This window comes from Anolis carolinensis, chromosome 4 (genome assembly GCF_035594765.1).
Source record: "Anolis carolinensis isolate JA03-04 chromosome 4, rAnoCar3.1.pri, whole genome shotgun sequence".
NCBI lineage: Eukaryota > Metazoa > Chordata > Lepidosauria > Squamata > Dactyloidae > Anolis > Anolis carolinensis.
In genome coordinates this window covers 212,983,568-213,267,263 of record NC_085844.1, presented here as the reverse complement: position 1 = coordinate 213,267,263, position 283,696 = coordinate 212,983,568, and the positions used below count along the sequence as shown (strand labels likewise).

The 283,696-nt window shown below is 40.6% G+C and overlaps 4 protein-coding genes across 21 annotated transcripts; 1 reads left to right on the top strand and 3 right to left on the bottom strand.

Moving 5' to 3' along the window:
* Positions 1-3,195: 3,195 nt before the first annotated feature.
* LOC100556708 (alpha-1,3-mannosyl-glycoprotein 4-beta-N-acetylglucosaminyltransferase C) lies at positions 3,196-56,160 on the bottom strand. Of its 6 annotated transcripts, none has more exons than XM_016993383.2 (4): positions 52,563-56,160; positions 11,250-11,437; positions 7,304-7,451; positions 3,196-5,085 (listed from the first exon to the last, which is right to left on the bottom strand). In XM_016993383.2, the coding sequence occupies exons 2-4, from the start codon at positions 11,349-11,351 to the stop codon at positions 3,947-3,949; spliced, it is 1,389 nt and encodes a 462-aa protein (XP_016848872.2). In that variant the 5' UTR covers positions 11,352-11,437; positions 52,563-56,160; the 3' UTR covers positions 3,196-3,946. The 6 variants fall into 6 exon arrangements, with proteins under 6 accessions (XP_016848872.2, XP_008108240.2, XP_016848875.2 ...); XM_008110033.3 differs by lacking the exon at positions 52,563-56,160 and adding an exon at positions 36,377-36,617; XM_016993386.2 differs by lacking the exon at positions 52,563-56,160 and adding an exon at positions 36,046-36,148.
* A 1,989-nt stretch (positions 56,161-58,149) lies between these two features.
* On the bottom strand, positions 58,150-72,388 carry tmem183a (transmembrane protein 183A). 5 transcript variants are annotated; one of them, XM_003220461.4, is made up of 8 exons: positions 72,157-72,381; positions 71,970-72,059; positions 66,676-66,828; positions 65,561-65,720; positions 62,690-62,870; positions 59,577-59,651; positions 59,154-59,309; positions 58,150-58,525 (listed from the first exon to the last, which is right to left on the bottom strand). In XM_003220461.4, exons 1-8 carry the CDS (start codon positions 72,263-72,265, stop codon positions 58,343-58,345), a joined length of 1,107 nt encoding a protein of 368 aa, XP_003220509.3. In that variant the 5' UTR covers positions 72,266-72,381; the 3' UTR covers positions 58,150-58,342. The 5 variants fall into 5 exon arrangements, 2 of the variants coding, with proteins under 2 accessions (XP_003220509.3, XP_062835784.1); XR_010005786.1 differs by having other exon boundaries at positions 58,386-58,525; positions 59,581-59,651; positions 72,157-72,387; XR_010005785.1 differs by lacking the exon at positions 58,150-58,525 and adding an exon at positions 61,186-61,333 and having other exon boundaries at positions 59,247-59,309; positions 72,157-72,388.
* Positions 72,389-80,958: 8,570 nt separating this feature from the next.
* On the top strand, positions 80,959-254,208 carry ppfia4 (PTPRF interacting protein alpha 4). 9 transcript variants are annotated; one of them, XM_062979705.1, is made up of 31 exons: positions 80,960-81,113; positions 139,656-140,522; positions 174,435-174,536; positions 176,619-176,788; positions 177,336-177,405; positions 177,801-177,902; positions 178,534-178,755; positions 180,484-180,630; positions 181,557-181,691; positions 182,271-182,354; positions 183,251-183,382; positions 186,432-186,494; positions 189,177-189,268; positions 195,810-195,951; positions 203,703-203,908; positions 205,256-205,496; positions 205,684-205,719; positions 208,811-208,944; positions 213,709-213,860; positions 216,395-216,488; positions 217,869-217,950; positions 222,061-222,261; positions 223,851-223,913; positions 224,648-224,674; positions 226,120-226,295; positions 227,068-227,165; positions 228,239-228,414; positions 230,417-230,485; positions 240,395-240,572; positions 241,561-241,655; positions 252,951-254,208. In XM_062979705.1, exons 2-30 carry the CDS (start codon positions 140,286-140,288, stop codon positions 241,617-241,619), a joined length of 3,690 nt encoding a protein of 1,229 aa, XP_062835775.1. In that variant the 5' UTR covers positions 80,960-81,113; positions 139,656-140,285; the 3' UTR covers positions 241,620-241,655; positions 252,951-254,208. The 9 variants fall into 9 exon arrangements, with proteins under 9 accessions (XP_062835779.1, XP_062835780.1, XP_062835775.1 ...); XM_062979703.1 differs by having other exon boundaries at positions 213,709-213,875; XM_062979707.1 differs by lacking the exon at positions 186,432-186,494 and having other exon boundaries at positions 213,709-213,875.
* Positions 254,209-254,773: 565 nt separating this feature from the next.
* On the bottom strand, positions 254,774-260,443 carry myog (myogenin). Its single transcript, XM_003220460.4, has 3 exons — positions 259,741-260,443; positions 257,804-257,885; positions 254,774-255,643 (listed from the first exon to the last, which is right to left on the bottom strand). Exons 1-3 carry the CDS (start codon positions 260,296-260,298, stop codon positions 255,522-255,524), a joined length of 762 nt encoding a protein of 253 aa, XP_003220508.2. The 5' UTR covers positions 260,299-260,443; the 3' UTR covers positions 254,774-255,521.
* Between the last annotated feature and the right edge of the window lie 23,253 nt (positions 260,444-283,696).

Here is a 283,696-nt window from a genome sequence, read left to right as displayed (position 1 = left end):
GTCCCATACCCATTAGCAGTTATCCCAACCCAGCATCCGGATGCTTTGGATGCCAGCTTCATTCAATCAGCACTGCTTCCCATACACTTGGAGGGTTGCCCATTTTCAGCTTTTTTTTGTGGTTCTAAAACTAAAAGAACAACATTTGTTCGCTTTGACTGCATCCACCAGTATAAGTTATATCTGAAGTTATTATTTATTTTTATTAATTTAATGTACCCTGCCTTTCTGCCAACAAGGCACTCATGGTTGATAACAAGATTAAAAAATAAATTTTCTTAATCAAAGTACAAACCATCAAAAACAAATAAATTAAAAAAACACACAGTAAAAGATGTGGCCATTGGCAAAGTACTTGGATGTCTTCAAGACCAGACCAGTTTGCCCTTGAAAGGCCTGCATGAATAAGAATGCCCTTGACTCCAATGGAGAAACAACAAAGGGAACCAGACTAGTGTTGCTTGGCAGTGCGCACTAGCCTCTGAGAACAGCCACCAAGAAGTCTCCCTCTTGGTTTTCTATTCAACAATAATAGCAGCTGGACTGAGAAACTTGATTTCCTGAAGAGATTAAGACGTGGATTGACGCACACAGGAAAATGTGATCTTTCAAACAGTCCCAAATCATACAAGGCTTCATAGGCCACCACCAGAAACCTATGTTGTACTTAGAAAAGAACCATTGTTCTACCTTGTTCTAGTCTGGCTGCAATATTCTGGACCGGTTGCTTCATTCAAATAGAATGCAACTAATGGTATGCATCACCATGCCTAAATCAAACCAAGGTATTTGTCACTGTGGCCAAATTTACTAGCATGGCTGCATTTGATACACTAGGTTGAGTATTAATAACACAATCCTGGATGCCACTGAAATGTAAGAATAATATATAGAAGCATATTCAAACTAGGAACCTGAGTCTTCAGGGGAGGTGTAACACTCATTTGGCACATTCGATTTTATTCCCTAATTTGCCATTGATTCATGGTCACTATCGACAGGGCCGGCCCCACTCATGCGGCAGCTGACGCCGCCGCCTCGGGCGCAGGCCCGGGGGGGCGCCGTCAGGCTGGGCGGGAGGCGGGGCACCGCCCTGACGGTGCCCCGCCTCCCGCCCAGTGCGCCCTGGCCCGTCTGGCCTGCTTGAAAAGGCCAGACGGGCGAGCGGGAGTAGCGTGGGAGGCGGGGCCAGCTCTGACGCCGCTCCCCCCCCGCCCAGCGTGCCTTGGCCCCGCCTCCCACGCTGCGTGGGAGGCAGGGCCAAGGCACGCTGGGCGGGGGGGGAGCGGCGTCAGAGCTGGCTCCGCCTCCCACGCTACTCCCGCTCGCCCGTCTGGCCTTCCTAGAAGGCCAGAAAGCAGCGGAGGTCCCTCCAGGCCGCGATTGCGGCCTGGAGGGACCTCCGCTGCTTTCTGGCCTGGTAGGAAAGGCCAGACGGGCGAGCGGGAGTAGCGGAGGCGGAGCCAGCTCTGACGCCGCTCCCCCCCGCCCAGCGTGCCTTGGCCCTGCCTCGGGAGGCGGGGCCAAGGCACGCTGGGCGGGGGAGGAGCGGCGTCAGAGCTGGCTCCGCCTCCGCTACTCCCGCTCGCCCGTCTGGCCTTTCCTACCAGGCCAGAAAGCAGCGGAGGTCCCTCCAGGCCGCAATCGCGGCCTGGAGGGACCTCCGCTGCTTTCTGGCCTTCTAGGAAGGCCAGACGGGCGAGCGGGAGTAGCGTGGGAGGCGGAGCCAGCTCTGACGCCGCTCCCCCCCCGCCCAGCGTGCCTTGGCCCTGCCTCCCACGCAGCGTGGGAGGCGGGGCCAAGGCACGCTGGGCGGGGGGGGAGCGGCGTCAGAGCTGGCTCCGCCTCCGCTACTCCCGCTCGCCCGTCTGGCCTTTCCTACCAGGCCAGAAAGCAGCGGAGGTCCCTCCAGGCCGCAATCGCGGCCTGGAGGGACCTCCGCTGCTTTCTGGCCTGCTAGGAAGGCCAGACGGGCGAGTGGGAGTAGCGTGGGAGGCGGGGCCAACTCTGGCCCCGCCCCCCGCCCAGCGTGCCCTGGCCCCGCCTCCCACGCAGCGTGGGAGGCGGGGCCAGGGCACGCTGGGCGGGGGCGGGGCCAACTGTGGCCCCGCCCCCTCACTAATCGCCATGGCCCCGCCTCCCACGCAGCGTGGGAGGCGGGGCCAGGGCGTGGGAGGCGGGGCCGGTGGCGGGGGCGCTTTTCAGCACCCCCGCTTCCCATTAAAAATTATCTCCGGCCGGCCCTGACTATCGATACGACTTTCAATTGGAAAACCCCAGCATGGATGTTGATGTTTCTGAGAACAAGAAGTTCAGGAGGTTCCAGTAGTATCTAGTTAGCTCAAGATGGAAAACTATCAGGTAACAGGATGGGAGATATTCCAGGAGGATTCAATTTGGTATTAAAGATATAGCACTCAAACCTGAGGACTGGGCAGGGAAATGGAGTGACTGTGGACTACTGGAACTATGCTTCCCACCTACCCCAATCTGATCTCCTGGAGACTTACTATCCTAATTCATCCAGCCAAACCTCCAGGAATCAGGTCAATATGCTTATTCTAGATCAGGACCTAGATGCCACTTTCCCCTATTCAATTACCTGGAATTGGCTTTCAGTCCTTGGAAATTCTCACCAAGACCACTCAGGACCTCTAACTAGAGAGACAGTCTGGGAAGCAACACCACTCTGTTGTGCACTACACTGCTATTTCTCTCACTCTCTCTGCCCTTCACCATTACAATGACCACTCTAATTCACTTCCCCTCCCTGTTCCCTTCTGATGGGCAAAACAAACCTGGCAACCACACCATGCTCCTCTCTTCCTTGTTTACTTCAGAAGTGGTTTCCCCCAAAGCAAGTGCACTTTAGAATAATCTCTTTCAAGACAAAACACATGCAATCTTTTCTTTTTTGCCTTAAACCAAGAAAGCTGATGCAACTAGGTAAAATCACAGTGCCTAGCAGGAAGGCAAGAAGTCTGAACTTTCTACTCCCAGAAGTCCATCTGGAGTAGTCACAGGAAAAAACAGTTTACCAGATGCCATATCCCATCACAGTCTATTTGGGCAAAGTAAGTGGTTTCTTCTTATTCCGGCAGATTTTTAAACAAATCATTCTAATTATAAAGAATAATTAGTGCATGTGTCGGTTGTTAAAAATAAATATCAAAATCATCCAGCAGCATCCCGAAGTGCAAGAAATTCATCACACAACTTTAGTGAAAACCTCTGTAGACTTGAACTTTTCTAAATCTGCTCCATGCAGTTTTGGTTAAAAGGTGTGTACTCAGTTTGTCTCCTATAATATTGTCTCCTGTAGAGTCTCCTGCATTTTAGATACAAACACCTGAGAGGTATAGGTTATCATTGATATGGCTGATCACGCTAGAGTGAGGGAAATAAGGAAGCATATCCTTTCCTCCACCCGTGCCTCTATGGATCTTCTATGGTGGAGACTGTAAGGTTATGTATCTTCCAGGGTAGTAAATCAGGAGGGCACAAAGCCAAGAGGAATCCCAACAGATGTTCCTGAGGCTACAAATTAGACTTATCACTCCGTTCTGATGTCCAGTTTGATTGCTATTTCTCTAGCCCCACATAACAAACTATACTGTCAATGATAGTAGGAAAAGGAAGGTGCGTATAAAGTAGTTCAGCCTGGAGCTAGAGAAACTTGTGCAACAGGGCCTCTCTAACAGGTGCAGTTGAAGATACTGCAGGTTGCCACAACTGTGCAGAATGCCGATGGGATGATCTGATTTCTGAGGAAATATATAGGTCCAAAGCATCTAATTTGTAAATGATATCAGACTCATTATGACTGGGGATACAGAACCTACTTTTTCTTCTGCCTATTAGATTCTTACATCAATGAGGAGAAACTGTCCACCATCAGTGTTCCTGCCACTGCAAAAAAACTTTGATAATTCAGCATGGAGTTCATTCAGGACCTGGGCTTTGTCCAGATGCTGATGCTGCTTATGATCAGCCATTCACTCTGACCCTCAGTCACCATAATACGCATACACTCAGGCACAGAGGCTGTGCTGTTCTCTAGGTTCCCTCTGTCAAAATGTCCATTTTCAAAGCGCCCAATGGGGGTATACTTGATACAGTGTTGCTTGCTCTTCTCAGTGCCCAACTCCACAAGCCCTGCTCGGAGATAGTCGTCTTGATGGTGCTCAGATCCTGTATGGATCTGGATGCGGACAATGGGAGCTGCCTGCTTAAACACCAGTGTGAAATAACTGCCAGCAGTGGGGGCCTTGCCCCAGAAATAGTCTGCCATGTTGCTGTAAGCCTTATAGGGCAGGTAATTCTCAAATGTCACAATATCTGTAACCATATCTGCTGGGGGATTGTCTGGGAATCTAGAAAGGTCCTCTTCAAAGTCTTCGTCTTTCAACCTGTTTGCTGTGCCCTGGAAGGAAGAGTAATGGCCAATGTGCTGAAAGAGGGATGGCTTGAAACGAATGACTTCCTTTTGGGTAAGGAGGAGGCGAAAGTGCACAAGAAGCCAGTCGCAAGGCATCTCCTGGTAAAAGAGCATGAGGAATCGAGCCAGTTGGGGAAGGTCACGGGAGTGGTAGAGTTTGCCAATGTAGCCAAGCTTGGAAAACTCCAGGGTTACCCAGGAGGTGTCCTTGAGGGATGCCAGCCTCATCTGGATGGCTGTGAAAAAGGACTTGGAGCAACGGACATCATCTTCAATCATGAGGAAGTAGGTAGAAAGGTTGGCTGCGAAGTTCATGAGGTAGGCATAATCCACATTCTGCTTTGATCTGAATTGCACACGGTCTTCAGCATCATTGAAGTTCCTCTTTAGGTCTTCCAGGGAAGGGTAATATTCAGAAGGTGCATGAATAAGCAGCAAGTGGCCCAGCAGAAGATGTGGGGCAAATCTCTTGGCAACCTGCTCGACCATTTGTGCATTCCACTCCTGATCTGGATCAGCTAAGTGCACCACCACCACCATCTTCCTCAGCTCTTCCTGAGTTGATTGTTCAAAAACAGACTTTAGGGTTTCCATGAGATAGTTCTCTCGTTTCCGCTTGACAGAACACAGCCCCACTGTCAGAAACTCTGAAATAGACAGCAAGAAGGTATACAACTTCATAAATACAAGGATATGAGAGGAATGTTTACAGTATTTCAATGCCAAAAACAATTACTTGAAGTTGCATCCTTTCTGAAGAATTCAGGGTCAGCAGACAAAGCTGAAGGGCAGTAGACCGAGGAGAGGCAAGTTTAAATGTCTCCTCTTATGACACATAGCCAGTTAAGAATTTTTTTCTGACAAGATGTGGCGATTATTCCAGATTTAAGTGATTTAAAAAATGAGGTTAGCAAATTCAAAAAGAGATCTTTCTTAATCTAGTTTCCCCAGCATAATTAGTGGCCACGCTAGCTGGGCATGTTAATAATAATGTTAATGAGACCCCACACATCAGATCAAATTCATGATCTACTCTGGGTAATTTGAAGTAGATCTGGAATGGGTTTTTTTTGACAAACAATTGTTAAACAATGGCAGTAGAAAGTAGAATCCAAGCTCCCAGAACCCAGAGGATTGCATCTTAAGCTTCTCCTTGAGCTCTAAAGGGCCAAGGAACTACTGTAGCTGATGTTTTGTCCAACCAGAATAACGTTATTATTGCTTTCCCCCCTCTTTTTTTTAGTGAAAGGGGTTCTTGATGTTTTTTAGATAGAGGTCCTCAAACAGCCTTTTAGAGCAGCTGAGAGGCAACAGAATATTTTTAAAGGGGATGCAGGGCCATGGGGAACCAAAGAGTTGCATCCTCCAGACCACTTCATGCATCTTACAGATGATACTTTACCACTTCAGCCCTAAATTGTATTGCTGTGTATGAATGAGTTTAGGGGAAGGTCTGTGTAACTATGTGTGAGAGGGGGGAAGAGGGAGAGGAGTGGATTTACTGTGGAAGAACTGTGAGTTTGGCCCACCAAATAAGACTGGATTTTGGGTCTTAATGAAATAGAAAGTAGATCTTTTAAGGCAGCTGAAGTCTGCCCAATGCTGATATAGAGGCCAGGGCTCTTAATGCCTACTTTTTCCATGTCTGGTGTGGGAGAATTGGCCTTCTGCAAGGACGTTGCCCAGGGGATGCCTGGATGTTTGATGTTTTACCATCCTTGTGAGAGGTTTCTCTCATGTCCCCACATTGAGCTGGAGCTGATCCATGCCCCCCTCCCCAGGTTGGATTCAAACCAGCAACCCAACTTTCAAGTCAGCAGTCTGCCGACACAAGGGTTTAACCCATTGCACCACCGGGGCTCCTGTTCTAATGCCTATAAGCCATAATAGCTATTTGAATTGTGTGCTGGATGGGTGTGTTTACTCACAGAGTAAGAAAGAGCTATTGCCTGTCAGCTTCTCAGAATCATCTTGCTGGTTATTGAACGAGATAATGGACCTTTTATCTCTCCCTTTTCCTCAATCCCAAGGGAGCTCTTCTTACGTTCTTACAGTTATTTCATGCATCTAATGAACGTATTTTCTTCCACTATGAAACCTGCCCACAAGACTTTAATTGTTTTTGCCACAATTCAATAACTATTTTTGTCAGTCCTGTTTTGCCTTTGTTTTCTCTGATCAGTTGTAGGAAATCCCACAGTGAATTCAGCTGTTTGGAAGATGTCTTCAATCTGATGTAAAAGGAGAAGGATGAGCTAGAAATACTTCATACTCCACACTGTAGCTACTGACATGGTTTCAATGTAGCAAATCCACTATAGGTTTTAGTCTGAATTTTAAAGGGGCTGCTTAAGGACTTATCCTCAAACAGGTTTAGTGCCATGAATAGTTTAAATTTCAGACTACGTAAATCCCTGAGCACGTTTACCAGCCCACTCCCATGGAAGATCCAGCCACCACTGATGAGAGCCTCTAAGAATTGGACTGAATTCAATGGCAACTCCCAAACAGAGTAGATTGACTGAATCATCTTCTGAATATTAAGTCAAAATTGTTATAAATCCTATTGGAAGAGGGGCATAATTTTATGCTTTATTTCAGGTGGCAGTGAATTGCCTAAGGTTAGCTGTGGCAAGAACAACCAACTCTCCTCTCTTCTAAGAGTAAAGAAGAGGAACCACAGTACTGCATCATATATTATATGAAACTGTCTGATTCTTCCACTGGGTGGCAGTGTGGGTCAGAAATAGCCAAGAAAGCCCTGCTATTCCTCCACTAAAGGATTCTGGGAGTTGTAGTCAAAAAAAGTAACTTTTCCAAGTTTTGTCTGCTATCCTATTCGTTGATAGTAATTGCAGAACTCACTTTTCTGGAGTGGAGGCGTGCCAGCAAGATAGTGATAAGAAACATTCAGGAAATTGGTGGCATTGCTTAGCCTTTGAAGGCTATGGCGGTTCTGATCGGCGTGAAGCTGGTGAAGGCCTATATCCTGAGCCCATCGCTGCACTTCCTTCTGTGAAAAAATAAGGGGTTTAAAAAGAAATAATTAGAAACTTACACCCCATGCCAGAGAACATCGATTAGCAAACACTTCTGATTAAATTTCTCTATGGTCCTAATACTGGGAAGGAGTGGTTAGGATTGTGTGGATTCTATTCCAGAAAGATTTTCTGCATCTCTAAATTATGAAATACTCAGCTATATTTAAAACAAAACAAAAAACATACCCCTGATGGATATAACAAGCATGAGTTTTTGTGATGCTGCTCATTGCTGTTGCCATATGTTATAATTTATTGGATCTGTTCTAGAACTTTTCTAAAGGTTAAACTGGGGTATGATTTGTTGAAGGGCTAATGTTTTTCTCTCTGAATTTAAAAAAATAATTATAGACTTATGATGCAACAGCTGTTTTACCTATAGCACTATAACTTGAAAAAAATAAGGACAAAAAGAAAAAGGAATTAAAAAGCAATACCCATTTGAATGTGAGAATTAAATCTTACAGCTATTTCTGAGAATTACAAGACAGTGAGTTGGAAAAACTGAAATACTGAATATTTCTCACACACCTACAGCAATAAAACTCACCATCTTTTGATATATTTGCTTAGCCTTCAGGAGCCCTGAGTTTCAATGGAATAATAATAAGAAAATGCTAATTCCACTGATAACATGGAAAGGGAATTCTTCAGTTCCCACTAAACATCAAGCAGAAAAACTGCCAGGCTTAGCACAACAGGCTAAACCGCTGCGCTGCAGAAAAATCCTGCCAACTGTAAAGTTGGCAGTTCTATCCTGGGTCGAGGTGAGCACCCACTGTTAGCCCCTGCTAACCTGTCCACCTAGCAGGTTGAAAGCAGAAATGTGAGTAGATAAACAGGTACTGCTTTTAGCAGGGAAGTAATAAAGGTGTCTTTAAGGACATTGATTGGAGGAAAGCCCCTCAGCATGCAAGATGGAGCGACAGCACCACTACCCTCGCCAGTAGCCAGTCGAGCATATCCTCCAAGATGCTAGAAATAAGATGGAGAAAACTGCCTTTATCTTTGTGTTATCTGTCCTTGTTAATTGTATAATCGGCATTGCATGTTTGCCGTATGCGTGTTCTGGAAGCCTTCAGGGTGAGAAGGTCGGGGTATAAATACTGTAAATAAATAAATAAATCTTTTATGCTACCTACGGTATGTGGGGGTGGGAGGAAGAAAAACGAGAAAAACAGCATCTGCTCCTGGCATCAAGCACTTCCTTGACAACTTCCTATTCAAGTAGAGTCCCATTGTGTTTGGACTTGGATTGCGTTCAGCTCTTCATCTTCCACCACTCTTGCCACTCCCTCTGCTTGGAGCCTGCTCTCTTAAAATTCTGTCTATAATGTGCCTCTAAAACCTTTCAGCCTCAAACAGGGAAGTTATTATTTTTTTAATGGGAGGCTCTTATTTCAACAAAGAGATTGTATTTCTGGAAGGACTGAAAATATCTAAAGCAGAAGAAGCAGAAACTGGAGATGATCCAATGAATTCCACAGAAGAAATTGGACACTCCTTTAAAGATGCTCAAAAGGTGGCAAATAAATTTTTCTTAGTAAAGAAGCCTGACATATTTCAGCCTGTATTTCCTCTTATGGCCTTCTTTGGAGACTATTCGGGGGGAAAAAACTGAAGAACCCTCAAACCAAGGAACATATATGCCTGTACTAACTCAAAATATATCTCCAGTTTATCCTGTGAATAAAGACGTTCCATGGCTCAATGCCATGAACTCATGGGAGTTGTAGTTTTACATGGTTTTTAGCCTTCTCTGTCAGAGTGTTCTGGTGCCTCACCAAACTACAACTCCCGGGATTCTGCAGCATTGAGCCCTTCCATTAAAGTGGTATAAAACTGCAGTGTAGAGACTGTTATAGGTTGCACTCAGGTCTGTAACCTAACTATATAAACCATAATACCTGTTGTTTTGGGAATCCTTTCGAAAAGGATTTTGGAAAAACTGCCTTGTGGGAGTTCTTTGTTTCTAATGATAGAAGAATATAATTATGGCCAATGTAATTACCTTTAATGAATTACTTTAGCATGCACATGTAAAACTAAAACATTGTGTTTGGAAAGTAAACAATAGGAACCAAGACACTTCATTGGTACTTTGAGTAATGGTTTCTAATTTCTTCTAAATGTTATTTTAAAGAATACTTGTAGAAGCAACTTGATATGTGTTTTTACAAGTGTTATGCTATTCCCTTATCAGTCCTAACCCTCAACGTTAAAATGAACAGCAAGTAAATCAACGGGTTATCCTGTATATGTATATGTCAAAGACAGGGTTTGGATGTTGATATGACCTATGGACATGACAAGGTTCATTCTGCAGAGAGGGGAAAGTGCCACTTCAGGGGGCCAACACGCTGACATTTTCCTGTCCAAGCATTTAAAAAGACAAAAGGTGGTGCCACAGTGAAGAGAGAAAAAGAGGCCAGTGTTTCTTTTAGGTTGTCCCAGAATGGCTTTTGCTACTCTGCTCAGAGATGACTCCTTTTTAAATAAGAATTAAAATATAGTACATAAACTGATAAGAATTAAAGTACAGTACATAAAGCTGACTGGCACAACCTGGGGATCACAACCAGACACAGTGCTGCTGAGTACACATACCTAGTGTGGAACACATCTCAACACAATAAAACAGTGGATGTTGCTCTTAATGATGAGACATGCCGCATTATCACAGGATGTCTATGCCCAACACTGCTGGAGAAATTATATTGTTTAGCCGGTATGGCATCACCTGATTTCCACCAGGAGAACCCTAACTGGAGCCCCCAGATGGCGTAGTGGACTAAGTGACTTGAAGGTTGGGTTGCTGACCTGAAAGCTGCCAGGTTCGAATCCCACCTGGGGAGAGTGTGGATGAGCTCCCTCTATCAGCTCCAGCTCCATGCGGGGACATGAGAGAAGCCTCCCACAAGGATGGTAAAAACATCAAAACATCCGGGCGTCCCCTGGGCAACGTCCTTGCAGACGGCCAATTCTCTCACTCCAGAAGCAACTCCGGTTGCTCCTGACACGAAAAAACAAAAAACAAAACAAAACAAAAAAAACCAGGAGATAGCAGCCTGTAATGAAAGGACCAAGGTATTGACATCTCTGGGCCACTTTCTGTTCGGATATCAGCCAGCAAGCCAACACCTTAAATAAAGAAATATCTTCCTAAGATCTACAGAGATACTCGCAGGAACATCTCAGCAAGTGAGAGTCCAAAAGTGGCAGATTAGAATCCGGAATCTCAGTCAGTGGCTGATACTCCTTCCTGGGCACACAGAAGACTGGGCAATGTGGAAGGCGCTGAACAGGCTGCACTCTGGCACCACGAGATGCAAAGCTAACCTTGGAAATGGCATTACAACATGAAGTCCACAACATGCGAGTGCAGAGAAGAGCAAACCACAGACCACTTACTACAATGCAGTCTAAGCCCTGCCACATGCACAACAGAGGACCTTCTCACAGCGACACCAGAGGCACTCCGAGTGGCCAGCTTCTGGTCAAAGGACGTTTAGTATAAAGCCAAGTTTTACTTAGTGTTTTTAAATGCATTATAACTGTATCCTCAATTCACTTCTGACACGATAAATAAATAAATACTGAGCCATGTATAAATTGACTCAGGGTTTTTTGTCTTGATTTTTTTTACTTCTATTTCTAGACTTATACAGGAGCATACATAGTACTTTTAAGGCACAGGAACAACAAAGAAGTAATGCACAGGCCTTCCACATATGTTTACGCTCAGTAAGAAACACACATGCTTGGCTTACCATTGCAGAATCCTCTTGGGGCCAGGAATACAGATTTATGATGAGCAGGAACACCAGCAGGGAAATGCCTACTGTAAGGGACCGCCTTAGAAAGCACCGCATGGCAATTCTTAGGCTGGGAAAGACTGTTCCTTGCTGGAGGCGAGGGACTCCACAGGCATCCGGACTCAATCTGTCAGCTGGGAAAGCTAACGAAAAAGAGCATGACATGAAACACCTTCTCTCCAAGCCCTTATACATATGAATAAAGCAGACCCAGGAACTGTGGCACCCAGCATTCCTCACATTGTTTATGATGACAAAGGCTGCTGGGAGCTGCAGTTCAGCAGCATACAAAGGATCACAAAATTCTCATTCCAGCCAGTATGCTGACTTTGCCTATATGTCAAGCTACTTTGAGCCTCCTTTGTGGAGAGAAAAAGTGTGGGGTATAAATCATCATCATCATCATCATCTAATACTGGTGTCAAGAAGCCATGTGATTCTCAGCTGCTTGCATATAAAAATTAGATTCCAAGCCCAAGGGCAAAGAATTAGTTATTTTGGTATAGTCAGCTACTTGTAAAGTGCCATGTGATGGTTCTATATAAATAAATGATTAGGATGATGAAACTTTGTCTTATCTAAATACACATGTGAAATTACTTTTATGGGTATTATAAAGAGAACTAAGTAAAAGAGCTAATTAGGAAGGTGAAAAAAAAGGAATTTCACAAAAGATAAAAAGGGGCACGTAACTATTTATTGGATCAGTAAAACACACCCAGGGCTTATCATTGAATTTCTAGCTTATCATTGAAGCTTATCATTGAATTTCTAGATTTTCTATCGCATGCTTTTTGAATTTTCATCTTTGTGTCATCAAAATGTCATGAACTAAAATGAAGAAAAAATATATACATTAGAGTCTCACTTATCCAACATAAACGGGCCGGTAGAACGTTGGATAAGCAAAAATGTTGGATATTAAGGAGGGATTAAGGAAAAGTCTATTAAATGTCAAATTACATTATAATTTTACAAATTTAGCACCAACACATCATGTTTTACAACAAATCGACAGAAAAAGCAGTTCAATACACCATATATATTATGTAGCAATTACTATATTTACGAATTTAGCACCAAAACATCACAATGTATTGAAAACATTGGCTATAAAAACATTGGCTACTAACAAATTGACTATAAATAAAGATAGAATTGCATAAAATGAACTTGCAGTAACAAAACTGTTGGAAGTTAAATCTGTAAAAAGTTCAGTCCTTGCTGCCTAGAGAAACAGTTGTGGATCCAGGCGGGAGGCAGACTGCGTTGGATAATCCAGAACATTGGATAAGCGAGACTCTACTATATTATAAGAGATTTGCCTACAATACAGTGCTCAGTGTTAAATCTGTTCAGTCTCGCCTCTTTGTTAAATATTATAGCAAGTATATTCAGAGGCAAAGGAAACCAAAAGGAAACAGGAAACGAAGACTGAGCGGAGCTAGTTACAAAATAAAATCTTGGGTCACAAAAAGTTCAGTATATTGCACATCAATTTTGCATAACGTATTTCATTATGACTAATGAAACCTTAATCCCAGGATAGTCGGCAGGTGCATCTCATGGCTCTCATGAGACCCTCCCTGCCCATTCTGTAGTTCTTTCACACACACACACACACACACACACACAGGTTTTTCAAAAAAGGATGATTATTAATATCCAGAATGGTTTAGCTTGCTTTATTGAAAAACAGTATTTCACTGTTCTGCCTTGGTCAGACCACACATAGAATTCTGTGTCTAATTCTGAGCACCCCAATTGAAGGGAGATGTTGACAAGCTGGAATGTGTCCAGAGGAGGGCCACTCAAATGATCAAGGGTTTGGAGAACAAGCCCTATGAGGAGCGGCTTAAAGAGTCGGGCATGTTTAGTCTGTAGAAGAGAAGACTGAGAGGAGACATGATGAGGGCCATGTATAAAGACGTGAGAGGAAGTCATAGGGAGGAGAGAGCAAGCTTGTTTTCTGCTGCCCTGGAGACTAGGACGTGGAACATTGGCTTCAAATTACAGGAAAGGAGATTCCACCTGAACATTAGGAAGAACTTCTTAACTGTGAGAGCTGCTCAGCAGTGGAACTCTCTGCTGCGGAGTGTGGTGGAGGCTCCTTCTTTGGAGGTTTTTGAGCAGAGGCTGGATGGCCACCTGCGATTTTCCTGCTTCTTGGCAGGGGGTTGGACTGGATGGCCCACAAGGGGCTTTCCAACTCTATGATTCTATGAAAGTATTGTTTTAAAAACTTGAATTAACTCCCTAGTCATTTTCAGTAATGAAAAAAGCCTCAGTAAAAAGCCTCAGAAGCATGGAAGTAATGGCACTCAGACCCACCAAAGTTGTTACTTTCTACTATAATCTCTGTTTCTTAGAAGTTACAGAATTTTAGAGCTGTGAGGGACATGGAAGATTATAAATAAAATACCCATTCAGCATCCCTAACAGATGGCTGCACAGACTGCATTTCAGGAACGAGGAACTACCGCAGCCACCAAAGTAAATTTTCATCCCAATAGCTCTGCTCTGATCCCAAAATGGATAAAAATGGGTATAAATCTATCTAGGAACTACATTGTCATATAATCCAACTTCTGGATCCAAATTATCTGCTTTGAACTGGATTATATGAGTCTACACAGCCATATAATCCAGCTCAAAGAAGATAATCTGGATTCAGAAATGGAAGCAAGTCGCTTCTGGTGTGAGAGAATTGGCCTTCTGCAAGGACATTGCCCAGGGGACGTCCAGATGTTTTTGATGTTTTACCATCCTGTGGGAGGCTTCTCTCATGTCCCCGCATGGAGAGCCAGAGCTGACAGATGGGAGTTTATCCTGCTCTCCCCAGATTCAAACCTCCAACCTTTTGGTTAGCAGTCCTGCTGGCACAAGGGTTGGTTTTGGTACTAAGACTTTTCAATTCTTTGGCAACATGGGAAAGAGCTGAAAGAGTGTTGCAAGGAAAGACTATTACTTCTGCACAGCTCTTAAGTGTATTTCTAAAGGTGGGTTTTTTTTGGGCCAAAGTGAATGGAGGGTCTGGTCAATCCTAGAGAAGCAAAAAGACCCCTACAGACCACACATAGTATCTTGGCTACATTCCTCATCCTTCTGAGGCAGGAGGTTAAAGAACCCCAGGAAATACCATATATGGGCAGAAATGGCGACGGCTAGCGACCCGGGTGCATAAACTCACAGAAACATGTGAGTTCTGGGAAATCATGTGTTTCTGAAGAAATGAAAGCTAAAGATAAACAAACAGCGCATGCGTACGCAGGCGCTCTGAATGATTGTGAACACGGCACAGAAAGAGTGCGGCCGGACCGCTGGTCAGCGCTGATTGGGTCCAAGTCAAGCAGCATCACAACTCTAAGCCAATGAATTTGCTTGTGGGCGGGCATAACCCGAACCCTGTAGTGTGTATAAATATTTACTCAGCCCGCCACTGGGGGTTCTCCCTGGGAAAAGCACTTATTTTGTGCGAGGGGGAACCCTAGTGGCCACTAGCCAAATAAAACTGCTTTCTTGGAATTATTCCAGTTGTCCGTCTCCAATCCATCCACTGTGCTCAACAAGGACCGTAGCACAAAGGTTCCGCTACATTTTCTGGTGACCCCGACGTGATTTCCTATAAGGCGGGCCAGGAGGTTGGAGACGGATCCCGTTGGCGGGACGGCCCCAACTCAGCGGTGGGGGCCTGAGGCAACTACCGTGAGACGAGAAGGGGCCCCTGAATATTGCAAGACCGGCTGCGGTGCTTGCCTCTGATGCCAACGCCGACTGACGTTGCAACACCAGCGAGGTTCCATAGAAACCAGCCAGGAGGGAAAAGGATCCAGGGAAAAGTCCAGGGGCGAAGGTTGGTCCGACGTCTACAGAAATCTGGCAAGTATAGTGGTTGCATGAGACATTAAGGGAACACCGGCGCCGGGAGGGACACAAAAAGTTCCCAGGGAGGTAGAAAGGGGCTCTGTCTTGTGTTTCCTGACGCATGCCGTTGAGTGGCCGGGTGCCCAGGCCAAGACAGTCCCCTCTATTAGGCAGGATGGGAGGGAAAAATTCAAAGAGCTCCACTCCCTTACAATGCATCTTAGATAATTTTGGCTCTTTTGCTATCAGAGCCGTAGCAGGCAATCCAAGGGACCTGAGAGATTATAGACTGAGGAATTTGTGTCAGGGAGAATGGCCAGAGTTTGGGTTAGGTTGGCAAGTAGAAGGAACGTGGGATCTGAAACTGATCCGAACAGTGGAAGAATATTGTGCTGTGAATCATCCGAACCAGTGGGTCTATATTGCTACTTGGGAACGGGTAGTTAGAGAAGATCCAGGTTGGGTTCGACAGTGCAGGAATGGCAAATGTATGGTGGTGAAGAAGGAAGGGAAAAAGAAGGAAGTTTTCCAATCCAATGAGGAGGACTACCCAGATTTACAGTTGAGTGTACAGGCTAGACAACAGGAATTATTGCCGCCACCCTTGCCACCGCCCCCACCCCAGGGAACAGCCCCCGGTGCACCTACACTAGGAACGAGACCCCCACCCTACTCTCCAGAGTCAACCGAAGCAGCCAAGAAACACTATCCTAGCCTAGAAAAATATCAGGAGGAAACAAAGGAAAAGAAGAGGTCACAACGGATGCCCAGTGATGCTTCTCCGGCACAAACTCGGAGACATGGAGCTCCGGTGTGGCCTGGTGATTCACCGACCGGCCCGGCCCTCCAGATGCCCTTGAGAACGGTGCCTGTGATAAACAACAGGAATGAGATAGTTCAAGCATACCAGGTAGTGCCTTTCAGTAGTAGTGACATTCTGAATTGGAAGAATAATACTCCACCTTATAGTGAAGAACCCCAAGCTATGGCTAGGCTATTGGAAGGGATTATGGCAACCCATAATCCCACCTGGCAAGATTGCAGACAATTGTTGAATATGTTGTTCACATCAGAAGAGAGAAGAGCAGTGTTGAATAATGGGGTAGCCATAGCCCAGGTTGGGGCCCCACAAGATGGTGATGCAGCCGAGTGGGGAGCACAGAGGTTTCCTGTGGAAATAGATCCCCAATGGGACACCGCAGAAGAAGGACATTTGCAGAGACTGAGAGGATTCCAGCGTATATTGGTAGAAGCGGTAAAGAGGGGCCCGCCGCGACCCGTCAACATTATAAATATTCAGGGAGTGGTACAGGAAAAATCTGAGTCACCAACAGCCTTTTTGGAAAGGCTGGAGGCAGCATATAGAAAGTATAGCCCGTATAATTTGGAGGATGAAAACGGTAGGAGGGCGATTCAACAGTCTTTTATCAGTCAAGCGGCTCCTGACATCCGGAGAAAGATTCAAAAGCAACCAGGATTTCTAGGAAAGACTATGAATGAATTGTTGGCACTCGCAGATCAAGTTTATATGGCAAGGGACCAGGTAGAAGAAGAGAAGAAGGACAGGAAGAAGAAGCAGGAATACCAAGCATTAGTTACCATGATGGAACAGAGTGCAAGTGGACAGAGAGGAAGAGGAGGATATGCCAGAGGGGGACAAGGAGGAAGAAGAGGGCCCCCTCGGAGGTTAGGTCGAGACCAATGTGCTAAATGTAAGAAGTTTGGACACTGGAAAGGTGAATGCCCAGAAGGAAGAGAAGGAAGTCAGGAAGGACCGAGAGAAAGAGGAAGGCCTGAGAGAGGAAGAAACCCAGGAAGGGGAAGAGGACGTGGAAACTACGTACCTTTTCCTGCGAGAGAGGTGATAGCTGCAGCAGCTGTGATGGAAGAAGAATGGGAAGATATGGATGGAGGAGAGGAATGAGGAAGCCAGGCTCTTGTTTTGTTGGACCCCGGGGAGCCGATGGTCACACTTGAAATCGGGGACCAACAATTGGACTTTTTAGTGGACACAGGTGCCGAAAAATCAGTAGTAAATACAAAAATTAGTCCACCAACTCGGGAAACTACGAAAGTAATAGGGGTGTCTGGGAAGACCCAGAAGTGCCCCTTCCTCAAGGAACGCACCTGCAATCTGGCCGGACATCAGGTCAAGCATAAGATGTTATATCTTCCAGACTGCCCAGTCCCTTTGTTGGGAAGGGACATTTTATCAAAATTACAAGCACAACTCCAGTTCATGAAGAATGGACAAATGGAAATATCATTTCCCATGGAAGAGGAATGGAGACTGTTTCAAGTTAGGATTTTTACTGAAGAAATACAATGGCCATGGCATGAGACTCCTTTAGTGTGGGCAGAAGATAATCCTCCAGGATTAGCTAAATATGTTCCACCGGTGGTGGTGGAAGTGAAAAGAGGAATGGGACCCATATGTAAGCCACAGTATCCCGTCAGTCGAGAGGCGGTGCAGGGGATCAGAAAGCATCTAGAGCGACTTCTGCAGCATGGGATATTGGTACCATGCAGTTCCCCGTGGAACACGCCCCTGCTCCCAGTCAAGAAACCTGGAGGACAAGGAGAATATCGCCCAGTTCAAGATTTGCGGGCTGTAAATCAAGCCACCGTTCCCCTAACCCCGGTAGTGCCAAATCCATACATCATGATGAGTCTAGTACCAGCATTTGCCAAATGGTTTACTGTATTGGATTTAAAGGATGCATTCTTTTGCATTCGATTGGCCCCTGTATCCCAACCGATCTTTGCTTTCCAATGGGAATCTCAGCAGTCAGGGCAAAGGACCCAGTATGTTTGGACACGCCTTCCTCAGGGGTTCCGGGACAGCCCGACCATTTTTGGTCAAGCCCTGGCCAAAGACTTACAGGATTTTGTAATACCTAAGGAAGAGGGAATTTGGCTTCAGTATGTAGATGACCTGCTTGTTGCTTGCCAGACACTAGGGGGCACTAGAGAGCATACTTTGAGATTACTCAAGAAATTGGAAGAGAAGGGTTACAAAGTGTCAAAGAAAAAGGCCCAGTTGTGCTGTCCCACAGTGAAATATTTGGGGTTCCATCTGACCGAAGGAAAGAAGATGTTAGGAGCTGAAAGAAAGGAAGTTGTTTGTGCCATCCCCACTCCCAGTACCCGGCGACAGGTGCGGGAATTTTTGGGATCAGCAGGATATTGCAGACAGTGGATCCCTAACTACGCCGTGTTGGCTAAGCCGCTGTACCAGGCTACGAGAGGTGGAAGAGAAGATCCATTTGAGTGGACAGAAGAATGTCAACAGGCATTTAAGGCATTAAAAGAAGCATTGATGTCATCTTCAGCATTAGGACTGCCCGATTTGGAAAAACCATTCACTCTGTTCGCTGCAGAGCGGGAAGGGACAGCGGTTGGAGTATTGACCCAACCACTAGGTTCATGGCAAAGGCCGATTGCCTACTTGTCAAAGCAATTGGACACAGTGGCTCGTGGATTGCCACCTTGCCTGAGGGCTGTGGCAGCATCAGTAGATTTAATCAAAGAAGCGAATAAATTGACCCTAGGACAGCCACTGACAGTTAAGGTGCCCCATAGCGTTAAGGCACTGTTAGACACTAAGGGACCGCGCTGGCTCACAAGTGAGAGGTTAATGAAATATGAGGGATTGTTGTGTGACAACCCACTGGTGACCCTGGAGACTTGCTCCACTCTGAATCCGGCCACCTTGCTCCCGACTCCAGGAGACACCACGATCCATCAGTGTGCCCAGGTGATGGATGAGGTATTCTCCAGTCGACCGGATTTGAAGGATGTGCCACTAACTAAGGTGGACGACACTCTGTTCACAGATGGAAGCTCCTTTATGGAAAATAATCAAAGACACTCAGGTTATGCGGTTGTCCGGTGGGGGGGAGAGACGCTGGAAGCAGGGTCACTGCCCCCGGGGACTTCTGCCCAGAAGGCCGAATTGATTGCCCTGACCCGAGCGTTGGAATTGTCAAGCGGAAAGCGGGTTAACGTCTACACAGACTCAAAATATGCCTTCACTACCCTCCACGCACACGGAGCACTGTTGGACCAGGAGATGCTTGGGTCGTGAAGTGTCAGCCATGGAATTCCCAAAATCACAGGGAAATGGGGAACCTCGGTAACAAAGAAGGAAATCTCTTCCATATGTTCCCTTATCCACATTCTGGTGGGTTCCGACCACTGGCTTACGGGACCCGTCTTGAGGGGGCGGCCATCGATGGCTTGCACCACACGGGCGTTCTTGAAGTCATGATATTGTAATCCCAGAGAGTCGGCATACTCTCTATCAATGAAATTGTTTGTGGCTCCTGAGTCTATCATGGCATGGACCATGACGGGCCCTTTTTTTGCTGACCACAAGGTGACCACTAGAAGAAATAGGACCCCGGTTGGCGGCTCTTGAGTGGGTTTTTTGACCGGGTTGGCGAGCCTCTCTACGCCCGGTCGCTGGCTTCCCCCGCCGGCTGTGCGCCAGCCGCCTCAGACGCCTTCGTCTCCGTGGAGGACGCCGCCGCCAGACGGGCGGCGGGCTTCCCCTTGGCTGGGCACTCTCTGGCGAAGTGGCCCCCGTTTCCGCAGTACCAACAGGGATTTAGGCGTTGGCGGCGGGCCTTCTCGGCGGCATCTAATCTGGGACGCACATTGCCCAACTGCATCGGCACCTCCTCGCTCCCTCTGGGGTATGGGGCTGGTGGCGGGGGTCTCCATACTGGACGCGGCTGGACGCCGGTGGGAGCGGGAGGTTTCACCCCAGCTCTACCGCTCTGGCCTCGGACCCATTGTTTTCTGTTGGCAAGCATGACTTCAGCTCGTAAACATTGATCAATGAGTGCTTCAAGAGAGTGGGGAGGATCCACCTTGGAGATTTCTTCCAGCATCTCAATGTTGAGACCCTCCCGAAATTGTCCTCTGAGGGCTACATCGTTCCAGCCGGTGTTGTGGGCCAGCACCCGGAACTCGGCTATGTACTGGGACAAGGGTCTGTCCCCTTGGGAGAGGCGCCGGAGTTTGTGGCCGGCTGCCTCCAAATTGTCCTCGATTCCCCAGGTCGCCTTAAGGTGGTCCAAGAAATGTTGCGCTGACCTTAGATGTGGGGAGACTTGGTCGAACAGTGCCGTCGCCCAGTTGGCCGCTGGCCCGTCCAAGAGACTGTAGATCCACGCCACCTTGATGTCTTCTTGGGGAAACTCGGCAGCACGGGCCTCTAGATAAGCCTGGCATTGGCGACGGAAAACATGAACCTTAGAAGCTTCTCCAGAAAACTTGGTTGGCAACGCCATGGCCGGGAGACGGATTCCGCGCTCCTTCAAACCCCTTATTTCCCCATCCTGCGCATTGAGCTTGTCACGGATGCGGTCCACTTCGTCCTTGTCGATGGTGTAGCTAAGTGGCTGGCCACCCGGCACGGTTCCGGTAGACATACTGGCCTAGGTTAATTGGTGCTTAGGGTGGCGGAGTCAAACTGTCACGACCCAGGCTGCAGAGCACCAATAACCATACACAGAGGCCAGAATCTAACTAATATCTTTATTGAAGGAATATATAAAGTTAATAAAAGCAAGTGTATGAAATAGTCCAGAAATAGACCTTTCAGGAAAGGTCAAAATTAGTCCAAAGAAACAATGTCCAATATGAAATATTAAGGTCCAAAGTTGTAATCCAATAACCGAAACACTCACTTTGCCAGGCAAAGTGAGGGGAGATGACAAGGTCTTTTAGTCCGTGAAACTTGAGCGAGGCTAGGAAGTAACTTGATTCTTGGGAAAACGAGGCTTGATTCAAGGCAACAAGGAAACAAGGAACAAGAACAAGATCCGTGGTAATTTCTTGGCAAAATCCGGGAAACAAGACGAGGCTGAGTCTTAGAAAGCAAGGCAGGATTCGTGGAGTAAACAAAGCTGGGAACGAAGGCTTGGCGACAGGAACGGAGGCTTGGAAGCGGAGTAGCTGTCCACACACGCTACTCCGGTTGCTGACGAATTGACTCCGCAAGATCCCTTTGTGGGTAAAACACCTAATTAGGGTCCCGTTTTCCCGCCCAAGAGCAGTTCTCTGGAGAACCAGAAACGAAAGCTATTTTCTGAGTCCAGATGCATGACTCCCTAAAGTTTCCCATGGGAAGCAGGCTTAATCAGCTGAATGCTTAGCAGCTATCCTAGCACTCCTGCGAGACGCCTGATCGACTCCTCTCTGTTGTTTACAAAAATCATGGCGAGAAAACGTAGGAGATTTAGGCTCAGGGCTTGTTTGACAGACTTCTGGAAGACAAATCTCTTGCAGGTGCAAGGTTTCCAAATCTGGCTGGGAAAGTTCCAATTCTGATTGAAACGGCGAAAAACCCAAGTTTTCCTCTTCATCTGGCACCACAGTGCCAGGAATGGGACTACATTGCCCATGGGTCATCACAACACCACACAAACGGACAGGACTCTCCCCTTTTGAAAGACTCTATGGACGACCCCCTTTGAGCTTGAAGGGAGCCTTAGAGACAGGAGCTGAGCAACACCTCATAGGAGAGAAACAGACATTGGCCCAGGTTCAGGCTTTGGGCAGACAACTGCAGCAGTTAGAAAAATACATTTCTGAATTGAACCCACCATTCCCTACCACACCTCTACATTGTTTTTCACCAGGTGACGAGGTTCTGGTCAAGGATTGGAAGATTGAGCCATTGGGACCCAAGTGGCGAGGACCCTATGTTGTGCTCCTGTCTACCCCCACTGCAGTGAAGGTGAAGGAGATTAAGCCGTGGATACATTACACCCGTGTAAAACTAGCGCCTGAGGAGTGGCGGACGGAGCGAGTTCCTGGTGAGGACCTGAGACTCAGGATCATCCGGCAACTCCCTAAGGGGTCAACAAGGCCATGAAGCTGATCCCTTCGGGTGCAACGGAGCGTCGGTGGTCAAGTATGTCGCAGCATGGCCCAACAAAGGCGCTCTCCGGGAGATGGTGGCTAGACATTTTGAGAGGAAAAAGTGGGAGACAAGTTATGAGGAGGGGAGGAAAGCGCACTGTGTTTGGTATATTATTTGCGCTGAGTTTTATTCTCTCTTTTGGAAAAAGAGCACATGGGAATTGGATAAAAGAACATGCCAATTATATGTTTGAGCAGCACGGGAAAGAGGTAGCATTAATATATGAACACCCCCTCACCATAGGAGATTTTTCATTTCTTCCCGATTTAATTGATGAACCACAGATTGTGTTGGAGGGATTGTCCAAGGCTCAGGAGGGTCCACCTACCGTGTTTTCTAGCATACCACAAAAAATAAATCAAACTAGGTTTCGACGGTTTAGATACCATACCTCCACCAGGGGTTTGTGCTTTTGTTGTGGAGGATCGGGAATATGGAATTCTGAGTGGAGACACTGGGGAACTAGGCAGGCGTTCTTTTCCCGATTAGGCAATTACTCCCATTGTCGAGACCGGTTCTATCTACATGGACGATTTAATACATCTTATGTCTCACGATTAAATCTAACCGCAACCGAGTGGGCTAGCATGTATCCAGATTATCCTACATTTAGTGTGAATGATTCTATTGAGGGCCTAAAATCTTATATGAACATACTGCAACAATTAACCCAACTGAGCCTAGGTAAAAGCCTCTGTCCGTTATGGCAAATTAGGGATCCAAATCTATGGTTTTTCTTTGATAAATGGGCCACAAATTATCACCCCGGCAACTACCAGTGTGTCGGTGTGGGTTATTTGACATTCCCAGTTCAGGTCTTACACAAAAGGCATCAGCGCCTGAAACGGGACATTGTGCAAACAGGCCCTCTAGGACCAGAATGCTCGGATGAGGTCATTATTAACAAGGCCCTGTCAGGTTCAGAAGCCTCCCGTGTAGGAGGAGGCCTGATCACAGGCTTGTTGACCCTGGGTGCTTACCCAGGGATTGTAGCTCAAGCAAATCGTAGAAGTGTTCTAGGCCTGACTTGCCGCCTTGAAAAGTCCATAAATGCCACTGGTAAAATTTTCCGGGAAATCCAGTCTGAAGTAGAAGAAATCAGCCAGATGGCCCTACAGCATAAGTTGGCCCTTGACTACCTACTGGCGGCCAGGGGGGGGTTATGCGCCATGGTTAGAGGGCGTTGTGTAGTGAAATTTCATAACTTGAATAGTACTATTGTAGATGACATCGAGTCATTGCAAAAGCTAATTTACAATAATGTCCAGGAGGTAGAAGGTTGGTCTCCCTTCTCCTGGGTGACTAGCTGGTTACCCTCAGTAGAATGGTTGAAGGACATATTGTTGGTAGGGATTTTAGGATTGTTCATTGTTCTCATAGTTATGTGCTGCACTCCAATAATGATGCAAATGTGTACTAGGTGTGTCACACAATCTTTACCTGGAGAAAAGATAGCCATACTCCAAGCCAAGCGGGATTGGATGGAACCATAATGCTTTGCTTCAGCTTTTGTACATGCGCTTCGCAAAAAGAAAATGGGGGAGTGAGGCGGGAGGTTAAAGAACCCCAGGAAATACCATATATGGGCAGAAATGGCGACGGCTAGCGACCCGGGTGCATAAACTCACAGAAACATGTGAGTTCTGGGAAATCATGTGTTTCTGAAGAAATGAAAGCTAAAGATAAACAAACAGCGCATGCGTACGCAGGCGCTCTGAATGATTGTGAACACGGCACAGAAAGAGTGCGGCCGGACCGCTGGTCAGCGCTGATTGGGTCCAAGTCAAGCAGCGTCACAACTCTAAGCCAATGAATTTGCTTGTGGGCGGGCATAACCCGAACCCTGTAGTGTGTATAAATATTTACTCAGCCCGCCACTGGGGGTTCTCCCTGGGAAAAGCACTTATTTTGTGCGAGGGGGAACCCTAGTGGCCACTAGCCAAATAAAACTGCTTTCTTGGAATTATTCCAGTTGTCCGTCTCCAATCCATCCACTGCGCTCAACAAGGACCGTAGCACAAAGGTTCCGCTACACTTCCATTTACCTAAATTGAAACCTGCTAAAACAGGCTTTGCTACTACTGTAACTACTGGGGCCCCATTTACACTGTCATATAATGCAGTTTGAAACTGTTTTATATGGTCACTGTAGACTCATATAATGCAGTTCAATGCAGTTAAACTGCATTATATGAGGCTGAATCTACACTGACATATAATCCAACTTCAGAACGCAGATTTACTGCATTGAACTTGATTATATGGCAATGCTGTTCAATCTGCAATATATAAGTCTACACTGACCATATAATACAGTTTGAAACTGGATTATATGGCACTGTAGATGGGTCTTAACAGTATTTATGCCTAGTATAAATACTGTCAATGTGGCACTGAATTGTGCCAAGTTGCAAGCTGCTCTGAGTCCCCCTTGGGGGATAGAAAAAAGGCAAATAATAAATACATGTCATTTATGGAAGAAAACTGAATTTTCCTATGGAAGTTTCTTTATAAAAGATGTTTCCCTATAAAATGAAATTGAAATCTGTTGTTTGTTTGGGGTTCTTTTGTAGCTAATTTCTGTTAGTTGTAGTCCTGTCTTGTGCAGTAACAACAAATAAGCCTCATTTTCTGTATAGGAACCCTTCAGGTATTTTGAAGATGGCTACCATGTCTCCATAGGCATTGCTTTGCATATAAAATATTTGATGGCCAGGCTCCTCTGCGTAAAACTGGCATATACTAATTTTATCTATCTATGCAAAGGGGGCAATCAATACTAGGATTCATTTAAACATCACATAAAATAAAACCAGTAAATTAGTTTACCATCCAAATCACCATCATTTTAAAATACATACACTATTTTTACCCTATCCTAGCCCTTCTAAATCAGTAGTAGCTCTTCTATAAGATTAAGGTGCAATAGTAAAATTTTACTTAGATCAACTTATACAACTTATACAAACACATCTAAAAAGGAGGTTAGACAATAGTTTTGTTTACAGTTGGATTGGATAGAATGTAGCAGGATGAAGGAAGGATTTTATTCCGTTTCTCTCCAGCTGCAAAAGGTGGGGATGAAAATTAAATTAAATGAAAGAAAATACTTCTGTTAGTAACAATGGATATCCAGAAACCTAGATAACAGATCCAGGTCTCTATTAAATAGATTGGCGAACAGGCTACTGATCACCTCCTCCAAGGTGAACTGAACCATGTAAACTGGGCTCCACAGGCCAATGGATACTCCACCACAGATATCAGAAGAGCTGTAAGGCCAAGAACAAGCCATGAGAGTAAAGACAAAGATCCGCCCAGAAAAAAGTTTTCTTATCATACATCAAGGAAACCATTGACCGCATAGGGAAGCTGATGAAGAAACACAACCTACAGACCCACTAAGAAAATCCAACAAATACTTTGTTCAGCAAAAGACAAGAGGGATCCTTTCACCTCTGCAGGAGCCTACCATATATACCATGCAGCTGTGGACAAGTCTACGTAGGGACCACGAAACGCAGCATTGCTCAGACACGAATCAAGGAACATGAAAGGCACTGCAGACTCACTCAACCAGAGCAGTCAGCCATAGCAGAGCACTTGATGAACCAATCTGGACACAGTATATTATTTGAGAACACAGAAATGCTGGACCACTCTGACAACCACCATGTCAGACTACATAGAGAAGCCATTGAAATCCACAGGCATGTGGACAATTTCAACAGAAAGGAAGAAACCATGAAAATGAACAAAATCTGGCTACCAGTATTTAAAAAACTCTAAAATCAGGACAGGAAATAAAAAACAACAATCAGAAAACAGGGGAATTCCAGGCATGAAACAATCGGGGCCAGTTAATCAGCTCCCAACAAAGGATTCCCCCAGGCAGGAATCAGCCAGTCTTTGAACCTGCAATGCCATTAAATGCTAATCAAAGTGATAAATTGCAACATTATCACTTGCCTCAAACAGACAAGAGTTCTTTCCCCCAACTAGGCCTTCCACAGATATATAAGCCCCATTTGCCTAGTTTCCAACAGGCCTCAAAACCTCTGAGGATGCCCAACATAGATGTGGGCGAAAAGTCAGGAGAGAATGCTTCTGGAACATGGCCATACAGCCCAGAAAACTCACAGCAACCCAATGCTAATGATCTTCCCATAATCTCTTTTTCACAATAGTAAACATTTCCAGTTCTTTCAACTGTGCCTCTGACTGTCTTTCCTTCTCCATGTCTCTGAGGTTTCATTAAGAATTAGTTGGATGGCATTAGTTGGACTGATCCTATCTTTATAGGCTGTATTTTCTGTCCAGCATTGAACATCTTACCCAGGCAGAACATAATGCACATTGACGTTATATTTTGAGTGTAAATTACAAGATTATCAGAGAAAGCCATTGAATAAAATATCTATGTCAGGGAAATGACAACCTGTACATATGGAAGATCAATTCACTTTTTATACTGCAACTGTATCTGGAGCTAACTCCATTTAAGTGCCTCATGTTTGGATCTAGGGTTTCTGTCTAATGGCATTATTGCCCATTAAAACTGCCAATTTTAATTCACCCAACAATTTAGCGCTGAAACCATTATCTGCATCCTCAATATGAATTATTTAACCACTCGAACCAGGATTGATATTGATTGCTTAATGCTGCAGAGGACTGAAAGCTCTTGGCTTTATCTAAAGGAAAAGAGAAGGCATTTGTTTAGAATTTTTGAATCAGGAGACTCATAACCTTAGAAGGAAGCAATATCATGAATCAGGAGGAAGCTGACAGCCTTTCCTTGAATAGTGTCAAAGCTCAAAAGTAAAGCAATAAGTAAAAATCTTCTTACAATCCAAGGATGAGCTAAACAGAATATTAGCTATGGATAAAATTCTGCATCTGTTAAGGCCTATTGTTAAATTGATATTTAATTATGATGCCACATAGTTTTAGGAGGAATTAGTTCAAGAACACACAGATTGTCTTTAATGGTACACTTTGATTACACCATGTAACACGATTTTTATTCCTGGGTTATAAATGTCATTTCCTAATTGGTTCTATCATAAAAACATAGGAAAAGATTATTAAACTGCAAGAACTTTGTTTCTGCAGAACATTTTGCTATAGTTTTTCAATGAATACTTCATCAAGTCTCAACCAATCTTCATATATAAAAATAGAGCCTGCATATGTTTGTGCACGCAGAACTCTAAAAGTAGTCAGTCGATTGATTTCAAATTTTGACACAACGTTGCAGTCCAATACGCACGTGTTTTTATAGTAAAATGAGTTTGGGGGATGATGGGATATGCAGTATATTCAATCACTTCAAGTCCCACAGACCACTGCAACTTGCACAAATAACAGATCAGGACCAAACCAAGTAAACAGACCCCCCCCCCATGACCCACTTTACGTCCTGGTGCAGTTAGAGGAGGACAGACCATGGATTATGGGATTTGCAGTACCTTCACCCAAAACCGCTCCCACAGACTACAGAGACCCCCATGAACGACTGACATGGACCATATTTGGCACACAGACACCCCATTACCCACTTCACGCCCTGGTGCTGAGAAGGATGGACCACAAATGATGGGATTTGCAGTACCTTCACCCAATTCAGCTCCAACTTCAACAGACCACAAAGACCCACACAAATGACGGACCTGGACAAAACTAGGCACACAAACTCCCCATGACCAACAGAAAATACTTGAAAAGTTTGGGGGATACTGACCTCAATATATGGGAGTTATAATTCACCAGCCTCCAAAGAAATTGTGATCCCCACTTACAATTGACCAGGACTAAACTTGGCACAGAGAACCCCCACGACCAACTGAACATACTGCTGTAGTATGTTGGAATTGACCTTGATTACAGGAGTTGTTGTTCCTCCTTATCCGGAGTGCACTAAACCCAGCCAACAACAAATCTGGACCAAACTTGGCACACAGACCCAATATGGCCAACTCTATATATAAGCAGGAGTTAGGGGTGATTGCCCACTTATTCCTACTGACATTTAAATGACTTCAATTACCAATACGCCTTGCGTTCGCAATGACTATTAAAAAAAACGCAGGGGCAATATTTGCAAGTGTGCAGTTTGAAATTAGAAAACAAATGCTTCTCTCATAGGCAATTATACATCGCATACTTCAGAGTCAGTAAACCATCTGATCTTAATGTTTATGCAGAAAAAAGACAAACTAAAAATGTAATCAATCCACTAGAATTACAATAAAAATGATTTTTTGGGGAAAAAACTTTTTCCTTCCTTTCCATACATGCCACATAGACACAGCAACGCAAGGCAGGGTATTGAATTGAATGATGTGTTTTCTTGGTGAATCTATGTTCGCTGCAATACTTTTATTTACTTTCAGATTCAATACATATCATACTGAGCCACAGCACAGCGCGGCCGGGTTTAGCTAGTTTAACATAGTTTGTGGCAGCAACAAAAACCAAGTTTCTGGAGTATAACAGAAATCACAGAATTAAACAGGAAATAGCACTTTCAAACCAGGAACAGAAATCTTTTCAAAATTTGTTACATAGTATTATATGGTATTCACACTTTTTGACTTCTTTCTTTGGTACATGTATTTAGGCAAAACTTTGTTACACTCTTTCACTATTTGAAATAAAAAAAATCACCACTGATTGAGAAATGCTAATTATAGCAGAAGAAGTTAGATATGACATATAAACATATAAGGTTACTTTATATGATCCAACTTAGTCAAGAGAAAAATGCCAGTCTCAGACATGTTCCTGCTCAAGGTGAATGACAAGACTGTACCTGTCTCCCCAGTCATCTAGGAACTAGGAATAAAGCCATGTTTTAAGTCTGACAGTAAGTCAACCTCCTCTGCTCCAGGGGTGAAGAACATGCGGTCTTGTAGATGCTGTTGAACTGTGGGCCCCATCCACACTGACCATTTAATCCAGTTCAGACAGTGGCAGCCAGAAAACAAAACTCTACAAAAGCATACAAAAGAAAACCTTTAACGTGCATCAGTGCACTGTGGTTTGTGTAATCATCATCATCTGGGCCTCAAACTGGTTCCAGAATTTGCTATGTAATCATCTGCCCAGTGGAAACACTTTCTTCAATATTGTTTTAAACTTGCATTAAATGGTCAGTGTAACTCCTTCCGGCCCTTGCCAGCCTAGCCAAGTCCAAGAATGGTAGCCCAATAATAGTGGAGGAGATGAACAGCTTACCCACTCCTTCTTTGCTGTATCAAAGAACATCTGGCTAGTCCAGAGAGGAACTAAGGCCTGTTTGTCAATGCATTGCCACCACCCTCTGCACCTTCTGCCTGGCAGCTGCTCACTCAAATGCTGAAATGCAGCAGTCCTCACAGGCTTGGCAGGACAAGGAATGCCACAGTTCCTAGAATGTGCAGCCCAGATGGTGGAATTTTCTGCCTCCTTGCTTGAAGTGCATCTACACTGCATAATGAATGTACGGATAGTTTTATACTATTTACTGCCCTAGCTCAATGCTATGGAATCCTGGGAATTGTAGTTTGAAGAGGTAACAGCTCTCTTTATCAGAGGAGTCTAAAGACCTTGTAAAACTACAACACCCATGATTCTATAGCAGGGATGGGCAAACTATAATAATAATAATAATAATAATAATAATAATAATAATAATAATAATAATAATAAACAATAGACATTGACAAAATTACAATCTGCCAACTGCAAAAGGCCACCCTACTGGAATCTGTATGCATTATCCAAAAATACATCACACAGTCCTAAACGCTTGGGAAGTGTTCGACTTGTGATTTTGTGATACGGAATCCAACATATCTATCTTGTTTGCTGTGTCATAAAATGTTGTGTCAACAACAATAATAATAAAAACTTTATTTTTGTATCCCACCTCCATCTCCCCAAGGGGACTCAGGACAGCCTACATGGGGGCAAGCCCAATCAAAATAGTTAACACATTAAATTCATAAAACATAATAAAACAGTGTAAAATAACCAAGACATAACAAAATATAAAACAACCATTGAACAAACCACCAATGGCCTGAGTAGTAAACTTCAGCCCTCCAGGTGTTTTGGACTTCAACTTCCACAATTCTTAATAGCAGATAAACTGGCTGGGATTTCTGGGAGTGAAAGTCCAAAACATCTGGAGGGCTGAAGTTTGCCCATGCCTATACTATAGCATCGAGTTATGGCATAAAAGTGGTGTTAAACTGCATTTAAACTAAGTACAGCAACTCCTGACAGCAGTATCTGTGATGTGATGAAAAAACACAATTAGGTAAGAAAGCAATTAATCCAAGTGAGCAACAAGCAAGGAAGAATTGCTGACACCATACTCCAAGGCTCTGTTAAACTAAATCGTGACCAAAGAAGGGCTTGTGCTACAACAGCTTCTATACTGATAGCATTTCAGGTAACATAAGAAGTAAAGTTTGAATATTTAAATAAAAGCAACCCTCCAGATCCATGGTTTCTGCATGCACAGATTCAACCATCCACAGCTTGACAATATTTTTTAAATAAAAGAGTAAACCCTGATTTTGCAATTTTATATCAGGGATACCATTTTACTTCACCATTTGGGGGTGGGGTGGGGAGGAGGATCCTGAAACTAAACTCTAGCCCACTGAACATTACAACATCCCTCAACATATTCCCAAACCCAGGCACAGTATATAAAAAATGGTGGTAATTTCATTGCCTTGTGAGTGTTGCTCTTTAAACTACTAGGTAAATCTTACACTTTCCTTAGATTTTCTGTTAAGGCAACAGGCGAAATACCTATAATTTGATTGTCTCATTTCATCACAATTTAGCCTCAAGAATCAACAACAGGACAAATTCTTTGGCAGGCTTGGATTTGGATGTTAAGCCTTATTGTTTCCTACTGTGTTTTTTTTTATGTACCAGTGATTTTCAACACTGACAACTTATTTCATTTTGCATTTTCTGTAGATACACAAAAACTTGCCCAAGCCTGTACCCGTTAAAACTTCAAATTCAAACAAAGATATTCCAGCCTTTCTGACTGTGACCTCACTGTGACAAACATTAAACAAATAATAAAACAAGAGTAGCTATCCTAGTTTGGTGCACACCCTCAGATAATTTTCCTATGCCACATGTAACATAAAACATAAATTATTATTGGATTAATCAAGTAAGTGACCTTAGGATTACATTTAAAAACAGTCATTCACATGACACTAAATGCTTGGGTGGATGACCTAGTGCTGAGTAGATGAAATATTAGGTTAAAGCACATACCACTGGGCAGAACTTTCCTTAGAATCCAAAGCCAGATTGGGAAGATTTGTGTTTTGGAGCAGTTCTAAAAAAATAAAAATCCCCTTTTATCTGTGTGAAATGACTATTTTGGAATAATGGCATAGAAATAAAATAAAATAAAATAATGAACAATAAATAAAAATATTAATTACAATAGTACTGTACATTTAATCATTCTTATAGCCTCAAAACTACAGAGGGACTCTTTGATACTTTAACGCATCCTTCAAAATATCCCTCTGCATGTTTACTCAGAAACAACAGAAGCAACACAATGTACAAGTCCAGTTTACATACAATTTAGAGAGAAGAACCACTTAAGGGTAAAGACTGGAAAGCATGTAAAACCCGTTCCTTCATGTGTCCACAGACAACCACAGCTCCCACAATATCTAACCATTTATTCACCCAGATACAGTGCCACACCCAGCTATGACACTTCAGCATTGGCTTGGAAATGTTACTTTTCTGTGCAACCTCATTCAGAACAATTTAGAAGAAATACACCTTAACGGCACCTTAAAGGAGTGAGCTTCAGCTGCCTGGCTCTTAATCTGATCTACTGTTATGACGAGGCACCAATTCAGAATAATCTACCATCCCACCTGATGAAGATAAAAGGAAGAGAGAGTTGTATGTCACTAGAATACTTACGGCAATGCATTCCAAAACTCTGTAGGTATGTCCTTAGCATTTGGTCGGGACCTCTACAGAACCCCAACATTCATGTGATTGGACAACTTCAAGCTTTTGGAGAATAATAATAATAATAATAATTTTATTTTTATACCCTGCCCCATCTCCCCGAAGGGACTTGGGGCGGCTTACATGGGGCCAAGTCCAGGCAAAACAGACAATGTAAAAACTCAATGATAAAACAAGTCAATCAACAGTAAAACAAATCATAAAACAAATGAGGTCACATACAATAAACATACTTTGATAAATTCCTGGGTTGGCTCCTAAAAAGAACTGGGCCAAAGAAAGTGCTCAGATGCAATTGGGGAGAGGTAGATAAAAGAACTATTGTTCCATTAAGGTGCTAGGGAAGGCGTACACAAGGAAACTATGATCACCTGACCAGGAATTGAGCCACTACAAAGCAGAACTCCACTCACAACTCAAATACAAAGTTCCATTGGAATGGGTTCCATGACTGATGATATTCAAGAAACCCCACAGATATCAAGGAGAACCAACAGCTGTACTTAAACTCCAATTCTGTCATCTGACAGAGGCCATCATGCAGGGTGATTGAAATGGTTTCTGTGCCAGAATCAAGCCTGAAACCCGCTTGAAATGGGCCCAAATAACAGCAAAAGCAGGTGAACATGCACCAACAAGTACGTTCCACAGAATTCCTAAAATGTATATGCTAAAAACCAACACAAGGTTCTTTTGTTCAATTTCATTGGTATATTTTTAATCTGAACCAGCATTCAGATTAAACAAAGGGCAAAATTAAGAAGACATTTCAGATTACCTTCACAGCTCTGCTCCTGAAAATGTTTTCCAATTGCTTCAGAAATTCGGTGAAGAAGATTAATGTTACCCGAAAGTGAAAAGAATTAAAGAGAAATAATAATTGTGTCAAATTACCTGAGCATAAATCTTCCTGAATTAAATGCAACTCAATGGTCCTGTGACTATAATAATAAAATTCATTCATTCATGTTCACAGTGCAACCCGTGTGTGCATGTGCCTTTAAATTGCCTGTTGGCTTATGCCAACTCCATGGATTTCATATGGTTTTCTTAGCTAAGGTGGCTTTCCCAGTTTCTTCCTCTGAAACATTACCCGCAGCACTTGGTATTCATTGGTAGACTTTCTTCCAAGTACTAACCAGATCAGACATGGGCAACAGCTCCTATTTACACTTGAGAATGTAAACCTGCCACAAAGAAAACACAGGACAAAGTCCTCAAATGTATTTGGCCAGGACGCCTCCCCATGGTATCTCAATTGTGCCAGGAGCTGTTTGCTTTTGGCTGAATAATAGAGAGTCCAGCCTCTCTACTTCCCAGTCCCCTGAGGGCACTTCTAGACAGGCCCTATACTGAGGATCTGATCCCAGGTTTTCTCTTTACCGCAGATTATCTACCAGTGTGGACTCATATAATCAAGTTTAAAGCAGAAAACCTGGAAACAGATCCTGGGATAGAAGGCCTGTCTGGAAGGGCCCTGAGCTTCCTCTTAAAGGTGGGAAATCTGCAGGTGGCACCAAGGAGCAGAGAAACAGAAAGGAAGCAGAGGGAGTATCTACCCAGGTATGGGCAAACTTCGTCCCTCCAGGTGTTTTGGAATTCAGCTCTCACCATTCCTAACGGCCAGTAGGCCTGGATGATCTATGGATGGAACAAATTAAGAACATTGGCCCAAAAAGCAAGGTGCTGGCTGCTGAAGCTGATGAACAACTGCATTGCATCCTGTCAAATCCCCAAAATCTGGAGGAAAGCAAGAATCATAGCTGTTTTGAAACCAGGCGAAGACTGTAATGATCCAAAAAGCTACAGACCAATCTCCTTGTTGTACCATCTTTACAAAGTTCTGGAGAGATTTATTCTGCATAGAATTATGGAAAAAAATAGACCCATGTTTGATTCCACAACAAGCTGGTTTCAGGAAAGGCAACAGCTGCACATCACAAGTATTGAATATGACTCAGCACATAGAAGATGAGTTTGAAAGGCAGCAGATTACAGGAGCTGTCTTCATAGACCTGTCAGCAGTTTATGACACTGTAAACCATTGCCTTCTCCTGGGAAAAACTTATAAAAGGACTACTACTTCACCCACTTCATAGGAAATCTGCTACAAAACAGGAGCTTTTTTTGTTGTTTTCCAGGGCCAGAGAAACAGATGGCGAAAACAGAAGAACGGCCTGCCTCAGGGGAAGCGTGCTTGCTCCATCAATGTTTAACATCTACACAAATGACCAGCCACTGCCAGAAGGGACAGAAAGTTTCATCTATGCTGATGATCGTGCCATCACCGCCCAAGCAGGGAGCTTTGAAATGGTTGAACAGAAGCTCTTCAAAGCTTTAGGTGCTCTTACTTTCTATTACAGGGGAAACCAGCTGATGCCTAATCCATCTAAAACACAGATGTGTGCTTTTCACCTTAAGACAAGCATCTCTAGCTCTGAGAATTACCTGGGAAGGAATCCCACTGGAGCATTGCAGCACACCAAAATACTTGGGAGTTACCCTGGACTGTGCTCTGACTTACAAGAAGCACTGCTTGACTAACAAGCAAAAAGTGGGTGCCAGAAATAATATCATATGAAAGCTGACTGGCACAACCTGGGGATCACAACCAGATACAGTGAAGACATCTGCTCTTGCGCTTTGCTACTCTGCTGCTGAATATGCATGCCCAGTGTGGAACACATCTCACCACATTAAAACAGTGGATGTGGTTCTTAATGGGACATGCCGCATTATCACAGGATGTATGTGCCCCACACCACTGGAGAAATTATACTGTTTAGCCGGTATTGCACCATCTGACATCTGCTGGGAAGTAGCAGCCAATAATGAAACAACCAAGACAGTGACATCTCCGGCCGATCCTTGTTCGGATATCAGCCAGCACACCAACGCCCTAAATCAAGAAATAGCTTTAAGATCTACAGAGATACTTGCAGGAACACCTCAGCAAGCAAGAGTCCAAAAGTGGCAGGTTACAACCTGGGACCTCAATCCATGGTTGATAGTGAACGAGAGACTTCCTCCCGGACACACACAAAACTGGGCAACTTGGAAGACGTTGAAGAGGCTGTGCTCTGGCACCATGAGAAGCAGAGCCAACCTTAAGAAATGGGGTCACAAAGTGGAGTCCACGACATGCCAGTGCGGAGATGAGGAAACCACAGAGCACCTCTTACAATGCAGTCTGAGCCCTGCCACATGCACAATGGAGGACCTTCTTACAGCAACAGAAGAGGCACTCCAAGTGGCCAGCTAAAGACATTTAGTAGTTTGTAACTTTGTGTTTTTAAATACATAGAATCATAGAATAGTAGAGTTGGAAGAGACCTCATGGGCCATCCAGTCCAACCCCCTGCCAAGAAGCAGGAAATCGCATTCAAAGCACCCCCGACAGATGGCCATCCAGCCTCTGCTTAAAAGCCTCCAAAGAAGGAGCCTCCACCACAGCCCGGGGGAGAGAGTTCCACTGCCGAACAGCTCTCACAGTCAGGAAGTTCTTCCTGATGTTCAGGTGGAATCTCCTGTACCCTCGGTTTGCTTCTGACAGGACAAAAAACAAAACCCAAACTACACTTCCCAGGATTCCATAACATCGACTCATGTCAACTAAAGTGGTGTCGAACTGCGTTAACTCTACAATGGAGATGCCCTGGAAAATTGTGCCCCAACCAGAAGCGTCCGGCAGCGCGAGGGAGAAAGACAATGGGGAGGGAGGGAGGGAAGGAAGCAGAGAGGGGTCAGAAAGGCGTGGGAGGAAAAATCTGTCCCCAAAGGAGCTGGGGGCCACGGTTATTTCTAAACAGCAGGCGCATTCCGGAGGGAGACCTCGTTCCCTTCTTCTTCGGGGGTTGACAAATTCGGGGAATTCGTGTGGGACGGCTCTGGTTTCAAGGGAGGAAGGAAAGAGAGAAAGCGAGGAGCCCAGACCTTGGAGCGATGCCTGCGCTGAACCAGGTCAGGCGTCCTGATGGCTCCTGATAATAATAATAATAATAATAATAATAATAATAATAATAATAATAATAATAATAATAATAATAATAATAATAATAATAATAGTGATAGCGAGCCTCCTTTCTGTGTTGACCGCCAGCCACCTGCTCGGCGGAAGAAAGTCTCGGAAGTTTCCTCTCCCGGAAAGAAAGCGGAGGACCTTCTCCCCCTTCGGAAAGGGGCGGCGGCAACAGAGAAGCCCCAGCCGGAGCCTCCAAGGCGTTCATTCGGCTGCAAAGAAGAAGAGGTCAAGGCTCCCGGGTACCTTCAGGGGACAGGCGAGCAGGGCGGCCGCATCCTCGCCACCGGGGGACCCAGCCCAGGGCCCCGAAGCACACGCGCGGCTTCCCGGGAGGCGCAAGGCGAGAGCCGCCCAGCAAAGCCCAGCCGCCGCCTCGCCTCCTTCCTCCTCCTCGGCTGCAGCCTTCCAGTGGGAGGGTCGGGGGAGTGGCCACATCGGCCTCCGAAGAAGACGGAGAAGATGAAGGCATCAGGCAGGGGCAAACTTGCCAGCCATTGCCAGAAGGACAGAGAGTTTCACCTATGCTGACGATCGTGCCATCACCGCCCAAGTGGGGAGCTTTGAAATGAGTGAACAGAAGCTCTCCGAAGCTTTAGGTGCTCTTACTCAGCAGACGCCTAAGCCATTTAAAACAGACTTGTGCTTTTCACCTTTAGGAGCCCTCGATGGCGTAGTGGGTTAAAGCCTTGCAACTTGAAGGTTGGGTTGCTGATCTGAAAGCTGCCAGGTTCGAATCCTGCTTATCTGTCTGAACGTGTCTCCCTCTATGACCCATCTCGAAGCTTAAAATCATCAGATGAGGCCCTGCTCACGGTCCTGTCAGCCTCACAGGTGCGGCTGGCGGGGACAAGAGACAGGGCTTTTTCAGTAGTGGCTCCCCGCCTATGGAATGCCCTCCCCAGTGAAGTTTGCCAGGCTCCCTCCCTCCTATCCTTCCGTAGGATGGTTAAAACTTGGTTGTGGGGCCAGGCTTTCAAATAAGAATCAGCAGCACCAATTATTATGTATGCCAGAACCCAATTGACAGACCCAGTCTTTTGAACCTGTACATGTCCATTTGTATTTTAGAATGTTTTTATGAATGTTGATGTAAATTAATAATTTTAATCTGATTTATGTGTACTGTATAATTTTTATATGTGTGTTTATTGTAAGCCACTCTGAGTCCCCTCTCGGGTGAGAAGGGAGGGATATAAATGTTGTAATAAATAAATAAATAAATAAATCCCACCCGGGGAGAGCGCGGATGAGCTCTCTCTATCAGCTCCAGCTCCACGCAGGGACATGAGAGAAGCCTCCCACAAGGATGGTAAAAACATCAAAAAACACCCGGGCGTCCCCTGGGCAACGTCCTTGCAGACAGCAAATTCTCTCACACCAGAAGCAACTTGCAGTTTCTCAAGTCGCTCCTGACATGAAAAAACAAAACAAAAAACCTTTAGAACAGACAAGCATCTGGAGCTCTGCAGATACCCTGGGGAGAAAGTCTACTGGAGTATTGCAGCACATCAAAACACTTGGGAGTTACCCTGGACGGTGCTCTGACCTGTAAGAAGCACCGCTTGACTATCAAGTAAAAAGTGGGTGCTAGAAATAATATACAATATCCAGGGGGAGGGTTGGGAGCGTGGCCACATCAGCCTCAGAAGAAGACAGAGAAGGTGAAGTCATCAGGCCGGTAGGCTGTTAGGAATTGTGGGAGTTGAAGTCCAAAACACATGCAGGGCCCAAGTTTGCCCATGCCTGATCTACACTGTAGATTTTATGCACCTGGGCACCACTTTTCACTACCCTAGCTCTATGCTGTGGAACCCTGAGTTTTGTCCTTTAGTGAGGCAACTAGCATTGGGTTGCTGTGGGTTTTCCGGGATGTATGGCCATGTTCCAGATGCATTCTCTCCTGTCGTTTTGCCCATATCTATGGAAGCCATCTTCAGAGGTTGTGAGGCTTTGTATTTATAGGCACAAAGATGACGCAGACTGCAGCCAGGAAATCAGAAGACATTTACTTCTTGGGAGGAGAGCAATGACCAATCTCGATAAAATAGTGAAGAGTAGAGACATCACACTGGCAACGAAGGTCCACATAGTTAAAGCAATAGTATTCCCTGTAGTAACCTATGAATGTGAGAGCTGGGCCATAAGGAAAGCTGAGCGAAGGAAGATAGACGCTTTTGAACTGTGATGCTGGAGGAAAATTCGGAGTGTGCCTTAGACGGCAAAAAGATCAAACCAGTCCATATTCCAGGAAATAATGTCTGACTGCTCACAGGAGGGAAGGATATTAGAGGCAAAGATGAAGTACTTTGGCCACATAATGAGAAAACAGGAAAGCTTGAAGATGCTGCTGCTGGGGAAAATGGAAGGAAAAAGGAAGAGAAGCCGACCAAGGGCAAGATGGATGGATGGCATCCTTGAAGTGACTGGCTTGACCTTGAAGGAGCTGGGGGTGAGGGCCCACAGGGAGCTCTGGCGCGGGCTGGTCCATGAGGTCAGAAAGAGTCTGAAGCGACTGAACGAATAAACAACAAAGCAAGTGAGGTTTATATATCTGTGGAATAATGTCCAGGGTGGGAGAAAGAACTCTTGTCTGCCTAAGGCAAGTGTTAATGTTGCAAATGGCCAGCTTGATTAGCTTTGAAAAGCCTTGCAGCTTCAAAGCCAAGCGGTTTCCTTCCTAGGGGAATTCTTTGTTGGGAGGTGATTAACTGGCCCTGATTGTTTCCTGCCTGGGATTCCCCTGTCTTTTGAGTGTTGTTCTTTATTTATTGTCCTGATTTTAGAGGGTTTTTAAATACTGGAAGCCAGATTTTGTTAATTGTCATGGTTTCTTCCTTTCTGTTGAAATTGTCCACATGCTTGTGGATTTCAATTTATTATTAGTGTTCAGTTCTGGTCTGTGCATATATTAGAAATGGGGCCCCATGTTCATGAGACCCCTGGGCTACTCCCCAGCATGCTCATGGATGAAGATGACACTGAGTGCACTGGAGGTATAGGGGTGAAAAAAAAGGAAAGGTGACAAGTAGAGGTGGAGACAATTATCCCTCCCAGGGTGCCAATTAGCCTCCTGCAGCCCAACTATGCCCTTAAGACTTTACTATTATTAATAATAACAATAATAATGGGAACAAAGACTTGCATAATTCTAAACCTACCATGAGATTATTCTAGGACAGAAGTCCTCAAACTTTTAAAGCAGAGGGCCAGTTCATGGTGTCTCAGACTGTTGGGGGACCAGACTATCGTTTGAAACAAACATGAATCAATTTCTATGCACACTACACATATCTTATTTGTAGGGCAAAAAACATGAATAAACAATACAATATTTGAAACGAATAAAAATTTTAACCAACATAAACTTACAAGTATTTCAATGGGAAGTGTGAGCCTGCTTTTGGTTGGTGAGGTAGTCAAATTAATTCAGATTGTTGTTGTTGTGTGCTTTCAAGACGTTTCAGACTTAGGGCGATCCTAAATCTAAAGTTTAAGGTAGGAGCCAGGTGAATGACCTTGGCGGGCTACCTCTAGCCTGCAGGCCTTAGTTTGAGGACCCCTGTTGTAGGAGTGGAAGACTAGATGCATGTCCACAGTTGTATCAATGATACTATTCCAACTACTGTGAGTCTTTAGGAAGGTAATTAAGATTATCGTTGTGCAGCAATAGGATACTTCACTTAACTGCTGCAGTAGAACTCTCTAGATAAGAATTCCTAGCACATAATCAAACTATTAATCCCAGGATTAGAATTTCTATGCACACTACACATATCTTATTTGTAGGGCAAATAAGACAAAAACCCAGAAGATCTGAATGGTCCAAAATGTGGCGGCCAGGCTGCTAGCGGGATCATCTATAAGAGCCAATATTACACCAATTCTGAAACAACTGCATTGGCTACCAATAGAACATCGGATCTCTTACAAGATACTGATCCTGACATTTAGAGCTCGAAATGGCCAAGGACCATTATATCTTAGGGACCGCCTCATTCCTTTTTCCCATCAGTGGTCACCTCGATCCTCCCAGGAAAATCTCCTATACGTACCAGGCCCAAGGGAGGTACGCCTGGGAGCCACAAGGCGTAGAGCCTTTTCGATCTATGCTCCAGTTCTGTGGAACTCATTGCCTCCATATGTTAGCGCAATGTCGGAGTTGCAACCTTTTGGAAAAGCGCTCAAGACTTGGCTGTTTGGTTGTGCATTTAAGTAAATCAGATCTAATTTGCCAAATAGTCACTGTTGAATGTTTTTAGGTTGAATGTTTTTATGTTGAATGTTTTTATGATGAATGTTTTCTATTGTGGAATTATATTTTAAATTGTAAGTCACTCGGAGCACTCTGGTGGAGAGCGACTAATTAAGAAATAAAGTGAAGTGAAGTGAAGGATTGTGTAGGATGCTAATATTGCAGCTAAAGTGCTATCAGACTGCTATGACCATGTCGTGTAGACATGTAAGACCTTTCTATTTATTTGGTTTCTAATGGGACCCCCATAATAAAATTATATAATTTGAAGATAGATTTCACTCATCCTTTGTTTAGCCCAATTATTAACAATGCATAAGATGCCTTTTGGGCCTAGTAGAGCAAATGCAAGACTGAAAGATGTGTCACTTGCCTTTTACTCTGTAAAAGATAAAAAGCATAGGAAATGTGAAAGGGGGGAGAAATCAATTACTACAAAATGACTTGGTGCATTTTTCTAATGAGAATGGGCTGATTATGCAAGATGTGTCCACAAACTGCACCATATGAAGAAGTTCAGCAAGTCCTTTGTATTGTCTGAACACAGTTTACGATGCTGGGGTAAATTTCCATTAAAAAACCATTCCAAACCATTAAAAAAACAAAATTGAAAGATTGTATATTTTTTATTTTAAAAAACCCAGATATGTGTGGGGCAAGAATGGCAATTATAAAGCAATAAAATTATGAAAGAGACAATGTCTCCTGCACCAGATGAATGCCTGGTAAACTGAACAAGGGCTGGAATCTAAAAGTGCAATACTACCATATAACTAGCACATCTCCCCAGATCTTCAGACAGCTACGGGGATCTTTAGTCTGGAAAGTACATTTTGTGCAAGCTTTACACTTAAGGATGGCATTGCTAGTTTTCACCAGTAAACTTTGAAACACAGCCTGGTCAGTACATGGAATAAATACCAAAACTTCATATGTACAAGTACTTGCATTCTAACATAGCTTTATGGTGAGCTTTTAATTATTAACTTATTTTTGCCATAATTGACATAAGATGCCATAAACGATAGTGCCTTGTGTATAAAGTTTTCATTTAGGTGGGACTCAGTGATGTTGTGCAAATTTAGTATGGTCCAAAGGTTTAGGTGGGTTTTCTTCCGCATAACTGTAGTGAGGTGACATCACACATGGATATACATCATGCCAAAATGACAGCTTTGATAAAGGTGAGTTTTTGTTTAACTTGAAGACAAACTCCTGATCACAGAGTGTATAATGAAAGTATAAATCATTTCCAACTTGAACACACCCTGCTCTCTATTCTGAAAGTTTCCTACTGATTGATCAACTTTCTCAGGACAACATAAATGTGGCTTACTTGTACCAATATTTATAACATGGCATGTTTTAGAAGTGCTTCCAAACATGTTAACTTGTAATAGTCATCCTTGATTTGTGGAATTTTACAGGAGGTTCAGATAGTATTGTCTTGCACTTCTGACCCTTCTGTGTTGTCTTTAATGGGGGGGAAAAGATGGAATAGGCACACACCGATCATGTTTGACCGGTCATACTAGATGTCCTCTGTTCAGAAAAATCCTAGACATCATATGATAGCACCTAGCAGAAAGTTTTCCAGAGGTTTCAATCTTTTTCTGTGATTCTTTGCATTAGTAGGTATTGCTTATTTCTGGAAATAATAATATAATAATCAACACATAGTTTAGAATTGACCGTGAAACCAACATAAAAGTTCCTGATTTCTGGGGACTCCTATTCCCTGAGCAAAGAAGGTAGCCTTTTCTTCTTATATTCTGCACAACTTTGGTATTGTCTGAAGAATATTTCAGGGAAGAGCTTTCACTCTCTCTTCAATACATTTTTGTAAATGAGGTAATAACAGTCCTGGTCTCAGAAGGCAGCAGATAAAAAGCATGGAATAAAACAGCTAATGGACACAACTTCACTGAAATGAATGTTAACTAAATGGAAAGAAACAGAAAGCAGGTGAAGAAACAGGACTTAGAAATGTAATTTACTGTTAGCATAATGGGCAAAGCCTATTTACTATTTCATGAGGCTGATTAATAAACCCATTCTAAAGTTTAGCTTTGATCCTGGAACAAAATTAGGCTTGTGATCTCTCTTCTAAGCAACAAGAAGCTCTTTGTAATTCAAAGCTTCCATAATCTTTCACTAACAAGAAGTAACCTTATGTTGTTATTTAACTCTCTACCACGTTGTCAAACTTGTCCATGCGTGCCAATTTAATAACGCATTTGTTGCTGGTAATTCTTCCCTTTTGTTATGCACACATTAAGTGTTGTTTTTCATGCACCATTTTTTCCTATCTCTGTTGATTGGAAATAATGAGAGAAGGCAGTCAGTATGCTGTTGTCAAGCGTATGACACACAGAAAGCTATCGTATAGCTTTCTGTTTGTAGCACTGGGACAGTGCTTCTGTTTGTAGCACTGGGAGAGTAGTAGTGTCAATCAAATGCAGGGTACTTCTTGATATCACATCATTCAAGAATGTGTGTGTATATGTTAGGGGAGATACCCTCATATTTCCTTTTACTATTCCTGAATCCTCTAATAATTTCTCCCATTTTATTGACTTCCTCAGGAAATTCATTAAGGAAGAAGAGACAGGAAATCAGCAAAACCCTTTGTTGTTATTGTGTGCTTTCAGGTCATTCTCAACTTTCAGTGAACTTAAGGCAGACCCATCAGAGGATTTTCTTGGCAAATTTGTTCATAGAGAATGTGCCTTTGTCTTCCTGTGAGGCTGAGAGAGGGTGACTTGTTCAAGGTCACCCAGTGGTTTTCTGAGGACATCTATATGTAAGCATTCCAGTTCAGTGTAAATGTGTGTGTTTTTGTGCCTTTGAGTTGCCTATTGATTCATGGTGATTCCATTAATTTCATAGGGTTCTTTTAGACAAGGAAATGGTTTTGCTGATTCCTTCCTCTGAAATATAGCCTAAGCACCTGTTATTCATTGGTGGTTTCCCATCCAAGTATTAACCAGGGTAGCCCTGCTTCTAAAATCAGAGAAGATTTAGTGCCTTTCAGATATTCCAACCCTCAATATGAATACTAGAGAGGTAAATGCTTGGAATGTATATAAGACCTCTGTCTCTCTACTCTGCTCTGTCATTTAATTAAAGATATATGAAGGCATTAAATGGTGTTTTAGACTGTCTCCACAACAGAACCCTTTAGCATTGCTGGAGCAGTTAAATAGAAATACTATACAAGTAGTTAACCTATTATTCAGCAGTGCCCTTTCTTGGAGCCATAATAGTTAATCACAGCTATGTTATATTCAGCAATTTTTCCTAGCAATCGTTATTTTTTTTAAATTAGTTTGTTAAGCAAAAACAAAAACATAAAAAACCCCCCAGTGCAACAAATAATTTTGAGTAAAGTCTAGAAAAGACTAGACAGTGAGCCATATATACATAAGTTAGGAACAGTCCATCAGAATGCATTCTGATTAAAACTGGATGTAGGCCAGATTGTGGTGAAAAGATTCTGCAATTTCCATGGATAATAGGTAGATAACAGATATCAATTAACATGTAACACAACTGGTAGTGTTAATATTTAATGAAGAGAAACTCTCAATTAATGCTCAAGTCACTTAGGTCTTTCCACACCTCGGCAGTGTCGATATCAGTAGATCCTAATTAGATGTTCTTGTGTTGCTTCCTTCAAACATTAGCAGAAGCTACACAAACACCACAATTTTCTGATAATTTGGTTGGTGATGACAGAAATGATATTAGGCCTGATGTTAACACCTGGCTCCTGAAGGGCAATATAGACTTATAAGTAGATGGACCTCAACTCCCTTTCAACACTCAGGTGACAAGCAGCACCATCTGTGGACAATGTTAAACAGCTGTTTCTTTAGTCTGAGCTGAAATAGTTTTGAGAGGTGAGTGTCCTCCACAGGCCAGTTTCCCATGTCATCCTAGAGATGAATGCGGTGGTCACTTCTGGTCCCTTTTGGTTGCAAAAAGGCCTCTCCTGGGATTATAGCTGTAGAGGTGTGTAGCAAAAGTTCCCCCCTTTCCCTTTATGGAGCAAAGAAAATGGCCTTTTAGGCAAGACATGGGCTTTAAGTAAAATGTTTAAAATTTGTGCATGGCAGGGCATTTTGAGGGAGGTGGTACTCTTCCCTAAATTTCCAAGCAGGGTCATTGCAGCATCCCAACACTTCACAGTCTGCCACAGATGTTCTACAGCAAAACCCACAAGGAGACCATAAAAGTGCAGCTGACTGTGTTGAACTGAAACCACTCCTATCAGTTTTCATCTCTGGAAGAAACAATTCTATTTTAAAACCATACCTCAATATTTCAGATTGCAACAGGAATCACTCATCACTATACACCATTGTTGGGTATGTCCAGTTTTTGCTTCACTTAAACTCACAGGGGATTGAAGTTAAAAAATTAAAAACAGTGACTTCTCTTTGGGATAGGAAGAGTGGGATAATAGTATTTCAAGAAAAGTACTGTGTTTGTTATAGTGCTGGATGGTTGAAGGGTCCATTTTTCATTGTCACCCATTTCCCCTTCTTACATGTTTCTGAAACACACCCTATCAGCAGGCACTGAACCCATCGCCCTGACAGATGAAAGGGCGTGGGAGTGATAAACAAGAGGCAGCAATGTGATAGGGCATGGGATTTCTCCAGTTTCATGTTAACAGTTCTTGCATCAGCCTGAGTGTTTAGATGACAACTTTATAGATCAAAATGCTAGATCATGGCTATAACATTAAACTGTTATGAGAAAAGACAACAATATTGATCTTATTTTGAAAAGGTGTGGTGTTGAGTAAGCCTCACAATCCAACTGATAATAAGGATAATAAAGATAAGAATAACAGAACCAGCAGTTAATAAACCTGCTAAGTAAAATGTGAAAGACTGTCACAGTCTGCTCTAGTTTGTAGTTTGATAAAGCACCAGCACTCTTTGGCAGAGAAGGCTAAAGACCTTCTAAAACTACAGCTTCCATAGCTCCATAGCATTAAGGCATGGTATTTAAAGTGGTGTCAAACTGCATTAATCCTACAATGTAGATGCCCCCTCGTTTTCCTAATTCCCTCCCATAATCAAGGTACATGAAACACATTGCAGACTAATTCAGCCAAAGAAGTCGGCCATACCAGAGCACCTGATGACCCAACTTGGACACAGCATGTTATTTGGGAACACAGAAATGCTGGACCACTCTAACAACCACCATGTCAAACTATACAGAGAAGCCATTAAAATTCACAAGCATGTGGACAATTTCAACAGAGAGGAGGAAACCATGAAAATCCCGCTACCAGTATTTTTAAAAATTCTAAAATCAGGACAGTAAATAAAGAACAACATTTAGCAAACAGGGAAATTCCAGACAGGAAACATCCAGGGCCAGCTAACACCTGCCAACAAAAGATTCCCCCAGGCAGGAAGTAGGCAGGCTTTGAAGCTGCAAGGCTATTCAATGCTAATCAAGGTGGCCAATTGCAACATTCACACTTGTCTCAAACAGACAGGAGCTCTTTCTCCCACCTTGACATTGTTCCACATAAACCTCACTTGCCTAGTTTCCAACAGACCTCCTAACCTCTAAGAATGCCTGCCATAGATGTGGGTGAAACGTCAGGAGAGAACGCTTCTGGAACATGGCCATACAGCCTGGAAAACTCACAGCAACCCAGTGATTCTGGCCATGAAAGCCTTTGAGAACACATTGAACTGCAAAATTAATTTGAAGCAGCTATGCATGTAGAGAAATTTTAAGAAGGGGCATGAATTTATTAAATATTGACTTTTTATTGTACAGCAAGAGTGCAATGTGGAAATGTTTTCATTCATCTGGGGAATGCCCTTCCAAACCTGCATCCATATATTCACTGTAGCTTTTCCTGCATCTCAGTGAATAAAAAAGCTAATAGTGAAGTTCCTGTCCCCAAGCCAAATAACCTTTAAATGGCAGCTATTAATGGGAGATTTCTGCCATGTCAAATAAGACTCTTCAGGAAAGCAATGCTTTCTTTACCTGGGGTATCTGGTTCAGTTTAGTTTATTGTGTCTAGTCCTCAGATCCATTGCCGGTGTCATGACTATGCAAAGTATTAAGCAATGCAAATGTCATAGGCGACGCAGAACCCACAATTTGCAAGTCTGGATCACTCTGAAAAGGTCCGGCAACAGGAGCATTACAACACCAGTTCTGTGAAGGTCGGAAGGAAATTTGCAAACAAAGGTTGATTAAAGATTTCCAGGTCTTGCTTCCTGAAGTAGTGTGTGTCTGCACTGTACTGTTCTTGCTCTTTAGGACAAGAGTTACAGCATTTTGATAGCATGGTATCTTTAATGGTTATTTAGTATCTTCAAACTGGTTATTCAACTCAACTTCATAAGAGTCTTGGCAGCCCAGCTTTGCTTGATCATTTCAAAAAGGGCTCTTTGGGGAAAGAGACTGAGCCCTCCCTGTTTTCCACATTCCAGGGTCCATGAATAGGCCTCCCCAGTAAATAATTTTAAGGATTTCAACAAGTAATGAAGCTTAGAATTTTGAAGGATGGCACCATGGCATTGCAATGTAAATGCAATCTTGGTTCTGGCGTCTTTAGGGAAAGGACTTGAAGGAATGAGAAAATAACAGAACTTGCAGAAGAAGTCTGGAATGAAAAAACTCAGCCGCTGAGGGGGAAAAGAAAAGGGCCTGAGGCTGTTAGGAATGGTGGGAGTTGAAGTCCAAAACACCTGGAGGGCCCAAGTTTGCCCATGCCTGTTCTATCTGATACATATAGAAGAAAAAGCCTATATGTGGGTTGGAGACATTAAACAGGAAGAAGATCGATACATTTCAATATCTCTAGAACATGTACACAAGTTATTTTGCACAAGACTAATCTCTCCTGCCACATAACCTGGTTCACTTCACATATGTTGGACTACAATTCCCATCATGGATAAAGTCACTTTATTTCCTCTTATTTTCCTTCAGTTAGAAGGAGATAAGCATTACTCTTAAATGTCTTACTGGGTAAGAAAATCCCTTGGGTTTGTTTACTCCAAATCTCAATTCTAAATTAACAAAAGACTTGATTAAGAATGAGGAAGAAATTTATGTTTATAAATGATTAGTTCCCTGGTTCCTTTGGTTTAAGAAATCAGTTAAAAGAATGAAAGAAAACTGTCCAATATTGGAAGATGAGAATCTTCTCAAAATGCCCCAAGAATACATTTTAGCTTCCCCGATGTAATGAAAAAAGGTAGCCTATATATGCTACTGTTAAACTTAGAAATAAGCAACAACATTTCCAGTTGTGATGTTATTTGTAAAATAATGTGTTACAGAAAAAAGGCATTACTGGCAACAAGTGGCTTTGAGCCTTGTTTATTTAAAAGATTTATAATCTGCCTCTTTCAGTTAATTGTGGATTATGACTGTGAAGTTATTTTTCTGTTGCTAACGGAGTTGAAATTATATTACAATAAAGCTCAGCTCATTCGAGCACCGCTCATCCGAGCGTCCAGGCTATCCGAGCCAAATTCCTCCCCCCCCCCCCCACTCATCCTGCCAGATCCTGGTGCTGCCGGAACCCAGCCGGGTGAGTGAGCGAGGGACGGAGGGCGGGCTTGCTGGCTGGCTCCTTCGCCAGGCCAGGCGCTGGTGCTGCCGGCCCTGGCGTGGTGAAGGAGCCAAGCCACGGAAGGCAGGCGAGTTAAGGAGGAGGGCCACAAAGACCGTCCCCTTTCACCCACTCGCTCACTGGCTTGCCACGCCGGGCACTGGTGCTGCCAACCCCGGTGTGACGAAGGAGCCGAGCCAGTGAGCGGGTGAACAGGGAGGGCCTTTGTGGCTCTCCCCGTTAACCCACTCGCTCACTGGCTCCTTTGGCAAGCTTTTCCTTAATCCCTCCTTATTATCCAAGATTTTCGCTTATCCAAGCTTCTACCGGCCCGTTTAGCTTGGATAAGCGAGACTCTACTGCAGGGGTCCCCAAACTAAGGCCCGGGGGCTGGATGCGGCCCTCCAAGGTCATTTACCTGGCTCCCGCCCTCAGTTTTATAATATAATATTTTTATATCATTTTAAATAATATATTGTATATACATATAATATTGATAATAATATAATGTTATACAATAGAATACTAATAATACCATATAATAATATTAATTATATGATATATATTACATATAATATTACAGTATAGTGGTATAGTTCAATATAGTAATATATAATGCTAATATTGTGCTATGCTAATAATATAATATATTGTACTAGCTGTGCCCAGCCACACGTTGCTGTGGCGAAGTATGTTGGTATGGGAAATCAGATAATCTGTATTTTATAGGCAGTGTGGAAGAGGCCTAAGTGAGGCCTAACTCTGCCTGTTCCCTGGGCTGAGTAGGTTGCTAGGAGACCAAGTGGGTGGAGCTTAGCCTTCTAACTGGCAGCAATTGGATAAAAACAATTATTCCTCTCCCTCTAATTAGGACTTTATTTTTCTTTTCTTTTTGTTGTATGAACGTAGAGGCATGGATGAGGGGTTGTGCTGCCAAGTTTAGTGTTTCTGGGATGTGTAGTTTTGTTGTTTTGTCCTAGGCCAAAATTTCATTACCTTTTTATATATATAGATGTACATACAGCTGCTCTGAGTTCCCTTCGAGGTGAAAAGGGCAGGATATAAATGTAATAAATAAATAGAGTAAATGAATAAATAAATAATTTTAGACTTAGGCTCACCCAAAGTCTGAAATGACTTGAAGACACACAACAACAACAATCCTAATTAACTTGACTATCTCATTGGCCAGAAGCAGGCCCTCACTTCCCATTGAAATCCTGATAGGTTTATGCTGGTTACAATTGTTTTCATTTTTAAATATTGTATTGTACTTTCATTGTTGTTGTTGTTTTGCACTACAAATAAGACATGTGCAGTGTGCATAGGAATTTGTTCGTTTTTTTCCCCAAATGATAATTCGGCCCCTCCACAGTCTGAAGGATTGTGGACCGGCCCTCTGCTTTAAAAGTTTGAGGACCCCTGCTCTACTGTACCTGACTTTTATTGTTTTGTGTCATTCCTCCTCATAAGGCCAATAAAGGGGGTGGCCTCTACATGCCTTGAAATGCTTTCATATAAGGGTTCAATCTTTGTGCCGGCAGGACTGCTGACTAAAAGGTTGGCAGTCTGAATCTGGGGAGTGGGGTGAGCTCCTGTCTGTCAGCTCCAGCTCCCTATGTGGGGACATGAGAGAAGCCTCCCACATGATGGTAAAACATCAAATATCTGGGCGTCCTCTGGGCAACATCCTTGCAGACGGCCAATTCTCTCACACCAGAAATGACTTGTAGTTTCTCAAGTCGCTCCTCACACGAAACAAAAGAGACTTAATTGACGACATCCTAAGACAAAACTTAGGCCTGTGACTGTAATTTCATGACTATTTTTCTTTTAACATTTCTTTCCTGATGAAGTATCATTGAAGCCTTGAAATTTAGCATAATGTATTAAGTGCCTTAGAGTTGGACCAATAAAGGTATCTCAGTTTGTGATTTTGTTGTATTTTGCTGCATGGCCAATATAGCACTCCCAAATATATGTAAAAGGTGAAAGCCACATTAGCAAGATAACTATCACAGAATCATGTTTCCAGACTGCCTAATGTTCCTATATTGAAAATTGACATAAAATTAGAAGAATAAAAATCTTTAGCTTTTTTTTCTGAATACATGCAAACATATCAATTACACAAATAAACATAAGCAGTATTACGATGGCTGGTGCATAAGCAGAAACCTGGAACCTGGCTTTTTCTTTACTATTGTCAACAGCAAGTTGAAACTACCATGACACTTCACGTGACCCAGTTGCCAGGGCAATTCAGAGAGCAAGCAGAAAAGCACCAACTTAGGTTTTATGAGAGCAGAAATGCTATGAAAACAGGGAAAATGGACTTGTGTCCCCAATATCCTTGGCCTACAATGCAAGGACCAAAAACTTCCACAGATAGAAAAAAGTTAGATTTGTCACCAAGAAAAATGCAACTCTTCTATTGTTGATTATTTCTTTGACTCTCCATGGCTTTCTGAGAACTTAACTGTAAACATATTTATCTGAAAATCTTCACTCATGATTGTTAGAACAATACGGTCGGTGCCAGGCCCATAGCCAGGATTTTGATTGGGGGGGGGGGGGGCTGAAGCCCCTCAAGCCCCCCCCCCCCCCCCGGCTACATGCCTGGTCAGAGCCATATACACAATTATAGGCTTTGGAAATGCTGATGTACAGACAGAAGATCACCTGAACTACTAGCTCATCTGAGAAAGTGGGTTGATGTACACAAAAACTCATGATAATACATACATCTGTTTTAAAGTTGTGCTGGATTTCCTTTTGTCCCTTTGAGCTGGAAAGAATACTATCTGATCTTACGTAGTGTGAGCCTGCCTAGAACAGGTAAGGTGAACAACTGCCAGAAATTTTGAGTACATAGGCAGCAAAACAGAGAAAATGGTGGGGATCAGATAAACCACCCATTTCCTGCAGCATGTGTAAAATAAACATAGATCTATAGGTTTGGCCACTGAAATCATATGAAAAAGGGAGGCTGGTGAAATAATGCATTTTTAAAGGAGCTTTCAGTGATCTCTAAGGTTTTAAGTGTTTGCTTACTTATGCAAGGCTTACCTGACTCGCATGTTTCATTACGCATGTGTGTGTTTCATTTAGCTTTGGATAAAATATTTGTGGAAACTTAGAATCATAGAGTTGGAAGAGACCTCATGGGCCATCCAGTCCAACCGCCTGCCAAGAAGGCGGGAAATCGCTTGTCAACATCTCCCTTAAATTGCAGTGCCCAGAATTGGGCACAGTATTCCAGGTGTTGTCTGATCAAGGAAGAATAGAGGGGGAGCATGACTTCCCTGGATCTAGACACTATACTCCTATTGATGCAGGCCAAAATCCTCTTGGCTTTTTAAGCCGCCGCATCACATTGTTGGCTCATGTTTAACTTGTTGTCCAAGAGGACTCCAAGATCCTTTTCACAAGTACTGCTGTCGAGCCAGACATCCCCTGTTCATTTTTTCTGCCTAAGTGGGGTATCTTGCATTTGTCCCTGTTGAACTTCATTTTGTTAGTTTCAGCCCATCTCTCTAATCTGTTAAGATCATTTTGAATTCTGTTCCTTGATTACCTGTTTGTCTTTTTAGTGGTACAGGAACCTATCTCTATTTTTTTCATGTTATCTCTATCTGTGGTATCAATTTTTCTGTTCAGTAAGTAATATTTGAGAACTTTACTAACCTTAAATTAAATTCCATCACTCTGATTAAATAATAAAAAGGTAGGAAAATCATAACAAATCTTGGAAGTGATCTACATAAAAAAATAATGAATTAATTTGCAATATAGTTTAAATATCTTTTATCCAAAATATTTGGAACAAAAAGCATTTTGGATTTCAGGTGTTTTTTTATTTTGGAATATTTATATTTGCACATATTTGCATGAAGGAAGTGGGACCCACATGTAAAAATTAAATTCATTTATGTTTCTTATACACCTTATACATATCCTGAAAATATTTTTATACCTACAATAGTATTTTAATAATTGTATGCACTCAATAAAGTTTGTGTATATTGAACAATCAGAAAGCCAATGGGGGATTATCTCAGTCACCTATGTGGACAATATTAGTATATTTTGGATTTCAGAATTTTTGCTGAAGGATACTCAACTTATAGTAAAAGCATTTTGCATGAGTAATATTCATAATTAATCATTATAATTAGCCTGGTGAGATAGACAGCAGCACAGAGTAAGCTCTGCTCACTGCCCACAGCCCTTAAGAGACTGAAAGGCACTTGGCTCCTTTTCCAATTCTTCTGAGTGTTACCTGAAATGAATATCTGAAACGACAAGAAGGAACTTTCTTGGCTGTCAGCGTTTCTGCTTCTTTAGTGACCTTGGGTACCCCTCTGCTTGTCATAACGGTCTAGGGCAACCATATCTTAGGTGACTCTCTGCTCGTCATAAAGGTCTAGGGCAGCCACGTCTCAGGTGGCATTGGAAAAGAATCTGGGAAAGCTACCTTTTTGCATGACAACTCTGGAGTCCCTTAGCAGAATTACCTCCCTCCCCCAACTCCAAACTAACATTTCCAAGCTGTACAGGTACCATACCTGGGCAATTCTCTTTCACTTTGCGGCATGTCTCCCAGATAATTCCATCCCCCAAAGCAGAAGCTCCAATCCCAGTCCTCTTCCAGCACAGATGTCCCAGGCCTGAACCAAGAGAAAGCAGCAATGGAAAATACAGGCTTCTATATCCAAGCAGAAAAAGACACCTTTGTGCACAGTGTTCAGTGGAGGAAGGGTGGGGAGTTGCTGGGGATGTCAACAAGTGCGGCTCAACAGCCTCCAGAAAGGAACAGTATGGCCTCCACTGGAGCTCTTACGCTGTGCATTACAGGAGCTTTTTGAGTGACCAATTAGAGGCCGCATCATGTTGCAGCCTCAGGCGCTCTCTGACATACAGCTAACAAAGAAAATAAACCAACCTGATCCCACTGAAGCAGGATAAGAGCAGGGGAGCAGATAAAATGAAAGCTGAAAAGAGCCAGAGAGGCATGCAGCGTAGTTGAATCAGGTTACAGCCGACCTCACCTCTCTCCATTATTCAAGGACCTTAGCTTAGTGGGAGCAGACAGGCAAGTTAATGGGAGAATATAAGGCGTTAGGGAGGAAGACGACTTACAAAACATGTTCTCTCCAATCCTGATAAAGGCAGTCCAAGATTCACACCATCATAAGACTTTTACCCAGACTAATTTGTGTCAATGATAAAGGTAACTTCTGTGTTTTTTAGTTCATTGTTTCGATAGGATTTTCTCTGGTAAAGTTATTTTTAAAATATGTTCCTTTCACAATCATAGCAGTTATATACTATTTTGTCAACAGAGAGACTGGGATGGGAAGCAACGAGAAAAACCCAGAACAAGCGTATATTTGATTGCCTGAAATGCAGTAACAAATGAAACCCTACATTCCTTTAACTAAAGATGCACATACCCAAATTTAGTCAAATTATCTTTGTAAAAGATACTGAAATCTCCATGAGCACTATTCCCCATTTATCTTCTGTGAAATCGTAAGAGATCTTGGAAGTCTCTCATTCAGAGTCCTCATAGGATGAGTTCAATTTATGGCGATTCTATGAATGAGATCTCTCCAGTATCTATGATCATCCACTACCTTCCTAAGATCTTGCAAGCTCAGGGTGATGTTTTCACCTGTAGTATCTTGATTTTCCTTGTTTCCAACTGCTTTCCACTTTTCCGAACATTGTCATATTTTCTAATGAGACACAGCATCTCATGATTATGACCGAAGTATGACAGCCTCAGTTTAGCCATCTTTGTTTCTACTGAAAGTTCAGGCTTGATTTGCTCTAAGTCTCAGCCATGTGTCTTTTTAAAAAAGCAGCCCACAATATCAGTAAACTTTTTTCCAACAACACAAAGAAGATTGGAAGACAAGATAATCCCTTTTTCTCATTCTTTTTTTCCTTTCTCCCTTCCCACTGACCTATCCCATATACCTACCCTGAAACACCCCAAAATACCTTGATCCCGTTTACTCCAATACCACTTTATTTCTGTTTCTTCTCCTTATTTTTTAAACTATATTTTCACTGTTAAAACTTTCAATAAAGATTATTTTTTTAAAGTAAACTTTTTTCCAACACTATGTTTCATATGAATTGTTTTTCTTCACTTTTCTTTCTTCTCTGTTCAGCTTTTACAGCCATACATAGAAATCATAAATGCAATAGCCTGGGTGTTGGTATTTAATTATATGTAATTACACTTGAGGATATTATCAAATTCTTTCATGGCTGTTTTCCCAGGTTTTATCTTCTGATTTCTTGACTACAGTCTCCATTTAAGAAAATAACTAAACTAAAGAATATGAAATATTTAAATTGTTTTAGTGTCTTTGTTATATACTTTATGGGTAAAGGTAAAGGTTTTCCCTTGACTTTTAAGTCCAGTCGTGACCGACTTTGGGGGTTGATGCTCATCTCCATTTCTAAGCCAAAGAGCCGACGTTGTCCGTAGACACCTCCAAGGTCATGTGGCCGGCATGACTGCATGGAGCGTTGTTACATGCTTTAAAACTATGCAGATAATCTGTGGTCATTATTTTTCTTTTACATTCAACTGTGACCCTGTTTGTTTAGCACTTTCTTTAACTTTCACCAGTAGTCCTTCCAAATTATTGCTATTTTCTGCAAGTAATATATCATCAGTGTATCTTAAAACTGTTGATGTTCCTTCTCAACATTGACACCTGTGTTCTGAGTTGAATTCATAGGATATGTTCTGTTTTCATAGGATATGTTCTGTGGATAAACAGATAGGGAATTAAAATATGTTGCCTGAGGTGGTCTTAGTGAAGGAGACAATCTTTTCAAGGTTACTGAATACTAAGTAGCATAAATGTTTCTTAGCCTTTATTTCAAATCCACTGCATGAAAATTACCCTGTTTCCCCTAAAATAAGACATTCCCAGAAAATAAGACCTAGTAGAGGTTTTGCTAAATTGCTAAATATAAGGCCTCCTCTGAAAGTAAGACCTAGCAAAGTTTTTGTTTGGAAGCATAGCCAACGAACAGAATACCAGAGCATGCAGGATTGGTAAATGTACGTACCATAGGGTGTTGTACATGGAAATAATGGTAGTAACAAGACATTATTGATAGGATTCACAGTTTGTCTGGTTATGCTGGTTTGTGATGACAACTACTGTACAATATTCAATAAATGTTCATTTTTTTGTTCATCAATAAATGTGAATTCTTCTTCATGGAAAAATAAGACATCCCCTAAAAATAAGATCTAGAGCATCTTTGGGAGCAAAAATTAATATAAAACACTCTTATTTTCGGGGAAACACGGTATGTAAAATGTGATGCCTCACCCATTTGCCCAGTTTGTCAAGTATATGGGTACATTAGGAAAGGATTATCACAAGAGTGAGGTTCACTGCCTAGCAGAATAGTCCAAATGAAAACACAGGATGGAGTCAGGAGGTCTGAAATTTCTTATGTGCCCTTCTTGCTTCCAGGGAATGGAGATCTAGTGAGGGTTCATTTATTGTTATGATTTTTATCACAATACTAGTAAAATAGTTCTGAATTAGGCTTGAGAAAGACAGCACTCTCAACATTTTTGGAACACAATTTTTCCATCCTTTCCCATTCTTCCCTTCCTTTAAATTGAGAAAGAGTAACAGGGTGCCTTTGAAACTTTCTGTATTAATGCCATCTAGTGACAGCCTCTATTATCACATGGCAATGAAGACTGGTATGTCTGTCCCAGAAAAACCTTTGAAAGCTGTTTTAGTGACTAGTCTGATGTAGTAGCAGGGTACATTTATACTACCAAAAAAGGTGATATTTGGGAATCAAAGTTGGACCAATACCTCTTCAAGTAAGGTCAGGTTGCTTACCTGTAACTGTAGCTTTTCAAGTGGTCATCTGTGAACTCACAAAAATCTGCTAGCTGCAAACAGGTCCAAGAACGGAAAGTGAGACATCCAGACTTTCAGACCACAAAGTTCATGGCTTACAAGGTTTATGTCTCCTCTCTCTGCCTTTGTTACACACATTCTGGATGTGGCACACAAATCATCTGCTCAGCATTCCTATGCTTATAAGTGGATTAAGTTCCTTGAATTCCTCAAGTCAAAAGAATATCTTCCAGAGGCACAGATTGCACATACATTAAGACTTTTTATTCTCCTTGATGGACAGGTTTGTCATCATCTTATCAGCTGCCTCTTGGCATTTCCAATGCCTTGGTAAGTCTTTGTGTGTCTAGGACCCTCCAGTTAAAACCTTATTGAACTGATATAAAAATGTACACCCACCTGTAGCTGGACCTACTGCTCAATGCAGCCTGTCTAAGAGACCATCCAAGCCTATGGCTTTATGTGATCTAAGATTAGTAACTTGGTAGATGGTATTCCTTGTTGTAGTCATTTTTCTAGAAGACTTACTGGTTTCTGTGTTTTACAGATTGGTCAACAGAATCCTATCACTGATCTTGCTCACTCTTCCAAATGATTTCTTTTCAACCTCTCTGTCAACAGGGGCAAAACAGACTTGCAGATGAATTGGACTTCATATAAAAATATTTATAACATTTCAAATTAATACATTAATTCTTCCTCAAGAATTGTGCACTATAGCACCATGCTGAGTGACTGTTTTACCCATCTGTGTCATTTTCAAACCACACAAACATAAAGACCCAAGAACATGCTAAAAAACAAAACTTTCAGTGACCTTCGGCAAGTCACTTTCTCAGCCTCAGAAGAAAGCAAAGTCAAAACCACTCTCAATAAATTTTGAGATAAGTTTGCTTTAGGGTGGCGATAAAACAGAAATGAATAGAAAGCACATAACAACAATTCTCCCTACTAGGTGGACAAAGTCAGTGGGGAGAAAGCAGGATTTCCTTTTCTGTCGAAAAGGTACCTGACTCAGAAATCCTCTAGAAAGCTAGTCAGGTAGCAAGCATTCATCCAACTATCTAAATAAGAAAATTGGCATCATTCCTTGGTGTTAGGAGAGTACTAAAGCCACCTGTGATATAGACTGGAAATAGTTATATCACATGTATACGTAAGCCCAACAAAAGTGGAAAGGATAAAGAGACAATTACTGCAGTAAGTAGGCTGGAGCTAGATTTAGTCATGCCTAGATGTTTTGAAATAAATATGACAATTAGTAATGACCAACTTACCTTACTGATTTTAATGGTTTTACTCTAAGCATGATTAATTCTGGATGCAACCCAGTATTAATCTATACACACAAGTTTAATTAACAGCTGATATATGGAAGGACTGGGACAGCTGCATATATATGTGTGTGCACACACAAGTGGCACTGGGGCGTAAGAGAAGCTTTAGTTTCACCCCCATTGCAGTGATACTGAGTAGGCTAGCTGGTATGGAGACAATGTTAATGTCACCATTCGCCCAGAGAAGATACTATAAATACTGTGTGGAAGGGAGGCCTAAGCTTCCCTTCCACTCCAGCAAAATGGTTAAGTAATGCTGAGATGGGGAGAGAGCTAACGCTTCCCCTCTATCCCAGTACAGTCCTTCAGCACAGCTGAGAGGAAGAAGAGGATGTAACTGTGCCCTTCTCATAGTGATTGTTCTGGGAAAGCAGGGCATTTCTCTTCTCGGCACACTCCATTCCCCAGCAGACAAATGGCAGTGCTGATTGGCTGAGGATTGATTCTGCTGGGAAACAGAACGTAAGAGGAAGTTTTATTGCGAGCTGTCTAACAGCAGCAATGGATAGTTTGCATTTTGGGGGGTCTCCAGAGGCGGGAGGTTAGAGGATGACAGGCGGAAAGTGGTTGTCCACATTTGATTACCAGAATAATAAAACTGGTATCACTGTAATTAGTAATTTCCTAACACTAAGCAATCTGAAATAAATTTCTATAAATTTAGTTCTAAGGACTACTTTGTATTTCCTCTGAGACAGTGAGCTGCATTACCTGTAGTTTTCTTACACAGAAATAGAACAGGGAATGCTTTAAAATAAAACACTACAATTTTTCAGCTATCAATTTTGTTCTCCCACACCAGTAGTATCAGAACTTTTAATCTTTCTAGCTTCATTCACTTGTCTTTTAAATGAGAATATAGGACAACTTTAACAGAAAAAAAATCAATTGAATTCCCCTTCAGATCATAAAATGTAGTAAGTGTTTATGCAACTTCATTACAACAGTTTTCTTCATACTTGTGATCAAATATGCACAGGCTGGACTATCAAGTTTAGTCATTTATGGCAATAGTATAGAATATAGTCCAAAAATAAAATTAAGTTCTTGAAGTTTTTTCCAGTTCATATTATGTAAATTACTTGGAATTTCTCAGAAGTGTGAAGCGGGGAACTGTGGATGCCACCAATCAAAAAGACGCACACTATGCACAGGGTCCATTACGATTTGCACTCCATGGTCAAATCTTTGTTTCTTGCCACTCCAAACCGGGGAATCGTGGAAAACTATCTTCACTCTGTGATGCCTCATATCAGTGCTTACATTTATTGTGAACTGCCAGGGAAAGAAAATCAGAGGACCCCTTAAGATCAATATATTATTTTAAAAGAGAATACATTAATTTCATTCAGTCCTATTATAAGTGAATGGTTTTTTTTAAATTGGTTTTCTACAAGAGCTGGACTTGAGACATATTTTGAGGTAAGATACTTTACAAGCTTGCCTTTTCACATAGTTTTAGCATAAGGTAAAAAACTACCTTAAGGTTCATTTAACATCCAAAGAACTATAAGCCTATAGTGAAGCCTGAAATCAGGATCAATAGATCATCAGCTCTGCTAATATGACTTTTATGTATTTTAAAATTTTAGCTGTACATATTGATAGACTCTTTTCTAACAATTAATTTTCAGCAAAAACCTTCCTTATTTCAACTTCAGAAACAGATGCAGTGACTATTCTCTATCCATGAAGTTTAGAATTCATGAGAAAGACCTGCTCTCTCTCTCTCTCTCTCTCTCTCTCTATATATATATATATATATACACACACACACACACACACACACACACACACATACACACAGAATGAACTGCATTTCTATTCTAGCAAGACTGGTAAAATATTATTTTGTGGATAGCTTTAAAGGCTCAGATATAGCTATAGAGCTCCTAGAACTTACCAAGGTAACTGTCATGCCCATCACTATAGGAATATATATAAAGTCAAGAGTAGTGATCTGCAGTAGGCAGCAGTCTTTGTCAGGGTTTATGTGGACATCTTCATATCGGAGAGGTGGTTGGAGACGTTTCAAACCATTATTCTTGAACTTTGGAGTCTGAAAGGAAACATTTAGTTTCATTCAATTTACTGGAAATTGATGATATGTTTACTAACTTTCACAGCTGAAGATTTTTCCTACAGACTGAAATTTGGGAACAAGGTGGGCACATGCTATGGCAAAAGAATTTATAAGACTGGCTTTGACAGATTATGACTGGCTAAAACTCATTTGTTCCCTGCCCATCTTGAACTTCTGAAGCTTTTTATGTAAAGAATCTGTAGCAGTAGCCACACTAATATCAATAATATTTAGTTTTCATACCTGCCTTTGTAATTTGAAGCTGAATTCCCACCGTGAAGTCTGTTGCTCAACCTTTCTTGACCAGAAAAGAAGACACTAAAACATCAAAGAAAATTACTTGTGGCATGAATTCTTAAATTACTGTATGTAGCCATGAGTCATATCAGTAAAATCGGATGAACTTACTTCAAATTCCCCATGTATTATGATCTGTAGTATTTATAACACTTGCTAATACCTTGTCACGCATCTGTGCTATTCATTCAATGTGAAATTCAAATCAAACATGGCCCTAAGACAGCCATAAAATAGAAAACTTTGTGAATGGCACTTACTCTGAAAGGGCAGCATTAGAAAAATTGATTGAAGAGTGACAAACTGATATACTGGTTTGCAGATTAAAGTCATTTTATGTTTATCTATATATATAAAAGAGTGATGGCATCACGGCAGCGGACAAAACAACAAAAGTAAACACCCCACAACCTTGAAAATTAACATCACAACCCCTCATCCATGCCTCTAGGTTGATACAACAAAAAGAAAAGAAAAATAAAGTCCTAATTAGAGGGAGAGGAATAATTGTTTTTATCCAATTGCTGCCAGTTAGAAGGCTAAGCTCCGCTCACTTGGTCTCCTAGCAACCCACTCAGCCCAGGGGACCCTTTACCTTAACTACCACCAATTCCTCAATACTTTATTTCCCATACCACCATACTTCGCCACAGCAACGCGTGGCCGGACACAGCTAGTTATGCTATAATGTTCTTTTCTTCAACAAGCACAGAATTTTAAAAAATGTTTTCATGATGGAAATTTTCATAAATATTCTGGGAGTTCTTCACATGAATGTGTAGCTACGCACAACAGCCTTTCATACCAATTTATTGAAAGTTCATCTTCTGACTTTTATCTGAACTTCGGGCTACACCTTGGCATGGGATGCGGAGAACAAGATATTTTTTGATATTTTTATTGTTTGGCAAGATTGGTTCCCATCTTATTTCTTTACAAGCATCTGCAACCCTTCACACAAATCTCAAGAAATAGGATACAAATATCAGTAAGTTTGCAGAGTTCCTGTTCTAAACACACAAACAGGCAAGGAGAAATAAAACATCAGCATTGTGGTATTTAAATGAATCATTCCACTATATTTGGATAGGCAAAGTTTAGATTAGCAGGGAATACACTATGCTAACTGTTGTAAGAGCTGTCATTCTAGTAATCTGCTTATTATCAGCAGAATTCATTAAATATCCACTCCACTAAGAATATGCTAGATTCCAATTTACTACTCAATTTACCTGCTGATAGCAGAGCTTTTCTTTCAGTCTTATGTACTGTACAGACAAGAGTCTTCAACAGCAATGTATTCATTCTAAGCAGGCTTTATAAAGAACACAAACCCAAATTAACTAATCAAGAAGAAACCAATGGCAAACCTTTTCAAGGTAAATCTTGACAAGAAAAAGCAGAGAGAAGATTCCCTTAGGGTTGTCATAGGTCGAAAACAACACGAAGCTAGATGCTTTCATGAAAATGAGCTGGACAGAAACATGCTCTCTGTACGTAGTACTACTCCCAAACATGAGTTATATGGAGGAAAGTAATTTAAGCACATGAGTACCTCCTAATTGAGAGAGATGTCATCCACATGTCAGCTGTCCTACCCTTCAGATGTATACCATGTGGCCTGCTGCTCCCAACAGTGGGGTGTCTTTAAGGACAAACATCTGCTGACACCACAACGGCTCCAGTGTCCCACAGAAGCTACACTGAGAAAGAGAAAGGGAAATTAAATAGAAAAAGCTAAATTCAGAAACCAAAAGGATCAATTCTCTGTGTCTTGTATGCTCAAGGTATATGGTTATCTCCTATTAATGAGAGGAGATGATAAATGAGGAAAACCAAAATCTGAGCAAAGAGGTTCTATGGCTCTACAGTGCACCAAGACACTGCTGTACGTACAAAGGCATGGCTAGCACTTTAGCAATGATATACGAATAATGGTAAATTTCTGTGCTTTTAGAATTTAAGCCAAACCATAACAGTTACTGCAGTACAGACTTTTGATTTTTAATTTCCTTTCTTAAATTATTACTTACACTTACAGTATGTACTCATTGTTAGTATCATAAGCAGCATTCACTATGGACACCAAAGCCGTTGTAGTGTGAACAAGAATCTAGAATGCCAATTCTTTCCTGTCTACCGGATAAGGAATAAGCTAATGCCAAAATGTCCTGCAATAGGAAAACATTGATGGGAATGTAACCTATTTGGAGAAATATTTATTTATTTATTTGTTACATCATTTCTACCCCGCCCTTCTCACCCCTCAGAGGACTCAGGGCGACTTACAATATAAACATATACATCAGAACAATTTATATCACATTTAAAAATCCATTTAGATTAAAAATTACATTAAAATCAAGAGCTTACATTAAAAAACCTACATAGTTATACAGTAGAGTCTCGCTTATCCAACGTAAACGGGCCGGCAGAATGTTGGATAAGCGAATATGTTGGATAATAAGGAGAGATTAAGAAAAAGCCTATTAAACATCAAATTAGGCTCTGATTTTACAAATTACGCACCAAAACATCAAGTTAGACAACAAATTTGACAGAAAAAGTAGTCAATAGGCAGTAATGCTAAGTAGCAATTACTGTATTTACGAATTTAGCACCAAAATATCACGATGTATTGAAAACATTGACTACAAAAGTGCATTGGATAATCCAGAACGTTGGATAAGCGAGTGTTGGATAAGTGAGACTCTACTGTACATACAAATATACATTCAGGCGCATTTCAAGTCCAAGTAGGGGCAATCAGTGAGTCGTATAATTATCATATTAGTGATGCAATACCCTTCTGAGGATTCTCCAGAAAAACACCATGTCACAGGTTTGTGTTTACACAAAAAAGGGGAACATCCTAAATATTCTGATTTCAATTTTGTCAGGTCAAATGACAATTATAGTTTTAAAGCTCCTAAGAAAACAGAGCTATGGCATTAACAACTAGCAATTAATAAAAGTATCCTCAGCAAATGCGAAATCTATTGAAAATGAAAGCTAAAGCAGGGCTCTTCACATGCATGGACATTTCTTGTCAAACTTACTTTTGAATTTTTTAGAGTGCTTGGAGTTGTCTCTGGAATAGCTGGGCTTCTGGCTATGTGAGAAACAAAAGGTCTGTACATATGGTATAAAGACCGGATTACACATGCACGAAGGCAGTACATCTTCTCCATTGACTTTGGCTGCAAACGGATTGGGAGGGCAGCATTCCTATTGTAGTGCCTTAGAGAAAATGAATAAAAACTAATTTAAGACAAATTCCAGGTTTTACATAAAGGACTAAGCCAATGCTTGAGTTCAGCCCTACCACTTGCAAATTTATTTTATCTTCTGTGCACAGGTTTGGCATGCCTAGATACATTTGCTTGTTCCACAGCATGACAGTCACAGATCATCATGTGTATGTAGTTAGCAGTAGTCTCAAATTTCTATAAATTGCAGTACTAAGACAGTACTGACAGGAAACAAAACGCAGTGTCTTAATAGCTCCTGCCCTGAATAAAAGCATATAGGGTAAAGGGGCAGGTAGAAGAGAAATTATCCTTGCAGATCCAATGTGATCAATGAAGGTCTTCTGTCAAAGAGCATACAACTCGCCCTTGTACTCAAAGTAGTAAGGGGCAGGCATGTTTCATCTGCAACAAGGAACCTAGTGCCTCTTTCCAAATATTTTGATATACTGCTAGATAAAAAGTGGCACTGCCTTTCACACAGGCATTGCCAAGGGTTCCTTTGAAGTAATACGCATCAACTGATGAACAACTAATGAACAACCTGAGAATGCTCACCACACCTACATGAAAAACCTGACTGTAAAACTGAACATAGAGTAAGAGAAAGCAGAAGAGATGTTAATGTAGTGCTGTGTTCATCTATTTTGCATAATGAACTATGGCTCTCTTATAAACAGCCATGTCTATAACATAAATATCATGTTACCTGAAAATTTGAGGGCGGTCAACTTTACTTTTTTCTAATTTAAAAGTGAAAGATTTTGGAAGAAGCTAGTACTATGCCTGCAATGCAACAAGTTGGTTAATATGCTGTCCTAACCTATTATTCTTTAGTGTTGTGTGTCCCCCCTCCCAATTTGCCCTTATATAGCCAACAGAACACATCATGATGTGATGTCCATGATTATCTTACCTGTATCTCCACAAACTAGGGTCATTTGTCTAGTGTGCCATATTGTCTGCACTATCCACTGAGGGTAGGTGGAAGGACTCCCTGTGGATATCAAAATCCCTAGATCAGGCATAGGCAAACTTCGGCCCTCCAGGTGTTTTGGACTTCAACTCCACAATTCCTAACAGGTTGTTAGGAATCGTGGAGTTGAAGTCCATAACACCCGGAGGGCCGAAGTTTGCCCATGCCTGATTTAGGCTTTCCTGTCCCATAGTGCTGGTACCTCACCAAACGAAAAATCCCAAGATTGCACAGCATGAAGCCATGGTTATTTAAGCAATGTCACCTCTTCACAAAAGTCAACGACTGTTAGGAATTGTGGGAGTTGAAATCCAAAACACCTGGAGGGCTGAAGTTTGCCCATACCTGCTCTAGATGACCAAATCCTATTATATACAATTGTGTAGTAAAATGGTGTTTCTTGTATAAAACGGCAAAATCATATTTCGAAATATTCTTGAACCTTAGATGGCTGAATTTGTGGATACAGAATACGGTATGTGGATGCAGAGAGCCGACTGTAGGTTACATACACAAGAGGGTTTCTTGTTTCTATTCTTCCCAATAAGCGGTAAATAAACGTAAAGCCATTGCAGCTAGATTCTCCATTGAACCTGCTTCAAGAGAAGCAATGTTGCTGCATAAAACACTCTGTATGCTAGATTGAAAACTTTGTGGCTAAAGGCAAAAGAAAGTACAACCAAAATGTTCCTCTCACTGCTCAGGTCTTTCTGTAACTTCAAGTTTCCTATTTGAAAACAATACAGTTGCATCTTTATACTTTATGGATACTTGAAACACCATGATATAGTTGTATCACACATTTTCTGATAATCATTTAGTAGTGTTATAATAAAACACCCCTATTTTAACATTTCAGTACATTTCAAAACATAGTCTCCATAAATTTAACAACTACTTCATATCGAAGAATCAAACTGAGGAGGACTTTTCAAACTCTACCAGAAGTATCTATGTAGGTCCTATTAAACAGCATCTTTACAGACACATGCTTTAGTTATATCCTATTTTGATTAGTATAATGTGTTCTATGTGGGGCTTCCTTTGAAAAATGTTTCAAAGGACTACAAAGAGCTGCAGCCAGAGAGTTAACTTGGACTGACTACACAGAGCACACAAATCTCTTGCTGCAACAGCTCCACTAGCTTCGCAGCAGATTTCAAAGTGCTGGCGACGATTCATAAAGTTCAGGACCTGGTTATTTGAAAGATCATAGGCTGGATTTACATTGCCGTATAATCCAGGTTATCAAAGGAGATAACCCAGATCATCTGTTTGAAATGGATTATATGAGTCTACATTACCATATAATCCAGTTCAAAGAAGAGAATTTGGATTTTATATGGCAGTGTAGATCAAGCCATACTCTCCCCTATGCATTTGTCTGTGTTTTGAGATCTTCTGTAAAGGCCCTGCTCTTTGTGTCTCGTATGCACTTTGGTGGGACTGTAGGAGAAGGCCTTCTCCGTGGCTCTGTTTCAGCAGGCAGTAAAGAAAACCTTTTCATTCCAACAGGCCTTGTAAAATGTACTGGCCTTTCATTTGTTTTAGCTGTTTTCAAATGTCAAATTTTGAATGTTGTTAATATTAACTATGATTTGTTGTTAACTGCTGGAAGCTTTCTGAGTTCCAAACTGGAAAAAACCCACAATATAAATGTAACAATAGCAAATGTAACAATAGCCACCACTACCATGATTAATTACCTTTTGTACAGTCTGGTCCAAAAGGCAGCAGTGCAAGTGACAGTCCAAGCTCTTTTACAAATCAGAGAGAAATTCACAGTGTCTTCTGGACGTATGTAGGATGCCAGCATCAACCAGATATCAATAGGATATTCTCTGCCTACCTCTCCATCAGAATTTTCTGTATAAAATTAAAGAAAAATGGCATCAGTGACAACCATTTTATCAACAAGGCTAGTAAAAACAGGATTGATAATCATAATGGCTTTCCAGATGTTGTTAGACGGCTCTTTCCAGCATCTTTAGCCAATACAGTCGATAGTAAGGAATTCTGTCCAACAACACTTGGGAGGGCTACATAATTCCCACACCCTGCTTCAATGGACTAAGGAACATGTTTCGTTTTATCACAAAAAGAAACATAGACTACATTATTTGTTTGATTCTGATACAATAAAATCTTCTGCCAACAGGCATTTTGGGAAGGGTAAGGAGCGGGCTTTGGGGAGGCTGGGTGGGAGTGGGGGGAATTTTGTTGTAAGCTGCCCTTTTGTTGTAAGCCGCCCCAAGTCATTTTTTTGGAGAGGGGGCAGGATACAAATGAAGTTTATTACTATTATGAGTTTTAAAGGCCATTTTAGTGTATTTACCTATTTTAATTCTGTTTTTATCACACTGTTATTTAATTGTTTTTTAACTTTTGTACTGCACCTTTTAAACCTATTTAGTGTGGAGTTTTAGCCACCTTGAGTCCCCACGGGGAGAAATGTGGGGTATAAATAAAGATAATAATAATAAATAATACCAGAGCACGATAAGAAATTTTGTTTCAGTTATGTTGTCACATTATGAAATGAGAGTATAATGCTTCAAGATTGTCATACAGTGGAATGAAGAGATTTTGGAATAAATACCTGCATATTTTGGCTGATACAAGAATTTTCTTAAATATATTGTAAGTCAAAAACTAGGTTGTTGATTTTTATTCACAAGCAAGGGTGCAGATTAATTATTAAATTGCAAGATGGGAAGAGAAGGCTGAACCATCAAACAAGCAACATTATTTTTCAAAATATTCCCACGTTTCTATCTTGCTTTTCTTTCCTTTAATTACTGCATGGTATCCCAATTCTTACCTTTACACCTCTTGCTTTTCTTTTTTCTAGACGATATTTTATCATTAATGGAATCCTTAGAATCCACTTCATCGCTACTGCCACAGGACTCTGCCACTGATAATACTTCATCAGTAGGTACATTAGATGCTTCCAAACCACAGAATGATTTCACTAGAAACACAAAGAATCACCATCTTGAGCTGGTAAATGGATATGACCAAGTTCAATATAATAATCCAATTCCAGAACAGTAAAAGAAAAGACGTGGTTAAATTCTATTCATAACTACAGCAGTCCCCGAGTTAAAAACATCTGACTTATAAACGACTTAATAGTTAAGAACAGAGTAGAGAGTAGGTAACAGACTAAAGACAAGACATTTTAAACATGAGATTTGAAGAAAAGGGCAAGGAGATAAGGAATTTGAGTCAAAGTGGCTAATCAAGATGGCCAATTAAGATTGAGGTGATAGAGATAAGTTCTGACTAGAGGAAATAGGAAAGAAGAGCTGCACTTAGAAAAGTAAGCTCTTGAATCACTGCATGATGAGGAGCCAAGACTAGAACAATGCTACATGTAAATCCTAAAGACAGGAGAGACTAATTTCTACTGTGCGATACCAGAAGGAAGAAAATGCAGAAGATATTGCATGACATTAAGGGGTGTAGCACTGTTTAATTTAGAGTTCAAACATCTCAGGTGAATTCTGTGATTGTGTTTTCTATTCTTACTTCAATACTGTGACCAAGAAAAGTACCAACCAAAAAAGCAGAAGGGAGGCACAGAATGGTGTGTATAAGCAAAATTTTTACAACATGGTTCCAATGGCTCATTGTTTCCCTTCAACAAGGGTACCTAAAGATGTCTTATTTTTGTATTATGATTGCATACACATTTTACAGTCTACTCAAACACACAGAGACTTTACCACTTTCTGATAGAAAGATACACTTTTTCTAATGGCAGGACAGCCCAATTAATGTTGCCTCTTAACTTCCTTCCTTGAAATCTCTGACTAGTCAAACACAAGTGAAATGGTATCTTCTAAACAATATACCCGAGATTCTCTGTTCTTTTCACATGTTGGTTGGAAACAAAAATCTTTCTGTGGCCTTACTTGATTTTTCAGAATGTGTTGGCAAAGGGTTGCAGTAACGATGTTGTGTACAGCTGTCTTCTCTGACATATTTAGCACAGTATTTTGATATTTTAGCTTTGGAGTCTGCAATCTGCCAATGCTCTATGAAAAGTTGTTAAAAGGGCTGGCACAACAATTCCAGTGTAACACAATGGCATGAAAGCAATGATAAGATGTGCCTTATTGTACAGAACATCATGGTTTCTTAAAAATTAAAACAAGCCAACTTAATGCCTGAATAAAAGAAGATATGTAAGTATTCTCAAAATATAATTATAATAATTATAAGGACTAAACATTGGATGTAGGAAATCTACACCTTTTTCTAAATAGTTCAGAACATCAAATGAAAGGAAGCTTCTCTGCTTACATTTGGGAAAAGTCATACCTAATCTCAGTTTTAGAGCACGAGTGAAATGAAATGTTCTTTCACTATAAATTCAAATCATTGTGGCTGTTTGCACATCAGTGAAATGGGAGAGAGAAGCCACCAAAACATTAGGGGAAAGAGTTATCTTTCATTGTGGTTTCAAAGTGAGGCACTGTATTTGATGCCAAGATAAAAGCAGCCAGAATGGTGGCAGAAAAAAAAAATCAGTTGTAGCCTTTCTACTTTGCTCTAATCTTGGACCAGAGACAATTTGTTTTATGTATATAGAGAAATAACCATGAATAAAATCACGTATCAAGTTACTCCTCATTCTTAATAAAGGCTGACCCAACTCATCACCAAGTAAATATTAGAACCTGAGAAGTCCATCTCTATTTACCGATACTTGTAGTGTTTCAGATCAATTCTGCTTGAACAAACAAAATACCCAAGTAAATACTGTCTGACATATACAGTATTATATAGTGCCCCTCTCACTTTTTAATCCTAGTGGTGCTTGAGATACCAAAGAAAAACAAAACTATGCAACAAATACTGAGCCACTGAAATATCCAAGACAATAAATAAAAGAAACATGATTGCTCTATGCAAGTATGACCTACATACAATGGGCAGAGCTGAGATGACAAGGGGAGGAAGATTACGCCCAATCATAAAACAACAAATGCAGAGTATAAAGTGACAGCAAATACCATGTTTCTTAAGGTATTTGATGTGGGGAACAGACTTTTTTTTTTCTTTTACAGGTGCACTAATGTATCTGCATTGTATTTATACCCATTGCATATGATAATTTCTTTGTCTCCAGGGACACATGACCTTGGAGGTGTCTACAGACAACACTGGCTCTTTGGCTTAGAAATGGAGACTCTGACCCCCAGAGTCAGACATGACTGGACTTAACGTCAGGGAAAACCTTTACCTTTTTACTGGCAGCTAATGGCTCACAGACTGGCACAAGTCCAGGAACCACCCAGGCTATTTTCTGGCACCTCCCACAGTTACTCTTTGACGTGGCATATTTCTTTCCTTATACACAAGTGGTTTGCCAGCTGAGAATCTCTGATTAAGTGTTACACAATTCTGCATATGCCACTTACGGTATATGTTATTTTTAAGACATGTTTAAAACCAACCTGTCCAAAACTAACAGTGCCACAATGTATTTGATATTATCTGCCACATTTTACACACTTACCTTGATTTTAGACATTTTATAATGAACTGTTATTCAATATACAAAACTAACAATGTAAATACTTTAAAAATGTGATAGATTTTGCGGCTATCCTTCGCATCGCTGCCCTGGCCTTGGAGAAGAAGAGGTGGTTCCTGCTAGACTTAATCCCCTCCCGCACTGCTATCCCCTTTTCTTGGGTGCATCTACACTGGATAACAGTGGTGTCCAACCTCTGGTCTTCCAGGTGTTTTAGGCTCCAGCTCCCAGAATTCCTGAATACAGGATTAGCTGGCCAGGGCTTCTGAGAGTTGGAGTTGCAAACACCTGGAGTACTAACAATTGGGCGTCACTGCTGTAGAATTAAGGTAGTTTGACACCATGTTCAATGCTATGGGATTCTGGGATTTGTAGTTTGGTGAGGCAACAGAACTCTTTGGCAAAGAAGGCTAAAGTATTCGCAAACTACAACTCCCAGGATTCTATAGCATTGAGCCATGGCACTGAAGTGCTGTCAAAGAGCATCAATTCTACAGTATAGATCAGGCATGGGCACTCCAGGTGTTTTGGACTTCAACTCCCACAAATCCTAACAGCCTATTGGGTGTTGAAGTCCAAAACGACTGGAGGGTCCAAGTTCGCCCATGTCTGGTGTAGAAGTAGATGCAGCTTGGGGACCCGGCGGCATTGTTTGTTTTGGGATGTTAGGTAATATCACTTAAGTTTGGTTCAGATCCGTCATTGGCTAGGTTCAGTGCTCTCTGGATAAGGGTGAATTACAACTCCTAGATTCTCAGGGTAATAACCCTCAAATCCTGACCATATTCACAGTTGGCCATGTAGGGTTTGTGCGCCAAGTTGATCCAGATCCATCATCGGCTGGGTTTAGTACTCTCTGGATAAGGGAGAACTACAACTCCCAGATTACCAGGGCAATAACCCCCAAACTGTATGCATAGTTGCCCATGTTGGGTCTGTGTGCCAAGTTTGGTCCAGATCTGATCTCGGCTGGGCTCAGTGCTTTCTGGATGCAGGTGAACTTCGACTCCCAAAACCAAGGTCAATTTCCAGAAACTCCTGCACTATGTTCAGTAGGTAATGTTCCAAGTGTGGTCCCTATTGAGAATGGATTGGGACCAAGCTTGGCACAGAGAAGCCCCAAGACCAACTGAACATACTGCAGGGGTTTCTGGGAATTGACTATGCTTTTGCAGCTATAATAAATAATAACTTTATTCTTATACCCTGACACCATCTCCCAAGTGGGACTTGGGGCAGCTTACATATGGGACAATGCCTATAGACACAATACAAACAACCCATCAAGGTACTTCACCTGCACCCAGAAAGCACTGAACCCAGACAACAACAGATGCGGACCAATCTTAACACACAGACCCAACATGGCCAACTGTGCATATAGGCAGGGTTTGGGAGTGATTGCCCTGGGAATCTGGGAGTTGTAGTTCTCCCTTCTCCCTAAAGAAATAAAATCAGCCCCCACCCTCCTCTCCTTTAAAAAGTTTTTAAAAACTCATTTATGCATTTTAGCATATGAAGAGGAGGAAGACTAGTACACCTTTATATACAGTAGAGTCTCATTTATCCAACACTCGCTTATCCAACGTTCTGGATTATCCAACGCATTTTTGTAGTTAATGTTTTCAATGCATCGTGATATTTTGGTGCTAAATTCGTAAATACAGTAATTACTACATTTAATTTGTAAAATCATAACCAAATTTGTTTAATAGGCTTTTCCTTAATCCCTCCTTATTATCCAACATATTTGCTTATCCAACGTTCTGCTGGCCCGTTTATGTTGGGTAAGTGAGACTCTACTGTATATCCTCGCCTAGATATTGGACACCTACTTCAGTCTGTGGAAATTGTGCGTGGTGGGTTATATTATGTTTATTTAAGTTCAATTATGTATTAGTAATTTATTTAGTTTTATAAGTTTATTTTGAGTTTTATCCAGCATTTTGATTTATCAGTTTGTTTTTGGCATTGCATGCCTGCCATTTTGTTACTTTGGTTGGAAACCGCCTTGAGTCTCCTCGGGGAGATAGGACAAATAAAGTATTATTATTAGGGAGCCCCAGATGTCGCTGCGGGTTAAACCGCTTAGCTGCTGAACTTGTTGACTGAAAGATTGGCGGTTCGAACCCAAGGAGTGGAGTGAGCTCCCACTATTAGCCCCAGCTTTTGCCAACCTAGCAGTTTGAAAACATGCAAATGTGAGTAGATCAATAGGTACTGCTCCGGCAGAAAGGTAATGGCACTCCATGACCTTGGAGGTGTCTACTGACAATGCAAGCTCTTTGGCCTAGAAATGGAGATAAGCACCAACCCCCAGAGTTGGACACGACTAGACTTAATATCAGGGGAAAACCTTTATCTATATTATTATTATTCAGAGCGCACTAAACCCGGCTGACGACGGATCTGGACCTGCGAATACGGTCAAGCTTATCTGGGAGTTGCAGGTTTTCCGCCCTTGTAAAGCACCACATTCAGTGATGGCAATATATAAAGAAAGGACAAGAGCAACATGAGCGGGCTGCCAGCCAGGCCTCCTGGACCTCGAGGGGGTCCGGGCTCACCTTCCTGCTGGACGGCGTTGGCCACGGCCTTCTTGATGCGCCCGGACTTCACCACAGCGGGGTCCGAGTTGGCATAGTCGGCTACGGTCACTGCGGAGACAGAGAGCGGGGGGGGGGGAGAGTAAGGAAGGGAGCGAGAGCGTCCAAGGCCTCCCCTCGGGAGCCTCTAGGCCCCGCCGCCACTTACCGCGTTCCAAGCAGACGTCGCCGGCCCGGAACTTGAGGCGCTTCCGGGCGCCCCGCTTGCGCATGGCCGGAGTGAGGGGCGCCGCTACCGGCCGGTCTCGGGGCGCCATTCCCGCGGCGGCCCGAGAGCCGCAAAACCCCACTCAGCGCCTCCGCGGAGCAGGCCAGGGCCCATCCCGGCTCCGGCCGGTGCCACGGACTCACGTTCTGGCAACTCTCGCGAGAAGAGGGAACGTCACGGGGGCCCAGCGGGACGCACTGAGCTGGCGTTGGCTGAGAGAGACGTCATCAGTGGTGGACGAGGGAGTATGGCCGCGGGGATCACTTAAGCTCTCTCGTTTTCGTCTTATTTAACTATTGATGCGAATCGTGACTGAGGGTGCAGTGCGGTTTGACACTACTTTTACTGCTCAACGCTATGGAATCACGGGGGTTGTAGTTTTACAAAGCATTTAGGCCAGACATGGGCAAACTTGGGCCCTCTTATGTCCGTTAGGAATTGTGGGAATTAAGGTCCTAAACATCTGGAGGGCCCAATTTTGCCCGTGCCTGATTTAGGCTTTCCTGGCTCACAGTGCTGGTACCTCACCAAATAATAATAATAGTGCGGTTTTCCAGCATTGTATATTTCTCCCGCTCCTGTGACTGTTCATTAGTATTTTGATTCTGTAGCCCTCTTATCAATGGGTGTCCAAAATCAGCAGCATCCACCGCGGTCCTTTTTATCCTGGGCGATGACCGAGCCAGTATAGACTTCGTTTTGGTTTGTTTCCCCATAGTCCTAATGGGTTAGGTGCTCTTAGTTCCACTCCTCAGCTGAGACCTCTCTGGCTTGGTTGGACCTGCTTGTAGTTACCGCCAGCACAGCTCTCAGCATCCTTGGAGCAGTTAAGCCCCCCACCACGACAAGGTGGCACCCATCAACTGCAAAAGGTCACCTTACTTGGATATGTGTGCATCATTCGAAAATACATCACACAGTCCTAAACGCTTGGGAAGTGTTTGATTTGTGATTTTGTGATACGAAATCCAGCATATACATCTCGTTTGCTGTGTTATACTGTGTTTTTGTGTCAGTAAAATATTAATAATAATAATATTTATATTCTGTATTTCTCCCTCACAGGACCCAAAGCATCTCATAACATATTAAAATCATGTAAACAACAATCCAAATACATAAATAATAAGTATTATTTATTTATTTACCCAATTTCTACCCTGCAGGGGACTCAAGGCGGCTTAAATATGGCAACTGTTAGATGCTTTAAAACACATACAACAATAAGCTTAAAATAAATAAGAATACATGTTAAACATTTAAAAACATTACATTCAATATTAAAATCACACCACCCAAAAATCATAGTCCAATAATAATAATAATAAAACTTTATACCCCGCCACCATCTCCCCATGGGGACTTGGGGCGGCTTACATGGGGCAAAACCCGAACAGCATAAATGAGCAAAACAGCAGCATAAATACAATTCACAATTTACAAAAGATAAAACAATAGTACAATAAAGCAAGAATTTTACAACAGTTAATAAAATCAATCAGCCACCAGGTACAGTTCTGTCGACTATACCGGTAGAGGAACTACAGCAGCTATGTAAGAATAGCATAATAAGTTAAATACACAAATGATGGGGACCTAATAAAATTCAGGATAGAATTATAATGCCACCTGAGGCTGGTCATCCAGTGACTGTCTCATCAAAGGCCAATCGAAACATCCAAGTCTTCAGTTGTTTCCTGAAGGAGGATAGTCCAAGGCCATTCCGTCGTCATTCTACATATTCCATTATTGCACTGTACTAATCAGCAAAAGCCTGATCCTAGAGCCAAGTTTTTACTTTCCTTCTGAAGGCTAGAAGGGAGGGGGCCGATCTAATGTAGCTAGGCAGGGAGTTCCACAGCTGAGAGGCCACCACTGAGAAGGCCCTTTCTCTCGTCCTTGCTAGCTGAGCTTGTGAAGCAGGTGGGACCAAGAGCAGGGCCTCCCCAGACAATCTTTATCTCCGAAGTGGCTCATAGGGGTAGATACATTTGGATAGGTAAACATAATAAAATAAACAGTTTAAAACAACAAAAATATACATTCACATTCTTGTGGCATGTCAGATTATATTCCACTTTGTTCCAATCCATAAACATTATGGTGTTTCCTATCACTCCATATTAGTTTTCTTAACTAAAGGCCTGTCTAAACAGGAAATTTTTTAACTGGTTCTTAAAAGGAGAAAGGGAGGGAACTTTTTTGGGGGAGGCTGTTCCACAGAGTTGGGGTGGCCACCGAAATACCCTCTCCCTTGTCGATGTTAGTCGCATTTGCGACTCTGGTGGAAGTGAAAAGTAGGGCCTCACCAGAAGATCTTAAAGAGGTAAACTAAAACTCCCAACTAAAACAAACCACCAAACTAAAACTCCTAATATTACACAGCATTTGATGGTTATTTAAGCAGTGTCAAATTGCATTAACTCTACAGGTTAGATGCACCCTGGTTCTTTGCTTGCTTCTCATCTTGAGCAAATCATTCTCAGTCTACTCCATTTAACAGGATTCTTAAGAGGATAAAGTGAGATGCCCTTTAGGTTGTCCTGAGCGCCTTAGGAAGAGGATGGGATGTTAATACCTTAATGCACTTTCGTTGTTGCGTGGCTTCACATCATTTCCCGTTACAGCAACCTAATCTTAGGGGTTTTTTGGCAAAATCTGTTCAGATGTGGCTGCCTTTGCTTTCCTCTGAGGCTTTTTTTCATGTCAGGAGCGATTTGAGAAACTGCAAGTCACTTCTGATGTGAGAGAATTGGCCATCTGCAAGGACATTGCCCAGGGGACACCTGGATGTTTTGATGTTTTACCATCTTGTGGGAGGCTTCTCTCATGTCCCCGCATGGGGAACTAGAGCTGACAGACAGGAGCTCACGTTGCTCCCCGGGTTCGAACTGCCAAACTTTTGGTCAGCAGTCCTGTTGGCACATATTCAGAGAGAATATGACTTGCCCATGATCCCTGAGTGGGTGATTGAGGCCTCTTCCACACACTTGAATACAATTCCACATTGCTTTGAACTGGGATATATGGCAGTGTGGACTCAGATAACCCAGCTCAAAGACACTGTGGGATTTTCTGCCTTGATATTCTGGGTTATATGGCTTTGTAGAAGGGCCCTCAGAATATCAAGGCAGAATAACCCACAATATCTGCTTTGAACTGGGTTATCTGAGTCCACACTGCCAAATATCCCAGTTCAAAGCAGATATTGTGGGATTTTATTCAGTTTTGTGGAAGTGGGCCTGAGTCCACACTGCCATATATTCCAGTTCAAAGCAGATAATGTGGGATTTTATTTAGCTGTGTGAAAGGGGCCTAACAAACAATTATATCACACTTGGGCCCCATCTACACTGACCATTTAATACAATTCAAATCTAACTTCAGACTGAGGCATCTAGACAAGAAACTCCCACCAAACCACCCAAAAGAAAGCCCTTCAGGCACATCAGTACTTTGTAGTTTCTGTAAACAATATCTGGGCCTCTAATTGGTTCCAGGATTTTCCACGTAGTCATTTGCACAGCGAAACCATAAGCTTCAATATCAGTTTGAAACTGTGTTAAATGATCAGTGTAGATGGGACCTGGCTCTAACTCCCTTTCATATACTTTCTCATCTCTATAGCAATTGCATACTGATCAATAAAGAGTTTTATTTGGAACTTAGGGCCCTTCCACACAGCCATATAACCCAGGTCCCTTTCACACAGCTGTATAAAATCCCACATTATCTGGTTTTAACTGGGTTATATGGCAGCATGAACTCAGATAACCCAGTTCAAAGCAGATATTGTGGATTATCTGTCTTGATATTCTGGGTTATATGGCTGTGTAGAAGCGCCCCCGGAATATCAAAGCAAATAATCCACAATATCTGCTTTGAACTGAATTATCTGAGTCCACACAGGCATATAATCCAGTTCAATGTGGATCTTATAGAGCTGTGTGGAAGGGGGTCTTAGTGAGAATTTTCTTGGCTCCACCATGTAATCACTGCTTAAGGTTTGTTGCACCATATACAGGTACATGATTTTCTGGGGTTATATTACATTAATTTCTGCTTCTCACTAGAAAAAGAATCTCTTCCAGTCTTCTAAGATTTTAAGTAGAGTTTTGGGTGTAGATTCCTGGGGCCACTCCTTTCAAAGACGTGACAACAGATAACTTATACTTCTGACATGTTTCAATGACAGAAAGGACAGCTCTAGAATGCATAGAAAGGCAGGAAATCTTATGACGCTGTGTGCTCCCCTGGATAGATGATGGAGAAAGGGAGTCTGAGTATCGTTGTAGTGAAATAGGAGAGAACTTGTTCATTTATTATGCCACATTTCTCAAATTTACTCCAGATGGAGGCTGGCCCAGGACTAAGCTGTTATCTTTCAGTGTTTGACAAAGACTATTTCTCCAAGCTTTTAAAGAGCTTCTGTGATATTTTTATGCTGCATCCAATTTGCTGTCTTAATGTACATGTTGTTTTATTCTTTTGTTGTAACTCTTTTGTACTAAAAAGTGGCACAGAAATGTTCCAAATATATGTTCCAAATTTATCTTTAAATTTATATGGAAAAAGGTGGAGCTTCAGTCAAAAATCATGCAAGGCATATGTGATGTTCAGATCTGAACTGACTATGGGCTCATCTACCACTGAGCACTCAGGTGGGTGTGTACTCAGATCAGCCTTGCAGTGGTTGATTCAGTTTAACCTAGTGCAAAGCTGTTTTAACAGGGCCTTGTCCAAGGTTAAGCTAGGTTGTGAGAAAGCCCAAATCCTGACCCAGAATAAGGGCTTTCCCCCAAGTTTAGGGCTGTCTTTGTATCATGTAGTTTCTAACTGGAACTGGCTATATCTGTCTTGACTGCCATCTCACATTCTCTGGGCTTAGATGGCTTGGGGATGCGGGGTGGCAGTTCCGTCATCTCTCCAACCCCGCGTGTCACAACCTTTGCCGGCATTAATACCCCACCTACTCTCTTCAGTGCTCTGATGGCGGCCTGAGTACTGACAGAGGGTGGCAATTTCCAGCTCCTTTAGCGAGATGGCACTATGTCTCATCCAGAGCTCCAAACAGCAAAGTAGGCGGGTGTCTGAGGCAGTTGGAGAGTCCCTATCTGACTGCCACGTGGACCCAATCTGGCATTTGGATGCAAGATCATGCCCACATTAGCAGTCAGTGTAGAAGGGCCCTATGATTGCTGAGGAAAGATAATTTAGGGCTTCAGTTGAATGCAAGTTCACCAACGGGATACAAGGCAGATTCTTAAATCTTGGGCATGGTGAAAATAAAAAAAAATGATCATGGAATATCAGATACTGGGCGAGACAAATGGTTATGGGCCTGAGGATCTTACGTATGGGGTTCCAAGAGGCACATGGCTAGTCTCTGTGTGTTGGGTTCTCAGTTTTATCCTGCAGGGCTCTTAGGGGCATTCTGTGCCTAAGTTTACTTTGAACACAAAAATGCAACCTCCTTTTGTTGCTGTAACATTCTTCACTCACTCAGGTCCCTTCTACACTGTCTTTGTTTCCCAGGATCTGACCACAGATTATCCGTTTGTCCCAGATTATCTGGCAGTGGAGACTCAGATAATCCAGTTCAAAGCAGGTAACCAGGGATTAGATCCTGGGATATAAGGACGTGTAGAAGAGGCCTCAGACTCTTGTTCCTGTTTACAGTATAAATATTAGAGATGTTGTGGTTCTTAGATACACTCAGCTCAGATTTTTAAAAACAAATTTGGGACATTCTTTTTCGATTCTTGGACACTATGAACTAAACATATTTTGTGTGACATGAACAGGCTTCCTCTCATATTTCACTGTCTTCTTCTCCAGCTCAGCCTCGGTATTAAATTATAGCCTAATATTTCATACATCATCATGTATTAAATGTGTATTTATGGAAATTGGCACTCGCTAGTAATTCAGACCTGTCCTCCTCTTTTCAAGTACAGCTAGAAGTCGTGTCACAGGCAGAATAGTAAAAACATGGGTAGAAGCCAATTCATTAGCATCACGTACTCTCCTTCTAGCTAGGCTATTCAGTAACATCTGAGAAAGTTGAGCTTTTAGATGTTTCTTTGGCTACTGTATTAATGTTATTTTCACAAATATTTGCCGTCTAGGATTGTTGTGTGTCTTGCCATCACTTTTCTTGTATTTAATTAAATGTAACATGAAATCCTATACATACTATCAAGAAGTCAGTTCTGTTTTCTCTAGGTTTGTGTATGTGCATGACTGCAGTTGAAGTGACTTGCCATATGAACTTACATTAGGACACTCAAGTAAATCTCTTTGATAGGACTAATGGGACTTCTAGATTCATAATAGCTATGCATTCACTCTAATATCAGACAGTGTATCTCTTAACAGCAGCAGATGGGGAGCACAAGTCCTCGCTAGCAAGTTTTTCCTAAGGATGGGTTTTGGCAGGATTAGATAGTCATGATTTATTTTGGGTATTCTTCCAGGTTCTATCCAATTTCTTTTGATTTTTTGTGTGGAATTTCATCGCTGTAAACTCCTGATGCTTTTGTGCCCCTCTTCCATCTTTGATCTTCCCCCCTCCCAAAAAACCAAAAAACAAAAAAACCCTTATTGACACCAGTTTAGATGCCATGGCTGAATGCTATGGAATCCTCAGAATTGCAGTTCGGTAAGACACTCAGTGCTGTTTGGCAAAGTGGGCTAAGGTAAAGGTAACCTACCTGTGTTGGACTCTGGGGGTTGGTGTTCATCTCTATTTCTAAGCCGAATAGCTGGTGTTGTCCATAGACACCTCCAAGGACATGTGGATGGCATGACTTCATGCAGCGCCGTTACCTTCCTGTTGAAGCGGTTCCTATTGATCTACTCACATTTGCATGTTTTCGAACTGCTAGGTTGGCAGAAACAGAAGCTGTTTCATGTCTGGAATTCCCTTGTTTTTGAGTGTTGTTATTTATCTACTGTCCTGATTTTAAAATTCCAGACAAAAAGCAATTAGGGCAGCTAACACCTCCCAACAAAGGATTCCCCCTGGCAGGAAGCAGCCAGACCTCGAAGCTGAAAAGCTATTCAATGCTAATCAAAGTGGCCAATTGAAACATTCACACCTGCCTCAAACAGACAAGAGTTCTTTCTCCCACCCTGGACATGCCATAGATACATAAACCCCACTTGACTAGTTTTCAACAGACCTCACAACCTCTGAGGATGCCTGCCATAGATGTGGGTGAAACGTCAGGAGAAAATGCTTCTGGAACATGGCCAGACAGTCTGGAAAACTCACAGCAACCAGGGATACAGCTGTTGCTGCAAGCCTAGCTCAGAGGAGGGCTTCTTACAAGGCGCTTTGAAAGCAGGAAAAAGAACACATGTTAGATCTGGGAAGATGGAGAATGCCGAATCCAAGGAATAGATGCAGGGAAAGTGGCCAGGTGTAAGCTATCCGGAAGTGAGAGGTCTTTCTGTCTCTTCCTGGAAAGCCTGCTCTGGCCAAGGGCTTCCCCTGCTTCCTTCCTTCCTTTGGCATGGCTGGGCGCTTGCTGGGGCTGCTTCTGCATCTGAATGTCCGCACTGGCTGCGGAGGCGCGAGACACACAAGCACACTTCCCAGCATCCCTGCTTGGGGCACCTCAATGGGGATTTGGCAGCATCCGCATTTGCTTACTTTGCTTATAGCTTCAGCAGCCCCTGCCCCCAGGATTCTATAGCACGGAGTTATGTCAGTTAGGTGGTATCAAGCAGCATTAATTCTGCAGTGAAGATATACCTGAGGAAAAGGAGGGAGGCATTCCATAGTTGTGATCCCTTGTCTACCATACACAAAATGAATGGTCACTCTGTGTTGTTGAAGGCTTTCATGACTGGAATCACTGGGTTGCTGTGAGTTTTCCGGACTGTATGGCCATGTTCAGACTTTATAGAGTTTTTCTTAAATACTGGCAGCCAGCTTGATCTTGGCCATGCAGCTCTTCTGATGTCTGTGGTGGTGTCTCCATTGGCCTGTAGAGCCCAGTTTAGGTGGTTCAGTTCACCTTTGAGGAGGTGGGGTTGGCAGATTCTTTTTGCATGGACTTCCTGGGTTTTAATTGTGCATCTTTTTTGACCTGGGTGACGGCTGGAGTTTTTAATGGTCATTCTATTCTGTAAGCAACAGGAGCCTTTCCTGATGCAGCCGCGTCTCGCGCTTGCTGTTGCTGGTCCAGACGCCCGGCCTGTTCTCGCCTTCCTTTTCCGCATGGGGAGAGGCGGGGCCAGAGGGCGGGCGTGACGGGGGGAGACTTTGAAGCGGAGCTGAGTCAATATCCCGAAAGAAGCATTACAACGGGGTGGAGGTGTCCTGTGCTGTCGTCTGGTCATCCACACTGGCGGCGATGCAGAAGCAGGGAAGGCCGGCTTAGGGTCGTCGAGGCCTGTGAGGCGAGAGAGGGGCGTGGCCTAGCGCGAGGCTGAGAGGTCTGCGGGCGTGGCCTCGCGCAAGACGGGAAAGGCGAAGGCGGGAGAGGGCCGTGACCTAGCGCGAGGCTGAGAGGTCTGGGGGCGTGGCCTCGCGCAAGACTGGAAAGGCGAGGCGGGAGAGGGGCGCGGCCTCGTGGCTGGGGGCTCGGCCTCCGGTGAAGCTGAAAAGACGAGGCGTATGAGGTGAGGGGGCGTGGCCTCGCGCGAGGTTGAGGGACTGGGGGCGTGGCCTCACGCGAGTCTCGAAAGGCGAGGCGTATGAGGCGGGAAAGGGGCGTGACCTCGAGCGAGGCTGGGGGCGGGGCGAGGCGAGGCGTGTGGAAGGAGGGCGTGGCCTCGCGAGAGCCACTACATAGCCGCTGCGCTATGAGGGAGCTTTTTTCTCCTCGTATCCTTCCACGAAGCCGGCGGTGTGTGGCGGTTTTCTTCTGAGGGGCGCCTTCAGGCAGGTCGGTGGGCCTTCCTTTTCTCCCTTGTCGTCCTTGTGTGTTGAGGGCGACGTGCCCGAGTGGAAGGGGGGGAAAAATGGTGTGAGGGAACTGTTTGGGGTTACAGCGGGGAAGGAATGTGAGTACCGTTATGTGGTGGGAGGGATGGATGGGTGGATGGGGAAGGCAGGCCAACGGGCGAGCGCGCCACAGGCCTCTCTCTCCGCACCTTCCTGTCCTTGCCGCAGCACGTCGGCTCTGAGGGGCAGCTAAGGCCGCGAGACGATAGGTAGGTAGGTGCCCGGTGTTTCTCGTGGGAGAGCCGGCGACACGACCTTTTGTTCTTCGAGGGATGGATGCTGTGCCCCGGAAGCCAGGCAAGGAGAGAGGGAAGGAGGGCGGCTTCCCCATCCAGTACATCCGAGATGTCTGTGGCAGAGGAGCTCGATGCGGCGTGGGCCTTTGGCGCCTCGCCTGCCTCCCAGATGCTCAAGGAGCCTCGAAGAATGGATGATGCCTCCGCGGGAAAAGCCCAGCCAGCCAGGCCTGGGCAGTAACTGCACTGTAGAATGGATTCAGGTTGACATCACTTGAACTGCCATGGCTTGATGCTGTGGAATCCTGGGAGGCGCTGTTTTACTAGGTCTGTAGTGAAAATAGAAAAATACTGCTAGAACTGGTGTAGACCTTGGGCCATGTTTGTGCCTCTCAGCATAGCTACTGGCTCTTAGGAATTGGTGGGAGTTGAAGTCCAAAACACCTGGAGGGGTGAAGTTTGCCCACGCCTGCTCTACACTGTAGAGATAATAATAATAATAAAATGTTATTTATACCCCGCCACCATCTCCCCGTGGGGACTCGGGGCGGCTCACAATGTTACAAAAGTAACAGCACAAATACATTAAACAATATACACAGTTTAAAACACAAGAAGATGATAAAACAGAAGTTAAAACAAAGGTTTATATAATATCAGTAATAATATCAAACAACCACCAATGCAAATCCGTCAACTTCAAAGGTGGGGGGGGACTATAGCAGCAATATAAGATAAAATCATTAGATTAAAATACCCCAATGAAAGGAGCCTAATAACATTCAGGATAGAATTATAATGAGGCTGGTCATCCAATGGCTGTCTCCAAAGGTTTGACACCACTTTAGCTGCTGTAGCTCAGTGTTAAGGAGCCTGGGAACTGTTGTTTGGTGAGACAAGGTTAAGGTATTTGTAATGCTAGGATTCTCACGCTTCCATAGCATTGAGCCATGGTTTTTCAAACAGTGGATTTTTGCAATTACTTATGCTACAGTCCGACCTTCTTTGTGGACTGATTTTGTATCCACGGCTTGAAAATATTTCATTCAGCATTTGAAAAAGGATTCTCACAATTACTTAAACTATACTTAGTTCACCTTCCTTATGGACAGATTCAGTATAACCTTAAAGGCCCTACATGGTTTGGGTCCAGGTTTCCTACAGGATCGTCTTTCCTTGTATAATTTGCCCTGTACACTGAGGTCCTCTGGGGGACGCTTACTCCAACCAGCCAGAACCCAACTGGCAACAGTCAGCAAGAGGACCTTTTCATTGGCTGCTCCGAGTCTGTGGAATGACCTGCCAGAAAAGCTCTGACAGTTGCATGAGCTTTCACATTCAAAGCAGAACTGAAGACCCATCTCTTCTGGCAGGCCTACCCAGTCAATTTTAAGCCATGAATTTAAAAGATACATTTGATCATTACTGTATTTAAATGTTTGTATCATGTATTTTATTATATGTATTTTATAAAAATGTATTTTAATGTATTTATTTTATTGTATGTATTTATGATATGTTTTAATGATAAAGAGGTGGGCAACAAATATTATTAACACCCACAGCTTAAAATATTTTTTTTAATTTGAAAAGCAAAGTTGTTTTATTCAAGAGACACCACTTTACTATATCATTGTATATAGTGGGACTGTGGGTCCTGCAACCAAACCCTAGTGGGTACGAAGGGCCCACTGTGTTATCTTCTCATAATGGCTTAAATTAGAAATGTGTGAATGTTATTTGCTTGTATTTAGACTTAATCATAATTATAATAAATTCATTGAAATTAAAGTGTTTTAAATTATTGGAAGTAATTAATGAGTCTTATTGATGTAAATGGCTTCATTCTTAGTATTACTAAATCGGAATACAACCTATGTTTTATGAACTGGCATTTTCCTTGTTTTCAGTGGATGCTGCAGGGTTGTATAGTTGGGGGTTAGATGTCTTTTATAGCCTTCTGTAAAACCTAACAATAGGGACCCGTTCTTTGATAAAATGAAGATGTCTAATTTCATATGTTTACTGTACTTCTAATATGTGAATGTCCTATAATGTAATAAGTCACTGCTTATGGTGGTAAAATGCAACCTTAATTATTTTGAGTATGCTAGTGTTGAGATGGAAGGTGACTGTTTTTGAAGGTGATAATGCAGGCTTGGAACTACCCCACCCCACCCAGCCCTTGTCCAGAAAATTTTGAAATCAAGCCTGAAATAAAAAGAACAGATGGGTGAGACAAACGGTTGAAAGAAATGTTAGGGGACAACACGACAGTACAGAATAAGAGAAACAGCTGTCATGCCACACCAGTTGCTTAACCACTCGTGTGTTCTCTGAGCATCATGATTGCTTTTATAGCTATATTTATGTATATCCACAGAATAAGGCAGAACAATTGATTGTGAATCATGAATGAGACCAGTCAATAAAATTGTCTTACGCTTATAAATATGCCAGATTTGCTGTAGCTCTTCAGACCAGGTGCTCTGAGTCTTGTTTAAAGTATCAGGTGTCTTTCTCTGGTTATTGGCAAGCCTTTGAGATGTTTTGAGGATCTCCCTACATAATGGAAAGTTTAGTTTAGCTGGACTACAGGATTAGGATTAATATAGATGAATATGGCAATTTTTCTGGAAAAAACAAATTGCAGTACATCAGTATTTTATATTGCTTGGTGTATTTCAAAATCCCAAACATTCTGAATTCCAAGCATTTTTAATATTTGCATATCTGCACCGGGCTTAAGTGGAGAACTACTTCAGCCTCTCTCCCCAATTTTGAATTATTAGTCTTACAGTAAAACAAATATAATTATATATTTATCATTTAACACCTCACGGTTGTCACAAAATATAAAGAGAAGTCGTGTTTTGGGAGTCAACTGCTTCGTTTGTAATTTATGTATTTTTAGAAATATTTTTTCTATAATTCAGAAATATTGGAACATTCTCATCACATGTGGAAATATATACCCAGTGCCCTACAGATACTTCAGGGTTTTTAAATGAGTGTGTATTTATTTCAGTTTTCCTGGAGCTAGATACAATATTATTTTTACAGCACGTGCTCTCGTATGGGAAGGTACAGATTTCATTGGAAGAGTATTCCATAAAGTTTTCCATTTAACAAATTCCACATTTGTATGTTAGATCAGTATCTCATGCTTACCTGAAGCCTTCAGGGTCTGGATATGTTGAATCTATATTATAGTTCTTTTGTCATAAAAAAGAAAATTCTGATGTCATTCTTAAGAGTTTAATCAATAAAAGTAAGGCTGAGTCGATATATCTCTTGGAGAAATTAGTGTAATTTTCTACCAGTGATGCTATCAGCTCATTGGATTCCTTTTTCTTTAGAATATTTTTAAACTAGTTAAGGAGGCTAAATGCTTTATGTTATGAATGAGTCTTTCAGAGCATAATTAACTGGAGTGCAACTACTTTGTCGTCTAACCAAGTAAAAGAGCAATTTCATTCTGACAGAATTACACACAGATCTTTCCAGTATATTAAGAGGATATAGTCTGATTTGTTAACTTGTTTCAAATGTTACCTCTTATTCAGTTCTTTTTCTTTTGTCCATTAAATGTTGGATTTTTATGGAAATACAATGTGTTTTTTAAATGCATGTTTTATAGCTATTTAAAACATAGCCAAAACGTAATTTGGTATGCTATGAAGTTTGTACTGTTACTATGTTGAAAGTGTGTATAAGATAATTTTTTCATGGGCTGTAAAAAGTGCAATAACATACTACAATAATTTTTGAGTAATTTTCTTATTTCATAGCTATCAAATTTCAGGTTCAGATTTCTTGTAATAGTATTGAAGACTGAATGCTAAAGTATTATAAAAAGTTATTTTCTGACATGTATTTACTGAAGATGGAAAAAGCTGTTCTTATATTTGGTTATGAATAACAATTAAGATATTTACGAATTTCATGTCCTAATATAGATTATTGAAATTCCATAGAATTATAGAATTTCAGAGTCAGAAGAGACCACATGGGCCATCAAGTCCAAACCCCTGCAGGAAAAGCAGAAAACACCCATGACAGATGGCTATCCAGCCTCTGTTTAAAAGCCTCCAAAGAAGGAGCTTCCACTTTACTTTGAGTCAGAGAGTTCCACTATTGAACAGCTCTTATTGTCAGAACGTTCTTTGTATTGTTCAGGTGGAATCTCCTTTCCTGCAATTTGAACCCATTCCTCCAAGTCCTTGTCTCCAGGGCCACAAAAAACAAGCCTTTTCTTCTCCCTTATGACATTCTTTCAGATATTTAAACAAGGCTATCATGTCTCCTCTCAACCTTCTCTTCTGCAGGCTAAACATACCCAGCTCTTTAAGCCATCCCTCATAGGGAATGGTTTTCAGAACTTTGATCATTTAGTCACCCTCCACTAGACACATTCCAGCTTGTCAGTTTCCCTCGGTGGTACCCAGAATTGGACACAGTATTCCAGGTGAGCTCTGATCTAAACAGAATAAAGGGATATCATTACTTCCCTTGATCTAGACATTTCTTTTGATTAAGTCCAAAATCCCATTGGCCTATTTAGCTGCTGCATCACATTGTTGGCTTATGTTTAACTTGTCTGCCAGGCATCATCCATCCCGTATATGTGCATTTCATTTTTTCTGCCTAAGCGTAGTCCTTGTTGAAATTCATTTTGTTAGTTTTGGCCCAGCTCTCTACTCTGTTATTTTGAATTCTAATCCAGTCTTTTGGAGTATTATCTATCCCTCCCAATTTGTTGTCATCTGCAAACTTGATAAGCATTTGCTTTTTTAGTTCTTCTTATGGGATGGTATATTTGTGCTGATGCTGAATATTTTGTCACTGCTTGATTTCCCTAGTGTATTGTGCTATGAAGGTTTTCTTTGGTATTATCTTTAGTGAGCTGCTCCTACCTCTCACTTCTAAATCTTCTAGAGAGTGTTAATGAAGTATTGAGTCACATATGAAATGCTCTGCAGATGTACATGTGCTAAATATTTTTCCCCATCTGAAAGTTTTAACTTCTGATATTTGAGTTTCTAGAGGACTGGTATTGTGTTTGCGGATATTATCACCATTCTTGCAAAATAGAAAAAATGCTCAACTGTGACTCTTTTTGGAGAAGGCCATCCACTAGAAATCAGTAAATTGGTATAAATGATATTAGAGTTCAAAGGTTTAATCCACTTGACCGAAACACACACTTTTGCCAAGCAATAGTGTGGGGAAATGACAGAGTCTTAGAGTCCAATGAAGCTTGACAACAAGGCTGGAAATAAACTTGGTTCTTGGCTAGGTCCGTGACTAGAAACAAGGCAAAACGTGAAGTGTGGAGCAGGGTCCGTGGTTAAACAGCAAGGCAAAGCAAAGGCTTGAAAACTTGATCCGGGAAGCAAGGAACTGGGGTTACGAAGTCCACACATGATCTCTCTCCTGAAGCTGATCAATTGACTCCGCAAAGAATCTCCCGCGCCAAACACCTATATTGGGTCTCGTTTTCCCGCCAACAATCTCTTTCCCTAGAGAACGAGAAGCGAAACCCAACTCTGTCCAGATGCATGACTCCTTAGAATTTCCCAAGGGAAGCAGTCCTAATCAGCCTGTTGTTTGGCAGCGATCCGTAAACTTCTCCGATTTGCTTCTCTAACTCCTCTGTCTCTAGAGTAAGATTCCTTCCTGGAAAACGGAGGGGAGTACTGTCCAAGGCCTGTTTTACTGAATTCTTGAGGGCAAACATCAACATCCGGCAGGTGAAGGGACTCCGGCTCTTGTTGAACCGGCGAAAACCCCATGTTTTCATCTTCATCTGCCACGATAGTACTTGGAACAGGACTACAAGGCCCATGAGGCATCACATAAACAAACAAATAAATAATTGCAGGTTATGTAGAGGAATGAATTGGCAAAACACCTCTGAGGAGTCCTTGCCTAAGAAAGCCTATGGGCCGGTTGTGGCTCTCCAAGGTCACTTATCCTGCCCTAGCTCTAAACTTTAGACTTAGACTGGATTTACACAGCCCTATATCCTAGGATCTGATCTCAGATTTTCTTCTTATCCCAGATTATCCGCAGACTCATAATTCAGTTCAAAGCACATCCTGTGCTATAGGGCTGTGTAGATCCAGCCTTAGGATCGCTTTAAGTCTGAAATGACTTGAAGGCACACAACAACAACAATCCTAATTAACTTGACTCACATTAGTCAAAAGCAGGCCCATTGAAATATTGGTAAGTTTATGTTGGTTAAAATTGTTCTTCATTTTAAATAGTGTATCATCCTCTCAAGGTTTTTTGTACTACAGATAAGATGTATGTAGTGTGCATAGGAATTGGTTCATTTCCCCCCCCAAAGTATAGTCTGGCCCCCAACAGTTTGAGAGACTGTGAATTAGACCTCTGCTTAATAAGTTTGAGGACCCCTGCCTTATGGTATTGATGGACTCTTCATAGATTAACAAGCAATTTGAAGGCACACACACACACACAAGTCCCACCTTTTTGAGTGACACTTATTTCCTAATGAAAATGCAGATGTGTATAGCCCAAAGCTGATATGTAGTTGTTGTCATTGCTTATGGAAGGCATTTGTCAATATAGTGGCAGATGGGACATTTTCAAATAATACTGTCAAGGAGGGTAGCCTAGAAGACCCAATTAATAATGAATAGATGTCCCAAATAATAAAAGATAACTGCCACCGATTAGTGGAAATGCAGCCACCACATTAGATTATAAAAGTGCTCAACTACCCAATAGCTCAGTGGAAGCCTTTTACTTTATTCGGTGTTAAAATGGTAGCGCAATTGTGCTGAGGGAGTCTATAGACGACAGAGGCTTTGATGTAAAAAGAACAATATCAAGTTTATTCAGGCACAAGCTTGGTGGTTACAAAAGATGTTTCACTTAGAGGTATTAACAGTTACAATACTAGAATGAGATGAATCAAACTCTCTAAAGTATCACTTCTTTTACTTAAAGTAGTTAAAACTTCTTCCTCTGCTCCTTTTAAACTGTTACTTCAATGGATCTCTGTGAGTCCAGCTGGGATTGGTTCCCAAAGTCTGAAACTTGGACTATCCAGTGACTTCAAACCACAGTCACCCCTGTGATATACTATCACAGATTCTCTGTACCTTTCCAGGACACAGACTACATTAAATAAGTCACCAAACTTATTTAAAACCGACTAAAAATGAACAATTGAGTCTCCTTGATCCCATCAACCTAGAATCAATCTATCCTGTGCCTCATCAGAGCACAGTCTGAGGCTTCGCTTTTAAAAACACCTTCACTTCTCCTCCCCTCGGCAGATGGCTCCGCCCACATCTCCATGGCAACTGCCTCAGAGGAGAGCCGCTAAATGGCTGCCGCCGTCTCACACCTACCCAACCAAATCACAAGCACATAGTTAAACCCAACAAACATGAATACAAAACTCATACTTCATTACAAATACCCTCTTCTTCTACAGTATCTTACACTCTTCTGAAATGCAAGCCTACCCCCATGCAGCAGATTTCTTGTGGAAAGGGGAATCATAAAAATTAATTGGATCCTGTACAGGAAGAAAGGTGGAATATAACTTGAATAAATTAATAACCTTTCCCCACTAATAGATGTCTTTACATTTATTAGTGCGGCTGCAATCTGAATATTGCTTCAACCTTGAAGTACAGTAGAGTCTCACTTATCCAACATAAACGGGCCGGCAGAACGTTGGATAAGCAAATATGTTGGATAATAAGGAGGCATTAAGGAAAAGCCTATTAAACATCAAATTAGTTTATGATTTTACAAATTAAGCACCAAAACATCATGTTATACAACATATTTGACAGAAAAAGTAGTTCAGTACACAGTAATTCTATGTAGTAATTACTGTATTTACAAATTTAGCACCAAAATATCACGATATATTGAAAACATTGACTACAAAAATGTGTTGGATAATCTAGAACGTTGGATAAGCGAGTGTTGGATAAGTGAGACTACTGTAAAGTATCTTGATTCTTGCATGGTTACAGAGAAAACATACAACTTACTGTCGCCTTACACAGATATTTTTCTACAGTGTAAAAACATGTGGAATACATTACCAAAGATTTTTTTAAAAATTATCTTCCTAGGTAATAGTAAAGCCTGTATTTTATAGCACACAACAAGTTTGAGTACTTCTTCAGGAAATGTGTTATATTCATAATTAGTCATAGAGTTTTGATCAATTTACCTATCAAGCTTTGCATTATTTCTAGTGGAAATCATATCCTGTTTGCATAACTTTTGACTTGTAGAATAACATTTAAATAATTGGACAATCTTTTCATTATTAGAAACTGAACAATTGCAATCTAATCCAGTGTAACTACTTGAGATTGCACAGAGTGCTTTTTGTAATCAGTAGGGCAATAGTATTAATGGTAACCATGAAGACTAAGGTCCCTTCTACACTGCCATATATAATCCAGATTACCTGCTTTGAACTGGATTATATGGCAGCGTAGACTCAGCTAATGCAGTTCAAATCAGATGTAGATTATCTGCTTTGATATTCTGGATTATATGGCAGTGTAGAAGTGGCCTAAGGTGAGGATAGAGCACAATGAAATTATAGTTTTAATGGAGGCCAAAGTTATACAACTCCAAGTCCCCGAAAAATGTGCGGCACTCAAGCTAAGTAAATATCACTATGCCTGAAGCATTGCTAATTCAATCGTGAAATATTGCATCATGGACAAATTGCTTTGAAATCCTAGATATTTTGTTTAAACCACAAGCGCGGCATTCTCTGTTGCTCAGTTTTGAATCACTCAGTGCTGAGATGCAAATAGTCATGAATTTATTATGTTTATCAACAGACATATAGTCCTGGTGTACAGTGTGCTTGCTTCCTGTAAAATCTAGAGTAAAAAAAACCTGATTTAAGAGAAGTTTAATAAACAAAAAAAGCTTAGAAATTTTAGAACTCGTATTTTTATTATGAAAATAGCAATATATAACACGAAAGATTATTGTTATAAGCAAAATAAAACACTGAATTTGAAAAAAGAGATATTGTCTTGTATTGGTGGTACATAACTACCAGGAATCAAGAAACGTCTAATTTATATTCCTTTTTCACTTTTAGGACTTAATAGACTTATTAGATATGGAGGTTTTTGTTTTGAGGTAGGTAGGAAAATAAAGATAAGATAGGAGAAGAAAAGGTGCAAAAGGTGGAAGAATGGAGTGAGTGAATAAGCTTATGCATATTAACCAGGCAATGAATCCAAATCACAACAGTTGTTGGAATTGGACAGTATTGTTGTAGTAAATTACTCCAGAAGGGTGTCCCATATGTCATTAAATTTGTGAAATGTATTTATTTGAATATGTGTCACTTAAGATGCCAGTTTTAGGGGTTTGGTTACTCAATCATCAGTGTCAGTAGAGAGAGGAATTTCCAAGCCAAAGTAGTTGCTTAGCAACTGAGGCAGAAGACTGAATCTAAGCCACATGAATTTTACTTAGGGCCCATTGGACTCGAATGTAACCAAACACTCAGTGAACAAACAAATTCCAAGTGCTGGCTGTCAGATTGATTCTTTATTTGACATCTTTATGAAAAATGCAGTTTTTTCTTAGTTTCAATATTACAATAGCCTTTACTTCTCCACATCGACATAAACCAGTGCAGAAGGCAGCATTTTTTTTTAAAGTGTAAATCTAAATTTGAGGTTGTGAAAAAAGAAACTACTGAATTTAAGGCCTCTTTCTGTTTTGTTAGGAATGCGATGTGCTCCAATTTCTGTAACCCATGATAGACATAAAGCAGGGTTGTGGACACTCTGTCCCATGAGCTAATGTGATACATGGAGGTCCCTCATTTGGCTTCATAGCTGTTTTTATGCCTTTCCCTACTATTCAGTGGTAAAAGATGAGAGGCTTTAAAACTATTTGGAGCTGAACTCTGGATTGCCAGCCAGGAAGCAGGTGTACGTGGGTCTACTGTCAGAGCTGACAGACATAAAATTGAATGCATATTTGATGGAGAAGTATCAAAACTGGTAAGAATTGCACCTGTCTATGGCCACTTTTCTTTGACCCCTTTGAGCTCCATGCTTTGCAGAAATGGAGTCCCTGCGACCCATCCCAAACTGACATTATACCTCCGAGCTGAAAACGTCCCATCTTCCTGTTATGTCAGCTACAGATCAGATTGTTCTCTGTATAAACAAACATATTTTAAGCCCATATCCACCTACATTTTTATGACATTTTAGCAACAATTATAATAGGTAATGGTGAAAAATACAAAAGGGAAGATATACATAATATTGCCATGTATTCCCAGTTTCAATAGTTTTCTGTCTCCAGGGCACAGCCAGTGTAGAACAGGATCTCTGTAGTCCTGTTTAGTGGGGCAGGGTGTGTGTAGTTCCATTTGGTTTTGAAACTGGTACATTGAAAATAAATGGAGAACAAGATAAGGCTGTAGTAGAAAACATAATTGGCCAGATGTTCTGATCTGGAAATTTTGAAAATGAGAAAAAGCTAGAGACTGTGTTAACATTTGTAGATTCAGGAGAGCAGTGGATGACCAGATCTGAGAAGCAGGTCTATTGACTAAAGAAAGTGATTTCCAAGCTGTAAAAGGAGTAAGCTCCTTTGAGAGAAATCAGTTCATGGCTAAGATGAGTAGAAGCTCATTCTATGAGGTGGTGGTGATATAGTATTGTATCTGTAGAGGGAGGAAAAAGGAAATTAGGTGAGGATAGCCACATAGTATTCCTGTGAAGTTCTTAGAACAAGATATTGCAGTGTCTTAATCTTCAGTTTGTTGGCCTCCCAAATTCTGCCCAAGATCTACCTGAAGAAATGCACACCACATCTAAAAACCAGGTGCGATTTTTGAGTGAGTTTCACCAAAAATCCATTCTTAAAACAGGAAAATGTGGGTGAAAATGCCCTCCCACAGCCACAAAATACACAGAATTTTTTCATCCTCCCCAGCCTGGCACTTTTGGCTCTATATGTCCAGAATGGCAACTGAAAATTGTGTCTTCCCAATACAGCTGTCAGTTCTTCTACCGAAAGGATGTACTACATTCATCTGAAATGGTCAGCAAAGGCTTCCAGGATAGAGGACATATTTCTACAGCTGAAGAGTGAAAGCTGGGTGGATCCGGGCTTAGAGTGCCTCAGGAATATTTAACAAAAGAAAGTTTAAATTCAGAATACAGTTACTTTAAATTCAGAATACAGTTAATGTCAAACTGTAAAATACAACATTGAAAACTGACAGCTTTGAAATTTGTTAGCAGGTAGGAATTGTCTAGTATGCTAAATCACTCAGGCATTATTCATTAACACAAAATAAGCCTGGTAGAGCAAACATGCATGACTAGGGAGACAAGACTGATAGTAATAACTGTATTGCACAGCTTTTTTGGACAAGTAACTGTTTTCCATTCAGGATACTAAAGCATTGCTTGGATAAATTTAAGTTGTTGCTAATATGGATTGTTATACAGTTAGCCTTTCATATTTTAAGGTTTGACATCCATGGATTTGATTATTTGCAAGTTTGACATCGATCTGTCACAGATGCTTTCTTTCCAATTTCCAGGACAAGTTCCTTCATATCTATATAAAGAAGTATAGACTGACACGGTCTGGATTTCCTTGGTGCAATTCGTATTACCTATCTTTATGGGTTAAGGATCATGAGGAGTGCCTACCCCTCCTGAGATTTGAGGCTACCCCATATTTCAAGAGGAGGGGAGGAAAAGCTATTGTTGCTGTAGCCACTTTCCTCTTGAAGCTGGGGCTACTGCTTGCACATTCACACAGTAACCCTGCAGTTTGGAAGGAAGGGTTGGATGAGCAATCACTATTGTGACCTTACTTCCTCCTGAGGCCAGGATTGTTGTGTACACATTCACACAATAGTGCCATATTTCAGGAGGAAGGGGAGCATGAGCAATTGCTGATTCCAGAATAATTTTTAGCTTCTGGTCAATATTAACACTCCTCATGGAGCCTGAAAAAAGAAAGACTTCTTTGTTTTAATTGTGGAAGGGTGTTAATAATGACCAAAATCTCAAAATTATTCAGGAATCTGATTTGAACCGAAGAGGACATATGTCTGAACCATTGTATTAAAACAAATGGTTTTATTTAGATGCCATTGAGGAGTGTTAACATGGGGTTCCCTTGCTTGAAATTATTTCCAATTGAATATTAATGAAATAATCAAAGGATGCTTCTGTCAGCTTTTAAGTGTTCAGAAACCATGCTTTCTGAATTCTTTATTTGCACCCCTGCCTCCGGAAGCGCCTGCCACAGTATTCCCATTAACAGTTACGTTACTGGTTCAGAATAGTGACAGATTGAGAATGTTGTAGTGGCAGAATTGCAGGTGGGGTAGCACAGGCAGCTTTCTTTAGAGGAAATATTTCATGCTGTGGGGATCAGTTGTGTTAACCAAGTTCTAAGCAATTTGCATACGATAGTGCAGAAGATCTTGTACCAAACTAACGTCAGCTTTTTAACAAGTGAAAGGAATTTAGACAGATCAGAAATCAATTATTCCTTGAAAGATAGGAGTCTACACCAATGTAGGGATAGTTTCTTTCAGTTTATGTTTGCAAATCAGGAACTGTCCTCAGGAGTGTGTTGTAAAATATTTGTGTTCTGTAGAGGCTTTTGGGAAAACCTGCCTTCCACTTATACCTGCATCCAACTTATACACAACTATATGACAGATAAAAGCTTGCGTGAAGAGCATGGCCTAAGCCATATCTAATAGTCATATGGCAGCATTATGAAGAAGGAAAGTAGTAAAGGAAGACAAGCTGAATTGCTATTGGTTTTTTTGGCTGTTGTTGTTGTCGACCACGTTTCTAGGGGATCGGGCCCCTTAAGGAGAGAGCCGATCCGGTCCTGAGAGAACGGACCTTGGCGGAGCCAATAGGAGAATATGAGCCGCAATACAACCTGGAGCCGAAATGAAGAAGGTCCGCCAAAGTTGAAGGAAAATCCGCCAAGGAGTCTTTATTGAGCGATTCAGCTGAAAAGGACACTAGTAGCGATCATTCAGCCTACTAGCGTACCATATAACCAAAATAAAGCCATATTTATACAATGTTTCAGTCTGACAGCCCCTTGAATTTCCCGCCCCGCACCCCCGCCCATCTGATCGCGGATAGGCTAGAGGGTTGAACGAGGCGGGCTTTCGTTTCCCGCCTTGCTCCGCCTGGCCCAATAGGAAGCTGCTTATTGTCTCTACCCGGGCCAATCAGGAAGGGGAAGGCGGGAGTTATTGGAACAATGAAGTGACAGGGCAAGAAAGATCGGATTAATTCCTGCCCGGCCGAATTCTAAAGGGATTAATGTCAGCAATCAAGGGTTCCTGTCACGTATACAGATTTTAGATATGCCTTGGGGTGTCAGGGGGGAAGTGGTGATGGGTGTTGATGAGCCAAAATTGACAGGCTCCACAGGGCGCCTTCCTGAGGTGTCCTGGAATTTCCTGAGATATGACAACGTTTGCCCTGGGGGCTGAATCACCTTTAGGACTGTACTCCGAATTTGGTGACTCAAGCCTTATATTGTCCATGCAATCTGAATTAGATTGGGTTAAGCTGTGGCAGATTATCCTTTTGTTTTGGGGAAGGTAAACCTGGGTCATAGGAGCTGGGGTTCATGTTGGGGTCAAAATATTTTCCATTTGATTTCATGATTTGACAATTATATGAAATAAAATGAAAAATAAAATAAAGTTGGAGCGTAAACCCAGCTGGGAAAAACACATATTTTCCGGGGATCCCAAAGAGTACAAATACATATAGGCAGATAGATAGATTTCAAGGAAGTAAGGGAGAATCCATAGAGGTGGGTTACATTGCATAAAGGGGAATCATGGATGATATAAACAATTGAAAACATTTGATAAGAACGAGGTTTACAACATCTGGGGAACCCAATATGGAAAGTCATAGAAGTGGAGTTCTAGCAGCATGATTTCACAATTCATGAAGTTAGCCCAACGATTAGAAATTCATACAACAGTGAGTCATGAGGGTGTCCAGGTACATAGAATATGAAAATTCACGGAAAAGAGTTCATTTGTTGGTGGAAAGAGTTCGTAGAGATGGCATGGGGAAGAGGCACATGTGGGTTGCAGTCTTTTGAAGTATAAGATTTCATAAGTTCAGGGGTAGGTCTGGGGAAGAGTGTTCTTCTCCTTCATAAAATTATGAAGGTATGAATGAGACGTGGAGGGCACCCGTCCGGGCACCCCCTGTAGAGAGGGTGAGGGTCCTTGGAGAACTATGTCTCCCCAGCGGGAGAGCGATCCCCCCATCCCCAGTTCACAGAAAGGGGGCTGGGGATCTCCTAGAACCATTCCGCGGGTCACGGGGAGAGGAAAGTCCGGGATAAGGCTGGAGGAGAGCAGTCCGGCTTGAAAAGAGCGGTCGGTCCCGTTTGACAGTCAGCTGTTGAGGTGCCGAGAACCGGACTGATTTTGGTTCCGCTGGTGGTCCTTGAGTCAGGGGCCTTAGAAAGGGTTAGGACTAAAAGATGAGTGTGCTAGGGGTAATTTTGATAAAGATATGAGCCAATTTGTACCGTCCGCCGTATTAATCTATGGCGGAGAAGCCTCCGCCAGGGTTTAAAGACGGGTTAGTGAGAGGGAGAGAGAGAGAGAGATTGCATGCAAAGGAAGGAGTCAGAGAAAGACACAAAATAACCAGATAGAGAGTGTTACTGTTAAAATAAATGCTACTTTTATTGGGGGATTTGTTACATAGTTCAGGGAAGGGGAAAGTGAAGAAAAAAAGATCTTTTAATAACAGTCTGCTGCGGTCCCGCTCCGTTCCTTTGGTGATGGATCTGCGGAACTCTCCTCTGCGGGTTCAAATTAATTTGAAAGCCGGGGTCTCGGTCATCATTGTTGGTCCTAATAATGGCTGCCAGATCATAACTTGTATAGTCATCCCTTCACTTGGTGATTTTTATTTTTTCAGACTTTATTATTCACATATTTGATTTAAAAATGTTCTCTCTGGGAATCCCTAGGCCCTCCACTGTGATTCTATGATCAGCCTCCAGTGCAAGTTGATCATAGAGTTGAGCTGGAAGACCTAGAAATTCCTGCATATGTTTTCTCAGGTAAAACATTTAGCATTTTTTTAAATTTGTGGTTTTTCACTTTCATTGTGGTTATCTGCCCCTAACCCAGACAAATGTGGCAGGCTGACTAATAAAAGAACTTACAAAGAGAGAGAATTTCCTCGCACAGTGGGCAGCTATCTGACAACTGGGAGCCATGCATATCCTTTGCCGAATCTTTGAGGGTTGCAGTTTCTTCTCCCTTTCACGGTCTCTCCCCATTTTTTATATATATATATATATATATATATATATATATATATATATATATATATAAAATTATCAGATGAACTCCTTGCTACTGGTTGAAAGTGAGGAGGGGGCAACTTTATAGTGTTTTTGATCTCTTCTTCATATTTTCAGTACTTACTTTCTTTTAAGGTTCTGTTTTGAGACCTCAAATAGTTCCTGATCTGCTAATTCGTGGGCTATGATATTTAGACATTTCTTCTTCAAAAGACTCTATTTCTCAGCTACATTGTCATCATTCAGTCTGTTGCTGATACTGTACTGTTTTCCACCTCCTGATCTCTAGGTCCACTTTGACTTACCTTCACTGTGGTCCATATCATCTCTCCCATTTTTAGCCTGCCCCTGTGTGACTTGCTAAAACAATAACAACCTTACACTATTGTTCAGTCCATCAGGAATATGTGTGTTAGTAAATAAATTTTAGCTCTGAATGTTAAAACCCTTTCGAATAATACATGTACTTTCTTATAAGGTCTCCAGTGTTGCATTTTCCGAGCGGCTCTCTTCAGAATGTTCCTTTCTAGCTGTATGCATAAAAGTAGCGATTCTGCACAGTTGAGATTGAGATGTTGAGATTCTGCACAGTGTTTCTGGTATGGAGCTGTGTTGTGCTTCCTTTTTGCGTTTTACTCACTAAACAGGTTTTAATCAGCACAGAAACTTTCAAATTCTGTGTAGCAAGAATTGGCAATTGTAGCAGTATACTTACTTTTCTCACCCATCTTGCAGGCCCATTTTCCCTGCTTGTTCAGCATCTGTTTCTTTTCTTTTCTCTACATCTGCGGAAATATGCCTGTCTGAATCCACCTTGGTGGTTCTGAAGACCTGCAGATTGTACAGGATTCTTCCTGCAACGATCTGGGCAGGGCTCCATGTGAACAGGCCACTGTTGCATATCATCTGTTCCTTTAGTGTGGTAATAGAAACATTCCAATCTAGTGGAACAGCACTGGGGCTAGATAATTTCTGAATCTAGATGCATTGTGTACTAAAAGAAATCAAACCTAAGATGTAAGGAGTCCTATGAAATAAATACCTTAATATTCTAACTGTTCTGTTTCTAAACTGACCTGCTTTCAAACTTTTTGATAGTGATGTGATACTTAACCTGTCACATAAGTTGAGGCTTCCTGTATAGATAATATGGAAAATAACTTTCCAGCTAGAGTTCTTACTCTTTCTCCAGTTCACTTGCATGTAACACAATGATAGGCTTGCTGTTTTATAATCAGGATGGTGCATTATATAGTTTGTCAAGTGAATAATAGCTTCTGTTATTTGATTTGTTGCTCACCTAACCTATTGCTAACCTAACCTTTCAGGCAACATTACTAAAAATGTTTTTTATAAGCAAAATCCATGTAAATGCATTAATTAGTTCTCTAAACCTGATGTTTAGAAAATGTAGTAGGAATTGGTGGCATATGACCTTGCTGATTTCTAGAAATTCAATAGTTAAATGGCATCAGCAGAAACTGGCTAGAGACACAAGTGCTACCTGGTGTGTAATTAGAGATTTGTGAATATTAAATATTTATGCTACACTGATTGGAATTGATCCAGTATTTCCAGCTGCTGTAGGAGCACAGTTTTCATAGAATCATAGAATAGTAGAGTTGGAAGAGACCTCATGGGCCATCCAGTCCAACCCCCTGCTAAGAAGCAGGAAATCGCATTCGAAGCACCCCCGACAGATGGCCATCCAGTCTCTGCTTAAAAGCCTCCAAAGAAGGAGCCTCCACCACGGCCCGGGGGAGAGAATTCCACTTTCAAGCACAAATCTTTTTTAGTAGGATTGCTGATTTAATATCACCTTGTGCATTGCCTTAGATCCCATATTGGGAGAAAATTAGGACAATCAATCAATACCAATATCGTTCAATATCGAACATTATTTTACTAGTTGCTGTAGATAAACAGTATACTTTCCATGAAGAGTACTGATTTTAGAAGCCTTATTCCTTAGCTGCTTGTGCTAATTGACATGTCTCAGGTTGTAATTGTGCTTTTGAGTTGTGTTGTTTAACATAAACATGGAACCATGGGTGGTCACGGTCCAGAGCTTGGCTTCTTCTACACTGCCATATAATCCAGATTATGAAAGCAGATAATTCACATTATCTGCTTTGAGCTGGATTATTTGAGGTCCCTCCTATACTACCATATTAAATCCAGATTATCTACTTTGGATTATCTGGTATTGTAGACTCATATAATCCAGATCAGACAATGTGGATTATCTGATTTGATAATCTGGATTATATGATAGTGTAGAAGGGACCTACGGCCCCTTCCACACATCTGAATAAAATCCCACAATATCTGCTTTGAATTGGGATATATGGCAGTGTGGACTCAGATAACCCAATTCGAAGGAGATATTGCGGGATTTTCTGCCTTGATATTCTCTGGGTTATATGGCTGTGTGGAAGGGCCCTAAGTTTACATTACCGTATAGTCCAGTTCAAAGCAGATAACCTGGATTTTATATGGGAGTGTAGAAAGGGCCCTAGAAGGACTAGGGTTTGCAATGTGTTAAGAAATCCAGCCTCTTTCTATCTACGTTTGGAGAATATATTTCTTTTTAAACATTTTAAAATGTATGCGGTCTCTATAGGTATTTGTAGGACTTAGCATTCTACCTCCAAAAACACCATCAGATTTGTTCCATTACCTAGTTTTCCCCCTGTTATACATTACAGTATTTTATGTTTTAATATATGATTGAACCTTGTTCAAAAGGCTCAGTATCTTTCTTTTCTGTCAGTGAAGGTTTGTCTGTTGCTTTTACTTTTGTGCCCTGCTACTCAATTTTCACGATGCAGCATTCAGCAATAATCCTCTATTATATTAACATTCCACTGGCCTTGATATCTCTTTTTCATCTCCTTAATGTTTTGATGGAAATGTTTTCCCCAGTCCTCATTTACTTGAACCTAACCTGTGGTAAAGTCCAAGATTTGGAAAGAAAATGGCTTCTTAAGAAGTTATAGCCTTTACCTTCAGAAGAGTAAAAATAGCAGTTGTCAGAATGATTTTGGCTCTCTCCACATCATTGGCACACCAAATTTGAATGCTTTCATTTTGCCTTTAGACCAGTTTCCTTAGATACTCTATGCAAATAAAGCAAATTTTATGTTGGGAGACCATGGTTTGTCTTGATCTCCTAATTTCACTGCGAAGTAGGCATAGTACACTTTCCTAATGTGTTACATTTCTTTGGTGTTTCTTGATCACAAATTCCACACAAACGTAGCAAAATCTTTCTGAACTGTTGATACAGTTATGGCTAGCCACGATTTACAACTTGGTGCAAACAGTCAGAACACGACACAAATCTCCAGTGCCACATTTCAAATGAATCCATTCTCTTTCTGACAGCCTTCTTCACTGTCAAGCTTTCACAGCCATACATAGAAACATGATGACATGGATAATCCTAAATTTCAATTATATATATTTACAATTATACATTCAGTTATATGTTTTTACACATGAGAATCTTGTCTAGTTCTTTTGTTGTTGACTGCAGTCGCCATTCTGATAAATGACTGAAACAAGGTATGGAAAATGTTGAAGTATTTCAATGTTTGACTTGTATTTTTTGAAGTTACATAAATCATTAGTGGTCAGTATTTTCATTTTCTTTGCAGTTTCTTCATTGACTTTCTTCAATAGTTATTCCAGGTCTTTTTTGCTAGTAATCTTAAATTCCAGATGTCTCTTCCTCCAATTTTTATATCTGTTTCTTCTGAAATTAAAATAGCTGAATGGTATGTTCAGTGTGGAAATTAAACAGATAGGCAATAAAAAGCAGCCCTTGCTTGTTTCCCTTGACAATTGGAAACCAGAATATGATCGAATATGGAAACCATATTCGATCATATTCTGACAATGACACCTTCTTTTGAGTACAAGTTGTGCATCAAGATAATCAAATGTTGTGACACATGCATTTTTATTTATAGAACAAGCTGTATTTTTTCATGATCTAGATAGCAATACAAACTTATTGTGCAGTCAATTGGTTAATATATTTTAACAAAGTCTGATTTATGTTTTTACTGCTTTTTGAAAGATTTTCTGTTGTGATGAATTAGCAGTTGCACATGACCACATGTGCTAGTAAGATCTTATTTCTTCGTTTAAGAAAATATTTTTGTGTACATTATAATGATTATTTCTAAAAGGTTTTGGAAATCAAGGTTTTTTGTCCCAGTGTTCTGTGTAAGAAATAGGATTATTTTCATTGGCCTAAGGCATAAATGAAATCCCAAAGCCATTGTAGCCTCTGGGGAAGCTGATATGAAGAGAGTCTTTTCTATTCTGTACCTGTCTTAGTTGATAATTGTAATGGTCATAGACATGTTGTTCGGCTGGAGTGCGAATATGCAATATCTTTAGTTTTGAACTCCTAAGGCTCAATTCTGCATTGATGCCATGCTTCTTGACATACCATATAACTTTCATATATAAATGCAGCCTTTATATCTAACAGCTCCTGAAATGTACCTTTGCTTTCTGAAGTGCAAATTCACATGAACCCTGGCAAGACATGAGAAATCTTAAGTTTATTGTGTTTGGTTTTACTGCCTTTTAAAAAATATTCATTGATTCTGGATTCTTTGTAAATACCGTATACTTGTAAGATATGTATCTTGAGGGGGGAAGTGAACTCTTGATCACATGAAACTAGATTCTCTGAGATTTAAGGAAATAAAATCTATTTTCCCTTGTAGTGAAAAGAAGTGATGCTGTTATCATACCACTACCTTGATGGGGAATGGATTACCCATTTCTTAATTGTGTTGCTGGAGGCCTCTTTTCTTATGAAAATCTGGAAGAGCATAATCAAATCACATATCCATGACACAAACACAGTCTTTACTTAATCTTTGCTACATTCTAGCAGATTAGTAACAGAAATAGGAAGGCCCCATCTACAATGCTCATTTAATGCAATTCAATGTTAGCTTCAGATTGTGGTGACTAGACAACAAACTCTTATAAAATGCATGAAAGAAAGCTCTTAATGTGCATCCGTGTTCTATGGTTTTTGTAATCGCCACTTGAGCCTCAAACTGGTTCCAAAATTTCCTATGTAATTATCTGCAGAAAAACCCACTTTCTGAAACTGCATTAAATGATTAGTATTTCTGTTACTAACCTGCTAGAGTGGAGCAAAGATTAAGTAAAGACTGACTGTGTATCATGAATATGGGATTCCATCATGCTGTTCCATTGTTTCATTGATATCAAGGAGCATAACTTTTACCTCACCATTCTTTTTTCTGAGCCCAAAGAGGATCGGACAGAATACAATGAAACATGACTTGTGTACAGTTTTGCTACACTAAGCAAGTTGAAGTAGAGGGTATCTTGAAAAACCTCTACACCTAATGGATAGTAATCTAGATGAACAGATGAAAAAAGCAGAAACATTTCTTGTAATACTAGATTAATAATTGGTGTGTGTGTGGAGAGTTTCTATAGATTAGAAGATACCTTCAGCATTCCTAAGGAGTGTCAAGGTTCACTGAGATCATAGGTTCTGAAACCTTGTAAACATTTGAAACACCTCTACATAGTGCTGTTATGTTGAGCCTGCCATGCCAAGTAAGGATTCTGGTCTTTTCACTATATGTACAACCTGTTCTTATGAGTGTAATATTAAGTAGCTAACATTATCTACCCACATACCCAGCCACATATGTGTGCACAGCTTAAGGACATAGTATAAAACAAGAAGATAATACGTTTTTCTGTTTCAATATTCTGTAACATACTTGGTGATGACTACAAGATAGACGAGTGCTTTGCCCTCCTCTCGGGGAGAAGGGCGGGGTGGAAATATCGGAAATAAAAATAAATTTTTGCATGTTTGATATTAAGACTAATCTGATCTCCAAACAATGCTAGTTATATATGGGAGAATAAATAATAAACAGTTATGAAAAACGAAAAGGTTAATGATTTTCATAATGTTTTGATGTGTGCTGGCATGTAATGAATACACTGTAGTGTCAGTGGGCAGTTGACTGGAAACATGACTACAACTGCTGTCTTTATTAGGAAGTCTCTATTAAAAATGTAAGACTCTGGTGGTCCATTTTGTCCATATAATCATAAATCTATCAATAACAACGTTTTGCACTTTCAGGCACTGCATGGAAAACTTAAGACTTAAAAGATATTTGAACATTTAAAAGCTATTTGTGTAAATTACAAGGAAATTGTGGCATGTAGATTTTGGACTTCAACCCAACTAAAGGACTTACTGATTTTGGACTTACTGACAGAGTTGAAATCTGAGAACTTTGTAAGGATGGCTCAGAAATCAGTAACTTTCAAATATGGCACATAAGAAGAAAAATCCTGTTAATTTTGGCTTTCCAAATTCAGCTGTTTTGGGACCCATTACACTGACTGGAGAACAGAAATATAAACAATCTGTGTGCAGTTTCGGTGAAAGCTGAGAAAAAGCAGCAAGGAGAGGGTGATTTTTTATAGGAAATAATGATAAATGATTGTCTGAAGGCAGTCTCCAGGAAGCACGATAATATTTCATTTAAAATAAAATGTCAATCTAATATGTAGAAGTTTACTGTCTAAGCATACCTGTGAAATATATGTAAATGTACCAAATTAAATTGAAGTATATTAACTGTATTGTGTTGGAAACTAGTTGCCTTACATCTTCAATAGGGCCCATGTCTTACATTTGTTTTTGTTCTTATTATGGGTTTAAATTATTTTCTTTTGTCTCAAATAGTAGATGTTTTAGTATGGTGACTTGTTGAACTATTTAATGTTTTTATTTTAGTTCACATAGCTTGTTTTAATTAACATGTGAGCCATTTTGGTTCCTATTTCAGAGAAAGGTGCTATACTTAAAAAATAAATGATGTAAATAAATATATTGGACTGCATGTTTGAAAACAAATAAAGGAAAACCTCATGCTGCTTACCAGTAACTTAACACCTTACATCTGACCCCATAACCCACACTTGTTTCCTGCTGTAGGTCTTGCTCTTGGATGTATGGTTTCTTTTAAAGCTGCTATAAAGAAACTGAATATTTAGTTTCCTCAAGGCATATTCACAGTAAAATTATCTTCCTTTGGGATGACGAAAGAATGCCAACTTCCAAGCTTACGCTGTGCAAGGTTCTATAGAAGGTTGTTCTCAGATTCCAATTTTGTATGTGTTTGTCTACAGATGGTCCCTTGAAGAATATTGGTTTATTTTTCAGACTGTTTTTCTTCTATAACATTTCTAGGTGTCTTGACCAAGAATTTAGATTTGCAGGGTCAGTATTTGTGTGTATGTGTGTGTATGAGAGAGAGAGAGAGAGAGAGAGAGAGAGAGAGAGAGAGAGAGAGAGAGAGATTGAGAGAGAGAGAGAGAGAGAGAGAGAGAGATTTTAATGTTTCAGCCCTTTTTTTCTTTCCCATCTTTGGTGACCAAAAATTAAGCTGTATTATTGAGACTGCCCCAGCAGAGTATGTCAGCAGGGAAGCTTTTAACTTGAAGATGAATTCATTAGAGCTGGTTTAAGACATTCCAAATGGGGCTTCTTTAAATGCACACCCAGAAGGATTAAAGCTTAGTCAGAACTTGTTTAGGAGGCAATTTAATTATTGCCTGCCGGTGTCTGAATCTGGCTATGAAGGGCTAATTGGTTCTCTGACACTGCATCTGAACTGCTTAGCTGTTATTCAGATTGTTTTTCTTATTTGAAATAATCACAACGTGAAAATAGTACCTTTTCAACATGGCAATAAATTGAAAATTTGAGGCTTTCTTCATTCCTGGAGCTTGGAAACTCTTGAACTGTTTAAATGATCTCTACCTTTGGCTGTTAGTTTAGGTAAAATATCTAAAAAAAGCAATTGCATCAGTAAGTTTGCAGAATTAATATACTGTTCTTCCAGAAGGTCTAAGGTTCAGGTAATGTTACGCCCTAGGCAGCTGGAGCACCGAAAACCAACACAAAGACCAATAACAATATAATATCTTTATTAAAGCATGTAAAATTCCAAAAGGAAATAAGCAGCAAAGTTGAAGAAGCAATTGACCTTCCAGGAAAGAACAAATTTAGTCCAATAAGAAAAAGTCTTATGTCCAGTATTAGAGTTTAGAATCCAGAAACCGAAACACACTCAAAACTCCGCCTGAGTTTTGAGTGGGGAAAATAGCAAGTAGCAAGAAGAGTCCTCTAGAATAAATGTCCAAAACAGGATTTCAGGGCAAGGCAGAAACTAGATGTTCAGGAGCTGAAATGCAGTCCAAACTTGGCAAGGAAGTAGACCGACGCCCGGTCTACTCAAGAGTAAGCACACCTTCAGGCTGCTTGGAATCCAGGAGCTGGAGACGATATTTCTCAGTGAGAAGTAAAGTTGTCACTGCAAAGGTAAGTTCTCAACACAACACCTTTATTCAAGTTCATAAGCTCCCCCAAACCAGGTGCCTAACTCCCTAAAACTTCCCAAGAGAACTGGGCTTAGCCATAGTCACCACGCTCCGCTAATCTGGCACTTATCCGGAGGCTTTGTCTGTTTGACCTGTCTGTGTGTACAAATGTCCTACAATCAAACACCAGACTTTCCGGAGAATCTGGGAGAGCCGGCATTATCTCAAGGGCATTCTTAATTGGCTCTGGTTTGGAGATGTCAACATGAGGCATCTGGAAGGGTGTTGAATCTCGCTGACTTGGGAAAAAACCAAAATTTTCTTCATCCTGGTCAGGAATGGGCACAGGGTCCAGGGCCAAAGGTGCCCAGGGCATCACAGGTAAGATGCAAGTCAATGTAAATTTGGTTTGCTTGTATGAGAGAACATTGGTTTCTCCCTGGTTTTGGCACTCTTCACTGCTATTGACAAGTGATTTTGAAGGCAGAGATGAATATGTTTATGTCAGTAGATAGGACTCTTCTATTTGTAATTGGAAATGTTAAAGTTATATCTTTAAATTTATTAAAATGGCTGAGTGGTATAGTATGTACAGCTGATGGTACTCGACAAGTCTGATCAGGAAATACAGGATAGGTAGAGAGCTGAACATAAAGAATATAGTTCTGTGATCTACATATGTTGTGGGTAAATGTTGAAGGTAAGGGAGCCACATTAGCCCTCAGAAGACCTTGGAGGTGTGCACTTCACACTGCACCCTCTCCTATAAAAAGCATTTTTTTAGTTTCCAAATGCCTTCTGAGGGACATATGACTCTTCTCTTGTTTGGGGGCCTCATTTTGACCAAATTTAATTTGAAGCAATGTTTTTTGCAATAATTTGTTTAGAATCTAGGGGGTTCAGGTAGGTCTTCCAATATGGTAGAAATGCACTTCAGAGATCTATAGATCTGGGGCTGTGTTCCATTCCAAAATATCTTCAGCACCATCTAAATCAGGCATGGGAAAACTTTGGCCTCCAGGTGTTTCGGACTTCAACTCCCACAATTCCTAACAGTCTACTGTTGGATTTGACACGCAATATTCCAAGACTTGAAGACCAGACCTCCATCACTAGACCTTCATCACATGAATTTTTGTCCCTTCAATTGGTACCGATTGGTACCATTTCTGGTGAGATCGTAGATTCAGGAGATGAGGCAACAAAGGCCTCCTACTTTGATTCCTGCTGCCACAACTAAACGCTTTCCCATTCTCACTCCTGAGAGGATTGTGTCTGATTCCATTTCCATTTTGGTGTTTGTGTCAGCCTTTGATACACATGTTACCAATGGCACTCCAAAACTCTTTGGAGAACATGATGCTGTCTCTCCTGCTGACGATCGATATTCACCCCTTTGCTGAACAAATTCTGTGCATGACATGCATGTTATTATATCTCATCATGAAACAACAGAAGCTGTGTATGTAGACCCAGTTTATAGGATATTTCAAAACAGCATGTCTACATCTTTTATTTCTCTACTTTTATTGCTATCTAAAGTCGCTTGCAGATTACAATTAATCTTTGAGACTGGTGCATTGCCAGAGGAACATTGATTTCAGTGATTCATCTTCTCAGAGTGTGTTAGCAGATGCTCTCAGCAGGTCCTCATATTTGTGCCATGAATGGAAGTTACTCCCCGATGTGTTGGAGGTGACATTTGGAACAAAGAGCACTCTGGAGGTAGACTCTTTTACCTTATCCAAAAGCAACCAGTGCAAGATATATTTGTCCAGGGCCCAACAGGAAAGGGACTTGTGCGTTAATGCATTCCTGTGTCATTGTACTATTGAAAATCTGAAGACATAAGACAAACTGTACTCTGATCATGCTATGGTGACTGAGATAGCCTTGCTTTACCCTGGTTCTCCATCTGTTCTATGACACCTGTCTCATGCTTCTGTACTGTTCAGATCTTCCGACTACACAATTGTAGTCCCGATTTCAACACACTAAACTTAGCATTTCTTGCACATGTTGTTGCAGTTATCATTGTGTGGTGTATAGATCTGCTGTACAGTGCTCTTATGAAAAAAAAAATGGAAAAAATTAGTCATTTCTTCTTTGTGGTCTCTATGAAATTACACATATGGGTCTTGTGCACAGGTGCAAGAGAGCTTGGAATTCTCTATAGCTTTAAGAAACCCTGGCCACCCTTCCCCTGGAGGATATACCTGTTAGGTCGAGCTAGCTCCTCTGCGCCTGCCTGGCCCTTGTGTGTTGGCATGGATGCTGCTGTACTTCTCTCAAGCGTTGTCTTCCTTACAGCACGCCTCTACAAGCACCTCGTACGCATTGCCCCCTACCTCTACTATGCGGAGGCGAGAACATTATTATGCAAGCAGCCCCTAGCTAGGGGTTCTGCTGCCTTTGGTGGAGAGATGCCATTGGCACTCCCCGTCCAAGGTGCTTCAGAGCAGAGGTATCGGGACAAGCCCTGTTAATAATAACTTTATTCTTATATCCCTCCCCATCTCCCTGAAGGGACTCGGGGCAGCTTACATGATGGGGACCAAGCCCAGGAAAACAAAATTTAAAAATATTACCATAAAATAAAATTGCATTACAGTGAATTAAACACATAAAAACATATAAAACATGAAAAACTCAACAACAACTAATAACCAACAACCAAGCACAGTGGGCGTGTTCAGAACTGAAAGGGCAGGGCTTGTGCAATATACTACAATGGCGGGGCTGGCAGTAAAGTGAAAAAGCAAGACATTAAGTTAGGTCTAGAGGGGCCAAGTGAATCGGTTAGTCAAAAGCACATTGGTACAATCAAGTTTTCAGGTCTTTCCAGAAGGTGGCCAGGGTGGGCACTAATCTAATCTCTCTGGGGGAGGGAGTTCCAGAGCCGGGAGACCACCACCGAGAAGGCCCTCTGCCTCATCCCCACCAACTGTTGAAGTTCCCTTTACCTGGATCATTGCTGGCGTCATTCCCCTTCGCCATTCCAAGGATCCATCAGCAGCCATTTTTGCAGTCTTTCTCAGGCATCATCTTGAGACTTCCCTTGCAGGGAGATCTTCTATGGCATGGCATCTGTAGTGTATATTCCATCTGATCGGCCTCAAGGGGATGTTTGTTACCCCCTGCCTCCTGTTGGCCATGGCACCACTCAAGGCGTGAGGGCTTGCCTGGTTCTCACCATTTGGGCCTCGCTCTCAGGACTCTGCTTATTCCTGTCCAAGGAGCATTGGCTTTCACAATACCACCTACTCTCCCTCTTGGATCATGAATTTTTTGCCATATGCTATTCCATTGCCATTGTGTAAGCAAGGGGTGTTATGTCAACTTGCTCCCCAACACCTCTAGAGGAGGTGTGCATCAAGCATGGATCAGAAACATCAGAGGCACCAAAACTAGGGCCACCTACAGAAGACCCTGTGGAGGATTCAGCACTTTTATCTCCAGACTACTTGCTTAACTTCTTGGTGCCTTTGCACATGCCTTGAATTTGCAACGTAGAATAAAGGTGGATTCCTTACCTATAACCATGTTTCTTCAATTGGTCATCTGTGAAATTCGCACATCCCCGCCCATCCTCCTTGCTTTTCGTCATGCCTCGGTTTTTTGTAAGTTGCTGTCATAGCGGCTGAGGAACTGAGGTGCTAGTCTCACCTGACAGCTATATCCTCCAGGCAGGGTTGGCAGGGCAACCACCAAGAGTTTCTTAAAGCTATAGAGAATTCCAAGCTGACTTGCACCTGCGCATAAGACTCATATGTGAGAATTTCACAGATGACCACTCTAAGAAACATAGTTACAGGTAAGCAACTCAACCATTCTTGTCATCCTGAGAGGTTTCCACAGAACAGGTTTAAATCCACAATGTTCTAGAATTGCTACTGTTTCTGTCTGAAAAAGGGACTCCTTTTCTTTGCTCAAGTGCTATCTGGTAGCAATTTCTGCAGATTTCCAATTTTTGGACAGTCTTTCCTGTCCCAAAGACCCAGCAATGTAAAGATTTTTAAAGGGATATGTAATGAAGTATGAATTTTTGGTTTACAGATGTTATGTTTAATTGTGTTTTTGTGTTTTAAAAGGGTAAGTATTACAGTTATTGCATCTCAGCACTCAGAGGTTGCCATGGAGAAGTAGGCGGAACTAACTGCCGTTTTGTTGAAATGCAGTTTAAAAAAGGGATTCAGTCTGTGCTCTGATGAGGCACAGGGAAGATTGATCCTAGGTTGAGGGGATCAAGGAGACTCAATTGTTCATTTTTGAGTCGGTTTAAAATAAGTTTGGTAACTTATTTAATGCAGTCTGTGTCCTGGTAAGGAACAGAGAATCTGTGATTGTATATCACAGGGTGACTGCGGTTTAAAAGTAGCAGAGGAAGAAGTTCTAACTACTTTAAGTAAAAGAAGTGACACTTTAGGGAGTTTGACTCACCTCATTCTAGTATTGTAACTGCTAATAAAAGTGCCTCTAAGTGAGAAACAATATTGTAACTAAATAAACTTGTTATTGTCCCTCCAACATCTAAGCTTCTGTCGCATATATTATAAACCAAGTTGCGTTACCATCCAAAGTGAATAAGAAGGAGAAAGAAAAAATATATTAAAAGGTCTCCTCTCTGAGTCTTTGATGGTTGCATCTTCGCAGGATACAAGAACCGTCATCTGCCAGTTTCATGTTAAACATCTCAATGGAATTTGGAGTTAGTATTGTCACAGCTCTCCAGTAAACACTTTGAACCAATGTCATCTTTCTAGGTCGAAGGTAGAAGAGGCAACTAGGGGATCGGCTACTCTTGATATCATCTTAACAAATGTGGAAGACCCGATCAATGCAGTCAAAGTGGTCGGATCCTTAGGGGCAAGTGACCATGTGCTCCTGCAGTTCACTATACAAAGGAAGGCTGAAACTAAGACAAGTCAATCACGCATTCTGGACTTTAAGAGAGCTGACTTCCAAAAAATGAAGGAAATACGGAGCAGTATTCCATGGACACCAATATTAAAAGACAAGAGAGTTAAGGATGGATGGAAGTTTTTTTAAAGGTGAAATACTCAAGGTGCAAATGCAAACGTTGCCAACAAAAGAAAAAAAAACATGTGCGAAGAAGCCAGAATGGATCAAAGAACTTCTAACCGGGCTAAGGCTCAAAAGAGAAGTGGAAAAGAGGAGAAATCACCAAAGAAGAATTCAAGCGAATAGCCAACTCCTGTAGGGAAAAGGTTCACAAGGCTAAATCACAAAACGAGCTCAGGCTTGCCAGGGAAATTAAAAACAACAAAAAGGCTTTTTTTTGTAGAAAAAGGAAGAACAAGGAGGCGATAGGGCTTCTGTGAGGAGAAGATGGGGTGATGGTGACAACGGACAGGGAATGGCAGAACTACTTAATGCCTTCTTTGCCTCGGTCTTCCCACAAAAAGAAAGCTGTCTTCAACTTCAGCAACATGGAATGGACAAATTATTAGGGGAAATCCAACCCCAAATAGGGAAACAAGTTGTCCAGGAACACCTGGCTGCTCTAAATGAATTCAAGTCCCCAGGGCCAGATCAACTACATCCAAAAGTATTGAAGGGACTAGCAGAAGTTATTTCAGAACCACTTGCAACCATCTTTGCGAGTTCTTTGAGAACGGGAGAAGTCCCAGCAGATTGGAGGAGGGCAAATATGGTCCATATCTTCAAGAAGGGAAAAAAGAACGACCCAAAAATTACCGTCTCATCAGCCCCACGTCAATACCAGGCAAGATTCTGGAAAAGGTAATTAAGGAAGTGGTCTGCGAGCACAAATGCGGTCATCGCTAATAGTCAACACGGATTCACAAAAAAACAAGTCATGGCAGACTAATCTGATCTTTTTTTCCGATAGAGTTACAAGCTGGGTCGATACAGGGAACGCCATGAATGTAGCGTACCTGGATTTCAGTAAGGCCTTTGACAGAGTCCCCCATGACCTTCTGGCAAACAAACTAGTAAAATGTGGGTTAGACAAAACTACAGTTAGGTGGCTCTGTAATTGGCTAAGTGAATGAACCCAAAGGGTGCTCACCAATGCGTCGTCTTCATGTTGGAAAGAAGTGACAAGTGGAGTGCCGCAGGGTTCCATCCTGGGCCCGGTTCTGTGCAACATCTTTATTAACGAATTAGACGAAGGGTTAGAAGGCATGATCATCAAGTTTGGAGACGACACCAAACTGGGAGGGATAGCTAACACTCCAGAAGACAGAAGCAGAATTCAAAACGATCTTGACAGACTAGAGAGATGGACTGAAACTAACAAAATGAAGTTCAACAGGGACAAATGCAAGATACTTCACTTCGACAGAAAAAATGGAATGCAAAGATACAGAATGGGGGATGCCTGGCTCGACAGCAGTACGTGTGAAAAAGACCTTGGAGTCCTTGTGGACAACAAGTTAAACATGAGCCAACAATGTGATGCGGCAGCTAAAAAAGCCAACAGGATTTTGGCCTGCATCAGTAGGAGTATAGTGTCTAGATCCAGGGAAGTCATGCTCTCCCTCTATTCTGCCTTGGACAGAACACACCTGGATAATTGTGTCCAATTCTGGGCACCACAACTGAAGGGAGATGTTGACAAGCTGGAATGTGTCCAGAGGAGGGCAACTAAAATGATCTAGGGTCTGGAGAACAAGCCCTATGAGGAGTGGCTTAAAGAGCTGGGTATGTTTAGTCTGCAGAAGAGAAGGCTGAGAGGAGACATGATAGCCATGTATAAATATGTGAGGGGAAGTCATAGGGAGGAGGGAGCAAGCTTGTTTTCTGTTGCCCTGAAGACTAGGACGCGGAACAATGGCTTTAAACTACAGGAAAGGAAGAACTTCCTAACTGTGAGAGCTGTTCGGCAGTGGAACTCTTTGCCCCGGACTGTGGTAGAGGCTCCTTTGTAGGCCTTTAAGCAGAGGGTGGATGGCCATCTGTCAGGGGTGCTTTAAATGTGATTTCCTGATTCTTGGCAGGCGGTTGGACTGGATGGCCCATGAGGTCTCTTTCAACTCTATTATTCTATTATTCTATGTATTTAACTGGAAGACTGCCTTTGTTATAGCAACCACATCAGTCAGACAAGTAGGATAACTGTGATTTCAGAATTGATCATCTTTTCCTATAGTTCCATCATGACTGGGTTCTCAGATCAGTCACTACCTTCCTTCCAAAGACAGTGTGCTCCTTTCACATTAATCAACCTGTGATATTGCCTGCTTTAATACAGAACCATATCTCAGACTTAGTATGGAATTTACATTGCTTTGTAAATTGCTTTGTTAGAAAAGCCCTTGTCTTCTGTGCCAGAAGGACCAGCACTTTCCAAAACTCTCTAAGATTCTTTGTTTTCTGTTCCTTTAGATAAAATGCCTTAAGTTTCTTCACAACATTTTACCAAGTGTGTGGTCTCCATGATTAATCTTGCTTACAACCTGGCGAAAAAGAGATTTCAATTCAAGTTTTTAGCCATTCCAAGCTGTGGTAGCACCTATTTCTTTTTGAGTGGTGTTTCTCAGCGCGATGTCAGACCAGCTATCTGGCCATAGCCTGCTACTTTTATTTGCACTACAAGATAGATATGTGATCAAGGACTGATGCTGTTTTGGGGAGAGCCATATATTTTCTTGCCTCCCACCTCCTGTGATTAGTAGCTTGCTAGTCTCCCATTTGTGTAAGTCACTGAGACCACAAAAGATGGGTTGTTTACCTGGAACTGTAGTTCTTTAAGTCATCATCTATGAATTCATACAATCCTGCCTGTTCTCCCCTCATCGTGTCCTGCATTTCCTTAGCTCTTTGGGTTCTGCTGCTATGTGAGTTCACAGATGACTGTTCAAAGACTACTTTTACATGTAAGTAACCTGTTCTTTTTGTTGAATGAGTTGGGGAAAAAATATAGAAAATAGGTCCAAAGTTTTGCACCTGATCAGAATGGATGGTAGAATATTCAATGGACCATGAAAATGTGTGCAGGCAAGAAAGCTTAAAAGAAAAGATGAGATTTTCTGCCTTGGACATGTTAAATGTACTATAGAAATGAACCCTCTAAATCAGTGGTTCCCAACCTTTGGGCCTCCAGGTGTTTTGGACTTCAGCTCCCACAGTCCCTAACATCCGGTAAGCTGGCTTGGATTTCTGGGAGTTGAAGTCCAAAACAACTGGGGGCCCAAAGGCTGGGAACCACTGCTCTAAGTGGAAATATCAGGCAATTGAAAGAGATAGGACTGGATGAAAAAGAATATAGAATGTTTCTTTGTACTTAATCAAACCATTGGTCCAACTCTTAAAACATTATTGACTCGCTGCACAATTCCAAAGTTGGAGGCAGTGTTTTTTTCTAGTCCTGCACTGAGACATTTGTTAGTCTTGGGATCTTCCATCAGAGTATCAATGAAGCCTCATTTTGCTTATTTTCCAAAATCAGATAAGATTGAATTTGTTCAAGGGGCTGATAGAGAAGGAATTTCTAGCAACCGAGACTGCTGTTGTCAGCATTTATATGGTAATAAATGCCCTGGTGTTTGTTGGGGTGATTTGGGAGCAATTATCCATTGAACTAGCGGGATAGATCCTTTTTTACCCTTATGGGCAAAGGAAAAGCACAGTTTTCCATTGTGAAAATCCTCCATGAATGACTAAGATTATCTGAGAACAAAATCAGGTTATAAAAGAATCAAGAGTGAAGAGGGTGAACAATGATTTCAGAATCAGTAGAGAGGTAAAGAATGAAAAGAACCGACTAGAGACCTTTGGAGATACAGTAGAGTCTCACTTATCCAACACTCACTTATCCAACGTTCTGGATTATCCAACGCATTTTTGTAGTCAATGTTTTCAATATATCATGATATTTTGGTGCTAAATTCGTAAACACAGTAATTACTACGTAGCATTACTGCATATTGAACTATTTTTTCAGTCAAATTTGTTGTATAACATGATGTTTTGGTGCTTAATTTGTAAAATCATAACTTAATTTGGTGTTTAATAGGCTTCTCCTTAATCTCTCCTTGTTATCCAACATATTCGCTTATCCAACGTTCTGCCGGCCCGTTTACGTTGGATAAGTGAGACTCTACTGTAATTTGCTGAAGATTGGTGAGGAGAGTTTCAATGGAGTACAGAAGTAAAAGCTCCAGATTATAAGGAGTTCAGGGAGAAACCAAAGGTGAGAAATCTGAGTGAGCGGCAGTAGGCTCTTAATATTTGAAGGCAAAGAGCTCTAAGGAAGCAATATTATAAGGGAGCAAGTTGGGTTAAGGTATTTCTTCATAGGAAGAACAGAAGCAAATTTGTAGCAGGGAAGGAGGCAGAGGAAATGATTATGTAATGGAGATGAGGACTCATGACAGAGTGGATGGCAACCAAAACAAGATGGCATAGAATCCAGAGAACACAAAGAGTTGGAAAAGATGAGCAGGACATTCATATTGTCAAATAAGATTAAGAGGAAAAAAGAAGGATTTCAAGGAGGAAGACTGATGAATTAAAGGAAATAGTTTCAAGGGTCTATACTTTAGGAAGCAAAACATGAGTGTGGAGAAAGAGCAATTTGGAAGGAGATGAAAGATAACCTTATTAGTCAGAAAAAAAAGAAACAAAAGATTCTAAAGACTATTAGAGAAGTGAATTAGGGTGCCGTTTACAAGGGAAAAACATAGAGGAGGAACAGTTTATAATAGAGAAAAATAGCATAGCTTGCCATTTGGTTCTCTTTTGAACAATAGCATAGCTTGCCATTTGAACAAATGCGATGTTCAGCGAAGGACAAGAGGGATCCTCTCACCTCTGCAGGAGTCTACTGTATACCATGCAGCTGTGGACAAGTCTACATAGGGAACACCAAATGCAGCATTGCCCAAACACGAATCAAGGAACATGAAAGGCACTGCAGACTAACTCAACCAGAGAAGTCAGCCATAGCAGAGCACTTGATGAACTAACCTGGACACAGTATATTATTTGAGAACACAGAAATGCTGGACCACTCTAACAACTATTATGTCAGACTACACAGAGAAGCCATCAAAATCCACAAGCATGTGGACAGTTTCAACAGAAAGGAGGAAACCATGAAAATGAGCAAAATCTGACTACCAGTATTAAAAAACTCTAAAATCAGAACAGTAAATAAGGAACTCTGAAAACAGAGGAATTCAGGACATGAATCAATCAGGGCCAGTTAACATCTCCGAACAAAGGATTCTCCCATGCAGGAAGAAGCCAGGACATGAATCTGGCAAGGCCATTAATGCTAATCAAGGTGATTATTTACAACATTCACTCTGCCCTTCAACGGACAGGAGTTCTTTCTCCCACCCTGGACCTTTCACACATATATAAACCTTCCTTGCTTAGTTTTTCCAATATGCCCCACAACCTCTGAAGATGCCTACCATAGATGTAGTCAAAACGTCAGGAGAGAAAGCTTCTGGAACATGGCCATACAGCCCGAAAGACTCACAACAACACCTTTGGTTCTCTGATAGGCATTTGTGAAGACTAAAGTACAAATGAAGGGATGCATGGGAGGAAGAATCCTGTGGTGTGGGTTAGAGGATAAATATTTTGGAATGTGTGAGAAATTATTCATGATTCTTTGATGATTCTGAGGAAGTGAGCAAAAATAAAATAGAAGAAAGAGAGCCACGGATGTATTGATGGAATGCAAGTGCAAGAAGGGGACAAAGGTGAGAGGTGAGTCTATCAAAGAGGCAAAAAGATGGTCAAGCATGGGACATTTCAAAGCAGAGAAGTCAACAACAGAATTATTTGCTAAAGACAAGGTTAAGCCTATGGCAATCCATGGAGGAGATAGTCTAAAAGCAGAAACAGGAAAAGAAGTAGGTTGGTGAGAGAAGATGATTGGTGTCTTTTACTAGAGAGATTATAAACATGATTACTGAAACCAAAGTGGAAGTTGAATATAATGCTAGGAAAATTACAAGCCAAACATGAAGACCTGAGATAAACATTGAGAAAGGGGCTACATTGGAGTTACAGGGCAATGCCGCAGAAATGAAAATGGACTATAGTCCTGTAGAATTAGAAACAGTAGGACAAAGAAGGAAAAGGCTGAATCTAGGAAGAACTGGAAAGCAGGTTCCTCATCACACAAGATCATCCATCCACTTTAAATGCTGTGCCTGTCTCCTGCAGAATTCTGGGCTTTGTAATTGGGGGAGGGGGAGGCTTTAAACTGCATAGCCAGAGAGGGCCTGGGCCTGGGCCTCACTAAACTACAAACTCCAGAATTCTGCAGAAGGCAGCCATAGCATTTAAAGTTAATAGATGCTCTAGTGTGATGTTTCATGTAAAACACAAGTATATACATATGCTGAGATAATAGTTGTACTAAAAAGGGAGAACACACCAAATTAATTGGAACTGATGCATTTCAAAAGAAAGCTTAATAGGAATTTAGCTACAATAATGCCCAGCACTGTGCTAATAAAAGCTGTGACTCATGCTTTGCTTCTAGAAAAGAAAGAGGCTCTTTTTGAATGCCCACATGGCCAGCAGCCCAATAACAGAGTTTTATACTTTAGATTTTCTTAGTGTCTCCATTCATGGACTTTCAAGAAATGAAATGACAAAATTTTGAAAAAGAAGCTGTGTCCATGCAAAGGACAAAGCACTTTTAAAAACTGGGAGACAATATGAGATCTTAGCAGCATTCTTCCACATCTCTTAAAATAGTGTTTATCATTACCTCCAGTCACCTGCTTTTTGGCTAGTCTTATATAGTACATAGACAGGCACAGCAGTGTGTGCGAAAAAGACCTTGGAGTCGTCGTGGACAACAAGTTAAACATGAGCCAACAATGTGATGCGACTGCTAAAAAAGCCAATGGGATTCTGGCCTGCACCAATAGGGGTATAGCGTCTAGATCCAGGGAAGTCATGCTCCCCCTCTATTCTGCCTTGGTCAGACCACACCTGGAATACTGTGTCCAATTTTGGGCACCGCAGTTGAAGGGAGATGTTGACAAGCTTGAAAGCGTCCAGAGGAGGGCGATTAAAATGATTAAGGGTCTGGAGAACAAGCCCTATGAGGAGCGGCTTAAAGAGCTGGGCATGTTTAGCCTGCAGAAGAGAAGGCTGAGAGGAGACATGATAGCCATGTACAAATACGTGAAGGGAAGTCATAAGGAGGAGGGAGCAAGCTTGTTTTCTGCTGCCCTGCAGACTAGGACACGGAACAATGGCTTCAAACTACAGGAAAGGAGATTCCACTTGAACATCAGGAAGAACTTCCTCACTGTGAGGGCTGTTCGACAGTGGAACTCTCCCCCGTGGGCCATGGTGGAAGCTCCTTCTTTGGAGGCTTTTAAGCAGAGGCTGGATGGCCATCTGTCGGGGATGCTTTGAATGCAATTTCCTGCTTCTTAGCAGGGGGTTGGACTGGATGGCCCATGAGGTCTCTTCCAACTCTACTATTCTATGATTCAGGCAGACTACCAACTTCTGCCATAGCATTTTTGCGAATGTCTATAAAAATTGGTTAGACTTAAGGAGATGGCTATCTTCCCAGCTCAGAATATTTACCTGCTTAGATACAAGGATAGGAGGGAGTTCTCTTTTTGTTCCAGTTGCATGAATGGAGAAGAGACATGTTGTATCATAGAATCAGTTCTTTTGTGTCAAATTGATATTGTAGGCCTGTTGCTGGCGTCAACACCCAAGGGAGCCACGACAGCCCATACTTCTATCATGGTCTCCTTCCACTTACAGTGTTTTTTATTTATTTATTTTAATCCTGTAGGGTTTTTTTTGTACTTTTGGTATTTGAGAGATGATATGAATTCAGCTTTCCTTTTTGTCTCTTTTAAAGAATGCCTCTAGGCCCATGTGGAACAAAAATAAAGGATTTGGCAGTTGGCAAGTTCTTTTTGTGTGCTTTGCCTTTAGGGATTTATATGTGGATTTTTTATTTAAATGTTGAGCAGGAATTTTGAAGAGCATCTTCCATTTTCTTTCAACAAAATATTGTTTTGCTTTGTTCAAATATGTGGTAGAATGTACAGGATCAAATACAATGTTTGTTTTATGCTTACTTTCTTATGTAAGTTTCTTGTCCTCTATGACAAAATAGATTTGCCAGTTTTGTTACTATGCAGAAAACGTCCTTATGGCAGCAATTTTGTAATGGTGCTGACTACCGTTTTTCAGATTATAAAGATGTTTGCGAACTCCTGGTTGAGGCTTGCCAGAGAACTTGAACAGACAAAGATGGAAGTGTGCCTTGGCTATTCAGAAAGATATCCAAAGAACTTCTGTCTTTTCCATTTATTGTCTGGATAGCGGACATATAGTCTTCAGTCTGTTTTTTGTAGATCTTCGAGCCTACTTTAGCTCTTGTTTAGGCTACTACTGAAGTGTAGAACCCAAAGGAAAAATGTTCTAAATTTGCATTTCTGTCTTAAGGTGCCACCTGATTTTATATGTTTTACTGAGTACACATTAGCATATTCTGGAATAAGTGGCAATATGAGCATTAATTCTGGCATAAACTTTGAATACAATAAGGCAATAGCTGGCAATGGCAGTAGGTCCAGAGGCCAGTTTCTACTCTTGGGATTTTCTGAGGGGTTTCATTCAACCTCCACTTCTGGTTTTGATTTTTTTAATGTTAAGCAGTATTGGGGACTGGCCCTGCAACTGTTTAGAAGGCAAGCAGTAATAACACAACAGATAAAACAATAGTATGATTTTTCCTCACAGTATTGCCAACTCTCTAGAGTTAAACGTGGCTGCTGTTTGTTGCCTCTTGATGTTTTTTCATATATTAACTACTGTAGTGGCATACAGCTGATAGGGTTTTCCTTTCTGTCTGTGAAGCCTTTTGGAACACTTAGACATTTATGTAAATTGACAAGCTAGAGATACTTCTGCCTGTCTTTTAGTCAGCTGTGGCATGCTCCATCTCCCTCTTAAATTTGTATCATTCTGGGAAAGGCTTGAACAGTGCTGTTTCTTGGCTTCTGTAGAACAGTTTCACTATTCCTGAAGGTAAAATTTGAACTATGTTTCTGGAGCACTGTCACTTCTGCCTGGGTGGTTGCTAAACCAGGAAAAGTTTGGTAGCTTATCTAAAAATCTCTGTCTTAGGCTGGGTGGTTGATAAACCAGGATAAGTTGAGAAGTCTATCTATAAATCTCTGTTCTGCTTTGTCTATGTGTTTTTGGCTAAAGTATACTAGCACTCAAGAAAAATAATGTAATTGCTGCTGTAGTTTGTTGGGTTATGTTAGAAGTAATGTGTTAGATCCACTGGATTGTTGTGTACAATTGGGTTTATTATACCCAAGCGATTAAGATTAAGTATTTGGAGACTTTCTTGTGAGTTATGGACAGCATTCTCTCTGAACATCCTGGTCTAATGGAGTGGGGCTTTTGCTGAGTAGAAGTTTATAGCTACTGCTCCATCTTTGGAGCTTAGGCTCTAGAGAAGCAAAGTAAGGTGAGTTTGTGTTTTGGGGGGTTAAAGCTAATTGTTTGGGTGAAATCTTTAGACAAGCTTGTTTGAGTAATTTGTATGTTTTGGATCATATCCACTCCTTGATCACATGGTCTGAAGGAGTGAGTTTCTGCTAATTTAATTGGTTGGGGACAGAGCTAGCACCATCTAGCTCTGTATAGTTGCTGTTTCTGTTTCTAGAGCCCACTTAATAAGATGAGGACAACAGGGATTCTATGTGAGAGTTTCATGGGGGAGGGGTGGTGGTGAGATGCTATACTGCTGCCTATAGAATAATAGAGTTGGAAGAAACCACATAGACCATCTAGTCCAACCCCCTGCCATGCATGGTTACAGAACTGTTGCAATGACCTGCAACACCTGTGCCATGTTTATTTTCTTGCTGAAGTGTGTTGAGGGATGCACTAAAGTTAGAGCATAGGTATCTATATACTAGAGTACATACGTAATAGTATGTTATTGTTAATTATTGGAACACCAAATAGGCTATTATGAAGTCAATCTCTTTTATATCCAACATTCAAATACAAATTTTATCTCTATTACACGTAAATGTCTGTATTTACAAAAATTTAAAGTGGGAGATATTAGTCTCCTTTTTGTGAAAGAAAATTCCTAGATCCAATATATTGACAGGATCTGTCTAACAGTTCAAAAACTCAGTCTTAAGTTTCTTGGAGGACCGTTTGTTGCCCAAGAGGTTGTAGTAGTGTCCAAGAAGAGTTCTAAGGGGTCACTGAGGTAACTACAAGGTATCCTGGGTAGTATTTCCTTGTTTTTTTTTGTTTGGTTTTTTTTTTTTGTGGGTACACCTTCTTCAGGTAATCCGTTCTTCTCAGTTCCTTTCAGTATTGCTTGGTATTTCAATCAGTATAAAGCCTCTGGCACTACATACATATATGCAAAACATTAACATACACAAAATAGATATACCATAACACCCCTTATATTGTACTATATTAGTGTTGGGGAATGCACTATGCCTGCAGCAAGTGTAAGCTATGTACCCTGCTGGGAGAGAAGGTGGGGCAAGGTGTGTCCTTCAAAGTAACAGGGACAAAGATTTTTTGGAAAGAAAATCAGCCTTTCCTGGAAGAACAACCAAGGGGGATGCCTCTGGGGAAGGAGAAAATTCTCAAACACATGAAGCAGAAACTTGGAAGTCTGTGGCACGCAGAAGCAGAACTATCGATAATTATGCTGCAAATTTGGAGCTTAATCAGCAGTTTTGGGGTACAGGAACAAGGGGAACAGCCCCAGGTTGTTAGAAAGCCTGTAGACGACCTTGAAGAATTCTGCAGATGACAGTTCTGTTTTTCTTTTTTCCTTTCTTTTTTCTATATTTATACCTCAGTATGGTCAAGCATATAATCATTTTTCCTGGTTTCTCTGACTGTTCTATAGTTTAAACACAATAAAAATAAATTGATTGTAACTAAAGGTCTCATTAATTTTATAAGTAACTATCAGCCTAAGGTTCTCAAAAGTAAATGAAACTAAAGGGCATGCTTTTCTACATTTTCCAAGCCCTTTCCAGGGCACTTCTTACATGATTAGCAGATACAGTAGAGTCTCGCTTATCCAACGTAAATGGGCCGGCAAAACGTTGGATAAGCAAATATGTTGGATAATAAGGAGAGATTAAGGAAAAGCCTATTCAACATCAAATTAGGTTATGATTTTACAAGTTAAGCACCAAAACATCATGTTATACAACAAATTTGACAGAAAAAGTAGTTCAATACGCAGAAATGCTATGTAGTAATTGCTGTATTTACGGATTTAGCACCGAAATATTACGATATATTGAAAACATTGACTACAAAAATGCGTTGGATAATCCAGAACGTTGGATAAGTGAGACTCTCCTGTATAATGTTGAGTTACGGCCTGCCACCTTGAATTTTGCTCTTTAAACTATTTAGCTGTTTGGTGTTTATGGGACATTATTACTCATTTTGTTTTCTTCATCATCCTGTAACCATTTTTACATTGTTTCCCCTCTTTCTCCTTCCCCCTCTCCCCGGGAACAGATTACTAATTTTCCTATCTATCTATATATATATTTAAAAAATGTACTGTTTGTTTATAGGACCGAGTTAACAACAAAACCACTGAGCCAAATCACACCAAATTTGGCAACAAAATGCCTGACTATCTAATGACTGACCACTACAAAGAAAAACACATACACACACAGATAAAGGGTCTTTAAAACCCCCAAAATTAACAACAAACTGTGCGCGCTGCCTCAAGCCTCGAGCCCCTCCAGCATACAGGAAAAAAAAAACAGAGTAAGAAAGACTGTTCAAAATAATGAACTCTGAAGGTAGGCACTGCATTTCCTCACTAGTGTCCTTGCCCTCTGGCCGCCACACAAGCCTCCTGAGGGTCTCACACACCACCTTCACACTCCTGCTTCGTCCCCACACTCCTTCCTCCTTTCAAATGCTGTTGCTCACAATGGTGCAACCCCCAATCCTGTCCTTGCTTCCCTTTCCTTCGCTGCCTCCGCCCTCTGAAGCCAACTGGCAAAAGGCGGGTTGGAGAAACCCCCAACTGAAGGCAGGCAGAGAGACCCTTCCTCCAGAAATTGTCAGGGGATGATGGGTAGCAGAGTGTAATCCAAAAATTCACCATCCCGGTCTTCACCTCCTTCTCTCCAAACTGTGTGGAAAACAGCACTGGACAAACACAGTCCAGCAGATGAGGGTTTCGGTTGGAAATCCAACGGCAATAAACTTTTATTTACATTTCTATATACAAACAGAGCAAATCAGTCCTTCTCCATGAGTGTGATGACCCATGGGCCTTGTAGTCCTGCTCATGACATTGTGATGCCTGATGAAGAAGAAAACTTGGGTTTTTTACCTTCCCAGTCAGAACTGGATTCTTCCCAGACAGATTCTTCTCAGCCAGATCTGGGAACCTTGCACCTGCAAGAGGATTATGTTCCAGAAGTATGTCAAACAAATACTGAGGCTACATCTCCAGTGTTTTCTCGCCATGAGTTTTGTAAACAACAGAGAGGCTTGGAAGCAGCCTCGCGCAGGAGTGCGAGAATAATTGCTAAGAATTTGCCAATTAAGCCTACTTTCCATGAGAATCTTTAAGGAGTCAAACATCTGGTCTCAGAGATTAGCTTTCGGTTCTGGTTCCCAGAGAACTGCTCTCGGCGGGAAAGTTAGACTCTATATAGGTGTTTTCCCCGCGGAGTAACTTTGCGGAGTCAATTCGTCAGCCTCCGGAGCGAGTTGTGTCTGGACAGCGCGCTCCGTCTCTAGCCTCGTTCCTGCTCAAGCCTTGCCTTGTTTCCAGCCTTCGCTCCTGTTTCCCAGCCTTTGTTTACCAACGGACCTTGCCTTGTTTTCCCAGGACTAAACCTTGCCTTGTTTCACGGATTTTACCAAGTTATTCCACGGACCTTGTTCTTGTTCCTCGTTACCTTGTTCCACGTTTCAAGCCTTGCTTTCAAGTATCAAGTTAATTCCTAGCCTTGCTCAAGTTCATGGACTAAAGGACCTTGTCATCTCCCCTCACTTTGCCTGGCAAAGTGAGTGTTTCGGTTATTGGATTACAATTTTGGACCTTAATATTTCATATTGGACATTGTTTCTTTGGACTAATTTTGACCTTCCCTGAAAGGTCTACTTCTGGACTAACTTTTACATTTGCTTTTACTAACTTTATATATTTCCTTAATAAAGATATTAGATAGAATCTGGCCTCTGCGTATGGTTATTGGTGCTCTGTAGCCTGGGTCGTGACAATGAGCGCTGTTGCCGAAGGGAACTCATGCATGCACACACACTGCTCAACTGCTCAGGAAACTCCTCTGCATTCCACAGGAACAAGAAAGAAAGTCCCGGTCAAAACAAACTTGACCCCATTGGTCCTGTGATACGTCAATCATAGCAGACTCTTATTAACTCCATAACTGCTGAAATGCCTTGCCGAAAAACTAACACATAAGGCATTTCTAATAACCCAGATTGATTTTAACATTTCGCAATACACAATACCCTGACAGAAATGCCCCCAAAATCCCTCACCACTCACATAAATCAACCAGGCATGGGCAAACTTTGGCCCTCTAGGAGTTTGGGACTTCAACTCCCACAATCCCAAACAGCCTACCAATTGTTAGGAATTGTGGGAGTTGAAGTCAAAAACACTTGGATGGCCCAAAAAGATGGCGCAAGCCCCTACCGTCTCATATAACATAATACCTACCAGGCATAAGCAAACTTAGGCCCTCTGGATGTTTTGGACTTCAACTCCCACAATTTTAACAGCCGGAATTGTGGGAGTTGAAGTCCAAAACACCTAGAGGGCCCAAGTTTGCCCATGCCTGGTAATTACAGATAAAATATACACAAATATATGCACAAAACCTGGCTCCCACCATTAAAAAACTCTAAAACCAGGATAGTAAATAAAGAACAACACTCTGAAAACAAGGGTGGAATTCCAGGCAGGAAACAATCAGGGCCAGCTAACACCTCCCAACAAAGGATTCCCCCAGGCAGGAATCAGCCAGGGTTTGAACCTACAAGGCCATTACATGCTAATCAAAGTGACTAATTGCAGCATTAATTCTTGCCTCCAACACAAACAGTTCTTTCTCCCACGCTGGAGATTACTCCACAGGTATATAAACCAAACTTGCCTGGCTCCTTCCTACGTAGGGAAATCTAGGTGGGAGATCTTCCCACCACCACCAGCACACGCATTCGTCCTCTCACAAGGTGATCTTCCACTGCACCAGTCCTTCCTGATCCTCCTCTCCTGCCACCCTCCTCTCGCAGATCATCCCCCCTGTCATGCCCTGGGCAACGGAGCACTAAGAACCGAACACAGAGGCCAATAACTATCTAATATTTTTATTAAGGAAATATGTAAGAATAATAAAAACAAGTAGGAAATATAGTCCAATAAAAGACCTTTCAGGAGAGGTCAGAAATAGTCCAAAATTATATTGTCCAATATTTTATATTAGAGTCCAAAGTTGAAGATCCAAACCGAAACACACTCTAATTGCAAGCAATAGAGTGGGGAAACGTCCAAATTCTTTCCAAGGTTCAAAGTAAGTCCACAGCAAAGTTAGAAACAAAACTTGGTACTAGATGCAAGGTCCAAGGCTGGAAACAAGGCAAGATATTTCTTGAATACTTGGCTAAACAAGGCAAGGCAAGGAACTGGAGTCGCGGACTTTGCGAAGTCCACACTTGGCTGGAAACACGAAATCACTCCTGAAGCTGCTCTGTTGACTCCGCACGGAGCCTACCGTGCCAGGCACATTTAACTGGGTCTCGTTTTCCTGCAAAGCAGGTGTCCAGCGTTCTCTTTCCCTAGGGAACAGGAAACGAAACACAGCTCTCTCCAGATGTGAGACTCCCTAGATTTTCCCAGGGGAACATGGCTAATCAGTGTCTTGTTTAGCTGCAAGTCTGAAACTCCTCCGAACCTGCTCCTTCTCTCCCCTGCCCGCAGTATAGGACTGTCTCCTAACAAAAGGGGGTGAGAACTGCTCAAGGTCTGTTTTAATGGGTTCTTGGGCAAAAACATCAACATCAGGCATCTGGAAAAATTCCGACTCTTGCTGAGCCGACGAAAACCCCATGTTTTCATCTTCATCAGCCACGGTGGCACTGGGAGCAGGACTACAAGGCCCATGGGGCATTACACCCCCACCGCCACACTCATTCCTCCTACTCCTCCATCTGGGGAATGGCAACTGCTCCTAATTAACATATTTATTACATTTTTTTAACACCAGCAGACTATGCCACAGCAACACTTATGGCTTTGGCCAGGTGATCACTCACAGAGCATTATTATTTTTATTATTGTTATGGCTTTGACCAGGTGGTCACTCAACAATAAAGGCAGATCATCCACAATATCTGCTTTGAACTGGGTTATCTGAGTCCACACTGCCATAATCCAGTTCAAACCAGATAATGTGGGATTTTATGGGCAACTTGAATAACATTGAATAGTCTTGCAGCTTCAAAGCCTGGCTGCTTCATATCTTCATACCTAGGGGGACCCAAGGCCACCTTGAATGCCACAAAGAAAACTCCACTTAGGACTATGCCATAGCAACACGTGACTGGGGCACAGCTAGTACTTATTAGGATTGTTCGATCATTAGGATAATCTTGTTTAATCCCTTATATTTATCTTTCTCCTTTATTCTGGAACTAAGACATTTCCATTTTGCCTCACGGGGCTTTTTGATTTGGCCCCTCCTATAATAACTTTTCCTTTTGCCAGTGTAGCTTTGGGAAGAGGTAGTGAATTTAATTATTTATATCAAGTTTTTATATCCCACTAGCTGTGCTCGGCCATGCGTTGCTGTGGCGAAGTATGGTGGTATGGGAAATAAAGTATTGAGGAATTGGTGGTAGTTAAGGTAAAGTGTAAAGGTTTTCCCCTGACATTAAGTCCATTATAAATGGGTTATATAGCTGTGTGGAAGGGCCTTGAGTCTACATTGCCATATAATCCAGTTAAAATCAGATAATCTGTATTTTATAGGCAGTGTGGAAGAGGCCTAAGTGAGGCCTAACTCTGCCTGTCCCCTGGGCTGAGTGGGTTGCTAGGAGACTAAGTGGGCAGAGCTTGGCCTTCTAACTGGCAGCAATTGGATAAAAACAATTATTCCTCTCCCTCTAAGTAGGACTTTATTTTTGTTTTCTTTTTGTTGTATGAACGTAGAGGCATGGATGAGGGGTTGTGCTGCCAAGTTTAGTGTTTCTGGGATGTGTAGTTTTGTTGTTTTGTCCTAGGCCGAAATTTCATTACCCTTTTATATATATAGATTTCTTTTGGTCTTTCCAGTCTAGGACGACTGAGATTTTAATTTCATCTAACATGTGTTTTGTTATTCCCTCACATTCTTTAAATCCCCCATTGCCCTCAATTTTCTGGACAAAAATTGTGTCTTATACCAATCTATTTTTATCCCTAATAGCTTATCAATTTCCTTCTTAATTATTTTATGGAACTTTTTTTTTTCACAATCCCACCACATGTGGGTGTATGTCCCAGTTTTCCTGCAGTTGTGCCAACATTGTTTTGGGGAGGTTCTCGTTATGTAAGACAATCGCATAGGAGTTCAATACTATTTTGTCAGTATTTTATGTTGCATTTCCTAAATATTTAAATGTTTTATTGTCTATTTCTCTCTCATTGCAACTTAGTTCCTCCTTTCAGACTTCCTTTCAGCATATTTTTTTGTATTGTTTTTCCGTGATTATTTTGTATATGAATCATGTTTTTCTTCATGGTCTGTGTGAAAGCACACAATATGAAGTTTCTGCGCCTGTGCAGGCTCAAAAGGAAAGCTTTCCAAGCTGTGATCTTTCAAATTTTGGTGGTAACCCAGTCCACTCTTCCCCAGAGCATAAAAGGCGCCCTGGCTCCCTGTTCCCCAGTTCCTTTTTTCCACTATGCAGCTCTCTTCAGAACTTTGTAGAGATGTCAACAAATCACTTTAAGTGTGTGTCAAAGATGCCGGATTCTGACAGTCACGCCAAGTGCTTGCTCTGCCTCAGTGAAGGCCATTTGGTTGGCTCGTGCCACCATTGCCAAGCCTTCATGGCTCAAGCGAGAAAGAACAGGGTGGCTAGGCTAAAGGCACTGTTATACCAGCAGTTCTTAAGCTCCATCGATTTCTGCAGCCACTTCTACCTTAGCACCATCAGTGGCTGCTTTGAGGGGTTTGGCAGCTTCAAATGGCTTGCAATCTTGTAGAGCTGCGAAGTCTTTTCACCCACCATCTCAAGAGGTGCAGCAGTCAACTCGCCCGCCACCATCCAGGCCTCTGTCAACCTCGAGTTTGATGGTCTCAGCACAATCAACTGATCAATCATGGCGACTCTGCCCTCTACCACCTCTATGCGGATCACATTCAAATGTGCCAATGAGGAGTCCAAATGAGCCTGTGTGGAGAAGTCAACACAACCTCCCTCATTCCCGATTCCCGCAACCTCAGGGAAATTGCTTGATGCCAACCTAACTTCGCTGAATCAGCCCACCCAAGAGGAGGAGACAACAGTAAGCACCTATCCAATTTGCTTTGCTCTCTGTTCCCCCCCACCTCAATCCAGCCTCAGGTTACAAGAGGCCTTGCAGCCTCTACAGCATTTCTTCGTGGAATCCCACTGCACACCATCTGTAAAGCTGCCATGTGGGCAAACCCAATGACATTCATAACTCATTACAGACTGGACTTGAGATCTTATTCAGACACTGCATTTGGCAAGTGAATTCTATGTCGCTTGACTTGAGGTGGTCACACTTCTTACTCCCATACTAAGTGCACATCCTGCCATTTCCCCCCACAAAATAACCTGGCCAATTGGCAAGCTTCAAAGTAGTTCTGGAGGCAACTTGCTCCCCAGCCTCCATTTTCTTGTGCTGAAGAAGATTGGGTTAGCAATTCTGTTCTTACTAGAGCCTACTATCCACGTTTTAATTGAATTGTCCCATTTATTGATTATTTTAGGTGGGATACTAAATGGAAGGATTTGGAATAGATATAAAAATGTAGGTAATACCATTTTGCAAGCCTTCAGCTTAGTTATGATATCCCAATTCCAATTTTTCCAATCTTTGATTTTTTTACTTACTTTTTTCCATAATTGATTATTGTTTATCTGGATTATATTATTTAGGTTTTTAGGGATATAAGCACCTAGGTATTTTAACTTATTTTCCCCTAGTTTCATCCCTAGGATAGATTGGGCTTCTTTTAAATCCTTCCAATTCAGGTTTTTATGTAAAATTTCTGATTTTTCAATATTAATGACTAGGCCTGGAATCTTTTCAAATTGTCAAATTACTTTTGTTACTGCCTTTACAGAGAACTCAATTGCGCCTATACGGCGTCATCTGTATATACATTAATTTTTTTATTTCTTCTCTATCTATTTTATACTCTTTTATATTTTTGTCTGTCCTAATTAGGTTAGCTAAAGGATCTATTGCTAGGGCAAAAAGTAGTGGATAGAGAGGGCAACCTTGTTTGGTTCCGCTTTTGATTTTAAGGATTCTTGAATTAGATCTGTTTACTATTACTTCCGCTTGATTTTCTTTATATAATTCTTTAATTACTCCACACATATTGATTGCCAAATTACACTCCTCACATAATTTGACTAAGTAATTGTGGTTTATCATGTTAAATGCTTTATAAACATCTAGTTTTATTAGGAACAATTTTGCTTTCTCTCTTGTTACATGGTCAATTACATTGAAATATTTCTAATTGGGTCAACCATCATTCTTTTTTTCTTTTTTTAATAAAACTGTACTGGTCTTCCTCAAAGTGGGAATTGTCTCTTTCAATTTGTTTGCTATAATTTTTGTAAATGTTTTATAACCCACGTTACATAAAGTAATTGGTCTATAGGAGTTAAGATCAATTTCCTTCTTGGTTGGTTTTAAAATTGTTATAATCTCTGATTTTTTCCATATCTCTGGAGTTATTTTATTTTCCATAATTTTGTTATACAAGATTAGTAAATTAGAAATTACTTCCTCTTGGAAAAGTTTATAAAATTTGTAGTAAGCCCATCGAGTCCTGGTGAAGAATTAATTTTTAAGTTTTTTATTACCTCTTCTATTTCACTGCTGTTTATATTCATGTCCAGTGCTTACTGAGAGAGACCGTCTAATTTTTATTGAGTAATCTTTCTGATCTCTCTACATCCTTGAACATATAGAGCTTTTCGTAATAATTTTCCATTATTTCCTTTAGGTCTTCCTCCCTTATCTTTATTTGGTCTTTCCCACCTTTCAATTTAATTATCTTTCCCTTATTTTTTCCCTTATTTTTTTAGAAGACTTGCTAACCTCTTTGTGTTCTTTATAGAGTTCATCTGAAAGTCATTCTTGAGCCAGATGTATTTCTTTGTAACATCAATTTTCTCCAGGTTTTCTAGGTTTTTTTTGTGTCTCTTCATTCCTCCCCCCCCCCCCCCCCCACACACACACTGTTTGGTCTTTTTGAAATGCTTGCAGTGCTTCTTCTTCAAGTCCCAGTTTCCTCAGTCTTCCTTTTTCTTTTTTGTTTATGCCCTTCTCAATTGTAATACATTTTCCTTTGATTACTGCCTTAAAGGCATCCCAAACTATGTCTTCATTCATTCCAGGGGTTCTATTTAGGCTAAAACATTGAATAATTTGGTCTTTTATCTCTTTTCTGTATGTCTCTTTAGAAGTAACTTTTGGATTGAATTTCAAATTTTTCACTATGTTTTGGTATAATTTTTCAATTTTAAATAGAGAGGTACATGATCTCCTGGCCATTGTTTGCCCACTAGTAGTTATTTTATTGGCATTACATTATTAATACCTACCAGAAAATAATCTATAGTAGTGAAAATTGAATGTCTTATGTGAGAAGTAAGTGGGAATGTCCGTTCTTTCCCCTTTTCTATTAGGTTCCACTTCCTAAAATTTATTTTGCAGTTTGCTTCTGAGTTCCTTGTTTCTTTGCTCATCATTTTTTAAGTTCAAGTCCCTGCAGACTATTATATCTCCTGATGCTTGTTTTCCTATTTTTGAGCAGGTTTTGTTTATGAATTTCATTTGTCTCTGATTGGGGGCATGCACACCTGCTACCTGAGTATTGTTTATTTTATGTGTTATCATTATAAATCTACCTTTGGTATCTTTAATGACCTTTTTTAATTTGAAATTTAGATTATTCTTTATGAGTATGGTCACCTCTATGGATTTATTTGTACCCCTATATTCAAACTGTAGTTCCCAGTTTCTGTTGTTTAGCAGTTTGGATTTATCCTTTTTGTGCGTTTCCTGTAATAATACAATATTTACTTGGTTTTCCTTTAAAAGTTTGGATAATTTGTGTCTCTTAACCGATATTAAAATGCCATTTGTGTTTACTGACATAATATACAATTCACTCATCATGATTGGTTTGTTTGTTTATCAGTCTCCTCATAATTTTGTTAATGTTACTTCTCTATTTTAATCTTCTTAAAGATGACATCAAATTAGGAGGGGTAATCAATACCCCACAGGACAGGATTACAATTCAAGATGTTTGTAACCGATTAAAGAGCTCAGTCTAAACTACCAAAATGAAACTCATCAGGGATAAATATAAGGCACTATATTTAGGCAGGAAAATGAAATGTACAAATATAGGATGGGTGGCATCTGGCTAGACAATGTTGTAATTGAAAATGATTACAATCTCTCTGGGTGGAGATCAGAAACAAAACATGAATCACAGTGTGATGCACTCGCCGAGGAAACTAAAGCAATTTTAGTCTATATCAATAGGATTATAGTGTTCAGATCTATGGAAGTAGCATTGCCATTCTGTTTAATTTGGATTGACCTCATCTGGAATATTGCAACTAGTTCTGGCCACCTCCCTTCAAGATGAATATTGACAAATTGGAACATGTATGAAGAATGACAGCTAAGAAGGTAAAGGATCTGGAAACCAAGCTGTCTGAGGCGTAACTTAGTGAACTATATATGTTTAGCTTGAAGGGAAGATGGATGAATTATTGCCATCTTTAAATATTTGAAGGGATATCATTCAGAAGATGGAGCAAGTTTGTTTTCTGCTGCTATAGAGACTACAACAGAAGCCAGAGGATTCAAATTACAAAAAGAGAGATTCCACCAGAGTGAGCCGTGGAAAGGGAAAGGAAATCTTCCAAAAGCATACAAAGGCATCATATATGAGGTGAGCCCTTTCACCAACAGTGATGTAATCTCCTTCTCTGGAGGTTTTTAAACAGAGGCTGGGTTGCTATCTGTTGGGGGTGGTGGTGGTGCATTGATTGCGTATTCCTGCATAGAAGGGAGTTTGACAGGATGGCCCTTGTGGTCTCTTCCAACTCTATGGTTCTGTGGAATTCTACTGTATAGATGTTACTACCTTAAATGGGTTTGATTTATATTCTGTGTATAAGCATTTGTGATTTCATTCTCAGATGTGAGCATGTTTGATTTTTCAGGCTTGATTCGAGTCACCATTTTGTGGATTCCATTTTTGAGGCCAAAGATGCAGTTGCTGAATTATTGCAGTTAGTGTAGACCAATGAGTTCTGTTGAAGCCAATAAGCACAGCTAATGATAAATGCTGCTATTTTCATTTTTCAAATAAAATAGGTGGTCAGGGTCCCCTTTTTCAAGAATAGTGTTCTTGTCTGAGTTCCAGAGGGTGAAATCACTTTCCATTGTGACTTGTGTGTTAAGGCAGGGGGCATAATGTATTAGAGTTTGCAGTCAGTGTACAGCAAGGCATAATTACGTGTCTCATCAAAGCTTTAGAGTGTTATAGCATGGATTTTGGCAGTGATACTTCGTGCCAGTGTCTCTGAATAAATTAGCACTTGTCATAATCTGAGTAATGCAGAAGAATAATTGTGTGTGCCAGTGTTAGGAAAATGAGAGCTGCTGTAACTGCATAGTTATATGATTCCACAGTGATACTGATAATTGCTTATTGATATATTGACACTTATGTGAGGCTGACAACTACCTCGACGTTTTAAAAGAGAATGCAAATGTGCCAGCAGCACTTCTCAATTCAAGAAAGAGGAAACTTTACCCCTGTATAAAGCTGAATTTTCTGGCTGCGTGTTTGCTCATGTTTCACTATTTAGCATCTGTGGCAGAATTGTGAGTTTTGATTCGATTGTTGATCTTACTTGAATGGAGAGGTAAAGGTAAAGGTTTCCCCTGACGTTAAGTCCTGTCATGTCTGACTCTGGGGGTTGGTGCTCATCTCCATTTCTAAGCCTAAGAGCCAGCATTGTCCGTAGACACCTCCAAGGTCATGTGGCCGGCATGACTGCATGGAGCACCGTTACCTTGCCGCCAGAGCGGTACCTATTGATCTACTCACATTGGCATGTTTTCGAACTGCTAGGTTGACAGAAGCTGGAGCAACAGCGGGTGCTCACTCCGCTCCCGGGATTTGAACCTGGGACCTTTCGGTCTGCAAGTTCAACAGCTCAGTGCTTTAACACACTTCGCCACCGGGGTTCTACTTGAATGGAGAAGTACTGTGTATTTTCCTGAATCTTGTTATTTCAGTGACACCGGAATTTGATATTATTTGGTGATGAAATGAATCTTTTGAATTCTTGTGTGGAGTTTAGAATCTTTACAATACAATATACATAGTAATAATAGCAACCAAAACACACCAACAAATCGTAATACAAAAACAAAAGCAGCCATAAAAATATTAAATGTTAACATCAAAACATCAGAAAGTATAAAATTTGTGCTGAAATAAAATATATTATTCATAAGAGGCAAAAAACTAGCTCCAATTAATAACTGATTAAAACTCCAGTTGGTATTGGAATAAATTTAAAAGCCTCCATCACTTAAATTATAGTCGGCTATTGTCAAAGGCTTGCTTCCACATCCATGTTTTTAGTTGTTTTCTGGATCCTTGGAGAAAGGAAAGCTGCCACGTATATGCTGGTCCCTTGCCCTTTTTGCCTCACTAAAAGGGCCAGAGAGAGATTGGCTGAATGGATAAAGGCATGTGGGTAAGTCCCCATGGGGAGAAAGGCAGGGTATAAATAAAGATAATATATAAGGCAAGTTTCAGAATATATAAAGGAGACATTTTAATGTCTCTGTCAAGAAAAAAAACTTTTTCTGTATTTGTATGTGATACCCAGCAGAATCTTCAAAGCTCTTAACACAAATTCTCAGATGTTGTCATTTGATGTTTTAGTTTTACATTAATTGAACATCCTGCTGTGGCCTCAGTTACAAGAAAAAAAATGCAGGCTAGCTCTCTTGTTATTCCATGGCAGGATTACAAGTTTTGAGATTTGAATTCTTGGTTGGTTACAATCATGCATACACATTTTGTCTATGGATACAGGCAAAGTTAGCTTTTTAATTTCTTTCTCATCCTGGTTACAAGATGTATAGCTTAAATTTGAAATTCCTGTGAAGTATCTAAGAGGGATATCTAGAAATCTACCCATTCAATTCAAGGTAATAAGGATGAAAACACTCTTAGCAAAGCTATCACCTCTTTGGTCCCAGATGTTGCCTGCAATCTAATGTGTAACACCTCATTCTTGTACCAAATTGCAACAGAGATTACTCATCATGTTGTCCTAGATTCATGCATAGAGATGACAAGAGAGGGCAATGTACGCACTTTGTAGATACGTCACTTAAATCTATAGTAAGTACGTCACAAATGAAGTATAATGACATAATTTCCCATAAACAAGATAAATTCTCCAAGCATTGTTCTTCCTTTTCTGACACCTTGGTTTAACAGGAACACTGTTGTTTTTTCTTTCTTTGAAGAGATAGAGTGCATAAAAATTAGCCAGTGCAATTTGACTGGTGTGGTGTTCAACTGAATGAAATAGTGCATGTGTCTTCTACGACACACATCTGTAGCAAGATAGAATTCATTTTACTCACCTGATTTACAACTAATCTAACTGTTCTCTGCTTGTCCTTGCTGTTGTTGTTAATGCTGCTGCTGTTACTGTTATTTGTCTTCAAGTTGACTCCAACTTACAGCAACCCTATCATAGAATTTTTTTTGCAAGACTCAGAAGAATTTCCTGGTAGCCTAATCTGCAGCTATGCAACCTGCTTCCTCTCTTGCCATAGCTTGATCTAGTCTTAAGGATGGACTAGGAGCATTGAAGGCAAACTCCTTCCTCTTCTAACACATGTATTTAGATGCTGGACGGCTTGCTAGAAGTCTTGTGTTGCAAACATGCAGTCTTCTGTTGACCACAATTGTCTTTTATCATTTCCAAATCCTTAATTGTTCCATCTGGGTTTAGGAGGTCGCTTATAAATTTCATTCTGTTTTGTTTTAAATTTGTTATCACTTTTTATTGTCTAAAAAATCTATTGGGATTATATCTACTTTATTTATTGGTAATTTACCTTGCCATTTTTTTCCAGCACTCAATGGATGAGATCACTGGTCCCCCTTTGATTTCTTTTAGAGTTTTATTGTCCACCCTTCCTTTTAAACACAGGCAATTATGCCATCCGTTTATTGTTTTTTCAATTCTGACCCATCTTTTTGAGGCATCAAAATCTAATTCTAACAGGCTTCAAAATAGTCTTGTAGATTAGGTGCCCCCCATCCTCTATTTTGTTCTGGGGAGTAAAATACTGAATTGGCAATTCTATTTTTGTTTCCTGCTATCCAAGTTTTTATTGAATTGTCCCATTTCTTAATTATTTTGCTGGGGATACTATATGGAAGGACTTGGAATAGGAATAAAATTTTGGGGAAATCATCATTTTGACTGTCTTAATTTTGTTTGACATATCCCAGTTCCAATTATTCCCACTGCGAATTTGATTATTTCCTTTTTCCATAATTGGTTATAATTTTGGTTGAATTATATTGTTTAAATTTTTGGGAATATAACCCCCTAAATATTTTAACTTCTTCTCACCTAATTTTATCCCGGAGATGGTCTGTATTTCTTTTAACTTTTTCAAAGTCAGATTTTTCTGTAAAATTTCTGATTTTTGAATGTTTATGGCCAACCCTGATAAATTCTCAAATTTCTTTATGGTATTAATACTTTCTTTTATAGAGTCCTTTGGTGATCCCATTAGAACTATGGCATCACCCACAAATAAATTAATTTTAATTAATTTCATCCCAATTTTATATCCTTTTATTTTGCCATTATTCCTAATAAAATTTGCTAAAGGTTCTATTGCCAATGCGAACAGGATAGGGGAGAGTGGGCATACTTATTTAGTGCCGCTTTTAATCTTAATTGTTCTTGTTCTGGTTCCATTGACAAGTAAGTTAGAGGTAAAACCATCAGGTCCGGGGAAAGAGTTTGATTTATGATTATTAATAACCTCTTCAATTTCCTTACTGGTAATAGTTTTGTTCAATCCTACTTGTTCCCTGTGAGTCTAATTTTCTTATAATGATTCCCTCTGACCTTCCTGTTTCTTTATTTGCATATAGCTTTTCATAATAACTTACCATTATTTCCCTCAGATCTTTCTCCTTGGTTTTTATTTGTCCATTCTCATCCTTTAATTGTGTTACCATGTTTCTCCCTTTCTTTTTTTAGATAACTTGCTGTTCTCTTTATGTTATTTATAGAGTTAACCTGGAAGTCATTTCTTACAAACAAGTATTTTTGGTTACTTCATTTTTTTCTAAACCTTCTAATAACTTCTTATTCTTTTTCCATCATTTTTTTATTTTGAACTGATGGTTTTTTTGGAAGTTCTGAAATAATTTTTCTCCTTTCTGTTTTAGTCCCTCCCTTCTCTATTTTAATCTTTTTTAACACCCCTTTCCATTGCAATGCATCTTCCTCTAATCACAGCTTTAAAGGCATCACAAATTGTGTTTTTCTTTAGGTCGGGTGATCTATTTATTCTAAAATATTGTTTTATTTCTTCTTTTAACTCATGTTTGTTTTGTTCCTTAAATGTAACCAGAGGGTTAAATCTTCCCTTGTATTCTGTCTTCCTACTACTGATTCCTAATTTAAGGAAGAGCGGTGCATGATCTCCTGGCCACCTACTTCCCACTGATGTTTCAATTATAAGCCAAGCATTATTATTACCAACAAAAAAGTAATCTAGTGTGGAAAATGAATTATGCCTGAACAATATGTGGTGGTGTCAACTCTTTCTCCAATTCTTTCATTGACTTCCCAAATATTTATTTATTTATTTATTTCTCACATTTATATCCCGCCCTTCTCACCCGAAGGGACTCAGGGCGGCTTACAATAATGGCAGCAATTCGATGCCCATACAAATCAATATAAAACAGTGCATAAAACAATTAAAACTATTAAAATACATTATAAATTACAAAATATGAATTCAATTTCTTAAAGTTAACTTTACTTTCTTCCCCATTATTTGGAGCCCTCTTATTCTTCCTTTTCTTATAGATCTAAATTCAGCTGACCTCCAATAATTATATCCCCCTCTGCCTCTTTATCTATTTTTTAAAAAATATTTTATTAATGAATCTTTTTTTGCCTCTGGTTGGGACCATAAACACTGATAAGTTAAACTTTACAATTATTTATTTACCCACATACCATTATAAATCTCCCACCGCCATCTGCATTTATTTATTTATTTATTTATTTACATCATTTTTACCCTGCCTTTCTCCCCGGGGGGACTCAAGGCGGCTTTCCCTGTTTTGAAATTTAGGTCATTTTTTTATTACAATGGCTACTCCTCAAGGTTTGCTTGTACCCTTGGATTCAAACTGAGCTTCCCAATTAGTAATGTTTAACAGTTTTGATATTTTCTCTCAGTGGGTCTCCTGCAAAAACGCAACTCTTAACTGATTTTCAGTTAGGAGTTTGCTTAATCTATGCTTTTTAACTTCTGATTTCAAACTGTTGATATTCACTGACATAATATTTAAATCACCCATCAACATTTAAATGAGTCACCGTGACATTCATTTTGTTTTTCATTCCCTTTATATCACGATTCTGAATAACTGTACCCTCCCTTCCCTTCCTCCCCTCTCCTCCTCCCCCCCCGGATTTCGATTCCTCCCTGCTACCCATCAGAGGAATGGCAAGGAAGCTACTTCCTGCCATCTTCCAGACAGATTGCTCAAGGCAGGTGTCTTGCCTACCCCCACTCCTTAATTGTTTTGGTACAACACTTTTGATCCCGTATCCTAGGCTCAAGGACAGTTTCCATGGTAGTACTTCCTCATGTTCTTCGCACCCCATCAGCGGTTTTATGGTGTCATAAATTAAGTTAAATTAGCCTCCCTGCATTACGTGGTACCTAGAATTTTCTATTTACAGACACACCTGCTTTTGAACTGCTTAGGTTGACAGCAAGCTAGGCTATTAATGGTTGGGAGCTTTAATCCCGGCCCGGGCTTTGAACCAATGACCTCACAGTCAGTGGTGATTTATTGCTGCTGGCTACTAATCAGTTGCGCCACAGCCTGGTCCGTATGAACTCAGTCATCTGGAATTTTGGAGTTTGGTGCCATCTCTACGTAGATGACACCCAACTCTACTACTCTTTTCCACCTAAATCCAAGGAAGCCCCTTGGATACTGGATCAGTGTTTGGCCGCTGTGTTGGCCTAGATGAGGGCGAAAAACTGAAGTTTAATCCCGACAAGACAGAGGTCTTCCAGGTCAGTCTAATCGGGGCATAGGGTGGCAACCTGTGCTTGACGGGGTCACACTCTCCTTGAAGGCGCAGGTCTGCAGCTTGGAGTCCTCCTGGACTCAGAGCTGACAGTTGATGCTCAGGTGTCAGCTGTGGCTGGGAAGGCCTTTGCACAATTAAAGCTTGTGCGCAAGCTGCGACTGTACCTCGAGAAGTCAGATCTGACCATGGTGGTCCATCCCTTAGTTACCTCTAGACTGGATTATTGCAGTGCACTCTACGTGGGGTTGCCCTTGAAAACGGCCTGGAAACTTCAACTGTCCAGCGCTCGGCAGCCAGGCTACTAACTGGAGCAAATTACAGGGCGCAGTCTACCCCCCTGTTTAAGGAGCTCCATTGGCTGTCGTTTATTTTCTGAGCCCAATTCAAGGTTATCACCTATAAAGCCCTTAACGGTTCAGGACCAACCTACCTTTGTGACTGTATTTCCCCCTATGAACTTGCACGGTCTCTCCGTTCATCAGGGGAGGCCCTCCTCTCGATCTCACCACCGTCGCAATCGTGACTGGTGGGGATGAGGGAGAGGGCCTTCTCCATAGTGGCCCCCCAGCTCTGGAACTCTCTCCCCAGGGAGATTAGGCAGGCCCCTACCCTCTTTATTTTTCGGAAGAGCCTGAAAACTTGGCTCTTCCAACAGGCTTTTGGCGACTGATTTCCTTAGTTTGAGATTGCCCTGTTTGTCCATTCTATTTTTATAGCATTTTTACTCCTTGCCATATATAGTCTTTAGGTGTATGCCTCCTCCAGCACCTTAATGGGATAATAGTCCCTGGTACCTACCTCTTTCCTAATCTGTACTGTATAAAACTATTTGCACTTTTCTGGCCCACTACCCTTTTAAGGAGCCAACCCAGGTTTTTATCCAAGTGTGCTTATTGTTTATTGGTATATGTGATTTTTATTTGTTTATGATTTGTTTTTATTGCTGAGTTTTATATTGCTTGTTGCCTGGGCTTGGCCCCATGTCAGCTGCCCCGAGTCACCTCGGGGAGATGGGGCGGGGTATAAAAATAAAATTATTATTATTATTATTATTATTATTATTATTATTATACATATTAAAATAATAGAACATAAACAGAAAAATAAAACACACATATACAAACATATACACATGTATACTAATCTAACAAACAAAAAGACAGATCTATGCACCTCACATTTGCTCACCTATGATTTTGCCCTTAATTTCCCTTTTTATCACAAATGTTTCTTTGCCCATCACTTCTGCTGATTTCCTCTGGTGTGCTGAAAGGAGCAGCTGGTTTCTCTTTTTTTGCCTGCCTTTCCCAGTTCCTCTTTGCCGATTCCAGCTGCAGTGGAGGGATCTATAGAGAGGACATGCATTTTTAAAATCTGTTTTTTTTAAATCCTTGATTTTTATACCAGATTAATGTATTCACAATGGCATTATGTTTGTCTTGTCTTATTTCCTTTGTTTTGAATTTGTTTCAGCTAATTTTGGGAAGCTTATATTTTTATTCATCCTATATAGTGCTAATCTATAATTTGTTGTTTATTTTTGTCATCAAGCAGTACCATTGCATTTTTAAAGATGCGGCTATTATCCGAATGTGAAGGAAGTTTAATAATTCAGAATATAAACAGAAATATTTAAAACCAAAGAAGTCTTAAGTATTGATTTAAATTTTGGAAATGAAGAGTTATAAAGGAGTAGGTAAACTCTAACGTAATTTGTACCATTGTCCCACCTACAGGTCCTACATTAAGAATGAAAGAGGAAGAGTCTTTGGCAAACATGTGACTTTGTATGGAAAATATCCAGTTTGCCCGGTGCCACTTGAGACTTCAGAAGCCATTGGTTGAACCATCCAAGCTGATCTTTTATTACTGCTCTCAGGAAAAGGGAAATGTTTCACAGTTTTTCTAACATCTTTGAATCTCTCAAGACAACACCGAAGCTCGTGCTGAAAGAGAGCAGTTTATTTTTCTGAACAACATAGAGCCCCATGCCATGGCTGGTGACAATCACTGAAGAAATCTGAAGGATATCAATCTTGGAATGACTCTCACCGGACCATACTGTCAATTTATTTTGGGGACCTTCCTGGCCTTAATTATGTCATACTTTCAACATTAATAATGCTGTGATGATTTCTCAGATTTTATAAGGAGTAATGTAATCTTTATTTGTTTGCATAGGGAAATGGAAGGTTTACGGACCTTACCGTTCGGTCCACATGTGCCAGCTGCTATATCCTACGTTGAGTTCCAGTAACTATGTGACCTTAGCTTGCTGCTTCAATAGCTTTAAGACGCATTCTGAGAAGAAAGTTCCTGCCAACTTCTAAGTTTTCTGTATCACAGGGCATTTTCCAAGTGTTGCCATGATGTGTGAAGTAATGCCTACCATCAGTGAGAGTGACCCCTTGGGGTCACAGCCTGGCTCTGATTCTGATGCCAACTTTGAACAGCTGATGGTCAACATGCTTGATGAGAGAGATAAGCTCCTAGAGACACTTCGGGAAACACGTGAGACTCTGTCTATGACTCAGGGCCGGCTACAGGATACCTTGCATGAGCGAGACCAGTTACAGAGGCAACTGAACTCTGCTTTACCTCAGGTAAGAACATAAATATGGAAAATTTGTGGCAGTTGAAGAAGGCACCAGGGATGTAATTTTGTCATGTGCTCTAATTTATGTCTAAGGGTGAGAAATATTTTTTTCTAATCCCTAATTTAAATTTTTAAAAAAGATTAACTAGTTTCATTATTGGGTTGTTGTATGTCTTTCGGGCTGTGTGGCCATGTTCCAGAAGTATTCTAGGAGAGAATACTTCTGGAACATGGCCACACAGCCTGAAAGACATACAACAACCCTGTGATCCCGGCCATGAAAGCCTTCGACAACACAGTTTCATTATTATTGTGATGTAATGAGGGGCAGCCTGTTTCCTCTTGCATTACAACCTTGCTAGTAAAGACGGAGGGAACAAATAAGCTTCACTGTCTTCATTGAGACTTTCAAGTAGGCATGTGCCAGATTTCAGCCTTAATCCTGAGTAGTGTGGAAAGAGTGGGTACACATGCTTTTAATATTGCTTCTGCCATTCTTTCAGAAGTAAGGCTTTGAAGGGAGCTGTGTCATATTTAAAGTGGGGTTGTTCAAACTTTAAATGGTATCTTTCTGGTAATACTGTATTCCAAATATTATCTCTGCAAACATTCCATTCAATTGTGCTGGATAATGGCTTAAGATTAAAAAAATGAAATAATGAGCCTTTTGGTATCTTGAAAATACTGGCACTGTAGATGAGAACAAGAGCTCCTCTTTAAACATTAGAGCAGTGGACTACTGTGGGAAGTGTTACTTTGTGGGCTCATCTCAGGGTACTATTAAAGCCTGGAATTTGAATGTCACCCATGCCTGGGGTGTGTATGTATTATATTCTCTCTATTACCAGGAAAATAGTACCTGAATTGTTTCTTCAGAAGTCTGTGCCAGATGGTATAGATTTTGAAATGCTGTAAGTGCAAAGATGAAATACTGTTCTCAAATCTTGGTACGAAATACATAATATATTGTTGCAACTCACGATGGCACAGCAGTGTAGAATGGTGTGTAAGAGAAGAGACTATGCTGATGGTAGTACAATTGCAAGTAAGGTCTCTCATGTAAGACAGGCTTCTGTTGAGGAGCCAGACTCGCAGTGGAGGGTGACATGGGCAGAGAGGCTCTTAATTTACTAGTTAAAGGAATGGTTAGTATCATAATTTTAATTTTTAATTTATTTTTACAATAAAGATGCATTGTTTTGTAATTTTACTGTTTTTAATACAGGTAAATTACATTATAAAATGAGTAGGTTTAAGGATTGTAAGAAATACTGAAGTCAATTAATTGATGGAATAAAAATAACTTCATGGCAAGGCGTTTGAGGGTACTTGATTTGCTCATCGTCAAAAGTGTAACAAAAGTTTTAAAAGTTGAAAGCAAATATTTCTGCTGCTGTTTCTTTTTAAAAGAAAAGCTAAAAAAGCAAGCAAACAATAAGCTAAAAAGTTTAACCTGCATGTGTTTGACCAGCCTGAAAAGTGGCTTCTGCTATGGCTGTTGCCCATCTTATTTTAAGTCCATATTTAGTATGCATATCTAAAGATATTTTTATTGTAGTAAATGTCTAACTAGCATTTCAAATTTACTTGAACATGAGCACTTTGTATAATGTGGTTTTTGTTCTTGTGAATGTCACCTATACTTAAGATTCTGGTACATTGTTATGGATTGTTAGTTCCTGTAGATGGTGCTAGAATCTAGGGATGATTCCAGAGCTGGTGCCAAAGGTAACCTTATTATTTTTTTATGGAGTGCCTGAAGGGAGGTACTTGAATCAAGCAAAGGCTTCTAAGTGAAATTCCGTTCAATTGGAATTTCAGCGATTCCTTTGTAGTGATATAATTGCTTTGTCTACTTAATTCGTCCCAAACAGATACATTCCTGGCTGTTCAGGGGTATATACTTCTTTGTTAGTTTTATGGCAATCCCTTTATACTACCTATATTTACAGCAGCATGAAGGGATGCATTGAAACTCATCAGTGCAACTGTAAAAATATTGTGGATGGTTTCCTTATGGGAATGCTGTGTGTTTTTCAGGCTGTATGGCCATGTTCCAGTAGCATACTCTCCTGATGTTTCACCTGCAACTGTGGCCGACATCTTCAGAGGTTCTGTTGGCAGTGAAGGGAGTGGAGTGTATATATATATTTGTGGAAGGTTCAGGGTGGGAGGAAGAACCCTTTTCTATTTAAAGCAAGTATGAATGTTGCAAGGAGCCCCGGTGGTGAAGTGTGTTAAAGCACTGAGCTGCTGAACTTGCAGACCAAAAGGTCCCAGGTTCAAATCCCGGGAGCGGAGTAAGCGCCCGCTGTTGCTCCAGCTTCTGCCAACCTAGCAGTTCGAAAACATGCCAATGTAAGTAGATCAATAGGTACCGCTCTGGCGGGAAGGTAATGGCGCTCCATGCAGTCATGCCGGCCACATGTCTTTGGAGGTGTCTATGGACAACGCCGGCTCTTCGGCTTAGAAATGGAGATGAGCACCAACCCCCAGACATGACAGGACTTAGCGTCAGGGGAAACCTTTACCTTTTTAAATGAATGTTGCAGTTAGCAAGCTTGAATAGCATTGAGTAGCCATACAGCTGAAAAGTCAGTGAGTGAGGGTCTTTGCATAGAGGTAGCCTGAACTTTGTTGCCTAGAGGCATCTTCTGTTTGGGAGGTGTTAACTGGCGCTTGATTGCTTGCTGTCTGGAGTTCTCCTGTTTCTGAGTGGTGTTCCTTATTTACTGTCTTTATTCTGGTATCCTCTTTTACTACTGCCTTCTACCTTGCCAAACATTTTTGTATTTCATAATTGGTCATGTCTTTCGGTGTTATTTACAAAGTGATTTCATTTAAGTTACCTTGACCTCTAGAGCTTTATTTGCTCTATGGCCCATTTATGTGTCTTCTTGGAAGTCCATGATGTCCAGAAAATTCTTCTGTGGAACTTAATTTCTGATTAGTTGATTTTCTTTGTATCAGCTTTGTCCTAACCCCCCCACAGCTTTCACAACCATGCATAGAAATTGGGAATATGATGTCATGGACTATCCTAACATTAGTATACAATGATGATACACCTTTACACTTCAGGATCTTGTCTAGTTTCTTCATACCTAACCTTCCAAGTCCCAACGTTCTTCCGATTTCTTGACTGTAATCTCTTCTGATTAATGAGTAAACCATGATATGGAAAACCTTGAACTGTTTCAGTTTCTTTATACTCTGGTTTAAAGTTATGAAAATCATAATTTTTCTTTTCCTAATGTTCTGTTGTAAATCTGCTTTTGCTCTTCAGTAATTATTTCAAGTCTTTGCTGTTTTTGGCTAGTAGTATGGTATCTTAAAGTTCTGATGTTCCTTCCTGCAGTTTTTATCATTCTTTTGAGTCTAATCCTGCTTTACGTTTAGAATATTCAGCACAAAAGTCAAACAGATGGGGGGGGGGGGGGAATGAAATGCAGCCTTGCCTAACCCCCTTGCCAGTTGGAAACCATTCCATTTCTCTGTTCTCTGTTCTCTATTCTCTGTCTGATGAATATCTCTTCTCCCCAATAAAAGTTATGTATTAGGACAACTATTGTGGCAAACTTTTTATGACCTGCGCAAAGGCATTGCTATAATATATAAGTCACAGGTTAATTTTATTTTTTGAAATTCTTTAGTGTGCTTGCAGTGTAATCCATACTGCTCTCCTTTTTTAAACTCAGCTTCAATGTTGGTCATTTTTGTTTCATATGGGGTAAAGGTCTTTGTTGTAGAATTTTGAGCATTATTTTGCTTGCATGTGAGATTAATCCAGTGACCCTGTCATTACTGCAATTTCTGGTATCCATTCACTATCTAAAATTTGTAGGTTTATCTTCAAATTATTCTTCCTTAAATCTTCCTTCATCTTTTTCTCTCTTTTACATAGTTTTTCGATGCATTGTTTCAATTATCCTTTTATTTCTACTTCATCAAGTTGTGTTTTTTCTGCTACTGTAGAATATCCTCAATCTTGGTTTAAATTTCCCATTGATTTCTCAGACCTTGTTCTTCATTTCATTGTTGTCTTCATTTTTTCCCTCTGTATTATTAATTATTATAATGCACAAGTCACTGATCAGTTGTATTTAGAGTTCTGTCCCTATTTCTGTCGCCTTTCACTTTTGCTTCTTTTTTTATCTTTAAAGAGTTTCATCAGTTGTCCACTTAGGCTTCTCTTTCTTTTTGGTTACAAGTAGTGTCTTTTTGCATTCTTCTCTGACAGTGTTCTTGGGTTCAGTCCAGAGTTGTTCAGCCCAGGCCTTGCTAACACAAACATTTAATTGTGTCCAAAAAACCCTGGTAAAACATTTGCAGTGTGTATATATTGTGCTTCTCCCTCCCCATAACTCAATGATGTGTATATATTGTGCCTCATCTTTCCCATAACTCACTCCCTATAACTCGGTGATTGTTGGTCTTAGAGCATGGCTTCCATGCACAAGATTTGGCATCCTCACTCATTTAAAGAAGACCACTTCCTGAGTTTGTGAAGAGCTATTGCTAGGTGAAGGACAAAATTCTTGATCAACATATTGTGTCTGTTATGGAAGTGTGGAGTATTTTAGCATCTTAGGAATTGGCAAGATCAAGGCTAAACAAAGTGTATATTGTCTGAAAATCAATGAAGTGTACAGGTAGACAACAGGAAGTGAGAGAAATCTGTCCCTCAGAAGTGAAATTCACTCCTGGAGGAGTTACATGGGCAAAAGATGTCTCCTCTGAAACTTTATCACCAATCTTTGTTTTTTATTTATTTATTTACAACATTTATACCCCACCTTTCTCAACCCCGGAGGGGACTCAAGGCAACTATTCAATGCCTTAAAACAATGTACAATTAAAATAAATTGTTTAAAATAGAATTATAAAATACATTAAAACATTCAAAGCATTTAAAACAATATCTTCACTATTTATTTATTTATTTATTTATTTATTCCCGATATTTCTACCCCGCCCTTCTCCCCGAGGGGACTCAGGGCGGCTTACACAACTAGCAGGGTCACTACCAGTATATCATAATACAATAAAATAATAAAACAATTAAAATAGTTAAATAACATAGTAAAATACAATATATAAAAGATTTAACACTATTAACCACACTATCCACAAAAGCCATTTTTTTTCAAAACAAAAAACAAGCATTTTTTTTTCAAAATCCATTTATCATAGGGACAGGAAGTGAGGTGAAATTTTCCGAACACGGGCACGGACAGCAAAACAAACACCACAGGGGTAGTTAACCCTTTCTTATGCTATCCAAACCTTATATATACATATATATTTAGCTGGGATTCCACTTAAAAATGTACCTTGTCTGACTTACAAACAAATTCATCTTAAGAACAAACCTATAGAATATATCTTGTTCATAACTTGGGGGCTGCCTGTAGTGGTATATGAATGTTAAATGATGATGAGCTGGGTTCAAATCCCAACTCAGCCATTGTCACGACCCAGGCTACAGAGCACCAATAACCATACGCAGAGGCCAGATTCTATCTAATATCTTTATTAAGGAAATATATAAGATTAATAAAAATAAATGTAAAAGTTAGTTCAGAAGCAGACCTTTCAGGAAAGGTCAAAATTAGTCCAAAAAAGCAATGTCCAATATGAAATATTATGATCCAAAGTTGTAATCCAATAACCGAAACACTCACTTTGCCAGGCAAAGTGAGGGGAGATGACAAGGTCCTTTAGTCCATAAACTTGAGCAAGACTAGGAAATAACTTGATACTTGAAGCAAGGCTTAAAACGTGGAACAAGGTAACAAGGAACAAGAACAAGGTCCGTGGAATAACTTGGTAAAATCCGTGATACAAGGCAAGGTATAGTCCTGGAAAACAATCAAGGTCCGTAGGTAAACAAAGGCTGGAAACTGGAGCGAAGGCTGGAAAGCAGGGCAAGGCTTGAGCAGGAACGAGGCTTGAAACGGAGCGCGCTGTCCAGACACAACTCGCTCCGGAGGCTGACGAATTGACTCCGCGAAGTTACTACGCGGGTAAAACACCTATATAGTCTCACTTTCTCGCCGAAGCAGTTCTCTGGGAACCAGAAACGAAAGCTAAACTCTGTGATGACCCATGGGCCTTGTAGTCCTGCTCAGGACATTGTAACTGCTCAGGACATTGTAATTCCTGATGAAGATGAAAACTTGGGTTTTTTACCTTCCCAGTCTGAACTGGATTCCTCTCAGCCAGATCTTTCCCAGGCAGATCTGGGAACCTTGCACCTGCAAGAAAGTTGTCTCCCAGAAGTATGTCAAACAAGCCCAGAGCCTACTTCTCCCGTGTTCTTGCGCCGGGAGTTTTGTAAACAACAGAGAAGTTTGGAATCAGCTTCGCGCAGGAGTGCAAGAATTGCAGCTAAGAATGTAGCCAATTAAGACTGCTTCTCGTGAGAATCTTTAAGGAGTTTAACATCTGGTCTCAGAGTTTAGCTTTCGTTTCTGATTCCCAGAGAACTGCTTCGGTGGGAAAGTTAGACTCTATATAGGTGTTTTGCCCGCGTAGTAACTTCGCGGAGTCAATTCGTCAGCCTACGGAGCGAGTTGTGTCTGGACAGCGCGCTCCGATTCAAGCCTCGCTCCTGCTCAAGCCTTGCCTTGCTATCCAGCCTTCGCCTTGCTTCCCAGCCTTTGTTTATCTACGGACTTTGCCTTGTTTCCCAGGACCAATCCTTGCCTTGTTCCACGGATTTTACCAAGTTATTCCACGGACCTTGTTCTTGTTCCTTGTTACCTTGTTCCACGTTTTAAGCCTTGCTTCAAGTATCAAGTTATTTCCTAGCCTTGCTCAAGTTTATGGACTAAAGGACCTTGTCATCTCCCCTCACTTTGCCTGGCAAAGTGAGTGTTTCGGTTATTGGATTACAACTTTGGAACATAATATTTCATATTGGACATTGTTTTTTGGACTAATTTTGACCTTTCCTGAAAGGTCTGCTTCTGAACTAACTTTTACATTTATTTTTATTAATCTTATATATTTCCTTAATAAAGATATTAGATAGAATCTGGCCTCTGCGTATGGTTATTGGTGCTCTGTAGCCTGGGTCGTGACAAACTCTGGGACCAGATGTTTGACTCCCTAAAGATTCTCACGGAAAGCAGACTTAATTGGCTACATTCTTAGCTGCAATTCTAGCACTCCTGCGCGAAGCTGCTTCCAAACCCCTCTGTTGTTTACAAAACTCACGGCGCAAGAACACGGGAGATGTGGGCTCTGGGTTTGTTTGACATACTTCTGGGACACAACTTTCTTGCAGGTGCAAGGTTCCCAGATCTGCCTGGGAAAGATCTGGCTGAGAAGATTCCAGTTCTGACTGGGAAGGTAAAAAACCCAAGTTTTCTTCTTCATCAGGGATTACAATGTCCTGAGCAGGACTACAAGGCCCATGGGTCATCACACTATCCCCCTCCTCAAGGCCCCTCCCAAACTGGGGCCCTCTCCCCGAGGCGCGAGGTCGCGGCTTGGCGGGATAGGTCTGATGAAAGCGACGGGTTAGATCAGGAGCATGGACTGTGGAGGCGTCTTCCCAAGAGCGTTCCTCAGGGCCAAAACCCACCCAGTCAATGAGATATTGTAGGCGGCGGCGGTGAAAGCGAGAATCCAAAATGTCCTCAACCTCGAACTCCTCCTCCCCATTCATCAAAACAGGAGGGGGGGCCGGTTGGTCTGTATCAGGACGCACACCATCCGCCGGAAGGAGCAGGGAACGGTGAAACACTGGGTGGATGCGCATTGAACGCGGAAGTTGGAGTTTGAAAGTCACGGGGTTTAATTGCGCCACCACTGGATAGGGGCCAATGAAACGGGCATCTAACTTCCGGCAAGGGCGGTGGGAGGGCAGAAAGCGAGTGGACAGAAAAACCCGATCTCCTACCTTGATTTCGGGGCCCGGCTGGCGATGTTTGTCAGCGTGGCGTTTATAGTCCTCCTTGGCTTGGTCTAGTTGCTGGAGCAAAAGTTGTTGTACCGCTGTGAGTTCCTGCAGCCAATCCTCTGCTGCGGGAACTTCTGAAGTTTCAATGACAGGGGGAAAGAAACGTGGATGGAAGCCGTAGTTTGCAAAGAACGGCGTTTCTTTTGTAGAAGCTTGAACTCCATTGTTATAGGCAAACTCTGACAGTGGTAACAGAGAAGCCCAATTGTCCTGTTGGTAGTTTACATAACAGCGAAGATACTGCTCCAAAGTGGCATTGGTGCGCTCCGTTTGCCCATCTGTTTGGGGATGATGAGCTGAAGATAAGCGAGAGTCTATGCCCAATAGTTTTTGTAGTGCCTTCCAAAAACGAGAGGTGAATTGAGATCCACGGTCTGTGACTAAACTCTTGGGCAATCCATGTAGTCTGAAAACATGTTGAAGGAATAGATCTGCAGTCTCTTTGGCCGTGGGAAGACCTTCACAGGGAATGAAATGGGCTAACTTGGTGAAAAGGTCCACCACCACTAGGATCGTGGTGAATCCACAGGAAGGTGGTAGGTCAGTGATGAAATCCGCAGAAATTATTTCCCATGGCCGAGATGGGGTAGGAAGGGGATGCAGAAGCCCTGAGGGCTTCTCCCTTCTTATCTTGGAGCGCTGGCATACTGGGCAGGTGTTGACATATTTTTCCACATCCTTGCGGATCTTGGGCCACCAAAAATCCCTTAGGATCAGATGCATGGTTTTAAATAGTCCGAAATGCCCTGCTGGTTTGCAGTCATGACACAGACGAAGCGCTTTCTCCCTGCCCGGTCCGGGTGGGATATAAACATGATTTCTATAGCATAGCAGTCCATCTTTAAGCGAAAAGGGAAAATGCAGACCTTGACGAAGTTGGTCCTGCGCCCAGGCATCTGCTTGCTGACTAGCCCTGATTTCTTGAGCACAGATGGGTCCTGGAGTAGAGGAAGTTGAACCAATGGGAGTGGATTTGGTGTTCCCCACTGTGAGCGTGGCAAAGTTCTCGGGTTGTAGTAATTGGGATTCAAAGGTCTCCTTGCGTCCTGCAGCGTATTCCGGTTTACGTGACAGGGCGTCTGCTTGCTTGGTTTGGGCTGGGGTCACATAATGAATCTGGAAGTTAAAACGTTCAAAGAACAAAGCCCAACGTTGCTGCCTCTGATTTAGTTTGCGGGCAGTTCTTAGATGTTCTAGATTTCGATGATCAGTGTGGACTTCAATGGGAAATTTGGCCCCTTCTAGCCAATGTCTCCAAGTTTCAAAGGCTGCCTTTATGGCCAGTAGTTCCTTTTCCCAAATGGTGTAATTTCTCTCTGGTGTGGTTAGTTGACGGGAGTAAAAGGCACAGGGATGAAGGTGGTCTCCCACCGGTTGTAAGAGTACAGCCCCAATTGCCACATCAGAGGCGTCCGCTTGCACAACAAAAGGGGTTCCAGGATCTGGGTGCTGTAGAATTGGCTGGGACGTGAATAATTTCTTTAGTTGCTGGAACCCTTTCTCTGCTTGATCAGTCCAGCGGAAGGGCTGTTTTCCACGGATGCAGCTAGTGATTGGGTCAGACCAGCGGGCAAAATCTGGAATGAACTTGCGGTAATAGTTCGCGAACCCCAAGAAACGCTGCACCTCTTTCTTGTTAGTTGGCGCCCGCCATTCCAATACTGCTGAAACCTTGGCTGGATCCATGGAGAGCCCTAGAGGCGAGATACGGTAACCAAGGAAATCTACCTCTTGTAGATCAAAAGCGCATTTTTCCAACTTGGCATAAAGTCCATGATCCCGCAATCGTTGTAACACCATTTTGACGTGGTTCTCATGTTCTGATTGTGATCTAGAAAACACCAAAAAATCGTCCAGGTAGATTATCAAGAACCTATCTAGATAGTCCTGAAAAATGTCATTGACAAAATGCTGGAACGTTGCGGGAGCTCCGCATAATCCATAATTCATAACTCGGGACTCGAATAATCCGAATTTGGTCTGGAAGGCGGTCTTCCACTCGTCCCCTTCTCTGATGCGAACTAAGTTGTAAGCCCCCCGAAGATCCAGCTTGGTGTAAACCTTGGCTCCTCGAAGCCGATCCAGTAGATCCGAGATTAAGGGCAGGGGATAGCTGTTCCGCTTGGTGATATTGTTCAATGCTCTGTAGTCCACCACCAAGCGTAGTTCCCCTGACTTCTTCTTCACAAACATCACTGGGGAGGCGGCTGGGGATTGAGAGGGTCTAATGAATCCCTTACGAAGGTTTGTCTCTATGAATTCTCTGAGAGCTTCTTGCTCTGGTTCAGTCAGGGAGTATAGGTGCCCACGCGGGATCGGGGCCCCCTCCACCAGGTCAATGGCACAGTCATAAGGTCTATGTGGGGGTAATTTCTCGGCTTCTTTTTCATTGAATACATCCCAATACTCGGAGTACTTCTTGGGCAGGGTGATGATGGGCTCGGTGTCTGTGGCATGGCAGACCTTGGCTACAAGGCAATGGTTTTGGCAGTACTGTGAAGCAAACTGCAGTTCTCTGTTGGACCAGGAGATGCTTGGGTCGTGGAGAGTCAGCCATGGAATTCCCAAAATCACAGGGAAATGGGGAACCTCGGTAACAAAGAAGGAAATCTCTTCCATATGTTCCCTTATCCACATCCTGGTGGGTTCCGACCACTGACTTACGGGGCCCGTCTTGAGGGGGCGGCCGTCTATGGCTTGCACCACACGGGCATTCTTGAAATCATGATATTGTAATCCCAGAGAGTCGGCATACTCTCTATCAATGAAATTGTTGGTGGCTCCGGAGTCTATCATGGCATGGATCATGACGGGTCCCCTTTTTGCTGACCATAAGGTGACCACGAGAAGGAACAGGACCCCGGTTGGCGGCTCTTGAACGGGTTTTTTGACCGGGTTGGCGAGCCTCTCTACGCCCGGTCGTTGGCTTCCCCCGCCGGCTGTGTGCCAGCCGGCTCAGACGCCTTCGTCTCCGTGGAGGACGCCGCCGCAAGACGGGCGGCGGGCTTCCCTTTGGCTGGGCACTCTCTGGCGAAGTGGCCCCCGTTCCCGCAGTACCAACAGAGGTTTAAGCGTTGACGACGGGCCTTCTCGGCGGCATCTAATCTGGGACGCACGTTGCCCAACTGCATCGGCACCTCCTCGCTTCCTCTGGGGTATGGGGTTGGTGGTGGGGGTCTCCACACTGGACGTGGCTGAACGCTGGCGGGAGCGGAGGGTTTTGCCCCAGCTCTACCGCTCTGGCCTCGAACCCACTGTTTCCTGTTGGCAATCATGACTTCAGCCCGTAAACATTGATCAATGAGTGCTTCGAGGGTCTGGGGAGGATCCACCTTGGAGATTTCCTCCAGCATTTCGATGTTGAGACCCTCCCGGAATTGTCCTCTGAGGGCTACATCATTCCAGCCGGTGTTGTGGGCCAGCACTCGGAACTCGGCTATGTACTGAGACATAGGTCTGTCTCCTTGGAAGAGGCGACGGAGTTTGTGACCGGCTGCCTCCAAATTGTCCTCGATTCCCCAAGTCTCTTTAAGGTGGTCCAAGAAGCGTTGCGCGGATCTTAGGTGTGGAGAGGCTTGGTCGAACAGTGCCGTCGCCCAGTTGGCCGCTGGCCCGTCTAGAAGACTGTAAACCCATGCCACCTTGATGTCTTCTTGGGGAAATTCGGCAGCACGGGCCTCTAGATAAGCTTGGCATTGGCGACGGAAAACATGAACCTTAGAAGCTTCTCCAGTAAACTTGGTTGGCAACGCCATGGCCGGTAGACGGATTCCGCGTTCCTTCAAACCTTTTATTTCTCCATCCTGGGCATTGAGCTTATCACGGATTCGATCCACCTCATCCTTGTCGATGGTGTAGGTAATCGGCTGGCCGCTCGGCCCAGGTACGGTTCCGGTAGACATTCTGGCCGAGGTTAATTGGTGCTTAGGGTGGCGGAGTCAAACTGTCACGACCCAGGCTACAGAGCACCAATAACCATACGCAGAGGCCAGATTCTATCTAATATCTTTATTAAGGAAATATATAAGATTAATAAAAATAAATGTAAAAGTTAGTTCAGAAGCAGACCTTTCAGGAAAGGTCAAAATTAGTCCAAAAAAGCAATGTCCAATATGAAATATTATGATCCAAAGTTGTAATCCAATAACCGAAACACTCACTTTGCCAGGCAAAGTGAGGGGAGATGACAAGGTCCTTTAGTCCATAAACTTGAGCAAGACTAGGAAATAACTTGATACTTGAAGCAAGGCTTAAAACGTGGAACAAGGTAACAAGGAACAAGAACAAGGTCCGTGGAATAACTTGGTAAAATCCGTGATACAAGGCAAGGTATAGTCCTGGAAAACAATCAAGGTCCGTAGGTAAACAAAGGCTGGAAACTGGAGCGAAGGCTGGAAAGCAGGGCAAGGCTTGAGCAGGAACGAGGCTTGAAACGGAGCGCGCTGTCCAGACACAACTCGCTCCGGAGGCTGACGAATTGACTCCGCGAAGTTACTACGCGGGTAAAACACCTATATAGAGTCTCACTTTCTCGCCGAAGCAGTTCTCTGGGAACCAGAAACGAAAGCTAAACTCTGGGACCAGATGTTTGACTCCCTAAAGATTCTCACGGAAAGCAGACTTAATTGGCTACATTCTTAGCTGCAATTCTAGCACTCCTGCGCGAAGCTGCTTCCAAACCCCTCTGTTGTTTACAAAACTCACGGCGCAAGAACACGGGAGATGTGGGCTCTGGGTTTGTTTGACATACTTCTGGGACACAACTTTCTTGCAGGTGCAAGGTTCCCAGATCTGCCTGGGAAAGATCTGGCTGAGAAGATTCCAGTTCTGACTGGGAAGGTAAAAAACCCAAGTTTTCTTCTTCATCAGGGATTACAATGTCCTGAGCAGGACTACAAGGCCCATGGGTCATCACAGCCATGGAAACCCACTGGGTAATGTTTAGTGAGTTATATTCACTCACACTTGGAGAATGCCACCTCTGAACAAATCATGTTAGAAAAGCCTATATTTGGTTCACTTTAGGGTTGCCATAAGTCAGAAAAGACTTAAAAGCACACAACAACGATAGAATTTCCTGTAATGGGCATCTGGCTTGTTTATTAAGAACTAGCAGTGGCAGAGTTCTCTGAACACGCTGTAAGCGTCTTGCCAGCAGTATAACCAAGGCTTTGGGATTTACATTCATATTCCCCTTAACTTTACTTGTCAGATTGACAACTGGAGATAATTCCTCTAGTTTTAATAGTTGTGCAAAAAAGGGAATTTCAGCAGTCATTACTTGTTATGCAACTAACATAACAGCTGCTGAAATTCCCTCGTCAATACAAGCATTAAAGGTATAGGACCTGTCTCCAGAACTCTACTCCAATTAGTAAATAATCAAAGAAAGGAAACAAAATCAAGAAAAGATTAATCAAATTCAGGAAACAATTAAAGAAAAATAAAAATTAATTTTACTCATCAAATATAAAAATAATTAAAGGGTTGAAGCAGTTAAGAACTCAAGCATCAATGACATTAACACATCAAATGGAAAAGAAACTGAAATTCACCAAACAAAAACACTTTGAATTTGCTAACAAATCAGACAAGTGGTTAGCAGCTAAATTTAAAAAGGAAAGACAAAAAATGTCTAACTGGTGAAGAGGAAAGGTTAAGAAATTATACAAATTGATAAAATCAAATAAGAGTTTCATAAGTGTTTTCAAGACCTATATACTAAAGGAAGAACATCTACACAAGAAATTAAAAATTTTACAGGGACAAAATCTACCAAAGTTGACAAAGGAAGATTGAGACACCCTGAACAATATAATCATGTGCATGAAATCACTTCAGCGGTAAGAAATTAAAAAATAATAAGGCTCTAGGATTAGATTGATATATGGCAATATTTTACAAAACATTAGAGGTTAATTAGCTCCATATATGCACAAAATAATGAACTTCATTATACAAACAAAGAAAATACCAGAGTCGTGGAAGAAAGTAACAGTAACACTATTTATTTTATTTATTTCCGATATTTCTACCCCGCCCTTCTCCCCAAGGGGAATCAGGGCGGCTTACACAACTGGCAGGATCACTACCAGTATAGCATAACACAATCTATATATATAAAAGAGTGATGGCATCACGGCAATTCACAAAACAACAAAAGTACAGGCCCCCCAACCTCAAAATTTGACAACACAACCCATCATCCACGCCTCAAGGTTGATACAACAAAAAGAAAAGAAAAATAAAGTCCTAATTAGAGGGAGAGCAATAATTTTTTTTATCCAATTGCTGCCAGTTTAGAGGGCTAATCTCTGCCCACTTGGTTGCCTAGCAACCAGCCAAGGGACAGCCAGGTTTCAGTTAGGGGACAGGCAGACTTAGGCTTCACTTAGGCTTCTTCCACAGATTATCTAATTTGCACTGGATTATATGGCAGTGTAGACTCAAGGCCCTTCCACACAGCTATATAACCCATTTATAATCTTATATTATCTGCTTTGCACTGGATTATCTTGACTCCACACTGCCATATAATGCATTTCAGTGTGCATTTTATACAGCTGTGAAGAAGGGGCCTCATATCATCCAGTTCTGAGCAGATAATATAAGATTATAAATATACAGTAGAGTCTCACTTATCCAACGTAAACAGGCCGGCAGGATAAGTGAATATGTTGGATAATAAGAAGGGATTCAGGAAAAGCCAATTAAACATCAAATTAGGTAATCGTTATACAAATTAAGCACCAAAACATCATATTATACAACAAATTTGACAGAAAAAGTAGTTCCATGCGCAGTAATGCTATGTAGTATTTACAGTAGAGTCTCACTTATCCAACACTCACTTATCCAACGTTCTGGATTATCCAACGCATTTTTGTAGTCAATGCTTTCAATATATCGTGATATTTTGGTGCTAAATTCATAAATCCAGTAATTTTTACATAGAATTACTGTGTATTGAACTACTTTTTCTTCCAAATTTGTTGTCTAACATGATGTTTTGGTCCTTAATTTGTGAAATCATAACTTAATTTGATGTTTAATAGGCTTATCCTTAATCCCTCCTTATTATCCAACATATTCGCTTATCCAACATTCTGCCGGCCCATTTATTGGATAAGTGAGACTCTACTGTACTGTATTTACAAATTTACCACTAAAATATCACAATGAATTTAAAACACTGACTACAAAAACATTGATTATGAAAAGGCAGACTGCATTGTATAAGCTAATGTTGGATAAGTGAGATTCTTCTTTAATATGAAATAATTACTGGGATAGAATAATGCAGAACAATATAATCTCTAAAACCAGGACAGTAAATAAACAGGGGAATTCCACACAGGAAACAATCGGGGCCAGCTAACACCTCCCAACAAAGTATTCCCATCATCAAAGTCTGGCAAATCCTCTGTTTTCTCAGGGCCACAGACAGTAGAAGCACATAAAATATCGCAAACAACACCACTCTGAAAACAAGGGAATTCCAAACAGGAAACAATCAGGGCCGGTTAACACCTCCCAACAAAAAATTCACTCAGGGAGGAAACAGCCAGGCTTTAAAGCTGCAAGGCCATTACATCCTAATCATTTTTCCTAATTGCAGCATTCATACTTACCTCTAACAAACAAAAAAACCCAATCAGAAATATTGTATATTCACAACCTTTAGGAAATAATATCCCCTGATGGCGCAGCGTGTTAAAGCGCTGAGCTGCTGAACTTCTGGACCGAAAGGCCACAGGTTTGAATTGGGGGAGCGGAGAGAGCCCCCACTGTTAGCCCCAGCTTCTGCCAACCCAGAAGTTTGAAAACATGCAAATGTGAGTGCATCAATAGGTACTGCTCCGGCGGGAAGGTAACGCCGCTCCATGCAGTCATCCCACATGACCTTGGAGGAGTCTACGGACAACGCCGGCTCTTCGGCTTAGAAATGGAGATGAGCACCAACCCCCAGAGTCAGACATGACTGGACTTAATGTCAGGGGAAAACCTTTACCCTTTACCTTAACTACCACCAATTCCTCAATACTTTATTTCCCAGACCACCAGACTTCGCCACAGCAACGCGTGGCCGGGCACAGCTAGTAAAATAATAAAACAGTTAAAATACCGTATTTTTCGCTTTATAGGACGCACTTTTTTTCCCCAAAAAATAGAGGGGAAAAGTCAGTGCGTCTTATAAACGCAATGTGCCCATTCTCCCTTCCTGGATGCGTCGGCAGACGCATTCCTGGATGCGGCAGACGCATCCAGGCAGAGAGAATGGGGCGCGCGCACGCACACATCGCCCCACATCGCTTCCTGAGGAGAGGGAAGCCTCTCTGTGTCTGTCCTTTTCCTTCAGCCTCAACTTAACCCTTGAAGAAGAAGGAGGAGAGGGAAACAACCCCAGCCTGAGCCTCCCTCTCCCTTCGCCTCAACTTTCCCTCTTCCTTGCTTCCTTTCTTTTCGGCTGCCAGACAATCTCCTCCGCGCTGCCCTCTCTCCTTCCCTTCTTTCTCTTTCTCCGGCTCCTCCCAAAGCGAGGAAGAACTCCCCCGAACTTAAGGACCTTCATTCATTTCGCCCGGACACAGAAAAAGGGAAGCCAAGGCATGGGGCGCGCGCACGCACACATCGCAGAGAGAATGGGGCGCGCAGAGAGAATGGCGCGCGCGCACGGCACACATCGCCCCATTCTCCCTTCCTGGATGCGTCTGCCGACACATCCAGGAAGGGAGAATGTGCCCATTCTCCCTGCCTGGACGCAGATCTGGATCTGCGTCCAGGCAGGGAGAATGGGGCGATGTGTGCCGTGCGCGCGCTCGCACGGCACACATCGCCCCATTTTGCCCTTAGTTCCTGGATGCGTCTTATCATCCGGTGCGTCCAATAAAGCGAAAAATACGGTAGTTAAATATCATATTAAAACACAATATATAAAAGATTTAACACAGTGCAATGCCAAATATATATGCCAGTCATCCATCAGACCTTGTGCAAGAGCCTTAATCCAATCCATGTCAATGCTAACTGAGTTCATTCATTAAACGCTTGCGCACATAGCCAGGTCTCCAACTTCTTTCTAAACCCCAGAAGGGATGGAGCCTGCCAAATGTCACTAGGGAGGGAGTTCCACAGCTGAGGAGCCACCACCGAGAAGGCCCTGTCTCTCGTCCCCACCAGCCGCGCTTGTGAGGCAGGTGGGATCGAGAGCAGGACCTCCCCAGATGATCTTAAGGTTCTTGTGGGCTGATAGGAGGAGATACGTTTGGACAGGTAAGTTGGACCAGAACTGTTTAGGGCTTTGTAGGTCAAAACCAGCACTTTAAATTGGGCTCGGTAGCATATCGGCAACCAGTGGAGGTGGCTTAACAGGGGGGTGGTACGTTCCCTGTAAGCTGCCCCAGTTATTAGCCTGGCTGCTGCCCGTTGTACTAATTGGAGCTTCCGGGCCATCTTCAAAGGCAGCCCCATGTAGAGCGCATTGCAGTAATACAAACGGGATGTAACCTGAGCGTGGACCACCGTGGCCAAGTCAGACTTCCCAAGGAACGGGTGCAGCTGGCGCACAAGTCTGAGTTATGCGAAGGCTCCCCTGGCCACCGCCGAGACCTGGGGCTCCAGACTGGGCACCTGTGTCTTCAGGGGAGTGCGACCCCGTCCAACACAGGCTGTAACCCTATTCCCTGTTCAGCCTTACAACTGACCAGGAGGACCTCTGTCTTGTCTGGATTCAATTTCAATTAGTTGGCCCTTATCCATTCCGATACAGTGGGAAGGAGTGACAGAGTTGGACATCATCTGCATACAGATGACACCTCACCCTGAAACTCCTGATGATCTCTCCCAGCGGCTTCATGTAGATGTTAAACAACATGGGGGACAGTACTGAACCCACGGGACCCCACAAGTCAATGGTTGTGGGGCTGAGCAGGCGTCCCCCAATGACACCATCTGAGAACAACCCTCCAGGAAGGAATGGAGCCACTGCAAAACAGTACCTCCGAGACCCATCCTGGCAAGGCACCCCAGAAGGATACCGTGATCGATGGTATCGAAGGCGGCTGAGAGGTCCAGCAGAACCAGCAGGGACACACTCCCCCTGTCCATTTCCTGGCGTAGATCATCGACTAAGGCGATCAAGGCTGTCTTGGTACCATGCCCCGGCCTGAAGCCAGACTGTGCCGGATCCAGAAAATCAGTGTCAACCAAGAATGCCTGGAGTTGCACAGCCACCACACATTCCAGGACCTTGCCCAAGAAGGGGAGATTGGAAATAGGCCGATAGCTGTCCAATTGAGTGGGATCTAGTGATGGCTTCTTCAACAGCAGTTTGATCACAGCCAATTTAAGGCTCGCTGGAACAATGCCTTCCCGAAGGGAGGCATTCACCACCACCTTCACCCACTCGGCCAATCCCCCTCTGGCTTCTCTCACCAGCCAGGATGGGCAGGGGTCTAGGATGCATGTGGTATCCCTCGCCTCTCCAAGCACCTTGTCCACATCCTCGAGCTCAACCAATTGAAATGAATCCATCAAAATGGGACAAGCAGGTGCTCGTGCTACATCCTCGGAGACTGCAGTTAATATGGTGTCAAAGCTAGAGCAGATCAGAGCGACTATTTCCGCAAAGAACCTAGCAAATGCTTCACAGCATTTCCAAAAAAAAAAAAAAGTCAGGGACTTTATTATCCAAAATTACAGATCAATTTCATTGTTACTTGTGAAATACAAAATTTATTCAAATATATTGACCAAGAGACTTAAAAAGATACTGACACTTGGATTCATGAAGACTAAGCAGGATTTTTGCCGAACAGATAAATATAACATGAGAATAGTTCTAAGTGAAATATCTACAAGTGCACAAAGAAAAGCAAGGAACATTGATGTTCCTAGACACAGAGAAAGTCTTTGATAACATCTTTTGGACATTTATAGATGAATTACTATCGACAATAGGCTGTGGAGAATATTTTAGAAATGTAATTAAGGCAATCTATTTTGAATAAACCGCAAAAATACAAATAAATGAGCATTTTACACAAAAATAGAAATCCATAAAGGAGTTAGACAAGGATGCCCACTCTCACCTTTACTTTTTATTTTAGCTATAGAAGTGTTGGCTAGACATATTAGAACTAACACCAATATGGAAGGTTTAACAAACAAAAAAGAAATTTATAAGGTAAGACTGTTTGTGGACAATGTAGTAATTTTGACTCAAAATCTTTTAAAGAATATTCCAAATGTGCTAGAAATAATAACGGAATTTGGAAACGTGGTAGGTCTATCAATAAATTGAGATAAAACCAAGATAATAACTCGTAATATGAGTAAGAAGAATCAAGAGACTTTGAATCAAGAGACAATATTAATATAACTAAAGTAAAATATTTGGGGATTCCGTCGACAAACAGAAACTCTGAATGATTTAAAAACAATTATGAAAAATTATGAAAAGAGATACAAAAAGACCTACAATGGTGGAATAATTTAGACCTGTCTCTATTGGGAAGAATATCAACAACCAAAATTAATGTAATTCTAACAATGTTATATTTATTTCAAACAAGGCAAGTTTTGTCAAAAGAATCACTATTTAAAATTTGGAAAAAAGAACTGACACAATTCATTTGGAAAAATAAAAAACCCAAAATAAAAATGAAAAATTTGCAAGATGCAAAAGATAGAGGAGGAATGGCATTGCCAGATATGAGACTATACTATGATGCAGTAGTTGGGCATGGATAAAAGAGTGGATCTTTCTTTAAAAACATGAAAGGCTACTTACAATTAAAGAGACTGATCTAAAACACAGATGGCATGCATATCTCATTTATCATAAAATGAAATCTGACTCTAATTTTAAGAAACATCAAATAAATGCAGAGTATGAATTTATATGAGAGTATGAAATAAATATAAAATACTTTAAAAAAATACCTGCATTGACAAAACCACAACCACAACTAAGAACACCTAGGAGAAAATATCTACTTTTAGAAAATTTCTAATATAAACAAAGAAACTCTCCAGAAATTAAAAACACTACAAGAGCTACAAAAAGAAGACCCAACAATGACATGGTTTCATTATACCGTATATATTCGAGTATAAGCCGAGTTTTTCAGTCCCTTTTTAAGGCTAAAAAAACCCCTTGACTTATACTTAAGTGAGGGGCCTGGCAGGAAGGAGTGGGGATAAAGCCCCACACCTTCCCGCCAGGACCCTTATCTCTTTGCGCAGCAATCCAGCTCAAAAATGAGGAGTTAGGAGGAAACCAGAGGATAGAATAGGGGGAAAAATCACTTTTATCCAGTTTGTGAGAAAAGTTCTTTGAACATATAATTTTATTGGTATCTATTTTTTACTTTGAAATTTACCAGTAGCTGCTGCATTTCCCACCCTTGGCTTATACTCTAGTCAATAAGTTTTCCAAGATTTTTGTGGTAAAATTAGGTGCCTCAGCTTATATTCAGGTCGGCTTATACTTGAGTGTATATGGTAATCAACTTCAACAGTATCTTTGTCTAGTATACAAGAATTAGAGAATCAGTGGAACCAATTACTACAGACAAAGAATAAGCAAATTGAGAAATTGTATCAATTTCTTCTGGAAGATTTTACAGTTAAACAGATTAAAGAACCCATGATTCAATGGGAGAAAAATATAGGTCAAGCAATCAGTCTAGAAGAATGGGAAGAACTCTGGAAAAAATGACGAAAATTTACAAAAAATTACACTATCAAAGAAATTTTTTACAAAATGACATATAAATGGTACACAACTTCAGAAAATCTCTCAATGATATATAAAATATCCAGCATGTGTGGGAAATGTAAACAAACGATTGGAACTTTCTATCATTTGTGGTGGACTTGCCTAAAAGCTAAAGAATTCTGGATAAAAATCCATAGAGACATGGAAACTATAAAAAAATACAAAATCCAATTAAAACCAGAACTCTTTTTACTGGGATTATTAGACAAACAGATATCGAAACATCAAGAAAAAATCTTTCTTTGTATGATAACAGCAGCAAGAATCAAATATGTCAAACTATGGAAACAACAAAGCATACCAACACCAGAAGATTGGATTACATAAGTTTTTAAAATGACTAAAATGGACAAATTAACTTTAGTTCTACAACAAACAAATACACAGAAACTTCAAGAAGAATTTATAAAGAACCAAAGGAATATGACTACAGTAGGATTTGTTGACTAAAATAGTATTTTTCATTATTATTATTATTATTATTATTATTATTATTATTATTATTATTATTATTATTATTATTATTATTATTATTATGCCCCACTTTATCTCCCTAAAGGGGACTCAAAGTGGCTTGAATTAAAGTATTGGTATCCAATTAATATTAATAGTATATAGATACATTTTGTACTATTTATATACTCTGTATTCTAGAGACTTTAGAGACTTTAAATCAATGGTTCTCAATCTGTAAGTCGCCAGATGTTTTGGCCTTCAACTCCCAGAAACCCTAACAGCTGGTAAACTGGCTGGGATTTTTGGGAGTTGCAGGCAAAACACCTGGGGACCCACAGGTCGACAACCACTGCTTTAAATAATTGACCAACCAGTACTCTTTAATTAGAATAGAAAAGGTTGCAAATCTTTGTTGTTTAGATATTTTATAAATGTATATATACACAGATACATATACATGTTGTTGTTGTTTATTTGTTCAGTCACTTCCGACTCTTCGTGACCTCATGGACCAGCACACGCCAGAGCTTTCTGTTGGCCGTCACTGCCCTCAGTCCCTTCAAGGTCAAGCCAGTCACTTCAAGGATACCATCCATCCATCTTGCCCTTGGTCGGCCTCTCTTCCTTTTTCCTTCCATTTCCCCCTGCATCATAATCTTTTCCAAGCTTTCCTGTCTTCTCATTATGTGGCTATAATGTGGCCAAACACATAGTGTTTGCATAGTGTTTTAAAAAAGACAAAGAAAAGATGACAGTGCAACATAGTGAATTCTCACCTAAACAATATTAATTTATTAAAAATGGAATTGAATTTTTAAATTTATATGGCAGTATTTAAAATTAGATAAAATACATGTAAAGAACTGGAAAAGAGGATATAAAGAATATTGGATAGTATTGGAAGATATGACTAGCAGTCTTGACATTGGATGACAAGAGCATGCTCTTTTCTGTTACAGAGGACATTTGGAACTTTCAAAACTTTAAACAATGTATATAATAGTACTTGAGTTGAAGATATAAAGGTTATAATTATAACAAATAAAAGGTTTCTCTTTTCCCTCAATCCCCTTGTTCTTCCTTTGTGATATAGAAGACATTTATATAATCCTAATCTACTAATCAGAGCTCCATAGCCCTTATACCTTTCTTTGTTCTCCTTTTTGGTGTGATATTTTTTGAAATGCATAATAAAAACTTATGGAGAAAAACAAAGAATCCAAGATTCTGTCCTGATAAAATAATTTAACAGGTCGACGTTGAATCCAAAATTGAGCAGTTAGGCCTAAAGCTTGTTATAGACCCTGGCCAAAAAAGTGACTACCACTAACTGGCTCTTAGTGAGAGAGGAGTGCTTGCATTCTGGGAAGGAGAAAAGCTAATCCAGAAATACATCCTATTCTATGGTGCTACCAACCTCTGGGTGCTCCATAGTCAGCTGAGCAGCAACAGATGTATGTAAGAGTTTGGCAGGGATGGGAGAGCCAAGCACTTAGATAGGCTCTTAAAGCCTAGCATGAGCCCTTTCTGGCCTTGACACATTCTGGCCTTGCTACTTTCTTTCTGAGCTGCATGACGTTTGCCCTCTGGCAGTCTCCCAGCTGGGTCAGCCAGGTCCATCCATTTAATAAATTCCAAGCTGGTCAAATGGTATCTTGGCCCTAAGTGGAGCTATGCTCGGACTGATTTTCACACACATTCTTCTTTGTGGTCTCCCATGCTCCATACCCACCTCTTGGATTGAGTAACCCAGCTCTGGTGTCTGCAATCCTCTGTGCTGAGCAGCTGGGCAGAGAGCATGCCAGGTCAGCTAAGTGAGGGTTACGCCTCTTGGGCTCTGCAGCCACTTGGATTAAGGGGCTATGCGGATTTATTATCTGCTCCTGCTTCAATTCCTCTGCCTCCGACGATTTGTATAGGGAACATGCAAGCAATGCAGAGCAAACTAGGTCATTGCGAAGGGACTTTGTGCATCTGTGAGATTCTCTGGGGGGAGGCCACTGGCTCTCCAGCTCCCAGCTCTTTTTCCTCTCATACCAAGCCACATTGCTGCCTCCCCTGGATCTTGAAAAAGGATGTGATTAGCATAGGGGAAAGATGGAGAATTTCTGTGAGCTCCAAACAAATCCTCCTGATAAGTTCTTTGCTAGCACTATTTCAGTGCCCAGATTTCCTTCTTCTCCTGGGGAGACAGACTCTGCAAGAAGCAACTTCCTGCTGGTTTGAATTTCACACACAAAAGTCTGTGGTGGAGCATGGAACCTAGGCTGCCTCTAACCTTCATCTCAGGATTTAGTTGCTACTATCTCATCAGCCTGGCAGAGCCATGGATTTCCAGATCAAGCTTGCTATGATTCCTCAGAATGAACACAGGGAACAAATCCATAACCATCCATCTGTTCAATGGCACTAATTTCAGCATGTTCATGTATCAGGTAAGCAGGATCCACCTTTTAGTGCCTGCTCATTGAAGCTTTTCACCTGCCCATGTAGATGGAAGTTCTTCAGACTCTTTCAATAGTTCCAAGCTCCTTGGAACCTTTATGAGCAGTCTGTTTCCTGTCAGTTCTGTCTTTTTAGGAGTTTCTTGTGGCCATGGATCATTGATTTTTTTAAAATTTATGTTCAGAAATGGAAACAGTAGTAAATATAGACCTGGGAAGAAGATAGCAGATCAGTTATGCCACCAACAATATTTAGTAAGGTGCTTGCTGGAACAGCTTACACTTACGAAGGTTGCTTTAATATGATAGGTTCCTTGTGCACAAGTAAAAGGGCACTTGAACATTGAGAGCTACAGATTTAGGCTTTTTCAAGTGGCATGTTCTATGTTGTAGTTCAGCTGAGTGATCAGAGAAACTGCAAGTGGGAAGCAGCTAAGTAAGTATGAAGATCTGCCCTATTTCCCCCTACTTACTGTTTGAAGTTGGTTGGTGAATTTGCTGGTTCTTTTACTAGTATAACGGTCAGTTTTTACACATTGGCAGGGTTCATGTGAATCTGAACAAAGGGCTGACATAGTGGCAGACCTGAGGTGATCTGCTTTATTGTTTCTAGTGTAGGATATGAACCTAAGGGCTCCTTAAGTACACAGTCAGGCTGAAAAGATTCCAGTAGCTATGATCACCAAGGGTGTGATCATAAGTGATCATCAGTTACTACATCACCAAGAGATGTAGTAACTGATGCTTCAGGGGGGAACTACATTAGATAGATGTGTAGGGTTGAACAAGAATTTATCTACCAAAAGAAATGTGGAATTAAGTTCTATTTGACAATTTTTCCCTGTTCCTTTCTAGTGTGAGGGTGTGTATGTATCCACTCATACATAAATATTCATAAAAATGCACCATGAGCATGGTAATGGACAGAAAACTAGGACAATGTAAGTATTGTCCTGTCCATATCCATAGAATATGCACTCACGTTTTTGGACTCCTGTAATTTGGTCAAACTAATTTGTAGGTTTTCACAGTGTTTTCAGTTGTACCTTTTTTAGAAGAAATAAAATTAGTATCTGATAGCGTATGTTTGCATATATTTTGCTGTTTGTGTCATTCAACAATGCCCATTAGGAATGATATATTCCTGTCCTATATACCTAAATATTTTTGAAAACAAGCTATGATGAGCAATATAGGTTCTGACCGTTTTTCTCATTTCCCCCGATATGCCACAAATACACAAAAATGTTCAAATATTTATCTTGCGTTATCTCTCTTCCTATGATAATCTACTAGGGTATTTTTATGGTAGGCAATTGTCATGGGGTTGTGGAGAAACTAATATTAAAAAGGAATTATATACATTTGAAAAGAATAAGTTGTGAATGATGGCAACTAGTGATGGCAGCGTATTACCTTGAGAACTAAAACTACCATATCTCTGAATAGAAGTTGCTGCAAAACAGCAGCCAGAAAATATATTACCAAGAGTTACCCTGGCTTTTAATTTCATCAGTCAGTCTATTTTCTAAATGACAGTTTGGACCTCAAATTTAATCATTGTTCAAATAGACAAAGCAAAAACCCAACTGTCAAAATGGAAATCCAGTAGCATTTTGCTAAGTGACCTCTCATATCGGAATTAAATTCAAAATAGTTTACATCAGAGAATGAAAGTAAGCACAGACTGTAAGAAAAAAAGATGAAAACTATGTACAGTTGTGATTGAAAACTATGTACATTTGATACATTGAAATTATTTGGGCCTTTAATCTATTGGAATTGGATGAATTTTTTGTTTATTCTGCTAAAGAAAAATCAGATTCCAGCATGTGCTGCTTGTGGTTTTCTAGAAGCATTTGGGAAACCACTGTGGAAACCAGGATGCTAGATTAAAAAAAAGACTCTGAGACAGCAGTGGGATTTTCTCTTTTACTTCAAAGTTCTCCTTCCACATTGATTTATTTATTCTTCACAGTGCCGCTTGAATAGCACTGATTGCTTCTGCATCTATGTTGGTTCATAAAATAAGACTGGCATAACAGTCATTCCCCTTAAGTATTTAAAATTAGCCGGCTATCCCAGCTGTACCCCATTACTTTGTTGAATTTTTAAGGGCATTTTATTCAGTTAACAACCCTTTTTGTGTTTTTTTAATGAGGCATTTCCTTATGGAATTGTCCTTAGAAGCCCAATTTGTTTTACACCCCCAGCTATTACGCTGTGTCACTGATGGCTGTGAAGAGAACATAATTGATACGTTTAACACTTAACATTGAAACTTAAAAATCCTCAGTTGAATATCATTGTTGCTCCAAGGGGTAAGATGGAGGAAGCATCTCTTAAGGCAATGGTTCTCAACCTGTGAGTCCCCAGGTGTTTTGGCCTACAACCCCCAGAAATCCCAGCCACTTTACCAGCTGTTAGGATTTTTGGAAGTTGAAGGCCAAAACATCTGGGGACCCACAGGTTGAGAATTATTGTCATAAGGTATCATTTGCTACACGGGATTTTGTAAACTAAACTACACCTTCAATTGTGCAGGAAAGCACACTAGAATGTATACATTCTATACATTATATTGAATAGTACAAAATATTTAAGTGCTTTCTAATAATTGAACATAATTATTCTGCCCCATGTGAATTTTCTGTCCCTAGAATTGTGATGTTCTTAACTCAACCAAGATTAGACATCTATTTCACTTTTTAATCTATTTATAGGTGCCCCTACCTAATCTGGAAAGCTTATGGCTGTGCAGTTTACCATTTGAGGTCTGGGAGGACAAGGCCTGGCAAGGTCTAATCTAAAACATGGGTTTGAAAGACTATAAGCTTATAAAGGATTTCAGTAACTTGAGTAGGAAGTACTTGTTAAACATGCCCTTAGCAGCCCTCTTTGAGTAATTCCAATTTGACCAGACAATATGGGGTTTCAAAACATTTCAAATTACTTCAAGGTGGTGTTGGCTTCAACATTGAAGAAATCTCTTAAACCTGGTTTTGATTGTGTTAATCAATATATAAAAATGTAATGTGTTTTTCCCATGGAGTAAACAACAAAACCACTGACCAAATCACACCAAATTTGGCCACAAAAGACAAAGCCATCCAATCTATGTCTTTCAGTAAAATAAACCTAGAAATACAAAGTCCAAATTAAAAAAGAAAAGCCAAAAACACAAAGCGGGGGGGGGGGGGGGGAGGAAGGATGAGGAAGAGCCGTTCTCCCCCTGGCTGCCAGTCAGAAGGGTAGGCCCTGCCCCCTTTAGGCTCCGCCTGCTTCATGTCATAGCAACCCCCTCAGCCACAATGGCTCCCGGGGGATCACTTAGGCCTCTTTCACACTGCCTATAAAATACAGATTATTTGATTTGAACTGGATTATATGGCAGTGTAGACTCAAGGCCCTTCCACACAACTATGTGACCCAGAATGCCAGGCAGATAATCCACAGTATCTCTAGTCCACACTGCCATATAATCCAATTCAGTGTGGATTTTATACAACTGTGTAGAAGGTGCCTCATATAATCCAGTTCAAAGTAGATAATGTAAGATTATAAATATAATATATAAAATTACTGTGTTATAATAAAACAGAACAATATAATCTCTAAAATCAGGACAGTAAATAAAGAACAACACCCTGAAAACAGGGGAATTCCAGACAGGAAACAATCAGTGCCAGCTAACACCTCCAGACAAATGATTCCTCCAGGGAGGAAGCTGAGGAGGGGGAGAAGTAGTGTGTATTATCAGAGTCATTATTATTATTATTATTATTATTATTATTATTATTATTATTATTATTATTATTATTATTATGTTGCTGTGAACCATGAAAATGAACACAATCTGGCTTCCAGTATTAAAAATCTCTGAAATCAGAATAGTAAATAAAAATACTAAAATACTATGTAAACAGGAGAATTCCAGACAGGAAATAATATTATTATTATTAATAATAATATTATTATTGTGTTGCTGTGAACCATGAAAACGAACACAGTTTTGTTCCAAGTATTAAAAAAATCCTCTAAAATCAGAAGAATAAATAAAGAACAACACTCTGAAAACAGGGGAATTCCAGACAGGAAACAATCAGGGCCAGCTAACACCTACCAACAAATGATTCCCCCAGGGAGGAAGCAGCCAGGCTTTGAAGTTGAAATGCCATTAAATGCTAATCATTCTGGCTAATTGCAGCATTCATATTTGCCTCCAACGGACAAGATTTCTTTCCCCCACACTGGACATTATTCCACAGGGGTATAAATCCCACTTGCCTGGCTGCTTCCTACCTAGGGGAATCCATTATTGGCCAGCATGAATAGCACTGAATAGCCTTGCATCACCAAAGCCTGGCAGATACTCTGTTTTCTGAGGGCCATAGCCTTTCCTTTTGAGTGTGTGCGCTCAAGCACTGCATATGGGTACTTCTTCATCTACACATACAGTAGAAGGATAGAAAATATTGCAAAGAACAACACTCTGAAAATGGGAATTCCAGACATGAAACCATCAGTGTCAGCTAACACCTTCCAACAAAAGATTCCCCCAGGGAGGAAGCAGCCAGGCTTTGAAGCTGAAAAGCCATTACATGCTAATCATTCTGGCTAATTGCAGCATTCATACTTGCCTCCAACAGACCAAAAAAAGGAACAACCAGAAATATTGTATATCCACAAGAACATATACTAACTACCACCAATTCCTCAATACTTTATTTTCCATACCACCAGACTTTGTCACAGCAAAGCATGGCCGGGCACAGCTAGTACTATTATAAATAGTTAATCTCTGAAGTGCTACTGCGCTTTTGTTTCCTTGTTCTTAACATGGGTGATATAGATGCGTCTTTCTTCAAATAAAAAAAACCCAACCAACTCTCATATGTAGATGCAGGGTATTCTGATCAATATCTCATTGAGAGTTACAAACAAAAAGATATAAAAATATCTTACCTTCGGGCAGGGTATGAAGACTTTTGTTATTACTGTAGCTTCTGCTCCAAACTTGTGTAGTGTAGAATCTTTTATGTATTCAGTGCAGACTTTCACCCAGAACATCTTGATTGTGGCAAGTGGCACAGACAAATTGAAATGGCAAAACTCAATTTTTGAGCTGGATGAGCGTTAAAGTGCCTCTACCTTTACTTTATGATGGTACAGTCTCTCTAATTGTATATTTGATATTGAGCTAGGATTTGGGGGTCCCCTTCTTTTGGGAGGGAACCCTAGCTCCTACCCCTGGCCACAGGTCTGAGAATCCTGGCAAGGGGGGAGTCGCTAAAGGTCAAGGTTTCTCGCTACAAAGATCTCACCCTCAGACATGAAGAAAGAAGACCGAGTTGTTTATTCAGTTCAGCTGAAAAGGATGACACGATGGTTCGTCATGGAGCCATCCCACACAATACAGAACAGCAACCTTTATAATACAGAAAATGGGGTGGTGCGATTTGAGATTCGCGCCACTCATCCCCCCGTCCCCCTGCGCGCTGCTTGGCCCCTGAGGGAGCAGCACGAATCTTCGTCCAGTCAGGGAGCTCCTGCCGTCTCAGTTTCTTCCACCAATCATAGGCGAAGAGGCGGGCTGAGCCGAGAACAATGGATTTGCTAGGGATTATGATAGAGTCATTGAGTCAATATGCGAGAAGGAAACTCCGAGAGCCTTCATAAGCCCTCAAGGTAGTTTCCAGATTGCTTCTTGGGGTGCAAATATACATATTTGTCTGGCAGGCTTGCCAGAGTCCGGTAAGTCAAGGCTGATCAGATGGGCAGGATTTGTTTCTGAATGAGTCCAGTTCATTTTGACAGCTGGGACGACCATGGGCTTTGATCGTCCCCATTGTAAGTGGTCCGAGAACCAGATAGCCATCTTCCCATTAAATGGGCTAGCTCCGACGTTTAATGGGGGAAGACCATATCTATTGTCCATGCAAGATGAGCATCTGACAGTCTCCTGGTGTGAGGAATAATCTCCTCCGGTCATACTGATTTCCAGGTCAGATTTCGGTCATCCCTCAATATCTCATAATACAAAATATATCTCATGGTAATAAAGGGAAAAGGGAACATGCAGGGTACAGAGGACACACGTGGGAACTTAATTCATCTTGTTTCACCTATCCCAGAGCCCAAGATTTAATGCAGGGGGTTCATAAAGTGATAAAAGTTCAGAAAAGGGGGATTCTGCGGCAATCCAGGCGAAACGGCCCTTCTGGGCCAAAGGTCAGCGGGGAGGGGGGCACTCCGAAGGTGAGGGCAGTTCATGAATGGCAAGCAGGGAGCCCTGGGTGGCCTCCCTTCGTGCCCAGCACGTAGTCCGAACCTTTATTAGTCTGTTCTTGCAGAGAAAACTGTGCCGCAGCGCGGGGAAACTCCGTTTTGACAGTTTTTGACAATCAGCTGTTTTGGTTCTTTAAACTTGTCCAATTCTGGCGCTGTTGGTTGTCTTGGAACCAGGGGCTCAGAAAAGTTATGTAAATAAAAGATAGACATGCTCCAAGCAGTTTTGGGTGAGTTATGACTAAAAAATGTGAGCCCCCATGTTAATCAATGGCAAGAGAGAAAGAGAGGGAGAGAGACGAAGAAACGGGAGGCTTGCAGTGAGACTTGGATTGATTGCCATGTTCCAGGAGGGAAACGGAGGAGTTTTTCCATGCAAGGAGTTAAGAAGAGGATACAAAATAACACTTAAGAGAAGATTGAGTTAAAAAGAAATGATACTTTTTATTCAGGATTAATTACATCGTCAGGAGCTGATAGAAAGGGGATTTTTAAGCTGCCACTGGAACATACTTCATTCTTTTATTGATTTCAGCACGGTTCCTACGAATCTGTGGAACTCCCTGCTGCAGGTCAAATTAGGCTGAACCCAGATGGCCGCACTCGTTCGACCACATATTGATCTGGGTAGATCTGAGTCAGTGTATCTTTGGTTCCTAGTTTGTTTTAAACATCTAGATGGCAGTTTGAGTATGTCAGCATCCTTCTTACTTTATAAGGTTGACAGAAAAGCTGGCAAATTATATCAAGTGAAATTTGCTTCTTGCCATGCTTCATTTTTAAAAATTATTTCAAGACTTTGGACAAAAGGTGTGAGCAAATTCAGTGTTATTTTTCTTGATCCTTCACACTTCACAGAGGACTTCAGAGTACCCGAAATTAAGATTATACATGACATTGATCTATTAAAAGATATGTATGTCTATTTTTCAAGACCAGCATTCCATCACAGTCTTCCTCAAGGCCAACACTGCATCACATAAATAAATTTTAAAAAATAAAACCCAAGACAAATGATGTAAACCAGGAGCGCGGATGATTTTTATGTCCCAGAATATTAGAGAAAAGACTACACAGTATTCTAGCAGAGAGTCAAAGGAGACCCAGAGGATTGTTGGAGTGTAGACAATATGGAATCAAGCAAATGTAGTGACAAAAATGCCAGAAGGATATTAGGATGTGAAAAAAATAAAGCAAGCCATGGACTATTTCTAGGTGAGGAGGAAAGAGCTAGCATGAAACAATGGAGGGGGTGAGTGAACATTTTTTTACTTATTCCCATTTGTGACAGGTTTATTGCTAGTCAGCTGTAGAACATAGCATCTATACCATCATGTCTGCTTACTCTAGCAGTTTCTATAGGGATATCTCTGTGGTTACCTTTTTTTTTTAGCAAACAAGAAAAGACATTTAACATTTCAAAGTGATCTTGAATGTCTTTCAAAATATACGCAGTTCCTGTTTTGTTTTGCATCTTTCTTCTGTGTGGATTATCTTGAGGAGATAGTTATCTGCTAGGAATTGGGAATAACAACTTCACCACTATAGACAAAGGAAGACTGCATAACAAAAAGATTGATTTAATCAAGAAAGCCACATCCTAGAGTTTGCAAGACCTGACCAGAACAGTTGATGGCTGTGGTTTTTAGAGGTCGCACATTGATTAGATCACCACAAACTGTAATCTATTTATGGCAAATAACATTAATTATCATGATGCAAGGGCTTGTGTAATGCAAGGACCCTCATTGTATGAATATGCTGTCCACTCTTTATGTATTCCGCATAATGAAAAGTATCGTATGCTTCTATGCCACAAGATATGTCATGATTATATGACACTTAGCGTCCACCTTCCTCTTCTATATGGAATACATACAGTCATTATTGCCACGTGGGATAAAACAAACAAAGCTTTCTCATGTGTGTAGGGTAACTATTGTTTTATGTAACTCCATCTGTATATCTCATTGAATCATAGAGTTGGAAGAGACTACATGAGTCTTTCTGTCCAATTCCTCACCATACAGGAAAAGCACAATCAAACAAACTCTTTCATTTTCACTCTGAAAGTATGATAAATATTGGCATATGGCTTCGTTCTTTCTATATAGAGGATGAACTTTTCAGTTCCTTTCTAATATTCAATAGCAGGAATATTTAAAATAAATTTTGTTAAATTCTGTGCAGATCCAAGTAGATCAGACATTTACATTTTCCATTAAATGGTTTGAATCCTCTGAGTGCAGCGTTCATTATAAATACACCCAGCTATGCCCCTAGTTCCCTAGTGAGGGATCCCCTCCCGGCACATACGGTAGGATCCCAACACCCACTTACAACATCTTGATTCTTATGCTAAACTGTCAAGTAGAGATAATGCAAATTGACTATGTAAATGTTGTTGCCTTGTTCATATTCTAAAACCCAGGAATCGTAGAGACAGGAGCACTCGCTTTCCTTTGAGCTATTTCAAATGTTCTGTCAGTAATAAAACCTCAGATCAACATTGTCCACAGAGGAAGCTTCATCAAATATCTTACATGGGTGGGCTCTCAGCACAGTTCCTATTTTGGTTCCCTCTTTTGAACTCTGCTTGGTTCATCCCTGCCCTTTCTGAGGTAATCCCTGCAGCTGTCAGAGATTTTCCAATTGGCATTTAGCTTTGTAAGGCTTCTGGTGTATGGAAGAGAAAACGAAGGGAGGGAGGGCTGGGAAGTTTCTGCTGTCATTTTAATTCCTTTTGCTTTCTTCCTTACCACCTGCTTTTATGTGCATGTCAGTGTATTAGCAGGAATGTACTATGCCCCAGGATAGACCTCTCTAGATCAGTTTCTGTGATGGGCAGGCATTCTGCCAAGGAAAGGAAAGAGCAACTTTTAGAAATTGTAACCATGGTTGCAGCTAGCTACTCCTAGAAAGAGGGGTTTGGAGCTGTAGCTGTAATTATTTTTAAAACAACATCTCCCAGCTGTACAGTAGGCTGTCCAGTGCATCTGCATCTCCAATAACGTTTTTATTGAAAACTTTTACTCTAGCTTGGGAAGTTAAAAAACTGAAATAATTTCAAAATACATCAAGATCAAATTAAAAGCTCAACTTAAAAACATTGCTCACACTTAGTTTTACAGTGTTTGAGTTCTACTGTTGGAAAAGCAAGCAGTTACCATATATATTGATCATTTTTAAAAAGGTATTTCAAATTTTGCTAGATCTGGGACAAGCCATTTTGCTAGTTATGGAAAAAGGGTAGGAAAGAACCATATGTCTTTTCTACTGTGGTGCATGTATGGTAAACAGCAGCTGGTATCTGAGCCTCAAGCTGTTTAATGTGCAAAAGGTTCACTTGACTACCATCATGTAGTTGCTGTCTTAAGCGAACATAGTGAATTTTTTAACTTGCTGTTCTTCTGCCTTTAGCTGATACAAAATTGAGCATGTGAAAATCTTTCATCTTGGCAAATGTTTTAGTAGGACCACTGCTCCCTTTGGGCATGCATTGTGATAGCATCGAATTATAGAATAATAGAATTGGAAGAGACCACATAGTTCATCTAGTCCAAACCTCTGCCATGCAGGAAAAGTGCAATCAAAGCACCCCTGTCAGATAGCCAGATTTGAACCCCCATGTAAAAAAAACTGGTTTCAATGCAATTTAATTATATATCAGAATAATTATTGCGCTTACTATGTATACATCTTGATGTTTTTACAAAAATTGCAGAGTTGCTGACTAAAAAGCCCCTATTTTTCTATTTTACTATGAGCATGTTTCCCTAATTATCCCCTTTCTTTCTTATGACTTTCATAATTGTATTGATAATAGATAGCCCAGCTTTAAAATCAGAATTTGTTTTAATGATCTTGGTTGGATGATGCTAATTTAATGCCACCACATTTTGTACTGCTGTTTCTGTTGGGAACTGTGCGGAAACTTGGTTCCATGTATCTTCCAATTGCACAAATATGATTACCTTTTAGGAATTTGCAACACTGACCAGGGAACTCAATGCATGCCGAGAGCAGCTGTTGGAAAGGGAAGAAGAAATCTCAGAGCTGAAAGCAGAGCGTAATAACACAAGGGTGAGTAGACAATGAGTTTCAGTATTTGAGATGCCAAGCTTTGTCGATAGTGTGTCCCAAAAGAATTTCTTCTGGGCAACATTAGACTTTATCCTAAGCACAACATAGTGTGGCCGCACACAAATTTCCCTTTGTTCTGCCCATTGGATTCAGCCACAGAAAGTCCTGCTGTCCTCCCTTGATTAGGTTTAACAGGACAGAAAGCTTTCTGTGGAATTTCCTATCCAGCCAGTAGAATCTGAGAGCAACTTCTATTCTTGATTGAATGGGAAGGTTTTATTATAATCTCTGTAAAATCCAATTTAATTTCTTTTCAATGTTGCTATTGTGTTTTGTTCTTATTACAATACAGTTTGTATTCATGCCTGCAGAGACTGTTCAGTCCTTTGTACCAATAATATTTGCCTTGTAACTCACAAATCCTAGATCTCCAGGTTTGCTAAGAATCCTTGACTTGCACAATCTTTGCTAGCAGTAGAGATTCCCTTCCTGGGAAATAATTTTATGCATACTTTTAGAATGTAACATATTTGGATTCTTTTTCCTATTACTGTGCTGGTAGTTTTTGATGACATGCCCTAAAAGTACAACTGAAACCTATTTGAGAATTTTCAGTTATAGTTTATTTTCAGTATAGTAGCTTAAGGTCAGTTATTGTGAAAATATGAAGCAAGGGGAGACAAACTCCTTGGCTGATCACTCTGATAATCTATTTTTGTTTTCTCCATCTTGGTACATCAACTCACAGGGCAAACATCGTGTTAGGATGCTTGGGGAAGAAAGTTATTATATGTAGGTCAATAACACGTAGGTAGTAAATATAACTAAAATGTACAATACAGGTTGATTATCTTTTATCTGAAATGTTTGATACCAGAAGTGTTTTAGATTTAGATTTTTAAAAAAGATTTGGGAATACCTGTGTTTGCATTTAGAGATGAGACTGTAGTCAAAACGTGATATTTAATTCTATTGATTAGCCTATTGGCCAGATCAAAATGACATTCAGTTGTGTTACATATACCACTTACAGTATATACTTATCCTGTAGGTACTTTTTAAAACAATATTTCCAATAATTCAGTGCATGAAACAAGCGTTTGTGTACATTGAACCACCAGAGAGCAAAAGTGTTGCTATCTCAGTCACCCATGTGGGCAATTTTGGATGTAGTATTTCATGTTTCAAAATTCTGGAGAACGTATGCTCATTTTTTAAATTTCCTCGAAGATTTTGAAGACGTTTAGCGCTTTCCAAACATTTTGCTATATATCAGTTTTATTAGCAAACTGGAGGTTAAACCAACCCTTATAAGAGATACAGACACATACTTAAATTGCAATAGCAAAATGTGTGGGAACACAACAATTTTGAAGTTGCTTAAGCTAATCAAGATAAATCAAATGAATTAAATTAACTAGCATGGGTTAAAATAACTGACTAAAATAGATGGCTTAAAATAGCAGTAGGATTAATGAATGAATGAATTAAAAGTAAGTTGTGGACTATCAGACCTTTAAAAGAACTGCCTCCCGCTATGTTACTTGTTTTCTAAATTAAGCTGAGCCAACATGGTTGAGCATTCTCTCAGCCTCATAGCAAGACAAAGGCAAGCCCTATATGGACACATTTTGCAAAGAAAAACTTTGTGGAGATCTAGGGTCTCCGTAAGTTAGGAATTACTTGAAGGTGCACAACAACTACATTAATCTATGATGATGATGATGATGACGACGACGATATTGGTTTCCTGCTTTTCCTCATGGCTTGAATCGGGTTACAACACAGCTAAAATACATAGATATACAACCATTAAAATGTCTGTTGTGCAGTTTTCTCTGAACAATTTCCATCTATTTGTAGCTTGTGTTGGATAAACTGTTTAGTAAAATAATAATTGTGCTATGCATATTCATAAATACTGAGCTAAATTGTGACCTCTGTGTGCAGAAATAGCTTCGCAGTAGGACTTGATTACATGTTTGTAAAGCCCTGAATTTCCCAAGTGAAGCAGAAAAGCTGTTGCTCTCTTTAACATTAGCTTTGATTTAAGGATAATGTGAGTTTGTCCTTCCCTTACAGCTTTTGTTGGAACACCTGGAGTGCTTGGTCTCAAGGCACGAACGTTCTCTGAGGATGACTGTAGTGAAACGACAAGCCCAGTCACCATCTGGAGTCTCCAGTGAAGTTGAAGTTCTAAAAGCACTGAAATCTTTGTTTGAACATCATAAAGCACTGGATGAGAAGGTGAGGTTTGTTCTAGGTACTGGTGTGATAGCAAAACCAATGCTTTACAGCTTAACATTATAGGACTACAGGGCTGTAATAGCTTGAAGTAATTACACGCACTCCTAACGCCAGTATCCAGCATTTCTCTTTAGCTATTAAAAGGTCCATTTTACTTTCTAGCATAGAAGAAATTACTTCTGCAGCATACTGTCAAATTGTGTGTTTAAGTATTGCATTTGAACAGTAGTGGTACTCTTGAGATTTTCTGCTGCTTATTATGATAAAAAGATTCCAGGCTTTAACTTCATTAAGGTTCACAGTGTCATGCAATTGCATTTCTTGCACTGAGATACAAAGCTCAGGAGACTGAGTGTGGTTATTTTTTACCTATCCGCCAGATAATGTAGGGCTTCTGCAGTCACTGAATAATTTGTGTTAACACAGTCCCTTTCTCATGCTAGATGGTATTAAGTGTTCATTCTGAGAAGCTCCAGAGGTTAGCTGAGGTTTTTGTTTTTTGTTTTTTTTAAATAACAAACATTTTTTTTCTTTTCCATGTTCTCAGGTGAGAGAGCGCCTACGGGCATCACTAGAACGAGTAGCTACGTTAGAAGAACAGCTGTCTAGTGCCCATCAGCAGGTAAATATGTGTTTCTAGATTTTATAGTGGTATTTTTCAAATGATCTGAGACTACTAGTTCTATCAAGCATTTGCTCTATATCTCTTGCATCACATTTCATGGAAAACTATGTGCCAACAAATGTGTTACAGCATTGTCAATGTCCTTTGGTCATGTACTGTCTTCGGAGATGAAGATGAAAAAGAGAAGCTTGATAGGTTTAGATGAGTGCAACATAGCAGCTGAATAATGCTTCTAAAAGCCCTAGGCATTAAAAAGATAAGCTTTGGGTCATTGTGACGATAAAGATAAAAAAACCCATCAAGACAAATGATTCCCTGTTTCCATTTGTCTTGTACTTTTGTTCCATGAAAGCCTCAAGAGTAAGTATGTATTTAAAATGTATTTTTTTCAGATAAGTGCCCTCCAGCAAGGCCTCTCCCAGAGGGAAGCACCTGTGGGAGAAGATGAAAAAAAGCCTGAAGGCAAAGAACTGGGGCAGAAAAAACTTTGGAAGGTAAGAGACATCCTTTTGGAAAGAAGGTGGTTTTATGATACCACTGAAATACGATGTACCTCACGTGTGACTCAAGTAACCAACAGTATTTATTGAGATCCCTTTATTTGCAGAGAAAATGTGTATTAACTATTTTGGAATTTTGAAGTGATAGAAGGGTTAACGTGTCCAACTGTGTTCAGTTGTAGAGTATAACTTATTCAAATGCCTCACTTCTGGAAAGCACCTCTGCTATACAGTACAGCCACACATGGATGCTTCTATACCAGGATTTTTTTTTCCATTTATTTCTTTGGGAGGTGGTGATAGTCCAAACAAGATAATCTGCTACTTGTGACTCTTTTATATTTTATTCCTACTGTTTCTGTTGCTTTTTTCTAGCAGAAGGAAATTGTTACATGGGGAAAGTTGCACAATGCTTTCTGATTTGCTGCACCAGGAGTTATATGTCTTGAAATATATTTTCTTTAATATTGTCAATGTTCTATTTATACTTTCAGGTGCTGGTCCTTTGACAGATGGGAAGTTTTTAGTTGTATCACTCTGTGACTTATATTCAATTTTTGCTGCTGTGTCGTGCTGAATATTATATACCTTTTGGAACTTAGTTCTTTGTTATGTCACTTGACAGAGACTCCCTAATGGCTCTGTACATGCAGATGATGAGGCAAGCCGTACTGTGGAACTGCAAGAACTTCTAGAAAAGCAAAACTTTGAGCTTGCACAAGCTAAAGAACGTCTAGTTGCTCTTGCTGCCAGTGTTGCTGAGTTGGAAGAAGATCTAAGCACTGCCAGGAGAGATCTAATCAAATCAGAAGAAATGAGCAGCAAGTACCAGAGGGATCTACGAGAGGTTAGAGAACTCTGTTCCATTAGTTATAACACTGGGTGTTCAGTGACAAACAGTTGTGTCATAGCTAGAAATGTGTAAGTCCCTATTTTCTCTAGCTTGTCTAGAAATTTACTTGAGTTTTGAGCATTAAGGGAGTATGATTGTACCTTTACATTGGGAAGGGGTGAAGAGATAGACTTTCATCAGCAGCACTCTCTGTCACTTGGTGGTATACAGAGCAGCCATAGTTCCTTCTTGAGAACCATGGGGTTTTGCCATCATGACACATAATACCCCTCCCCAAAGTAAGGTTGGAAGAGACTGCCAGGGAAGACAAATGGGTGGTGAAGGCAGGATGTGATAGAGCTTGAAATGTTAGATTTGAAAATTAATTTGTTCGTATTAAGTGTTAGACATTAGGAAGTTAATGCATTATCTCTTAACACTAATAAAATACCTTAGTCTATTCTGTTGCTGATAATTAATTTATTGACTGAACCACTGGTTTTTGGAACAGCCTATGGGCTTTATAGAGAACTAGCTGTACCTGGAAATGTGTGGCTGTGGCCTATAGTAATATTTTTTCCTCTTTTCCTTTTTTCATCTCTCTTCTCCTCCTTTTAGTAATAATGATGATGATGATGATGTATTTTCCTTCCTTTCCTTTCCTCTCCCTTCCCTTCGTTCCTTTCCCCTTCTTTCCTTTATTTCTCTCTTTCTTTTTCCCCTTCCTTCTTTCCCTTTCTCCTTTCCTTTGTTCCTTTCTTCTTTCTTTTCTCTTCAGTTGTTCCTTCTTTTCTTTCTTTCCCCCTTCCTTCCCTCTGTCTCCTTTCTCATCATTCTCTTTCCTTTTTCCTTCCCTTCATTCCTTTCCCTTTCTAGTTAAAGCACTGGCTGCTGGCTCCACATGTGGGAAAGGCGCGTTGTGTTCTCTTCCCCCTTCTGGAGTGAGAGAATTGGCCGTCACTCTCTTCTGGAGTGAGAGAATTGGCCGTCTGCAAGGACGTTGCCCAGGGGACTCCCGGATGTTTTGATGTTTTTACCATCCTTGTGGGAGGCTTCTCTCATGTCCCCGCATGGAGCTGGAGCTGATAGAGGGAGCTCATCCGTGCTCTCCCCGGGTGGGATTCAAACCTGGCAGCAACCCAACCTAGATTATATTTGTTTGTTTAAATTTGTTGAACTATCAAGTCAATAAAAGAAAAATATATATTGTACTCATTCTTTTGCTATCTGTGTCTGTTTCCTATGATACATGTGAAATGTTTGCAGTAAAGCTTCCGGAAATAATCAATATAATCCAGAGACTGGTGACTGTTAAAACATCTCAAAACATGTACATTAGCAGCCAGACCTTCCTGATCTTCTATATTGGTGTTATATGCCCAAGTTGCTTATAGTTTATGGTGACTAAGGCGACCCTATAATGAGGTCTTTTGGTCAGATTTGTTTAGAGGGTGTTTGCCTTTGCCTTCCTTTGAACCTAAGGGGGGGTGACTTGCCTGATTTTGGAATGGGAGACCAATTTTGGGTTAGGCTAGCTTGAAGGGGACTCAGTCTGATTTAGAATGGAATCAGCCTATTTATGTGGGGGAATTTACATTTTAAGCTGTGAAGCACTGAATGTAGGAACTGATTGCTATTTGTGGCATTACTTCTAGCAATCTTCTTCATGTAGAGTTTTGACAGTTTCAATGACAGTTTCATACTACTGCAAAGCGAATGATTTCCTCAATGCCTTATTCCCAGGCTTTAGCACAGAAAGAAGATATGGAGGAGAGGATCACCACTCTGGAGAAGCGCTATTTGGCAGCCCAGAGAGAAGCCACTTCCATTCATGACCTCAATGACAAACTGGAAAATGAGTTGGCTAACAAAGAGTCTCTCCATCGTCAGGTAATGAGCTTTGATGCCATACCATCTGAAATACCAGGGATAATCTGGCTAAAAGGTATACAGGATCTCTGTTTGAATACCGATGTTGTTTCTTCAGCACCCTTCTTTTTAACATGGATTCTAGGATTGTTTTTAGATGGCTTTTAGGAATATTTAAAATTATGTATTTTTTAAAATTAGCTTTGTATTGTTTTAATTCATTTTTTATTGTTCATTGCCTTAGGAGCCCTTGTGGGTTGAGAAGTGATATAGAAATACTTCAAATAAATAAATACATATCCAAAGCTGAATGAGAGTTCAGTGCTATGAAGGATTTGTGAAACCTTGCTTTTCTTCAGATATTACTTTGTTTTATAAAAAGAGCATAATAATGTGTTACTGTTCAGTTTACAGAACATCTTGGATGACTAACAAATGAAAAATAAAATAATTGCAAAGTTTCACTGCTACAGTATTTATATAATCATGCATAACTTGACCTTGTGTATACCTTTTGGGGTCAATATTATGGATTTTGAAACCCATGGATAAGCCAAGGTTCATTTTTGCTTATAATGAAAAGTACTTCTGTGGAATGACCCTTGCAGCTTTAGGGGGCCAGTTGCTGCTTCCATTTCCCCACCCAGGCATTCAAAAAGGTATTTTGCCACTCTGTTCAGAGAAGGGAGGTTCCTTTTTAAAATAAAAATTAAAGTACATCATTACCTCTTTAAAAAAAAATGAATCACCTACTTCTTTGAACAGAGTGCTTAGCCTACCCTGGGAGAACCTGAAAGAAGCAATAGCCCCCTCTATTCTCTCAACATTCCTTTGGACATTCTTGGATATATGTACTGGAGAGAGTGTGGCTGTGGTATATGTTTGAGCTGTTTTTAGTGGTCTCAGCTCCATATATTCATTATTGCCTTTATGCCTTTGTCCTTCAGTGTGAGGAAAAGGCTCGTCACCTCCAGGAGCTTCTAGAACTGGCAGAGCAGAAGCTGCAGCAGACAATACGGAAAGCTGAGACATTGCCTGAAGTAGAGGCAGAGTTGGCCCAAAGGATAGCAGCACTCACCAAGGTGAGTGTACCAGAGATGAAGAATGCTTCCTAGTTATTCCTCTTTCCTGAATGGCAGGTCATTGTCTTAAATTTATCTTAAATTTCAGAATCCTTTCTCTCTACAACATTGTTTTGGGACGGGTGATCAAATTTGCAGCAAACTGTACCACTGTAATTCGTCAACAGACCGCTTTACATTGATCAGGGGGGTGACACACAGAATGTGGCTTGGCAGACTGAGGGCTACCTGATTCCTACCCCTGCTATATAGCAAGATTTACATGTTCATCCTGCGCTCTATCAAAGTTATTTTACAAAGTATGTAAAGTTATTTTAGGTTTAAATTCAAATATTCTGCAACATATCACTCCAGCAACATGCTTGAGAGCCTTTTTCTGGCATCCCATTAGTTATCAGCTTCCCAATCTTTGATGAATACAAATCCATCATGGTCATGTCTCACATCCTTGCATTGTGTGGGGACTTACAGCTGACTGTTGTGTACATATAATCTTGCGCAAAAAATATATCTTTCTCCCCTCTAGTTTCCCAGCACTTGTAAATTTTGCTCACTTTTTAAAGAATGTCTTCTCTGTAGGCAGAGGAAAGGCATGGCAGCATTGAAGAACGGCTGCGTCAGCTGGAGACTCAATTGGAGGAGAAGAACCAAGAATTGGCAAGGGTATGTTGATCTCCATGCAGCACACAACCCAGGACATGTCATAATTTCTAACACTTTCCTTACAGGAAACCAGTTTTGGGCAGAATAGTATAACTGGATTGCATTCAGCTATTTATGTTGTTGTTGTTTTTTTCCTTATGGAAGGATTCTCAAAGTATCCAGAGTGATGCAGTGTAGAGGTTTTTGTTTATTGTTGTCATTTGCTTGAAGAAATCCAGCAAAATCACCTCTTTGTATTGCAGAAGTCATTCACTGTAAAAACTTTCAAAATGTTTACCCTTCTTTATATATTACACTCATCAGTTTTTCCCTTGCCATATAAATTTCTGAGGCAGTTGTTGTTGGCAGATGTACATTCTTCTTTGGTCAAAAATTTGATGACTTTTTTCTGCTTCATCTCCATGGTTGTGTAACACCTAGAGATACAGAAATCACGTCAGTCATGTAGTAAGAATTACTTTATTTGATGTTTTAATAGAATCACATTTGAATTAATAGTTTATGAGAAAATGACAAAGATAATTTTTACTAGAACCTTCATAATTATTTAAAAGAAAAGAGTGGCAATGATACAATGGTTGACAATATGTGATTTTCTTATTCTTATATTCTGGAATAAATGTGCACTCAGGATGATCACATGGATCAACCCTAATATTCATAAGAATTGTGCTTTTTCAGTGTATAAGATGGAGAAACAAAACAAATTTTTTGGTTAGTGTTGTACTCTTGGGATAGTTGTGAAGGCATTTGTAAATAAATGGATTATGGATATATGTGTGTGTGTGTGTGTGTGTGTGTGTGTGTAAAATGAAGGGTGATTTTCAATATTGCTATTTTGAGAGATCTGGAAAAGCATCTTGGAATTACTTGACTGATCTTGATTTCGCTTACAGGCTCGTCAGCGGGAGAAAATGAATGAGGAGCATAACAAGCGACTGTCTGATACTGTGGACAGACTTCTGAGTGAATCCAATGAACGACTTCAGCTTCATCTAAAAGAGCGAATGGCAGCCCTTGAAGAGAAGGTATTGCAACTGATCATTTCACCATGCTGTATTCGAGTGGAAAAATATAACATTTTTGAAGATTGGAATTTTGAGGGGAGGGGTCTGAAATGCCACCCTAAAACATTTGAGCTGTGTAATGGATCAAATCATACCTATTCTTGGCCAGTTAATTCTTCTGCTACTATACAAACCCAAGATTCTTGTAAAATAGTGTTAACAATATATTGTTAGTATAGTGTAAATGATTATGAAGACTAGATATGTAGAGAAGGACCCCAACTTTGTTGCTTTGATTCCTATTTTTGCATCCTTGTTTGAGTTAATCTTGTTTCTTACCAAGTATAAGGAATATAGAGCAGTATGGGGTTTGTGTTTTTACAAGGTAGGGTGTTCGTATTTTTTGACTCTTGTTTGAATGCGTCCCATACGCTTTGCAAATCTGTATTTATGCATTGGATTTAGGTTTAAGCATTTGAGAAATGCATCAAAAAGTCAAACTTTGTTTCTGGAAGACAAACATGAGTTCTTAATTGAAAAGATATGGGAGTATTATTGTTACATTCTGTATTTTGTATGTTTGTGAAGGGATAGTGAGGTCTGGTATGGAGACATAAATATTGATAGAATGGTAAAACAATCATAATTTTGTTTTGATGACTGGGCTAACAAACATTTACTCAGCCACCTTCTACCTTGCATCTCAGCTGGACCTTCTGATTGTCCATAATACTCTTTTTTAAAGGAATACAGTGACTGTCATATCAACATGAAGATTGATCTTCACTGGGCAACTCAGTACAAATCAATAGTTCCTTTTTATTCTAAACATCCTCATACAGTTATATCTGTCAGCTCTTGCACATTTTGAAAAATAATAACTGTTCTCAAACAGGAGAAGAATGTCTAATTGGGTCATAGCTGTAGAACTCTGATTGTGGTAAAGCAGGTATTCTTCAGGTTTTTTCCAATGGTTGTGGTGTTGCATACTAAGAATTTCGTGCTACAGATATATATGATAAGAGAACCTGTTATGCATGTAGATCAGGTTGGCCAATTCTCAGGGGTCGAAGCACCTCCCATGGGATCTTGGGTAGATGTATCATTGTTTTAAAATTTATATTGACCAAAAATGGCCACCAATATGCATTAGGCTTGACAAGTCAAGGAATATGAAAGGCACTGCAGACTAATTCAACCAGAGAAATCAGTCATAGCAAAGCACTTGATGAACCAATTTGGACACAGCATATTATTTGAGAGCACAGAAATGCTGTACCACTCTAACAACCACCATGTCAGACCTCTAAAACCTCTAAAATCAGGACAGTAAATAAAGAACAACACTCAGAAAACAAGAAACAATCAGAGCCAGCTAACACCTCCCAACAAAGGATTTCCTCAGGCAAGAAGCAGCCAGACTTTGAAGCTGCAAGGCCATTAAATGCTAATCAAGCTGGCCAATTGCAACATTCACACTTGCCTCAAACAGACAAGAGTTTTTTCTCCCACCCTGGGCATTCCATAGATATATGCACCCCAGTTGTCTAGTTTCCAATAGACCTTACAACCTCTGAGGATGCCTCCCATAGATGAAGGTAAAACGTCAGGAGAGAATGCTTCTGGAACATAGCCATACAGCCCAGAAAACTCACAGGAATCTAGCTGGTTTCTGTTTGGCTTCCATAAAAATAGCATCTCCTGGGCCTGAATTTTCCCACAGGGTTTAAAAACATGGCAAAATTGTTCCTCATGGCCTTTGGCCGTCTTAAGGTGTGAGGGGACTATTTTGCCCCCAAAATATTTTTCAAAAACATTACCATTTTGTGACAGGGTGCTGGGAGGTCCCAGTATCTCAAATCTACTTGGGGGGAGGTGGGGTGGGGTGGATGGGTCCTGCAGTCTACCTATTTCATACCACCGTATACGGTTAAGACTCTTGAATGACAGCACCTGGTGTTTTGAATCATTCTTTTAATTTTCCCAGTTTTATTGTTATCAGAGGTGTTTAAAATCCCCCTTTCTTAAGAGGTAACATTCTTCTTGATCAAAAAATAAGTGGGGGCTAGGTTGATAATCTGGATTATTTTACTAAAATCTGTTGATCAGGACATTTGTCCTGATTTATGTTCAGTCCACTGTACACTGCCATCTCTGTATGTTACTACTATACCTGAGGATGTAATCACAGCATACCTTGATTCATGCTGCTTCGTGTCTACCTTTTCCAGGAAGCACATCTTCAGAAAACTCCTATATAGACATCAAATAGCACCTATGGTAATACTCAGGCTTAGCTCATGGGGAAACTCCAGTACATAATCATGACATTCAGGTTCAGAGGAGACAGATTTTCCATTTATCAACAGGGGTGATGCTCAGTGACATTTATAGTGAAATCTTCCTCTCTAGCTATTGGAACTAGAATTTAAGGCACTGATGGGCCATTAGCTCTAGCATTATCTCATTTATACTGACACTGAAAATAGTGTTTTGCATGCATTACATCCAGGAGTGATGCTGTGGGACATGGAGGAATCATGTTCTGGGCAGAAAGCCTAATTGGTTTCCATCTGTGAAATGGTCTTCTTTTAGTGCTGCCAATTTTAGAAACTTGGCAGGAAAAGTGCTTTTTGGATGAGCTTTGGCACTGATCAGTGTATGACCTTTGGGTCTCTCCATACTATTTCCCTTTCATAATGCTAATTAAACATGTTTAGAAACTGAAAGTATTTCTCTTATACTGTGTTAGTAATTTACTTGTGTAAATCTGCACACAGCTTTCTCTAAGATTGATCAAACTATTTTGCAAAATAACATTTTGTGATATTTCCAACTCAGCCTTTAAAAGCTAACTTCTTCATCTTCTGTCTTGTTGGTAGTGTGCTCTTGCATCCTCATTATAGGCTTCTATGAAGTATTGTTTACAAATTTGGGGCATTGTATGTAGGGAGCTTTCAGTCTGAAAAATCCTGTCAGATTTTCACCCTATAAAGTGACTTGAGGACTTTTATCAGGTTGACCAAACTGGTCTCTTTCTCTCCATAATTACTTACCTTTGCTTTTTAAGAACACATTGTTGCAAGAATTGGAAAATACTCAAAAGCAAATTGAGGAACACCAGCATGACAAGGTAAATGCCACTTCAGGGCATTGCGCGAGGAGTGGCAGGCATGTTTCTTAAGTGCATGTTGCTGCCTTGAAATAGCATGTTTCGAAGCTATCAAGTGATTGTGCTGTGATAGTCAAAATCTTTTATAGCAATGACTGTTTTAGGTCTTTATCATGTATTCCTTTTGATATCGTTTTCTACAAGCGCTTTATGCTTCAGTACACAGGATGTTTTCACAGAAAATTACTTTAGCTTTGGTCTGCCTAGCTGTCAGGACACTACATAGAAAGTACTGTAGAGGATTAAACTGTGAATGACTCCACCTGAGACACTTAGATATGTATGTCTGTGTCATGGCCAGGATTTGCCAAGTGGTGGTAGTAGTGATTTAACTTTCTCCAATTTTCTGTTGATATTTTTGAAGAATTCAGCATATCAGATTCCATTATCAACCCTCCTAATGTAATCATGGCTGTACAGTTAGGAATGCCAACCATTCATTAACAGAAAGAAAGAAAGAATAACTAGGATTTTTTCCCCAAATGATTATTTTGACACAACAGACACTTTTTGCTTGTTTTGATTTTCTCTTTGAGATTGTACTCCTGTTTTAGAAATGTCTCCTGAGATTTCAATTTGTGTTTTGGTGCATGGAGAATAAGTTTCTATTTAAATCATTGCCACTTTATATGCAATTTGCATGTGATGGTGGATGGTGTGACTGTCACAATCACCAACTGAATTGTATGACTGCAGAGATCTATTTGCCTGTACAGCTGATCTCTAATTTGTCCCTAATGAAGAGTATTACATTCCAAAAGCTTGGAATATTTATTGGTTGAAATGTTTTCTCATTCTGTTTGAAGCATTTCCCTCAGCATTTAGCAACAGATAAAAAGCACCCATTCAGCGGCCTTCGATACTGTCGATCACGGTATCCTTCTGGGATGCCTCGCGGGAATGGGACTTGGAGGTACTGTTCTGCAGTGGCTCCACTCATTCCTGGAGGGTCGGTCCCAGATGGTGTCATTGGGGGATGCCTGCTCGGCCCCACAACCGTAGACTTGTGGGGTCCCGCAGGGCTTTGTATTGTCCCCCATGTTGTTTAACATCTACATGAAGCCACTGGGAGAGATCATCAGGAGTTTCGGGGTCCGATGTCATCTGTACGCAGATGATGTCCAGCTCTGTCACTCCTTCCCACCTGTCACTAAGGAGGCTGTTCAGGTCCTGAACCAGTGCTTGGCGACTGTGTCGGACTGGATGAGGGTCAACAAATTGAAATTGAATCCAGACAAGACAGAGGTCCTCCTGGTCAGTCGGAAGGCCGAACAGGGTATAGGGTTACAGCCTGTGCTGGATGGGGTCACACTCCCCTTGAAGGCGCAGGTTCGCAGTCTGGGGGTGATTCTAGACTCATCGTTGAGCCTGGTCTCGGCGGTGGCTAGGGGAGCCTTCACACAGTTGAAACTTGTGCGCCAGCTGCGACCATACCTTGGGAAGCCGGACTTGGCCACGGTGGTCCATGCTCTTGTTACATTCCGTTTAGACTACTGCAACACACTCTACGTGGGGCTGCCTTTGAAGACTGTTCGGAAACTTCAATTAGTCCAATGGGAGGCTGCCAGGTTAATAACTGGAGCGGCATACAGGGAGCGTACCACTCCTGCCGATGCTGCCGAGCACAATTCAAGGTGCTACCTTTAGCCTATAAAGCTTTCAACGGTTCCGGCCCAGCTTATCTGTCCGAACGTATCCCCCATTACGACCCACCTAGAAGCTTAAGAGCATCAGGTGAGGCCCTGCTCGCGGTCCCGTCAGCCTCACAGGTGCAGCTGGCGGGGACAAGAGAGAGGGCCTTTTCAGTAGTGGCTCCTCACCTATGGAACGCCCTCCCCAGTGAAGTCAGGCAGGCTCCCTCCCTCCTATCTTTCCGTAGGAAAGTTAAAACTTGGTTGTGGGGCCAGGCTTTCGAATAACAATTAGCAGCACTAATTATTATTATGTACGCTAGAACTCAATTGACAGACCCAGTCTTTTAGACTTGAACATGCCTATCTGTATTTTATAAGTGTTTTTATGAATATCTAATGTAATTTAATAACTTTTTAATTGAGTTACAATGTATTGTACAATTTTATATATGTTTTTTATTGTAAGCTGCCCTGAGTCCCCTATTGGGTGATAAGGGCGGGATATAAATATTGTAATAAATAAATAATAATTCAGGGATGATAATGCATTTGGATTGATAATCTAAACTGCTTTCCTTTGCGTGTGCCCCCCCCCCCCCAAAACTAAGTTTAGGAGTGTAAATCAAGGTAAGGAGGTATGCTATACAACCTATTTTCAGGAGGTATACTATACAACCTTCTTGGGGGGGTTAATTCTGGCAGTGATTCTAGATTTCTTACAGAATTATCCTGTTGCTAGCATGATCAGAAACATTTTCCAAATAACACCAGATTACAGTTAGTATTCAGTTGATATCCACCATGCTTCATCAAACAGTATGGAACCAGAAAGTGGCAACTTTCCCATCTTCCATGTGCCTTTTGGACTCATGTCATTTTCTTTCCCTTGTTTTGCTTCCAGCATGATTAATCCTACCTTAACCAGGGCTTTGCAGATGTGCTAATTGAATTCATCTTGGTTGGCTATAACTGGCTGTAGAGAAACAATTTCTTGTTTTGTTCTAAACAGAGGAGGCTATCAGATGAGATTGACAAACTGAGATTAGAAATTGATCAGTTAAAGACAAGAAGTGGATCATTCCTTGATAGTGTACATACAAGGTAAGGACACTGTTTTTTTTCCATAGTATCACAAAATGTTTGAAGGATTTCAAACTTTATCTCTGTTAGAAGTGCTATACTTTGTATGTATGTTTCTGTGTATCTAAAACAATATCTGTAATTAATTTATTATTATTATTATTATTATTATTATTATTATTATTATTATTATTATTACAGTAGAGTCTCACTTATCCAACACTCGCTTATCCAACGTTCTGGATTATTCAACGCATTTTTGTAGTCAATGTTTTCAATATATCGTGATATTTTGGTGCTGAATTCGTAAATACAGTAATTACCACATAACATTACTGCGTATTGAACTACTTTTTCTGCCAAATTTGTTGTCTAACATGATGTTTTGGTGCTTCATTTGTAAAACCATAACCTAATTTGATGTTTAATAGGCTTTTCCTTAATGCCTCCTTATTATCCAACATATTCGCTTATCCAACATTCTGCCGGCCCGTTTATGTTGGATAAGTGAGACTCTACTGTATTATTATTTCTAACTCACACCTTTCTTCCTGAAGGGACTCAAAGCGGCTAATTGTGTTAAAATACTTGTAAAATGGTGCAGCGGGTTAGTAGCCAGCTGCAATAAATCACTACTGACCGAGAGGTCATGAGTTCAAAGCCAGCTCAGGTCGGAGTGACCATTAATAGTCTAGCTTGCTGTTGATCTATGCAGCCCAAAAGACAGTTGCATCTGTTGAGTAGGAAGTTTAGGTACCACTTTATGCGGGAGGCTAATTTAACTAATTTACGACACCATAAACCTTCCAGCAGCATGTGGAAGAACGAGGAAGTACTCCATCAAGGACTTGGTGTCATAAATGGATGGTGAAGCGGCAGCTCCCCCTGTGGCCAGAATAGAGCATACTCTCATGATTCCGGAAGCTGGAATGTTAAATTGCCTCTGTGTCTGTCTATATATGTTGTATGTCTAATGGCATTTAATGTTTGCCATGTATTCATTGCATTGTGATCTGCCCTGAGTCCCCTTCGGGTTGAGAAGGGGAGAATATAAATACAGTGTCCCCTCACTTTTCACGGGGGTTAGGTTCCAGGCCTGTCCGTGAAAAGTGGAAAACCACGATATAGCGGCACTATATTTATTTCAATAAATATAGCCTCCCTCCCTCTTTTCCTCTTTAAACATACTGTTCTGTCTTCCTTGTTGTTCCTGGGGCGATGAGGTGCAGGCAGGGTCTACTGGCGCTGCCTGCAGGCGGCTGAGGAGGAAGTGCGGGCCGGGTCACGTGACTCAAACTGGGCCCTTTTGTACCTGCAAAGGGAGGGCGGGCCAGATGAAAAAATCTGCGATACAGCGAATCCGTGGAACCCGAACCGCAGATTAGCAAGGAAGCACTGTACTATAAATAAATAAATAAATAAATAAATAAATAAAATTGTTATTCTCTCACCTTTGAGATCTGAGGCAAAAGGAACTGCCTGTGTTTGGAGCCTACCAATGTTTAATTCAACTTGTATGAATGTTTCTACTATTATATTGTCCCCTGTGTTACTTAGATTAAGTACATTTTATTCCTGAATAATGGCACATAAAAGGTACGCGTTCTGTTCATTGAATGGTTGCATCAAAGTAAACTATTTTGTGATCATATATTGTTCTAGTGAATTTATTAATAAATCATATCTGTGCAGATTTTTAAAACTATTCAAGAACATCTAAATACGTAAGTACCCATAAGAACAAATTTGTATTTTGTGGTATCTTTAGTGTGGAAGGGACGAATTTTCTTGGGGGCTACATTCATTGGTGGAACTAAATATTTAATTTACACCAGTCTCTACTACAAATTCTATTTTAGGGAGGAATTCATCAGTTGCATTTTGGGGGAGGGAACATAGCCTGGAAAATCTGAGAGGGGCAGAATAAGTCCAAGGACCAAAGGCTGCATTCCTACTCATTTGCCTTATGCAGCCGATGATGTCATTGCCTCCCTGTGGTTGTCAACACTTCTCTGAGTTGCTGGCACTGCCATTTTAAGGCCAGTTCATGTGGCAAAACTGAAATGAGTCTCTCATGGTGACATTGAAGAGCCTCAATAACTGTTGTAATGCAGCACTGGCTAAGATAAATTCATAGAATGCCTTGGAATAATACCAATCTGTACATCTTATTTATCACTATTAACTAAGTGGGCAGATTATGTATTGAACTGAGTAGAAGCTATGCTTTCTTTGTTACATGATCAAGCACCACAGTACTTGTTTGAACATGCATCTCCTTGCATCTCATCTCAGGACAAATTTTCCATTTTTTAAATAAAAAAGTAACTCTTTTGTTGTGGAATTATCAGACAGATAGCACTGTTTCAGTATATGTAGGACTAGCTGTGCCCGGCCACGCATTGCTGTGGCAAAGTGTGGTGGTATGGGAAATAAAGTATTGAGGAATCAGTGATAGTTAGTATATGTTATTTCCTAAAGCTTGTGAATATACAATATTTCTGGTTGTTCCTTTTTTGTCAGTTGGACACAAGTATGAATGCTGCAATTAATCACCTTGTTTACATAGAAAAGCCTTGCAGCTTCAAAGGCTGGCTGCTCCCTCCCTAGGGGAATCCTGTGTTGGGAGGTGTTAGCTGGCCCTGATTGTTTCCTTTCTGGAATTCCCCTGTTTTCAGAGTGTTGTTCTTTATTTACTGTCCTGATTTTAGAGATTATATTGTTCTTAATTTTTATATATTATATTTATAATCTTATATTACAGTAGAGTCTCACTTATCCAACGTTCTGGATTATCCAACGCATTTTTGTAGTCAATGTTTTCAATACACCGTGATATTTTGGTGCTAAATTCATAAATACAGTAATTACTACATAGCATTACTGCATATTGAACTACTTTTTCTGTCAAATTTGTTGTATAACATGATGTTTTGGTGCTTAATTTGTAAAATCATAACCAAATTTGATGTTTAATAGGCTTTTCCTTAATCCTTTCTTATTATCCAACATATTCGCTTATCCAATGTTCTGCCGGCCCTTTTATGTTGGATAAGTGAGACTCTACTGTATCTGCTTTGAACTGGGTTATATAAGGCCCCTTCTACGCAGCTGTATAAAATCCCCACTGAACTGGATTATATGGTAGTGTGGACTCAAGATAATCCAGTTCAAAGCAAATACTCTGGATTAACTGCCTTGGCATTCTGGGTTATATAGCTGTGTGGAAGGGCTTTGAGTCTACACTGCCATATAATCCAGTTCAAATCAGATAATCTGTATTTTATAGGCAGTGTGGAAGAGGCCTAAGTGAACCCTCAGCCATTGTGGTTGCTGGCAGCAAGGGGAAAAAACAGTTCTTCCTCTTACTCTAATTTGGACTTTATTTTTCTAGGTTTTTTTGTTTGTTTGAAAGACATATTTTGGATGACTATGTCTTTTGTGGCCAAATTTTGTGTGATTTGGTTCAGTGGTTTTGTTGTTTATTCCATAGTAAAACACACATTACATATACATATATATACATATATATACATATATATACATATATATACATATATATACATATATATACATATATATATATATGAATGATGTGTTTATCTGTGACAGTTTTTTACAGTCAGGAATACTAGCAGTTGGCCAATGTAATATTAACATGTATTGCTTTACTTCCAAACTTTCAGTAATGATAATCACCTCATTGCAAGAGAGGAAAAGGTGGCATGACATGACATTTTTTCTGTGACTCCTAGTAATAAGATGATAAGTCAATTCCTGGATGTTCTACTCTGTTCAGCCATTGTCAATTGTTGGCATTACCAAGTAGAACAAGAAGTTACAAGTAGTGTAGCTGCTGTACTTTGAAAGAAGGAAATGCCATCTTCTTCCACCTTCTTATTTATATACCATAACTTTTGGTTATGGAGCAAAAAAGTGAGAATCTCAAGATGCTTCTTTCAATTTGGATCCATATCGTCTCAGTGTCCTATATGGAGCTAAGGACTGGGGATTCCCTAGTTATTCTTTTCTTTTACTGTGTCTGGTTATTCGTCATAGTTCTCCAGCTTATCAGTGACTATAAATACCCAGGTTTTCAATAATAGATAAGATTTTATGTTTTGCCAGCCATACTGGCAGTGTATAAAACAGTTCCAGAAACTCTCCATACATGGATATGCTAGCAAGTAAAACGTGGTTGTGCTGTGAGCCCAAGAGCTAGATTTGACTAATATGAACTCTTGCTCCTCCATATTTGTGAGAGGCTTCATTGTCACTTATAAGCAGAGAATGGTGTCCCACCCCCCACCCTGCTGGTGCCAAGTTCTATGAGGCCAGTTGGTAGGACTGGAAAGTCTCACATTCACTGAAAAGTCTCACTCTCAGCTGTCACTTTCTCTTTGATCTTGTTCTCTCCAGATTGAAATGGGTCTCATAAACTCAGCCACTGTGATGAGAGATGAATTGCTAGCATGTATGAGAGCCTGAACAAGGCATGTGACCAGCTAGCCAGATAAACATTAAATGTTATTTTAATATAATAGTGATTTTTATTTATTATGATTAAAAGTAAATATGTATACATGACATTCAATTTTATGCTTGCTCTTAAGTAACTACTGTATACCCCAGTACCAAATTCAGTTGACACAGTGTACCTCCTTTAAACTGTAAGTAGCCAATTGTGGGCTCCATACTACGTTCTAATCAAGGGGACAGTTATTGTATAATGTATATACCCTAGACATTTTAGTAATGTATTTAAATAAAAATTAATTATTAAAAAATAGACATTTTAGTTTAAAAAAAATCATCCCCCAAAATCTGGATTACCTTATCTGTGGGCCTATGTAAGTTCTGTTGATTAGCTCTTAAATAAAAAAAGAACTATTGAATTCTGTGTCTAGAGTATTAAAAGGTGAAAACTTAGTCCATCATATGGACTTAAAAGAAGCATTACCTTCTCTGCACCATCACTTTTGACCTTGATTGTCTGAGTGAAAAAATAACAGCAGCCAGGAATTACTGCCCCCCCCCCCAAGGCAATGCTGATGCACAGATTTACCCTCAACTTACACTAGATGACAAAATTTGAAAAAAAATGTTCTTGGTTTGAAAGTTATTTCCTGTTTAATTGTGCAGTACTTTGAAACTTTAGAAGCTTTGATTTTGTGGCTGCTGCAAACTATGTTGAATTGGTTGAAAATCTATCAGATATTCATTGAAAAACCATAGCAAAATGTGCTACAGGATATCCCACAAAAACAAAGTTTTGGCAGTTTAATAAACTTTTTCCATGTTTTATGATAGAACCAATAAGAATATTGTCAGAGTAATTTGCAGCGCAGCAGTAGATGGAGGCAGTGGAATGCAGAACGAAGTGACATCCAGAGACTTTGGTAAAACTATATACAAAGTTTTACTGTACAAAACAAACAGACTTGCAGACAATAGACACAGGACTCTCACTCTAGGCAGACAGAACAGAACTGTACTGATGCAATCAGTAATGCATACATACTTGTGTCTGGACACTCCCTATCTCCAGCCACACATCAAGGTCATCACAGCTTCTTAGCAATTAACTCTTTCCAGACTATAGTACACTCTGGATAATGCAATCAGTATGCAATACTGGAAAGACACAAATTTCATTTAAACACTATCTATACACAAATCCCACATTAACAATTATGACATTTATAACCCAGGAACAGAAATCATGATACATAGTGTTATCTATGGGTCATATCAAAATCCATAATTATGGTGTCAAAATGTTCCCTTGATTTATACATGACATATGCATGTGTATATACACTAATTAGCATTCAAGAAGTAGCTCTTCAAAGTTGGATATTCACATTCTGCACTCTGTGAAGTGCTTGCTTAACTTGTATATTGGCCTCAATTCAACAAGAAAAAAAATGTGGAAATGCAGACTGCATACGTATTTCCCAAGGCTAGAAATAGTGAGCGGGAGTACAGCCTTAATTTTTATGCTCTTCAGGAAATCGTATCTTCTTCCTTCCCAAACTGATGTTTGGTGAAACTCTAGACGTGTCTTAATTTCTCCGATTTAAATATTCATTATTGTGTTTCTGGCATTTTAATTGTGTTATTCTTGTGATCCATACTGAGTGCATTTTGTCACAGAAGGTATCTTTCACCCTATACATTTTGGACTACTATTCTCTGGCACTAGATTACAAATACATGCTATTGTCTGAATCCTCAGCTATCCAAAATTCTTTAATGTGTTTTTACTGCTTATGTTTCTTCAAATACTATCTATAAGTAGAAATTATGCTATTTTGTTTTGTTTTCTTGTTTTTTCAACATACTATTAGTTTAAGTGTTGTGGCTTTTCTATAGATCATTTAATGTGATCATGTAATGTAATTGTGATGTGTATTTCAGAATGTGCCTTCTGTTCCTAATTTTGAACATTGACAAAAAGAACAAGAGATATTCAATTGAAAACTTCACTTTAAAATGCAGCTTCATATTATACTAAACAAGAATAATTTGTGACAATTGATCCCCACCTTTATTTTTTTAGATCCCTTGTTGGAAGTACCCCAGATCTCAGATATCCCCTCAGTACCATGGTCCATGTAACACCTGAGCCCTTTGGAACACCTTCCAGCCTTCACCGAGCACCAAAAAGCCGATTTGCAGCTCTTCGGGAGGAACCTTCCAAGGTAAAACTCCTGATGTTTGCCTTGCTCCAGCTAATCTCTCATGGGTAGCTCCAGTTACGTCTATATCTTGGAACATATCACAAAATCTCTGTGATGGCAACAGCTGCAACAGCTGTCCTAGGCTTTTAAAATAGGGAGCTTTGGCCTTTCACTTGGCAGTAACAGCTGCAGACATAACTCTGAAGAAAAGAGACTCCCTGTTGTGTAGAAAGGCCACTGGATGATGGCCAGGACAATACGTATATATGGAAATAGCGGTATTAGGGAAAAGAGAGGAAATGGGAAATAAAAGGGAAATAAAAGAAGCAATAATTGAATGTGCACAAGCAGTAATAGTATTAGGGTGGAAAGATAAATCAAAATGGACAGTAAATAAATGGTACCAATATATGGTGGAGCAAATAGAATTTGAAATTATGAATGTGAAACTAAATGTTGTAAAAACTAATGAAAATAGAACAAGAGAAATGGAAGAAAGATGGACAATGGTAAAGAACTATATCATGAATCATTCTGGAGATCAAGCCATAAGAAATAAGATACAAATGTTATATAGTATATAGGTTGGAAATGGATTAAGATAAAGATATAAAAATTGTCTCATAAAGAAACGAATATGTAAAAAGAAAACAATCCTCGTGTTGGTGGTGGGAATTGTAAATGTTTTGTATGTCTACGGTATGTATTTTTTGTGTTTTAAAAAATAAAAAATTATTTAAAAAAAAAAAAGATTAGTCTGGCATGACGTGTTTTTGGTAAATCCGTGTTGACTATTAGCAATGACCGCATTTGTTTCGAAGTGTTCGCAGACCACTTCCTTAATGATATTTTCCAGAATCTTGCCTGGTATCGACGTGAGGCTAACTGGATGGTAATTGTTTGGGTCGTTCCTTTTTCCCTTCTTGAAGATAGGGTCCACATTCGCCCTCCTCCAATCTTCTGGAACTTCTCCCGTTCTCCAAGAACTCTCGAAGATAACTGCCAGTGGTTCTGAAATAACTTCCGCAAGTTCCTTCAATACTTTTGGATGTAGCTGATCTGGCCCTGGGAACTTGAATTTGTTTAGAGAGACCAGGTGTTTCTGGACAACTTGTTTCCCTATTTGGGGTTGGATTTCCCCCAATCCTTCGTCCATTCCATGTTGCTGAGGTTGAAGATGGCTTTCTTTTTGTGAGAAGACCGAGGCAAAGAAGGCATTTGGATATAATAATATACTTCTATTATTATTACTATTATTATTATTATCATGATCATCATCTTCATTATCATCATTATTATTATATAGTGGGTGGATGGCCATCTGTCAGGAGTGTTTGGATTGTGTCCTCCTGTATGGTAGAAGGAGGTTGTACTGGATGATCCTTAGGGGTCTCTGCAAACCTTAGGATTTTATGTTGTTGTTGTTGTTATTATTATTATTATTGAGAGGCTGGGTGGCCATCTGTTGGGAGTGCTTGAATTGTGTCCTGCATGGCAGATCGTGGGAGGTGTTACCTGGCCCTGATTGTTTAGTGTCTGGAATTCCCGTTTTAAGAGTGTTGTTTTTTATTTGGTGTTCTGATTTTAAGCTTGTTAAAATATTAGGAGTCAGATTGTGTTGATTGCCATGGTTCATAGCATATATTTAAAATATTGAGTATTAAAATGGGTTGGATATCCTAGAAGGTTGGATAAGCGAGAGTGTAGTGGAGATAAATAATATAAATAAATAAAGTGTGTGTGTGTGTGTGTATATATATATATATATATATAATTATATATATAGTACATAATTGTATATCTTGTAGAGCTTCTGTGTGTCTTTGTGGAGTAGTGTAGAATGACTGGTGGCCGGGTTTGCTTCTCTTTCTTTCTGTTGTGAGAGTGAATAATCCGGATGATGGGCGGGCGCTAGGACTCAGGGGACAGCTTTTTCCCATTGCCTATCTTTCCTCTAGCCAGCGAGCTGGATTGTTCTGGTATGGCCATGAGGCTTCTCCTTCCCCCCGGCATGGCTCCCCGTGTCCGTCGTTCTCTCCTTTTAGTGAGGGAAAGTGGGTGCCGCCATTGTTGCTCTCATGGTCAGGAGAAGCAGGAGGAGCAGGGAGAGTGTGGTTGACATGCTGGTCATGGAGGAGGCCAGAGGTTCTGCCATAGGTGAGACGCATGGGGTGGGAGGCTGGGAGGGGAGATGAGAGGGAGGTGTGTGCGCAAGAGGGATTGGGTGAGTGAATGGGGCGCCATGGCGGGAAGCATGAGGAGGGCGTCTTTGCGCAAGCGTAGATGGTGCGTTGTGGGTTTGTGTGATTTTCTGTCCATGTGGAAGTGCGTGACATGATCTTTTGCTGTTTCAACCTTAAGGCGTGGATGTTGTATTGTGTGGTTAAATTGCTAGGTTGGGGGGTGTTTAGTTTGTTGTTTTGCTCGGCGCCGGGATTCCATTACGATTATATATATATAGACTGATAAGTTCAATCATAAACTGTGGTCAACATTTTAAATAGATTCAGTATTGTCCCATGCAAGTAAAAAGTCCTAGGGATGCGTGATCAGGAAAACAAAACTACAAGGGTTACCGGGTGTTTATAATCCTTGTTTCAGGAGAAGTATCCATTCTTAAGCTTTCTTCTTCAGGTTTCTTCATATATTCATAACGGTATCTTCTGAAGCTTTTATAAACTAAATTTTAAAGAGACAACATAATAGATATGCTGTTGCCAGCACCCAGTAACAATAAACAATTCATAATTATTTTTACAAACCATTAAACAAGAGAAAAACACTTACTTCCACTTTAGGAGTCTGTGGCTCTGCTGCAACTTCCACTATGGTAGTGATCCTACTGACTTTCATTTGCGAGCAGTTAACTCATAGAGGCTGCTCCCTTTTAAAGATTACTAGCTAATTACAAAAAACGGGTAAGATCTAATCTATCATTTAGACCATGTGGATGCACTGTATGTAACTTAGATATCCGAAAGGCTTCCCTCTGTAGTAAAAGCCTTTTTATGTCCCCATGGAGTTTTGTAGTGATCCTTTCTAGGGCACAGAATCTAAAACTCGTACAGGAATGAGATTTCTCTAAAAATGTGAGTAGAGGGTGGAATCTCAATATTTATTTCTGATGCCTGAGTGATGTTCGAGTATTCTGATCTTTAATTCTGAGAGAAAATTTTCACATCTTACTTTGAAATTTAACATGCAACTACGAAGCTTTACTACATGTAACACCAACCAGGTCATTTATGTAATACAGTGTCCCTGTGACCTCCTATATGTAGGCATGACCACCATACCTTTAAAGATCAGAATACTCAAACATTACTTGCATGGAACAATACAGAATCTATTTAAAGTGTTGACCACAGTTTTTGATTGAACTTATCAGTTACTTTATAAAACACTAGCTGTGCCCGGCCACGCGTTGCTGTGGCAAAGTATGGTGGTATGGGAAATAAAGTATTGAGGTATTGGTGGTAGTTAAGGTAAAGGGTAAAGGTTTTCCCCTGACGGAGCTTAGCCTTGTAACTGGCAGCAATTGGATAAAAACAATTATTCATCTCCCTCTAATTAGGACTTTATTTTTCTTTTCTTTTTGTTGTATGAACATAGAGGCATGGATGAGGGGTTGTGCTGCCAAGTTTAGTGTTTCTGGGATGTGTAGTTTTGTTGTTTTGTCCTAGGCCGAAATTTCATTACCCTTTTATATATATAGATTCAAGCATGAATATAATGTTTGGTACATTGTTGTAAAATAGTCCTTATGTGTTTATTCCCTACGTTCTTGCATTATAAATAACAATAAGTTTGTAACTATTATTCTATCCTGTAATATTAGTGAGTCTATAGTAACAGGACAACTGTGTATTTACACTTAATTTATAGATTTCTGAGTACGTTAGTTATTTCCTGATTGATTCAAGCCTGGAATTCCCCTGTTTTCAGAGTGTTGTTTCTTATTTACTGTTCTGATCTTAGAGGTTTTTTTTAATACTGGTAGCCAGATTTTGTTCATTTTCATGGTTTCCTCCTTTCTATTGAAATTGTCCACATGCTTGTGGATTTCAATGGCTTCTCTGTGTAGTCTGACATGATAGCTGTTAGAGTGGTCCAGCATTTCTGTGTTCTCAAATAATATACTGTGTCCAGGTTGGTTCATCAAGTGCTCTGCTATGGCTGACTTCTCTGGTTGAATCAGTCTGCAGTGCCTTTCATGTCCTTGATTCGTGTTTGGGCAATGCTGCATTTGGTGTTCCCTATGTAGACTTGTCCACAGCTGCATGGTATACTGTAGACTCCTGCAGAGGTGAGAGGATCCCTCTTGTCCTTTGTTGAATGTAGCATTTGTTGGATTTTCTTGGTGGGTCTGTAGATAGTTTGTAGGTTGTGTTTCTTCATCAGCTTCCCTATGTGGTCCGTGGTTCCCTTGATGTATGGTAAGAACACTTTTCCTCTGGGTGGATCTTTGTCTTTACTCTCATGGCTTGTTCTTGGCCTTACAGCTCTCCTGATGTCCGTGGTGGAGTATCCATTGGCCTGTAGAGCCCTTTTTAGATGCTTTAGTCCACCTTGGAGGAGGTGAGGTTCGCAGATTCTTTGTGCACGGTCTGCCAGGGCTTTGATTGTGCTTCTTTTTTTACTTGGGTGATGGTTGGAGTTTTTATGAAGGTATCTGTCAGTGTGTGTAGGTTTTCTGTAAACTGTGTGGCCCAATTGTTGATTGGGTTTGTGGATGACTAGAACATTTAGAAATGGCAGTTTTCCTTGGTTTTCTGTTTGGGTGGATACTGTTGAGGTGGTCCAGGAACTTGTTGAGTTCTTCTTTTCCATGGCTCCAAATGGTGAAGGTGTCATCCACATATCTGAACCATATAGTACGCTTTTTTGGTGCTGTTTCTAGGGCTTGTTTTTCAAAGTGCTCCATGTAGAAATTTGGTATGACTGGGCTGAGAGGGCTTCCTGTGAATACTCCATCTTTCTGTTCATAGAATTCATTGTTCCACTGAAAGTAGCTTGTGGTGAGGTAATGGTGAAATAGGGCTGTGATGTCTTCTGGACCTTCCACAGATATATAAACTTTCCTTGCTTAGTTTATTCCAATATACCTCACAACCTCTGAGGATGCCTGCCATAGATGTGGGCGAAATGTCAAAAGTCAGACGCCAACTGAGAGCAAAATATAGTTTATTAAAGTAATAGTCCAAAAATAGTTCAAAGAATTAGCAGAAACTTAATAACACTGAAGTTTATGTGTTTTAAGTAGTTAAAACAGGAGAAATGCCAGAAACATGAACTGACATATAATCCAGATTAACCAGAGATAAAATCCGGACTAAACATAAAATACTTGAACTCAGCCCAAAAACAAAAAACGGGCTTGAAATGGTGAAACAAACTAAAGCAAACAGCTACGAAGCCCCCAAAACCTTCCCAAAATTCAGGAGTACTGCTGCTGGAGTGAAGGCCAAGCCAGGAGTTAAAGGAGCAGAGCAGGAAAGCGTCGTCAAGCCGGTCCGAAGTCGGGGTAAGCAGCCAGTGTCAGGGTCAAGAGTGAAGCCAGTAGTCAGCAACAGAAAGCAGCCACGGAATTGAGAACGACGCCAAAACACATTTTGGGAGCGAAGAGCAAAGCCGAGTCGAATTCCAGTCCAAGGTCCAAGGAGTTGAAGTCATCAAAAGAAGGTCCACGTCACAGAATGGCACAGAAAACCAAAACAACGAAGGCGAACAGCAGCTAATGCAAAATAGTAATAACAATGCAGTCCAGGGAAACCCACACAATTCCAGCCCTCCATTGCAGAGTTACCCGGATCAATCTTACATCTGTTGCAAAGTCCCAAGCCATTCTTCAGAATCACGTACAGGAAACCCAATGGCACCCAGCAACACCTTGCCACACGCAAAGCATAGTGGCCAAACATCCCCAATTTATTTAGGTTTCCTTGGGCGTCCAAACTTCTAACGCCCTAGGATCAGGTGTCCCAAATTCTTCATCAGAATCTGAGCTCCAAACAGCCAACGCCCTTGGATCAGGCGTCCCAAACTCTTCATCAGAGTCAATATCATTCTGCCCACACCCAACTCTGTCCACACCTGTGGAACCACCCTCATTCCTCCAGGCAGATCTGCTTCTGAATCTGCTTATATTCCGCCCTTCTCACCCTGAAAGGGACTCAGGGCGGATCACTTTACACATATAAGGCAAACATTCAATGCCTTTAACATAGAACAAGGACAAGACAAACATAGGCTCCGAGCTGGCCTCGAACTCATGACCTCTTGGTCAGAGTAATTTGTTACAGCTGGCTGCAGCTGGCTGGCTGCTCATCAGCCTGCGCCACAGCCCGGGCTGTTGAAAACTTCACTTTAAAATGCAGCTTCCATTTACAACCAGCATAGTTTGGTTGTCAGTGATTGAAGTTGTAGACCAATGACTGAGGAGAACACAAGGTTGGAGATATCTAATGTAAGATAGGGCATTCTCAGTCTTCTCTTTTTCCCAGTAACAAACTGCCAATTTAATGCAAAAAGCATCAAAAACATTCAGTAATGTAAATTGACTCATTCTCTATACTGGACAGCTGTTAATTTTTGGCCATGATGTTAACAAGGACTTTAAAATTGTCTGCCTAGTGACAACAGCCCAACTCACTACAGCCTATGTCTCTGTCTCCAAGATTTTTGCTGAATTTCACTTCAAATATTTTCATAAATGCCATGATAGGATAAGGGTACAGTATGCCAGCGAAATATCTATGCTCATCCTGCTGTTAAAAGAGTTGAAGACTGAAAGTGGCTAGTGGAGTGAATTTTTCTGTTATTAGGCTGCTTGCACAATTCTTGTTGCTAATGGAGAGGGAAGATAAAACATGCTTGCATACTTTGTTTGCTGCTATGCATCAAACTGGCAAGTCTAGCTCTGTTTGAAGTCTTTCTAAAACTGAACAGGAGAAACATGACATTTCTGTTATCTAAATTGTCCAGGTCTTCTATTTTCTCTTTATATGCTAGTATTACAAGATAACAGCAAAACAAATGTGTTTTCCCACTGGACTGTATGAGATCTCTTTCCCCAGCTCATGAGTTGAGTGCAACAGTTTTCCAGTCCAGACTAGGGATGCCAAGTCCCAGTTTGTTTCCAAACACATGAGACTGGGAAAACCTGTCAGATTTCCCCTTTTTTTATTTGATAGTGACTGGATTCAGTAAGACAAAGAAAGGTAAAATATACTAACATGGGTGATAAGAAAGAATCATCTTCTTCACAGACTTACTCTTTGAAAGCCTGTACTATATACGAAACGCGGAACAATGGCTTCAAACTACAGGAAACAACAGGAACAATAGGAAGAACTTCCTGACTGTGAGAGCTGTTCGGCAGTGGAACTCTCTGCCCCAGACTGTGGTGGAGGCTCCTTCTTTGGAGGCTTTTAAGCAGAGGCTGGTTGGCCATCTGTCAGAGGTGCTTTGAATGAGATTTTCCTGCTTCTTGCAGGGGGTTGGACTGGATGGCCCATGAGGTCTCTTCCAACTCTACGATTCTATGTTTCTATGAAACATTCCTTTCAAAAGCTAGATATTCTTACAAGACTAAAACCACATGGACATGAAGCTCAGCTTCAACACAGTGCTATCAGGACTGGTTAGCTAAAGGGGATGGATAACCCTCGCTAAATTGAGTTATCCCAACTTATGACACAGTTGTGAGAAATGGTTTGTGTGGAGCTGTTGATGCCCTTCATATATTTTATTTTATTTTTGTTTATATTCAGGATTGGGAGATTGCCCAGCCAAGTGGGGTCCTGGCCACCACAGCTCACACTTTTGACAGTGACCCAGAAATCTCTGATATTGATGAAGATGACCAGGAAACTGTCTTTAGTTCCATTGATATGCTATCACCTAGTGGTCACTCTGATGCCCAGACCCTTGCCATGATGCTGCAGGAACAGCTAGATGCCATCAATGAGGAGATCAGGTATGAAATGTACCAGTATTTCACGTGTTCACTCTGTATATTTCACTTGAACCTCTTTGTATTTAGCACACACACACACACACACACAAAAGGATTGAACAGAATTAAAAACCCATATAAGTCCCAAAAAATCAACAAGGTAGCCCTAGATAGGATTGAGAAGTTTGGTGGGGAGATTCAGTCAACAACTTGTACACTGAGATGAATACTGAAGCATTTGTGGGGGGGGGGGGGAGGGGAGGTTGTGGGGGGGAGATAATATATCTTGGCAATTTCATATGTATGCCTTATCAGAAAACAGTTCTAGCCTTTTGTTCATCTTTACTAACTTCTGGCAATTCCAAAGTGCATTTTACAGTAGTTTTGAAATAAAAACTGAAAACAGAAATAAAAACAAATATAGTAGTATAACGGGGCAAAATCATGCACAATTTTAGCTTTCTCTTCGAGAACAAAAAAAAAAGGTTGATGAAACAAGTATAATCTACAGTAGGAATAATAATAATATGTAGACCAAGTTCACTAAGTGTAATTCAGCCACCTAGAGGCAGATACTATCATTCTATTTCTAAGTGGGCAATTAAATTGTATCTTGGGACTGATCCTTAGGTGGTGAACCAATGCTGTACCAAGAATTAACCTATCTTGTCTTAGCACACCCATGTCTTAAAACTGTTGCTGTATTCATTATAAGCAAATTAGTCATTCACCTTTAAACTCTACTGCAAACTCATGTATGCACGTATGACTGTTTTGTAAGTCCATTGTAACCATTTTGTCACTCTGATATCTTCAAATGAAGCTTCTTATAAATTAGGAATCTGAGAACCGGAAGGCTTGGTGATTTTACAAAATCTTTGCCTAAAGTTTATGCTGAGAAATAACAGGAAGCTGTTTAATTTTGTCATGATGTGTAACTTTGGTTTTTTAATTTTGATGAGAAGTATACTGAAGGGTTGAGTGCTTTAAGGCATAAGAAAGTCCTTCAGTTGTACACCACAAGCTATATTCCAGCCCTTGTGCTACAATTGGTAAATGTGCAAGGAACACTTGCTTACACTTCTAGAGACACAGAAATAATGCAGTAGGTCCTTGAGAATCTATCTGGAAAATGGAAGTAGAAAAGTAGGGAAACATATTGAAGATTGTCTTCTGAGTGGTGTGTGAGAGCATGGTTCTAGGTTGAGTCTGTGGATCAGAGTCATTTGTGTCCATAGTCCTTGAAAGTTTTTAACTGTTCTTGCATAATTTGATTAGCAAATATGAAGGAATCACAAGTGATGTCTGTAAACTTACAAGATGTTAAGGTGTGTGATTATCTGAATTAAATTATGTTTTCTCTTTTAGAATGATCCAGGAAGAGAAAGAATCAACTGAGCTGCGGGCTGAGCAGTTGGAAAGCCGTGTCACTAGTGGTAGCATGGAGGCCCTGAATTTGACACAACTTCGCAAGAGAGCATCCATCCCCACCTCCCTGACTGCCCTGTCCTTGGCTAGCTCATCTCCTCCTATCAGTGGTCGCTCTACTCCCAAGCTCAGTTCTCGCAGTGCTGCACAGGACCTTGATCGAATATGCAGCATGACTCTTGTAAGCTGGGAAGAAGGGATGATATATTTGGCCAGAAAGGCAGTGATATGATGTGTTCTTTTTAGAATGTCCTCATTGCTTCCTCTCATACCTTCCTAGTCATCCAAGTTGCAATAAAACTTTTACACTGCTAACATATGAACTTCTGTTTAATTTTAAGATAATTTCTGTTCTTTTCTGTTATCAGCCAAGTGACCTGAGGAAACATCGAAGAAAGCTACTTGTGAGTTCTTTGGTTTCATTCCATTTTTGCTTCTGCTAGTGTTCCGTTTCTGTATCTGTTCTCTTGCTAACCCTGCAATAACAATGTTACGCAGTTCTAGTGCACTAGCATAGTGGAGCTGGCTATAATCTTGAAAGCTTCTGTCTTATCAGAAGTGTAGCAACAAAGATGACAAAATATTTTATTATTTTAGGCAGAAATTCTCTTAACATTTCTAAAAGCAACCAAACATTTCTATAAGTCTTACAGGTTGCAGCCCAGGGAATTTAATGTTACATGTATTAATGTTACAGCAAGATACTGTTTTCACTTATTTGCTTCCGTTTCCCCATGCCTGCTCTAAAGCAATATTTGAATTCCACTGACAACAGAAAATGGGAAAAAAATTAATGGGGAAGAATGAGTAGAAGATAGGAGCCATTAATAGTTCTTTCTAATTGTTAAGGCTAAGGGTAAAATCAAGTTCTTTAGGTTACAACCTACAAACTATTCTTCTGTGAAATATATTTTTACTGAAAATACTTTAAGAAGCTTTACATAGGACTGGCGGTTCAAAGTGGACTGACCATACATATTTTTAAAGGTTTTTAGAGAGAAAAAGATGTATGAAGCTAGATTTACATGTACCATGTTAGTGCCTGGTGTATACACCTAGTAAAGTCAGGATATCTAGAATAAAAATGTGCCCAAAATAAATAAATAAAAATATAAAGTGGTGTATGTACTTAATGTTTATTTTGGAGGTTCCTTCAGGCTATGTAATTCTCACAGACAACTGATAGGATAATATGAGGTGAAGGGTGTTTAGGAATCCATATTTCAGTGATTTGAGGAAGGAGAGGTTTATTTGGATGTTCCAATGCATCAAAAGAAAGGATACTGTTCTGTTGAATGGGTAAAGGCAGATGTTTTGGCTGCTAATAATATTACTAGAAGTGGTACCTGTGGCCCTTAAGATGTAGGTGTTTGCATTAGTTCTAGACAGTATAGGAAGTGGTATGGAATTCGGAAGTTGTAGTCCAAAAATATCTGATAGATTATTCCTTAGGCCTCACTTATACTATTCCTGGTCAATACAGAGGCTCTGTACTGCCTGACATTTGTGTGGGTTGGTGTGCATCTTCCTTTCCTTCTGTGACCTGCATACAATCCTTAGTACCACAGTGGATTAATTCCAATCCTCATGCCCTGCAGTTTTCTGTTACGGGATGCACAGTTAAAAAACACATGCCATGTTCTTCAGTTTTTTAAAAAAGTGACACAATTGATTATTTTAATACCAGTGATCCCACTATTTATGCAGGATTGAGACTTAACCAATAGATGCAAGTAAAGAGAGGATATGTTCTCTTTGCTTTTGTAAAATTAATATCTGCACACAGACATATGATATCAAAGAAACTAGAGTTACCTTTCTCCAAGTTTTGTTTGAGAATTCATGCCAGGGTGAAAAAGAAAAGCCCTTGAAGATTGGGGAATTTCAAAGTGCAAGGGAATTTTCAAGGAGAATTAAGGGCTGATTTTTATTAGTGTTTTATGAGAAGGTTAGGATTTCTTTTCTTCCTATAGTTCTAAAATAGGTAGCCTCAATCTCTGTGCGCCATCCATCCTGACTGTATTTACTGGGGGCTAGACGGTAAGAACGAGGGTGGCACTGTGTGGGTATTACTGTGGTCCACTCCCTGAGAAATATGGCTGGGATGAATGATGTGCAGAGGTGTCCGTTATCCACTATGATTTTAAAACATTCCCTGTTAAAAATGAAAATGGGAGGGAAACCTTTAAAACCTCATTTAAGCACTGCTTCTCCCCCCCCCTCCCACAAAAACATCTCTTCAAATGTTTATTTCTGCCCCGAAGAAGCATTAACGCCTCCACTTTGAATATATTCAAAGAAATTGAGGGAGAGAGAATTTAAAAAAACTGGGAAAAAAAACCATGGCCAATTTTGCTTTCAAACTCCACTCTCCAGAGTTCGTAGCGTAATTGCAGTCTGGCTGGCTATGGTAGTGTGCAGTATACCCCTGTCATTTCCTGCATGGTTCCACCTGCTTCTTCCCTTTTATCTGTCTTTTCATTCAGCCTTAGTGCCTGCCTGTGATCTGCTAAGTGTAAATGAGTTTGGACACAACTCCTGTTTCAGCAGTGCTGTTCCCTCTATAGTGTCCATGTCCTATGGCCTTTATGGAAGCATGTTTGCTCCTTGTGTGTGGGTGCTGCTTGCAGTGTCAAGTTCTATTTATTTAAGGAGAAAGTGTTAAAGGGGCAACCAAAACTGTTTCTCATTAATTTCCCAGTGTTTGCTTAGCCTTACAAAAATGAAGTTGCCACTAACCAGAATTGTAACAATTTTCTAAGACAGTAGAAGTAAGACCAAATTTAGTAATTATGAAAGAAAAAATCTTAAGCTTCGGTTTGCATTGACTTTTGCATGCATTGTGTTTTAAATCACTCCTTCAACTGCTTTTGCGAAAGAAGGCTTAAGCAAAGCACATAGTCACCATCTGGTCAATGCGTGGATTGCACTGATTGTCAGGAATTTGCTTTTTCCCAAACCAAGATAATGGAGAACTTTTTATAGATGGTTTCTACAAAGATGGCCCTTATAACAGTGGGAAGCTTCTTTGGAAGTGACAATGCCAGATGAAATTACATAAGGTTTCCATCTAAATTATGCCAGCACCTACATGCTTTCAGAGATCTGTACTGTTTGAGCAGTCAGACTCAAAGATGGCTATGTATTCAAGCTGGAGCACTAGCCTTGATTTGGTAGAGGCTGTTCTCTTAATTGTTATGTGTTGCTGATGGATCGCAGCATGTCTCTTCCTTCCTGCTGTTATTGGGCTCCATTCCCTCCCATTAGGGCTACATCACTCCAAATGACACTGGTAATTGTCACTCAGTCATCCAGGCCTTTGGATTAGGGCATGCAGTGAGCAGCAGCCTCCATGACACTCTGAATGCATGTGACCCTGTTCCACCTTCTCCTTTAATTGAATTGGCAGGTGAGCTATGCCAATGGTGAGTGTGTGTTAGAGATGGGAGGGAGGTGTTCAAGTATCTGCACTCTGATTTTACATTGTCTGTTCAGTCACCAGCTGGTCGAGATGAAAGTCGAGAAGATAAAACAACCATAAAATGTGAGACTTCTCCTCCTTCTTCACCCAGGACTCTACGTCTGGAGAAGTTTGGACATCCTGCTTTGAGTCAGGAAGAAGGCAAGAGGTATAGGGGTCTTGCAAAAGAGAGAATAATGAGCTCTCCTTTCTGTAAGTGGCCAGATATACTCCATTTCACTAAGCTAATAGATGGGTCAATTGTTGTAGATTAGTGTTCCTAAAACTTTCCCAATTGAGTTGGGAGCATATTGCACAAAACCATGGACACATCATTATCTACAGAAGCATATTGGAGAATGTGAACAATCCTAATTTTGGCTCCCATTCTGAGAAGTGCAATATGAATTGGTGCTAAATCTGCATTATAACAAATGTTAGAAACCTGAACAGGTTGTGAATGCCAATGGCTCTTCAGAACTTCTTAGAAGAGAATATGATACTTCATATGTAGAGTAACGGGTAAGTGAAATTCCTATCAGATGATAGGAGTGCATATAGAAATGTGACCATAAAATGGGCTATAATTGAGTGGGTTGGCAAATGCTGAAGTATAGCACTTGTATGTTTTTTGCCAGACATGAAGTTATATTTGAGATGAAGATAAAAATTGATCTAATAGCTGCTGATTTCTGAAAAGCAGTGACGTTCCCTATGCAGGGATAAGGGAACTCCTCAATATTGTGTGTGCTATTCTGATAGATCGGCCTTTTAATTTGACACAATCTTCAGCCTATTATAATATGTCAGATGAGGAGGTTTAAACTTTCCTGTGCATACAAAATTCAGATGAAGATCAAAATCCTTAAACCTTAGTAGGCAGCATGCAACCATAGGAGTAAAGATTGTATGCATGCCTTCTGCTCCTTAGTGGGTAAGCTGACAATCAGAGGAAAAGAATTTAATTTCTCACCATGTTGCACTGTTATAGTGAAATCTAAGCATTACTACATATTGCATCCTGTTGTTATGAAGCTGTCTTCCTCCTTAGCTAAGTTGCTGATGCCAGCTGAGAGAAGGGAATTGTGGATTTAAGTATATGTATGTTACATTTGTATGAGACACTCAGTTTGCATTTAGCCCATACTCACTCCTAACATGCAGTATAAACCTTTGTTGTTTATTATACATTTTTTTCTTCCCCCTGTTGTCTAACAGTATTTTCTTCTCTCGTAATGACATGGGAAGACAAATAAACTCCTTATAGGTGGAAATTCCATTTTGAATCATAGAATAGAATCATAGAATCGTAGAGTTGGAAGAGACCTCACAGACCATCCAGTCCAACCTCCTGCAAGAAGCAGGAAAATCCCATTCAAAGCATCCCTGACAGATGGCCATCCAGCCTCTGCTTAAAAGCCTCAAAAGAAGGAGCCTCCACCACAGTTCGGGGGAGAGAGTTCAATTGCCGAACAGCTCTCACAGTGAGGAAGTTCTTCCTGATGTTCAGGTGGAATCTCCTTTCCTGTAGTTTGAAGCCATTGTTCCGTGTCCTAGTCTGCAGGGCAGCAGAAAACAAGCTTGCTCCCTCCTCCCTATGACATCCCCTCACATATTTGTACATGGCTATCATGTCTCCTCTCAGCCTTCTTTTCTGCAGGCTAAACATACCCAGCTCTTTAAGCTGCTCCTCATAGGACTTGTTCTCCAGACCCTTGATCATTTTAGTCGCCCTTCTCTGGACGCTTTCCAGCTTGTCAACATCTTCCTTCAACTGTGGTGCCCAGAATTGTACACAGTATTCCAGTTGTGGCCTGACCAAGGCAGAATAGAGGGGCAGCATGACTTCCATGGACCTAGATGCTGTACTTCTATTTATACAAGCCAAAATTCCATTGGCTTTTTTCGCCGCCGCATCACACTGTAGGCTCATGTTTAACTTGTTGTCCACGAGGACTCCAAGGTCTTTTTCACGTACTGCTGTCGAGCCAGGCGTCCCCCATTCTGTATCTTTGCATTTCATTTTTTCTGCCGAAGTGAAGTATCTTGCATTTGTCCCTGTTGAACTTCATTTTGTTAGTTTCGGCCCATCTCTCTGTCAAGATCGTTTTGAATTCTACTCCTGTCTTCTGGAGTGTTAGCTATCCCTCCCAGTTTGGTGTCGTCTGCAAACTTGATGAACGTGCCTTCTAACACTTCATCTAAGTCGTTGATAAAGATGTTGAACAGAACCGGGCCCTGGACGGAACCCTGCGGCACTCCACTCGTGACTTCTTTCCAAGATGAAGACCACGCATTTGTGAGCATCCTTTGGGTTCGTTCACTTAACCAATTACAGATCCACCTAACCGTAGTTTTGCCTATCCCACATTTGACTAACTTGTTTGCCAGAAGGACATGGGGGACCTTGTCGAAGGCCTTACTGAAATCCAGATAGGCTACATCCATGGCATTCCCCACATCTACCCAGCTTGTAACTTTATCAAAAAAAGAGATCAGATTAGTCTGGCATGATTTGTTTTTGGTAAATCCGTGTTGACTATTAGTAATGACCGCATTTGTTTCTAAGTGTTTGCAGACCACTTCCTTAATTATGTTTTCCAGAATCTTGCCTGGTATTGAGGTGAGGCTAACCAGATGGTAATTGTTTGGATCATCCTTTTTTCCCTTCTTGAAGATAGGGACCACATTTGCCCTCTTTCAATCTGCTGGGACTTCTGTTCTCCAAGAACTCTCAAAAATGATTGCTAGTGGTTCCGAAATAACTTCCGCTAGTTCCTTCAATATTCTTAGGTGTAGTTGATCCGGCCCTGGAGACTTAAATTCATTTAGAGTGGCCAGGTATTCCTGGATGACTTGTTTCTCTATTTTGGGTTGGATTTCCCCCAATCCTTCATCCACTCCATGTTGCTGAGGTTGAGGCTGGCTTTCTTTTTGTGAGAAGACTGAGGCAAAGAAGGCATTAAAAAGTTCAGCCTTTTCCCTATCCCGTCAGAATTTCCCCATCTTCTCCTCGCAGAGGCCCTATTGCCTCCTTGTTCTTCCTTTTCCTACCGACGTAAGCAAAGAAGCCCTTTTTATTGTTTTTAATGTCTCTGACAAGCCTGAGCTCATTTTGTGCTTTAGCCTTGCGAACCTTTTCCCTACAGGAGTTGGCTATTTGTTTGAATTCTTCTTTGGTAATCACTCCCTTTTTCCACTTCTTGTGCATGTCTTCTCAAAAAGCAGGCCATGGTCGAGGGAGCCAAAGCGTTCCTCCTGACACCATTTTTTGAGCCAGTTATTGACCTGTACTATTTTTCTGGCCCTCACAGGGTCACATTGTACAACGGGGAGAAGGGATGAAAAGACCACATGTACATTATTTTGTTCTAGCTTTGTTCTAAGAGCTCGAAAATCATTTGTGATCTTTTGAAAGGTATGCCTAGCCGTATCATTGATTCCTACATGAATCAACATGGTGGTGGTGGTGGGGGGGGGGGGGGTGATGGGGCTTTAGGAGCCTGGTGAGCCTCTGAGTGACATGGTGTATTTTTGCCCCCGGGAAGCAGCATGTTTTTTGAGCCATCCCATCCTGTCTGGAAATGATGGCTTCCGTTCCTCTAAGGAGAGAGTCACCTACTACCAAGACCTGTTTCCTTTGAGGATTGACAGGGTCTCTTTTGGGCAAGATAGTGTGTAGGTCCGCTGAAAAGTGTTCCTGTTGAAGTGGATTGTGTAGGTGTAAAGTGATGTCCTCCTCCTCGACATCCCCAGTGCATTCGTCAAAAACAATCCATTGAGATGCATCAAAGACATCCTTCTCCTAAGGGTGTTCCTGTTGCTCCTGGTCTACGATTGGGGATGGAACATCTGCATGATTGTGTAAGTGTGAATGTGGTAATGCATCGTCCCCGTCAGGACTATCCCCCACGCATTGATCAAAAGTGGCCCACTGAGTGGTATCTAAGTAACTGTAGTCCTCCACAAGATGTGTTTCCTGATCAGATGTTAGTGGTGTAAGAATTTGGAATCTGTTGTGTAAGTCAAGCTGAGCAGAAGAATTCTGCGGAGCCTGCCTGGTCCTTTGTCTCATTCTACGGGTGACCTCCTTCCAAGCCTGAGGGTTGTCTACATTTGAGTTGATCTCCCCATAAAGTTCCTGATCATGGTAGCATTGGTGTGATGTGGGTTGCGTATCTAGAACAGTGTGTTGTGCAGTGTCCAAGAAGAGCGCGAGTTCCTGAATGTCCTTAAGGGTCTTAATACGGTCCTCAAGTTGTTGGATCCTCTGCTCCATCAGAGTCATCTGTTTACACTTGGTGCAGATGTAGTTGAGTAGTTGTTGTGCAAAGAAGCTAAATATGCCACAACTTGTGCATATGATGGCAAGTTTTTGCTTTTGTTCCATCTCTTGATGAGTGAAGTTACCAAGCAGGATCCTTATAGTGTGCATTTTTGGGCAGACCGCTATCCACCTCCCTGTGTATGTGTTTTTAATGATGTTTTTTTAATTGATTGTACTGTAACAATAACAATGTGTTTAGTGTAGGGGTGGTTTTTAATGCAATCTTAGACAGGACTTACCTAAAGCAAGGAGCAGAGCTGACTTCTTGCCTCCTCACTTCTGTGTGAACCCACTGCCACTTGAGTTCAGCCTCTGGCTCGGACAGCTTCAACAGGAAGCCTAATAATTCCTTATGTGCAAGAATGATTAATCTCTTTACACTGAAACAGAACTCTGTTTCCCCTCACTTTCTTTTCACCACTGGTTTATCACAAAGTTGGCAATGCCTCTTGTCTTTCCTGCCAAACAGGATACCATTGGATATTCCACTATGAAAATTAATTGGAACATTTTGGTAAAAGGGATATACTGGAGGAGGGGAATGGCACCTTAAATTATTTTTAGATGATATTGTGAATCTCTTGCTTTTTCTTGCTTTTTCATTAGTTCTTTGGAGGACCAAGCAAGTAACCCCAGCAGCAGTAATAGCAGCCAGGACTCTCTGCATAAAGGCTCCAGGAGGAAAGGCATAAAATCTTCTATTGGACGCTTGTTTGGAAAAAAAGAGAAAGGTCGCTTGATCCAGCTGAGCAGAGACGGTGCGACTGGGCAAGGTTTCTGATGCTTTCGGCTTCCTCTGAAGCAGTGCTGTGGAGTCTCAAGCCATGGGGCCAACAACCAGTTTGGATATTAGGCTGAAAGATATTCTCTATTCTTCCTGTGAAGATCAAATTCTGACCTTCCAGATGTTACTAGACTGCAGCTTCTAGCAAATCTGACAACTGGTTAGGGCCCATGGGAACTGTAGTCTAACAATTTCTGGAAGGTCTCTGGTTGTCCTCTGCTCTAGAAGAAAGTTATCCTTCCACAAGTTTTTTTAGGTTGGAAAAATGTAGAAGCCATCGGTAATAAGATCAGTAGCTGAGATTTTAGTTACATCTGTTTCCCTCATTTTTAAAAAGCTGTTGATACTGTTGTTGAATATGTTAATATAAATTTGTTATGCCATGCAGGGGGACGTTTATAAATGACACAGAACAAAAGGGGAAGGAAAGAAATAGAGGTTGTGTAATTAGTGTGCTTGGTGAATGAAGATGGAAAGCAGGTTACTGCAGAATCGTAACAGAGATCCATAAAAAGCACTAAAACCAAACAGTGCAATCCAAAAGAATCTAGACCATTTAAATAATGTGCAAATTATTCGGGTATTTTTTTTAGCCTACATGAATTTCCTTTAAGAATTTGAGATGAGAAGATGGGAAGAGCAATCTATATATATATATATAAAAGAGTGATGGCATCACGGCGACCCACAAAACAACAAAACTACAGGCCCCCCAACCTCTAAATTTGACAACACAACCCATCATCCACGGCTCTAGGTTGATACAACAAAAAGAAAAGAAAAATAAAGTCCTAATTAGAGAGAGAGGAATAATTGCTTTTATCCAATTGCTGCCAGTTAGAAGGCTAAGCTCCTCCAACTTGGTTTCCTAGCAACCCAATAAAAAATAATAAAAAACACAAAAAAAATTTAAAACACTAAAAAATTAATACAATAAAATACTATAATAACAGAAAATAACTAAAAATAATACAAGAAAATAATAAAATATAAAAAATAAAAAGATAACTTACAATAAAATTAATTTAAAAAATTACAAATAACGTCAAATAAAAATTACACAACAATTTTTAACCAATACCACCACCACTTTGCCACAGCAACGCGTGGCCGGGCACAGCTAGTGCATAATAAAATGGCTGGTGGTCAGTCGAAACAGATTGAGAACAACATAGCTGAAGACACAGAGGTAGAAACACATGAACTAATGAAAGGATGAATCTGATGAACATACTGATTCAGATTCTTAGTCCTATATTGAAGTGCCAGAAATAGAAGAAGTAGGTTACTTTTTTCTTACCCTGACTCTAGAAGGAGTTGTATGAATATCCGGCAGATGTCTAACGGATTTACTGTTACAATCTACCTTCTTATGGACCTAAAATATACTCAAAGCGGATGCTGTGTCATTGAGCAAGTCAAGAGCATGCAAACTTTAAAAAGTATGAAGAGGGCAGTTGTTGCAGGATCTAAGAGAGGGTGTTTATTTGTTTAATTAATTAATGCAGTCCTTCCTGCATATTCTTTTTATGTGATGGTCATTTGAGAATGAATGAGATGAGTTATATAAGGCTGTGAATGGTGAGTGCCTAAGTAGGCAATAGTGATGCTGGAGAATGTAGTAGGGTAATATGTCAGGATTCTTGACCATAGTAATAGAATGTGGCCAAAAGGAACCACTGGAAGACCCAGAAGCAGGACAAAAGTGTTTCTGGGGAGGAGAGAAACAGAGTCAAGGAGAAAGGAACTATATGAAGAGATATTCGGGGGGAAAACCCAAATGCCATCATGTGGAAGGATGGCTGATAAAGTCCATGAAAAGGTTGCAAATAGTTTAGAACAGTGTGGTCCTATCTTTTTTTAAAATAATTTTTATTAAGTATTTTTGCATACAGGTTTAAAATAGTGGGGTTCAAAAATGGGAGAGGGAAATAGGGGGGTAGGGATGAGGGGGTGGGGCTGGGAGCGAGGATATAGAAGAGGGGGGGAGGAAAAAGGGGAAAGGAAGAGAAACAAAAGCAGAGGGGGTGGGTTTTAGGAGGGGGGAGGGGGCTAGAGAGAGTTTCGGGAAAGTCGTTTGAGACTTTGGATGTCAGAGAGTAGTCCCGTTGTGGTGTCGGCTATTCCATGGGTAACTGTCCCTTTGGGTGGGGGAGTCCCCCCACCCAAAGTGTGGTCCAACCTTTAGTTACCCAAGGGCCAATCAAACTTTGGTATAGGAATGTGAGGGCCAGAGACATTCCAAAAAGAAAATGAATTACATAATTAATATTGAATTACATAATTAAATATAAATATTGAATTACAGTAAGAAAGGCAAGGGCCAACAAAAATGAATTGGACCACACTGGTTTAGAATATTGATAATTGACTGCATTAGATAATTCAGATTATTTTTAGATGTAAGATTTTTCAAAATATGTATGGGAAATAAATAAATAAAAATATGGGCAGAGCTTTTGTGGGTCACTGGGGAGCCCTACTCTAATTATTTGTTATGTTTCCCAGTTATGCTAACAGATTCAGAGATCAATATACAGGACACTCTTGGTCTTGGCAAGTTAGGAGCTCAAGCAGAGAAAGATCGCCGGCTCAAGAAAAAGTGAGTTTGCATTTTCTAGCATTCCTTGTAAATATGTAAAGTGAGCTCTTGATATCCATTCATCCATGCATGAGACCATGCATTTATACCAACATCTGTGGATGTTCACGTCCCATTATATATATTGGAGTAGTAAGATAATGCTCCTGATATAAAATGGCAAAATCAAGGTTTGCTTTTTGGAATGTTTTTTAATATCCACAAGTTGTAGATGATTGAATCCATGGATACAGAATCTGTGGATATGGAGGACTGACTGTATTTGTATTTATGTATTTATTTTATTTTGCTGTACTGGCCACAGAATTTTTGCAGGTTTGTGGTAGAGGATTCTTGGAAGTATTCTAGTTAAAATCCTCATATCATATGGGACACCAGCAAGCTTTAGCAGCCGATATGACTCCGGCTGCTGATTGTTTAATGTCTTTGGGATCTCAAATCAGAATTCCTCTTCTTACCAAGGAATTTTTATGTTTTTGATGAGCCCCAGGGATAATTAATGCTGAATAGAGATACTAATTGAAGATTAATTTGAATATAATATTTGGAAGACCTCAAAGAGGAATGTTCTGAGCTTCATATTCTCTACTTTTTTAGTAATGCCATCTCTCTATAGTAATAGAATTTCTTATCAGTAGGTTAGGTATCACTTAACACTACAGCTAACCAAGTTATGCTTCTTCCAGAATGATTCTGAGGGACCTGTCAGGTAATACAAAACAGTGAATGTTTCTTCTTCAGTAGTGTACTTGCACTAGGCTAAGAACTAGACATCCCAGTACAATGTCTGACACCCAGAGGCTTCTTTTTGTGTAGGAGCTGATCTCAAGGGCGCTATGATTCTGTGATCCCCTGCCTCCTTCACCTTCATTGTGCTCCTCAGCCAACTTTGCCAAAGCTGAGACATAAACAAAGGGCTCTTTAACCCCTGCCTTGGTTTCTTGCTTTCTGCAGCTTTCTGCTCACTCCTGTGTTATAAACCAACATGTGTATGGTCTTTCTCAAATCAAGTGTCTAAAGGACGGCTTATCAATATCTCTGTTGTTAATTATTTTGGAAAATAGTATTTTAAAGAGCATCTCAGATTATGAGTGGCACCATTGTTATGTCACACTCTTGCTACATTTACAGTATGGTTCTTATTAGAAATTAGTTTCTGAGCACAACATTACATCCAGAATGGTGCCTATAGCACAATATATTTTGTTTGTATTGTAGACATGGGCTAGCCTGCTACAACAACCTTTTAAATGTAGCTATTTTTCTTTTTAAAACATGGCAAATGGCATTGGATGAGTACTGAAATGTTTACTGTAAACTGGTGAAATACATTGCTTGCAAAGAAATTGTTATGTTATCAGTTATTACTTATCCTTCTAGACATGAGCTTTTGGAAGATGCTCGAAGAAGGGGCATTCCCTTTGCTCAATGGGATGGCCCAACAGTAGTCTCCTGGTTGGAGGTGAGGCTGTCTCAGAATTACTTGAAATTACTGGCATCTAATAGGGCCAAGTACTAGGGATTGCATACATTTTATTGAAGGTGGGGGCAGTTTCACTACATCTGCTGTTTTATGCCCAAGAAAGATATTTGCTCCACAAGGAAGCAAAGCAGAGATCAACCTCTGGTTTTACTACCTTCTTAAATTACTGGTAAGCATACTCTAGAGAGCTGTGAGCTTCCATTTTGGTCATAGGGATCACTTTCTACCATATAATCTGCCCTGAACACACAGGTCTTCTAGCAGGCCTTGTTTCACTTGGGCAGAACTAGGCTGCCAACTGCTAACCAGAGAACTTTTTATTTCCTATATTGTGCATGCTTTAGATCAGGGGTCCCCAAACTAAGGCCCGAGGGCCGGATGCAGCCCTCCAAGGTCATTTACCTGGCCCCCGCCCTCAGTTTTATAATATATTTTTATATCATGTTTAATAATATAATATATTGTATATACATATCATATTGATAATATTATAATGTTATACAATATAATACTAATAATAATACCATATAATATTAATTATATGTTATTTATTACATATAATATTACAGTATAGTGGTATAATTCAATATAGTAATATATAATGCTAATATTGTGCTATGCTAATAATATAATATATTGTATGTACATACAGCTGCTCCGAGTCCCCTTCGGTGTGAAAAGGGCGGGATATAAATGCAATAAATAAATATAGTAAATGAATAAATAAATAATTTTAGACTTAGGCTCGCCCAAAGTCTGAAATGACTTGAAGGCACACAACAACAACAATTTTAATTAACTGGCCAGAAGCAGGCCCATACTTCCCATTGAAATCCTGATAGGTTTATGTTAGTTACAATTGTTTTCATTTTTAAATATTATATTGTTGTTTCATTGTTGTTGTTGGTTTGCACTACAAATAGGACATGTGCAATGTGCATAGGAATTTGTTTGTTTGTTTTTTTCAAATGATAGTTCATCCCCTCCACAGTCTGAAGGATTGTGGACCGGCCCTCTGCTTTAAAAGTTTGAGGACCCCTGATCTAGATGTCTTCTGCAGGTCACTTGCCTTACCTATGGTCCTATGAGACCATCTAGATGGCCTTTGAGGATCCCTTTCCTTACCTATGGTTTAATGAGATTGTCTAGATGGCCTTTGGGGGTCCATTTCCTTACCTATGGTCTTGTGAAACCATCTAGATGGTCTTAGAGGGTCCCTTTCCTTATCTATGGTCTTTTGATTGCCTTATGAGATCATTTAAATGGCCTTTGAGGGCCTTTCCTTACCTATGGTCTTATGAGACCATCTAGATGGTCTTTGGAGGTCTCTTTGTTTACCTGTGGTCTTATGAAACCATCTAGATGGCCTTTGGGGGCCCCTTTCTTTACCTATGGTCTTATGAAACTATCTAGAAGGTCTTTGAGGGTCCCTTTCCTTACCAGTGGTCTTATGAGACCATCTAGATGGTCTTTGGAGGTCTCTTTGCTTATGAGATCGTCTAAGATCAGGGGTCCCCAAACTAAGGCCCATAGGCCGGATGTGGCCCTCCAAGGTCATTTACCTGGCCTCTGTCCTAAACTTTAGACTTAGGGTTGACCTAAGTCTGAAATGACTTAAAGGCACACAACAACAACAATCCTAATTGTGGACTATTTCATCATAGTCCGGCCCCCCAACAGTCTGAGGGACTGTGAATCGGCCCTCCACTTTAAAAGTTTGAGGACCACCGCTTTAGATGATCTTACTGACTGTTTGGATTATTTATAGATACACATGTATCAAATGTACATAAAAGTAAAACAAAATTATCATCAGTTTAAATAATAGTCCTATATTTAGATATAACATTTTTATGAAGCCTAGAAAAATTATAAAGCATCATTATTTGGACTATTACAATAATTTGTGTAATTAATTCAGTTTAAATACTGCCTATTTGTGTGCCCTTGCTCAATCTGCTGCAGTTTGTAATCCTAGACATATACATTACCATTTGTTACTGGTAAAGATTAAGAACTTTGCCAATGATGTGCTATTCTTTCCTGTTATTGACAAATTCTTTTAACTTCTCCAAAATAATAAAATCTGACAATATATGCTCAATAAATCAATATATAAATAATTTTTTGCAGTTCCTTCAGTATTGTGAACTTTCTTAAAATATACAGTATGACCCCCGTACTCACAGGACCATTGCCTACAGTTTCACTTACCCACATATGACAAAATATGTCCTCTGTTGGAATCTTCTAGGTCCTCCAGATGCCTCTATGATATTCTTTTGCTGCAAGATACCATAGAGCAGTGATTCTCACCCTGTGGGTCCCAAGATGTTTTGGCCTTCAACTCCCAGAAATCCTAACAGCTGGTATACTGGCTGGGATTTCTGGGAGTTGTAGGCCAAATCGCCTGAGGACCCACAGGTTGAGAGCCACTGCCATAGAGGGTCACTAGAGAACCTATCCAATTCCTAAAAAGTATATCTCTAGATCCTGCAACGAGACTCTATGTTAATGTTTGGTGGAAGTCATTCATTTCAACAGGATTCATGCACAGTTTTCTGTCTCCATTGTAAGTTCAGGAATATGTCTCCTGCAGAGATGGGTGTTGCACTGTATTTTTTGACCAACTTCATTTGAGCTAAATGTCAACAGTTCAATATTATACTCTTAAATTAAATCAACATGTTCTCCACTTTATATAAAGGGTTAAATCATAGCGATTTGCCCAAGTTCCCATCTATGCCACCAAATATGATTGCAAGTACACATTTATTTCTTCATTTTATTTACTTCAGTCAGTTCTAACAGGTGTAATATGAACATAATTTAATTATTTTGCAATAGAGCCCCTATCCATGCTTACTTAGAAGTAAGTACCATTAAGACTTACAGACTTATTTTTCCCAAAATAGATAAAAAAATTAATAGCTCAATGGTAGAGCAGTTCTATTAAGGCTAATAGCTATCTGATCCAATGATAATGTCATTAAACTATTAATGTTTCGGATACTTTGTTTTAACAGAATCTAAGTCAAAGTGCTTTTATGTTTTATGATCCTAAGGCAAACCTATTATGGGTTTTTCTTGGCAAAGATTTGTTCAGGAAAGGTTTTCCTTTCTGTGACTTAAGCTTGGTCTCCGTAGTCATAGCCCAACATTCAAACCACTAGAACATGCTAACTCTTTGCCTTGGGGTACCCATTGGATAATATCCATGATAAATAATGCATTTTTCCTGTGACTATAAAAATTTGAATTGATGTTTAAAGTGTTATTTGCTTTAATATATAATAGCATAGTTGGGCATTTATATTGCCTTATCTAGTTTTTCAAATAGGAAAAAATGAATGGTGTGTGTCGAACTGATTAATGAAAATGCTTGCTATTTACTCTACCACACTTCATCACATAATAGTCAGCACTGCATAATAGTCACAGCTTCCTTTTTAGGGTCCCAGTTTTGCTATTTACTGATTCCTTGCAAAATGGTAGCACTCCCTGGCGGTGTGCCTGCCCCTTGGAGCTTCCGGAGTTTTCAGCCAAGGGAAGCCCCCGTAGCTCTCTTTGGCAGGCACGTGGCCTCACTCACCCACCCGTAAGGCTGCTGGAAAAAGAGCTACAAGATCTTCTTCAGCTGGTGGCATCTCAGGGAGGCCTCACAGCCCTTTATAGGGGATGCATGGGCAGATGAGCCTTCACCTGCCCACACACCTGTCAGCAAGAGCTATGGGGGTCACTCGGCTGGCAGGTAGCCGAGGCAAGCTCTGTAGCTGCAAAAAAACCCAAAAAACAAAAAAACAAAAAAAAACAACCAAAAAAAACCAAAAACCCTTTGTGTAATAGTCACACTGCCGTTTTCCTGAGAAAAGGGGGAGAAAATGCAACTATTATGTGATGAAATACGGTGTTTCATTTTCAACACTGCCCTTGCTTTGGATTAGTGAAGACAGCTGCAAATAGAAATATTCTTATAGTATAGCTTTTGTCTCTCCTCTTGAGACTATAGCTAACATGAGCTCTGTTGTGTGAAAATGTGAGTGACTGAAGATGTAAAGACATATTCATTTATGGCCTCTTATGTTGTAGCTTTGGGTAGGCATGCCTGCCTGGTATGTCGCAGCATGCAGAGCCAATGTGAAGAGTGGTGCTATAATGTCTGCCTTGTCGGATACAGAGATACAGAGAGAGATTGGCATTAGCAATGCACTTCACCGATTGAAGTTGCGCCTTGCAATTCAGGAAATGGTGTCACTTACAAGCCCATCAGCTCCACCCACCTCGAGGACAGTAAGTACTTCATATGATTACCAAGGTAGTCTTTCCATCCTTATTTCATGCTAAAAGGTTGCTATTCCCAATCAATACCAATGGTGATCAACCAAACCCAAAGTCAGAAAGGTTTGCTGAAACACAGAACTGCAGATTTTTAGTTCGAATGCAGAGTTCTGTTCAGCACTTTGTGTACCTCTTGAGAGAATATGAAAAGAAGCCCAAACTTGTTTCAAATAAATTGAATATTTGCGCCACTAATATGAGACAGAGTTTTTACTTGATTTATTCCGTCTAACACTCTGGTACTGTGATCAGTGGGAGTCACCTGTACCAAGTTGGGTTGGTTATCTTTGGGAAACAATTGGTTCTCCCAGCAGTTCAGTTCTGACTTTCCTCTGGGTTCCTTGTTATTTGTCAGAAGAGTCAGCAGGCAAAAGCAAGTATGCACATATTTTTTTTCCCTCCATCTTCTGGAGGAGCAAGGTCACAATATGAGACAAGTAGACATCTGTCGGAGGTGCGTTGAATGCGATTTTCCTGCTTCTTGGCAGGGAGTTGGACTGGTTGGCCCATGAGGTCTCTTCCAACTCTATCATTCTATGATTCTATGAAATGTTGGACTTGAAGAAACCCGATTGAAAGTTGAGCATGAAGAAAATAAGCTACAGTTATAGAGCTCTTAATAGGACTAACAGAACTTCTAATCAGTTCCATTCATATTGCTGTGGGAGATAAATTTCCTTTATTTCATGCACTGTAGGTTTTTTTTAACCTTTAAAAACCTTTTGTTAGGAACTCAGGACATTGCTCTTTAATAATATAAATTGCGAATGGCCTTTCATGGTGTGGTCTCATTGCTACAACACAGAAAACTGTGTCCAGATTAGGGTTCGGCTCGAATCCTGTTTCATCTGTTTCGTTCGTGGTTTTGTACCGTTCGTCCATTGGGATTGCACAGAATGGTACAACCTCAGAGGAACAAATCAAACAGTGAAATGAATGGCAGAGGGGAATGGTAACCATTCCCCTCTGCTGATTTTTGTTGCTTGGCTGTAGGCCCTGGCTTGCAGCGCCTTCAGCCAAGTGCTGGGCGCTTGATGCTCGTAGGCCCTGCCTGCTGGGCCTACGAGCATCAAGCGCCCAATGTCTCGTAGGACTGGCTCGCAGGGCCTACAGTCGAGTGCCAAACATAGGCCCGGCAGCCAGGGCTTATGAGCATTGAGCGCTTGATTGCAGGCCTTGGCTATGGGGGCTACCATCGACCGCTCGATGGTAGGCCCTGCGAGCTGGGCCTACAATCATCAAGCACTCATTGTCTCGTAGGTCCAGTTTGCAGGGCTTGCCACTTTGCTGCCCAAGGCCAGAAAAAATTTTTTCTGGACCTTGGACAGAAAAGCCCATTTGTATAGGCACCCATTTCTGTCGGTGGCAGACAGAAACAGAAATGGGGCCATACGAATAGAACAAACAGAAACGATAAGTAATTTTATACAAATGCACAACCCTAGTCCAGATGAGTGTCAGGTTGAAATGTTTACTGATAATTCCTTCCTCTTTTCTCCATCGATTCATATTCCCTGCTTCCCATGCCCACTCTTGACCAGTCGTCTGGAAATGTCTGGGTGACACACGAAGAAATGGAAACACTGTCAACCTCAACCAAAACGGCAAGTGTTTTCTTTGTATTGTTTTCTCTTTCATAACTTGTATTTCAAGCCCTTACTAGCACATGCTCATAAAATTTACATGGGAAATCATTATACATCTATTCAAACTAGAATCCTTTTTATATAATATATCTACAATATATGTTTTGGTAATATGAGGCTGGCTCATATTAATTGTTTGGTACTAGTACTGTCAGTTGATGAATCTGTTAGTGTTCGGGAGCCATAATAATAGCTAATTAAAGCTTTCTTTGGAAAATCATGAAAAGGCAAAAATACAAATTATTGAAATAATAAACAGATGTGAACTTTTTCTATAAGATCAAAATGACCACCCTGTGTCCATGCTGACTGCCTTGTTCTAGTGAAAACTTTGTTATTCATTGTCTGAGTACTGGGTGGCTTGTGGCTGTGAAGTTTGCCCATCCAATATTTGGCTTGATATTTTTTGAACTAGTGCAGATTTGTTCCTCTTGTTTAAGTACATGTAAGTACCTTGTATGGCAAGTTCCCTAGCCCACACAGGTATATAAGTACAAAATATTCACCTGTTAGATTATGGCAATTTGCTATTCATTGACTATTCATTTAATTGTATGGTAGAGATCTTCCTTGTGAGACTAGCATGATTATTTTGTCTGATTACGTGCAAGGCCTTTGCTTTTGTCTGATTATCAGCCCCTGTATTTGACTTTGCCTGTTATTTTGTTGACATGCTGCATTGTTACATATAGGACACTGAGGAGGGCAGTTGGGCACAGGTGAGACTTCTGCATTATATTGTGTTTTGTTTATCGTATTTAGGAACACAAAACTATGAGAACTGGTTGAGCTTGGCAAACTTGAGTTGAGCTGTGGCATTCAGATCACCTGAATTTTTCGAATACTTGAAGAAATTCCTGAATCTGTATCAGTGGGTGACCCTTGAAAACAGATGCAGAATACTCTTAAGCTGTCTTAAACTTCCTTTCTGGGTAATAATACCTGTTATAGTTTCCAAATGTAAAAAAAGTAATCACAATACAGGAATTGATAACTAATTTCTTTTAAGGTGATAAAACCTCTAGGTCTTATCAACCACATGATTCTATTAGCACTACAGTATTGCAAAATATAGACAACTACTTCTGTTTCTTTTCATAATTTTAGCAGGCATTGTTCTCAGCTCTTCCCAATCTTCCTTTGGAACAAATGTCTGTAGCCTTATTCTTCTATTTTTCTATTTAGATGGTTACATTGTTTGTTAAAGTCCTATCTGTGTGACTAGGGATCACTGTTTCTTTGGCTTTCACATGTTGATTCTCTTCTACTGGAAATGGGAAAGCAAATAGAATGATGCTAGATTTAACATTATTTACTTTAACATCTGTGCTTTTCAATATAGGACAAAGCCTTCAGATGTTGATACTTGATTGGCTGTTACTGCCAAATGTGCAGGTATCACTGTAAGGTGGTTTGCTGTATTACTCCTTGTAAAACTGTGGTATATATCAGCCCAAGGTACTGAAAATGAAGCCCACATGCGCTCTATTTTCAGGATGGCATAGGGAGCAATCCGCCATGGATGAGTTTTTGCCACATGCCAGCTGGATTGCTGGAGTCCACATCCATTTTTCATTTTATCTGTTGGGACCCCTTGCCTTCTCTGACAGTTTTCTGCTAGCCAACAAGACATGTGTACATCTTCTGTTGTAATTAAAATGCTTGAAACGTACAATAACTTACATGATGGCGATGTTCAGTTCAGGCAAGCAGCTGATGTTCCATTCACTGCCACTATGAGAATCAGCTCCTCTAATCCCTTAGGACCTAGATGTACATGTTATATAGTTATCACATCTAAAATGAGTCTATTTTGTAGATTTTATAGAGTGTCACATAACATTTGATGGGAACAGCTTTGCAATCACCAGTTGTATGTCAAAAAATATCAGATCTGACAACAATTGGTTTCAGTTTAACTATCCCAGAGTAGATGACGATCAAAGCACTTTCTTAGTATACTGCCTGACTTAATACTTGTGATGATTTCTGCGCATAATCATATGGATTATGAACAGGAATAGTCATTTTTTCCTAATCCAAGACATAAATCTACTGTGGATTGGATACATTCAATTTCTGAATCCAATTTTTGAGATATCCAGTTAATATTCTGTTAGTGCTTCTGACTGTTATGTGTTTTATTTTTTTTTAACTTTTGCAGACACTGGCATATGGAGACATGAACCATGAGTGGATAGGGAATGAATGGCTTCCTAGCCTAGGTCTCCCTCAGTATCGCAGCTATTTCATGGAGTGTCTTGTAGATGCACGGATGTTGGATCATCTGACTAAGAAAGACCTTCGGGTGCACCTGAAGATGGTGGACAGTTTCCATCGGTAAAGATTTTTTTTAGGACATATGTTTCATGTACAAATACGTGAAAGGAAGTCATAGGGAGGAGGGAGCAAGCTTGTTTTCTGCTGCCCTGCAGACTAGGACACGGAACAATGGCTTCAAACTACAGGAAAGGAGATTCCTCCTGAACATCAGGAAGAACTTCCTCACTGTGAGAGCTGTTCGACAGTGAAACTCTCTCCCCCGGGCTGTGGTGGAGGCTCCTTCTTTGGAGGCCATCTGTCGGGGGTGCTTTGAATGCGATTTCCTGCTTCTTAGCGGGGGGTTGGACTGGATGGCCCATGAGGTCTCTTCCAACTGTACTGTTCTATGATTCTATGTTTCTATGATCTAACTGTATTAGGAAGACAAATCATTTGCCTCGTTTGCCTGTTTTTAAAATATTTTTTCTCTCTCCAGTCTGAATTGATATCACTTAAATTATTTTAATCAGTCTCACAGGCATGATGTAGAGCCTGTTAGAAACAAGTTAATTGTACTGTTTCTAGAAGTACAACTAATTCAAGATTAATGAGATTAATTGAATCAGTAGCATATTTTTTTCCGCAGACTAAAAATCAACAACATTGTGGAAGTGAAGGTGATTTGAAAATCAGTTGATATCGAAGACTTTTCCCTCTCAGCATTATTGAAGGACAGAACAACACAGTGATTTAAGATTGTTACACTACATTGCTCAAGTCATGTTTCAAATTGAACATGACTCTTTAATATGAAATGCTTTGGAATAAGTGTTGCATCATATTGTTGCAGAACAAGCCTGCAGTATGGTATTATGTGCTTGAAGAGGCTGAACTATGATAGAAAGGAGTTGGAGAGGAGGCGGGAAGAAAGCCAGCATGAAATCAAAGGTAAATAACAATAACACTTATTGCACATTGAAAAACAATAATGTCATAAAATGTAACTATTCATGCCACTTCTTGAAATGGATTCAGTGCTGTTTACAAAATGAACATTTGCAGTTGTAGTGATAGAATATTAATATCTCATTTAAATCATTCTAGAAAATTTTTAGTCACTGATTTTTCATTAAGAATTTCCTGAGTATATAATTTTAATCAAAAGTCAGAATGTTATTACCTGAATGAACTACTGTTTTGCTCCTTTTCTCCAAGGCCTCTTTTTTTGTTATGTCATGCTCAATTGTTCTTTTTAAAAAATTGAAGATTGATGCCTTGGAATGCAAAATATTTCCAGAAGTTGTTTTCATTAGAGAGCCAATCTCAAAGTAGAACTTCAGTTGATAGCTTCTTACCCTAGAACCAGTTGTGCCAAGTTTCTTTGGAAATACAAAAGTAGAGATTTGTGGTCTGGGATTATAAACCATTTTTAAAATGTGTAATTGCTTGTTGATAAGTAAATAAAGAAAATCTTCCTGATTATGTAGGCTGTCTGTGTAATGATAGCGTATTTTGCCACTTTAGCCTATCTGATTGTTCTTCCTCAAAATATCTCCTTAACATTTGAAGCTAGGCAACTGTGATCCAATAACAGGCTCTGTATATTGAATAGTGTTTCCAACAAAGTTTGCTTGGCACAAATTGTGATTTATCTTCTGTGCCGAGTGAAAGTTGTTGACTTGTTTTGATTACTCCCTTCTCTGTTCTGCTCTCTGGTTTGCTTTTCCCTGGACTATCTTCAGGTATTGCTAAATACTTAAATTTGTCTCTGATACTGAATAAATGAGTGTGTATAGACTGCAGAGGTCGAGCAGTCTTATTTTCTTAGTAATATGTTTATGAAAATCATATGAGCTGTTTATTTACATGGTGTGTGGACTGTCATTCCTGATTATATTACAGGTGTCAATGAATATATATACAATATGTTTTTTATTTTCATATTAGGAAATTTATCGAAACTTAATTGTTCTCAGTGATACATGTATTTGTCCTGAATATATGATTTCACTGTCTTCTAGATGTGTTAGTTTGGACCAATGATCAAGTAATTCACTGGATTCAATCTATTGGGCTTAGAGAGTATGCCAACAACATTGTTGAGAGTGGGGTCCATGGAGCGCTTATAGCTTTGGATGAAAATTTTGATTATAATAGTCTGGCTCTTGTGTTACAAATACCAACTCAAAACACTCAGGTAGGAAGAAATATTTGTGCAGAAGTTTTTCGAATGAAGGTTTTATATTCCTGTCTAAATATGTAATATGTAAATGAGACAGTTCCTATAAATTTGTTTTATAATACTCAATTCCTACTATACAAATCACCTGCTTTCCATTAATTTAGCCCCACCCTTTACCACCCAGGCAGTTCCCTAATTTTACTCAGGCGTCTCACTCCTTTCCCCACCTTCTCAAAACCCCTCTCTGTTTATTTTCCTTTGTTCACAATTGGACAGACTAGGTCAAATTTACCTTCCTTCCTTCCTTCCTTCCTTCCTTCCTTCCTTCCTTCCTTCCTTCCTTCCTTCCTTCCTTCCTTCCTTCCTTCCTTTCTGTCACATAGCTTATTTCAGTTGCACAATCAGAGACATTAATATTTCCTCTGTTCACCAGGCTCCCCACCTCCCAGTAAAAAGAGGTAGGAAAATAAGGCACTGAGGCACTATAAATGGGCAGTTGTCCAAACATCAGCCGCTCTCACATCTGCTAGGGCCACATAAAGGGCACTTCTATTGCCCTCTATGAGTCACCAAGTTCTTCTCCAAGAATCTATGCCTACAAAGCAACAGGCTGAGCAGCAAGTTTTCCAACTGACAGTATGTTTGAGGGCCACCTTCTTATTTCCATTTTGATTTTCAAAATTCTATTTTTTCATTAAACAATTACATAATAGTATTATAGAATTTTAAAATAAATCATATCCTTGTGAGTATCTTAGTCTTTTTGTCAACCTCCCCCTCCAAAAGCACATTGTATAATATTATCTAACTAAGAACTGCTAGCCAGTGGAGCTTACTTCGTAATAAACAGGTTGAGTTTGTACTTTCAACCTACCTTATCTGGCTTCAGGACCACATGTATAGTGTTTTTCTTTCCAATTTCTTTCTTTCTTTTGTTGAAAAGTTCAGACCTGTTTGACTGGTGAGATTTCAACTACCACAAAGTAAAGAAATGAGCATAAAAACAGACAAGGTATATTTTTTCATTTGCAGTATCAATAATTAAACTACCTCTGGAAGGAGCGAGAGGAAGTAACACCTGTTTTTTTCCTGCCAGCTGTCTGCAGACATGGGTGGTGGTGGCAACACTTGCTCATTACCATCATTGCGGCTGCTTTGCTTTCCCAGCCTCCGTTTTTCCTAGGCCTTCTCTGTACTGCCCTTGTGGAGGAAACTGAAGAAATGATATTGATCAAACATGTCACCACACCTTGGAACCTGCTAGGAATGCAAAGCTTATTGGAAACAAAAAATTTGCCCCTTTTTCTCTGACTCCCACGTTTAGATTTGAACCTAAAATTGAAAGTGATCACCTTTTCTCTGATTTTTCACTCTTTTCCAGTCCTCCAATTATGATAGAAAATGGCAATTCCTCTTTCCTTGCCTGTTTGACTCTTACCAGTGAAACAGGTCAGAACATTTTTTAAATTACTGAATGGATTATCTATGAAGTATTTCATTTTGTTTCTGAAATTAAATGACCCTCTCCTGTTTGCTCACTGAAAACTCAGCCACAAACAACAACAACAACAACAACAACAACAACTTTATTCTTATATCCCGCCACCATTTCCCCAAATGGACTCGAGGCAGGCCCAACAGAAACAGAAATCAAATATAGCACAAATTAAAAATATTACATATAAATAATTAAAACAATAAAACCAACAGTAGACATCCAAAAAACATAAGTACAACAATAACCATCAACCAGAATACAATTCATTCTTATTTGTTTCAATGATGCTTATAATTGACTCTCACCATGTCTTATTAAATGGAAAGTCCAGATTCAGAGTTGTTTGTAAATAAGTCACATAATAAGTGAGATATGTCACATTGGAGCTGCAACAGTTTTCAGCAAAGAATTTAGGATTTAATCTTACTAGTAGTTTGGTGATGTTGCTAGTCTTGTGGTTGCATCAGGGTTTTTTTTTAAATGGATTACTGGTTTTGGCTTATCTAATATTATTTCCAGGCACGACAGGTGATGGAGAGAGAATTTAACAACCTACTTGCCTTGGGCACTGACAGGAGGCTTGATGATGTGAGTACAAAGTACTATCCTCTGACTAAATCATGCTGGGAATTTGACAAATACTGGGCTCATTCAATCAGCTAAGAAACATGAAACAAACGGAATACTGGAAATAGGACTGGGCTTGCATTTCTCTTCTTTGAAGGAACAGCACCTTGCCAAATTTCTGAGTAGGAAAAGTGAGAATGGATATGCTAAGCAAGGGGGATTCCAGGTTGCAAACAAGCATGGCTCCTCTATTACAAAACTGTGTGGTGAGGAAGATTTTTACAAGAGAAGTCATCTCTACATTTCTTGTGAAAGAAAGAATTGGTGTTAAACAGAACCTATGCTGTTTGCTTTGCTTTTCTAAGATGCAAAAGAATTCTTTATGTCATAAATGAGGGCATTAACCCCAGCCAGCCTATTTTTCTTTTTGGAAATATTAAATAAATAAAACATCCCTGCGTTGATGTCCTTGTGTTAGTTTTAGCTTTCACCTCTTTCAGTTAAAAGGGATTAAAATCTCAGCAGACATATGATTTTGCATACATTTACATTTAATCTACTACTCAAAAGATACAAAATCTGAATCTGTGGACTATGGAGTATACTCCGTAAGAAGTAGTAGCAATTGTATGATTTTAAAATGATCTGGACAAAGCTCTGAAGACCAGTGATGTTGGAGACACTTCTGACCAGCTGGGACCTCATAGCCTCCCTTTATAATTTCTTCTGTGAATCTAATCCCATGAGATGTGGAGCTCCTGTCAAGAATGCAATAAAATGTCCTACTATTGAAACAGAAGCAAGTTTTCATGCTAATCTGTGGAGTGAAACCGTTTGTATACTTTGTGAATCAATGCCACACTGCTTGATGTACCAAAGTTTTTTTTTGTATAGTTAGTCAATAAATATAATCACTGGACTTGACATATATTGAAGGGTTTCTTTAACTTCAGAATCTGTAAACACTTTGCTATAGATGCCAAATCTATCTGAGTGAAAAAAAAATCATGTCAACACAGTTCTTATGAAGCCTAATGGAGAGATGAATGTGAGGATGTAGAGACATGGTGCCTTCTGGATTATTAAGAAGAATCTTAGCTCAAGAATCTAAATGTCAAACTATATATGACTAGCTCAGCCCAACACAAACCATGTAGAATTATTTTGTGTCTGTAATCTTGGTGGAAATCGGTGGCTTGAGCAAAAAGGGCATGCCTTCCTGAGTGGGATCCATATTTTAGAGTAATTTTAAAATTAATTTTATTGCATTACTGAAAACAAAAGATCATAACAGCAAGCAGCTATTCTATTTTTTGTATGTGAAGTTATCCTGCCACTATAATGAGCTTTGGGGCAGAACGCTGTAAGGCAATTGCGAAAGATAAAGGTATAGCCTCCTGACAGGCTACATTGTTGTGACTAGAAGAGGTAGAATGACACTTCTAGTTTCATAATCCATTTTAAAAGTGGCTTATTTTCAGCAATTATCTGGGAGGTTGTAGAGTAGAAAGTAGTGGGGTACAAGGAAGACTAAATCATAATACGTTTAAAGCCATTGGGGTAGTTTGAGTCAGATATTGGACAGCATTTTTTTTAAAAAAAATTGTTTAGAAGATGGGGATTTGGGAAAACTTCTGGGAAGCTTTAGGTGTCATAAAATGTCATCCTGGGTGGTGTACTTTCCCCACCCTGATCCACCAAATATCAAACAAGCAGCTGCGAATAAGTTTCTGTGGAAATGCTAGAGACCTAATAATATTTCACATATGGCACATTTTCCAACATAGGTTTGTGAGAGGTGGGAATGAAAGATGTACATGAAAATATCTACCGTGTTTCCCCGAAAATAAGACAGTGTCTTATATTAATTTTTGCTCCCAAAGATGCTCTAGGTCTTATTTTCAGGGGATGTCTTATTTTTCCATGAAAAAGTATTCACATTTATTGTTGAACAAAAAAAAAAGAACGTTTATTATATACTGTACAGTAGTTGTCATCACAAACCAGCATAACCAGACAAACTGTGAATCCTATCAAAAATTTCTTGTTACTACCATTATTTCCATGTTTAACACTCTATGGTAGGTACATTTACTGATCCTGCATGCTCTGGTGTTCTGTTCGGCGGGCATGCTTCCAAACAAAAACTTTGCTAGGTCTTACTTTCAGGGGAGGCCTTATATTTAGCAATTCAGCAAAACCTCTACTAGGTCTTATTTTCTGGGGATGTCTTATTTTAGGGGAAACAGGGTATGTTTTGTCACAGTTACACATCTTTGGAAAATTCTGCCTATTGGCTTCTAAACACTTATATCCCAGTGGTAAAAACACACTAATAACATTGATTTCTCTTTATAAAACCCGGCCACTTTTTATCTTAACTGAACTGCTTCAGTCAGGTTTATGGTAGAGTGGACTACTTTTATTTTCCTACACCAAGTTTAAAAAGTTATATATGAAACAAGCTGGAGGGTAGGGAGCAAATGGTCTGTAAAGGGACAGAAAAAGAAACAGCATGTTCACTTCTTCATTAAATAGTGAGGTTTCTGTCAGCGTAATGCAATGGATTCTGTGACATCAAATCTTTTGAGTTAGTGATATACAGGTAAGTACAATGGCTTAATGGAATTTACAGTATTGGTAGGTATCTTTACAAATAATGTATGGAAGCGTCTATAGGAATGGAAGTTGATATTCTGACGGATGGTCACAGAGTGAGCAATGGTACCATTAGCACAAAAAGAGTACATTTATATAAAATAGTTTAATTTCAACCTGCTTTCTCATCACCAGTTTTATTTTCTTTTTGGTTCCAGCTTTTAAACATTGTTATTTTCCTCAGAAAAATTCTACAGTAGTATGTTGTCTTTTTTGTGAACACTCTAAAAGCATTGCTGAAGGGCTAATATATGAGTTTTAGAATAAATAATGAAGCCTAAGTGTGAACAATATGAATTAAAAACTCAGTCCACTATATTGCAGTTAATTTTTATGTCACTGCAATGGGTGAAATATAGTTGGCGAATCGGTGTAGAAACAGAATGGGCAGTAAAATTAAGAAATTTTCTTAATGTCATAATTATATCTACACCAGCTGTTAGTGGGTTCTTCCTGGCTTAAAAAGGAAATAGAAAAAGTTCTAAGTTAGGCTAAGACATGAGTGGCAGCAGGATGTATTGTGCTTTCAAAGTCTATTAAGTTTCCTATGGCAATGACTGGCATGTTTCTCCACAACACTTGTTTGACGTGTAACTAGAGATGAATCCCAGATTCATTTGTTTGTAATGTTCTTAAGGCATGTACACCATGGGGAGCGTCTTCAAGAAATCTAAAAAATGATCCAATCCATTTTATTGCTCTGCATCTGGATTCCCCACTGTCCAAACTTCTCTAACATGTTTCTGTATTCTGAAATCTTAGAACAGGAAGACACTCGGGGAACATGTAGGAGAGAGGTGTGCAAAGTGTATCCCGTGGGCTACATGTGCCCTCCAGAGCCCAGTGGAGATATTTTAAAAAATGGTCAAAAATGCCCAAATGTCTCCACATTGGAGGACCTTTCCACCAATTTGTCCAAAATATAATCTAAGTGGCGTGGGGGCATTTCCACTAAATGGGGGTAGGGTGGAGTGACCGTTTGAACCATTTGATTCATGAAAAGCCTTTTTAAAAACAACATGAGCTGGAAGTGTCTTCCACTCATTTCTGTTGTTAAAAAGAAATCTCTCCCAGGTCTACTATGGAGCAGGAAAGCTTTTTTAAAAATTGTGAAAATGTCCTTATACATTCCAATGGTTCTCAGTCTTTGGTCCTTCAAAGACTTCAGCTTCCAGATGCCTTTCAAAGAATGGCTGTCAAAACAAGTCAAAAATAACAAAATTAAACAAAAATGCTCCAAAAGTGGTTCCAGACAAATATTTTATCACATCATTCCCCAGTGTCATTTACTGAATTTTACAGGAACTAAAAACAACACGATTCTCTATTTATATTTGCACCCTTTCTTTCGCCACTGCTGTGGCATTTTCCTTATTATGAGAAATCCATTAAGATGTAAAGGTTGAATAAGTTGCACAGTGTTTCCTTTGGAAACTTACTTGAGTTGCAACAGTACAATTAATATACTAAGGTCGTCTTTCTAAAAGGAAAGAGGGAAAGAAACAGCAGTAGGTGACTGGTTAATAAAGTAGTAAGCAAGCTCCACTCAAGCCACTGAAATCTGAAGGTTTTCACATAACAACAGATGACCATCAGAGAAGTAGGAAGATGGATTTCCCTGGGCAGAAAAGCTCTCATCCCAAGCACTTTGGAACACTCAGGAAGCTTTCTGCTGTTTATCACATTACTTGTACAGGCACAAATTGGGACAATAAAATAATAATAATAATAATAATAATAATAATAATAATAATAATAATAATAATAATACACTTGAGAAGTGTCCAACGTGTGATCTAATACAACAACCAGCAGAGTGTCTGCTGTGGACTCATCTTGTTGTGTTTTAAATAATGATAATGATAATAATAATAATAATAATAATAATAATAATAATAATAATAATAATAATAATAATAATTGTTGTTGTTTTATTTCTTACCCGCCTCTTCTCATGGTTCGAATCTGGTTACAGAATAATTAAAACACATGAACATTGCAAAAACATCACAAATACACATATTAAAACGTATTTCTATAAAAGCTACATATTAAAACATATTTCTATAAAATACATATTAAAATACACAAACTAGAGATTAAACAAAGGACGCACATTTAAAACTTATGCTTAAAGACTGATGGCCCATCAGTGATCAATTCTCAGGAAATTAAGAAAGGAAATAGCCATTTCATTCTAAGCAGCTGATTGTTTTTAATTTTTAATTTTTTATCCTAGTTTATATTATTAAAACAAGTGTTTTCCTACTCAATTCTTTAAAAGCAGCTTACTTCAAAAGAAACACTTTGCGAGTACATTGAGCCTTTTGTAGCTGCTGGAGTTTGGTTCCAGAACCCTGCATGGAGACCAAAATCCATGGTTGCCCATGTTCCGTCATATATGGTGGCAAATAAGATGATATCCCTTATAAAACACGGCAAAATCAACATATGGTTTTTGGATGAAAAAAAAATCAATTTCAAGCTGTAAATGGTTACATCCATAAATACAGAATCCATGGATGTGGAGGGACAACTGTACATTTGAGCATCCCCTTCTGACCACTTTTTCTCAGAATATTACTGTTTTTACTTTCTGTTTTAGTCTGTGTGTGAGTATGTGCCTTTAAGTTGCTTATCAACTTACAGTGACTTCATGAATCTCACAGGGTTTTTAAGGCAAGGAATACTCAGAAGTGGTTTTGTCAGTCCCTGCCTCTGAAACATTTGGATTAGAAATGTAAAACAATCATAAAAATGGCAGCATATTTGCTACTGCTGACTTATGCAGCAGAACAAACACTCAAACCCACACTTTTAAAATGTAAAGCATTTTTCTGCGTTCTTCATCCAGAAAAACATTAAAAACATCTTACATATGAGGGTTGAATGAAAAGTAATGCCTCCACCTTCGTAACTCCTCAACAGATGGCAGTACTGGTATGCGGCAGGTACTGGCTTGTTCAGTAGACTCTCCTCTACAGTTGTATTTGGCGAGAAGTCTTAGCATTGAACGGTTGTGTTGTTAAAGTGCAAAGTATGGAACCCTGCGCAGACGGTCGGTCAATGCGACTTAAGCAACGTGCAGTCATTGAATTCTTGACAGCAGAAGGTGTCACTCCAAAGGAGATTCATCAGAGAATGCAAGCTGTTCATGGTGATTGTGTTGATGTGAGTACTGTGCGTCGTTGGGCGAGTAAGTTTAAAGATGTTGAGGTGGGAACATCTGACTTGCATGACAAAGAGCTGGATGTTCTGTGACAGCAACCACAGAGTTTCACAAGCAAAAGTTTGACAAATTGATTCAGGATGATCGTCATATCACTCAGAAATTTCAAGCATAATCGACATTTCACAAGAACGTGTGGGTCACATTATTGCTTTGCTTGGCTATGGGAAGATGGGTACTGTGAGATGTTGGTTGCGGAAACAGAGTGTCAACTTCTTCCGTGATGGCTTCAGGAAACTGGTTCATCGTTGCCAGAAATGTATCCAATTGTCTGGTGATTATGTGGAAAAGTGAATAATGGTAGTTAAAGAGCACGTTCTAAGGATTATTTCTGCATTTGATGTATTAAAATATTCCCATCCAAACCCAAGTAACAAAGGTGGAGGCATTATTTTTCATTCAAACCCTTGGTATAATCAACAAGAAACACAGTCTTTGCCTCCAGTTTTACACTCTCAGACCTAGTGTGGAAAACATGAAGCTACTGCCACCAATGTGCTGGACTTCTGAGAAACCTGTTGGGGATGTTCTCCTATCCATGAGAAATTTAATTAAAATCCTTTCTCAGTTTCTCATTTCTTGAACATGGTTGAGAAATTTAAGAGTCCATTTATTCACCCAACTCCAAACAGCAGGAGAATGTAACACACTTATATTGGCATTGAATTTTGCCAGACTGTGAGCTGCCCTGAATCCCTTCGGGTGAGAAGGGCGGGATAGAAATGATGGAAATAAACACTAAAAATCATACTCCTACAAAACTGCATTTAATAACCAGCAAAACACAATAAAGCAGCAAAAACATCTGGGTAGGTTATAAAAGATTTCTGAAGTAAAAATATTTTGAAGCATACTCAGAAATTGAAAGGAGTGTAACTAGCTTGATCCCTTGTGAGAGAATTCCACGACTCTGCCATCATTATAGAGCATAGGTTCTGAATCTGTGGTCCATGAATCCCTACAGAGTCCATGAGTGGGCTTTAGGATGTCTCTAAGCTGAACATAAAAGAAGGAACTATTATGTGTTTATCCTGTTACTTTGAAAACTGGGAAAAATTTTGTTTCGGACGGGGTCCATCGATCTAGGTTGCTGATATCCTGATCATACCATTTTGGACTATTCTTCAGCATCTGTTAAGATTGAGGGCATTTGGGTGAATATCAATTATGATATTGTTAAGGTTGGGACCTGTGTGGCAGCCTGGATTCCATTTCAAAGAAGCAAAACTGCATTGGCTAACCATCAGAACAAAAAATGGTCTTAACGGTTGCCAATGTTTTGATTCCTTTGTATAGTTTTCTCGATCATAGAACAACATTCATATGTTCTGCCTATTGAGCCTCGGTGGCACAATGGGTTAAAACCTTGTGCTGGCTGAACTGTGGACCTGAAGGTTGGGTTGCTGACCTGAAGGTTGCTAGTTTGAATCCGCGAGACAGATTGATCTGTCAGCTCTAGCTTGCGGGGACATGAGAGAAGCCTCCCAGCTAACACATCTGGGCGTCCCCTGGGCAACGTCTCTGTAGACGGCCAATACTCTCACACCAGAAGCAACTTGCAGTATGTTCTCAAGTTGCTTTTGACACAATAAAAAATATTCTGCTTGGCATGCTTAAATTAACAATGCAACAAAGTAAGTGACAGCAACCACAATTAGCCCTCCATAGTTACTGGAATTAGGGGGCACAGGATCCCTGCAAAAGTGAAAAATAGTTAACACAAAAAATGATATTTTTGTTACCTAGAAGAACATCTCTCTAGGAATCTGTAGGTCCTCCAGAGAGAGCATTTAATCAAATCAGTTAATAATCAAATCTGCAAAAAGCAAACTCGAAAATGTGGAGGGCTGACTAGTATGAAAATTAAATCCTCTAAATTAAATTGATTGGCTTCTTAGAAAATCTGATCTCATAGGTACTATAAGACTTATCAGATCACTCTTTTAAGTCAAGGGAAAGAATGAGCTTTTCTTTTTAAAAAATCATATAAATGTGTAAGACTTGAGCTCCGTGAGTATTTCTTGAGAGGTATATGCAAAGATTCTTCCAACAAGGAGATGAATTGTTTCAAGATGAATTCTTAGTCTTAAGAATTTTTTCCCTTGGTCAGTTTTGTCTGATAGCAAGTGTGTGGAATTTAGGGGAATTAGTTGTGTGCCTTCTAGGTCCTAGACATGTTTATGGAAATTGATATTTTGATTCCCAAAGCCTACTACCATGTGTCTAGAAACCACTTCTTTCTAGACATGTGGTAGGAGGGAGAAGGATTTTTTGTTTAAGATGTTAGCTCCTTATATATTGAATTCGTAGGAGTAGATTTTTAAAAATCATTTGCTCTGTTTTGCTTCTGAATGTGAATCTTTGCCCTTCATGCTTAAATGATTGTTTTACCCAATACCTGCCCCCCACTGCAGTCCAATATGTCCTGTTTAGAGTACATATTAAACATGGGTTAAGGTGGATAAATGAAGCAGTCATGCAGTCTCTCAATTTTTGAACACAAAAGAGTTTACAAATAGTCTTCTGGATGATTATTTCTGGTTTCTTCTAAGATGTCCTGCTATCTTCTACTGCAGTTCTGAGACATCCAAGCCCATCAACTGCCTACGGGAGAGATTTCTAATATCCTGATGCATCTTCGTACTACCTAAGAAACTAGCCTCAGACAGTTCTGTAAAATGAAAATGGGCGATAGAGTTGCAAACATAACAATGTTTACAAGAGATGAGCCATTTCTTACTGCCTGCAAACTTGCCCATTTTGTCGTCTGCAGTAAAAGCATAGTTGATATATTTACTTTTCACTGTCATGCACCTGATTCTAGAACTTTGGCAGAAACGACATTGAAATTATTCAACATTTATGAGCAGAGCAAATGTGGGGAGGCTACTTTAGAAAAATGACATTTTTCAGGAGTGGGGCTCACAATAGGAAAAGCAGTAACACTGCTTATTTCATTCCTAAATTTATTTTTCTCTTCAGCTGTTCTGCAATCCTTCAAGGGCATTTTGGAAGAGAATAACAGCTGCCACAAACAAAAAAGTGGCAAATATTTTTTTTTTTTGGGGGGGGGGGAATCTTCAAAGGGACTTTTATGTATAGATGAGAGAAAAATATTGGAAAGATTGGCTCAGGACAAGTCCACAGTTAGGCACAATGGGGCTTCTGCTAAAGGAAACAGATTTGCAGTGTAATGGAAATCCTTCTGATTGCTTGTGATTTCATCAAGCATCATTGCTGCTTCACTACCAGAAAAAGAAGAGGTGCTTCTGAGATTTTCTGCCTTTTATATTATCTTGGAAGCAAAATAGGATCAGTCCTGGTCCTTGGATGGAAGACCACCAGTGGGATACCAGGTACAATAGGCTATATTTCAAAGGGAGAAGCTGGCAAAACCACCCCTGAATATTCTATGCCTGAGCAATTCCTATGAAATTCATGCTCTCACCATATGTCAGTGGGTGACTTGAAGGCACATGTAAAACAGATACCAAAATAACTTGACTGGTTCTGGATCTTGAATGAATGATGATGCTGTTTGAGCAGTGCAGTGTATTGAGACAGCTTTGTTCAATCCTTGCTAAAGCCCATATTTCCCTATGAGCCTGCCAAGTCTTATGATTTTAGAAGAACTTTCTCTCTGTCCGACCACACTCTCAGGCTTAGTTCATGAGGACATCAAAGGCAGCTTCTTTTATGCCTTTTCCTAGGCTTTGAAACTCCCTCCCAGGGGGAGCTCAATTGGCCCCTTCTCTGCTCTTTTCTCCAATGGACACAGACCTTCCTGTTTAAACAGGCCTTCAGCCTTTAATGAGGAGGGACATATGCAATATGCATTCAAATAAATATTTGCAATCTTCCATTATAATGGCACATGATGATCATATTGTTATGAACTTTCCTAGTCTTTGTGTGGTGACGAGTTAGTTTCTTTTACTAACTGCAGGACTTCCTGCAGTTAGTAAAGTAGTATTGTGTACTACTACTACCTCATCACACTGCTTGATGTGTGGTGTAATATTACTTTTCTTCTTTTTTCATAGGGTGACGACAAGACTTTTCGGAGAACTCCGTCCTGGCGAAAGCGTTTCCGCCCCCGAGAGTTTCATAGCATTAACATGCTCAGTGGGTCATCAGAAACGTTGCCAGCAGGATTCCGAGTCACCTCCTTGGTACCCTTACCACCTCCTTCAGCACCACCGAAGAAAATGCCACCAGAAGGTGAGGTTCTAAATCTTCCCTGCTCTCATTCACAAGTGATGAATAAGAGCCTTCTGTCCGTATGTTGCATGATGTGTTGTCTGCTGCTGTGAAGCCCATTGCTCTGTTTGCTTGAGCAGGATCATATAACTGCTAAACATATTCTTGCCTTAAAAATACACATAGACAAATATCAGTCTTTTTAAGGGAACGCACACATATTATGCCAAGTGAAAGAGTTTTTGTAATTGGTAGAAAGCTTTGAGCATAGATAATGCATGGTTTTGAGCATAGTTTCATATCTGAGCATAGGTCCATATCTGAATTCTGCACACTTTGAAATGCATAGTTCCTTTAACTAATAAAATAAAAACTTTTTAATCAAAGCTTTTCCTATTAGCCTGGAATTGCAATTATAAAAAGGTAAAAGAACACATGATTTTGTATCTGATTAATTTCTGACAAATCTTAAAGGAAACACCTGACCCTTAGAAACAGGCCATTTTAGAAGTATATAGTATAGTACATAAGCTAATTTTACAATTTCAGTCGGTGTCACCTCTCAGACTAGGACTTTGGAGAACAGGGTTTGAATCTCTGCTCTGCTGTGGAAATTTACTGGGAGTCATTGAGTAAATTAAATTATCTCAACCTCAGAGGACAGCAAAGGCAACCCCACTCTAAAGAAGTCCTACCAAGAAAATGTCATCATCATAAGTTGGAAACTAGTTGAAGGCACAAAATAAGAAACATTTAGCTGTTTGAATTTTTCCTTTGTTATCACACTTTTGGACTGCATAGCTCTGATGCTTATGCCTATTTGCAAGATAGTGTAGTTGTTTTTATAACTAAAATGCTATATTTGCATAAAGCATCTACATCCTGATATCCATAATAAGTCAAGCTAGACAGTTAATCAAGGCAACCACGCTTTAATTGAATGCTTTGTGTGAGAGCTGTGACTTCACTAATTGCATGCTTTTGTGTGTTGTTGCTGAATGGTTTGCAGTTGGTGCATCTGGGTCCCAAAGACTGGAGGCATCCACAGTTCGCACATATTCCTGCTGAGGTTCAATTTCCAGTGGCACTTGGCCCAGGCCTCAGGTAAGTTTAGAAATGTGGTCAGAGGAAATGCAATCCCAACAGTCCATAGACTGTTCAGAAACTAATATAGGAAATTAGCATGTTATGCAGTATAGAATCTTACTGCTGTATCCTCATAGTTCTAAATAGAAATTTTGTGATCTGTCACAGTCCACTTGTAGTGAAACCTCTTGCATTGCTACTTTTATGTAGCATAGTCTTTTCTGATAGAACTATTGGGAGTAGTATAAAGACAAAGCATGTTGCATAGGAATTATTTTCTGTCCATGAAATTATAGTTCATATGGATCACACAAGTTCATGTGAGACCAGAGGGTTCATTGCAGTTACTGTGAGGCTGGTGTAAACCGGATTTTTTAATATTTGCAGCAGATGTTTAGTGAGGCCAGGATACAAATAAGCAGAGATCTGGCACTTTTTTCAGAATGAATGATCCTATCTACCACATCCTTCAATTATTCAGGGATAGCCATTGTTCCCACTACTGTGGGCCAAATTTGCAGGCCCAAAACCTCATTAGCAGGCATACAACACAAGCAGGAGAGGGATGGGGATATCAGAAGCTGCTGTAACATTGTCCACAAATGCCAGGTCTATTTATCTGGGTTCGGAATGGAGTGGAGTAGAATTGAGTGGGAGGAAGGGTAGCAGCAATCAGTGACCAAACCTGATGTCCATCTCTATCCCTTTCCTCCTTTCCCCTCATTATTTCCCTGCCTTCTCCTGGTATGTAGGATAGGAATCTCTTTGTTTTCCTTTCCCATGTTCTCATGAGCCCTCCTAGAGCAAGCAGGCTGATTACAACATAAGTACATATTTCTTATGCATCTCTCTGTGTATGATATACTGAGATGCTCAGTATATTCCCATTCTATGCTTTAAAATCAGTAAAAATTTTTTTTCCTAAGCATCTCAGTAATCAAACAAAAATGTCTTAGTGGAAAGTAGAATAGTATATTTGTGGCATGCGCCTAAAGACGGCCTGGCTACTTCTTGTTGCTTTTGGAGTACAGTATATTCCAGACAGAGGTTGATGAAGCAGGTGAGTAGGGGGGAAGCAGTTAAGGATGAAGCAACAAGCAAGCCAGATATTTTCTTTCAGACTGTGGGTAGGTGCCTATCTGAATAAAAGTAAGTGTACATCCTTATGCTTGGGGGAGGGGGAGTGAGAGAGATGGACAGACAGGAGTGTGCGTCTGTGAGCCTACCTCTAGTAGTATGAATGCACTCAACTACAATGCAAGCCTACTACAATGAGTTAATTGGGATTTTCTCCCAGATAAATATGTATGGGATTATAATCTAAATGAGACACCCTTAAAAGGCTTCTGAAAATGCATTAGTTTCGTTATGGCAATCATGGTTTTCCAACTATATACCATTTAATTTCCATTTATCTCTTTTACCTGAAGGTGTTCTTTATTTTTCCCATCTCACATTTATCCTAGCAAAAAATCTATGAAGTAACCTCAGACTTAGGTTACTTTGAATTTTAATCATGCTTGTCAAGCATTTTTGATGTGATTAAAATGGACGCAAGACTGCTAATGAATGTTAAAAAATAAGCCAAATATGAATTTTCATAGAGACAGCATGAATGTTAACTGTCCATTATTGCTGTTTTGAAAACTTGGCAACTCTACATCCGAATGAGGCAGTGGTATGTTTTCTTCCTGTTATTTTCTTTGAATAAGTTTCTGCCTGTATGTTTCCCTTGTGTGTTGTCTGCCATAAAGGTAGAAATTGCAAGCTTAGATTCTCAAATTGCCCTTGGGACATGTGTCATTGTTTTCCTTCTGTAAAATGGCTGGATATTTTTATATGCTTAAGTCCTTTGCTACACACACAAATGTGCAATGTGGATCTGTGACTCAGCCCACTTTTGGAACTATTTTGTCATGCATTGCACACACTTTTATTTATATGTTTGTATCACAGAATGTTTGTTGTGTTCTGATTGCTTGGCTTCTCTTACGATCTTTGGGATTGTGTGCAAATTGTGACTCATGGATTAAATCCTATTCTGACGACTAAACTCATTGAATCAATTGAATTTAATTAATTTTTTAAATATGTTAACTCTGTTCTGCAATTGACCCGATGGAGTTCCAAAATGGCCATATGTTTTGGGAATTCTTTTCATGTTTTTCTTCTTTAGCCTGACTTTGAGCTTCCATCAACCTTATAGATGTTACAAAACCTTTTATCAAACCATGGGGATGGGATGAGGAGTAGATGCAAGAGAGAATAGTGCTGCTGTTAAAGAATGCAATGGAGATAGTTTCCAGTGTGATTTATACTGTCAGGTGTAAAATGCTCTATCTTTTATTGTAGAAACAAAAACAGGGACAGATATACTAGTACCATAATTCTTTATGTTAAAGATATATTGGGAATCACATGTTAATGGTAGGCTTTCTATTTGAATATGTTGTTGTGGTTGTTGTTACAGCTACATATTTTTTTTCTTGCACAATAAGGTATTGGGCAGTCTTGATGCAGGCCCCTTCCACACAGCTGTATAAAATCCACATTGAACTGGATTGTATTTCAGTGTGGACTCAGATAATCCAGTTCAAACCAGATATTGTGGATTATCTGCCTTGAAATTCTGAGTTATATGGCTGTGTGGAAGGGCCCTCAATATTGTAAAATCAGTAGTCAAGTGATGCAAATGCCTGATTTGTTAAAAAAAATGTCAGCACATCACAGTAACAAAAATGGGGATAGTAGGAATGTGTTGAATAGAGGGCTCGGAAGACATCTATGGAAATGAAGATGACAGCTGTTGGATAAAGATAGCAGACTTTATCCCTTCCTGTCCAAGCAGTATCAGCATTGAAATTTCCATAGGCAAGAACAGACTTGGCCCTGTTCATTTGGGATTTCCAGAGTAAAACTAAAGCCACGAATCAGCAATTGTTGTGTCTTGCACCCCTCATGCCGCTTTTGTGCTAATTAGCATAGAGTCTAAATATTTGCTAAGGACCATAGGCTAGCAAGGTGCCAATGGTAGAGTTCTCAGACAAACCAACTTTATTGGGAACTCCTAGAGGTAGGAAAAGTGAAAAATGCCATTACATTACATTGACACAAAAGGATAAAAAAGCTTATGTTTGTTATGTTTATTTTGAAAAGGGGATAGAATCATAGAGTTGGGTCATGCAGTGCAATTTCCTGCAATGCAGGAATATACAACCAAAGCACTCCTGACAGATGGATATTTAGTCTCTATTTAAAATCCTCCAGAAAAGGAGGCTCCACCATACTCCAAGGCATGTACTCCACTGTCAAACATCTCTGACCACCAGGAAGTTCTTCCTAATGTTTACGTGGGCTCTTTTTCCTGTAGTGTGAATCCATTGCTCTGTGTCCTTGTATATGAAGCAGCAGAAAATAAGCTGGCTCCATTTTCCATATGACATTGTTTCAAATATTTAAACATGGCGATCATGTCCCCTCTTAACATTTTCTTTTTTAGGCTAAACATGTCCTAAAACATGTCCTAAGCCACTCTTCATAGGGCATAGTTTCAGACCTTTTTCCATTTTGGTCAGCCTCTTCTGGACTTGTTCCAGTTTGTCAATATATTGTACCCACCGCAAGCCCGTAAAAACCACGTAATCTGCTTGAAGATGCTCCTGTATGAGAGCCCCCCCCCCCCCCCAATGCCAGCAAGCTCAAGAAAGGCTCCTGGGCCACCTGCTCTTCTGCAGGACATGGCGGCAGCCTCTCTTCATTGAGCCATGTTGATACTCACGTCATGGGCAGCTAAACGTAAGCACACCAAGGTTCGTTCTGGCAGAGGTGGGATTTATTATATTTGAGGATTATTTTGGATTTCACTGACTCTGCTAGGTGTTTCCATGCAAACAAGAATGGTAGAGAAGTGAGCCCTTTGCTGAAGATAGTGCACAGCTGGATGCCCAGCCTTGCTATCCTTTGGATCTGGCTCTAGTGGATAGGGTTAGGGAAGCCTACATGTCTTGGGCCCAGAGTATCTACAGGATTGCCTTCTCCTGTGTAGTCCACCCCATTCCTGTAGGGCAGTGTTTCTCAACCTGTGGATCCTAGGTGTTTTGGCCTACAACTCCCAGAAATCCCTGCCAGTTTACCAGCTGTTGTGATGACTCATGGGCCATGTAGTCCCGTTCCTAGCGCTGTTGAGACAGATGAAGAGGAAAACTTGGGTTTTCCACCGTTTCAGCCAGAATTGGAACTTTCCCAGCCAGAATTGGAGCCCTTGCACCTGCAGGAGGTTTGTCTTCCAGAAATCTGCCAAACAAGCCCTGAGTCAGAATCTCCCCCATTTTCTCGCCGTAGTTATTATCAACAACAAAAAGGAGTTCAACAGGCTAATCGCAGAAGCCTGAGAATCGCAGCCAGGCATTCAGCTGATTAAGACTGCTTCCATGAGAAATTCTAGGGAGTCATGCATCTGGACACAGAGATTGACTTTCGGTTCTGGTTCCCCAGAGAAGTGTTCTTTGGTGGGAAAACGAGACCCTATTTAGGTTCCTTGCCCCGTAGGAATCTTGCGGAGTCAATTCGTCAGCTACCGGAGTAGGTTGTGTGTGGACAGCGCTACTCCCGTTTCCAAGCCTTCGTTCCCGTTTCCAAGCCTTCGTTCCTGTTTCCAGCCTTGTTTTGTTTCACGGACCTTGCCTTGCTACCTAGGACTCAGCCTTGCTTTCCAGGACCTTGCCTTGCTTCCCGGACCTTGCCAAGTATTTACCACGGATCTTGTCCCTGTTCCTCGTTCCTTGTTGCCTTGAATCAAGCTTTGTGTACCAAGAATCAAGCTATTTCCTTGCCTTGCCTAAGTTTCATGGACTAAAGGACCTTGTCATCTCCCCTCACTTTGCTTGGCAAAGTGAGTGTTTCGGTTACTGGATTACAACTTTGGACCTTACTATTTCATATTGGACATTGTTTTCCTGGACTATATTTGACCTTTCCTGAAAGGTCATCTTCTGAACTATATTCTACACTTATTTTTATTGCCTTTACTTATTTCCTTAATAAAGATATTAGATAGATTCTGGCCTCTGTGTATGGTTATTGGTGCTCTGCAGCCTGGGTCGTGACAGTTTGACTCCGCCACCCTAAGCACCAATTAACCTAGGCCAGAATGTCTACCGGAGCCGGACCGGGTGACCAGCCACTCAGCTACACCATCGACAAGGATGAAGTGGACCGCATCCGAGATAAGCTCAATGCGCAGGACGGAGAAATAAGGGGATTGAAGGAACGCGGGGTCCGTCTCCCGGCCATGGCGTTGCCAACCAAGTTTTCTGGAGAAGCTTCTAAGGTTCATGTTTTCCGTCGCCAATGCCAGGCTTATCTAGAGGCCCGTAATGCCGAGTTTCCCCAAGAAGACATCAAGGTGGCGTGGATTTACAGTCTCCTAGACGGGCCAGCGGCCAACTGGGCGACGGCACTGTTTGACCAAGTCTACCCACATCTGAGATCAGCGCAACACTTCCTGGATCACCTTAAGGCGACTTGGGGAATCGAGGACAATTTGGAGGCGGCCGGCCACAAACTCCGGCGCCTCTCCCAAGGGGACAGACCTTTGTCCCAGTACATAGCCGAGTTCCGAGTGCTGGCCCATAACACCGGCTGGAACGACATAGCCCTCAGAGGACAATTTCGGGAGGGTCTCAACATCGAGATGCTGGAGGAAATCTCCAAGGTGGATCCTCCACACTCTCTTGAAGGACTCATTGATCAATGTTTACGAGCTGAAGTCATGCTGGCCAACAGAAAGCAATGGATCCGAGGCCAGAGCGGTAGGGCTGGAGTGAAACCTCCCGCTCCCACCGGCATCCAGCCGCATCCAGTGTGGAGACCCCCGCCACCAGCCCCATACCTCAGAGGAAGCGAGGAGGTGCCGCTGCAGCTGGGCAATGTGCGTCCCAGGTTGCATACTGCCGAGAAGGCCCGCCGCCAACGCCTGAATCTCTGTTGGTACTGCAGAAACGGGGGCCACTTTGCCAGAGAGTGCCCAGCCAAAGGAAAGCCCACCGCCCGTCTGGCGGCGGCGTCCTCCACGGAGACGAAGACGTCTGAGGCGGCTGGCGCGAAGCCGGCGGGGGAAGCCAGCGACCGGGCGTAGAGAGGCTCGCCAACCCGGTCAAAAACCCCACTCAAGAGCCGCCAACCGGGGTCCTATTTCTCCTAGTGGTCACCTTGTGGTCAGCGAAAAAAGGACCCGTCATGATCCATGCCATGATAGACTCAGGAGCCACAAACAATTTCATTGATAGAGAGTATGCCGACTCTCTGGGATTACAATATCACGACTTCAAGAACGCCCGTGTGGTGCAGGCCATAGATGGCCGCCCCCTCAAGACAGGTCCAGTAAGCCAATGGTCAGAACCCACCAGAATGTGGATAAGGGAACACATGGAAGAGATTTCCTTCTTTGTTACCGAGGTTCCCCATTTCCCTGTGATTTTGGGAATTCCATGGCTGACCCTCCACGACCCAAACATCTCCTGGTCCAACAGAGAACTGCAGTTTGCTTCAAAATATTGCCAAAACCATTGTCTTGTAGCCAAGGTCTGCCATACCACAGACGCTGAACCCATCATCACTTTGCCCAAGAAATACTCAGACTTTTGGGATGTATTCAGTGAAAAAGAAGCCGAGAGACTACCCCCGCATAGACCTTATGACTGTGCCATTGACTTGGTGGAGGGGGCCCCGATCCCGCGAGGGCACCTCTACTCCCTGACTGAACCAGAGCAAGAAGCTCTCAGGGAGTTCTTAGAGACAAACCTCCGCAAGGGGTTCAGCAGACCCTCTCAATCCCCAGCCGCTTCCCCAGTGATGTTTGTGAAAAAGAAGTCAGGGGACCTACGCTTGGTGGTGGACTATAGGGCATTGAACAATATCACTAAGCGAAACCGATATCCCCTGCCTTTGATCTCGGATCTCTTAGACCGGCTTCGAGGGGCCAAGGTTTATACCAAACTGGATCTTCGAGGAGCTTACAATCTAGTTCGCATCAGGGAAGGGGACGAGTGGAAGACCGCCTTCCAGACTAAATTCGGTTTATTCGAGTCCCGGGTCATGAATTACGGTTTATGTGGAGCTCCCGCAACGTTCCAGCATTTTGTCAATGACATCTTTCAGGATTATCTAGACCGGTTCTTGATTATCTACTTGGACGATTTTTTGGTGTTTTCTAGATCACAATCAGAACATGAGAACCACGTCAGAATGGTGTTACAACGATTGCGGGATCACGGACTTTATGCCAAGCTGGAAAAATGCGCTTTTGATCTACAAGAGGTAGATTTCCTGGGATACCGTGTCTCGCCACTAGGGCTCACCATGGACCCGGCGAAGGTTTCAGCAGTATTGGAATGGCGGGCGCCAACCAACAAGAAAGAGGTGCAACGTTTCTTGGGGTTCGCGAACTACTACCGCAAGTTCATTCCAGACTTTGCCCGCTGGTCTGATCCAATCACCAGCTGCATCCGTGGGAAACAGCCTTTCCGCTGGACAGAGCAAGCAGAGAAAGGATTCCAGCAACTAAAGAAATTATTCACGTCCCAGCCAATCCTTCAGCACCCAGATCCTGAAACCCCTTTTGTCGTGCAGGCGGACGCCTCCGATGTGGCGATTGGGGCTGTACTCCTACAACCAGTGGGAGATCACCTTCACCCTTGTGCCTTCTACTCCCGTCAACTGACCGCACCAGAGAGAAATTACACTATTTGGGAAAAGGAACTTTTGGCCATAAAGGCAGCCTTTGAAACTTGGAGACATTGGTTAGAAGGGGCCAAATTTCCCATTGAGGTCCATACTGATCATCGGAATCTAGAGCATCTAAGAACTGCCCGCAAGCTAAATCAGAGGCAACAACGCTGGGCTTTATTCTTTGAACGTTTTAACTTCCAAATCCATTATGTAACCCCAGCCCAGACCAAGCAAGCAGATGCTCTGTCACGGAAACCGGAATATGCTGCAGGGTGCAAAGAGACCTTTGAGTCCCAACTGCTGCAGCCCGAGAACTTTGCCACGCTCACAGTGGGAAACACCAAATCCACTCCAATTGAATCAACTCCCTCTACTCCAGGGCCCCTTTGTGCTCAGGAAATCAGGGCTAGTCAGCAAGCAGATGCCTGGGCTCAGGACCAACTTCGCCAAGGACTACATTTCCCCTTTTCGCTTAAGGATGGGCTACTTTGCTATAGAAATCATGTCTACATCCCTCCAGGACCGGGCAGGGAAAAAGCACTTCGTCTGTGTCATGACTGCAAGCCAGCAGGGCATTTCGGACTATTTAAAACCATGCATTTGATCCTAAGAGATTTCTGGTGGCCCAAGATCCGCAAGGATGTGGAAAAATATGTCAATACCTGCCCAGTATGCCAGCGCTCCAAGACAAGAAGGGAAAAGCCCTCAGGGCTTCTGCATCCCCTTCCTACCCCATCTCGCCCGTGGGAAATAATCTCTGCAGATTTTATCACTGATCTACCACCTTCCTGTGGATTCACCACGATCCTAGTGGTGGTGGACCTTTTTACCAAGTTAGCCCATTTCATTCCCTGCGATGGCCTCCCCACGGCCAAAGAGACTGCAGATTTATTCCTTCAACATGTTTTCAGATTGCATGGGTTGCCCAAGAGTTTGGTCACAGACCGTGGGTCCCAATTCACCTCTCGTTTCTGGAAAGCACTACAAAAACTATTGGGCATAGACTCTCGTTTATCTTCGGCTCACCATCCCCAAACGGATGGGCAAACTGAGCGCACCAATGCCACTTTGGAACAATACCTTCGCAGTTATGTGAACTACCAGCAGGACAATTGGGCTTCCCTGTTACCGCTGTCAGAGTTTGCCTATAACAATGGTGTCCAGGCTTCAACTAAAGAAACCCCGTTCTTTGCAAACTACGGCTTCCATCCACGTTTCTTTCCTTCTGTCATTGAAACCTCAGAAGTTCCCGCAGCAGAGGACTGGCTGCAGGAACTCACAGCGGTGCAACAACTTTTACTCCAGCAACTAGACCAAGCCAAGGAGGACTATAAACGCCACGCTGACAATCATCGCCAGCCGGGCCCCGAAATCAAGGTAGGAGACCGGGTTCTTCTGTCCACTCGTTTTTTGCCCTCCCATCGCCCTTGCCGGAAGTTAGATGCCCGTTTCATTGGCCCCTATCCAGTGGTGGCGCAACTTAACCCCGTGACTTTCAAACTTCAACTCCCGCGCTCTATGCGCATTCATCCAGTGTTTCATCGCTCTCTGCTCCTTCCGGCGGATGGTGTGCGCCCTGATGTAGACCGGCCGGCCCCCGCCCCTGTTTTGGTGGATGGGGAGGAGGAGTTCGAGGTTCAGGACATTTTGGATTCTCGCTTTCACCGCCGCCGCCTGCAATATCTCATTGACTGGGTGGGTTTTGGTCCCGAGCAACGCTCTTGGGAAGACGCTTCCACAGTCCATGCCCCCGATTTAACCCGCCGCTTCCATCAGACCTATCCCGCCAAGCCGCGGCCTCGCACCTCGGGGAGAGAGTCCCATTTTGAGAGGGGGCTTGAGGAGGGGGATAGTGTGATGACTCATGGGCCATGTAGTCCCGTTCCTAGCGCTGTTGAGACAGATGAAGAGGAAAACTTGGGTTTTCCACCGTTTCAGCCAGAATTGGAACTTTCCCAGCCAGAATTGGAGCCCTTGCACCTGCAGGAGGTTTGTCTTCCAGAAATCTGCCAAACAAGCCCTGAGTCAGAATCTCCCCCATTTTCTCGCCGTAGTTATTATCAACAACAAAAAGGAGTTCAACAGGCTAATCGCAGAAGCCTGAGAATCGCAGCCAGGCATTCAGCTGATTAAGACTGCTTCCATGAGAAATTCTAGGGAGTCATGCATCTGGACACAGAGATTGACTTTCGGTTCTGGTTCCCCAGAGAAGTGTTCTTTGGTGGGAAAACGAGACCCTATTTAGGTTCCTTGCCCCGTAGGAATCTTGCGGAGTCAATTCGTCAGCTACCGGAGTAGGTTGTGTGTGGACAGCGCTACTCCCGTTTCCAAGCCTTCGTTCCCGTTTCCAAGCCTTCGTTCCTGTTTCCAGCCTTGTTTTGTTTCACGGACCTTGCCTTGCTACCTAGGACTCAGCCTTGCTTTCCAGGACCTTGCCTTGCTTCCCGGACCTTGCCAAGTATTTACCACGGATCTTGCCCCTGTTCCTCGTTCCTTGTTGCCTTGAATCAAGCTTTGTGTACCAAGAATCAAGCTATTTCCTTGCCTTGCCTAAGTTTCATGGACTAAAGGACCTTGTCATCTCCCCTCACTTTGCTTGGCAAAGTGAGTGTTTCGGTTACTGGATTACAACTTTGGACCTTACTATTTCATATTGGACATTGTTTTCCTGGACTATATTTGACCTTTCCTGAAAGGTCATCTTCTGAACTATATTCTACACTTATTTTTATTGCCTTTACTTATTTCCTTAATAAAGATATTAGATAGATTCTGGCCTCTGTGTATGGTTATTGGTGCTCTGCAGCCTGGGTCGTGACAGCTGTTAGGATTTCTTGGAGTTGAAGACCAAAACTTCTGGGGACCCACAGGTTGAGGGGATGGCTTAGGTCTTCTAGGGGATGGCTACTCCAGCCTACCAGAACCCACCTGGCAACTGTCACCCAGAGGACCTTTTCATCAGCCGCCCCAAGACTGTGGAAGAGCTCTAACAGTGAAATGAACTGTTGGAATTTAAAACACATCTGAAGAACTATCTTGTCTAGAAGGCCTACCCAGTCAGTTTTAAGCATTAAATTTAAACTTGTGTCATGTGTTTCAATATTTGTTCTGTGTATTTTAATATGTATTTCATATAAATATGTTTTGATATGCGTTTTTATAGAATATTTACAATGATTATGTATTTTAGCTATGTTTTAACCCACCTCAAGCCATAAGGAGAGGCGAGTAAGAATAATAATAATAATAATAATAATAATAATAATAATAATAATAATAATAATAATAATAATAAAGTGGAGTGGGAGCAAAAGGCTGCCTTGGTTCCTCTTAATACTATGTTGAAGTACTAAAGATGCTTTCTTGCCTTTTCTTGTTAGCATATTTCTTTCCCCCATCTATTCAGGAAAGAGGATGATGTTTTAAGAGTGTACTGTAATATTTCTATGGTCATGTTTGAGAATCCCAGTTGCTATAGCTGAAATGATTACATTGCCAAATGAGAATAAAAGCATAGGTGCAGGTTAGATTTGCCACTGTATAATATACTTATGGTTGTTTATCTACCTGTGTGTTTTTTTGCAGCACATTCCCACTACTTGTATGGTTATACACTGGCTCCTTTCCGCGAGTAGGCAAGAGACCAGACTATGCCTGCTCCTTGGCTCCAAAGAACAGAAGCGACAGATGAACCAGTTCAGGCCACAGGCCAAAAGGACACTGTTCCTCCTGCTTGTACACAACCCCCTGGTTTCCTGTTAGGTGTCCTTAAACCCCGGTTTATATCAGTGGCTTCCCATTTATCCCTCCCCCTTCTCTTGGCTTTAGACACACTCTCAGAAAGAGAGAGACTGAGAGAAAGAGAGGAGAGAGACTGAGAAAACAGGCTTTTCTATTCCCAAGTCTGTCTTGTATGTGATGTTATAATGTTGAGATAGGTATGGCAAGACATGGAAGCACCTTAATGCTCGTTTGCAGCAGTCCTTGCACCATGATCTGCCTGTGCTTCATTCTGCCAATATGCCTGAGAGCAGCAGTAGCCTTCTGTTCCTACAGGTAGTTTGGACCCAGTAAGACAATCACCAAGGAAACAAGGCAATGAGAGCATGAGGAAATTGTACTCATAACTCTCCCTTGGGTGCAGCAGCCTTCTGCTGATACTTCCCACCATGCTACAGGTTACAAGGAGCTTTTTCTGCCTATGGACATTAATATTGGTCCTAAGATAAGAAAAGATCAGGGTTGGAAGCAGAATGGGGTGGTGGTCTTTGACAGAATAAGGGGAAGACATTAACTACCAAGCAGGTATGTATGTCTTCCATGCCCCATGTCTGTTTATTAAATGAAATCAGAAGCTGGGAGTACATGTGGTTTTCCTTACACATCTCTGTTGGGTGCACAGTAATTGCCCTATTTTTTCTCTTGTGGACAAACAGAAAATCCCCTTTCTTCTCTTTGCATTTACAGTAGCCTGTGATTCAAAAGATCCCTAGCTGTTACTGTTTCTCCCCTCTACGGTAGGATCTGTTTGTCTCTTCATGCTGCCTTTTGCCTTGTGTGGCCCCCTATTACTGATGTGGTATTTCTTGGTGGCTGGAATGCCCTATACTCATACCGTGCTGTTTGGAAGTGCAATATCCAAGAGACTGTACAGTTGCAATGTCTTTTTGGTGTACAACTTGCCTAATACAGTATTAAATATTTTTTTAATTTAAAGAATAAGTGATCCGTTTATATCAACAACCTCTTTCTTTTGTCAAATTGGTACTGCATGGATTCCAAACCCTGCAAACAGGCCAGGAATGGGTGTATGTGTGTTCCAATAAACCGGATTTTAAAACAAGGTTGATTGATGTTCATATTTTTTTTTATTAATGCATATTCTCTCTGCACAAACACAATTTTCACAATAAGTTAGCTTTGGTTCATACATCCAAACTGTTGGACTGATAGTGAATAGAATGCACATTACTGAAATTAGTTGTTGGAATTGAAATTTCCTAAAGATTCCATTTTATGAATTTAGATATCCAGGGAACCTTAAATGGATGTGAAAAGATGACAAATCCATATGGTCCACCTGTGTTCTAATTCTCTAACATTTTTAGGTTGTAACATTGAAAAGCTTACTTCACATTCTTATGCCCATCAAAAGAGCTAGCACCTAATGCAGGCTGGATATTCCAACGTTTAGGTGATGTCTGCATTGATGCTATCATATTTTACTTGCTTTGCTTTGTCTTGATAGAGCAAAGAAGCAGAAACACGTTACTACTAAGGAGGGGAAACCTTGAAGTGTGTGTACAGAAAATATATTCTCAGTGTGTTTTGACTGTTCATTGGGGTGATTTTATTCAGTACTCTCAAAAGGAGACAGAACCAGTATTTCATAACATCACAAAAAGATCTCAAACAAAAAAATCCTTTATTTTTTTAAAAAAAATCTTACAATAAGTTAGCAAAAATTACAAAAATTGCAACTCCACACAGTAGAAAAGACTTCATTGGCAGCATTTTATGTGGCTTCTTTGCCTGGAAATTGCAACTGCCAAAAGAAGTTGGTCAGGCAGCATCTTTAGAAGAAAACACACACACACACACACACTTGCACATGCACACAAATGAAAAATAATAAGCATTGGCCCCCAAAAGACACAAAACCTCTAAAAATCAGGTAAGAAAACAGAAAGCCACACTGGAATCCTTCCTTAACATGCAGAAGTGGTATCCTTTCTCTCACCCTCCATAAGTGTTCCCCATAATGCATTGGTATGCTTTTGATGAGCTAATTCCAACCTGATCTTCAGAATACTCTGCCTTTCTGGAAACTAAGCAGATATTTCAAGATTTTCAGAATATTACACATTTTTTCACTATCTTGCCTCTGATTTACAGAATGGGATGGGGGAGCAGAATCACTTTTTAGGCATATGGAATTGGATAAGTGGCTTTACTGAATAAAAGTCTGTAACTGGCTTTGGAAATTAAAAAAAACATCCAGTGTTAGTTGGGAAGGAGAGCTTTTCCCATTCGGAACATCTTCCAATATTAGTAAGGAGAACAACTTCTCCTAACCATAAAGTCTAGAGTCTTCAACTCTAGTCTGCTGGTGATGATTTTATAAAGCTGGAAAAGTGGGCATCATTTTCTGCATCTTCAATTCTGAGATCTTTCCTCTTGGAACACAACAGCCACATCCTCCACAGCAATGCTGTCAACAATTGAAGACAGTGAATGAAGGTTGCGGTCTTCAGAACAATCATCAGTCAGCAAATGATCTGCAGAGAAAATAAGGATTGACCTTAAGCAAGTCTCTGAGAATCCAGTAACTGGAACAAGAGTTGGGAAGGATCTTAGCAGAAAATCACAGTCATGAGCTGCCTTTGGCTACAAACCAGCTTAATGCTTGTATGTCTGAAATGCAAAGCACTGATGGTATTTAATAGCTAAAGGACAACTCCTCTTCTATTTACCAATGGATTTGGCTAGCTCTAATTATTTTTCCAAGAAGGGATTTGCTTCCAAAATTCCTATTTCCCCTGGGACCTTTTCCATTTGCATAGGTGGCAGGAATACCTAAAATACTTGATACACTTTCTCTTCTCCCAATCTATCTCTATATCTGGAACTCACATGTAAACCATAGCTCAAAGATTGCTACTACTGGTACCTATATGCAATATGCAAAATATTACAGTTTATTTCCGTTTGTATCAAATTTTGTATTAAAATTGAATATTTGTTTTCTAGCTCTGGATTCACTGTTAATGTTTTTGTGCATACCTTTCCCCAACTTTTTTTTGTTGGTTGGTGTGTGATCAACTTTACATCTTGAAAAATATCAGAATCATGGTTCATTTCTTACTGACATATGCAGTATTACAGTACATGTTAAGTCACACATTAGTTGCTGGCTGGCTAGCAAGACTCTTGGAAATAAACTCTTTATCAAAAATGCTTTATTTGTTTAGGAGAGATCTGTCCCAAAGAAAAGGCCTCTGAAAGTAGCTTGAATTGCATTACAGTTCTTGTATCCATTTGAAATATGTTTCAGGACTCCCTGTGAGTATCTGAAACCATTTATAATAGTTAATCCTATATTCTGACCATAGTTGGATTGTAAACATGCCACAGAATTCTAGTGGAAGATAGAGAAAAGAAAACGAACACTTATGAGAGAATGAGGTATTTTTAAGGTAAGTGAAACTATGAATGTCAAATCCATGGATAAAGGGGTATAGTGTACTGTATTTAAAAACTTGGATTTTTAAAATCAATTAAGACTAAACATTATGAAAAGCTTAGTGAATAAAAGCTTCTACATGAGATGCTGAAACAGTAGTAAAGTTTAGAAAATTGCAGACTGGTCAACACACAATTTCATAGCCGGGCAGTTATGCAGGCAACTATTCTTAAGAGGTATTAAGGGCTTTCTTTTAACAGCACAGTAGTCAAAAGTCAGAGTTGATGATGGGATGGCCTATTTGATTTATCCATTGTCAAAGAATAGGCATTACTAAAAATTGAGACAAAACATTAATTTTCGTATGCTACTTTATCTATTGGGGCCCGTGGTGGCACAGTGTGTTAAAGCGCTGAGCTGCTGAGCTTGCGGACCAAAAGGTCCCAGGTTCAAATCCTAGGAGCGGAATGAGCGCCCGCCATTAGCCCCAGCTCCTGTCAACCTAGCAGTTCGAAAACATGCAAATGTGAGTAGATCAATAGGTACTGCTCCGGCAGGAAGGTAACGGCGCTCCATGCAGTCATGCCGGCCACATGACCTTGGAGGTGTTTATGGACAATGCCGGCTCTTTGGCTTAGAAATGGAGATGAGCACCAACCCCCAGAGTCAGTCATGACTGGACTTATTGTCAGGGGAAAACCTTTACCTTTTTTTTACTTCATCTATAAATTTGCATTTTAAAATTTTATAATTTATAGCAAAATATAGAAAACAGTATACAGAAATATATTATTTCTCTCATTATAATGGTGGACATTGTGACCAAAGGGCCTGTGCCTGATCAGTACGTGGATTGGGAGATCATGGCTACTTTCCCCTTACAGTTAATTCTTTAAACCAGCCTTTGTTTGGTTAGAAAATGTTGTAAACCCTTCAGATAACCTCTTCTGATATGGTACCATACACTGAAAAATACTTTTGCACCATACATTCATTTTAAAGATGTAGCAGAGCAAAAGAACATAGGATTGACAGAGGCTGGATCTACACTGTTCTACATCCCAGGATTTGATCCCAGATTATCTGCTTTGAACTGGATTATATGAGTTTACAATGCCAGATAATATGGGATAAACAGATAATCTGGGATCAGATCTTGGGATATAAATTAGTGTAGATCCAGCCAGAGTGGTCCTTATCTCTAAACAGCAAAAAGGTCAGATCTTTGTGTTCCCAGAGGACAATATGGTCTTACCTCCTGGATGAGTGTTGAACTCCAACTGGGTGCTCCATTCTGGGCTGCATGAAGTGCTGCTAGGTCCATGGTCACTACCCACCTTGAATGAGAAGATGGAGACCTTTAGGAGAACTGGTTTCCCACTTTGACTGCACTAAATTTGGGGAAAGGTGTTTCTGTTTGGACCAGAACTCTCAGCATTCCCCAACCAGCATGATCATTACAATCTCGGCTTCACCAATTAAAGAAGGTCCTCTTTCTCCTTCAGTGAAATCAAAACCAACAACAACAACACACAAACAATTTCTGTTATGGCTGTGGTTTTCTGCTGTCTTCTGAATCTCTAAAGTGCTGTAAATGTATATTACAGGGAAGTCCTGAGAGACTGGATCCAGTTCCAACACCCTGAGTGTATATGTAGTCAGTGGTGCAGGGTGTGAGACAGAGACTGAGAAGCAGACAAGGAACAGAAAATATAGCCTGCAGCTGTTCATAAAACTTTTCTCTGTTCTCAAACCAGGCTGGATGAACATTCCAAAGCTTGTTTTTGGGCAGTATAAGACCATTCAGCCTACAAATATGGGGACTTATTTCAGAATACTAAACTAAAGAAATTAAAGACAAAAACCAAAATCAAATCTATCCTACTGATAGAAGGTGAGAGGTTTTTTACCTGCTCCAAGAGACTCAAAGGGCAAGGTTACAAAATGAGACAGCAATGACTAGTCGAAATGTCTATTGCCACTAGAGCCCTTTCATAATACACACTGTTCCACAATAGTCTTCCTCATTTTGATCAGAAATTATGAGAAAGTAAAAATTATGGCAAGGTCAGAAAGGATGCTTTGAAAGGAAGAGCTGTAAACATATTAGAGAGCCTTATGGGAGAAGCCCAGAATTCTTTTCAGGCACTCTTGTAATATTTTGTCCCTTAGGACTAAAGGCTTGTACCCAAATGCCCTTGTAATTTTTTTTAATGGAGATACCCAGTAACCCATTTGAACTCAACAGGTGTCCAGCATCCAAGTCCTTTCTCATTGGCATGTGTATTAGAATTTGTTTCTGAGGTGTCATCTGTTGGAATAACATCCCATCCACTGGTCACTTGGGTTATAGGGGTGGTGCCAGTTTTGTCCTGTGACTCATGCTCATCTTTGATAATCCTAAGTGTAGACAAGGAAGGATACATCTATTCCAAAATTCTTCATTGTGCAATACCCTTATTAGCCAAGCTAATACTACCACAGTTCTACTATACTTTTAGTATGTACAATCAATTTAAAGGGAACATATCAGGACAAGCACTGCTGCATTTATAAAGAAACACAATATAGTAATGTTAGTATATTTCTGGATGTATTTCCTCTACCTGTGTCAGCTATAAATATGAAAGCTATAAAGGCTGTCTACAAAGACATTGTCCAGGGGACACCCAGGTGTGTTACCATTCTGTGGGAGGCTTCTCTCATGTTCCCACATGGGAAGCTGGGGCTGACAGATGGGAGCTCACCCCTATGCATGAATTCAAACCGCCGACCCATTGCGCCAGAATATACTGGGAGACATGGTCCTTCCCAGGCTACCCACCAGGTAGTACCCTATACATTACAGATTTTGAACTATACCCATAATTTGTAAACCATTGATCATGTTGCCTGGGACTGATAGGGATGTTAGTCAAATATATCTGAAGGAGACCATAGAGCATTTCTGCGATCCATCTCCAGTGTAGTAACATCTGCAGAAAACCACAAACACCTGTATACTACTTCGCTTATATATGACGGAGAATAGGCAAAGTGGCAGCCAATAATTGAAGCTAGAAAGTTAGGACTTGGGAATATATTGTTGAAGGTGGTCAAGCTACTGATTCTGTAGGAAAGGCTGATGCAGTAGCTGTTTGCTGCTCTCATGGATGACTGTGTGCAGGCATATCCCCTTCCCCTGGCACTTACCACAGGCTGGTTGTTGGTGTTACAGTAGTGCAGTTCCCGCTGGTCCCGCTCCTGTTGGTTGAGGGTACTGAGCAGAGCTTGTAAGCGCTCAATGTATTGGATGGCACTGCGCAAAATTTCCACCTTGGGAAGCCGCTGGTTTGGGTTGAGTAAAGTGCTCCGCTTCAGAGCTTCAAAGGCCTCGTTGACTTTTTTCAGCCGGCGCTTTTCCCTGAGGGTGGCAGCACGGCGCCGGTCGATGGAGACACTTTTCCTCTTGCATACTTTGCATGCCCAAGGCAGGCACTGTCCAGGGCTGTGGTCTGGCAGGACTGAGGAGGTCTTCTCCTCAACCCCAACCCTGCCATCAGGGCACAGGCTCACAGCTGCCCTGTCTTGGTAGGCTGTTTGTTCATAGCCATGCAAGCGAGGGCTCAGGTAGTTCTCCCCATCATAAAACCGTTGGTCTGTGAAAAAGTATGGGTTGGTCTCTAGCAGTTCCATGGTGAGCGTCTGGCAAGGCAGAGCTTGTGTTGGGGAGTGAAACGCAGGCCTCTCACACCAACTGCTTGGTGGCATTTAAACCCTGTGCGGGCATTAAATCACAGAGATAAATATAGCAAACCTCCAGGAAACCTGAGCTTGCCCTAAGCTGCTGCTTCGCATCAAAACTTGTCCATCTGATTTCATGTACTCTCCCTGTGGGGATTAGTCTGCTGCTTGGGGCAGTGCTGTGGCTAAAGTGGGGTGGGCGAAGGGGGGAGTAGATGGAGGATCTGGCATGTGCTCCAGAGAAGTCCAGCCGCCTCTCAAACAACAGCCCCATTGGATTATTTTCACTTGCTCTCCTACAATGATATTGATGATCAGTCAGCTCCCTTAGCTGGCAGCTCTGTGCAGCATTCCTGACTCATCTGCTCCTTTCAATTACTGCTCCCTGCCAGCTTCGAAGCTTTCTGGAAAGGAGCAAGGCACAGGCACAGACACAAAGGCAGGTCCATTTGTTCTCCTCAAGCAAGAAAGAATCACTCCACTTTCAAAGACCTCATGCTCTGCTCAAATTTACCACCCTTCTTTGTGGACTCGTAAGAAATTCTGTGCCTCTAACACTTTTGTAAAAAGCAGAAAGTCAACAGGTGAAACTTTCCTGATGTTACAGCTCAGTAATTGAACAGTTTCACCTTTTGATTATTGCCACCCATGAGGCTGTTAAAAGCACTTTCTGTCCATAAAAAAGGAGGCAAAAAGAATTCTATCTCCAGTCATTTCCAGCTAGGTTACAGTAACGTGCTCTAGAGTATTATTCAGAAATGCCAGCAGTCCACCATATAGCTATACCATTGTTATTGCAAGGGTTGGGAGACAGGGCCATGTTGCTTTTTTATTCAGTTGCCAGATAAGTTCTGGGGTCAATCCAAGGTGCTGATTTCATTTTTACGTCACTGAATGGTCTGGGACCAAATCATCCCCAGGACAGTTTGTTTTCATATAAATGCCCTCGAAGCATTCATCTGCATTAGCCTTCCTCAGCTGTGTCCCCTCACATGTGTTGGTTATGTTGCAGAAAAAGAAAGAAATACAGATGTAGCAAAGAAAAAATCTATAGGGAGGAAAATATGGGATACAAAAACAACAGCAATACAACTCCAGTTGATAACACGTGGTAGAACAACAATATTTTTATTTCATTGCTACACTTTTAAGGTGTGGAATGGCCACACACACAATAGATGTATTTCCTCTCATACAAAGGAGCCATTGTTTTGCGGAGCTTGAGTAATCTATAACCAAGAAAGGACAACTAGAGAACGGAAACATGGAAATGATTATTTAGTACTATTATTTCCTGTTACTACAAAGAACACAGTCTATGACTGCCAGTTGCTGGGGAACGTAAGTGAGAGGCTGCCACTGCATTCACATCCCACTTCACAGAGTCAATTGGTTGGCCACAGCAAGAAGAGAAGGCTGGACAAGATGTCTTCCAGCACAACTTTCACATTTTTTCAAATACAAGTTTTTCATATACAAGGCAGCAATTACTATTACTATACTTAGCTTCTAATACTTAAAATTATCTTGAAAATCATTAAAACTTCCACTTAAAAGACAGAAATAGAAACAAAATATGAGAAGGTGTCATAGCTCCAGCACATGGAAAAGTTACCACGGACAGTGATCATGGTTGATGAGTAACTTATAGTCCAAAAAGGTGGGCTTTCCAAGTTCTGCAAATCTGAGGATAGACATGTATATTTTATTGGCCATTCTCTGTGCCTGTTAAACACTGTGTAAGGTTAGAAGAGTGTAAACATGTCACATTATTTATTCATAATTTTTCTTCCACACAATATGAGGTAGACTGCTTTTATCATGTCATCTCCAAACTTTAATGGTCTGAAGCTTCCAGCCTCCACAACAGTATCTGTTTTGTTATGTAATGTAATGCCCACCTCTTTATTGGAAAATTCTCTAGTAGCACAGCTGGGAAAAGTTACTTTTTTGGGTTACAACTCTTAGAATATCCTAGCCTTTGAGAAAGCTAAAATCCAAAAAAGTAACTTTGCCAAGCTTGTTCAATAGGACTCAATGTGCATAGAACTAGCCTTCTAAAAGTCTACCTACTTCCATCCTGAACAGCTTCGTTCCAGAGCAAATGCCAGCAAAGGGACTGGTCAATGGAAAGAATTTCAGCCCCCCAAAATGTGGTAACATTTTCCCTTTCAAAATCGCCCACCGAGGAGGGACTTTCTATTTTACTCACATTTCTCAGCCCACAATCGTAATGGGGAGGGACTTTGGGCAGATTTTTAGCATGTTTCAAGTTTTCCCCTGCACAGTTAGAAGTCAAGCCAGCCTGTGATTCATCAGAGAAGCTTGGGCCTTTTTTGGAAGTTCATAACTGAGCTGCCAGTCAATACTGGGATTTTATGTTTAATTTTAAACAGGCCACAAATGCCATTGGTTTGAGAATGTATCATGCCTCTTTTATGCAAGATTTTATCTGTATTGAACCTAAGAACTTTTGATCGCCCTACATACATATATGTCATAAGAAGAAATATCAAATCCAAGAATACATCATTCTAGCTCACAATATGTTACACATATCAAAACGTCATGTACTAGCTCAGTGGTTCTCAACCTGTGGGTCCCCAGGTGTTTTGGCCTACAACTCCCAGAAATCCCAGCCAGTTTACTAGCTGTTAGGATTTCTGGAAGTTGAAGGCCAAAACATCTGGGGACCACAGGTTGAGAACTACTGTACTAACAGCAGCAGAAGACCAGAATCATGGAATTGTTGCATAGAACAGTAAATTTGAGATCATAGAAGGTAGGCAAACCGGCTCTGAAGCCATTCTTATCACATGACATTGTGCATATCCTGTTTGCCTCCTCACCATGAATCCCTGTCCCTCATTATTGACAGGCAAAACCCATCACTTGAAAGAGTCACAAGGTGATGCTTATGGAATTTATTAAGCTCCCCTCTCCATTTTATCTTGATGGTGTGTTAGTTAATTAATGGCTAATGTACATAAATGTCTGCTTTTATGATGGTGATCTATCCAATAACTTGATCAGAAAACCCAAGTGAATCAAGATGCTGCTTTCGGTGTCGTCTACCTTCCTAAAAATGTTGCCCTCCAAATCTTCTAGACTACAACTCCCATTGCCCAGGTAGCATTTTCATTAACCACACTGGCTAGGGATTATTGGCATTTTAGTCCAACACATTTAGAAAGCACCCATTTGGAAATAGCCAAACTTTCAATTTTATTCATGATGCTGTGTTCAACATTGGGTGGTTTGTTTGAAAGCAATTTTGCTGTACGTTCTGCATTAATTGCAGTGTGCGTGTGTGCCTTCAGGTTAAGTTATGGTGACCTCCCCCCCTACATTTCATGGGGGTTTTAAATGCAAGCAATTGTGTGCTTTCAAGTTGCTTTTGACAGCTACTTAAGAGAATGTATGGCAGAGTTGTCTTGGTAAGAATTGTTTAGAAGCAACCTAATTTGAAAGGAAGGAGCTGCTGAACTTGCAGACCGAAAGGTCCCAGGTTCAAATCCCGGGAGCAGAGTGAGTGCCCGCTGTCAGCTCCAACTTCTGCCAACCTAGCAGTTCGAAAACATGCCAATGTGAGTAGATCAATAGGTACCGCTCTGGCGGGAAGGTAACGGCGCTTCATGCAGTCATGCCAGCCGCATGACCTTGGAGGTGTCTACGGACAACGCCGGCTCTTCGGCTTAGAAATGGAGATGAGCACCAAGCCCCAGGGTCAGACATGACTGGACTTAATGTCAGGGGAAACCTTTACATACCTAATTTGAAAGGCATTTTGTGTGATAGGTCATGCTGTAATCAGTGGACAATAGATTTCTTAGCAAGGTAAAACTACATTTGTTTGGACCAATTGGTTATACTAACAGAAAACAGAATTATCAACCTCCTTCCTCACATTAGCCTTTTAAACAGTAGTTTGATATGCAGTAGTTTAAGCAGGTAATATATTCCTAGTATGGAAAGAAAGTCAGCAAGAAAGTCTTGTGTGTTTAATTCCTGCATATCATCTTGCAACTGACATAATGACAGATCTAGTAAGTAAATGCAGAAGTAAAAAATGGCAACATTAGACAGAATCTATTAAAATATTTGTACTCATTTCCTTAGTGGCAGATGAAAAGAAAGCTGAGCACTTGGAAAATGAAACATTGCAATACAGATGCAACTCTTATGGTTATGAAAATTCCTGTGAGTGTTTTGGAACAAGAGAAAGTGAGGAGTATAACCAAGAATTTAAAATCAGGACGAGACCTTGGCTGTTCTCTCTTGTGCAAAGCCATTTCTTTTAGAAATTCTTCTTTCAAGCATTTTTGGGTCTTGCTGAATAATTTCCTTACACAGAACATTTATTTATGTTCTTTGGTGAAAGATTGTCAACTTTCTTTTCCTTTATTTATTTATTGTTTCTTTCTTTCTTGAAATGACAAAACTCTGTGGATGAAGAAAGATCAGTGTCCTTGGTGGCACAGAATATATGGAACTCTCTTCTCATCCTTTGAGGTGCTAGCTTTCAAGCAGCAAGTTGAAAATGTTTTCATTGTCATTCAGAGAGCATTTGAAGACATTTTGGCTCCTTGGTTCTATAGCTTTTCTGCAGCTGGCCTCTATGAACATTTGTGGCTACTTCTGTTTTGCAGCAGCATTTATATTGCCAGAAATAGATTGCAGTTTGACATATTTCTCTCCAGTTCCTCCTTATTTATTTATATAGTGCCATCAATGTACATGAGTAATATTCTCCTAAGAGGCACTTACTCCCTTGCCATGTGCATTTAGGATTTTATTTATTTACTTTATTTTATCCCTTTGTTCTCCCGGTATAGGGACTCTATATGGCTTTAAAGGACTGCAGCATTACAGTGAAATCCATGCACCCTTACACAGCTGTGTGGCCCTGAGTTCATTTTGCAGAAGAAACTGGAGTCACGTCATTATTGGATGTTTATCAGTTTTTTAAAAGCCCAACACTTTTCAGTCTTTACATATTCTTAGTACCTTCTTCAGACTTGAATATCAGATATTTTTGGAGCAGTAACTCTAAAAACATTTATTGAACAATGGAAATATCTTAATTTCCATTTGTTCTCCTTTACACAGTAAGATGTTTTTCTGCCTCAGATATTTCTGAAGCTAGATTCTCATTATGAATTTCAGTGATTGAGTAATAATGTGCAAATTATATTGTGTGCTCTCCAGTTTTTCCTTGTTTTGTTCTGGGTTCAATGGCATTAAGTCCCATATGGAGAATTGAGACCTCATCACACTAGAGTTTCTATCGACTTTAAATCTGGTTGCTGCCTCCTGCAGAATTCTGGGCTTTGTAGTTTAGGGAGGGACTTTGAAACTGCTCATCCCAAGAGGTCCTGTGCCTCACTAAACTACAAACCCCAGAATTCTGCAGGAGGCAGCAATTGGATTTAAAGTGGATAGGTGCTCTAGTGTGATGAAGATTGTTGTTGTTAACTGTGTCAAGATGCCTTCAACTTACAGCGTCCCCATGAATGGGAGACTTCCAAATCATCCTTTACTCAACAACATGCCTTGAGTTCATTAATCAATGAAGTCAAGATGGATATCTGCCTCTCCAAAACTGAGATAGATCACCTTGGAAGTTGTTGGCACAAGCTTAACCAGTGGGTTTCATGGCAAACTTTGAACCTGTATCAATTAACCCCCTGTCCGTTAGGCAGGACACAGTTCTGCAGTTGGGCATTCCCATGTGCCTTCATATGTATGTACTCCAAAGCTTTGCACAGTGTGTTGAACTAAACTGTTTCCTGCCACCTGTAGAGATGTAGTTCAAAAACCCAATACCCTTTTAGATTATGCTTCGCAGTCAGGTAGCTCCAGTACTAAAAGAAAATTAATGTTGTCAAGCCGTACAGGTATACTTGTCAGAATCTAAGTGTAGCTCTTAACGCAATTGTACTAAACAGGACCAAAGGGAGTGAAGCTTCATTCTAGCTTTTCCACTCTTCCACAGCGTGGAGAGGAGGCTGCTGTGTGGAGGTGGCTGTGGAGCTGCATCATTCCGAACTGGCCGGAGGGATTAGGACTCTGCTGCCGGCTGTCAGGTTAGACCATGATGGATGTTCACTGATGGTAACAGCACAAAGACGACACTGTGAGAGCAACAGGCGAACGTGTTCCAATCCGTCATGGGCTGGCATTTTTGTGTTAAAAGGAGCAGAGCGGCTGGAGGGAAGGCCCTTAGTGGGGGCAGCTAATAATCCAGGAAGAATATTAGCCACAGGGAAAAGACTAGTCTCGTGTCAACTCTCTCCGCCCCCCCGCCCCCCCCCCCCCCCCGGCCAAGTATATGAATCCCTCCATCTTCAGAACGTGTCCAGCATCAATTATAGTCCAGTCAGTTTACTTGGTGAAATTTGCCTCGTGTGCAGTAGACCCTGAGATGATGTCTTCTCTATACACATATGGAGACACATGCAAATTAATTCCATGTTAGAGAACTTACTGTAGTTTAGCATTATAATATCTGGGAGTGTGGTTGGCGTTGGGCAATAATTATTCTGTCTCAATTGTGTCCAACAGCAATAAATCTTATTTTTTTCAATTATAAGCATTGGAGCAAACCAAAATAATAAGGTTAGTAATGGGACTTTAAATGTGAAGTAATCCAGGTTTCTCAGTGTCACACAGTAATGCCTGTCTAGCTATTGAATCATGGAATAGTTGCCAAGACAATTAAAATCAATCAAGATTTATTCAATTGCTCCTGAGGATCAATTTGTTAAAATGTGTGAGCTGAATAGATAAAAACGGGCATTGATTTAAAGAAAAACATCTAATTTGAATGCAAGAAAACTCAGATAAGAATTATTTATCATGTCAGAAGCAAATTGAGAATTGGCTCTGCATCTCATGGTGCCAGAGCACAGTTTGTTCAGTGCCTTCCAAGTCACCCAGTTTTCTGTGTGCCCAGGGTAAAGTTTATCATCTGGTATCAGCCATGGATTGAGGTTCCGGGTTTTAGCCTGCCACTTTTGGACTCTCACTTGCTGAAGTGTTCCTGCGAATATCTCTGTGGATCTTAAGAAACTATTTCTTGATTTAAGGCATTGGCTTGCTGGCTGATATCCGAACAGAGGATGGGCCAGAGATGTCAATGCCTTGATCCTTTCATTACTGGCTGTTACTTTCCGGTGGATGTCAGGTGGTGCAATACAAGCTAAACAGTATAATTTCTCCAGTGGTTTAGAGTGTAGACATCCTGTGATAATGCGGCATGTCTCATTAAGAGCCATATCCATTGTTTTACCATGGTGAGATGTATTCCACACTAGGCATGTGTATTCAGCAGCAGAGTAGCAAAGCGCAAGGGCAGATGTCTCACCACGTTACATGAGTTTCACTTCACTCTGAAAATAAAAGATTATATGGTCATTTGTAGACTGTAAAATATACTTGCATTTTCAAATGAAAAATATTTGACAAGTATATGATTTAACAGTTTTCTCTAAGGAGGTTTGATGATACTAGACTCTGGGTAAGGCTCAGGCTTGGGTAGAAAAAAAAGTCACCACCATGACTACAGAGTTAACAGCTTCCTCTTTGGAAGCTTTTTTTCATTGAGCATTAAGACTTCCTCCCTTTGATGAAAGCCTCAGTTCTCACCCTTCTTCCTCTGGCTCCTAAAGTCCTTCTGGCACTGCATTAAAAGGCCAATGACATGCTCTCTCCTTTTAGCGCGTTCCAATCTCTTTCCATTCAAAATGTACCCTTCTCACCGGAGATGCAAGCTTTAACCAGTTTGATCTTTTGATTAGCGCTGATTATTGTGAGAAAATCTTTAACCATGATGAAATTTAATCAGTGGGGATATAAATTAGCAGCAAACTATATTTAAAAAAAATATAAAAGTAAAGAAAACTCAGCAAACATGTGACCTAGCAATTAGTATAAGCATGCAAAAATTGCTAATAAGATAAGCAAGCAAGGAAATATGTTGTAAGTTTCTTCATTTCTCCACTACCCAATGTGGATGTAGAATGAAAAAATTACCAGTAATAGGTTCAAATACTGTATATTAGTAACAGAACAGTACATCTCTCAAGTGAGACACAAGAAACTTAATGGTGGTTGAAGCACTGTTAAACTTCAGACATGTAGTTTAATTGTGTGAATAAATGGTAACGGATCAGAAAATAGCTAGACTTTTCAGCTGAGTGTATCATCACCACCAGATTTCTTGATCTGTTCCTAAACACAACAGAGAACTATGAACAATGGTGCAATTTCTATAAGCCTATTAACAATTTCCAGTTAATATACATTAACAGAGAAATGTAAAATAGAGTGGAAAACATAATACACAACCATTAGAGCTATAATAGAGGCACTGAATCAAAGGTGTGTGTAAGTGTTGTTTCATTACGCAACATTTCATTTATCAAATCTACATTATTAGGAATAGAAATAGGAGGTGATCCAGCCCTACAATAAGTGTAGCAGAACATGTACACTATGGTTAGAAAATAACATGCTACCCATTCATACTTTTTAAAATAATATTTTTCACATTTTAAAGTTTAAGATCGAGGGTTGGGGTTTTTTTGGTAGGTGAACCTCTATGAGCTTTTTTCTCTAGTATCCTTTGTTGGAGAGCAACTCAACAAAAGCCCTATGAAGATGATCTCAAGGCCCAAATGCGTGGGTGAGAGAAGAGATGGTCTTCAGGAAATCTGATCCAAGCAATTTAAAGAATAACGTCAGTATTTTGTATAAGGTCAAGAATGAACAGATACTTATTCCATAGCATAACGTTATACCTTTTTTTAGATTCAGAAGGACAGGGATGGAGGAGTTGGTGTTGGAAGGAGTAGGGACTGGGTTTTCCTAGTAATGGCCTGTGTTTGGATTTGTGTGCTTTGTTGATTGGGAAGAGTTCATAGATCTCATCATACGAGGCTAAGTTGCTGCTATCATCAGCTTAGTTATTTAATTGTTCCTCATGTGACAAGGACATAATCTGAGATATAATACTTGGGAATGAATAATTGACTGGAGAAGAGAGAATGCAAGGATTGGCTCTCTTTGGTTTCTATTTTATATTTATTTAAATACATGCTGTGAATAAAATCAAGTGAAAGTAATTACCAGATTTCTTCCCCTCTCTCAACCAAACTACTGCTTGAGTCATCCACCTTTGGAAAGGCAATAGTGCAGAAGAAAAAGAAAACAAATTCCAAACAAGGTTGGGTAAAACAATCCAAGACATAACAAAAGTGAAACTGTAAATCAGAGATGAATTTGAACAAGATTCTGACCTAGATTTTATAGTTTCATATTTCCAATATCATGTCTAGATCAGCACTTGGAGGTAAAGAATATGTTTTGAGATTGGTTTCCATGGAAATATTGTTGAAGTCCCCCCCCCCCCCCCCCATGAAAACAGAACAACTTGAAAATATAATTGAATTGTTTTTATTTTCCATTTTCCTGGAATAAATATGACATGTCACTGCAGTGAAACAGTGTGGTGGAGAGCTTCACAGAAATCAGCAGAGAAATTTGAAAACGCTTAAGCAAATGTATGATGTGCCTGTCTGTCTTGGGGAGGGGGCTCTGGTGGCCACTCCATAACCTCCAACTGCCCTGATTAATCCTTTAACATCCCAATTTTTCTCTCTTCTTTCCAGTTTCCCCCTTTGTCATCATCTTAATTCAATTGCTGCAAACTGAGTTCAAAGTGCAAAAGTAACTGGTACTCAATTAACTCAGGAGATGAGGAGAGGAGAGGAGATGAGGAGGTAGGGCCTTTCCCTTTGTAGTAGGCCCTGGCAAAAACAAACGGCTGCAGCCTCTCCTTCCCCTTCCACATTAATAACCTTTGCCAAAGTGATCACACTCTGATGTCAGCCAACCATGTGTCTTCTAGTTTTCACCTGTGAAATGCTGAATGGTATGGAAATCTGAAGTGGATACAGTCCACAAAATGTCTATTTCAGAGGACAGGTGAAAATCCACCACGGAGGGTCCTCTCTTCTCAGTTGTCTTCAGTTGTGGATGCTTACTTGCCACCTCTTCTGACAAAGACTCCATTTTCATCTTCAATATAACTCAAAAAGAGTATATCATGAATAAGTGAAGGATCCAACATCTTTTGTTCAAGCAAGTAATTGAAAAATACATTTACAACTAGTATAGTAAGGCTTCTCAAATGATTTCCTCAAAGGTCTACAAACACTTTGCCTGTTTTCTCCTTCCATTCTCTATTGTTTTCTGTCGCACCCATCAACCTCAGTGTTTGAATAACATCTCTCCACTCTGGGCCTTTAACTGCTACCCTTCTCCTCCAGGTCCCGGTTTCTTTCCACCCACTTACATTACATTGCATTATGACTGCTTTGACAATGACAAGTTGTAACATATTTCGAAACAGCTGCTCTAGCCTGCCCCACAATACTGGACTGACTCCGCCGCCCTTGCACCCCTCTCCTGGAATGTGGGACAGGCCCTTTCCTTGTGCTGACACACAAGATTTCCAACAGTGCTTGCTCAGGGGAGACTCAACAGAGCCTGAAGTGAAGGGAACAGATGCTCTGCAGAAAATGGAGTTGTAGCAACAACCTCTTCATGGGGACTATTGTGCTCAGGTGATAGGATATGACGTCTGTAGGGATTTGCACTGCCAGGGTTGGGGCAACACCTTCTAGCTGTTTCCCAAAACATACTTATCTATGTCTTTTCTTGCCTCAGGTGATCAGATCAATTATGAAAAATTGTTCTTTTGCCATTTTCCACAACAATAATTAAACAGTACTAAAATCAGCTTTATTCCAACAGGTGTTCACATTCTTCATAGACTCACAAGGAGAGGTGAAAGGCAGGCTGAAATTATTAAAATTCCCCATGCTGCCAATATAGGTTTCAGGATACAACGTTGGAGGGTGGAAAGAGAATGTGGCTGCAATTCAGCCGGGGGTAAAGCAGACTTATGCTCATTGTCTACACTGGATTTATGACGCCCACTTACCTCTGTGTTGGCTTATGGTTTTCTGTGGACTTTCAAAGGCACAATGGCAGATTACTGTCATGACCTATCTGTTATTGGCAGGTCCATGAGGAATAACAACTGGCTATAGGGATTCCAATATTTGTTGACAGAACAACTGAAGCATGGATAGGGAACGTGATACTAGTTTATTAGAATGCGCCTTCTTTCTTCTTTTGTCTTGTCTAAATATTGGCAGAGGCTGATGCGAGTTGCAGTCCAGAAATATATGGAAGGTCAGGATTTCGGCTTTATGGTGGCCCTGGTATCTGCTAGGGTTTGGTTCCAGGACCACTTATGAATAGCAGTATCTCTGGATACTCAAGTCCTGTTATACATATTGGCATGTTAAAATGATTTCTTCTACATTAAATGGCAAAATCAATGTTTGCTTTTGGGTTTTTTAAAAAACGAAGCAGCTAACTCCAGAATTCCTTACTCATAATGTATGCACAGAAAAACAGAGAAAAGGGAAAAACAGATAAGCCTGCAAGACCAGCTATTCCCACTATCTTTATGTCACTCCTTGGAAATATAACCTTGATCCCCATAACTGAATCAGAAAAGAAGTGAAGGCTGGTGAAAGAAAAGTAATCCCTGAATTAATTTTGGAGTAAGTCTTCAAATGGTCTCCGGAAGGTTCAATTTTGTTAATTATGCAAGGCTTACTTGACTTTTCATTTTACATGTGCATATTGATAGTTTTGAATAAATACGAAATATGTAAAACTTACTCTTTTTTGTGCTGTTGGAAAACATTTATATTCTTCTAATATAATTTTTTTGTTATACAGCAAATGCTCAGGAAGAGAGCTACCTAATCAATTGAGCTATGCTTGTAATTAAAATCATTTAAGTAATCAATTAACACATGCATTTACACTTAATTAACTTAAATCGACTTACTTCAGTTGGACATTTAACACAAACTTAATTCCAGAATTAAGTGAATAATTAAGCAATTAATTAAATGATGGATTACATTTTTCTTCTGATTCTTTTATAAATGCAAATGGCTATAGGAATCCTTGTGGGTTTTCTTTATGATTAGAGTATAAACGTTTGGTTAATTCCACATTTAAAACATTCTGAATGAACAAATAAGGCGGTAGTTTTATTTTTTTTTTTACAAAACAATGAACAGATCTATGAGTAAATAATAAACAATCCATACATTATCAAGATAAACATCATCATATATAATAAATCAGTACTGATCCCAACACCTTCAACTTAATCTTCTCAGTTCTCATCATCTTCATTGTCTATTCATTCTTTAGCTGCAGACCCAAGTTATTTTTAACATAAAATAAGCACATACTCTATATTATCTAAAACCCTACATCCTGCAGTATTATTTTCTTGTATGCAACTACATTTATTTGATTGCTTCCAGACTCTAACAAAGTTGTGGTTCCATCAAATTTCCCAGTTCATATCTCAGATATATCAGGAAAAAAATCATATATTTATCTAATAGTTCTATTCAATGTTGTTTGTCTCATTAGTGTTCTTCTTTCTGCCATTCCTAATTAGTTGTCATTAAAAAAAGTTAACTCCAGTCTTCTCAAGCTTTCTTTAAATTGAGGCGGTTTCCCAGGCACTGAGATGTACTTTCATATAGATGTTTTTGATATTATTGATACAATTATAGCTCCCCCACTTTCCTAAACTGCAGTTGCATAATAATAATGATGATGATGATGATGAAATCCAGCATATCTATCTTGTTTGCTGTGTCATAATAAAATAATAATACACTATTTATATTCCGCCCTTCTCCCTTAGAGGACTCAGAGTGGATTACAGCATTTACATAGAAAGACAAACATTCAATGCCTTTACAATCAAATGAATCACACAAACACAAATAAAGGTAAGCTTTCTCTTTCAACCTCCTTAGGCAGATGGAGGTTAATTTTGCTGGCATTCAGAGCATGGATGAATGATGTTTCACTCACGGGATTCATGACAAGGGTGGGGGGATGTTAGACCAGGAAATATTTGTTGTTGTTTATTTGTTCAGTCGCTTCCGACTCTTTGTGACCTCATGGACCAGCCCATGCCAGAGCTCCCTGTCGGCTGTCGCCGCCCCCAGTTCCTTCAAGGTCAAGCCAGTCACTTCAAGGATGCCATCCACCCATCTTGCCCTTGGTCGCCCCCCCCCCCTTCCTTTTTCCTTTCATTTTTCCCAGCATCATCATCTTCTCCAAGCTTTCCTGTCTTCTCGTTATGTGGCCAAAGTACTTCAGAATTTTCCTCCAACACCACAGTTCAAACGCATCTATCTTCCTTGACTCAGCCTTCCTTAATGCCCATAGGTGACTATGGGGAATACCATTGGTTAAACTATGCGGACCTTCGTTGCCAGTGTGATGTCTCTACTCTTCACTATTTTATCGAGGTTAGTCATTGCTCTCCTCCCAAGAAGTAAACGTCTTCTGATTTCCTGGCTGCAGACTGCAGGAAAGATTACTTAGTTAAATCTACTTAACTAAGTAGCTGATACAAGCCTACATTAATAGGATTGAAACATATAATGAAGAAGAAAAAAAGTAGAGTAGGAGCTCAACAGAACTATGAATTGAACAGAAACATTTATTCTAAACATATATTTGAGTTGGCTAAATCATAATTTAAATAAAGTTTCAGTTTGCAGATGAGCTCACCAAAGCAGTGGCTCACCAGATAGAAAGAAGTAAGTTTCACCTGGGAGTTTCTGGTGAAATTATCTGATCATCAATAACAGTGCATTAATAATAATAATATAATAATAATAACTTTATTTTTATACCCCGCCCCATCTCCCCAAAGGGACTCGGGGCGGCTCACATGGGGCCATGCCCGATACAACAATCAAACAATCAAAAATCTATCACAAAGCCATAACACAATTAATATCTGCACTGGAGAAGGATTGAGAGAGAGTGTGTGAAATATAGGAGAGGCATGGAGGGAAGCTTGAGATCGTCTAAACTTCCATTATTTTAATAATGTAAATGAGGCAAAGATGTTAAGCAAATGCTTGACTGGAGCAGTTATTTTCTAACAGATGGTGAAGCACAGTGCGCTGTAGAAGGCAGGGCAATAAGGCAAGGCAAGTGAAGGCTTTTGATAGGGTGGATGAGAGAAAGCAAATCATTAGCTATTTCAGTCAGCTTTCCCTTTCTTTTCCAAGCTCGGGAAATGGGCACAGAGGTGGGACATATGTGTTAAAGAGACATCATAAGGGCTTCATGCTGGTAAGGTTTTAGTGAAGGCCTTTAACTTTAATAGCAATGCTTCATAAATGTAAGAGTTAATTTTTCCTGCTTCTAATGCCAAGATGATGGAATTAGTTTTTTTCAAAACTTATTAATAATTAGCGAAATACGTTAACTCTTTTCTATACTTTTCAACCTCTGTCCTTGCCTTCTGTAGGGTCCCTTTCCTCTAGTCTGGTGCTCATCATGTTCCTGCATTGGGCCTACAGCATGAAGTACTGGTGCCTGCTGGCTCCCATGTCAGTGGGAATTGTGAATTTGCTCTGAGTTTTAGTCAGTACTTTAAAAGAGCTATCTAAGGTGTTGGAGCTGTCTAGTTACCTAAAGAGCTATTTAGCACTATGGCTAGCAATTTTCAAGTTTGGATCTCTGAAAGAATCTCCTTTCCTATCTCCTAAAAGCTATCTGCAGCCACCATTACAAAATAGTTGTCTTCTACGAGGTACATTCTGCAGTCTTTCTGATTCACCTGCTTTCTCAGGCTTTCTTGCCTCAGCTTCAATTGCTAGGAGATAATCTAGTTGATAAAAGCAACCACTGACAAAAACCAATTTTCCTGTCCCTGGGTGGTATCATGCCCTACGGTTTCATGTTCCAGCTTCCCGTGTCCCAGGAACTCAGTGATCTCACTCACGAATGTTCTGCAGGGTAATAATGGAGACCAAACTGCAAAAGTCTCTGTGGTGCAGCTAAGTAGAAATCATACATCAAGCTTAAAAGTGTTGTCAGTGCACGGTGCTGGTTGTTTTCAGCAGGGATTGGAACCAGACTTCATACTATACTCCAAATCATTCTATATCTCAAGGGGCTTTCTCCTGAAAAGGACCTCTCACAAACACACATATAAATCACATAAATGTCAGTGGATTCAACTGAAGGCTAAATTTTAAATGGTTTTGTATAACTATTTTTATATGTCTATTTTATATACACAGTGAACTCAAACCCACAGGGGTTCCGTTCATGTTATTAAATGGTGGAGGAGATAAACAGAAATGCTTAAACGTTTCTGTGTTCACATTGCCATTATTTGCTAATATGTGGTATGCCAATCTGTTGTCTTCAGATACTGTGTATCTGGAGGGCCTACTGTATGTATATACACACACACTATATATATAGTAATAGAGGAGATAGGATCCACACATATATGGAAAGAGGAAAAGAGAGGGGGGGGGGAGAGGAATCAACAGTATTTGTCTGTCTGTCAATATGTTATCTATTATACCTCTACGTATGATTCTTCTTAACCTTTTTAGCCATCAGAGAAAAGTCAATAAACTGAATATTCTCTAAACAGACAACAATTTTAAAAGCCAAAAACAAAAACCCAAACATATTTACAATCAAAGCTCGTATGCAACAATACAGTTTTAATCACTTGCTGAATTTCTTCAAGAATGGACTTTCTTTCCTACTTCTTATGGCAATGCAGACATGCATTTAGATCATGCTGTCCCAGAGATTGGGGAGACCATGACTACCCCAATTGTTCACAGGCTCTGGTATAGGCCATCGAGAGTGAGACAGGTGGTTCTTACGGAGCACCGCTTTGAGGAAGAAGGGATCTGAGTGATATGCAGCAGCAGCAGCCAGAATCTAAAGGAACAGCAGCTGTTTGGGCACCGAAATCATCTAAGGAATGGAAAAGATCTAAGGGAAAAAAGCAGGGCTTGCAAATGCAATCTGAGAAGCCACTTCAAATACATGTTTTTAGAATTTAGCCTAATTTTATACAGGAAAAAGTTGGCTGGCATCCTGTCAGGTATTTACGTCATTGTAAACTGATTTATGATCACATAACGGTGAATTGTAATGTTGAGCACTGATAATATATTAGGAGAGGAGCAGAAACTATGTCTTTGGGACCACTGTGGAAATGACACCAGCAGTGTGTCAATTGTGCAATGGTCCCAATGCACAATTGATTCCGATGCACATCGGGATACTTTACACATCAAGACACATTATGAAACACAATATCTTGTTTTGCATTGCCACAATTTACTACCATGTTTGTATATCATGCTAATGATAAACAACCATGATAGCGAATTGTGACACTGCAAAAACTCCAACACTGTAACATTACACATTGTAACCTGATACAGGATATTGGCTGTTGTATTTACTCCACAAACCTGTGTTTATGAGAGATTGGGAAAATAACATTGTTGGACTATAGCTTCCAAAATTCTTTAACCAGTAGTGCAGGCTAGGGGACTCGATTGGAATCTTAAACATTAACTTCTACTATTTACTTATTTGACTGGAGTACATTTCACAAATCACTACACCTTTGCCATATATCTCTCCATTCAGCAGTCACTTTGATGGAAGTACTTTCCCCTAAAGACACCAGATCCTACATGATCCTGGAAGTTAAGCAGGATCAGGCCTGGTTGGTACTTGGATGGGAGACAACAAAGGAATATCAGGTAATTTAGGCCTTAATTCATAGGGTGGAACTGGCAATGAAATTCATGGGGTCACCATAAGTCAACAGGCACATACACAAAGATACATGTACATTCTGTCATAGATACATGTACATTCTGTCAAACCAAGTGATAGGATGGATTAGGGGAAGCCATAAGGTGGGAAAGAAGTTATGAGAGGGAATGGTCTCACCAATAGGACACACAAGTCCATGAGGCTCCAGCACCTCAGATGGTTGTATCTGTTTGGGAGACTACAAGTTGGGGGTTCAGTGAGAGGAGCTGCCAGTCACAGTAAGTCCTATTCCCACTTATATTGTTTGATTTTTATATGAGACTACCCAGTGAAAATGCATGGAATTTTGCTGTGGGACATCTAGTTCTGTAATTCTTTAAACTAGTCAGGAATAACAATAACCGTAGAATCATTGTCAAATGGATGATGCTAAACATATTATAGGTATATTATCTCTGTCTTCTTCATTGTTTACATTTATATCCCATCAAGGCAGTATACATATCACACCCCTTTTATATTCACAACACCCATGAGAAGTAGGTTGGGCTGAGAGAAGAAGTGACTGGTTTACAATCTTCCTGTGAGTTCTTGTCCCAAATTCTAACCACTACACAACAAGGTCTCTCACTATCTCTTATTGAGAGTACTGAGAGTGTATGTGCTATTATATAAAAGAAGGTATACAGTAGAGCCAATGTGGTGTAGGAGTTTGAGCATTGAACTATGACTCTGGAGACCAGGGTCTGATTCCCTGCTTGGCCATGGAAACCCTCTGGGTGACCTGGGGCAAATCACACACTCTCATCCCTAGAAAACCCTGTGATAGAGTCATCATAAGTTGGAAATGACAACAATACACTAGAGTCATCAACCAGTAACTGATGTTGCTTAATGGATAAACAGAGGTTGATTGCATACTTTTAATGGCAGCAAAGTCTTTGCAGTTGTTTTTCATGCCATTTCAATGTTAAGGACTGATTGTTAAAATACATTGTTTTTTTAAAGATGATAGAGAACCCCCAAGTCCACTTGATGTCAGCTGCAGATGGTTGACCATGTTCTGCACCAAACTGCATTGGTGGCCAATGAACTCCAACACCTGGGACTGATAAAATGATTGGGCATCCCTTTTCACACCTCATTTCCTTAGTCTTAGGAGTTATGCTGCCCACAAGCAGAGCTTTCTTCGCTATTTCCATGGTGCTCAGAAGCAGACCTTTTACAAGCACTCCATTAGCACCCTCTAACATTTCCTGATGAAAGCTGGAACACACTTAGCCAAAGAACATCAGTGTGATGAAAATAGCAAAAGTCTATTGGACTGTCCTGTCAAATGCCACTTTAAAGATAAAGGACATTTTTCAACAGAGGGTTCAGCCTCAGTCAGCATCTAGAAGGCACCATGAAGTTATTCTTATTTTTCATAATGAACTTGTTGGGATTACACCTCACAGAATCATCCAAACAGTGTGGCTACGTTTCCAAATTCTGTACACACTCAGCACCAGGTGTTGGATTCCAGGTTATGCAGCAACAAGCACAATGAGAAAGGGTGACAACTCAGGCCAAGGTAGCCTTTAGTGTCCATCTCAGAAACTAATGTCAGAACCACCCAAATTGACCAAAAGATGGTCCATCCAAGCTACCACTTGAATCCTGTTGGTAATGACCAAGGTCTTCTACTTTCTGTTGAATTGATTCTGCCCATTCCACCTCAAGGAGCAGCTGCTACCCCACCCTTCTTCACAAGCACAGACCTTAAGAATGATAACTAAGCTTCTGAATGTGAGGCTTGCTTTGGGTTGTGTCCCACACAACACAGTGCATTGTAAACACACTGAGTCATGGTAGGATTCTCAGCTGTTGATTAGCTGAATGTGGTACCAGTGCCAAGGAAAAGGCTAACCAACCTCTCCGCTAACATATGTGCTGGCTTTGGTCACAGTCATGTCATCAGGTCTGGGCGTGATGAACTTGACAACATTTCTGTTGGATCTAGCTTCCCTTCCCTTCCTTGAGATGGTCCCCTTTTACATCTCTGAGTATTAGCTTCCTACACCCATACCATCCCTATTCTTTCTTCTTCCAATTTCTCTGTCTCTGAACTGTCTTTACAAGTCTGGCACAACTATTAGTTAGAGTTAGATGGCTATCTTAGGAGCACATTTTGGAAGTTTGGAAAAGACAGCAAATATAGTTAGATATTTCATTTATTATTACTGTATGTTTATTGTCAGGAAGAAGATATCACAGGAATCATTCTATCAGATAATGTCTATGGCTGCCAGATCAGGACTATCCCAAGCCCTGAGATTTCAGGACCAAAAACGGAGACCTAGGTATGGAGTCACACAATGCAGCCCCTTGTGATGTCACTAGTGCGATGTTACCAGACAACACCTGATAATGCAATTAAGCATGATCCTTTAAGCATCAAGAAAAGGTGTATCTAATGTACCTTTCAACTTTTAGAGAAATCTTAAATATACATGTTCCAAGGCAGGGCTCTCACCCTGTGATTACTCCTCCTTACCCAAGAGATTGAAAAAATATTCCAGGCTCTGCTACTTGAGAAATCTAGCAGTCCCATTCAAGCCTTTTTAAAATGTGGCTTGTTTTCCATTTAGCCGTGGCTTTTGTCAGCTCATCCATAACATTTGACAATTATCAATTTTTAGACACCAGGTGCGTATCATTTTAGCTTAGCCAACATGAAAGGTAATGTTTTAAACAAGTTATGAATTAATGCAGATGAGATACAGTTATATAAATAGAACATGTAGGATAAATCAGATGTTGGATTTACATTTATTTAAGTGAAATATAGTGACACAACTAGACCATACAGGATAAAGCAGATAGCTTATAGCTTCCTTCTAACTTTTAGTCCACAGGTCATTAAACTAAGGCCAGATGCAGCCCTCCATGGTCATTTACCCGTCTCCCGCCCTAAACTTTAGACTTATGTTCTCCCTAAGTCTGAAGTGACTTAAAGGAACCCCACAACAATAATCCTAATTCACTTGACTATCTCATCAACCAAAAGCAGGCCCACATTTCCCATTGAAATACTGATAAGTTTATGTTGGTTAAAGTTGTTCTTCGTTTTAAATAATGTATTGTCCTTTCATGTTTTTTTGCACTACAAACAAGATATGTGCAGTGTGCATAGGTATTAATTCATGGTTTTTCCAAACTATAGCATGCCCCATCCCACCCAACAGTCTGAGGGATCATGATATGACCCTCTGTTTAAAAAGTTTGAGGACCCTGTTTTAGTCAGTCTCGTTGTGACTCAGACCCCTTTTACACTGCCATATAAAATGCAGATTATTGGCTTTGAACTGGATAATATGGCCCCATGTAAGCTGCCCCGAGTCCCTTTGGTGAGATGGGGCGGGGTATAAGAATAAAGTTGTTGTTGTTGTTGTTGTTGTTGTTGTTGTTGTTGTTGTTGTTGTTGTTATTATTATTATTATTATTATTATTATTATTATTATTATTATTGATAATCTGGATTATATGGCAGTGAAGAAGGGGGCTCAATCTACAGTATTCCTAAAGCAGCAGCAAACGGTATAGGGAGGGAAAGGGAAGAGTCAATTTCTCTTTATGTAATATGCACACTACCCTCTAGTGGGACCAAGGTGAAGGGCAGGTATAGGTAGGGACTTATATATGGTGAAAATATTTTGAGTTGTTTTTGACAACATTTATCCATTCTTTCATATTTGGGGAGGAAGGAATTTGAGGTTTTAAAAATCTGAGCATGAAAGAAACTGAAAGTGACAAGCCACCTGGTTCCAGGACTTTGAATGCTCAATTTAAAAATATAGGTTTGAATTCATATATTCATCCACACTATTGATGAATGAGAATTACCATCTCTCCGTACCCACCCCACCCCACCCCACGCCACGCCATGCTCCTCCTTGTTTTTAACATCTGTATAATAGCACACATGGCCCCCTCTAAGCTGAAAAGAGCTCTTATTTCTGAATTTGGCTCATGCAAATTGGGGATAAACCTTCTCCCATTCATTTGGGGGAATTTATCAAAATTCACACATTCCCCAATCTTGAGATGGAAAAAATTGAGGTATGGAATAAATATGTAGACATTTTTTTAAAAAGCTGACACATTTTCCAAACCTTGATGTAGATTGAACTAAGTGTAATTCAGAACTTGAAAAAGTTACCTTTTGTGCTACCTTAATTCTACCTAATTTGAAATTCTGGCAGCTATAATCATTCCTCTCCTGTCTAAATGCAAGGCTTATACTGTATCAGTACCAATGTATTATTTAAATGTTCATCTAGTGAGCACTCAAACAAAAATACATTCAACTGACAAAATAAACAAATTATAAAGCAACCATTACAATGGCAAAAGCAAAACATAACTATAAGCAATACTAATGAAATAGGATTACAAATAGCTGAAAATAAGCATGAATTAATTGGCACTACAAATACACCAGTCTTCTTTCTGTCCCAGCTACACTGTTTCTTTTTCTTACCTTTTTCTCATTTGATACCAGGATATGAAAATATATATGGTGCAATTGTAACTAATGCAGCTTAATACTGGGAAACAAAATAAACAATGGAAATTTTGAAACAGTACTTTTACATAAATGATTTATTTGGATGATAGATTTCAAATTCATCAGGTCTGAAATGCCTTAATCAGCTAGTTGTACAATTCAGAGCAAACTTTCCTGTAACCTATGTAGTTCAGTGAATTATAAAAAATGTTAAGTTTCACACTGTATTTAAATTGATACATACAAAGCATACCCATCTAAAACTATTGGCTTTCCAGTATAAAGCAATGATAAAAAAATACCAGCATTCCCGAACTCCACAATTTCATTTTTGTTTCTAATTTTACTATGTTTAATTAATTGTCCCCTTAACCCCCCCCCCCCCCCCCCCGTGGTTTCTCTCTTCCTTTCCTGGAAAAGATGCACTTGCACAAATATAAGATCAAAGATCAGATTTGGTCCACATGGTATAGGCAATCTTATATTTAATAGAATAATATACAGGATTTTTATTTAGATATTAAGTTAGTGGAATTCTCTTTCTCCTTTCAAAATGAGATTCACAAGAAAAGACATATACAGTAAAACCGATGATTCAGCAGAGTAGATATATGGTCATAGACTGTCTGCATAATAGCTCCAGGATCCAGGGCTGCTCTGGGGTAGATTTACACCAGGCAAAATTTCAATCAAATTAAAGCTAAGAATAAAGGAAGAACTTCCTCACTGTGAGGGCTGTTCGGCAGTGGAACTCTCTCCCCCGGACTGTGGTGGAGGCTCCTTCCTTGGAAGCTTTTAAGCAGAGGCTGGATGGCCATCTGTCGGAGGTGCTTTGAATGCGATTTCCTGCTTCTTAGCAGGGGGTTGGACTAGATGGCCCATGAGGTCTCTTCCAACTCTACTATTCTATGAAATGGGATACGTGGAAGAAAAACTGGGACACTTTAAAAGCAGCTTAGGCACCTTCCACACAGCTGAATGAAAACCCACATTATCTGCTTTGAACTGGAATATATGGCAATGTGGATTCAGATAACCCAGTTCAAAGCAGATATTGTGGGATTTTCTGCCTTGACATTCTGGATTATGTGGCTGTGTGGAAGGACCCTGAAAATGTAAGACAGCAGAGTACTGGCCCAGTCAAACTGGGATAGTTGGGGGGCATGTATTTTATTCCCCCCCCCAGGCATTTTAAACTTTAGACTTTGTTGCTATTTTCATATATGTTCCTGTGTTATTTTTTAATTGTATTTTTTGCTTTTTAGAATCTACTCAGTGGCAGGAGCACTATCACAAGCACAGTTTTCAGCAGAAAGATTGGACAGCGTATTATTTGAAAAGTTAAGGGCCACTGGTTTTAGATGGGCATAGTTAGGTCTAATTGCATGCAAGTGTTAGTGTAACAAGGAAAAACATCAGGTTTGCTTTGAAAAATTATCTCTGTTGACTTTGAATACCAGAAAGAAACCAGAAAGAAAAGTCAGGGGTTGTCTGCGTGAGCCATCTGATGGTCAGGCCCTTCTGATCTCCCACAACGTCTTCTAGTGTCCTTCCTAAATTCTTAGAAGGGGGCAGTAGCTCCATTGCTGCAGAAACAGCAAATCTACTTCCAGTTTTACAGTTGCTTTTCCCGTAGCTTCCCTGTTTTTGCAAGGGGGGCAATCCTAGTGGCGAATCTCTGTTGAGAATAGGGCTTGCCACCTGGATGGTCCTAGTATAGCTATGGGAGAAATGGCTGTAAAACTGAGAGTATATTCATTGCAGCCATGACAACTGATCCGTCAGTTGCCCTAGTACTTCTGTTTGACAATTGAAACAGATCATTTGGACCAAGATAGAAACAGCCAACACTGTTCCAGAGGCACTGATATATTGGATTAAATATTTCTCACAAGGATGAATGTTATCTAACTCTAAATTACTAAAATGGTGTGGCTTGCATTTGTTCAGATTCCCTTTTCAAAACTTTAGTCTCATTTGAATTTGGAAATGGCACACATATCACAGGTGTGAGAACAGGTGCCTGTTAAATCTGAGGTGTAAATGTATGCACATTATAATCTTGCTGCTTTGCAGGTGAGAAGAATTATATTTGCCTCATGGTTTAAAAGCCAAGAAACTTCCTTGTTAATG

Excerpts from the sequence above, each read along its gene's own strand:
- LOC100556708 (XM_008110033.3), bottom strand. The coding sequence starts at position 36,602 with ATGCCTTCATCTTCTCCGTCTTCTTCGGAGGCCGATGTGGCCACTCCC. Across the intron at positions 11,438-36,376 it reads TGCTCGCCTGTCCCCTGAAG|CTTTCCCAGCTGACAGATTG; the intron begins GTACCCGGGAGC and ends CTTTTTCGTTAG. Across the intron at positions 7,452-11,249 it reads CCCAAGAGGATTCTGCAATG|AAGGAAGTGCAGCGATGGGC; the intron begins GTAAGCCAAGCA and ends ATTTTTTCACAG.
- tmem183a (XM_003220461.4), bottom strand. The coding sequence starts at position 72,265 with ATGGCGCCCCGAGACCGGCCGGTAGCGGCGCCCCTCACTCCGGCCATG. Across the intron at positions 66,829-71,969 it reads CAACGCCGTCCAGCAGGAAG|TGAAATCATTCTGTGGTTTG; the intron begins GTGAGCCCGGAC and ends TTGTGTTTCTAG. Across the intron at positions 65,721-66,675 it reads GAAAAGCAAGAGGTGTAAAG|AAAATTCTGATGGAGAGGTA; the intron begins GTAAGAATTGGG and ends AATTTTATACAG.
- myog (XM_003220460.4), bottom strand. The coding sequence starts at position 260,298 with ATGCCACCAAGCAGTTGGTGTGAGAGGCCTGCGTTTCACTCCCCAACA. Across the intron at positions 257,886-259,740 it reads ACACCAACAACCAGCCTGTG|GTGGGTAGTGACCATGGACC; the intron begins GTAAGTGCCAGG and ends TTCTCATTCAAG. Across the intron at positions 255,644-257,803 it reads GTTCAACACTCATCCAGGAG|ATCATTTGCTGACTGATGAT; the intron begins GTAAGACCATAT and ends TTTTCTCTGCAG.
- ppfia4 (XM_062979703.1), top strand. The coding sequence starts at position 140,286 with ATGATGTGTGAAGTAATGCCTACCATCAGTGAGAGTGACCCCTTGGGG. Across the intron at positions 217,951-222,060 it reads CAGTAGTCTCCTGGTTGGAG|CTTTGGGTAGGCATGCCTGC; the intron begins GTGAGGCTGTCT and ends CTTATGTTGTAG. Across the intron at positions 226,296-227,067 it reads ATGGTGGACAGTTTCCATCG|AACAAGCCTGCAGTATGGTA; the intron begins GTAAAGATTTTT and ends ATATTGTTGCAG.